Raw genomic sequence first — 288,358 nt, forward strand, 5'->3', positions numbered from 1 at the left:
GTTTGTGGTTTGTTTTCCATTGATGCATGTATTGCTGTATGTATGGGCAGTAGCCGTGGGTTGCTTGGTCTAGTAGGGAGTCCCTAGGCTTGGTCTTGGTCTTAAGGTGCAATGGTTTGAGGCTAGACCAACTTAGAGTAGGCTGGAGTCGATGGTTAGATGGGTTAAGTCGAGGGTCGATAGATTATTTTTTTGTTGAAGTGTGTCTCAAAACTCGCCAGCCTCTGTTATTTCAAAATCTGCTACTTATTGGTTGGTTTTCTGGAAATGTATTCCACATATGATTTGTAACACTCTCTGTTATCTTCGATTCGATAGCAAATTTGTAATTTTCTGATTAGAAACGATGGAGATATGATTTTTATCGTAAAGTAGCTCAAGTTGTAGAATTTCTGGGTCTCAAAACCCGTTACCCTTGGTTATTTCAAATTCTGCGACTTATTGATTAGTTTTCTGGAAATGTGTTCAACATATGATTTGTAGCACTCTCTGTTATCTTTGATTCAATAGCAAATTCGTAATTTCTGATAAGAAATGAGAGAGATATGATTTTTATCGTAACATCGCTCAAGCTGGAAAATTTGTGCGCATACACTGGAGATTTCCAGCAACCTTTGGGCTTGTTTAGGCTAAAACCGGTCCAAGTTTTAAAATGAATCAGTAAAATTTTGAAACGGGCTCGAGTTTACGTCTAAGTAATACTTCTAAATATGTTTTGAGATGTTTTAAGGAGTTTGGTAAGCTTCGGGTCAAATTTTAGTGGTCAAGAGGTAAAACGATCATTTTGGGTTTTCAGCGGCAAAAAGGTCATTTTGCACCCGGGGTGAGATTTTAGTTCTGGCAGCGTCCTAAGCACATTTTATCATGTTTTAAATGGTTATGCATCACTTATATTATTTTTATGAAATTATGATAATTACATTTCATGCTTGGTTTAAATAAAAAGTTTCGTTTTTATACGTTGGTGGTATTTCGATTTTTACACGATTATGTTTACGTTGATTTTGGAGGATGTTGGTTATTTTTAAACTGCGCTACTTTTATTGACAAATAAATACGATTATTTTAAATGATATTTTGTAATTGCGAGCTTTAAAAAAAATTATTTCCGCACTTTTAAATCGGTAGACGTTTCACCTTTAATCATCTCTTAATTAATACTTCATTCAAAATAAGGATTCGATTCATTACAATACAAGAGGTCAGTGGGAGTGCAGCAACATTCTTGGTGATTTATGTTGATGAAATACTACTCATTCAAAATAATGTAGGGATGTTGCAGTCAATTAAATTACGGTTAGCTGGTAAGTTTTCCATGAAGAATACGAGTGAAGCATCAGATGTATTAGGAATACAGATCTATAGGTATAGATCAAAGAGGATGCTAGGGCTCACCCAATCCTCATATATTGATACCATACCGAGGAGATTCTCTATAGAGGAGTTTAAGAGAGGATATCTCCCAATGTCTCATGGTGTGAGTCTTTCTAATTTTATGTGCTCTATGACTGATTAAGAGATAGAAACCGTTATCCGTATTCCATATGCGTATGCTATAGGCGGTATTATGTATGATATGATATCTACTCGACCCGATGTTGCATATGCACTGAGTGTTGCAAGCAGATATCAGTCGAATCCCGATCCACTGTATTGGAAAGAAGTGAAGTACATTCTTAAGTACTTAAGAATAACTAAGAAATTGTTCTTGGTATGCTGGAGTGAAGAACTAAAATTTGAAGGCTACACTGATTCTAGCTTCCAATCAGATGTGGACGATTCAAAATTGACATCTGGATTTGTATTCAAGCTCAATGTTAGTGTTGTCTCTTGGAAAAGTTCAAACCAAGACACCACAGCGGGTTCAACCATTGAGGTCGAATACATAGCTGCATCGACGAAAACAAAGGAGAGTGATTGGATGAGAAATTTCATCCAAGAGTTGGGTGTCATTCCTCAAATAGTTGATCTAGTCCTGGTCTACTGTGACAACACTGGTGCCGTTCTGCAAGCGAAGGAACTGAGGTCTCATCAGCGATCGAAACATTTACTGAGGAAGTTCCACATAATCTGGAAGATTTTGGGAAGATGAGACATATCGGTAGAGAGAGTCGCCTCGGCAGATAACGTTGATGATCCACTAACGAAGCCCCTGCTAGGACCATTGTTTGAGAAGCATCGCGAAGCAATAGGTCTAAGACCTATGGGTAGTTGGCTATAGGGCAAGTGTGAGATTGTTAGACTAGGTGCTAGGCAAGTCAACTTGTGGTTTGGAATTTTATTGATTCTAATGTAAAACAATCTTTATTTTAATAATTTTTTTTCAATTTTATTCAAGTATGGCATTATACTATATTTGTATACCCATGCAAGCTGCATGGATAAAGTCCTTGAATATACAATAGGTACCATGAGCTCTGTCTCGCAAAGTAAGATCATGAAACTCATTAGGAAGTGTATCGTATATTCTAAACAGGTTTCTAGTCAAATCAGCCGCCTAAAATAAGGATAAAGATCGCTTGAGCTCGAGACTAGCATCTGTGCTATAAACGCCATGTTTCATTGACAAGGGCATAGAGATGTCAACTCACACGGATGGGTGATCATATGATGATGCACTGAACAACCCTCCCTCGGACTGTCCAAGTGGTTCTCACTTATCGAGTGAAATAGCCTGCAATTATGGGTGTACACTATTAGTCCTTTGACCTAGGACAATGTAGGAGCTATACGTGCTAGCATGCACTTTGATCCATTTACCGACTTCATTGGGTGTCATCAGGTGGCGATTTTGGGTGTAGTTTCGAAATACGTAGGAGCAAATGCATTGTAGTCGGTGATTCACCATTTGCCTACGGGTAAAGATATTCTATGTGGTCTGATGAGTTAATAGTGCAAAGAATCTCTGGCCAGAGTAGGACATGTGCAGTTTGGAAATGTGTTTCCTCAGTTGCGCATACCATGAAACTATTGTTCAAAGATAAACCACATTGTTATCGAACTCATATACAACTCTGAATATACCAATAGTTGCAGATTCGATCGAGATATAAGTGTTGAAGGGACAGTACTTTACGCTAACTATGACTAAAGGTTCTTGCAGACACTATCAGTGATACCTAGTGGATCATGGGGCGATGCTACTAGGTGCTCTTACCTTGATCCAATGGATGCAATAAAAATTAGTTCCGACATTCTTCATCAAGGATTTGATGAAAAGAATGGGGCTAACTAGGGTAAGCCCTAATAAGAATAAATGTTATTCTAAATCACATGGAGATGTGAATACACAGCTTGCTGTATCTCTGAACTATTGAGGGTCACACAAGTATCGGATTCTGTGTTACCGTTGAGAGAGTCAAAATTCAAAAAGTTGAATTTGACGACTTATAGTTTGATGAAAATCAAACAGGAAGCTTATAAAGAAGTTTATAAGTGGATTCAATGAGATGAAAGAAATGAAAGTTAGCTTAATTTCTAATTAAGGAAGGAGAGTAGAACTGCCTGTTTTGTGAAGGAGTTCACTAAACTTGCAGTCGTCCAATATGGTAAGTGAAAATTTTGATCTTCGAAATTTTCAAATTTCATTATGTGAACAATACTTGTACCCATGATACATCGGCGCTCTCGGATCGTCCATCGAGGTTACAATGAGTTCGGAATCATTTATTTAGTGAATTTGAAATTTACTAATTAAAAATGTTGGTACTATTAGTGGTGACTACAAATATGTGCATATATTATATATATATATATAAATATATATATATATATATATATCATGTGTTGTCAATAGTTGACAAACACATAATATAATAAATAATAATGTAAGAATTTTAAATAATGAAAAATGTAGAGTCCTAGTACCACAAGGACAGTCTTTGTGGGAGAAGGACTCCTAATTGGATTAAGAGTTAACCTCTATATATACACCATATGGGGACAAGTCTTGAACACATATATTTGCATACAAAAATTGCACACAAAACTCTCCCTTACTCCTAAAAGGTTTCGGCCACCTTGATATTCACAAGGAATAATTTCGGCCCTCCCCTTGTTGCTTCCACGCCGCGCACGCGCAACGCACCATCTTCGGATTTTGGAAATTCAGAGGCTACAGTCTCGACGTACAAATCTCTTGTGACTTCTAGTGCAATCTAAGCGAGGAGGACAGATTTTGATCGTGGACCTAATTAGACGATCAAGTTCGAAGAGCAGTTCGTAGAGATTTATAAGAAGTGCTATATCCGCTTAAAAATTGAAATATTTTGGAGTCCAGTGTTGTACACGCGCAGGTATAAACTCATAAATACCCTATGAATGATTTGACGCCCAAGCAACGTCTTAAATGTCGAGATGCAAAATTTTAAACTTTCACTGCGTCTTTGGGTACGAGAATACGATGTCCCAATATCACCAACTTACGGGCTCAATAGGACATATGTAAAATCAAGAGCACTAATAATGAGCATATGTATGTTCGTACATTGCGCTTGTTTAAATCCATTATGTTACAAATCGGCTTTGTTTATACTACATCGATAGTGTTATTCTGGGTGTAGTATTATAAAAGATGTTCATATGAACATTTCACATAAAATAAACCATGTGGGGTTCATCATTACTTTTTAAATTTTAATTCAAATGTTCGTAAACTATATCGGTGTAGCATAGACAAAACCGTATAACCCCATATATTTAAATACTAAAATGTAATGAAATTATAAAATCAAATATAACATGTTTTAAGGAAAAAAATATATCAAGAGAATTTTGGGACATTGTGATAACGTAGAGTTATCGTTTCATAAGAAAGTACTCGCGCGGAAACATATATAATTTATTTTTCAAAACATATCTTCATGAGAAAAATTCAAGCATCAAATTTTATCTTTGAGTTTATATATTTTAAGATGGGTACTTTTATTATAATATAATATTATGGGAAGGAATATTTTGGAAATTAAAAGAAAATTGAAAAACATAATAGATATATCATATTTAATATTATATACAGAAGACTAATGAAAATTACATTATCACTAATGTGACCATTTCATTAATCCAAATCAAAACTTTAATCATGATTATAGACAGCACAACCAACCTGGACCATCTCATCAAATCTTGCTTTAAAACCCTTATCTCAGCATTGGAATCAGTGCAAATGATGACACAAATCCATATAAACAATTAATTATTAAACAAATTAGAGCTACTAAAGATCAAGAAACAAATATGGTCGAGTTAGCTTAATTAATTTATAAAATATTCAGAACATTATATATATTAAAGGGCTTCCAAGAAACGTTTCTGCGAATCTACAAAAGAGAAAAAGTGAACAACAATGACTCAAAGACAAGGGACTTTGAATTCTTTTATATATATTCATCATCAGTTATTGATACAATGTGTTGCATCAAAATTTGATAATATATACATATTCAGACACGGCGGTGCTGGTAGCGGTGCAAGATATAGTATTATATTTATATAGCATTTATCGATATAGATCTCCATGGCTCCAGTGGGATTGCCTCCAGGTTTCAGGTTCCATCCCACTGATGAAGAGCTTGTGAATTATTATCTCAAGAAAAAGATCCAAGGCCAAGAAATCGAACTCGATATCATCCCTGAAGTTGATCTTTACAAGTGTGAGCCATGGGAATTAGCAGGTAATTAATGATAAAAATCTTGAATCCATCCCTAGATTATTATTTCAAGCGTGTATATCTTTTGTTTTATATTAAGCTCGAGATACACGCATGCTGATAAAATCGGGGATAAAATATAGATTCATTAATGTGCATTGTGAGTTTTGATTCATACTTGGTTCAATTTGTTGCAGAGAAATCTTTCTTGCCAAGTAGGGATCCGGAATGGTATTTTTTTGGGCCAAGGGACCGAAAGTACCCGAACGGATTCAGAACGAATAGGGCAACCCGCGCCGGGTACTGGAAGTCTACTGGGAAAGACAGGAGGGTAATAAGCCAGAATCGAGCCATTGGGATGAAGAAAACACTGGTTTATTACAAGGGTAGAGCTCCACAAGGAATAAGAACCGATTGGGTTATGCACGAGTATCGGCTCGATGACACCACCTCTCCTTCCTGCATCCAGGTTACCACCTGATATATATATATATATATACATAGGCTTTATAGATATTTCCGTACGTGTATTGCTCGACATGATGACTATTTAACTTTAAAATTCGGAACATCATAAAATGATATAGCTGACAGTAATTTAATTTGTAATTTGTTTATCTACAATGGCTCATAAGTCATATCATAAGGGTTACAGTTTTCTTTAAAAAATCAATATTAATTATGAGTAACCAAATACAAATTTCTGTCCCTCTTCCTTATATTCTGGCTTTGATTAGAGGTTTCGATCAAGAATGTAAAGGCCAAGAAAATACAAGTGAATAATTTAGGCCATTTCAATAATCCTTATGTTTTGTCTCGATGTGACAATTTCTTCCACACTCTTCTCTGATTCATGTTTTTCAACGATGATTAAAAATCCCTTGAATTTCTTTGTCATTATGGTCAATTATATTTCAAAACTCTTTTTTACTCTATTGACGATGCAGATGTCACCATCTTGAGTTCAAAAGCACCAATTTTGAAGTCTTTAATTTTTTTTTTATCGTAAAAAACATTTATCGCTTCCCATTTTTCATCAACTCTTTTTGTTCCATGTCAAAGTATGGATAAAAAGCAAGATGGGGCTAATTATTACCTACCTTTGATCATTATAGCGCACACACACATATATACACACACTATAACACACACATAAATGCATATGTGGGCAGATTAGTGCATGCATGTGTGTGGAACACAACTGCATTGCATGCATGGAAACTTTTGAACTTTTGTCTCTCATGATGGTCATGCTTTATCTTCTTGAAGCATTATAAATCGCGTATAGCTATTTTGATTTAGAAGTGAATTAGTTTGTCAATTATGTTTTTAAAAAAATGAAAAAAAAAAATTATTAAATATTCTTTTAAAATGTTTTTGATGATTGTAATAATACGTGACAATTATTTAATAATAATATAAATAAAAGAACGAAATAAGATAAAATAATTAGTACTAACACAATATTCTTTTCTTGAATAGGTATATATTAAATCTCTTGAGTGACAAAGTCTATCTTCACTTTGTCTTTCAATATTGAGACAAAAGTACAATCCATTCAATAAGACTGAATCTGATGTTATCAATACATTTTTTGTCTCTATTTTCTATATTCTTAATCACACATATATATATATATGTGTGTGTGTGTGATTATGCCAAGATCTAAAGAATCAGAAAATTCTTAAATAAAATGAATAATTTTATTTTTGTGTCACTCACACATTATTACTCTATCGTCAAAACCTAAAAGCAGCAACATCCCCTTCACTTTCATTTTGTAAGAAGATGTCGGTCACTTTTCACTTTATTCTTCTACATATACCTGTATAAAACATTCTTTGTCACCCTTTTTTTATTGTGATGAAATTTTGTACATTATATGAATCATAAGATCGATTAATTTGTTTAAAACTATATATATATATATATATATTTCCTCTATCCTCGATGAAATATAGTAGAAAAATATACAGATCGCTTTGTACTTTAAACAATTTTAGAGAAACCATAAGATAACCTTTTCACTTATTTCTGCTGCTGATGCTTCTTTTTTCCACTTTTTCACTTTAATTGTGAATCAAAATATATCTAACAGCCCCAATTATTGACTGATAGAATATCTATGGCTCATTTTTTTCTTTTATTCCATCAATCTCAAAGATAAAAGATTGTAATCGAACCTTACCTACCCCTAGGCCTCCGGGGAATTAAAACGAGAGGAAGACAAGATGAGGAAAAATATTTAATATGTTTTATATAGGCAAATAAATTTCTAAATTAATTTACTTGTTTAGCCGGATCGGCCTCAATGCACTTTGTTAAATTGTAATTCTAACATTTTTTTCTTATCGCAGGACTCATACGCTTTATGTCGTGTTTTCAAGAAAAATGGTTTGTGTTCTGAGGTAGAAGACCAGCAAGGGCAGCCTAGTAATATCCCATTGCTCGACTACTCACAAGGAGTCGTCATCACAACCGAGATTGAAACAATGTCACCAGAGTTCCCATTGGCATCATCTTCCACCTTATGCATGGAGGAAGAAGAAGATAAAGATGATTCATGGATGCAGTTTATTACAGATGACGTGTGGTGTGGTGATGAGGTGTCTCAAGTTGGTTTCTCAAACTAATAAAACAAAGAAGTGATTGATTTATTAAGAAACATTATTTCAAATATATAATTTATTATATATTAAATGAAGTCTGTAAAATTTTATTGTGTCATTTTGCATTGCATTAATTTTCTGTAATTGTACTTAGAACTTGAACTTCTTGTTTACTTCTGTACATGCCAAGCTTTGTAATGGCTCTAAAGATTTGGGTTCTTTCAAAAAAAAAATTATAGCACCTCTTTATATAGTTCTCTCTATTGTTTTTTGCTTGTGGACTAAAGGGTATGTACACATTTCATGGGAAGCAGCAGTTTTGTCACGAACTTAGTTTCGCATGTGTTGTTGAGTCAAACAAAAATGTATAACACGTTACTCTATAAATTATGGATACACATCACCTTTGGGTGTCAACGGAGGGATTCATCGAGATTCTATGTGTTGGGACATCGTATTCTTGCATCCAAGACGCAGCGGAAGTTTAAAATTTTGTTCTTGAGGGTCGTGTGTTTAGAAACATTCATAGGTTGTTTAAGAATCATACCTCTGTGTTTAGAATGCTTGACTCCAAACTGTTCCGATTTTTACGCGGAGATAGTCCTTCTTGTAAATCCCTACGAACGGCTTGTTGCTTTGATCCCCTAACTAGGTCCACGATCGAAAGCTATGTTCCTCGCTTGGATTGCACTAGAAATCACAAGCGATTTGTGCTTTGAGACTGTAACCTCCGAATTTCAAAAATCCGAAGACGAAGCGGCGCAACGGTGGAAGAAAAGAGTTGGCCGAAACCTTTTCAATTCTCTTGAAAAATATGGCCGAACATTCTTCTTCAAATTTAATGAATTGGCCGAGAGTTCCATGATACATATCATGGATTTTTTCTTAATTCATTCTTAACCACCATTATGGATTCTTAATCCATAATTAAGCAAATCTAATTTGCTCTTAGTTGCCAAATTGTCTTTCAATTCCCTTATGCTGGCCGTGAGGTTGCCTTTCAATTGGGAAGGAATCTTATGAATTTTATGGAAAAAAAATCTCTTTTGAATTATGCCCTCTTATGATGTATTTATAAAGTGATATTCTTAATCTAATTAGGAGTCTCTCTCCCACAAGGACTCTACTAATTTCGTTATATTTAAAACTCCCATATAATTAATATATAATGTATTTATTAACCTTTAATAATACATGATATAATAATATCATATACACATATTTTATATCACCATATAAAATATATATATGTATATGTATATATATATCAAATTAAATAATCATTATTTTATTTATAAACTAACTTCTTAGCTAATTTAATTCTAGACTCCTCTAAAATATATATGATAATTTGTGCATGTTAGTAGTCACCACTACTAGGACAATCATTTAATTAGTAAATTCCAAATTCACAAAAAAATGATTCCGAACTCATTATAACCCCGATCGACGATCCGAAGTCGCCGATGTATCAAGAATACAAATCTTGTTAATATAATGAAAATTGAAAATTTTGAAGATACCATATTGGACAGCTGTTAGTTTTAGTAAACTCTTTCACAAAACAGACAGTTCCACTCTCCTTCCTTATTTATCAATCATGCCAACTTCTATTTCTTCCATCCTATGGAATCAGCTCAAAAACTCTTTTATAAGCTTCTTGTTTGATCTTCATCAAACTATAGTCACCAAATTCTAACTTCTTGAAATTTGACTATCTCAACGGGAACACAGAATCCGATATTTGTGTGACCCTCAATGGTTCAGGGATACAGCTAGCCACGGGTTCACATCTCCATGTGATTCAGAATAACATTTATTCTTTTTCGGGCTTATCCTAGTTAGCCCAATTCTTTTCACCAACATCTTGATCCAGAATATCAGAACTCATTTCTGATTGCACCCATCGGATCATGGTAAGAGCGTCTAGTAGCATCATCCCATGATCCCCTAGGCATCACTGATAGTGCCTGCAAGAACTTTTAGTCATGGTTAGAGTACAGTAAGGTCCCTTCAACACATATATCCCGATCGAATCTGCAACCATTGGTGTATCGAGAGTTGCATATGAATTCGATAACGATGCGATTTATTTTTTTGTACTAATAGTGGAATGGCATGTGCAACGAGGAAAACAGTTTTCCCTAAAGCACATTTCTTGCTCTTGCCAGAAACTCCTTGCATTATTAACTCATCTGATCACATAGGATATCTTCACCCGTAGTCAAACAATGAATCCCCGACTACAATGTGTTTGCTCCTACGTATTTCGAAACTACACCCAGCCTCGCCACCTGATGATCCTCTATGGAGTCGGTAAACGGATCAATGTGCATGCTAGTACGTATAGCCCCTATATTGTCCCGGGTCAAATGATTAATTTTGTACAACCATAACTGCGGACTATTCCACTCGATAAGTGGGAACCACTGGGATAGTCCGAGGGAGGATTGTTCAGTGCATCATCATATGATCACCCATCTGTGTGAATAGACATCTCCATGCCCTTGCCAATAAAACGTGGCGTTTACACCACAGATGCTAGTCTCGAGCTCGAGCGACCTTTATCCTCGTTTTAGGCGGTTGAATCGATTAGGAACTTGTTTAAAATATACGGTACACTTCCTAATGAGTTTCATAATCTTACGTTGCAACGCAGACCTCATGGTACCTATTGTATATTCAAGAACTTTATCTATACAGCTTGCATGGGTATACAGATAAAGTATAATACCATAGTCAAATAAAATCGTAAAATATTATTAAAATAATGATTTTTTTAAATTAGAGTCAATAAAACCCAAGCCACAAGTTGGCTTGCCTGACACCTACTATAACAATCTCCCACTTCCATATAGCTAACTACCCATAGATCTTAGACCCATTGCATCGCGTATTGTTGGGACCCGGGCTCTAACTCGATTCTTTTTGGGATTAGTTGGATCTTTGCTAGAAAATGTGGGTCAAATTTTTGCTTTTAACATTAATTCAAATGTATATAAACATGCACAAGGTCTACATTTATTTTATTTCTACAAACATAATATACATGTCTTGTCCAGTACATATTCAATAAACCAGTATTCAAATACAGTACATGAAAAAAGTACAACTACTAGTACATCTGCTATGCCCGTGATCACCACGCTATATCCATCTCTCATCTCTGCTGCGACCCAGATCCTGCCCTACCTGTTGTTATGCACACATACAGACACAACAACAGCCGGAAACTCCGGTGAGAATAAATCCCAGTATAAAACATGTGTACATGCATGTCATGAAGTTTAATACAAATAATAACACATAATCAGTAATTATGACATATTAGTGAATATAGATAAAACAATCTGACTCTTACTCTTTAACTCGACTCGTATCTAAGTCTAGGGATCCCGGTGTGAATAAGATGTAACAGGTCTCCCACCTACTCTCCCAATCGTAGTGGCGTTACATCTTATTCCTAAACTTCGGTCTGGTCTGTATCGAAATCTACAATCGGAGTGAATCTGATCCGAAGCATCGATATCACCGAACGTTTAGAAAATTGGCGTATCTACCAATGACACTCCTATCTCAGTACATATATATAGATCAATATAAAGTACAAATAGAACAAGTATGTGATTTTGTTGGGAAACTCAAATTGAATCTCATTTGAGTTGTGTCTTCCCCAAACAAAACATGAATTATATCTTTCGTCGTACAGTCTTTATCGTGATCGAAGTCTCGATGTCGAATCTGTCAATATCAAATCTGAAATGGCAATTGTTGAATGTTCAATATCAATTCACAACTCAAATCGATACATGTACACATCAATATCCAATCTCGGTACATTTCGATGGCATAACAGCGTAGTTTCTCGATACCGATCAAATCAACACAATAAAATCAATATCAACAATTCACCATTCTCTTCATAACACACTCTAAACTCTGAAATCTAAACATGTTCAATCATAACTACGCTGGAATTTCATAACAATTGCATACGATAATATTTCTTCGATCCGACTACGAATATACGATCACCAACTTCACAAGCACACATAATCTAGTGAAATTCACAATTTTCCCAATCACAATATCTCAAATCATGCAGGAAATGAATGAAACTTACATCCTTAGCTAGCCCTTGAAGAGAGGAGCTCAAAATCGAAATTGGATTTAAGTGTGGATGGCTAAATCTTGCACAAACTCAATTATAGAATGGAAGAAACTTTGAAGCTTTCCTGCTAATGGTCTCGGTCCTCTGGTTGCTGAAATGGGAAGGAAAGAATGCTAACACCTCATATATATATCATGCATGTTGAGGGGCAAGTGTCATATTTTCCAAGTAACACGTATGACCGCGGGTGCGGTAGTTCATGAACCGCGGCTGCGCTCAAGCTTCGGCAGTCCATCTAAATTTGCATAAACGTCGAACGCGGGTGCGGTGCTGCTTCGTACCGAAATTCCTACCCTACTGGCCATTCAACTGCGGGTGCACTGCTTCTTGGACCGCGGGTGCGGTGACCCTACTGTAAAAATGCCCATCTTTCTGTCCGTCAACCGCGGGTGCGGTATCTTTCATGGTGCGGGTGCGGTCTCTACTTCAAGCAACATTTCATCTTAGCATTTTATCTACAACCAATCTAGGGCATTACATTTCTCCCCCTCTTAGATATAAGTTCTTCCTCGAACTTGCAAACAATACATCAAGGCATGTAAAGGAAGCAATGTAATCAAAATTGAATAAATACTTACATCATCGAAATAACTCGGGATGTTTCTGTCTCATATCTGCTTCTGTCTCCCAAGTCGCTTCTTCAGTACCATGATGACTCCACTGGACTTTCACTAGTGGAATAGTCTTCGTTCTGAGCTGCTTCTCTTTCCGATCAAGAATCTGTATCGGTTGCTCAATATAACTCAAAGTCTGATCAAGCTCAGCTTCGTCAGGCTGAATGATATGAGAAGCATCAGGCATATATATCTACGCAGCATCGATACATGAAAAACGTCATGTATCCCAGATAGAAAAGGAGGAAGAGCCAGTCGGCAGGCTCGATCGCCAATCTTTTCAAGAATCTCGTATGGACCGATGTATCTAGGAGACAATTTCCCGCGTTTGCCAAATCTGACAACGCCTCTGAACGGAGAAATCTTCAAGAATACTCTGTCTTCCTGTTCAAATACTAACGCTCTATGTCTAATGTTCGCATACTTGGCTTGCCTATCCTGTGCCGTTTTCATCCTCTTCTGAATTATCTTTACTCTCTCAGTCATTTCACGAATCATGTCAGGTCCAAGTTCTGGTACCTCAGATATATCATCCCAATACAACAGAGATCTACACTTCTTGCCATACAAGGCTTCAAGCGGAGCCATCTCAATGCTCGTCTGATAGCTGTTGTTGTACGAGAATTCACAAAGTGGCAGTGAATCTTGCCAACTAATGCCAAAGTCTAGCACTACAGCTCTCAACATGTCCTCTAACGTCTGGATAGTCCGTTCTGACTGTCCATCTGTCTGGGGATGATAGGTAGTACTTAGGTGCAATGTCGTACCTAAAGCCTGCTGCAAACTATGCCAAAAGTGTGAAGTGAATCGTGGATCACGATCTGATACGATAGACTTCGGCACACCATGTAATCTGACTACCTCTCAGACATATATCTCAGGCATCTGATTGTGTCGGTATGTCATTCTGTATGGAATAAAACACGCTGGTTTGGTTAATCTGTCAATAATGACCCAAATCGCATCACAGCCCCGGGATGATCGAGGTAACTTCGTCACGAAATCCATGGAAATGTGATCCCATTTCCACTCAGGAATAGATAAACTCTGAAGTAAACCTCCGGACTTCTTTCTCTCGGCCTTTACCTATTGGCAATTCAAGCACTTAGACACGAATTCTGCAATATCTGACTTCATCTGTTTCCACCAGAATTGTGTCTTCAAATCGTTGTACATTTTCCTGCCACCAGGATGAATACTAAACCGACTACAGTGCGCTTCTGACATAATCTGTTGTTTCAATTCTGGAACATCTGGCACTACAATACGGTTATTCACATACAGAACAAAATCATGTACCTGATACTCAGACTGATGTCCTGATCTGACCATATCAATCGACTTCTGCACATCCTGATCAGTTCTTTGGGCTTCCTTGATTCTCATAATCAAATCTGGCTCAACTTGAATCGTAGCAAGTTTCAATGGTCTACCATCTGTGTCAAATGCTAAACCAGACAAACAGCAATCTTCAACTAAATTCGAAACACCTATCGTCGATAAGGATAGGGCACATACATTTCGACTCAAGGCATCTGCTGCTGCATTTGACTTCCCTGGATAGTACTTGATCTCGCAATCAAAATCTTTCAACAAATCGAGCCATCTACGCTTTCTCATATTCAATTATGATTAAGAAAACAGATACTTCAGGCTCTTGTGATCAGAGTAGATCTCAAATTTCTCGCCATAAAGATAGTGACGCCAGATCTTCAATGCAAAAACAATAGCCGCCAATTCAAGATCATGAATTGGATATCGGGTCTCGTGTGGCTTCAGCTGTCTAGAGGCATATGCGATCACATGTCCTCGCTGCATAAGAACACATCCTAACCCTCTGTGAGATGCATCACAATATACAACGAACTCACCAGTACCTGAAGGAATCATCAAGACAGGTGCACTGGTCAGTCTCTTCTTCAACTCTATGAAGCTAGACTCACAATCCTCAGACCACACAAACGGTGCATTCTTCTGTGTCAACTGGGTAATCGGTTTCGCAATGCTGGAGAAATCTTTGATGAATCGTCGATAGTACCCTGCCAGACCCATGAAAATGCGTATCTCTGGCACAGAAGTCGGTCTCGGCCAACTGATCACAGCTTCAACTTTACTTGGATCTACAGAAATACCGTCTCCAGATATGATATGACCCAAGAAGACAACCTGTCTCAGCCAAAACTCACACTTTGACAGTTTAGCAAATAATCTTTCATTTCTCAACGTTTGCAACACAATTCCCAAATGATTGGCATGTTCATTCAGATTATTAGAATAAACCAAGATATCATCAATAAAAACAATCACAAACTCATCCAAATACATCTGAAAGATACGGTTCATCAATCCCATAAACACCGCTGGAGCATTCGTTAAACCAAAAGGCATGACAAAAAACTCATAATGTCCATACCTGGTTCGGAATGCTGTCTTCGGTATGTCAACATCTCGAACTCTGAGCTGGTGATATCCCGATCGCAAATCAATCTTGGAATAGATAGAAGATCCTGCAACTGATCAAATAGGTCGTCGATACGAGGCAAAGGATACTTGTTCTTTATCGTTGCCTTATTCAGTTGCCGATAGTCGATACACAATCTCATGAAACCATCTTTCTTGCGCACGAATAGCACTGGAGCACCCCAAGGAGATACACTGGGTCTGATTTATCCCTTGTCTAGAAGATCTTCTAACTGTGCTTTCAATTCTTTCAACTCTATCGGCGCCATCCTATAAGGAGCTCGAGATATAGGAACAGTACCTGGCACAAGATCTATGCTGAAATCTATCTCTCGGGCTGGGGGTAACCCTGGGATCTCATCTGGAAATACATCTGCAAACTCCCGTACTACTGGCAAATCTGCCAATGCCGGGCTCGATTTCTGTAGGTCTACAGAATAAATAAGGAACCCATCTGCTCCTTTCTGCAGCAATCTACTCATAGTCAAAGCAAACACTAAGGGAATCCGAGATCTGGAACCCTTACCGTAGAATTTCCATTCTTCTGTCATTTCAGGTCTGAATCTGACAATCTTGTGAAAACAGTCTACGGTGGCACTGTACTTGGTTAACATGTAAATCCCGACAATACAATCAAAATCAGATAAGCCAAGTACAACACAGTCTAAATCAATCTCATGCCCCTCAAACTGTAGTATACAATGTCTAACTGAAGTCACAGATATCAACCCACTTCCCAACGGAGAAGTAATAGACACTACAGCAGACAATGACTCGACAGGAAAAGCATGTATCAATGCAAAACGTTCTGATATGAATGTATGTGATGCACTTGTATCTATCAATACATAGGCAGGATAACCACAAAGAAAATAGTTACCTGCAATCACATCGTCTGGTGCATCTTGAGCCTGCTCCTCCGTCGATGCAAACACCTGAGCCTGTTGTCTGGGAGGTTGGCTCACTGTCTGGCCACCTCTGGCTCTAGGCTGGGACAGTGTATGAGTGGGCTGGAAGGAATGGACAGACGAAGCTTGCCTCTCAGGCTGAGTCACTGATGCAGATGACCCTGCACCTTGGAATTTCTGTGCACCTCTCCGTGGACAGACTTTGGCAAAATGTCCCTGTTGCCTACATATATTGCATCAGCCCATGACTCCCTGACACTGCTCAGTGGCATGCCTGCTCCCACAAGAACTGCAATAAACACCAGTATATTCTGCACTCTGGCCAGGACCTCTCTGTCGTGACCCACTGGAGCTCGACGAACTGCTCCCTGCTCTCTTGAACTGCTTACCTTTAGCTTTCAACGAATCTTTCTTGCCACTACTACTGCTTCCACTATCAAATCGAGGAGGAGGTGGTGGAAACTGTGCGGCGGGCTGTGGCGGTCTCTGACTCTGAGCACTATAGGAAACTCCTCGCTGCCTGATCAAGCCAGCCTCTGCTCCTTTTGCTCTGTTCAGTGCATCAGAAAACGTATTGGGTCGTCCCGTGTTCACCAAAGTAAAAATATCCGGATTCAAACCATTGATGAACTGATCGGCGACCGCTTCATCATTTCCTGCCACGTGTGGCGCAAATCGAAGCAAAGAAGAAAACTTGGCAACATACTCTTCTATGTTCCACTGCCCCTGTCTCAAGTTGGCAAATTCGGCCCCTTTGTCTTTTCGATAGGAGACTGGAAAGAAACGTTGATAAAATTCATCCTTGAATACCTTCCAAGTAATATCGATACCTCTATGCTCCAATGCTCGTTTCGTGGTAAGCCACCAACTCTTGGCCACTTCTTGTAACTGATGCCCAATCAACTTCACTCTTCGTTCATCTGTATAGGCAAGAGATTCAAACAGCATCTCTATATCGTCTAACCAGCTCTCACAATTTACTGCATTCTCCGTGCCCTTCAAACACGGGGGATGGAATGACTGAAACCTCTTTAATAACGTCTCCATAGGTGTAGCTGTCACATCCATCTGAGTACCTGACGTACTACCCTGTTCTAGCACTTGACCTGCAGCTGGTTGTGGTATTCTTCTAGGCGGCATATCTGATTATCAAAAGATTAGTACACAATCTATACAATCTGTCTTAGCCCTCCTCTGATCATATACCTCTGATCCAGAATCGGTTCTGATTCAGTCTTTACAAGCACATGCTATAAATCAATTCAGATAACAACACAACATGTAATAAGGAAAGCAATAAATCATGCTAGCACATCAAAAGCAAGGAAGAAGTGAAACGTCTACTCGGTTTAAAAATGCGGAAATATTTTTTTTTTAAAAGCTCGTAGTTTTGAAATAACATTTAAAATAATCATATTTATTTGCCAACAAGAATAACGCAATTTAAAAATAACTAACGTCATCCAAAATCAACGAAAGCGTAGACGTGTAAAAATCGTAATATCATCAACATTTAAAAATGTGCAACTCCTCTCAAAAGACGTGAATCAATATGCGGAAAAATAATGGTCCTCGGGTCATGTCATCGCGCATCCCGCCTGCCTACTCAGTCTTCGGCACCTCCGGTCCCCTGATCAAAATGCTCACCTGCATCACACACGCCTAGTGAGTCTAAAGACTCAACGCACCTGTACCAGTAATAACAAGTACATATACGTAGCACACATCAGTGAAAAATAGCATAATCAAAATACATTTCATGAACTTAAAAACATGAATATAAGCGTGTCGTGTAAAATCGTAACGTGTCAAAACATGTCTCATTATGTTATCATATCATATGAGTAACTGTGACCTGTCAAAACGTGGTAATAGCATGTATTATCGTATCAGCATATACGTGTTAAAATCTTAATTTGAATTCCGTTCATTAGCTGTGACTTTCGTATCATCGTGTCATCATGTCAGTCGATGGATCCATCTACGTGTAACCGCGGTACCCGGCGGCGAGGGTCATCAGCGATGGCATTACCCGCCTACTGAGCCCGGGCCTATCATATCATGTCGATGGAAATACGATTGTCGGGCTCCCTCTGGGGCCTTCTCCCGTAAACGGGCTCCCTCTGGGGCCTTTTTCCTCATGATATCTCCAATCATATCATCGTGTCATCGTATTAGTCACAACTAAATCACTTCTTTCAAAACGTGTCATCATATTCATCACTTAATAAAAACATGCATAAACGTAACTTTTCTTTTAAACCAAGCATGCACCGTATTTATCATAATTGCGTAAAAATCGTAAACATGATGCATAGACATTTAAAATATCATAAATTTGTGCTCAGGGCGCTGCCAGGACCAAAATCTCACCCCGGGTGCAAAATGACCATTTTGCCCCTAGAAACCCAAAAATTATCGTTTCACATCTGAAACTCTAAAGTTGACCCGAAGCTTACCGAACTCCTTAAAATGTCCCAAAACATTTTTACATAAATTTCTTAGACGTAAACTCGAGCCAAAAACCAAACTTAACCGATTCGTTTTAAAACTTGAACCGGAGTCCCGATTTTAACCCGAATCGACTCGAAACTTAACCGAATTTCTCCCAACTTTTTACCATATCTTAAAAAAACACTTAATAGGCTCCTAATACTATAGATACAGCTCCAAAACTCTCGGCTGAAAGATCCAGAAATAAACAAAGCTCTCGGCCAACCTTATTCTATAACCACATTACAACACATGTCCCCCAATCATAAACACTCGGTCCCCTCTAATCCTACCACTTGTCCAGCCATTCAATCTCTTCCTTATGACCGTAAGGGACCTCTTAAATAAGCCAATCCAAAGAGAAATGCTGTTGTACAAGGTCACACGTAAATCCCGATCGGCTAACACAATTTCTCCCTAACAAACTACATCTCCAAGATCCGAACTCCTCCCTCGTCCAGGTGCCCATGGTCCACTCCTAACATCATACCAGACATGACAAAGGCTGAGACATGGCTGGGATCGAGCCCATGCACAGCCGCAGCCCTTGCCGACAGAATTCGAACCACCCAAGCCTCAAACTCTCGATCTCTCACCCTACAGCATCGGCATTTGGTTTAAATCTTCATACAACATCTTGACACTAATCTCAGCCCCTTATCAACACCTCACAGCAGCCCCTTGCACAGATTATCAGAAAACCGTGAGCCACACACAATCACGATGCGATAAAATGGTGCAAACCCGAAGGATAAATCGTGCTCTTGACTAGATCGAACGATTTCGTGAAGATATGTACACACAGCATTAATATGACGTGCATGATGCAAAGAAAGAAGTAACAAGCGTGCCTTATGAAGTTTGATGACCGAAAATGAGGAGAGTGAGGCTCCCTTAAGCAAGAACAAGAGACCACCGATATTTTCTTGAAGATTGGTGCTGAACAACCCGAGAGAACAAAGCAGCTGGAGGCAAAAGTGTCGGCTGATCACTTAGTTTTAGGTTTAGGTTTAGGGTAAATGGTGTTTAAAAGCCTAATTATATAGTTAATAAATTGATAATTGGCCACAATTTGCAATTTAAAAGTTTTAAAAGGGTTTTAAGTCCGATAAGCTTCAAACTGGACCCATTACATCCAAACGCACTCCCGTAAAATAATTCGTGTTGAAAAGGTTTTGAAAATAATAGCCGAACCCTTAAAAAGTCCTCCGATTTGATAAAATTTGCGTACTGTTAAAAATAAAATCATGCGGGTAAAAATACCCAAATAAAAGCCCATTTTTGAGAAATACCCTTTAAAACACCTTAACTTAATTTATAAAAATAAATCGTGCAATAAAATAATTTTCCTGAAAATTCTCTGGTCTCCGTTCCTCGTTCGAGCGTGAAATGCATCTAGAAACCCTAATGCATGACATTTTAAAATTTCATGAATTAAATTCTACCATGCATGAATTATGCATAAAATACATAAAAATAATTAAACATAATTTAATAAAATAAACAAGCATTTAATGCATTAAAACAATTTAATAACATACCAAAGAAATTTAATAATTTACATGCATGTGGTTCACGTGGACTTTCCGATTTTCGGGACGTTACAAGAAGACTCGATCTACCCCGCTCATTCTATTCTATCTCAGTCTACAGAACCACCTGGCTCTGATACCACCTGTTGTGGGGACCCGGGCTCTAACTCGATTCTTTTTGGGATTAGTTGAATCTTTGCTAGAAAATGTGGGTCAAATTTTTGCTTTTAACATTAATTCAAATGTATATAAACATGCACAAGGTCTACATTTATTTTATTTCTACAAACATAATATACATGTCTTGTCCAGTACATATTCAATAAACCAGTATTCAAATACAGTACATGACAAAAGTACAACTACTAGTACATCTGCTATGCCCGTGATCACCATGCTATATCCATCTCTCATCTCTGCTGCGACCCAGATCCTGCCCTACCTGTTGTTATGCACACATACAGACACAACAACAGCCGGAAACTCCGGTGAGAATAAATCCCAGTATAAAACATGTGTACATGCATGTCATGAAGTTTAATACAAATCATAACACATAATCAGTAATTATGACATATTAGTGAATATAGATAAAACAATCTGACTCTTACTCTTTAACTCGACTCGTATCTAAGTCTAAGGATCCCGGTGTGAATAAGATGTAACAGGTCTCCCACCTACTCTCCCAATCGTGGTGGCGTTACATCTTATTCCTAAACTTTGGTCTGGTCTGTATCGAAATCTACAATCGGAGTGAATCTGATCCGAAGCATCGATATCACCGAACGTTTAGAAAATTGGCGTATCTTCCAATGACACTCCTATCTCAGTACATATATATAGATCAATATAAAGTACAAATAGAACAAGTATGTGATTTTGTTAGGAAACTCAAATTGAATCTCATTTGAGTTGTGTCTTCCCCGAACAAAACATGAATTATATTTTCTTCGTACAGTCTTTATCGTGATCGAAGTCTCGATGTCGAATCTGTCAATATCAAATCTGAAATGGCAATTGTTGAATGTTCAATATCAATTCACAACTCAAATCGATACATGTACACATCAATATCCAATCTCGGTACATTTCGATGGCATAACAGCGTAGTTTCTCGATACCGATCAAATCAACACAATAAAATCAATATCAACAATTCACCATTCTCTTCATAACACACTCTAAACTCTGAAATCTGATGTTCAATCATAACTACGCTGTAATTTCATAACAATTGTATACGATAATATTTCTTCGATCCGACTACGAATATACGATCACCAACTTCACAAGCACACATAATCTAGTGAAATTCACAATTTCCCCAATCACAATATCTCAAATCATGCAGGAAATGTATGAAACTTACATCCTTAGCTAGCCCTTGAAGAGAGGAGCTCAAAATCGAAATTAGATTTAAGTTTGGATGGCTAAATATTGCACTAACTCAATTATAGAATGGAAGAAACTTTGAAGCTTTCCCGCTAATGGTCTCGGTCCTCTGGTTGCTGAAATGGGAAGGAAAGAATGCTAGCACCTCATATATATATCATGCATGTTGAGGGGCAAGTGTCATATTTTCCAAGTAACACGTATGACCGCGGGTGCGGTAGTTCATGAACCGCGGCTGCGCTCAAGCTTCGGCAGTCCATCCAAATTGGCGTAAACGTCGACCGCGGGTGCGGTCAGTTCTGCACCGCGGGTGCGGTGTTGCTTCGTACCAAAATTCCTACCCTACTGGCCATTCAACCGCAGGGTGCACTGCTTCTTGGACCGCGGGTGCGGTGACCCTACTGTAAAAATGCCCATCTTTCTGTCCGTCAACCGCGGGTGCGGTATCTTTCATGGTGCGGGTGCGGTCTCTACTTCAAGCAACATTTCATCTTAGCATTTTATCTACAAGCAATCTAGGGCATTACAGCGATGCTTCTCAAACAATGGTCATGACAGGGGCTTCGTCAGTGGATCAGCAACGTTATCTGCGGATGTGACTCTTTCTACCGATATGTCTCCTCTTCCCACAATCTCCTGGATTATGTGAAATTCCTTAGTATATGTTTGGATCGCTGATGAGACCTCGGTTCTTTTGCTTGCGCAACGGCACTGGTGTTGTCACAGTAGACCGAGACTGGGTCAACAATTTGAGGAATGACATCCAGCTCTTGGATGAAATTTCTCATCAAAACACCCTTCTTTGCTGCAGCTGATGCTGCTGTGTATTCGGCCTCAGTGGTTGAATCCGCTGTGGTGTCTTGATTGGAACTCTTCCAAGAGACAACACCACCATTGAGCTGGAATACAAATCCAGAATTCGATTTCGAATCATCCACATCTGATTGAAAATTAGAATCAATATAGCCTTCCAACTTTAGTTCTCCACTCCCATATACCAAGAACAAATTCTTAGTTCTTCTCAAGTACTTAAGAATGTCCTTCACTGCTTTCCAATGTAGTGGACCGAGATTCGACTGATATCGGCTTGCAATACTCAGTGCATATGCCACATCAGATCGAGTAGATATCATACCATATATAATACTGCTTATGGCAGATGAATATGGAATGCGGCTCATGGTTTCTATCTCTTCATCAGTCTTAAGACACATAGACTTGGATAGATTCATTTAGTGAGACATTTGGAGATATCCTCTCTTGGACTCCTCCATAGAGAATCTCCTCAATATGATATCGATATATGTGGATTGGGTGAGCCCTAGCATCCTCTTTGATCTATCCCTATAGATCTGTATTCCTAATACATATGATACTTCACCCATATCCTTCATGGAGAACTTACCAGCTAACCATATTTAGTTGATTGCAACATCCCTACATAATTCTCAATGAGTAGTATGTTATCAACATAAAGTACTAGGAATGTAACTGCACTACCACTAACTTTCTTGTATACGCAAGGTTCTTCGGGATTTTTTTCCAAAATCAAACTCCTTGATAGTGTTTTCCAATCTGAGGTTCCAGCTCCTTGATGCTTGTTTGAGTCCATAAATGGATCTCTGAAGTCTGCATACTTTATGCTCACTTCCTACTGATGTGAATTCTTCAGGTTGAGACATGTAAATCTCTTCCTTAATATCTCCATTAAGGAACGCTTTCTTCACATCCATCTGCCATATTTCATAGTCATACCATGCTGTTGGGGCTAGCAGTATCCTAATGGACTTGAACATTGTGACTGAAGAAAAGGTTTTCTCATAGTCAACACCTTGTCTTTGAGTATATCCTTTTGCGACCAGTCTAGCTTTGAAGGTCACCACCTTCCTATCGTTCCAAGTTTCCTTCTGTAAATTCCATTTGCATCCTGTGGGAACAATTCTTTCATGTGGATATACTAAGGACCATACTTGGTTTAAATACATGGAGTCCATCTCGGGCTGCATGGCTTCAAGCCATTTAGATGAGTCAGCATCAAACAATGCTTCCTTGAGATTTCTTGGATTGCATCCAGGAATGAGCTCACCTTGACCCTCTTCAAGAAGCAGGCTCAACCTATTAGGCGGCCTTTGGATCCTTTCGGATCTTCTAAGAGCTTGTGTCTCTTTGATTGGCTTTTGGGGTGTGGGTTCTGCTATTTGTGTAGTAAGTGGTTCTCGAATCTCATCGAGTTCTATCATTCCACCTTTTCTATCAAGTAGAAACTTCTTCTCTAAGAAGGTGACATTCCTCAAAACAAAAACATTTGTTTCACTATGATAAATAGAGGTAGTATCCAACAGAGTTATTTGGATATTCCACAAAGTAGCAAAAATTAGCTCTACTATCCAATTTGTCTCTCACTGCCTGCTTCACGTAAGCAAGGCATCCCCATATTCTTAGATAAGAATATTTGGGCGGCTTTCCAATCCATATCTCATATGAAGTTTTATCCACTGCCTTTGTATGGACTTGATTCAACAACCTTGCCTCTGTTTCAAGTGCATATCCTCAAAGGGATGGCGGCAACTCAGTGAATCACATCATAGATCGGACAATGTCTATCAATGTCTGATTACGACGTTTTGACATTCCATACAACTGTGGTGTGGCAGGCGGAGTTCACTGTGAGAGAATCTCATTCTCTTTAAGGATAGTCTTGAAACTTAGTACTCAAGTATTCTCCACCTCAATCTAATCGTAGTGGTTTAATACTCTTTCCTAATTGTTTCTCTACTTCTGCTCTGAATTCTTTGAACTTTTCAAAGGCTTCAGACTTGTATTTCATTAAATACACATACCCAAACCTCGAATGGTCATTGGTAAAAGTATTGAAGTAGTAATGGACAAATCTCGTGCTAACACTTAGCGGGCTATACACATATGTATGGATCAAATCCAACAGATCATGTGCATGTTCCAATTTCCCTAGGAAAGAGGCCTTGGTCATTTTTTCTTTCATACAGGACTCACATGTCTCTTAGAGAGTTTATGTCTGACGAGTCAAACATGCCCCCTCTTCCACTAGCTTGTGGATCTTTCTTTGGGAAATATGTCCTAGCCCAACGTGTCACAAATGTGATTGGTTTAGACTATCTTATTTTCTTTTGGTTGTTGTTAAAATCGTGTTTATGTAACGACCCAGATTTGACGACTGTCTTCACTGTACCAAGACGAGTCTTTCCAGCGTGCTTATGTCCTCTCACTCACACGCACCCTGGGAAACTTCCCAGGAGGTCACCCATCCCAAAATTGCCCCAAGTCAAGCACGCTTAACTTTGGAGTTTTTATGTGATGAGCTACCGAAAAGAAGATGCACCTTCGTGATATAAGTAGTACTAATCAAATCTTTTAAGCCCTCTTCAACTGTACAGTCCATTATATTGAACAGTCTCGTAATCCCTCTCATTCCCGTGTGGGTCGGTTCATTCATGTTCCCTCTACCTAGAAGCCTGCCAGGAGCCGCTCATTGTCCGTGCAACTGATGGCACCGACGATCACCCCTCGCCCTCTTCGGTCCCGGGCCTCACATGCCCACCAGCTTCCGCTTGGTTCGTCCCCGAACCACACCGTACTAAGAGAACCTGGCTCTGATACCAACTGTAACGCCCCAGATTTGACGACTGTCCTCATTGTACCCAGACGAGTCTTTCCAGCGTGCTTATGTCCTCACTCACACGCACCCTGGGAAACTTCCCTGGAGGTCACTCATCCCAAAATTGCCCCAAGTCAAGCACGCTTAACTTTGGAGATCTTATGTGATGAGCTACCGAAAAAAAGATGCACCTTCGTGATATGAGTAGTACTAATCAAATCTTTTAAGCACTCTTCAACTGTACAGTCCATTACATTGAACAGTCTCGTAATCCCTCTCATTCCCGTGTGGGTCGGTTCATTCATGTTCCCTCTACCTAGAAGCTTGCCAGGAGCCGCTCATTGTCCGTGCAACTGATGGCACCGGCGATCACCCCTCGCCCTCTTCGGTCCCGGGCCTCACAGTTTACTTGGACATTAACTTATCATTGCCAAAACATTTCTGGCCCATATAATTTCTTATGTCCAGACTTCTAGCAGTGAAACATACATGTTCTAAATTATCGGGCCTTGTCAAATTCAAGTCTCACCATCTTCTCATCAGGCTCAAGTCATACTCATCTTGCATGCGTGTAGTCATGTCTTCCTTGAAAGTGGTGTGCATCATTATGCGAGTTTCATGCACTATGCGATTCTTGCATGTGTATTTGAATGTCAACAACATTCAACATTTCCTAAAACTGTCACTACAGTTCATTTGACATAGAAGCGAGTAAATTACACTTTAGCTTGCATACAATGGTCCCACCATCTTGCATGCTTTGTAAGTTCAGCAAGACTGACATTATTGTGTACGTTATTTTCTCCGAATGTAGAACAATTTTCCCAGCCAATCCTAAAAATTAGTGTTTGGTTAGCTTTTTTTTATAATTGAAATGGATTACGTGACAAAATCATAAATATACTGATATGGAAACAGAATAAAAGTTACTGACTATTTTAAAATATTTTGTAAGACGTAAAATGTGAACTTTTGTTTTTACGAATTTTCTCCCACTATTTTGACATTTTCTCCACCCTCTGATGAAAAACGAAAAATCCAATTTTCTTAATGTGTACGCAAGGCTCAATTACGAAATTATGATCACGAATAATATCAGCAAATCATAACTTCTAAAAGGTAGAGCCCAATTGCAACTCATTGCATCTCTTACATAATGTTGGCTCATGTTTGAGGAGGGTCCAATAATATGATCCCCTTTCTCTTCACGTGTCGAGCCCGGCCCATCAATGTTGAACCTTAATGGACGGTCGCCATGAGATCCACCAATAATATGAGCCGAAATAATGGGAATTCCACGTAGTTCACATCAAATATGTCAGTGGAAGTCACAGCTTTTCGGCGTCCAGACCTCCCCAATAATATGAGCCAGACACTAACCGCAGGTAGCGTTCTAAAAGGGATCGATTTTAGGTGACCGAAAGCGCAACGGAAGTTCAAAATATTGATTTTCATGAGGAAAAATTTCGGCCACCTTGTACTAGTGTGTATCAAATACAAAACACAAAAATAACATTCATAGTGTGTTTAGAAATGTACCTATCAATCACAAATGATTGATGATGACTCCAACTTAGTTGTCAAGCAACCAAGCTCTTCAATGGCAAGACAATCTTCAAGCTTCCCTTTGAGCCCACCTTGCTCAAATATTAAGCCTACCACCAACTAGATAGAACCACTCTAATTTTGCACTAGAAAAATTAGAGCATTTTTCTTTGAGAAGTGTATTGTTTTCTCAACAATTGAAGAACAAGAATAAGGGAGAAAAACAAGAGAAATTTCGGCCAAAATGCTCAAGGGAGGAAGGAGAATGAGTTTTCTTGGTGCTGTAAAAAGTAGAGTTAAGCATGTGCATGTCATGCATTGGTTATACAAAAAGTTGTCTCCCAACCTTTCATCTCCCATGCATGCAATCTATTTGATTTTTAACAATTAAAAATCCGTGGACTTATTTTAATTACCTCAAACAAATTTGAGACTAATTAAACATTACTTGAATTTACTCAAGTCACTAGTTGAATAATTATTTTACTATTGGGCTCTACAAGACCCAATATGATTTAGTTAATTCAACACTTGAATTAATTTAATTATTTGGACTCTACTAGGCCCACTAGTGTTTAATTAATTCAACACTTGAATTAATTTAATTTAGTCCATAATAATGTTTATGAAAATCACAATTTTCAAATACATTATTTATTTGGCCAACTTTTAATTTAGGAACACTTCCATAAATTAAAAATTACATTTCTCTCATAGAAGTCATACTTCTATTTTTCCTTACGCCTATAAACTCCTTTATAAGCCGTTCAACACATTGAACTATTTTAACTTCTCAACGGGATCTAGAAAGCTAGTACTTGTGTGGCCCTCAATGGTTCATTGATACAACTAGCCGTGGGTTCACATCTCCATAGTGATTCGGACTAAACATGTCCTTATACGAGCATACCCCAATTGCTCCATTCTTACTTATCAACTCCTTGATAACAAGAACGTCATAACTCAAGTCTGATAGTACCCAACCAATCATGTTAAACGCCTAGCAGCATCGCTTACATGATTCCCTAGGTATCAAATGATAGTGCCTGCAAGAACCATTCAATTATGGTTAGCGTACAGTACGGTCCCTTCAACATCATATATCCCGAACGATTCGACAACCATTGGTTTATCGAGAGTTGTCAATGAATCGATACTATGTGTCATGTCGTAATTGCATCGATGGTGTAATCTATGAAACCCTTTTCATAATTAGCACCATACTCTGATCAGAGATTTCAACCTACATACACATGATAACACATAGGATATCCATACCCAAAGGTAAGCGGTGAATCCCCGACTACAATGCATCGACTCCTATATGTTTCGACAGAACACCCAACCTTGCCACCTGATGACCCCGTGAGAGTCGGTAAACAAGTCAAAGTGTAATTCTAGCACATAGAGTCTCAATGTTGTCCCGGGTCATAAGGACTAATGGTGTACAACCATAAACTAGGACTTTTCCACTCGATAAGTGAGAACCACTTGGAAAGTAGTTTTATGGAGGGTTGTTCAGTGCATTCTACAAGGAGCACCTATCTGCATGTTCGGACATCACAATGTCCCCTACCAATGAAACATGGTACTCACATCGCAGATACTAGTCTCGAACTCGAGCGGCCTATATCCTTCTTAGTGGCGGCTGAATCGACTAGGAACCGTTTAGAATATAAAATATTGCAAATATGAGTTTCATGATACTCATCATATGAGCATCTCATATTCTTTCAACTATTTGTATATTTAAGGGATTTATCTATGCAACTAGCATGTGTAAACAGATAAAAAAGTGCCAAAATGATAAATTCAAATATTATTAAAATAAAGATTGTTTATACATAGAGTTTCATTGTGAACACTCGGCCAACACTTGGCTCGACGTGCACCTACTCTAACACGTTCATCATACAACCACCGTTGATGGAAGGCAATAAATTTTTAAACTTTATTTTAATTATCCTTTTTAATGGGCTTGATTTAAATTTTGGATCTCATTCAAAATGAGGGATTTTAATTTAAAATTTGTCTAATCATTAATTTTTAAAACTCGTGCCATGATTGTTTGTATAATTGACGGATTCAAGCAACTCTTGTTATTATATTAATAATAAAGCACATACTGATTATTTATAATATATCACATACATCATAAATAATAAATGATGATCGATAACCGAGAGCTAATTGATCAATACGAACCACATATCGATTCATGTCCATAACCTAGGTAAATGTAGGGATGCAAATACAATATTACATAAGCTTCTAATATTTTACATGTCTTCGATCTTCAAAACTCATTCCCAGGATCGGGCCCACCGTCTTCAAATCTTGATCTCCCACTAATTCTAATATTTACATTAAATATCCATGGCACATTGAGATACAAATTTAGGGGATGAGAACGGACTATAAACCAGGTCCACTTAATTATCAAATAATCAAAAATTACAACACGTAAAATATCCTAACATACACCTAGCACATTGGTCATGGCTCTCGATCTTCCTTTTACCATATAAAATCATGTATTATATAAATTCGATAATATCATCAATAAATCGTGTATCTCGTAAATTATCACTAACCACCATAATTATCAAATTAAATAAACACTTTTATTTAATTTCAAATAATCAAATTTATTGTAAAACACATTTTATCATAAATAATTAAAATCATATTTCAATTATTTATTTTTTAAGAAATTGATTTTATCAAAAATATTGTAGGGGTAAAATCGTCCGTATTTCACAAAATATCAATTTAACTTAAAATTTTGAAAAATCCGAAAATCGCCCATGGGCCCAAACAATTCAAGCCCACGACTCACGCGGTGCCCAAGACATTCCCGGGCACCCGCCCGCGCCGTCAGCATACTGCCCGATCCGATCCGATCGGGCGCGGCTGTGCGCATGCCACGCTAACAGTCGCGCAGGCCGTGCGCGCGCACTGCGCGCCTGACGTGTGGCACCGCGCGTCAATGCACGCGTCTGCCCGGAACAGTTCCGGGCAGACCAAAATATATATATTTTTCCTTAAATCTAGTTTATGAAAAATAATTTTGAGGGGCGTTTTTCTTAAAAAAATCTTACGCGATTAGAAATAATAAACTCAACACAATTTAATTTAAAACAGACGATTGAGAATAACCAGCTTTGATACCACTGTTGGGACATCATATTCTCGCACCCAAGACGCAGCGGAAGTTTACAATTTTGTTCTTGGACGTCGTGTGTTTAGAAACATTCATATAGTGTTTAAGAATCATACCTCTGCGTTTAGAACGCTTGACTCCAAAATGTTCCGATTTTTATGCGGAGATAGTCCTTCATGTAAATCCGTACTAACGGCTTGTTCCTTTGATCGCCTAATTAGGTCCACGATCGAAATCTATGTTTCTCGCATTGCACTAGAATCACAAAAGATTTGTGCGTTGAAACTGTAGCCTCCGAACTTTCAAAATCTTAAGACTGAAGCGGCGCGGCGGTGGAAGAAAAGAGTTGGCCGAAACCTTTACAATTCTCTTGAAAAATATGGCCGAACATTCTTCTTCAAATTTAATGAATTGGCCGAGAGTCCCATGATACATATCATAAATTTTTTCTTATTCATTCTTCACCACCATTATGGATTCTTAATCCATAATTAAGCAAATCTAATTTGCTCTTAGTTGCAAATTGTCTTCCAATTCCCTTATGATGGATGTGAGGTTGCCTTTCAATTGGGAAGGAGTCTTGTGAATTTTATGGAAAAAATATCTCTTGAATTATGCCCTATTATGGTGTATTTATAAAGTGAAACTCTTAATCTAATTTGGAGTCTCTCTACCACAGAGACTCTATTAATTTCATTATGTTTAAAACTACCATAAATTAATATATAATGTATTTATTAACATTTAATAATACATGATATAATAATATCATATACACATATTTTATATTCACAATATAAAATATATATGTATATGTATATCAAATTAAATAATCATTATTTAATTTATAAAATAATTCCTTAGTTAATTTAATTCTAGATTCCTCTAGAATATATATGGGAATTTGTGCATGTTAGTAGTCACCACAACTCGCACAATCATTTAATTAATAAATTCCAAATTCACAAAAAAAATGATTCCGAACTCATTATAACCCGATCGACGATCCGAAAGCGCCGATGTATGAAGAATAAAAATCTTGTTCATATAATGAAAATTAAAAATTTCGAAGATCAAAATTTTCATTTACCATATTGGGCTGAGCAGCTGTCAGTTTTAGTTAACTCCTTCACAAAACAGGCAGTTTCATTCTCCTTCCTTATTTAGCAATCATGCCAACTTTCATTTCTTCCATTCTATGAAATCAGCTCAAAAACTCTTTTATAAGCTTCTTGTTTGATCTTCATCAAACTATAGTCGCCAAATTCTAACTCCTTGAAATTTGACTATCTCAACGGGAACACAGAATCTGATATTTGTGTGACCCTCAATGGTTCAGGGATACAGCTAGCCGCGGGTTCACATCTCCATGTGATTCAGAATAACATTTATTCTTATTCGGGCTTACCCTAGTTAGCCTCATTCTTTTCACCAACATCTTGATCCAGAATGTCAGAACTCATTTCGGATTGCACCCATCGGATCATGGTAAGAGCGTCTAGTAGCATCGTCCCATGATCCCCTAGGCATCACTGATAGTGCCTGCAAGAACTTTTAGTCATGGTTAGAGTACAGTAAGGTCCCTTCAACACATATATCCCGATCGAATCTGCAACCATTGGTGTATCGAGATTTGCATATTAATTCGATAACGATGCCATTTATTTTTTTGTACTAATAGTGGCATGGCATGTGAAACTAGGAAAACACTTTTCCCTTAAGCACATTTCTTGCTCTGGCCAAAAACTTCTTGCATTATTAACTCATCTGATCACATAGGATATCTTCACCCCAAACGATGATATCCTCGAATACAATGCGTTTGCTCCTACGTATTTCGAAACTACACCCAATCTCGCCACCTGATGATCCTCTATGGAATCGGTAAACGGATCAATGTGCATGCTAGTACGTATAGCCCCTATATTGTCCCGGGTCAAAAGACTAATTGTGTACAACCATAACTGCGGATTATTCCACTCGATAAGTGGGAACCACTGGGATAGTCCGAGGGAGGGTTGTTCAGTGCATCATCATATGATCACCCATCTGTGTGAATGGACATCTCCATGCCCTTGCCAATAAAACATGGCGTTTACACCACAGATGCTAGTCTTGAGCTCAAGCGACCTTTATCCTCGTTTTAGGCGGTTGAATCGATTAGGAACCTGTTTAGAATATACGGTACACTTCCTAATGAGTTTCATGATCTTACGTTGCGACGCAGACCTCATGGTACCTATTGTATATTTAAGGACTTTATCTATGCAGTTTGTATGGGTATACAGATAAAGTATAATGTAATAATCGAATAAAATCATAAAAAAATAATTAAAATAAAGATTGTTGTACATTAGAGTCAATAAAATCCGAGCCACAAGTTGGCTTGCCGGGCACCTACTCTAACACTATGGTTACTCCATTGAGACGTTCATGGAAACCTTCCCCAGTTGGAATTCTGCACTGTTCAACAAGAATGAACTGGCATTTTGATGGCCTACACTTCCATATTCATGCAAACCCTACAGCTCCATATTCATGCAAACAATTTGATCATATTCTATGGTGAATTATTACTGCAACGTAATGTTTTACTCCAAGGATTTGTGGTACCCTCATCATCGAGACTCCTTAGGCTGCAGATCTTCAAAAGTTGGTCATCCTAGAGGTCTAGTAGTCAGTATACAATGTTGATGTATCATTTTCTCACATCCAAGACACAAAAAAGTATTAAATTTTTGTTTTGAACTTCTAAAACATTTTTGGGCATCGTATTATTTAAACTCATTAATAAGACATTTAAATTTTGTTTACCTTTGCGTATTAAATGACACCTCTAATTATCCCCGTATTTGTGCGGTAATAGCTCTTCTTGTAATGCACTAAAAACTTTATTCAAAGTTTTAATCAGATCAACGATCAGAAACTCCGTTCCTCGTGTGGATCGTACTAGAAAGCCATATAAAATTTGCATCGAGATTAGATAGCCGGAATTTCGAAAAAACTCCGGCGAAGTGTGTAAAACCCACGAATTTCAAACTCGGTGTATTATTTTTATACTGGAAAATTGTATTAAGTTATCAAAGATTTTTTTTACGATTGTCAACATTATCTAAAGTGGTATGTGATAATTAAATCTTTATGTACAAACTATCAGAGAAATTCTTATTTCAAGTGATAAATATGTAACGTCCCGAGAATTTGAAGGGTCACGTAAATCACATGCATGCAAGTTGTTAAATTTCTTTGGTATTTTATTAAATTGTTTTTAAAGTTTTAAATGCATTTTTATTTCGTTAGTTTGTGTTTAACTATTTTTATGCATTTTATGCATAATTCTTATTTATGCATGATAGAATTTAATTCATGAAATTTTAAGGTTCATTCATTAAAAATTTTTAAGTTTCATTTCGCGCTCGAACGAGGAACGGAGACTGGAGAATTTTCAGGAAAATTTATTTTATTACATGATTAATTTTTATTAACTAATATAAGGTGTTTTAAATGTATTTTTCAAGAAATGGGATTTTATTGGGTATTTTGACCCGCATTATTTTATTTTAACTGGTAAACAAATTTTATCGAATCAGGAGAATTTTTGAGGGGTCGGCTAATATTTTCAAAATCTTTCCAACTCGAAATATTTTTCGGTGGTGTCTGTGGATTTAATGAGCCAACTTTTAAGCTCTTTGGACTTAAAACTCTTTTAATCTTTTAATTAAACCATTTAGAGCCATTAGCTATTTGATTAATAATTAATTAAATATTATAATTGCTACCCTACACCAATAATAGAACCAGCCGACACCCACCTCCTCATTCAGACATTTCTTCCTCGATTTTACAGCAGCCAACCATGGAGAAGCTTCGGTGGTCAGTTGTTTTGCAAAGGGAAATTCATCCGGGTTCCCTTGTCTCGTTCTTGCACTTCAAATCACCAAGGCAAGCCATGTACTTTTATTGCTGCATCATTCCCGTTATATATATCTAATGTGTATGTATTATGCATGAATTATTCTCGATTTAACCGAGAGCATGGAGGATCTTCGGTTTTTGTTCATGGCATGCATTTCTTTTAATATTACTCACGTTTCTATGATTTCATGTGCAAGGGGCTATGGCTTTTAGTTGTTTAAGGGTTCTAGGATGAGTCTTGTTAGGATGGTTGATGGCCTGGATGTAGAGGCCCGTATTTCGTATTCATAATTTTTCGGAATTATTAAAAAATTTCTAAATAATTAATCATCTTGCCCAATTTATAAAATAAACATGTAAATAACTTAACTTTAAAATAACAGCGGAATTCAACACAGTATTTCAAACAGAAATTTAAAAATAATCCAACATGTTAAAATAGAGTTTGAATGATAAAAGGTGCATAAACTAAATCATGAGGTCATCGGGTTTACTACTGCTGTCTCAAGATCGCTCACTGGTCCACGCCCTCCGTCTCGACCGCATCAGTACCTACAACATTCAAGTCTATTGAGTCTAAAGACTCAACATTTATATATCGTGAATAACAAGTAAATATATCATAAAATCGCATGCAACGTAAAAATAAAGTAACGTAAAGCGTACGGTGAAAATCGTATCTTGAATAATTATAAATACGTGCATATCTGAAAATCATACGTAAAAGCTTTGCTCAATAGAGCTCTGCCATAACATATCATAATTTTCTGGTGGAGATAATGTTTCTAAGCAAGTGGCCCATAACGTAACGTGAGCGCCTGATCAGACTAAACCACAGTATACTGGGTGGTAGAGATCAATCACAGCCCTTGGACTGGATGTCCGTACCCATACATAATCATAACCGGTCGTAAGTCACCGGGTGGAGAGGTCCTCGGTTGCGCCTATCGACTTCTAAACCCATAAGCATAAGGTGGCCACAAGACATATAGCATATATCTCAAAAATAAACATTTTATATTTTTATGCACGTAATATAATTATAACCTTATTTTTTTTTTCCGGATGAGTTGGATAGTTCCCAGGCTTGCTGCGACTTACTACTAATATGTGACACATGCAAATAATATTGTCTTGACCTAAACTCGACAATCTAACCAAAAACTTAACCATAGAACCAACAATGAGACTATTGGGACCAACCACTTGATTTAAAATTATGGTATCGTACCAACTCGAACCAACATTAAACTGATGTTTAACCATGATTAAAAATACCCCAAACACACTGAAAAATATGCATAATAACTGTAAAACACGAAAATAGGTGAATGGAACTCAAAAAACTCTTTCGAGAGTCATTTTGGCACCTTTCACCGTAAATTCTCGTACGACCTCTAAACTCGACCAAATCACGAACGGCCAAAAACACGACTTTCCTAACTCATTAAGGTAGTGTCCAGTCCAAGGCCATAGGCTAAAAGCCCACGAAGAACTCACACAAGCCTTCTGAATCGGACTCACAGTTGCTGTCACATACAGAAATTTCAGTAGCAGCTATGGTGTGTGCATGAGGTATATAGATGAAACAAATGGCCGTGGGCTTGAACCATCAACCAGAGACTCATGCCAACATCCTAATGCATGGCTTGGACCATGAATAAGGACTAAAAGCCAAACATAACCCAAACCAATACCTAGGACAAAATCAAGCTCTTACCGAGAGCCCACTTGTTGTGTAGTGTTTTGTATCGCAATATTGTACTGTCTTTTCTCGTTCCAAGGGCCATTTGATCGACCTTGGCTCGATCTAGACATGATGGAGAGTTGTATGAATCATGGCTATGGGCTAGAAGCCAACCATAATCCAAATAACACACCAAAACCAAAACCACTTTCATAAAAAAAAAACAGAATTTTAGAACCGTGGGACACTTGACATGTTGCTGTAAAATCTGAATGATCCGTGAACTAGGCTTGGAGAAACTGATTTGGTCTCTTCCTAGACATGATAAGGTAGGGTTCTAACCATGGCTACAGTCCGTAGGACAGCCATGATTCGAACACACTCACCTTACCCACTCAATGGCCAAACCGAGACCCATTCTGCACATAAGGGAAATTCTGATGTCATTCTTTCGTTTTGTGAGGGTATGGACTGAAACAAATGAACCACAAACACCCTAACACATTCTAAATTATGCCTAGAAGCAGTCATGAAAGTTTGGAACCGAACATCATCCTGAAACCAACAAAATTACAGTAGCCGTGAAGCACCATCAAAAAAACGAAAAGCTGTACAGATTTCTTTCAAATGTTTTGCTGTCAAATTGTGTTGTGTCACTTGATTTATGAACATATACTGATTTAAAATATCTACTATGACTTGATTGAAGAGCAAAGAAGTAATATATACATGCCTGGAATTTGTTTTGACAAAAACAAATCAAAACGACAATACGACGCGACTGAACGGAGTTGTTTTCTCTTCTTTGATTCAGCTGCTGATCTCGATTTTAAAGCTGCTGTTTTCTGCTAATTTTCGAAGGTGAGGTTGTGGGGAATGTAGGTGATGAAGGTGAATAATATAATAGGTGCTAAAGGTGCCATTATATGCCTTTAGTTTGGGAGTTACAAGTTAAGAATTTGAGTGGTTTTTGATTCACTTTTCTCCTCCTGGTTGCCGAGGCTTTAGCTACTGTACTTTTGATATTTTCGAGTATATAGGATGTAGGATATGTAGGTAAGGAAGATGAATGTTAATAGTGGTTTTAAAGGGTCCATAATATACATTAAAATGAGAGTTACAAGTGAAGGAGTTGAAGGAATTTGAATTGTTTCTCATCCTTGGCTGCAGCTTTTCTTATTCTTATTCTTGCTGTACGTTTCAAGCTAATTTCCTAGGCTAGTGGTTGAGGAGGAATTAGGTGGATAATAGTATTTGAATTAGTGAATTAAAGGTAAAGGAATGTATACACTGTAAAGTCCATTTAGAAGTGCCTTGAATGGGGGTTACTAACCATTTGAATTTGTCTAGAGAGGTTAACCGAAAGTTGATGCTATTGCATGGTATAATATTGTTTAATTCCTCGTATCTTAAATGTTTAAGGTTTTTAAATACCACTATGTTTATTTTAGTGAATTAACCCATTAATTTAGGATAACTCTTGAATGACATTGCATGTTTTTAAAATATTTAATTATTTAAATGCTATGTTAAATTTCTTGAATATATTATATTTAGATTAATTCATCCTCAATTATTTACACATTTTACTTTAAGCTTTAATTAAATATTCACCTAAAGAACTTATTTAACAACCTAGCTCTAATTAATTTAATAAATCCTAAAACATTTTTTTTCTTTAAATTAAATTATTCCTTGACTTTAAATTAAATTTATGAATATTTTTCTTATTATTAGTCTTATCTCTTATCTCCAAACTCCGGTCTGGCCTCGCGTATTTATCCTGGAAAGATAAATCTAAACATCTACTTTTAAAATAAATAATCATGACTTAAAATTATTAAAATAAATCAAAAACTTCATATATTTACAAAAATTCATTTTTTTTATTTAAATAGTAGCAATTATGCATGGCTTATACGTAATCTGATTTTTCGGGTTCTATAACTCTCCCCCCTTAAAAGAAATTTCATCCTCGAAATTCGCTTATCTTTGATAAACAAAAAGTTTAGACTCTTAATTCTAGAATCCTAATAATCCACGCTTCCGATGCGCTACTCTGATAAGATAAATATTAAGATGTTCTTACGTTTCCTCAATCCTAAATAAATTTGTCTACCAAAATCCTCGTTTGTGAATCGCAACTTAAAACAACATATGGTAACGTAATTCTATTCAACTATAGCCCCGAATTTTTACTTATCCCGCAATTCCTCATACTAGAGGTGGATGTCCAAATTTAACGCGCCTTATTTCCTTATAATATACCCAAGATGTTCATTGACCTATTATATTCCAATATTGAAATCTTAACAGCATCCCTTCTTAACTTTATTGAATTCAAGATATGTTAAAGCTTCAAGTCCAAGTATTGGCATTCATGCAGTTCGATTTAGGAGGTCTTAGTAAAACACTTAAAAGTTTAAACCTTATCTCAACCCCCTAATAATATTAGACTAAGATCCTTGAATCGAATCTTTATCTTACCGCTCCAAACTTACATAACCTAACTATTTAGAAGTGCATCCCAATATAACGTTGTTGCAAATCTTAAGTTCGAGTGGTCTTAATTCATAAAACCAAAAATATACGATACTAATCTTCCACCTAAATAATAAAATTATTCTAGCACAAATTACATGCTTAAACTATTTTCATTCAATTAGAATAAAGTCGAGACCTAAGACCCTGGGACTTTCCTTATTGAAGCGAACGTCGCACCCTTACGTATCCTTAATGCTTAATTAATACTAGCGTATAAAACTTATAAGTTAGCCCATGGTAGCATTAGACTAACTCTAATAAATCAATTTCATTTATAACCCATAGAATTCTAGAATCCCCATATCACTTTTAGATTCCTTACTTGATAAAAATCTTAATATTCATCAATTGATAACTTATATTGAACACAACTAATTCCCTTTTATTTTATTTCACTCAAAATTTTCGTATGAACAAATATCCCATAAATTTGAAATTCAAACTTACCTAATCCAAATAGTTTTGAATAAAATAATTCCAATACGCATATCCGTGTAGTCCCAAGTTTATTAATGAAACGTCTGCTTATTCGTTTTCTTAAAAAGTACTAGAATTTTTTTTTTAAAACCTCACTTAGCATCGGCCGAACCATAAAATATTTTTGACATTTTTTTAAAAATAAACATCCAACTGCCATTTAAAAATCCAAAGGAAAATATTTTAAAGCATAAAATCGTCAAACATTTTACCAACCTAAAAACATTATTCGAAAAGTATAGCCCATATTATAACCTCTCAAAAATCTCTAATAACAAAAATAAAAGACGTAAAAATATTTTTAACATATCTTGAAATCATAAATCATAACTAGTGCGGAAAACTAGCGTCGGTCCTCGGGTTATGTGCACCTTCAGTCCAGTCAGATCAACCATCAAGACCTCCATTTACATTATCATAATCACCTGCATCAATAACAACTAGTGAGTCTAAAAACTCAACACGTCATATCCTTGATAACAAGTAATACGTAATATAGTTAACATATAACAGTGAAAAATACTTGTACTTAAAATATCATTTTCATGAAGATGCATAAACTTAAACATAAACATTTTCGTAAACATTTTCATGATGCATAAAAACATTTTCATAAAAACATAAACATACTCATATTCATATTCGTATTCATATTCATATGCATATCCATATTCGTATCCATATTCATAATCGTATTCATGTTCATGTTCGTGTTTGTTGAATTCAGATCGTGATTGTGACTCGTATTCTTGATCGTATTGGGCGATGGATCCATCTAAAGAAACCACAGTACTAGGCGGCGGGGACACCAGCAACACTCTCACCGGTCAACTGGGCCTTGGCCTACGTATTAACATATTCGTATTCATATCACGTATTCGTATTCATATCCGTATCCAAGGAAACACGATCGTCGGGCTCCTACTGGGACCATAACCCTCACGATATTTCCAACATATTCAGTAGTCACAATCCCTTCAAATCCTTCAACATATCGTATTTCCATCACTTATAAAAATATGCATGTAATATCATTTTATTTTGAAACCAAGCATGCAACATATCTTTTAAATGTCCAATTTAAAACCATAAAATCCATAAACGTTTTAAAAATAACATTTTAACATATACATATCCATGAACATTTAAAAATAACATTTTAACATATAAAAATTCGTAAACATTCCAAATAATCATATTAGCATATAAAACAACATTCAGGACACTGCTATGACGTTTACTAATTTCTAGGTATAAAAAGACCGTTTTACCCCTGGACATAAAATTTCCCGTTTTTGACATTTTCTTAATTTCATTGACTATAACATGTCCCAAATAATTATTTAAACCTACACGAATTTTTCTATATTTTTATTTGGCTTAAATCGATGACTTTTAATTTAATCTTTAAATGTGACGTATTAATGCGTTTTAATCCCCAATTAAACCAAACCTTAATAGAAGAAAATTCCCAAATTAAAAACTTAGACTTATAATAATTATTTAAGCTTAAACCTAATTTTTCATAATTTTATAAAGCTTAAAACTAGGTGTTTCAATTAACTCGTTAATTAGCGTTTCGTGCGGCGATTAAATCCCGAATAAATCCCAAAACTCGTTATTTTGATCCCAAATTTTTAACATAACATTTTTAAGATTTATTCTACCCTTCCAACTCATGAGCCACTCCCTTGGACCCATGGATTCAAATTTACTTCTTTAATTTTCGTTTTAGACACCTTATCGAACCACCCGAGCCATCTCCCAATTTACTCGAGCTACGCCCAAGCCACCTTGAGCCAAAACCTAGCCAACCCATCTAGGGACCCTACTGTATAAGCCCAGCCCAAAAAACCACCCCTAAGTCGCACAATCCCTGCTGGAACTTGACTCAAAATACTGCATGTTTTGTGTGTGAGTCTCCTAGGATATTTAGGACTCCTGGCCCAACTAGGACACTTCCAGCCCCTAACCACTTGACCCCTCATAACCCTAACCTCCCCTAGACCACGTCCAGCCCAAGCCTAGACCAGTCCAGCCCCTAGAACTCAAGCTGCGAACCACTGGACTACATGACAGCAACTTCACGCCTAACTTGCTGCCAAGAGCTTCTCCCTCACGTTTTCCACCTCCAGCTGAGCCAGCAGCGAACCCTCTTAAGCCAACCTCAACTCAGACCTCCTATGGACCCTAATGAACCCTTAGAACCTATGGACTCGACCCCAGCCCCTGAAACCGAAGACACAACATAAGCTGCAGCAACACAGCCGAGAAGACCCACTTGACAAAGACCCTTGTTTCCTTGCTTAGCCACCTAACCCACGACCCAGCTCTTGAACCAGCCCCTCATGCACCCTCTCAGGACCCTAAGGACCTAACCTAGCCCAGCCCCACAGCCCCTGGTCTCGAGTCCTAGTGTGGCTAGGACTCTTCCCCTGACCTCTCACGTGACTCTAGCCCAGCCTGGTCCAGCCCCAGCCAAGCCAAGCCACAAACCGAACTCATGAAGACCAAACAAGCACATCGGCCCTACTAATTAATTATACCCACGTTTCCAGCTTGTATGTTCCTTTGTTTGCTGCGATTGTGTGTGTGTTCTAGGCCTTTAAACTTGTGTAAAACCATCCCCTAACAATTCCTAATCATGGCAGCCCCTTTTCCATCATACAAACATGATTTTGAAACAATTACCAAGCTTTAAAAATCCATGATCATGTAAAAACGAAAATAAATAACAAGTCACTTGTTTTTCATGCAAAATTCAATTAAATAAAATACTTTGGTGTGAATGATGAGAAAAAAGAGAATATGGCGTGCCTTTGCGTTTTAAACGCACGAAAAAAACGTTGACGATTCGAAGAACGTTGACTGACGAGACCTTGGCTTGAAATTCTAAGCAAAACTTGATGCTTTTCCTTGAAGAATATGTGCGTGCCGTGTGATATCAAGAGTTTTGGTGTGTGCAAATTGAGAGTGGCGTGAGTCATCCAGGGTTTGGGGAGGGGTTTAACATATTTTATAGTTTAATTAACTACTAATTAGGCTCAAGCCCATTAAGAGTTTTAATTAGGCCCATTAGTCTTTAATTAAATAATAAAAATAATTTTGTTAAAATAAATTTGTGAATTTATTAGCCATGTTGCTAAAACGTTTGCATTTTAGTTGAAAAACCAACACCGATAAAAATTACGTCCCGACGTATAAAATCACTTCAAAATCCCATATTTTTTTTAAAAAAATAAGAAAAAGCATCACCCTTAATTTAAATAATTAAAAACGAATAACCAATAAAAACATTTTCTATTTTTCAGCCCTCGGTCTCCGTTCCTCGATCGCAACTCGAATAACCTTTTAAAATACATTTTAATGCAATTATGTATAAAGATATATTTTAAACATGTAAATATGCATAACATTTTTAATTTATGCAATTAAAACATTCAATTAAAATACAAAAGAATTTAATAATTCGTGCATGTGGTTCGCGTGGACTTTTAAATTTTCGGGGCGTTACAGTTAATGACTTCCAAAATTTCTCAAGACAAAGTGTCTACCTCACCTCTTACGTGCGTCTACCAATTATGCTAACCATCATCGTACCCAACTTTCCTAAAAATTTTAAATTCTCAGAAGGTATAATCTTAAATGTTAAAATCATGACTAAAACTTGTGACACATCAAACTTATGTTCCCAAAAATTTACTAACTCAATGTTTATCCTTATAACTTAACTAACCGATCAAATTTACCTTAAATCAGCATCACTTAAAATCCTTAATTTGCCACAACATGATTTCACTGACGCTTAAATTTTCATGCCTAAGATTGATTCATCCTACAATGTCCTTGGTTACTATTCATTACAACATTATAATCCAAATATCTAAATATTCTATATTTCCTTCGAGCATAAGTAACCGAAAATTCCTACTATATAAACCGTTCAATTCTCACTTACTACTAGATAAGTTCTCAAATTTTCTAAGATTTTAAAATTAATTCTTACTTTCCTCGAATATCATCCAATTTTTTCCTAAATCTCGAAAATTCCACAATTACCCATGAGTCCTCAGTATTCCCAATTTCATTTTATAGATTTCCCGTATCATAAGGTTCAATAGTCTTAAGTTTATTATACCCAAAATTAATTTCCATAACACGTCTTACATTTCTATAAATACTTAAAATCCCAAGTGTTCCTCAAAAGTTCGCATTTAATCCTTAAAATTTTGAAAATTGCAACCTGACCCTTACAGTTCTCCCAATTTACATTTTGGCCCTATAATTCTTCGAAATTTGCATCATTGTCCCCATAAAATTTTCCATCTTTACCTCATTAAACTTTTAGATTCTCGAACTCGAAATTTAATCCCAAAATTTGGTAAATTCGAAAATAGTCCCTTAGAATTTTTTTTTGCACTTAGGTCCTCAAATTATTAGTTATTACAATTAGGTCCCTAAAATTCTCAATTCATGCAATTCCATCCTTAAATCTAACTAGGTAGAGCAAGTATCCTAAATAAATTCTCACAATTAATCTTACATTTCCATAGGTACTTAAAATCCTCAAATTGTACATTTATAATCCTAAAGATTGTCGTAGTTTTTGCATCGCTATTGCTTATATGAAATCCTCAAAAATTTACTCGACTAGCAACCAAGAACCATCAATAATTTCTTAGAAATTCTACAAGTCTCAAAAGCATTCATAATTTTCAAGATTAACTTATAACCCACAAGGAGGACATCAACACTACTGACCTAAAAATTAATATAGTCAAATCATTTTCAACCTCTCCTAAAGCCCAATATTCGAATTCTTAGACATGTCCAATTCCAAACGTACCCAACATGCATAATTCCATAATTTTTTTTAATTTAAATAAACACTGAACAATAAAAATCTGAACGTAAAAACATTTCATGAAAACATGCTGTTAAAATAATCCATGCTTTAAATAAAATGCGTAAATGTAAAACTTACAGACCGAAGACGTGACTTCATGAGCTTCTCGAAAGCAGTAGTAGTACAATCCTTTACAAGATCATAGGCTCTGATACCAACTGTAGAGGCCCGTATTTCGTATTCATAATTTTTCGGAATTATTAAAAATTTTCTAAATAATTAATCATCTTGCCCAATTTATAAAATAAACATGTAAATAACTTAACTTTAAAATAACAGCGGAATTCAAAACAGTATTTCAAACAGAAATTTAAAAATAATCCAACATGTTAAAATAGAGTTTGAATGATAAAAGGTGCATAAACTAAATCATGAGGTCCTCGGGTTTACTACTGCTGTCCCAAGATCGCTCACTAGTCCACGCCCTCCGTCTCGACCGCATCAGTACCTACAACAATCAAGTCTAGTGAGTCTAAAGACTCAACATTTATATATCGTAAATAACAAGTAAATATATCATAAAATCGCATGCAACATAAAAATAAAGTAACGTAAAGCGTACGGTGAAAATCGTATCATGAATAATTATAAATACGTGCATATCTGAAAATCATACGTAAAAGCTTTGCTCAATAGAGCTCTGTCATAACATATCATAATTTTATGGTAGAGATAATGTTTCTAAGCAAGTGGCCCATAACGTAACGTGAGCGCCTGATCAGACTAAACCACAGTATACTGGGTGGTAGAGATCAATCACAGCCCTTGGACTGGATGTCCGTACCCATACATAATCATAACCGGTCGTAAGTCACCGGGTGGAGAGGTCCTCGGTTGCGCCTATCGACTTCCAAACCCATAAGCATAAGGTGGCCACAAGACATATAGCATATATCTCAAAAATAAACATTTTATATTTTTATGCACGTAATATAATTATAACCTTATTTTTTTTTCCGATTGAGTTGGATCGTTCCCAGGCTTGCTGCGACTTACTACTAATATGTTACACATGCAAATAATATTGTCTTGACCTAAACTCGACAATCTAACCAAAAACTTAACCATAGAACCAACAATGAGACTATTGGGACCAACCACTTGATTTAAAATTATGGTATCGTACCAACTCGAACCAACATTAAACTGACGTTTAACCATGATTAAAAATACCCCAAACACACTGAAAAATATGCATAATAACTGCAAAACACGAAAATAGGTGAATGGAACTCAAAAACATAAAACACTCTTTCGAGAGTCATTTTGGCACATTTCACCGTAAATTCTCGTACGACCTCTAAACTCGACCAAATCACGAACGGCCAAAAACACGACTTTCCTAACTCATTAAGGTAGTGTCCAGTCTAAGGCCATAGGCTAAAAGCCCACGAAGAACTCACACAAGCCTTCTGAATCGGACTCACAGTTGCTGTTCTATCCTCTCTCCTACCTCATCCCAATACAATGAGACCTACACTTCCTCCCGTATAATGCCTTATCTGGAGCAATGCCAATGGATGCCTAATAACTATTGTTGTACGTGAACTCCACAAGAGGTAACTTCAGCTCCCAGCTGCCCTGGAAGTCAATTATGCAAGCTCTCAGTAAGTCCTCCAAAATCTAAATCATTCTCTCTTACTGCTGTCGGTTTGAGGATAGAAGGCAGTACTGTATAGCAGCTTAATACCCGATACCTGATGCAGACTCTTCCAGAATGCAGACGTGAACCTAGGATCCCTGTCTGACACCAGTCTGACTATCTCTATGATATATAGCTCTGCGTTCTGAGTCATGGTGGAAGTCTTTTTGATCGGTATAAAATGTGCTGATTTAGTGAGCCGATCAACAATCACCCAAATGAAATTATATCATCTAGTCGTCCTCGGGAGTCCTGTCACAAAGTCAATGGTAATGTTCTTCCATTTCCACTCGGAAATAGGGACAGGTCTCAACTTACCTGCAAGTCTCTGATACTCGGCCTTAACCTGCTGACATGTCAAACACTCGGAGACGAAACGGAGAATATCCCGATTCATGCCAGGCTACCAACAAAGAGACTGAAGATCCTTATACATCTTAGTACTCCTAGGATGGATGGAGTACGGGGAGCTGTGGGCCTCACTAAAGATATCTTCTCTCAGGGAATCACTGCTAGGAACCCACAGTCGTTCACGATAATTGACTATGTCGTCCCCAACTATATAAAACCTCCGACCTTTAGCCTCATACCTCTGTCTCCACTTCCATAACTGCTCGTCAGAAGCCTGCCCTGCTCGGATCCTGTCCCTCATTGTCGACTGTATTATCAAGGTAGAAATACTAGGGGCATCTCCCCTGACATAGACTGCAGGCTCAAACCTCTGAATCTCTGCCTGCAACGGTCTTTGTACTGACAACTGAGCGATCACTGCATTCTTCCTGCTCAGGGCATCTGCAACTGTATTAGCCTTACACGGATGGTAGCTAATGTCATAGTTATAATCCTTCACTAGAACTAGCCACCTCCGTTGTCTAATGTTCAGTTACTTCGGTGTGAAGAAGTACTTCAAACTCTTGTGATCAGTGAAAATCTTGCACTTCTTCCCATACAGATAATGCCTCCAAATATTTAGCGCAAAAACCGCTGCTGCTAGCTCGAGGTCATGAGTTGGATAATTCTTCTCATGAACCTTCAATTGTCTAGACTCATAGGCAATAAATATGTAATGCTACATCAGGATCGCCCCCAAACCGAGCTTTGAAGCATATGTATAAACCACAAACTCTCTTTGCCCCTGATGGAATAGCTAGAACCGGTGTTGTGCTCAACGCCTGCTTCAGTCTGTCAAAACTCTCCTGGCACTCAGGTCTCCAAACAAACTTCATGTTCTTCTTCGTCAAGGTGGTCAATGGAACTGCGATGGAAGTGTTAGAGTAGGTGCCCGTCGAGCCAAGTGTTGGCCGAGTGTTCACAATGAAACTCTATGTATAAACAATCTTTATTTTAATAATATTTGAAATTATTGTTTTGGCACATCTTTATCTGTATACCCATGCTAGTTGCATAGATAAAGTTTTTGAATATACAAATAGTAGAAAGAATATGAGATGCTCATATGATGAGCATCATGAAACTAATATTTGGAATACTGTATAATCTAAACAGTTCCTAGTCGATTAAGCCGCCGCTAAAAGGATATAGGCCGCTCGAGTTTGAGACTAGTATCTGCGATGTGAGTACCATGTTTCATTGTGAGGGGGCATTGTGATGTCCGAGCATGCAGATAGGTGCTCCTGGTAGAGTGCACTAAACAACCCACCATAAAGGACTTTCCAAGTGGTTCTCACTTATCGAGTGTCCTAGTTTATGGTTGTACACCATTAGTCCTTGTGACCCGAGACAACATTGAGACTCTATGTGCTAGCATTGCACTTTGACTTGTTTACCGACTCTCATGGGGTCATCAAGTGTCAAGGTTGGGTGTTTTGTCGAAACATATAGGAGTCGATGCATTTTAGTCGGGGATTCACCGCTTACCTTCGGGTATGGATATCCTATGTGTATGTAGTTTGAAATCTCTGATCAGAGTATTGTGGTAATTAAGAAAGGGGTTTCTTAGATTACACCATTGATGCAACTACGACATGACACATAGTATCGATTCTTTGACAGCTCTCGATATACCAATAGTTGTCAAATCGGTTAGGATATATGAGATGAAGGAACCGTACTGTACGTTAACCATAATATATTGGTTCTTGCAGGCACTATCATTTGATACCTGGGGAATCATGTAAGCGATGCTGCTAGGCGTTTAACATGATTGGTTGGGTACTATCAGAATTGAGTTCTGACGTTCTTATTATCAAGTAGTTGATAAGTAAGAATGGAGCAACTAGGATATGCTCATATAAGGACATGTTTAGTCCCGAATCACATTTAGATGTGAACTCACGGCTAGTTGTATCATTGAACCATTGAGGGTCACACAAGTGCTAACTTTCTAAATCCCGTTGAGAAGTAAAATAGTTCAATGAGTTGAACGGCTTATAAAGTAGTTTATAAGCGCAAATAAAACTAGAAGTATGACTTCTATCAGGAGAATGTAACTTTTAATTTAGGAAAGTGTTCCTAAATTAAAATTTGGCCAATCAAATAATGTATTTGAAAATTGTGATTTTCATAAACATTATTATGGAATTAATTAAATTAATTCAAGAGCTGAATTAATTAAACATTAGTGGGCCTAGTAGAGTCCAAATAATTAAATTAATTCAAGTGTTGAATTAATTAAACAATTTTGGGTCTTGTAGAGCCCAATAGGAAATAATTATTCAACTAGTGGGCTTGAGTAAAATCAAGTAAAGTTTAAATGGTATCAAATATGTTTGAAACATTTAAATAAAAGTCCATGGGCTTTGTAATTGTTACAAGCCCAAATAGAATTGCATGCTTGGGAGGTGAAGGGTTGGAGAGAACTTTTCCAATATTCATGGCATGGCATGCACATGCTTACTTTACTTTTTGTCCAACCAAGAAAAACACTTCTTTCTCTCCTCATATGCATGGTGGCCGAAATTTGAGCATCATTCTCCTAAAATTTTCTTCTTCATTTTGTTGAGGAAACACTCTCTTCTCAAATGAAAAATGCTCTAATTTTTCTAGTGCAAAATTAGAGTGGATTTAGTTTTTTGGTGGTGGCCCTAATTTGAAGGAAGGAGTCCAAGAACAAGAAAAGCTTGTAGAGGGTCAAACATACAAGAGCTAAGTTGTTTACAACTTAGATGGAGCCAATATCAATCTTGAGAGATTGATAGGTTTATTTCTTAAACATTCTATGAATGTCATTTTGTGTTTTATTGTATTTTCTACACACTATAGTTTTTAGGGTGCTCAGTTCTTGTATGAAAATAATTTTGAAACTTCCGTTGTGCAAGCAAGCACCTTAAACGATCCCCTTTCAGGAAGAAAAACCCTGTATGAACTTCCGATAATATCCTGCTTGTCCCAAGAAACTGTGGATCTCTGTCACACTCTTAGGCACTGGCCAATCACGGACTGCCTCAACCTTGCTAAGATCGACCTCCACTCCATCTCGGGATACAATGTGACCCAAGAATGCCAATATGTCTAGCCAGAACTCGCACTTAATGAACTTGACATACAGTCGTGTGTCCTCAGATTTTGACTGTGCTCTTCTCTGCTCTTCGAATAAATCAGATATCGTCTATGAAAAATATGACGAATTGATTCAAATATGGCTGAAACACGTGATTTATGAGATCCATGAAGATCGTTGGGGAGTTTGTAAAATCGAAGGACATCACTATAAACTCATAGTGCCCATAATGCGTCCTGAATATCGTCTTATGCACGTCAGACTCTCACACCTTCAGCTGGTGGTATCCTGATCGGAGATCTATCTTCGAGAATACTGATTCTCCTTTAAGCTGATCAAATAGATCCTCGATCTTGGGTAGCGGATACTTGTTCTTAACCGTGACTCTGTTCAGCTCTCTGTAATCAATGCAGAGCCGCATGCTGCCATCTTTCTTCTTAACAAATAATACCGGTGCGCCCCATAGAAAAAAGCTAGGGCGAATGAAACCCTTATCTAGCAAGTCCTGAATCTGATCCTTCAGTTCCTTCATTTCTGCAGGTGCTAGATGATAAGGCGCCTTAGAAATAGGCACGGTACCTGGCATAACCTCGATAGAAAAGTCCACCTCTCTGCTTGGTGGGATGCCTGAAACGTCGTCCAGAAAAACACTAGGGAAATCCCTGACCACTTCGACCTCCTCTAGCCCCTGACTGACTGGCTCGGTCACTATCACGATGCTGGCAAAAAATGCATGGCAGCCTTTCTTCAGGAGCTTCTTCGCACAGATGAAAGAAATGATGTTAGGCATTTGCTGATGTCTGGCTGCCTCAAATATAAACGGTTTACCACTGTATGGTCGGACAGATACCGACCTCTGTAGAAAATCTATAGCATCTTCGTTCGAAGAAAGCCAGTCCATACCTAGAATAATATTGAACTCCGGTAACAGTAGCACAATCATATCTCCTTGCACCGCATTTTTCTGTAAACAAAGCTCCAATTTCTTCACTATCTTTGAGATAAACATCTGAACTCTTGGTGGAATCGTTACCCTGAATCCCAAATCCCTAGCCTCTGGTATGATTCCTAGTCGCTTAACGAATGACTCAGATATAAATGAATGTATAGCTCCGTAATCTAGCAATGCGTACTTGGCTACACCTGAAATACATATCCTACCTGCGACAAAACATACCATCAAATCTAATTGGTTGAAACTTAAGAAATTTTCTATCAGCAGTTACCCCAAAATCCTCGAAAAACTACTGATTTAATTCTATTACCCATAAAAAAATCTCGAATTTTACCTAAAAATTTACGAAAATTGCAATTTATCTCTTAAAGTTTCGAATTTTTTACGATTTGGCCCATCCAATTCTCGAAAATTGCATTTTTTGTCCGCGAAAGTTTTCGAATTTAGCCCAAATAATTCCTTAAAATTTTCAAAATTCAAGATATGATCCCCAAAAATGTGAAAACAGTCCTTAAAGTTTCGGCTATTGCAATATGGTCCTTAAATCTCGTAATCAGTTCAATCCTTAAGTCCAACTGTTTAGAACATGCAACCTACTTTATTCTAAGTTCTCAATCCCAAAATAATTCCCACAACAAACATATAACCCATGCAATCAAGGCGGTAATTTAAATTTCTTAAGCATAAAGGTTACCGGTGATCATTGTAGAGTCTGGCTCCGCCTCAGCCTCCTCCGCGTGCATCACATAAGCCTTGTCAGTAGTGGGGCCTTTGTTCTTAGGGCAATCTATTGTGATTCGTGTTCTCTCGTGCCCAAATGGAGCGGAAGTTTTAAAATTTTTATTTTATTTTGTCATTCAAAATATATTGACACTCGTATGGTATGGATTGAATAAACATACATAGGATGTTTAAATATTTACCTTTAGTGAATTTTAACTTGGCTCCAACTACGCCGGTACAAGCGAACGTAGCTCTTGTTGTAAATCCTATGTACGTTCTTCAAATCTCCTTTCTTCATTCTTCAAATCAGGTCCACGACTGAATTACTTGTTCCTATTCCAACTTGCACTAGAAAGTATAAAAGGATTTTACGTAGAGATTGATATGAAGTTGCCGAAAACAAGGAGAGTGAGAAGAGGTGGTTTTTTCGAAAAATACCTTGGCTTGGAGGCTAGGGTTTCGAAAATTGAGAATGAATTATTGTTTTTAACCATAAGCATAATAAACATATATATATAAGCTTAAGACTCATTAATTAAATTAAATACTTAATGGGTTTAATCAATTAATTATTCTAGTCCTACTAGTTTAATTAATTAATAATCTTTTAAAGTTCAATGAAGAACCTTGATATATGTATAGTGGTCTTGTACTCCTACAAACCCATTATACATACATCCAATACATTTAATTTAAATACTTTATAAATTCAACATTTGAATTTAATATTTAAATTATAAATTGAACTCCTTGAATTTAAAACCTCCAAAATTTAATAGTCATAAATTCAACTCGAATTTATTTCTCAATGTTTTATATAAATTCAACTCCTTGAATTTATTATCTCAAAATTTTATATAAATTCAACTCCTTGAACTTATTATCTCAATGGGGACAAAAAAATACAGTACTTGTGTGACCATCAATGGTTCAGGGATACAGCTAACCGTGGGTTCACAACTCTTTGTGATTCATGACATTATCCTTTATTCGGGCTTACCCTGATTTGCCCCATTCTATGTATCAAAAATTGATCATGAGAATGTAAGAAATCATATTTATGATTAAACCCATTGAATAATGGTAAAGCGTCTAGTAACATCGCCCCATGATTCCCTACGTATCATTGAAAGTGCCTACAAGAACAAGTCGGTTGTGATTAACGTACAGTAAGGCCCCTTCATATCATATATCCCGATCGAATCTGCAACTATTTGTTCATCGAGGGTTGCAAAAGAATTCGATGACTCTGTGACATATCTTTGATAATAAATAGTGGCATCGCATGTACACTTGGAGAACTCCTTACGTAATCTACATATCTTACTTACTATGACCAGAGATTCCATGACTATTATTTCATCAAATCACACAGGATATCCCCACCCGCAGGTGAGCGGTGAATCCATGACTACAATGCACTGGCTCCTACATTCGTCGCAACTGTACACAATCTCGCCACCTGATGACCCTCCTGGAGTCGATAAACGAGTCAAATCACAGCCCTAGCATATAGAGCCTCAGTGTTGTCCTAGGTCGTAAGGACTAATGGTGTACAATCATATCCACAAACATATTCTCTTGATGAATGATAATCACTTGGAAAGTCCTAGGGAGGGCAGTTCAGTATAATCATCATATGACTACCCATCTGCATGTTTGGACATCTCCATGCCCTTACCAAGAAACGATGTACACAACATCACAGATGCTAGTCTCGAGCTCAAGCGATCTTTGTCCATGTTTTAGGCGGTTGAATCGACTATGAACGAATTTAGATTATAGAGTGTTTACAAATAAGTTTCAACATTGAATTACGATTCATTTCTATTAAAGTAAAATCAAGGTATTTATTTATGTTGATCACATGGGTATACAGATAAAAAAATAACAAACCATGAAATAATGAATTATATTAAAATAAAGATTGTTTATTACAACTGAGTCAATAAATTTTGTAGCCAACAGTTGGCTTACAAGGCATCTACTCTAACAATCTCCCACTTGCCCTAGAGCCAGCTACCCATAAACTTCAATTCCATTGCTTCGCGATGCTTCTCAAACAATGGTCCTGGCAAGGGCTTTGTAAGTGGATCAGCAACATTATCTGCAGAGGGGACACTTTCGACTGATATATCTCATCTTCCCACAATCTCCCTGTTGATATGGAACTTCCTCAATATATATTTGGATCGTTGATGAGACCTTGATTCATTTGCTTGCGCAACAACACCAGTGTTGTCATAGTACATTAGGACTGTATCAACTCCATTAGGAATAACACCCAACTCTTGGACAAAATTCCTCATCCAAACTGCCTCTTTGGCTGAATACAAAAACCAGAGGTCGATTTCGAATCATTTACATCACATTGGGAGCTAGAATCAGTGTAGCATTCCAATTTCAATTCTCCACCTCCATAGACCATGAACAAGTTCTTTGTCCTTCTTAAGTACTTAAGAATATCTTTCACGGCCTTCCAATACATTGGACCAGGGTTCGCCTGATATCTGCTTGTAACACTCAGAGCGTAAGCAACATCTGGGCGTGTTGATATCAAACCATACATGATCCTACCAATGACTGACGCATATGGAATACGTGTCATCGTCTCTATCTCTTCATCAGTCTTGGGACACATAGCTTTAGATAGAGTAACAGCATAACACATTGGTAAGTATCCTCTCTTGGACTCTTCCATAGAGAATCGCTTCAGAATAATATCGATATAAGTGGCTTGGGGGAGCCCCAGCATCCTCTTTGATCTCTATAGATTTGTATTCCCAATACATAGGATGCTTCACTCATGTCTTTCATGAAGAATTTACTTGCTAACCATACTTTAGTTGATTTAAGTATCCTACATCATTCCCAATGAGTAGGATGTCATTAACATAAAGTACTAGTAATGTCACTGTACTCCCACTAACTTTCTTGTACACGCATGGTTCCTCAGGATTCTTAGCAAAACAAAATTCCATGATAGTGCTATCAAATCTGAGGTTCCAACTCCTTGACGCCTGTTTGAGACCATATATTGATCTATGAAGTTTGCATACATTTTGCTCACTTCTTACTGATGTGTATCCCTCAAGTTGAGACATGTAAATTTCTTTTTTGATGTCTCCATTGAGGAATGCAGTCTTTACATCCATTTTCCATATTTCATAGTCATACCATGCTGCTATGGCTAGTAGTATTCTAATGAACTTAAATAAACATAGCAACTGGTGAAAAATTTTCCTCATAGTCAATTCCTTGCCTTTGAGTATAACATTTTGCAATCAGTCTTGCTTTGAAGGTCAGTACCTTCCCATCCGCCTAGTTTTCTTTTTTAGATCCATTTGCATCCTATAGGAACGATTCCCTCAGGTGGATCTACCAATGTCCAGACTTGGTTTGAATACATAGATTCCATTTCAGACTGTATGGCTTCAAGCCATTTGGTTGAATCAGTATCATATATTGCTTCTTTGAAGTTCATTGTATCACATCCAACACAAGGCCCATTATGGCCTTGTTCATGAAGAAGCGTATATCTTACAGGTGGTCTGATAAGGTTTATCAGACCTTCTAGGAGCGTGTTCTTCAACTACTGGTTGTTGGGGATTAGGTTCAACTTCTACAGTTGAGGGAGTGTCTTGAATTTCTTCAAGTTCTATCATTTTGCCTTTTCTATCTAATAGAAATTCCCTTTCCGGAAAGGTTGCATGCCTGCATCCATCGGCGGTGGTGGAGGGCCTCTGCCACCTGCAGGAATATCGTCATGTCTGTCTACACCGGGGTCGCGTCTGGGAGGCATGATATCTGAAAACAGTCCAAATCTAAACGTAACCCATCATACAATTAATCTAGTTTTTTTTCAAAGCAGTAAGTCCTTAAATCATAAAAATGGTTAAACATGTACTATAAATCATCGTAAATCATGAAAACATGCAGATAAAACAGTAACTCAATTAAAACATTTAAATCATAAAAGCTTACAGACTTGAGGCTTGAAGACGGAGCTGCAGAAGCTGACGGTGGCACAACCCTATACAGGACTCTTGCTCTGATACCAACTGAAACGTCTATTAATTTAAAATGTAGAACTTTTTTTTTTTTTTGCAAAGCTCACATTTTTGAAAATAACATTTAAATATTTTGCATGCATGCAACCCTACTGAAAAATATATTGAGTATATCTTACAGGTGGTCTGATAAGGTTTATCAGACCTTCTAGGAGCGTGTTCTTCAACTATTGGTTGTTGGGGATTAGGTTCAACTTCTACAGTTGAGGGAGTGTCTTGAATTTCTTCAAGTTCTATCATGTTGCCTTTTCTATCTAATAGAAATTCCCTTTCCGGAAAGGTTGCATGCCTGCATCCATCGGCGGTGGTGGAGGGCCTCTGCCACCTGCAGGAATATCGTCATGTCTGTCTACACCGGGGTCGCGTCTGGGAGGCATGATATCTGAACACAGTCCAAATCTAAACGTAACCCATCATACAATTAATCTAGTTTTTTTCAAAGCAGTAAGTCCTTAAATCATAAAAATGGTTAAACATGTACTATAAATCATCGTAAATCATGAAAACATGCAGATGAAACAGTAATTCAATTAAAACATTTAAATCATAAAAGCTTACAGACTTGAGGCTTGAAGACGGAGCTGCAGAAGCTGACGGTGGCACAACCCTATACATGACTCTTGCTCTGATACCAACTGAAACGTCTATTAATTTAAAATGTAGAACTTTTTTTTTTTTGCAAAGCTCACATTTTTGAAAATAACATTTAAATATTTTGCATGCATGCAACCCTACTGAAAAATATATTGATCCAAAAATAATCGTAAAAATTTGACAATTAAAAATATAGCAGATTAAAATGGCCAAACTCATCAAACAAAATATGCGTAAACATAAACGAGTAAAAATCCTAGTAGTCATCAGCGTCTCAAAACTAGCGTATAAAAATGGATCGACTATCCACTTTATCTCTCACTATCTGCTTCACATAAGCAGGGCATCCCCATATTCTAAGAGAAGAATATTTGGGAGGCTTAACCATCCATATCTCATGTGCCGTTGAATCAAGCGCATATCCCAAAAGGATGGCGGCAACTCCACGAACCCCATCATAGACCGAATCATGTCCATCAAAGTCCGGTTACGACGCTCTGAAACACCATTCAACTGCGGTGTAGTAGGCGGAGTTCACTGCGATAGAATCTCATTCTCCCTAAGATACTCTTGGAACTCAGCACTCAATTACTCACCAACTCGATCCGATCGAAGTTACTTGATGATTCGTCCCCACTATTTCTCTACATCATTTCTGAATTCTTTGAACCTTTAAAGGCTTCAGATTTGTATTTCATCAAATACACATACCCATACCTCGAAAAATCATCGGTAAAGAAGATGAAGGAGGCATGTTCATGCTTAATGGTGATGCTAAGTGGACCGCACACATCGGTATGGAACAAATCCAATAACCCTTTGGCTCGCTCCATGTGGACCTTAAAAGGAATTTTGGTCATCTTTTCTTTTAGACAGGATTCACAAGTCGTGAGAGAATTAATATCAGACATATCAAACATGCCTACTCCCACTAGCTTGTTAATTTTTCTTAAGGAAATATGTCCTAATCGAGCATGCCATAATTGTGTCAAATTTAGAGTATCTTGTTTTTGCTTATTTGTTGTTGTTATTGCTTGGACATTTTTTAGTGGAATATCTTTCAATTTTAAGTTGTAGAGATAGTTTCAAGTTCTCCAGTACCAATCAAACATTCATTCTTGTAAATGTTGCAAACACATTTGCTAAATAAACAAGAATATCCATCTTTATCAAGCATAGAAATAGAAACAATATTTTTCACCAACTCAGGTACAAACAAAACATCTTTAAAAATAACTTAAAATCATTGTTCAACAATAAGTAAACATCTCCTACGGCCTTGGCAGCAACTCTTGCTCTATTGCCCATCTTCAAGAAGGTCTCACCTTCCCTAAGTCTCCTATTTTTTCCCATCACCTGTAAATCATTACAGAGATGTAAGCCACAGCCGTATTTAATATCCAAGAAGTAGAGTTAATTGAAACGTTTACTTCAATGTAAAACATACCATTCTAGAACCTTTCTGGGCAAGATATTCTCTGCAGTTACGCCTCCAATGTCCAGGATTCTTGCAGCGATGACATATATCAATAGTCTTGTCAGCCTTAACTGGTATGGACTGCCACAGCGGGACTCGAAGTTTGCCTCTTCAAGGGCACGTTCTTCTTGGGACGTTGGAAAGAACGCTTCTTTCCCTTTCCATGTGGACCAATCTTCATATCAGATGAAGAAACCACATAAAGAATAGACTTCTCTTTCTTGATTATGGACTCAAACGTAACAAGCATATTCACCAACTCTTCAAGGGTCGGCTCTAGCTTGTTCATGTTGAAATTCACCCAAAAAAGATCAAATGAGCTAGGCAGTGACAAGAGTAACACGTCAGTGGTCAACTCCGATGGCAACAAAAGATCCATGCCAATGAGCTTGTCCACAAGCCCAATCATCTTTAGGCCATGCTCATGGACCGAAGCCCCATCTCGCATGCGTAAAGTGATTAGCTTCTTGACGGTCGCATGCCAAAGAGGTCGTGTTTTCTTACCAAAGAGCTCTTTGAGATGCATTTGAATGTTAGCAGCATTCTTTGCTTCCTCAAAACACCGTTGCATCTCATCATTCATAGAAGCCTGCATATAACACTTGCTCGAAAGTCATGGTCACACCAATCCTTGTAAGTCTGCAATTCCTCAGGAGTGCAGCTAGTCGGAGCCTCAACAGGGGGCGACTCAGTAAGTATATATGCCATCCTTTCCAAATTCAAGACGATTTTCAGGTTTCTTAGCCAGTCGAGGTAATTAGGTCTGGTTAAAATGTGTTTGTCGAGTATTGCAGATAACAGGTTGCGAATCGAAGACATTGTCACATTTGTACTGAAAAGTAAGAACAGATAAATGTTAATGACTATTTTAAAATATTTAGTAAGATATAAAGTATGGACTTTTACTTCATAAATTTGCACTCTCACTGTTTTGATATTTTTCACTACCCTCTAGCGAAAACGGGAAACTCCTTTCCTCAGTAGGTACGTAAGGTCCAATTAGCAAATTATGATCTCGAATAATATCAGTCAATCATAATTCCTAAAAGGAAGTTTTCAATTGCATCTCCAAGCAACCCTCTACGTAAAATTTTGTCCTCACGTTTGATTAGGACCCAATAACATGACGTTGTTCATCTTTACGTGTCAAGCCTTACCCATCGATGTTGAACCTTAATAGACGGTCGTTATGACTACTCTCAATAATATGATTCGAAATCACGGGAGTTCCACGTAATTCACATCACCATATCAATGAATGTCACAGCTTTCCGGTGTCCAGGGCTCCCCCAATAATATGAGCCGAGCACTAAGCATGGGTAGCATTTATCATGCATCCATTGTCGATGGAAGACTATGGAAATTATAAACACCTTTATAATTTTCCTTTTCGGGCTTAATATTAATTTTGAATCTTATTCAAAATGAGGATTTTGTACTTTTGAAAAGGTCTCATCATTAATTTTATTTAAAAGCTCGCCATGTTTGATCGTATGTTTGTCGGATTCATGCAACTTTGTTATTATCATAATAATAATGCACATAATCATTATTTATAATATATCATGCATATATTATAAACAGTAAACTTAACTAGGATGATCAGTCGCCCCAACACTAATGGCCCGTGTGAGCAAAACACGGGCCTAGGTCCAATAACATGGAATGCATGAGATGCAAATTCATAATTACATAAGCTTCCAATAATTACATTTCTTAGATCTTCATAATCATTAAGGCCCACCATCTTCCAATCTTGATCTTCTTCTATACTAAAATTTACAAAAAAATATTAATGGCAAATAGGGATACATCTCATGGAGTGGGAACGAGCTATAAAACCAAGCCCACTTGAAATTTGATAATTATTACAATCATTTAACACAAAATATCATAGCATACACCTAGCAAATTGGGCATGGGCTTTTGATCATCCTTCATGCATAATATCAAATATCATACACCATCAATTAATTATCACAATAATCAATTGATCCAACATTATATATCTTAATCCAATCATTAACCACCACGATTATAAATTAAATTAACAAAGTAAATAAAATCCTTTGTTAACTTTCTAATTACTTTATTTATAACTGAATTTCTTGTAAATCACAATTTACTATAAACAATTAAAGTCCAACTTCAATTATTTATTTTATGAGAAAATATATATACACATTTTGTAGATTTAAACTTAAGGACCCAAAAAGATATTTTTCAACAAAAATATTTGGCTCATTTAAATTTCACAAAATATGTCAACCATCTTATGGTCCAACAACTTAAAACCCATGACACTTTGATATTCCAAAACACTTTTGGAAACCCTAGCCGTCATCGTTGTTGTTGGAGCTCCGTCGCCAGATTCCGACCAACAAATTTTTTTAATAAAAACGTTGGGGCGTTTCGGGCTGCCCTCGCTGCCCGAAATGGACATCCCCTCGGCTGCCTGAAATGGGCAGCAACCATGCGCCGAAACAGCCCCCCAACCCAGCCCTCGATTCGTTGTGTCGATTTCTCATGCGGTTAGAAATAGGTTTTCAATATAATATATTGTATTTGCTACACAAAAAGTAACCTTAGCTCTTATACCACTTGAAAGGGGATCGGTTACGAGTGTCCGGATGCGCAACATAAGTTTCAAAAATCATATTTTCAATAGTAAAAATGAGCACCCCACTAGATGTGTAACAAATAACAAACACAAAATCATACATAGTGTGTTTAGGGTTTTACCTATCAATTACAAGTATTGATTATTGGCTCCAACTAAGTTACTTAACTCTTGAAGATTGACCCAATCTACAAGCTTCCAAGAGCACACCTTGCTCAAGAGGATTCTTTCCTTCAAATTAGATCAACCACTAGCTTCAAAGATCCACTCTACAATTGCACTAGAAAAGGTAGAGTATTTTTCTTTGAGAAGTTTATGCTCTCATCATCAAAATGAAGAAGTAAAAATTGAGAGAATTTTTGGAGGAAGGTTTCGGCCATTTTGCTTGGAGAGAAGGGGAGAAAAATTTTTCTTAGTGCTTGAAAAAGTTAAAGTGCATGTGAGAGACATGCCTTGTTCATTGAAAAAATTGTCTCCCAACTCTTCACCTCCCCATGCATGTGTTTAGGTCAAAAACATGCACAAGGCCCATGGACTAATATTTTAATATCTCAAACATATTTGAGATCAATTAAATCTTACTTGAATTTATTCAAGCCCACTAATTAAATAATTATTTCGAATTTGGGCTCTACAAGACCCATTGTTATTTAATTAATTCAACACTTGAATTAATTTAATTATTTGGACTCTACTATTTCAACTATTGTTTAAATAATTCAACACTTAAATTAATTTAATTTAGTTCATAACAATGTTTATAAAAATCACAATTTTCAAATACATTATTTATTTGAGCAAACTTTTAATTTGAACTAGAAATTAAATTTAGTCCATAACAATGTTTATGAAAATCACAATTTTCAAATACATTATTTATTTGAGCCAACTTTTAATTTGAACTTGAATTAATTTAATTTAGTCATAACAATGTTTATCAAAATCACAATTTCCAAATACATTATTTATTTGAGCCAACTTTTAATTTAGGAACACTTCCTCAAATTAAAAGTTGCATTCCCCATAATCCTCTTATAGAAGTCATACTTCTATTTTTATTTGCGCTTATAAACTCCTTTATAAGCCGTTCAACAAATTGAACTATTTTTCTTCTCAACGGGATATAGAAATCTAGCACATGTGTGACCATCAATGGTTCAATTATACAACTAGCAGTGGGTTCACATCTCTATGTGATTCGGGACTAAACATGTCCTTATATGAGCATACCCCATGTAACGTCTACCGTTTTAAAAGTGTGGAAATATTTTTTTTTAAAATCTCCCATTTTCGAAATAACATTTAAATATTTTGCATGCATATAACCCTGCTGAAAAATATGCCATTTAAAAACAATCGTAAATATTTGATAATAAAAATATAGCAGTTTAAAATATTTCCAACTCGGCCCACAATCATGCATAAATAAAATAAACGAGTAAAATATGAAAATCAACAGCGTATCATAAAAAACGTGTAAACTGCTCGTGACTACTCAAAGCTCATAAAATCAAGATGTGCGGAAAATATGCGGTCCTCGGGTCGTGTCGCCCCACCAGGTCTGCCTACTCAGAGTTCGGCACCTTTAGTCCTCTCAACGTCAAGCTCACCTGCATCAAACACGCCTAGTGAGTTTAAAGACTCAACATACCTGTACCAGAAGTAACAAGTACATATATATAGCACACAGCAGTGAAAAATAGCATACTCAACATATCTTTCATGAACTTTAAAAGCGTAATGTAAACGTGTCGTGTCAAATCATGACGTATAAAAACAGCTCATCGTTAATCATCATTCATCATTCATCGTTTATCATTTATCATTTCCTTTGGTGAATTCAGTTCATTAGAGGCGACTATCATACATCATTCATCATTTACAATGGATCCATCATACATAGAACCGAGGTACCCGGCGGGTGTCGGACATCAGTGACAAGCTTACCCATCCACTGTTCCTAGGCCTCATCATCAGCATTTACGTATACGTCTTAAACATTTACATATACTTGGATAGCCACAACCAATTCCCGTCATTCAAACATCACCATTTTCATTACTTATAAAAATCATGCACCAATACAATTTTTCTTAAATACAAGCATGCGACAATACCTTCATAAAATCTTAAAATCGTGATCATGATGCATAAACATTTAAAATAACATAAATTTGTGCCCAGGGCGCTGTCAGGACCAAAATCTCATCCCGGGTGCAAAACGAGCATTTTGCCTCCTGGAAACCCGAAAATTATCGTTTCACCCTCTGGACCCCTAAAATTAACCCGAAGCTTACCAAACTCCTTAAAATGTCCAAAAATATTTTTAAAAGCATTCCTAGACGCAAACTAGAGCCAAAATCAGAATTTAACCGATTTGTTTTAAAACTTGGAGCGGGATCCCGGTTTTAACCATAATCAAACCGAAATTTAACCAAAACTTTCCCAACTTTTTACCATACCTTATAAACATCCAAAAGGTTCTAAAAAAATCAAAACCAGACCCTTAGACGCTTGAATCATCCCCTAAACGGCTGCTGGAAATTCCAGAAACTTACAAGCTCGATCCTAATGCAACCCATGCTCCAAGATTCGATCCTAGCTTGCACCTAATGTGACCGACCACTCCTCAACCCCTCCAAGCTCACCTTGTCATCTTCCTGGACCCATAAAACTCACGGTCCCAACCCCATGCACACCCTAGCACGCACGCACTCAGGACACAAGCATCACACACCCACGCTATCCCCTTCACTTGATTGAGCACACAACCATGCCCAGCTGTGTTCGCACCCTTCCAGCCCACAACTCAGCCCCCACCAGGGTTTGGTCCAAGGTTAGGAAGGGTGCTCGCACCGCTGGGATGCTCACATCTCTTGAACCCAGCACTCCTCGCTCTCGGCTATCAAGGTTCCCACGTAAACTTCAAAACCGTCGACCCTACTCACCAACGAGGACAAATCACGGCCCCAGCATTCATGACAGCACCTAACCCCTTTCGCACAGGCCCTTAATAGCTTGAACATGGCAGCCCTTTGCACAACAAACAAGAAAAACGTGAGCCACACTCATAGAAACGAGACACACATGAAACCGAAAAGATCTTTCATGGAAAAGCTTAGATCGAAACTTTTTATGCATGAACACAAAAATCAGTATATAACATGTATATGATGCAGAAAAAATGGTACAAAGCGTACCTTATAATGTAAAAACGCGAGAAGAATGAAGAGAGGAGCGCCAAAGATTGTTTTCCTTGAAGAAGATGCCATGGCCGAGATCTTCTTGAGGCTACTGGTGAGAAAACCTAGAGGATAGGGAGCTGATGGGTGGGTGTCGGCTGGTTGAGAATTAGGTTTAGGTTAAATAGTTGTTTAGGTGTTTAGTTATATAGATAATAATTAGTTAATGGGCCACAATTGCATTTTAAAAGTTTTAAAAGAGTTTTAAGCCCAAAAAGCTTAAAAGTAGGCCCATTAAACCCAAACACACTCCCTAAAAATATTTCGTGTTGGAAAGTTTTTGAAAGTATTAGCCGAACCCTCGAAAAGTCCACCGATTCGATACGTACCGTTAAAAATTAAAATCTTGCAGATAAAAATACCCAATAAAATCCCATTTTTGAAAAATAATCTTAAAAACACCTTATATTAGTTATTAAAAAAATTAATCATGTAATAAAATAATTTTCCTGAAAATTCTCCAGTCTCCGTTCCTCGTTCGCGCACGAAATGCAACTTAAAAATCTTTAATGCATGAACCCTTAAAATTTCATGAAATAATTCTAACATGAAATGATTATGCATAAAATGCATAAAAATAATTAAACCCATAAATTAAATAAAACCCTAGATTGCATGAACTTTAAATAAACAATGAACTAAAACACAATTAATGAAATAAACATGCATTTAAAGATTTAAAACAATTTAATAAAATGCCAAATAAATTTAATAACTTGCATGCATGTGGTTTACGTGGACCTTCAAATTTTCGAGACGTTACAATCTACCCCCTTTAAATTGAATGTCGTCCCCGAAATTTGCTTATTCTCGATAATCAAAAAGTTTAGACTTAGTTCTAGTATTCCAATAGTCCACGCTTCCGCGGCGCTACTCTGACAAAATAAGTGATAAGTTGTCCTTACGTCTCCTCAATCCTAATTAAATTTGCCTACCAAAATCCTCGTCTGCGAATCGCAACTTAAAACGACTTATGGTGACTTAGTTATATTTTTCTATGTCCTTAAATTTATGAATTTCTCGCAATTCCTCATACAAGAAATGGATATCCAAACTTTGTGCACCCTATTTTTTCTTATATTATACACATAATGTCCAGCGTCCTATTACATTGTCCTATATGTTGTTCAACTTAAGAAATCTTAGCTCCAAAATTTACTGACCGACTTCTATCCTCGTTGAAACACTTAAAAGTTAAACCTTATCTCAACTCCATAACAAAATTAGCCCAAGATCCTTGAATCGAATCTTGATCTTACGGCACCAAACTTATGTAACGTAACTATTTACAAGTATATCCCAAATATAGAATTGTTGCAAATCTTAAATTCAAGTAACGTTAATTCATAAAACCCAAGATAGGCAATATCGATCTTCTACCTTAATAATAAAATCATCCTAGTATCAATTACATGCTTAAACTATTTCTTTCCCAATTACAATATCGTTGAGGCCTAAGACCCTTGAACTTTCCTCATTGGAACGAATATCGCATTCTTAATGCTTAATTAATTCTAACGTATAAAACTTAATAAGTTATCCTATTGTAGCCTTAGACTAACTCTAATAAATCAACTTCTCTTATAGCCCATATAGTTCTAGAATCCTCATATCACGATTTTAGATTTCTTACTCGGTAAAAATCTTAACATTCGTTCCTTGGTAACCTATGCTGAACACGACTAATTCCTTTTTGTTTTTATTTCACCTAAAATTTTTGTATGAACGCCTATCTCATAAACTTAAAAATTCAAGCTTACGCAACACAAGTAGTATTAGATAGTATAACTGCAATACACATATCCGCTTAGTCCCAAGTTTGTTAATGACTTTCAAAATTCCTCAAGACAAGGTGTCTATCTCACCTCTTACCTGCATCTATCAATTAACCTAACCATCCATCATACCCAACTTTCTAAAAAAATTAAATTCCCACAAGGTAAAATCTTAACTGTTAAGATCATGACTAAAACTTATGACACATCATGTAGAACCCGTAACTTAGACTACGTATAAGCCATGTATAATTCTAGTATTTAAATTTTTAAAATGATTTTATTGCATGAGTATTTAAATGCTTCTCCTTAAGTTAATTATTTTATGCAGTATTTTGATTTTTATCATTTCAATTAATTCAGTGAGACCGGACTGGAGTTGGAGTTTAGAGATAAAATTTAAGATTTAGGAAAACATTTCCAAAATTTATTTTAGCTAGCAAGTAACTCCATTTAAGTTAATAAGGAAGTTTAAGGAGTTATTTTAGTTACTTGAGGTGAGTAGAAAAATAAATTCATTTAAGTTCCTTAATTAAGGGGTTAGTTCACTAAATTATTTAAAGGATAGTTGAGGCTTTTAAGGGTTATAAATTTAGTAATTAAACAACATTTACCTTCATTTGTATTGATGATTTTCGGCCCCTTGGATGACTTAGCATGCCTTGCCACCCCACCACCTTTGACCCTTTCTTTGTATTTAATTAGTAGGATAATCCATTCATTTTTCTAGCACCATTTAATTATTGATCAACCTTATCCTCACCTAGTCTAGATGAAACAAATATCGGCCATGCTCCCTCCCAAGAAGACTTGTTCAAACAAATTTAAAATTTAAATGAGAGGTAGACTTGGTCTTGCATTTTAATCCCTTTATTAGTGGATCTTCCCCCTCACCTTTCCAACCATCATTCTCCTCCCCCATGACCAAAATTCAGAGAGTTTAGAGTGGGAAAAACCGTGATCATCATAGCTAAAAAGAGAGGAAAAGTCGAGAGCAAGAAATGTAGAAAAAAAAAGCGCTCCACCTCCTCCGCGCCGGATCGTCTTATTCATTCGTTTTTCTTTCAAAACGAAATCAGGCATGCATATATTCTTCCTTGACTCTTCAATAAAGTCCTATTATCATTTATTTTCAATGCATGATCATTATTTCTATGGCAAAAACCGAAACATAACAAGATTTTTCAGAAAACAACATGCAGATTTTCGGCCCTTCCAATTCAAGCTTCCCGGTTTCATTTGTTTTGTGAGTTGCAGGTATTGGTTCGATTCCAGGCTCCCAATGCGACATCTAGACATGTAATAGGATGCATTAGCACCATGTTGGTCCACTCATTCAACCCCATGCACGCTGGAAGACACGAAAATGACAGCAACTCCACATGTTGTCCATTTGAACCTTTCGAAATTCTGTGTTGCTGTCATATAGGAAATGAATCTGATCATGGCTGCCACAAGGCCTATAGCCATGGTTAGATCACTTCCCTAGCAGGTCTAAGACTAAGTCGCCCTTTTGGTGGCTTGGTCCATGGTGAATCGGTTTTCAAATAAAACAACAAGTACAGCCCCTTCCCCATTTCGGCTCTTCCTTTGTACAGCATGTGTGTTTCGAATTTAGGTGGATTGGTGTGGATCTTGATTGGCCTATGGCCTATAGCCACAGTTCATACCATACCCCAAGATGTCTAGATCGTGCCATGGTCAATCAAATGGCCATTGGAACGACACGAGACAGCAAATGAAACACAACACCACACACGCATGCAAGGTGTTCTTGGTTGGAGTTTTCGGGTGTTTGCTGAATGGTGAAAATTGTGGCTGGTCTAGGGCCCATAGCCATCGTTCAAATCATTCATTGGGATGTTGGTAAGAGTCTCTGGTCGGTGGTACAAGCTCCAATGGCCGGTAGTCTCGAAAACGACACAAGGAAAGCAAGTGCGCAGCTGCTGTAATTTTTACAGCAAGTGTGCTGTTGTTCTCAGTCGTCGTTTGAGTTCTTGGTTGGCTTTTAGCCCATGGCCTTGGACTTGATAGTGCCTTATCAAGTTAGGAAGGTCATTTTTTTGGCCATTTGTCATTCGGATCATTTTTTAGGTCGTACGAGAATTTACGGTGCGATGTGCCAAATTGACTCTCGAGAGAGCGTTTCATGTTTTGGCCTCCATTCACCTAAGATTCGACATGCATCATTTGAGGAGCATTAATTCATCATTTTAAGCGTATTTTAATCATGACTATATGATGTTTCAGTGTTGGTTCGGGTTGGTTCGGAGTCATGATTAAATACGAAGTCATTAGGCGCATTTGTCTCAGTTTTTGGTTTTTAATTGCATGGTTTGGTCAAGTATAAACTATTGCAAATTTTTCATGGCATATTTAAGTTGCAGCGAGCCAGGGAGCGATCCAATCCATTCAGTAAAATTGTTACAGGATATTTAATTCAGTTATTTAATTATATTACGTGCAAAAATACAAATTTTGAGATTTATGCGATATGGCTTGTGGTCACTTTACTATCATGATTAAATCTGGTCGCCAGTTGCCGGTCCGATCGTCAGTTACCGGTTATGAGAGCATTAATAAGTCCGGTCGCCAGTTACCGGCCCGGTCGCCAGTTACCGGCCCGGTCGCCAGTTACCGGTCAGTTCAGTTTTTTCACCCAGTACTGTGGCAGTAGTCTGATCAGACGTACATTATTAAGTCCAATCGCCAGTTACTAGCCCGGTCGCCAGTTACCGGTCAGTTCAGTTGTTTCACCCAGTACTGTGGCAGTAGTCTGATCAGACGTACATTATTAAGTCCAATTGCCAGTTACAGGCCCGGTCGCCAGTTACCGGTCAGTTCAGTTCAGGGACCACATGCGTAGACCATAATCTCACCAGAAAAATTACTACAGGCTATTTCAGTATAGGGCTCCAAGGAGCAAACATTTTCACTATGATTTTCAGTTCAGTTATGCACGTATTATAATTAATCATTACACGACATTTTTACGATATGCCTCATGACATGATATTTTTCACTTGCATGCAAGCTTACTATTTATTTACTTGTTATTTACGGTATATGCATGTTGAGTCTTTAGACTCACTAGACTTGATTGTTGTAGGTACTGATGATGTCGGGACTGAGGGTGGGGACCAGTGAGCCAGCTCGAGTCGGCAGTAGTAGGACCTGAGGACCTCAGTTCAGCATTTATTATTATTTGATGACTCAAACATTTTAATTATCGTTGGAAAAACTTTTTTATTTTTATTTCGAAAAATGTTAATTCTTCCGCTGCCATTTTAAACATCAAACTTTATGTATCAGTTCATTTATGATTGAGGCAATTTTAATTATTTGAAAAGAAAAATTTTAAATTTTCCGCAATTTTCCAAGTAAGGATTTTTAGGCCTTGACAGCTGGTATCAGAGCAATGGTTCTGTATAGGATTGTACTACTACTGATCTCGAGAAGCTCACGAAGTCACGTCTTCGGTTTGTAAGTTTTACATTTACGCATTTCATGTAAAGCATGAATTATTTTCAACAGCATGATTTCATGAGATATTTTACGCCCAGATTTTTATTGCTCAGTATTTAAATTTAAATTAATGATGAAATTATGCATGTTAGTTACGTATGGGTTATGTATGGAACAGTATGCCCCCTAGGCGCATCCTCGAGCGCAATAGAGATGAGGAGCCTCGCCGAGAGGACAGGGAGGAGCAGAGACAGGAGAGAGACCTACCACCTCCACCACCACCTCCACCGGACATGAATGCCTTGATGCTGGCTGGGATAACTCAGTTCTTCGCACAGTTTGCGGGGAACAATGCGGTGGCGACCAAGCCGACAGGGCCCGAGGCTGTTTACGAGAGATTTATGAAGATGCGTCCGAAGGAGTTTTCAGGGACGTCGGACCCCATGATTGCCGAGGACTGGATCAAGTCCCTCGAGGTTATCTTCGAGTTTATGGAGCTTGGAGATTCAGATCGAGTTCGTTGTGCCTCTTATCTGTTCGGAGGAGATGCCCGCTTATGGTGGGAAGGAGCTTCAGTAGCCCTTAACTTGGCTACCCTGACTTGGGCACGCTTCACGGAGGTATTCTACTCCAAATATTTTACTGAGGAAGTACGCACCAGGTTGACCACTGAGTTCATGAGCCTGAGACAGGGAGATTCGACTGTTACGGAGTTCATCCGTAAGTTTGAGAGGGGTTGTCATTTTGTGCCCCTGATCGCGAATGATGCTAGAGCCAAGTTGATGCATTTCTTGGTGGGGCTACAGCCGATCTTGCGCCGTAATGTTAGGGTGTCTGACCCTACTTCTTATGAGGTCGCTGTCTCCAAAGCCTTAGCCGCAGAGCAGGATCAGCGGGACATCGAGAGAGACCGTCAAGGCAAGCGCCCAATCCAGGTACCACACCGTCCTCCTCCTCAGCAGCATCAGCATCAGCACAAGAGGCCTTTTCACGGGCCGCCCAGAAACAGAGGAGGACCTCAGCAGCAGCAGGGACTTGCCGTCCCGAGGACCTTTGAGCATCCGGCTTGCACTAAATGCTCACGCCGTCATCCCGGAGTATGTATGTTTGGCTCAGAGAAGTGTTACAAGTGTGGTAGCCCAGGCCACACGCTGCCGTATTGCCCTCAGAAGAACCTGCCTACCCAGGGCAGAGTATTTGCTCTCCATGCGACGGAGACGAACCCCGATACCATGTTGATGACAGGTACCTTTAAGCTTTAAGCTTACATTTGAGATTTAATGTTTTGGGAATCGGGATTAAGATTTTTAACTTAGATTTGCGATAGGATTGCATGCTCTACTCAGTATTTATTTCCACGATTTAGTTAGAAGAATTGTGACCTTTGCATGTCTATAAGCTTAACTCTTGTGATTATTGGGTTCCGCTTAGTGTTCCGAACTTTCAGGGAGAATTTTCATAGCTGGCTCAGCTACCAAGGCCTTGATAGATTCAGGAGCTACACATTCATTTTATTTCGGAGGTCTTTGCCAATTTCCTCAAAGTCAAGACCATCGGGCTAGATATAGCCTATTCAGTAGTGTTGCCTTCAGGCGAGGAGATGGCAGCCACCAATGTGATCCGAGACATAGATCTTGAGCTCCATGGCAACCTCGTTTATGTGGATCTGATCGTGTTGCCGATGCCAGAGTTTGATATCATCCTAGGGATAGACTGGCTATTGCGGAACAAAGTTTTGATTGACTTCCAGCGGAGATCTGTTCTAGTCCGACCGCCTGGAATGACGCAGTTCTTATTTGAGCCAGACAGATACTTTCCCTTACCGCGCATTATTCCATATGTCCAGGCTAGGAAGCTCATGCATAGAGGGTGTCGGGCGTTTCTAGCAACCTTTGTATCTGTCCCCGAGGCACCCAGTCAGTCAGCTTCAGATGTTCCGATTGTTAGAGACTTCTTAGACGTTTTTCCGGAGGACGTCTCTGGTATGCCACCTGAGAGAGAGGTGGAGTTTTCTATCGAGCTTATGCCAGGTACTGTTCCGATATCCAAAGCACCGTACCGACTTGCACCGACAGAAATGGCAGAGCTTAAGAAGCAGATTCAGGAACTTCTTGACAAGGAGTTCATTCGCCCTAGTTTCTCACCTTGGGGCGCGCTAGTCTTGTTTGTTAAGAAGAATGATGGCTCTATGAGACTTTGTATTGACTATCGGGAGTTGAACAGGGTTACTATGAAGAATAAATACCCACTTCCGAGGATTGAGGATCTGTTTGACCAGTTGCAGGGAGCTTCGATTTTCTCCAAGATAGATCTGCGTTCCGGTTATCACCAGTTGAGGGTGAGAGATACTAATGTTTCGAAGACAGCTTTCAGGACTCGTTATGGCCACTACGAGTTCCTTGTGATTTTGTTCGGTTTGACCAATGCGCCAGCGATCTTCATGGATCTCATGAATCGCGTATTTCAGCCATACTTCGATCAGTTTGTGATAGTGTTCATAGACGACATTCTCGTCTACTCCAAGAATCGGAAGGATCACAGCAGGCATCTGACCACAGTGTTGCAGACATTGCAGAAGCACAAATTATTCGCAAAGTTCAGTAAATGCGAATTCTGGTAAGAGAAGGTGGCGTTCTTAGACCACATTGTTTCCAGCAGTGGCATCGAGGTAGACCCAGAGAAAGCTGCAGCAGTCAGAGATTGGGTTGTGCCGCAGAATGCATCAGAGATCCGCAGTTTTCTTGGACTAGCAGGATATTATCGGAAGTTCATCAAGGGATTCTCCTCGATTGCAGTTCCACTCACAGCACTGACAAAGAAGAATGTGAAATTTGTTTGGAGCGAGGAGTGTCAGAAGAGCTTCGATACTTTTAAGCAAGCTCTTATCTCAGCTTCAGTTTTGGCTGTGCCGTCAGGGTCCGGTGAGTTTGTTCTGTATACCGATGCTTCGAAGCTCGGTCTTGGCGCCGTATTGATGCAGCATGGGAGGGTGATAGCTTATGCTTCTAGACAGTTGAAAATCCATGAGAAGAACTACCCTACCCATGATCTAGAGTTGGCCGCCGTAGTTTTTGCACTGAAGATTTTGAGGCACTATCTGTATGGAGAGAAGTGCCAGATCTTTACCGACCACAAGAGCCTCAAGTATTTCTTTACGCAGAAGGAACTGAACATGTTTAAGAGGCGTTGGTTGGAGCTTGTGAAGGACTATGATTGTGACATTAGCTACAACCCGGGTAAAGCTAATGTAGTTGCAAATGCATTGAGCAGGAAAGTTGCAGTGATGGCCCATTTGACAGTTTCGAGACCTCTTCAGTTTGAGATGCAGAGGTTTGATCTTGAGACTTATCCTCGAGGTAGAGTTCCTTGTCTATCTACCTTGACCATTCAGTCTTCCCTTATGGACCGTATTCGCAGTGGTCAGTCATCAGATGAGCAGTTAGCAAAGTGGAAGCAGAGAGACGAGGTCAAGGGCAGTGCCTTGTATTCAGTCAGCGATGGTATTGTGAGATACCGAGACAGGATATGGGATCCTAGCATTGATTCTATTCGAGCAGATATTCTATCGGAGGCCCACATGTCACCGTACTCCATTCATCCAGGGAGTACGAAGATGTACAAAGATCTGCAGCTATTGTATTGGTGGTCTGGTATGAAGAAGGACATCAGACGGTTTGTATCCGAGTGTCTGACCTGTCAGTTAGTGAAGGCCAAGCATTAGAGACCAGTAGGTTTGCTCAAGCCTCTTCCTATTCCCGAGTGGAAGTGGGAGAACGTTACCATGGATTTTGTGACCGGATTGCCGAAGTCAGCCAGAGGATCAAATGCTATCTGGGTGATTGTAGATCGTCTTACCAAATCAGCGCACTTCTTGCCTATTAAGACGACATTCACCATGATTCAGTATGCAGAGCTGTATATCCGAGAGATAGTCCGACTCCATGGCATTCCAGTTTCTATCGTATCTGACAGAGATCCTAGATTCACTTCCTCGTTTTGGAAGAGTTTGCATTCGACTATGGGTACGAAGTTTCTATTTAGCACAGCTTTCCATCCGCAGACAGATGGGCAGTCAGAGCGAGTCATTCAGATTTTGGAGGATCGTCTCCGTGCTTGCGTCATTGATTTCTCTGGGAGTTGGGAGTCGAACTTACCATTGGTTGAGTTCACCTATAACAACAGCTTCCAGTCTTCTATTGGTATGGCTCCGTATGAAGCACTATATGGCCGTAAGTGTAGATCTCCTGTTCATTGGGATGAAGTAGGAGAGAGAGCAGAGTTGGGTCCAGAGATTATTCAGCAGACTGTCGATGTAGTAGCCCAGATCCGTGATAGGATGAAGACCGCTCAGAGTCGACAAAAGAGCTATGCAGATCAGAGGATGAGAGATTTAGAGTTTGCAGTCGGCGATCATGTCTTTGTGAAGGTGGCACCTATGAAGGGGGTCATGCGATTTGGGAAAAAAGGGAAGCTCAGTCCAAGATTCATTGGACCATTTGAGATCCTCGACAGAGTTGGGACGCTAGCTTATCGTGTGGCTCTTCCGCCGAATCTGGCCGGAGTACATAATGTCTTTCACGTCTCTATGCTGAGGAAGTATATGGCGAATCCTTCGCGTGTCTTGAACTTCGAGCCGTTGCAGCTTACTCCGAACCTATCTTATGAGGAGAGACCAGTGCAGATCCTAGACAGGCAGGAGAAGAAGCTTCGGAACAAGCTGGTTAGGCGAGTCAAAGTCAAATGGCTCAACCACTCAGAGGAGGAAGCTACATGGGAATCCGAGGCAGAGATGAGGAGTCGGTACCCCGAGTTATTCGGTGAGTCTTAATTTCGAGGACGAAATTTCTTTTAAGGGGGGAAGGATTGTAGAACCCGTAACTTAGACTACGTATAAGCCATGCATAATTCTAGTATTTAAATTTTTAAAATGATTTTATTGCATGAGTATTTAAATGCTTCTCCTTAAGTTAATTATTTTATGCAGTATTTTGATTTTTATCATTTCAGTTAATTCAGTGAGGCCAGACTGGAGTTGGAGTTTAGAGATAGAATTTAAGATTTAGGAAAACATTTCCAAAATTTATTTTAGATAGCAAGTAAGTCCATTTAAGTTAATAAGGAAGTTTAAGGAATTATTTTAGTTACTTGAGGTGAGTAGAAAAATAAATTTATTTAAGTTCCTTAATTAAGGGGTTAGTTCACTAAATTATTTAAAGGATAGGTGAGGCTTTTAAGGGTTATAAATTTAGTAACTAAACAACATTTTCCTTCATTTGTATTGATGATTTTCGGCCCCTTGGATGACTTAGCATGCCTTGCCACCCCACCACCTTTGACCCTTTCTTTGTATTTAATTAGTAGGATAATCCCTTCATTTTTCTAGCACCATTTAATTAATGATCAACCTTATCCTCATCTAGTCTAGATGAAACAAATATCGGCCATGCTCCCTCCCAAGAAGACTTGTTCAAACAAATTTAAAATTTAAATGAGAGGTAGACTTGGTCTTGCATTTTAATCCCTTTATTAGTGGATCTTCCCCCTCACCTTTTCAACCATCATTCTCCTTCCCCATGACCAAAATTCAGAGAGTTCAGAGTGGGAAAAACCATGAGCATCATAGCTAGAAAGAGAGAAAAAATCGAGAGCAAGAAAGGTAGAAAAGAAAGCGCTCCACCTCCTCCGTGCCAGATCGTCTTATTCATTCGTTTTTCTTTCAAAACGAAATCAATCATGCATATATTCTTCCTTGACTCTTCAATCAAGTCCTATTATCATTTATTTTCAATGTATGATCATTATTTCTATGGAAAAAACCGAAACATAGCAAGATTTTTCAGAAAACAACATGCAGATTTTCGGCCCTTCCAATTCAAGCTTCATGGTTTCATTTGTTTTGTGAGTTGCAGGTATTGGTTCGATTCCAGGCTCCCAAGGCGACATCTATACATGTAATAGGATCCATTAGGACCACGTTGGTCCACTCATTCAACCCCATGCATGCTGAAAGACACGAAAATGACAGCAACTCCACATGTTATCCATTTGAACCTTTCGAAATTCTGTGTTGTTGTCATATAGGAAATGAATCTGATCGTAGCTGCCACAAGGCCTATAGCCATGGTTAGATCACTTCCCTAGCAGGTCTAAGACTAAGTCGCCCTTTTGGTGGCTTGGTCCATGGTGAATCGGTTTTCAAATAAAACAACAAGAGCAGCCCCTTCCCCATTTCGGCTATTCCTTTGTACAGCATGTGTGTTTCGAATTTTGGTGGATTGGTGTGGATCTTGGTTGGCCTATGGCCCATAGCCACGGTTCGTACCATACCCCAAGATGTCTAGATCGTGCCATGGTCAATCAAATGGCCACTGGAACGACACGAGACAGCAAATGAAACACAACACCACACACGCATGCAAGGTGTTCTCGGTTGGAGTTTTCGGGTGTTTTCTGAATGGTGCGAATTGTGGCTTGTCTAGGGCCCATAGCCATGGTTCAAATCATTTCTTGGGATGTTGGTAAGAGTCTCTGGTCGGTGGTACAAGCCCCAATGGCCGGTAGTCTCGAAAACGACACAAGGAAAGCAAGTGCGCAGCTGCTGTAATTTTGACAGCAAGTGTGCTGTTGTTCTCAGGTGTCGTTTGAGTTCTTGGTTGGCTTTTAGCCCATGGCATTGGACTGGACAGTGCCTCATCGAGTTAGGAAGTTCATGTTTTTGGCCGTTCGTCATTCGGATCATTTTTGAGGTCGTACGAGAATTTACGGTGCGATGTGCCAAATTGACTCTCGAGAGAGCGTTTCATGTTTTGGCCTCCATTCACCTAAGATTCGACATGCATCATTTGAGGAGCATTAATTCATCATTTTAAGCGTATTTTAATCATGAATATATGATGTTTCAGTGTTGGTTCGGGTTGGTTCGGAGTCATGATTAAATACGAAGTCATTAGGCGCATTTGTCTCAGTTTTTGGTTTTTAATTGCATGGTTTGGTCAAGTAAAAACTATTGCATATTTTTCATGGCATATTTAGGTTGCAGCGAGCCTGAGAGCGATCCAATCCATTCAGTAAAATTGTTACAGGATATTTAATTCAGTTATTTAATTATATTACGTGCAAAAATACAAATTTTGAGATTTATGCGATATGGCTTGTGGTCACTTTACTATCATGATTAAATCAGGTCGCCAGTTACCGGTCCGATCGTCAGTTACCGATTATGAGAACATTACTAAGTCCGGTCGCCAGTTACCGGCCCGGTCGCCAGTTACCGGTCAGTTCAGTTGTTTCACCCAGTACTGTGGCAGTAGTCTGATCAGACGTACATTATTAAGTCCGGTCGCCAGTTACCGGTCAGTTCAGTTCAGGGACCACATGCGTAGACCATAATCTCACCAGAAAAATTACTACAGGCTATTTCAGTACAGGGCTCCAAGGAGCAAACATTTTCACTATGATTTTCAGTTCAGTTATGCACGTATTATAATTAATCATGACACGACATTTTTACGATATGCCTCATGACATGATATTTTTCACTTGCATGCAAGCTTACTATTTATTTACTTGTTATTTACGATATATGCATGTTGAGTCTTTAGACTCACTAGACTTGATTGTTGTAGGTACTGATGATGTCGGGACCGAGGGCGGGGACCAGTGAGCCAGCTCGAGTCGGCAGTAGTAGGACCCGAGGACCTCAGTTCAGCATTTATTATTATTTGATGGCTCAAACATTTTAATTATCGTTGGAAAAACTTTTTATTTTTATTTCGAAAAATGTTAATTCTTCCGCTGCCATTTTAAACATCAAACTTTATGTATCAGTTCATTTATGATTGAGGCAATTTAATTATTTGAAAAGAAAAATTTTAAATTTTCCGCAATTTTCCAAGTAAGGATTTTTAGGCCTCGACACATCAAACTTAAATTCCCAAAAATTTGCTAACTCAATGTTTATTCTTATAACCTAACTAACTGATCAACTTTACCTTAAATCGTCATCACTTTAAATTCTTAATTTGCCACAACATTATTTCACTCACGCTTAAATTTTCAAGCTCACGATTGATTCATCCTACAATATCCTTAATTACCATTTATAACCCAGATTCTAAATGTTCTATATTTCCTTCAAGCCTAAATCACCGAAAATTCCTATCTTTTAAACCATTCAATTCTCACTTACTGTTAAATAAGTTCCCAAGTTTCAAAAAAATTTGTAAAAATGATTCTTACTTTTCTCGAATATTATCCAATTTGTCCTTAATCTCGAAAATTCCACAATTATCCATAAGTTCTTGGTGTTTCTAATTCCATTTTGTAGGCTCCCCGTATCATAAAGTTCAATAATTTTAAGCTTATTAAACAAAATCATTTCCCATAACCTTGAAAAATTACTGAATTAACCCAAGTGTTCCTCCAAGTTCGAATTTAATCCTCAAAAATTTCGGAATTTGCAATTTGGCCCTTAAAGTTCTCGAAAATTACAATTCTGACCTTACAACTCTTCGAAATTTGCATTTTTTTTCCTATAAAATTTTCGATTTTTGCCTCATTAAAACTTAAAATTCTCAAAACTCGGAATTTAATCCCAAAATTTGGTAAATCTCGAAAATAGTCCCTTAGAATTTTATTTTTTGCACTCAGTCCTCAAATTATTGGTTATTACAATTAGGTCCTTAAAGTTCTCAATTCATGCGATTCAATCCTTAAATCCAACTAGGTAGAGCATGCATCCTAAATAAATTATACGTTTTTATACTTCCAAAAAGAGTCGTAGTTTTTGAATCATTAATCCTTACATGGAATTCTAAAAAAAATTAACTCAACTATCAACCACGAGCCATCAGTAATTTCTTTGAAAATCTACAAGTCTCAAGAGCATTCATAATCTTCAAAATTAACTTATGATCCAAAAAGTAGAACATCGGTACTACTAACCAAAAATCAATATAGACAATCCATTTCCAACCTTTCCTAATGCCCAAAAGCAAAATTCTTATTCATGTCCAATTCCACCTCAAAGCCAGCATGCATGAAAATCATATAACTTCTCATTTCATGTCGTAACATGCATAAAAAAAATTTAAAGCATCTAATCTGAGAACATAACAACAGATAAACATGTCCCGTAAAACATGTCATGTACACCTGCAGGTGATAGCATCAAAAACATTTAAAACCTTAAAACTTACAGACTTGAGGCTTGAAGACTGAGCGGCAAAAGCTGGCGGTGGCACAACCATATACAGGACCCTTGCTCTGATACAAACTGTAACGTCTACCGTTTTAAAAGTGCGAAAATATTTTTTTTAAAAATCCCATTTTCCAAATAACATTTAAATATTTTGCATGGAGATAACCCTGCTGAAAAATATGTCATTTAAAAATAATCGTAAATATTTGACAATAAAAATATAACAGTTGAAAATATTGCCAACTCGGCCCACAATCATGCATAAATAAAATAAACAAGTAAAATCCAGAAAATCAATAGCGTATCATAAAAAAAGTGTAAACTGCTCGTGTCTACTCAAAGCTCATAAAATCATGATGTGCATAAAATATGCGGTCCTCGGGTCATGTCGCCCCCTCAGGTCTGCCTACTCAGAGTTCGGCACCTCCAGTCCTCTCAATGTCAAGCTCACCTCCATCACACACGTCTAGTGAGTCTAAATACTCAACATACTTGTACTAGAAGTAACAAGTACATATACATAGCACACATCAGTGAAAAATAGCATACTCAACATACCTTTCATGAACTTTAAAAGCATAATGTAAACGTGTCGTGTAAAATCATGACGTGTCAAAACAGCTCATCGTTAATCATCATTCATCATTCATCGTTTATCATTTATCATTTCCTTTGTTGAATTCAGTTCATTAGACGTGACTATCGTACATAATTCATCATTTACGATAGATCCATCATATACATAGAACCGCGGTACCCGGCTGCTGTCGGACATCAGTGACATGATTACCCATCCACTGTGCCTAGGCCTCATCATCAGCATTTATATATACGTCTTAAACATTTACATATACTCCAATAGCCACAACCAATTCCCGTCATTCAAACATTACCATTTTCATCAGTTATAAAAATCATGCACCAATACAATTTTTCTTAAATCCAAGCATGCGACGTATATCTTCATTAAATCTTAAAATCGTGATCATGATGCATAAATATTTAAAATATCATAAATTTGTGCTCAGGGCGCTGCCAGGACCAAAATCTCACCCCGGGTGCAAAATGACCATTTTGCCGCCCCCTGGAAACCCGAAAATTATCGTTTCACCCCTGGACCCCTAAAATTGACCCGAAGCTTACAAAACTCCTAAAATGTCGCAAAACATTTTTAAAAGAATTCCTAGACGTAAACTCGAGCCAAAATCAGAATTTAACCGATTCGTTTTAAAATTTGGACCGGGGTCCGGTTTTAACTCGAACCGAACCGAAACTTAACCAAAACTTTCCCAACATTTTCCCATACCTTATAAACATCCAAAAGGTTCTAAAAAAATCAAAACCAGACCCTTAGACGCTCGAATCATCCCCTAAATGGCTGCTGGAAATTCCAGCAACTTACAAGCTCGATCCTAATGCAACTCATACTTCAAGATTCGATCCTAGCTTGCACCTAACGTGACCGACCTACTCCTCAACCCCTCCAAGCCCACCTTGACATCTTCCTGGTCCCATAAACCTCACGGATCCAACCCCATGAACACCCTAGCACGCACGCACTCGGAACACAAGCATCACACACCCCACGCTATCCCCTTCACTTGATTGAGCACACAACCATACCCAGCTATGTTCGCACCCTTCCAGCCCACAGCTCAGCCCCCACCAGGATCTGGTCCAAGGTTAGGAAGGGTTCTTGCACCGCTGGGACGCTCACATCTCCTGAACCTAGCACTCCTCAATCTCGGCTATCAAGGTTCCCACCTAAGACCATCTCCAACCCAACACCATGTTGGTGTAATACTCCATCATAGTGTGAATTTTTCTTCTCCAACCCAACATCATTTTCTACTCCATTTTGGTGGTGTGCTACAGTATTGCACCAAATTTGGTGCAATATTGTAGCAACAGCGTAAATCCCTTTTTTTTTGTTTTTTTTTTTTTTTTTGGTTTTTTTATGTGATTAATTGAACATTGCACATACCCTCATACGAAATATTTTATAAGCAAAGTATTTCTAATTAAGTCAATTAATATATATATATATATATATAATTATATTTATTTAATTATTTTATCATATGTATATATGTTTAAAATGAATTTATCCTATCAAAATTAGCAATTATTATCTTATATTATTTTATGCAATTATAATTAATTAATTAATTATGGTGTTTTTTATTTTAATTGTTATTGTAATATATTTAAACCTAATTATTAATAAATTAATTATATTATCATGTAAATTTGTAACCATTTGTTTTAAAAACTTTATTTATTCAATTATTACATTATTGAATGAAATAAACAAACATAATAAATCACTTTATTATTGAAAATGACATTACAATACAACATAAAATAAAATAAGATCACTAATATTTAAGATACATAAACTTAAACAAGATAATAAACAATAAAATATTAAAAATCACACCACAATACAACTAAATAAATTAGGATTACAAGCACATAAATTTTAAAACTCTGGTAAGCTGGATCCAGATCCTCCAATATTTCTAAAATATTTGTCATAGTTCAGACTATCACGTGCACGTTTTCTTACTTCCCTCTCATTCAAAATTCTTGATTGTTCAGCCCGAAAGTTTTCACACAAAGATGGATCTTGAATAGAGTTGAGATCAATTTCTAAAATTTTGTTTTCTTCCTGAAACTTTGTCAGATCCAACATTTGTCGATTTTGTTCTATTTTTGTTTCGTTTTGTTCCAATTTTCGTTCAGTTTGCTGCATACGTTTTATCTATAATTCATTTTTATGTTCGCGATAAACATTTCCAGTTTGGATAATTTCAAGAATTTTTTCTTGTCCTAATCTCATTGATTCAATTGTCTGAGACATATATTCATCTTTTTTCTTTTTCAATTTTGCTTTTTTAACTCCAATTGGTCGTTCTGACGAAGTACCACCAATATTTTCATCACTTAAGTTGATCTCAAACGGTGATAATCCAGGGGACGCTGCTTTGGGAGAATCCATTGCTTGTGTGTCTGATTGTGGAGATTCAAAAAATTCAATACCTCTTTGAATTGATGTCCGTGAGGGGTTTGATGAAGCTGCAAATTTCTCCATATCTTTCATAATAGACCATACATGATCAAACTTAAAACCTTTCTTAAAATTCGCATCATGTTTCATCAACTCTTTTGCACGAATTAGCTGTATATAAAATTAATGTAATATTAAATTATCAAAAGTAATGATAATAATATATAAGTGCAGATATTTCATTAAAAACAAAACTCACAATATTCATTTCTGAAGCACCGCTTGGATGGAGTTGTTCAACTTGTTTGATGCATCCTTTTAATTTACTAATTGCCGCCAATATTAACCCCATACGAGATTGCACAGATCTTTTGTTACGAACTTCAGTCATGTCAGGTGCTTTGGAATTGTTGTAGCTTTGCTCGATACGACTCCAAAATTGATTTCGAGATTGGTTTATGCCTATGATAGGATCTTGGGAAATGTCTAGATAAATATGACAAAGGTGTATGTCTTCTTGATATGAATAAGAAGCAGTTCGTGCATTCGAAGACATTGAAACTAAAATTTGTTGAGCGATAAGTATAATATTTAGTAAATCGAGAATGTCAATTGTGACTCAATTCTGAAATAATGTTATATCTATTTATAGACTGAGTAGTGTTAGATGATATGAAGTTGATGGTTGTGATTGAATGAAATCTAATCCGACGGTATATAAATGTGATAAGATTTTCAAGATACAAGATAAATATTTTATGGTTTCGATTGAAATAAATCTAATCCGACGGTAAATAAATCGGATAAGATTTCAAGTAGATATCTTTTGGTGGTGTGTTTGGTCTCTATTCATTAGGTCCGATCTTGATGATATCTGTTGCATTTGCTGTCCGTAACTACACGTAGAGGTAGGAAGAATGGTGCGGCTCCTGCCACCTCTGACGTCTACAATAACCATGAATTAATATATGTATGTAGAAATGGGCATGCATGCCAACAAAAGGTCAGAGGACAACATCAACATGGCACACCATTTGAGTCATCAAACACAAGATAAGAACAAAGAAATTGATACAATAATAGCAAGGAAAATGACGTGTCATTAAATGTAGAAATTAGGATAAAGATTATAAGGTGTTGATTGAAAGAAATCTAATCCGACGGTTAATAAATGGGATAAGATTTTCTGGATATAAGATAAAGATCACGTGGATGGATTTAGTTTTTCTATATAATATAAATCATATGAAGATACATAAAGCATACTTACAGATTTACAACTATCACTAAACACCATGAATTTTCAAAATTTTCATTTTTTTCATTCAGCATCATCTAGTTCATCTGATGAATTTGATTCACAGGTTATAGATCAATTTGAGTCCATCAATGAAACAGAAAATTTATTAGGGAGTCTAGCCACCAATAACACCATTTTAGCGGCTTCATATCTCGAGCAACATGAATCTGAAGTCAAACACGGAGGGTCGATTCTCAGTCGTATTGTGATTCCGCGTGATCGAGAAATGGCTGATCGTAATCTATTCAACGATTATTTTGCTGAGAATCCAAGATACAATGAAGTAATGTTTCGAAGACGTTTTCGCATGTCACGAGGCCTTTTTCTCCGTATTGTCGATGCCGTGAAGAATCATGATCGTTTTTTCACACAACGGATAGATGGTCTTGGTCGACTTGGACTTTATACTAATCAAAAAATTACAGCTGCAATGCGGATGTTGGCCTACGGTACACCAGCGGATGCTGCAGATGAGTATATTAAAATAGGAGAATCGACTACAATTCAATGTCTTCAACGTTTTTGTCGAGACATTGTAGAGGTGTTTGCAGAGAGGTACCTAAGGTCACCTACCCACATTGATATTGAGAGACTACTACGTATTGGTGAAAAACGTGGATTTCCTAGAATGTTGGGAAGCTTGGATTGTATGCATTGGAGATGGAAAAATTGCCCAACAGCATGGGCAGGACAATATGCGGGTCGTAGTGGTTCTCCGACCATTATTTTGGAAGCTGTTGCTGATTATGATCTTTGGATATGGCATGCATTTTTTGGTATGCCAGGGTCTAACAATGACATCAATGTTCTCGAAGCATCCAATCTATTTTCAAATCTTGCACAAGGTATCGCACCTCCGGCTAATTACTTAATTGGTGGAAAAGAGTATCATCAAGGATATTACTTAGCTGATGGTATATATCCTAAATGGTCAACTCTTGTTCAAACTATTCATGATCCCCGCGATCCCAAAAAAATATTTTGCAATGAAACAAGAGTCGTGTAGAAAAGATGTCGAACGTGCGTTTGGAGTACTTCAATCATGATTTGCAATTGTAGCATCTCCGGCACGTGCTTGGCAGAAGAAAGACTTGCAAGCTATAATGACTGCATGTATTATAATGCACAATATGATTATCGAGGATGAACGTGACTTGAATACACCAATTCAAGATGCGATGGAAGCACCAACTGCAAATGTGGAAATAGTTACGGATCAAAATATAAGATTTCAATGAATTTTTTGCTCGGTATAAAAAAAGTAAGGGATAGGGAGGCTCACTTCGCACTACGAGATGCACTAATCGATCATTTATGGGATTTATATAGTAATTCCATTAATTAAAATTTGAATATTTGTGTGTCATTTCTATTTTATATGCATCATTTTAATATTGATTGTATGTTAGTAATTTATGTTCAAATTATTTATATGTGTGATTGAAATTTTTTTCAAAGATTAATTAATTACATTCAATTAAGTATTAAGCTTAAGTATTTAAAATAATGATATTAAATACTAAAAAATTTTAACGTAATTCAAAAAAAATTATTTGATTAAATTTTTAATTCATGTATATTTATAATGAATTTCGATATATACATTATTTTAGATATTAATGATATTTTAATTATTGTGTTTAAAAATATTTTGTGAAATAAATTATTTGTTGTGAATAAAATAATAGAGAATATTCTGAGAATATTTTTTTTGGTATAGAGTTTAGAGTTGATGGGTTGGAGATGAGTTTTAGATTTAGTGTAAGAATTACACTATTTTAAAGTTAGTGTGACACTAAGATAGTGTAATGGGTTGGAGATGGCCTAAACTTCAAAACCGTCGACCCTACTCACCAACAAGGACAAATCGCGGCCCCAGCATTCATGACAGCACCTAACCCCTTTCGCATGGGCCCTTAATAGCTTGAACATGGCAGCCCTTTGCACAACACACAAGAAAAACGTAGCCACACTCATAGAAATGACACACACATTAAATCGAAAAGATCTTTCATGGAAATGCTTAGATCGAAACTTTTTATGCATTAACACCATCATCAGTATATAACATGTGTATGATGCAAAAAAAATGGTACAAAGCGTGCCTTATAATGTAAAAACGAGAGAAGAATGAAGAGAGGAGCGTCGGAGATTGTTTTCCTTGAAGAAGATGCCATGGCCGAGATCTTCTTGAGGCTGCTGGTGAGAAAACTGAGAGGAGAAGAAGCTGATGGGTGGGTTTCGGCTGGTTGAGAATTAGGTTTAGGTTAAATAGTTGTTTAGGTCTTTAGTTATATAGATAATAATTAGTTAATGGGCCACAATTGCATTTTAAAACTTTTAAAAGAGTTTTAAGCCCAAAAAACTTAAAAGTAGGCCCATTAAACCCAAACACACTCCCTAAAAATATTTCATGTTGGAAAGTTTTTGAAAGTATTAGTCGAACCCTCGAAAAGTCCACCGATTCGATAAAATTTACGTACCGTTAAAAATTAAAATCTTGCGGGTAAAAATACCCAATAAAATCTCATTTTTGAAAAATATTCTTAAAAACACCTTATATTAGTTAATAAAAAATTAATCATGTAATAAAATAATTTTCCTGAAAATTCTCCGGTCTCCGTTCATCGTTCGTGCACGAAATGCAACTTAAAAATCTTTAATGCATGAACCCTTAAAATTTCATGAGATAAATTCTACCATGCAATGATTATGAATAAAATGCATAAAAATAATTAAACCCGTAAGTTAAATAAAATCCTAGATTGCATGAACTTTAAATAAACAATGAATAAAAACACAATTATTGAAATAAACATGCATTTAAAGCTTTAAAACAATTTAATAAATTACCAAAGAAATTTAATAACTTGCATGCATGTGGTTCACATGGACCTTCAAATTTTCGAGACGTTACACCCCAGTTGCTCCATTTTTATTTATCAATTCCTTGATAATAAGAACGTCAGAACTCAAGTCTGATAGTACCCAACCAATGATGTTAAATGCTTAGAAGCATCGCTTACATGATTCCCTAGGTATCAAATGATATTGCCTGCAAGAACCATTACATTATGGTTAGCGTACAGTACGGTCCCTTCATCTCATATATCCCGACCGATTCGACAATTATTAGTATATCAAGAGTTGTAAAAGAATCGATACTTTGTGTCATGTCGTAGTTGCATCGATGATGTAATCTAAGAAACCCCTTTCTTAACTACCACCAGCCTCTAATCAGAGATTTCAAACTACATACACATGAGATCACATAGGATATCCATACCCGAAGGTAAGTGGTGAATCACCGACTACAATGCATCGACTCCTATATGTTTCAACAAAACATCCAACCTTGCCACCAGATGACCTCATATGAGTTGGTAAACAAGTCAAAGTGTAATTCTAGCATATAGAGTCTCAATGTTGTCACAGGTCATGAGGACTAATGGTCCACAAACATAAACTAGGACGTTTTCACTCGATAAATGAGAACCACTTGGAAAGTTTTTTATGGAGGGTTGTTCAGTGCACTCTACAAGGAGCACATATCTGCATGCTCGGACATCACAATGTCCCCTACCAATGAAACATGGTACTCACATCGCAGATACTAGTCTCAAACTCGAGCGGCCTTTATCCATCTTAGCAGCGGCTGAATCGACTAAGAACTGTTTAGAATATACATGTAGAACCCGTAAATCAGTAGACGTATAAGTCATGCATAATTCTAGATTTTTAAATTTAATTGACTTCATTGCATGATTATTTTAAATGCATTTATTTGAAGTTAATTATTCATTATTTCAGTTCAGTAGTTTGATTTTTAGCATTTCAGTTATTTCAGTGAGGCCGGACTGGAGTTGGAGTTTTGAGATAGAATTTAAGATTTGAGAAATATTTCCAGAAGTTAATTTAGCTAGCAAGTAAGTTCATTTAAGTTAAAAAAAAGAAGTTTAAGGAATTATTTAAGTTAGTTGAGGATTTTAATTTAAATTATTGGAGGTGATTAAGAAATGAGCTCATTTAAGTTACTTAATTAAGGGGTTAGTTCACTAAATTAATTAAAGGATTAGTAAGGCTTTTAAGGGTTATTAAATTACTAGATAATCAATTTTCCCCCTACCATTTATCATGCATTTTCGGCCACACCCCTAGAAGAACAAACTAGGACTTGCCAACTCACCTTTGACCCATTCTTGGTTGATTAGCATGCTAATTCTTTTAGCTATTTTTCCACCTTAATTAATTAATACTAGACCACTATCCTAACCCTTGTTTGGCATGATAAAATCGGCCACTATAGTGTAGAACCACCCAAGAGATCATTTGATAGCAATTCAAAATTCAAAATTCAAATGCATGAAGACTTGGTCTTGATATGATCCTATTTTTGTGCACCCTTCTCCTCACCTTCATAACCATCACTCCCCCCTCCACCTCCACCGAAAATAAGACCCCTTTTCAGTAGAAAAAACTTGAATAACAGCTAGGGAGAAAGGGAGAAAAATCGAGAGCCAAGAAAGGTAGAGAAGCAAGCCACTCCGTCTCCTCCGCGCCGTCTCGTCTCTTCTTTTCGTTTTCTTTCGAAACGAAACCAGGCATGTCTAGATTTCTTTCAAACCTCAATCAAGTCATATTATCATTTATTTTTCAGTACATGATCATGTTTTAGCAAGCAAAAACCGAGATACATGTCAAAATATTTTGGAACACACATGCAGAATTTCGGCTCTTCATGGCAAGCTTCACGATTTCTTTTGGTTTGTGAGTTTCAGGTATTGGATCGACTCCAGGCTCCCAAGGCGGCTTGTATACATGTAGTAGGATGCATTAGGACCATGTTGGTCCATCCAAACCAGCCCCATGCTTGCTGGAAAACCGAAATGACAGCAAGTTCCCCATAGGTGCAGAAATGTGATTCGAAAATTCAGTTTGGATGTCAAGGAGGAAGGATCTGATCTTGGCTGCCCCAAGGGCCTATAGCCATGGTTGGATCACTTCCCTAGCATGTCTAAGTCGTAACTTAGTTGCCCTTTTGGTGGCTTGGTCCATGGCCCCTCGGTTTTTAATCAAAACGTGAAAACAGCCCCTTTCCCCATTCGGCTTCTTCATTTGTTCAGCTTTTGATTTCGTTCATTTGTTGCTTGGTATGGATCTTGGTTGGCCTATGACCCTTAGCCACGGTTCATATCATGCTCCTAGATGTCTAGATCGTGCCATGGTCAATCAAATGGCCACTGGAACGACGCAAGACATCGATCATAGCATAAACACTACACACGCATGCACGTTGCTCTCGGTTGGACCCTTCGGTTAAGATTTGGTGTGATGCGGATTGTGGCTGGCCTAGGGCCCTTAGCCATGGTTCAAATCATTCTTTGGGATGTTGGTAAGAGTCTCTGGTTGGTGGTTCACGCCCCTAATGGCCGATAGTCTCGAAACCAACGCAAGTCTTGTAGTGCGCAGCTGCTGTATTTTTTGACAGCAAGTATGCTGCTGTTCAGAAGCGTCGTTTGAGTTCTTGGTTGGCTTTTAGCCCATGGCCTTGGACTGGACAGTGCCTCATTGAGTTAGGAAGGTCATGTTTTCGACCGTTCGTCATTTGGATCATTTTTGAGGTCGTACGAGAATTTACGGTGCAATGTGCCAAATTGACTCTCGAAAGAGCGTTTCGTGTTTTGGCCTCCATTCCACCTAGATTTCGACCCTATCATTTTAGGAACATTATTTTATGATTTTTCAGCGTATTTTAATCATGACTATACGTCGGTTCAGTGTCGGTTCAGGTTGGCTCGGAGTCATGATTAAATGCGAAGTTATTAGGCGTCATAGTCGCATCTTTTGAACGTAAATTGCATAGTTGGTCATGTTTAAGCTATTGCATATTTTTCATGGCACAGTTAGGTTGCAGCGAGCCTGGGAACGATCCAATCCAATCCAGTTGGTAAAATTACAGGATTTTTCATTATGCCACTTAATTATTTTACGTGCATTAAATAGAAAATGATTATTTTTGAGATTTATGCGATATGTCTTGTGGTTCATTCACTATGTGGGAGTGTTATTTTATACGGTCGCCAGTGACCGATCAGTTCAGTATGGTACCACCCGGTCGCCAGTGACCGGCCAGCTCAGTTCAGTTTCAGCCTCCCCGGTAGCCAGTTACCGATCAGTTCAGCTTAGTGCAGTGGCCATAGGCGTAAAACATAATCTCAACAGAAAATTTTATCAGTTATTTCAGTACAGGCTCCAAGGAGCAAATATTTTTACAGTGACTTCCAGTTCAGTCATGCACGTATTATAATTGCTCAGTACAGATTATTTTCAGTATGCCTCAGGACAGGATATTTTATCACATGCATATTTTAAATTCAGATTTTTACTCGTTACCTGCGATTTATGCATGCTGAGTCTTTAGGCTCACTAGAATTGATTGTTGTAGGTACTGATGAGGCCAGGGCCGAGGGCGGGGACCAGTGAGCCAGCTTGGGTCGGCAGTAGTGGCACCCGAGGACCTCAGAACAGCAGTTGTTATTTTCTTCGCAAACAATTTTTATCAGTTGTTGGATATTTTTAAATCGTTGTTGTTGGCAAAACTTTGATTTTCTTCCGCTGCAATATTTTGAAATATTGAACTTGATTCACCAGTGATTTTATAAATGAGGCCATTTAAGTTCTTTTAAAAAGAAAATTTTTAATTTTCCGCAAATTTTCAAGAAAGGAGTTTTAGGTCCTTCACAATACAGTATTCCAAATATGAGTTTCATGATACTCATCATATGAGCATCTCATATTCTTTGTACTATTTGTATATTCAAATACTTTATCTATGCAACAAGTATGGGTATATAGATAAAGATGTGTCAAAGCAATAATTTCAAATATTATTAAAATAAAGATTGCTTATACATAGAGTTTCAATGTGAACTCTCGGCCAATACTTGGCTCGACGGACACCTACTCTAACAGATTTATCTTCAAAAGAAATCCTACAATATATAAAAATCAAAAATTTTATTAGAAATAAACCCTTTTTAAACAATGATATCATATCATTAAATAAATATCATATCTAGAAAGACAAAACTCTTATTCATTACTTCACACAATCTTATTAATAAAAAATTATATTTCACAAATTTTATCAATTAGTAAATTAAATTTTTAAGAAATAAATTATATATTAGAAACCAAGATTAATTTTTTTTCAATTATTATTATCGAGATGAGCTCCAGAATGAATACAGTATCCTCGTGTCCATCCGGATCTATTTCGAAAATTAAAAAATCTCGAAATCGAAATTCAAACTCGAAATTGAGTTCTCAAACCCGCCCCATTTCAGGTCACGGAGGAATCGTCATCCGTAGTTGTGAAGGGCATTAGGCAGCAATAATGGGCGCAAAGATTTGTACTCGTAGCGCAGTTTAAGGAAGCGTACGATGATAGCTTCATACCATCCTTGGAATCAGTTAAGCCATTCATCATATTTGCTCTTGCTACCTTATTGCATTCATTCATCTTCCTCAAATTTCCAAATTCAGAGAGAAAAAAAAGTACAGAGACAGAGAACCCTTAAGAGAAACGAACCTCCCCTTTTCTCTATCTCTGTTTCGGAAGCCATGAATGAAAAGGCGTCTGTTTCCAAGGAGCTTAATGCCAAGCATGCAAAGGTAACGACATAAATTCGGGTTAATGTATATATCTCTGTACGTGGTGATTTGGGTTCTCATTGACGTAGGCGTTCCCTTCATTCTTATGTTTTGCGAGCGAATTCTGCAGCTATTTTTTTTATTACATTCTATTCGTAGTTCCCATCTCGCAAGAGGATAAATTTCTGGAATTACTCTGGTTCCGATGATGATTTGCATCTTACATGTGTGAGGGAATGGAGCAAAAGGAGGCACAACGTTGATTAAAATGAATTTCTTATACAATTTCTTTAGCTGGCAAATTGCCTTGAATCAAGAAAAAGTCAGGAGTAAGAATAGGGTCTTGGTGCGTATGTTATGCGTAAATTGGCTATAATTTGCCTCACTCATGTTATATTTGAATGAATTTCAGTTGGATTAATAATACGCTGTCTTTGTCGATTTACCAAATTTTGGAACTGATTCTCATTCTTTTACATTTCTGTTCCAAGGAGATTGATATTGTTTTTCACTGTGTCGATACATTATTTTAGATCTTGGAAGGTCTTCTTAGGCTGCCAGAAAACAGGCAATGTGCAGACTGCCTGAGCAAGTAAGATCATTTGTTCATAGTTTGTCGACATCTAGCTGGTTTGTTTGATATAATTCCAATAAAAATTATTGGGACTTGTATTTCAGGGCCCCACGATGGGCAAGTATCAACCTTGGAATATTTATATGCATGCAGTGCTCGGGAATTCATCGAAGTTTAGGAGTACACATCTCAAAGGTTTGTTTGTATTCAACCTGTCGATCTCCCTTTATTCAAAACGTAAAAAGTGGTTTATGAAATAGATAACTACAGATGCAGGTGATTTTAAAGGATATTGTTTCCTAGTAATTTCCATTTACATTTACCTATGTTTCTGTTTGTTTGGTGATTCCTTGTGTTTTTGGCACCTTTGTTTACTTGATCTCGCTTATTATGTATTGCGATGCTAACCTTGACCATTGACAATGAGATTTTAAGTGTGACGTATGTGTCCGGCGATTTGATATTACAATCTTGTTGGCTTAATAGACTGCTAGGAAACTTTATGCTCAAGTGAAATCGATGGCTTCAAACTTGTTCGCAATCCTCACTCAAGCTGTTCCAATGAAAGCACAGTCAATTAGTAACAATTCCAGGGTATTTAGTCAATAGCCTCCTCAGAGCTCTGCTGTTTGCAACATAACTACAGTAGTTCTGCCTTCTGATCCAGTGGAGGGACAAAGTTGTTGTAATTCATGTCATTTTGACGTCTCCATTTATTTGATTTTTAACAGGATTGGGCGTGTTTATTTCAGCTCCAACAACTTTTGACTGTTTTAAGTTTGTAATATAGCATCTTCATTTCCTGATTCTTTCTTTTTTTGTCTTTTTCTTGGAATAATAGGTAAGATCTACAACTTTGGATACATGGCTTCCAGAGCAGGTTGTTTTTATGCAAAGTAAGTTTTCTTGAGACCACTCCTTTAGGAAGTAAAACCTCACATTTTGTATGTCGATGAAAGACTTGGTCCTGTGGCAACCTTTTTATGGTATTGACATATTTCACTAGGTTGGGAACTGGATGGGAAGTGGGAGGATATTGTTTTTTACACTTTAGATGTTTGCCTCTTGTTGGCAATTGGGCCTCTATTTCAAGAATTCTCAATCCTTTTATTCTGTGTAGTGATAGGAAATGAGAAGTCCAATAATTATTGGGAAGCAGAACTACCTCCAAACTTTGAGAGAACTCCAATTGACAACTTTATTCTTGCCAAGTAAGTTCATCTGCAAATGTTTTGGACAGCGTAGGTTCTTAGCTTTAGGTTCTATTTGGTAAATTTTATTTCCATTCCAGGTATGTGGATAAAAGATGGGCTTCAAAGACAGCCATGTCACCATCAGAAGTGGTCAATACTGAACAGAGTTGTGAAAAATCTTTATGTCTCACCTTATCCGGAATTCCAAAGAAAGCCAGAAAATACTCTTTGGGAGATGAAGCTTTCACTAACCACGTGTCACAAGTTCCTCCTACAACACGAACTCGTGGGGTAGTCTTTTAATCATTTGCTCTAATGAATATCTACCTGAAAGGAATTCACTGTGCATTTCTAGATCTTTGTTAATCCTGTGAATCTCTCTTAATACTGAATTGATAGTTTATTTTCATACTTCGTATTTAATCAACTCTTGGATCTACTTTCTGGTATAAGAACTATTTATGCTTTTATACGTTGCAGCAAGTAGAAATTCTAGTGATGGGATCTTATTCTTGAATTTAGATTATAGAAAACAACAAAATGCATGACCTATGAGCGCGGAGAAACCACAATGAATCAGATATAAGATAAAGTTTTGGGTACAAAAATAATTCACATGATGACTAGGATGACCACGTAGGGGGAAACTTATCTCGGACTATTGTAACGTATTTGGGGTATGATTTGTGTGTATGTACTACAATACACTATAAATGTCAGACATGAAGCTGAAAACTGAGATACGGAATCCCCTTGCAAGGGACTGTACCTCATATACAAAGACACAGGAAATAGGTGGCATTCCATAATTACACAGCCTCGTATTGAGTTCAATTTGTTAAATTGCCAAGAAAACGATATCAAAATCTCCACCTCAACAGGCTTCTTTAGATTTGATGTCTGATGTCATACCAATTCCACCAACGGTGATCACTTCCGAACCTAATACTGAGGTTACGCAAGATCTCTTCAGCCTGCTCTATGTCTCGGAATCAACACAAGATCGAACTGTTGTACCTCCATCACGCTGGGCTACTTTTGAGTGTAAGAACACTCTGTAAAATACTTTTGTAATTCTGCTAGCTTTCAAGAATATCTCAAGATCATACACCGGTTTTAGAAAAATAAGATGACAAGGAAAACTGCACAATTTATAAGTTTTAGCATGCACATGATTGCATAAGTTTCCATTTCTTGAAGGTTACTAGGACTCTATACATGTACATTTACAGAAATTTTTGTTCCAGGAATTGATGCATCAATGGAGTTGAGTGTCTTAATCTCCATGCAAACAGAATTTAGTTCATGTAGACAAATGTTGGAAGAGTGACCCTATGGTAAAGGTATGACATTCTCTCCATTGGTCGAATGTTGCGTACCTTGTAGAATTCACGGCGCAAATTCGACAAAGAATACTTCTCCACAATGTTCACCACAATTTGCAAGACTGTTCTAGTTTTGTATATTCTGCTATTTTTTAAGGTGATCATAATACTTTAGTTAACCTTAGATACAGAGTCCTTGTTACAACATAGGCAAAATACACCATATAACGTGATTGTCCTGGATATCTTTCTTTGAATGTGATGATATGATCAAACAACAAAAACTAGAGGTTTGATTTTCTTCTTTTATCATGGTTTTATGATACAGGTGCTCGATCAACAAACATATTTGGACCTTAAAACTTCACCCTGGTTCTCTTTGCTGATTGATAAATTATACCAAGTCATCATCTGTACATTAAGGCACTCTGCAAGGACCATTGTACTGAATATTTAGTTTTTATAGTTTTCTGCATTAGCTTGTATTATACATGGATTCAACCACAGAATAACAATTTTTCTTGGTATATAAATTCATAATCTTGATTTATTCCTAGAAGAAAGCTTATGAAACGTCTACTACTTAAAAATGCTACTATTTTTTTAAAGCTAATACACGAAAATCTCGTTTAAAAGCATGCACGCAGGATTGTTGAAAGATACGTCTTTTAAAAATAATCGTAATCAAATAACAAATAAAATACTGCAGTTTAAAGTTTGCCAACATGGCCATCAATCGTGTAAACTTAATACGAGCAAAAATCCTGAATTGATCAACATATCATAACCAACTCACAAAACAGAACATGTCTACTCAAAAACTCATAAAAACGTGGTGTGCAGAAAATATGCTCCTCGGGTCATGTGCGCACATCCAGGTCTGCCTACTCAGAATTCGGCACCTCCAGCCTCTTCATCAACATGCTCACCTGTATCATTTACACCTAGTGAGTCTAAAGACTCAACACACCTGTAACGTTAATACCAAGTACATATACATGCAGGCAACAATGAAAAGTATCGTAATAAAAATACAGTTCATGATCTTTAAAGCGTAAAAGTGAACGTAATCATTTCTTTTAATTGAATTACGTTCATTATTTGTGACTTTCGTATCATTATGTCAGTCGATGGATCCATCTACGTGTAACCGCGGTACCCGGCGGCGGGGACGTCAGCGACAACATTACCCCTCCATTGAGCCTTTGCCTTACATGTCATCATGTCATCGTATTAGCCACAACAAACTCCCATCATTCAAAACATATCATCATATTCATCACTTAATAAAATCATGCATATACGTAAATTTTCCTTGAAACCAAGCATGCAACGTATTTACGTAAAAATCAAGTACATGATACATAAAAGTTTAAAAACATGAAAAAAAATCGTGTTTAGGGCGCTGCCAAGACTAAAAATTCGACCAAGGTGCAAAATAATCATTTTGCCCCTGGAAACCTAAAATGACTGTTTTACCTTTGTACCTCAACATTTCGACCCGAAGTTTGTCAAACTCCATAAAACATATTATAAACATTCCTTAGACGTAAACTCAAGCCCGATCCAAAATTTACACGATTCGTTTTAAAACTTGATCCCAGTTTTAACCCAAATCAACCCGTAAACTTAACCAATTTTTTCGACTCAAACCACGACTCGAACCTACATGATCAGCCTCTAAACCACTTATTTCGGACCTTTTATAACCCACGAAACCAGCTCAATCAAGACCATCGTGCTAAAACTAAAGTTTAATGTCCCTCCTCGCACCAACGCCTAGGCGCTGCATCCCAGCGCCGCGGCACTGCCAAGTGTGGAACTTCAGCGCTACGGCGCTCCAAGATCAGCGCCGCGGCGCTAAGCCTGTGTCAAGAATTCCATATCTAATTTTTCTTCCTACGAGGCTACAAGTCACCACACCCTCGACCGAGCCAAACGACGCTCGATCCAACCCTTCCTAGCCCACGTCTAAGCCATCCTGGACCAACCTAGCATGGTTCAGCCCTCCCACAGCCGAGCCTACTCTACCCTTCACCAAAATGGTTCGAAACCCTAGCCGCCTAGGTGCATCCCTTCGGTCTTCACCTAAACTGCATCCCACTCAATCTTAACCACCAAAGAGCTCGACATATTGGTCTCCAAAAACGTAGAGCAGCAGCCCCCTTACACAAAAGTTCAAGAAAAACGTGAGAATGGGCAAGAACATGTGAAATTTTATTAAACCGAATGGCAAAAACGTTAAAGCATGCAATGTCTATAAAACCTACATACATGGCATGCATTTCAGCAGATATATGACGTAAAAGATGCGAGAAAGAAGATACGTGGTGATGTGAATCCTTGTACGAACAAAAAGCAAACACGATTATTCGAACCGCGCCCTCAATTCAATAACGTTAAAAGAGATTCGTGTTGTGTCCCGATCTTTTGAATCAATTGTGTGCGTGATTTCCACTTCTAAACAATGAAAAACTTAGTAACAAATAATCACAAAGAGAACAACCTAAACTCGAACGAACCTTCAAAGAACAATCCCTTGACAATCCACGTAAGAACGATCGACAAACGCCAGAAAGTAAAAACTTTGATAAGTTTGATTTTTAAATGCAAAGCAAGAAGCTTTTGGGTTGTTTGAGAGAAAACCCAAGAACAATCAATTCAATAATCTGAAAATAATGTTCAAAATTCATGCATATAATGTTTACAAATAAAAAAGATACTCAAAATCAAGTTACCAAGATAACTAAGATTCTTAACAAGGAAACTAAATCTTCTTCTCGCAGCAGACGCGCTCGGGCGGTAGGATCTTACCGCTCGAGCGCCGAGGGTTCTGGACATTTGGCGCTCGGGCAGTAAAATATGACCGCTCTTGTGTGAGGTGATCTGGAATTCTTCCTTGGACAGTAAGGGTGGCGCTCGGGCGGTAAGACTTGACTACTGGATGCCGAAGCTTCTGGTCTCCTCCTCATTTGTCACATGAATAATGTTCTTATGGCTTCCAAACTCACTCCCATGCATCACGAACCTTTTGGCACTTTGCATCTTTCTTGTAATCCCTTCTTGATTGCTCATAAATCCATTCAATGCTTCCTTGAATTTCTTCAGTCCTCCCCTCGTGATTGGTCCCTCAGGCAGCCCTAATGAATCCCATGCTTTCCTCGGGGCTTGTCCTACCATGATTCGTATCATCCTCCCCTTCTTGAAAAGAATTTGTCCTCAAATCTTGTTCATCACCTACATCAAATAACGACAAATCACTAACATGAGTTTGTAGGCGTTGTCATTGATCCTTTCAAGGACTTGAAATGGTCCATCACCCTAGGTAATAGCTTTTAATGCCGCTTCTTGGAGAACCTTTCCTTCCACAGGTGTAGCCACACCCAATCTCCCTTCTGAAAAACCACCTTCTTCTTCTCTTTGTTGGCTTGCTTGGTATATTGCTCATTTTTCTTCTCTATGTTGGCCTTGGCCTTTTCATGAAAACCCCAAACAAATTCAGCCTTATTTTTTCCATCCATGTTTAACCTTCACTCACAAGTAAAGACATCAAATCCAACGGAGTCAAATGATTAAAACCATACACAATTTCAAACGGCGAATAATTTGTAGTAGAATGCACGCAACGATTATAAGAAAACTCAACAAATGGTAAACATTCTTCCCAATTCCTTACGTTCTTTTTAAGAATAGCACGCAAAAGTGTTCCTAAAGTTTTATTAACAACTTCAGTTTGTCCATCCGTTTGAGAATGACAAGTAGTAGAAAACAACAATTTTGTGTCAAGCTTAGCCCACAATGTTTTCCAAAAGTAACTCAAGAATTTAACATCACGGTCAGAAACAATAGTCCTAGGCATACCGTGCAACCTAACGACTTCTCTAAAGAACAAATACGCAATGTTAGAAGCATCATCAGTTTTGTGACAAGCAATAAAATGCGCCATTTTAGAAAATCTGTCAACAACGACAAATATCGAATCCCTCCCCTTCTTAGTCCTAGGCAGTCCCAAAACAAAATCCATAGATATATCAATCCAAGGCTCGCTAGGAACAGGAAGCGGGGTGTACAATCCATGCGGTTGTGTCCTAGACTTAGCTTGTCTACAAGTTATGCACTTATCACACACACACTCAACATAACGCTTCATATGTGGCCAATAGAAACGTTCATTCAAAGAACTCAAAGTTTTAGCCACACCAAAGTATCCCATCAAACCACCCCCATGTGCCTCCCTAACAAGTAATTCACGAATTGATAATTTAGGGATGCACAACCTATATTCACTAAACAAGAAACCATGATGCAAATAAAATTTGTCATGTGGACCATGCATACATGTTTCAAAGACACTTTTAAAATCCTCATCTAGCACATATAACTCCTTGACATGCTCAAACCCCAAAATTTTAGACTCCAAGGTAGATAAACGTATGTACCTTCGTGATAGTGTGTCGGCCACTATGTTTTCCTTACCTTGCTTATATTTGATCATGTAGGGGAATGTCTCTACAAATGTCACCCATTTGGCATGTCTCTTGTTCAACTTCTGCTGTCCCTTAAGATGCTTTAAGGATTCATGATCCGTATGAATCACAAACTCCCTAGGTCTCAAGTAGTGCTGCCAAGTCTCTAGTGTCCTCACAAGTGCGTACAACTCCTTGTCATACGTCGGATAGTTCAGCGCTGCTCCATTGAGCTTCTCACTAAAGTATGCCACCGGACGTCCTCCTTGCATCAAAACTCCACCAACACCTACACATGAAGCATCACATTCAATTTCAATGATATTAGCAAAGTCAGGCAAAACAAGTAAAGGAACATTAATTAGTTTTTGCTTAATAATATTAAAGGGCTTCTCTTGCTCCTCGCCCCAATGGAATGGAACGTTCTTCTTGATCACCGCCGTCATTGGTGCTGCCAGTATGCTAAAATCCTTTACAAACCTCCTATAGAAGCTTGCAAGGTCATGAAAGCTTCGGACTTGACCAACAGTAGTAGGCGTTGGCCAATCTCGAATAGCACTGACTTTGTCTTCATCCACTTGTATCCCCTGTGAACTTAACACAAAACCAAGAAAAGACAAGTTTGCTTGTACAAAAATCACATTCTTTAAGTTAACATACAAACTCTCCGCTCGAAGTGTGATTAGCACAAGTTTTAAGTGTTCAACATGCTCTTCTAAATTTTTGCTATACACTAGAATATCATCAAAGTAGACCACAATAAATTTCCCTATGTGTGCATGCAAAAAATGGTTCATTAACCTCATAAAGGTGCTAGGAGCGTTAGTTAAGCCAAAAAACATTACCATCCACTAATATAATCCGTATTTGGTCTTAAAAACCGTTTTCCGCTAATCACATTCCCTCATTTTAATTTGGTGATATCCACTCTTCAAATCAATTTTACTTAAGATACAAGACCCATGCAATTCATCTAACATATCATCTAGTCTAGGTATGGGATGCCTATACTTAATGGTTATATTATTGATTGCCCTACAATCCACACACATACATCATGAGCCATCTTCCTTAGGAACTAATAAAATAGGTACAACACAGGGAGACATGAACTCACGCACAAAACCCCTATTTAACAACTCACTTAACTGCCCTCCAGATTGCTTCTATAAGCTGGACGATTCGGCAATGCATTCCCGGGCACAAAATCAATTTGGTGCTCAATCACCCTCAATGGTGGTAGTCCTTGAGGTAGCTCCTCCTGAAATATATCATCAAACTCCTTCAAAAGTGAAACAACAATGCTCGGAAGGGACCCGAGTATATCACTTGTGTTAAAGAGGATCTCTTTATAAAGAATCAACAAAAGTGGATCATGTGTGTGCAATACTTGCTTCAACTCACTCTTTTGGGCCATATATGTTTTCTTTTTGTCATCTTTACTCTCATTTTATTTCTTCTCACTTTCTTTTTTGTTTTGTATGGTCATCTCACTCTTTTTTTTGGCCATTTCATTTTTGCTCTCAAAGGTCATCTCACTTTTTTGTTCACTCTTTTTTTCGGCCTCTTTTCTCTTTTTTTTTTCAATTGGTCCTCCAACACTTGCTTTGGTGACAAAGGAAGTAAAACAATAGGTTCTTTTTTTAGAACAAAAGAATACCTATTCCTAAACCCATCATGCATCACTTGCTTATCATATTGTCATGGTCTCCCTAACAAAATGTGACAAGCATGCATTGGCATCACATCACACAACACATCATCAATATACTTCCCAATTGAAAAAGAAACCAACAATTGTTTGTTCACCTTCACTTCCGCACAATCATTCAACCATTGAAGCCTATATGGTTGAGGATGCTTCAATGTAGGTAAACCCAGTTTCTCCACCATCTCAATACTAGCCACATTAGTACAATTCCCCCCATCTATGATTAGATTGCATACCTTTTGAATTACAAAACACCTAGTGTGGAACAAGTTCTCCCTTTGGTTAGTATCTTCCTCCTTGACTTGGGCACTCATGATCCACATAGTCACTAGTGCTTCATCTACAACCGCCTCATATCCCTCATCAGGATCCTCTAATGCAAGCATCTCATCATCACCACTCTCGTCATCACCCTCACTTTCGGACTCATACTCACCATAACCATTCAAAATCATCACTCTCTTATTAGGACATTGGCTAGCAATATGACCAACCCCTTGGCACTTAAAAAATTTAATATCCCTAGAACGATTAAGATGAGTTTTAGATTTACCTTGCATTTCTTGTTTAGACTTCTCCTGCTTAACGTCTACTTTTGGTTTGGACACCACCTTATTCTCCTCACGTTTAACCACATTTGATCGCCAAGAAGATGATGAACTCCCAATTTGATTGGTGCGGCCAACTCCTCGCCTGTTGAGTTGTTGCTCCACCTTTATGGCCATTTGCACTATCTCGTCTAGATCCAAGTAGTGTCTAAGCTCCACTTGATCTTGAATCTCCCTGTTCAGAAAGAAAACGTGCCATCGTCGCCTCACTATCCTCCTCTATATTTGCCCTAATCATGACTACTTCCATCTCTTTATAGTAGTCATCGACACTCTTTACTCCTTGCCTCAAGGTTTGTAGCCTCTTAAACATCTCCCTATAATAGTGATTGGGCACAAACCTCTTCCTCATTACCCTTTTCATCTCATCCCAAGTATCAATGGGTCTCTCATTATATCTCCTCCTAGTGGTCACTAATTGATCCCACCAAATGAGAGTGTAGTCGAGAAATTCAACCACCGCCAACCTAACCTTCTTTTGTTCGGAGTAGTGGTGACATTCAAATACAAACTCTAACCTCTTTTCTCACTCTAAATATGCATCGAGGTCAGATTTCTTATCGAACGATGGAATCTTCATCTTAATACTACCCATGTTACCATCTTCCCTATCATCATATCTACCCCGTACGACTCCTCTTCTTCCTCTACCAATTCCTCTACCTCGTCCGTTCCTACCCCAATTTTCATTTTAGCTCTCCTCGTCTCCTCCCAAATCATACTCTTCCTCTTCTTCTCCTCTACCCAAATCTTTAGGCTGAGATTTATCTCCACTAGCATTAACTTCAAGCCTACTCATCCTCTCATGTAGTGGCTCCAACTCAACCCTCATCATCCTAGTGAATGTCCAAACAACGCCTCCATTTTAGCCTTAGATAACCCCTGGTTCGAACTATCTCCTATCTCCCTCTCCATTTTCCTTTCAGATTTTGTACCTGCAAGAAAACGTTAGTATAAAAAAAGGTATTCCTCACCCAAATTCTCACCGACGCTCCAAAGAAAATTCGCTCGTATCTCCTCTCTATTTTTTGTCTCACTAAAAATACTCGCCGGTCACTCCAAAGAAATAACGCTCGCACTCAAGTGTTTCACTCGAATTTGATAGTCCTCTCGAAAGTGTGATCAAGCTTTGTATTTGTATATATCAAAGTTCAACTCGTGAACAATTGTGATTGTGGGGACCCGGACGCTAATTCATTCCTTAATCGTCTTTAGGAATAATTCAAACAATTATAATAAACAGGGTCTAAATTTTTTTTTTAAAATACAAAGCGGAAACGTAATGTAATTCAATTCAAATTACATATTAAACATAAATATACAAATCTTGTATTATCTACAAGAATTCAACTAGGTTCAACTATATCTCAGTGCTGAATCCTAAGTTGCTTCGAAGCCCGGATCTCCACGCTATCTAGTCCAGCCTCGTTCTCTTCTTGACCCTGATCCTATCCCACCTGTTGCCATGCACACATACAAACAAGACAACAGGCGGATAACTCCAGTGAGAATTATATTCTCAGTATAAATCATGTATACATGCAATCATAAAAACAATATAAAAGCATATAACAGATATGTCTAACATGTATTCAAATCAGAATATAAATCCATATCAAGAATAAATCATATTCTAAACATGTACCATCATCAGAAACATAACTCATCATGTACCATATTCAGAAACATAATCAACATAACTCAATATAAACTGTCAATTAGACTCACGACTTCACATTTAAGACTAGACTCAATCCTAGTCTAGAGATCCCTATTTCCAGAATTTAGCATTCCCATATCGACCAACAGTAATAGAAAAGACTCCAGTTCTATCCACGTCGATAGGGTATCAATCACCAATAATAGAAGAAATACCAATTCTATCCACATCGATATGGTATCGATCACAAGTAATAGAAGAAGCTCATATTCTATCCACATCGGTATAGTATCGATCAAGAGTAATAGAAAGAACTCCGATTCTATCCACATCGATATGATATCGACCATCAGTAATAGAAGAAGTTATGATTCTATCCACATCAATACGGTACCGATCACCAGTAATAGAAGAAGCTCTGATTCTATCCACATCGATATAATATCGATCATCAGTAATAGAAGAAGTTATAATTCTATCCACCATCGATAGCCAAACATCCAGTGACAGACTTTGGCACAATCGCCAATACACTATCTTGTGACATCGCGCAATGTGCCCGTGGCGATCCCACCACTATCAGACACTTCTGTCACAAGATTACTCGTCTAATACCTGCTGTCTATAAATCAAGAGAACAAGTACATCAATCAAATCAATACAATAAGGTAAAGTATGTGATTTAGGGAAACTCGAGCCAAACCTCACTCGAGTTGTGCAATCCCAACTCAACATTAATTTATACCTTTATCTTCTCGGTCCGACGAAGACGAAGTCCCGAATTCAACTCTGTCCATACCCAATCTGGTAATAACAATCGAATAGATACAATATCAGTATATAACTCAGTTCAAAACATGTTCAGATTAATACTCAAATCAAAACATAATCTGATCAATGCCAATCGACATATGATACCATCTCAACTAATACCGAGTTTGATCAACATCAATTTACGGATGTTTCGATGGCATAACAATACAGTCTCGATAACCCCGTCAATTCCAACACCACAGATATAATAACAGAACTCATAATCACTATCGATATAACTCATAGTTTCAACGATAATATAAATCTGATATCGATTTTCAATCAAATTGACTCCAAAATTCATAACAATTCCATAATCAGTCCGTTTCTTAATCTGACTTCGATTCTATGATGTCTAACATGTCAAGAACATCATATATGACGTGTATTCAATTCCAACAACATCATAATTTCAGACGACATCAAAACGTAACAAAACTTACGACCAGTTGTAGCTGTCGTCGCTAGGAACACGGTGTCGTACTCGGATTCAAGTTCGGACGGACGGATCCCAAATTCCTCAATTTCAAATCAAAATCTTCCCTCGGCCTTTTCTCGATTTTCTTTCAAGATTTACGTTTGTATGTATATATATAAACATAACTCGTGCATGATAGAAACGTGGCATGTTCTTGTTCTGCATGACTCGCGCATATGCGCGACTCCGAATGGCACATATGCGCGAGACCTACTGGTCTCCATGCTCGGCTTCGATACTACTGGCGCATATGCGCGCCTCAATCCGGCGCATATGCGCCAAAGCTTCTGTTCCAAAACGTTGGCTTCTGGACTGCTCGCGCATATGCGCGACATCACTCGGCGCATATGCGTGAGACACCATTTCTCGGCGCGTGTGTCTCGGCATCTCTCGCGCATATGCGCGCCTCACCTCGGCGCATATGCGCGAGGTTCTCTGGACAAAGCATACTACAGCTCGCGCATATGCGCGGAGTTATCGCGCATATGCGCGCAATCACTCCGCGCAATCACTCCGCGCATATGCGCGGGATCTTCTGCCCAACTCGCGCATCACGTCGCGCATGTGCACGAGTGGCACCTCCCTCGCACCCAATTCGTGTCTTTTCTCGTCTGTCCCGGTCTGATCTATTCCGTCTTTAATCACCTCTCACTTACCCATAATTCGTATTAATTATTGCCAAATCATTTCAGATTAATCTCAGATTACTGTAAATAAAATCTCGGGCCTTACAGTGATCGACTCACTTGGACTGTGCAGACAAGAAATTTGAAAATAATATTTATATATATATATATATTTTGACTGTGAGAGACTATTGAATATGACTAACCAAAGGGAATAGAACAAAATATCAAAACCAAATAATGGTAAATTTTCGGAATTTTTGTACTTTTTTCTCCCTCTTGCACAAGGTGATTTGTACACGCGAAAAATTGCCTAAAAAAATCACCAAAATTTCAAGAATCACATATTCACGAAAAGACGAAGAACGATAGAACGACGCAGATCTGACAAACAAACGAAAGGATAATTGCAAATCTGAAAATTTAAGAACAAGTTACTTACTTGAATTCAATGAACCTAAGCCTCTGATACCAAATGATGTGAATTCTCGTACGAACGAAAAACAAACACGATTATTCGAACCGCGCATTCAATTCAATAACGTTAAAAAGGATTTGTGTTGTGTCTCGATCTTTTGAATCAAGTGTGTGCGTGATTTCCACCTCTAAACTATGAAAAGCTTAGCAACAAAAAATCACAAAGAGAACAACCGAAACTCGAACGAACCTTCAAAGAACAAGCCCTTCACAATCCGCGTAAGAACGATCGACAAACGCCACAAAGTAAAACTTTGATGAGTTTGATTTTTAAATGCAAAGCAAGAAGCTTTTGGGTTGTTTGAGAGAAAACTTAAGAACAATCAATTCAATAATCAATAATCTGAAAATAATATTCAAAATTCGTGCATATAATGTTTACAAATAAAAAAGATACTCAAAATCAAGTTACCAAGATACCTAAGATTCTTAACAAGGAAACTAAATCTTCTTCTCGCAGCAGACGCGCTCGGGCGGTAGGATCTTACCGCTCGAGCGCCGAGGGTTCTGGACATTTGGCGCTCGGGCGGTAAAATATGACCGCTCTTGTGTGAGGTGATCTGGAATTCTTCCTTGGACAGTAAGGGTGGCGCTCGGGCGATAAGACTTGACTACTGGATGCCGAAGCTTCTGGTCTCCTCCTCATTTGTCACATGAATAATGTTCTTATGGCTTCCAAACTCACTCCCATGCATCACGAACCCTTCGCCACTTTGCATCCTGCTTGTAAGCCCTTCTTGATAGCTCATAAATCCATTCAATGCTTCATTGAATTTCTTTAGTCGTCCCCTCGTGATTGGTCCTACCGACAGCTCTAATGGATCTCATGCTTTTTGTAACGCTCTGACCGGTTTTGATAAAATAGCAGCGGAATACTAAAAATTTTCCTTGAAGGGAGGAAGAATTAAAAATTTCTTGACATAAAAACATTTACAATCAAAAGTATATACATGATCAATGAAATGATACAACAAAATACAAAATATCATTTTTGTGATCATGTCCAAAATGCTAGTAAAAATAGCCTTCTTCCTTCCCTCTCCTATGCATATGACTCCGGCCCCAATCAACGTCCCGGCTTGTCGCTCTTGTCTGCATCACATGAAATAACTGAAATTAGTATAAAACTCTGCAAGTGGAACTCTTAATAGAAATGGACATATATATATATCATACTCTGCAAAACATGGCTTTGAAATCATTAAATATCATCAACTCTTGAAACATGAATAACATGCATAATATAACAATAAGATGATATTTCTCTTTTCTCTGTTGGATTGATATCTATATAGTATCTCTGTCTCTGTACCTATATCCCATCGATATACATCGATAACTCTGAGGGATATAAGCCTATGGTCGTTGATCAACTAATTGCATGCAATCTCTGACTAAGTATCTATCAATCCAATAAATCATTTAAACTCTCTCTTTGGCATTAAATCAAACACTTTGAAGACTTTTTTCTCTTGTATTCCCTTTTTCACAATTGAGACATAAAATGCCTCCATAATATACAACAAAGTGTACCAATACATATCACGAATCAAATGAAGGGAATATCACATTAAAACCATTGAAACACCATACATATATTATCATGTGAGCACAAGGAATGAAATTCCACTTACAACCAATAGAACCCTTGAATATAATCTCTTGGTACACAACCTACAACAATAAACCATGTATTGCACCATTATCATCTCAATAATCACAAACCCATACCATTAAATCCATAAAAGTAACACCATCCACAAACCCAATACTTCTCCCAACACCAAAACCAAGAAATAAACAAACCCATAAGCTTACCTTAGCTCTTAAAACCCACAATAACTTTGCTCACACTACAAAACTCCAACAAGATGCAAGAATCAAAGAGATTAAGTGAAAGGAAATGGAACCCTAGCCTTCACTTGAGCTGCAAACCGAGAAATGAGAAGAGAAATGAGGAAATAAGAGTCTACACTTGCATTTAAACACTTAAAATCTCAAAACACGACTTTACTGTTCATCGACCGCGGGTGCGCTGCCTTCTACACCGCGGGTGTGCTATGCCTTCGGCATCTCATCCAAAAATGACGACCGCGGGTGCGGTAACTCTTACACCGCGGGTGCGGTGTGTCTTCGGCAACTCAACCAAAAATCTGAAATAACGACCGCGGGTGCGGTCTTCTTTGAGCGCGGGTGCGGTCTCCTCTGAACCAGCAATACTCTTCGCAACTAAACCGAATCGCAACGTCACTTCTCTTCATATATTGGAAATACTCTCAACAAGAAAGTTGCACCTCTATAACATATCTAACCACTCCAATTGGCCTCATATCAATCGGCTCAACATACAAATTACCATGAATTAAACCGTAACGATGCTACAACACAACTACACAACACTTATATCAACAATACTATAAACCATAAATCACAACTCTTAACATCAAAACTATACTTAAACTTAACCAAATTGTCAATAATCATACGAAATCTTAAACCATACCGTTCACCAGGCTTGGCTATTACAATCTCCCCTCCTTAAAGGAATTTCGTCCTCGAAATTGACGTCACTGCGCAAACAACTCAGGATACTTCTCTTTCATTTCATCCTCTGGTTCCCACGTGGCTTCTTCAATCAAATGATTCCTCCAAAGGACTTTAACAATGCCGATCTCTTTGTTTCTCAACACTTTAACTTTGTGATCCAGAATCTGGACCGGAATCTCTTGGTACGTCAAATTCGGCGTCAAATCCAATGGCTCGTGACGAAAAACATGGGAAGGAATCGCAATATACTTCCTGAGCATGGAGACATGAAAAAAATTATGAACTCTATCAAGATCTGGCGGTAGGGCTAACATGTAAGCTCGATCACCAACTCTATCCAAGATCTCAAATGGGCCAATAATCTCGGACTTAACTTCCCCTTCTTGCCAAACCGCATCACACCCTTAAGAGGTGCAATCTTCAAAAACACATGGTCTCCAACCTCAAACTGCAACGGCCTTCGCCTGACATCAGCATAACTCTTCTGTCTTGACTGTGCTGTCTTCATCCTCTCTTGAATAACAGCAACAACATCACCTGTCTGTTGGACCAACTCTGGACCCAACATCTTCCTCTCACCAATCTCATCCCAATACAAAGGAGATCTACACTTTCTGCCATAAAGTGCTTCATACGGTGCCATGCCAATCGTCGCTTGGTAGCTATTATTGTACGTGAACCCAACAAGAGGCAATTTGGAATCCCAGCTACCAGGATAATCGATAGCACAAGCTCTGAGCATATCCTCTAAAATCTGAATAACTCTCTCTGATTGACCGTCGCTCTGGGGGTGATATGCTGTACTAAAATCTAACCGTGTACCCATAGCTCTGTGCAAACTCTTCCAAAACTCTGAAGTAAATCTAGGGTCACAATCAGACACGATCGACACAGGAACACCATGAAGTCTAACAATCTCTGCTATGTACTCTTCGGCATATTGGTTCATGGAATACGTCGTCTTGACTGGAAGAAAATGCGCTGACTTGGTCAACCAATCAACAATAACCCAAATAGAGTTAAAACCTTTCTGCGTTCTTGGAAGACCAGTCACGAAGTCCATCGTAATGTGCTCCCATTTCCATTGAGGAATCGGTAATGATAGCAATGTCCCAGCAGGTCTCTGATGTTCGATCTTCACCTGCTGACAAGTTAGGCACTGAGAAATAAACATGGCAATATCCTTCTTCATACCTGGCCACCAATAGAGTCTACGAAGATCTTGATACATCTTAGTGCTACCTGGATGTATCGAGTATGGCGCGGTATGTGCCTCTGTCAAGATGTCTCGCCGAATATCATCACCAGCAGGAATACATATACGGCCTCTGAATGTCACCAAACCATCTCCATTCATCTCAAACTCTGAATTACCTCTCTCCTCTGTCTAGCTCTCATCTCTATCAACTGTGCATCAATGGCTTGCTCTCTACGGATCCTGTCTGTCAAAGTAGCCCGAATGATCAATGCTGAAAAGCGAGCAATGGTTCTCGGAACCACCAAAGCTATCTCTTCTCGCTGCAAGTCTAACAACAACGACTTCTGGATCATAGAACTCAAGGAAGAACTTGACTAACGGCTCAATGCATCCGCTACAACATTCGCCTTCCCTGGGTGGTAACTAATAGTCACATCATAATCTTTGACAAGCTCTAACCACCGTCTCTGTCGCATATTGAGTTCTTTCTGAGAAAACAAATACTTTAAACTCTTGTGGTCCGTGAAAATTTCACACTTTTCGCCATACAAATAATTTCTCCAAATTTTCAGGGCGAAAACCACAGCTGCCAATTCCAGATCATGCGTAGGATAATTCTTCTCGTAGTCCTTCAACTGGCGAGAAGCATAGGCTATAACCTTTTCACGTTGCATCAGCACTGCACCAAGACCCTTCTTTGATGCATCAGTGTAAACAACAAAGTCCTCTGAACCACTGGGCAATGCAAGTACAGGAGCTGACGTCAACTTATCTTTCAACTCTTGGAATCCACTCTGGCATTCATTGGATCACTCAAACTTCACAGTCTTCCTCGTCAGATTGGTTAACGGCAGGGCAATCTTGGAGAAATCTGAAATAAAACGACGTTAATAACCCGTCAAACCAAGAAAACTGCGTATCTCTTATACAGTGGTAGGAATAGGCAATTTCTGAATCGCCTCTATCTTCACAGGATCAACAGCTATACCATCCTTCGAGACAACATGGCCTAAGAAAGAAATCTGCTCCAACCAGAACTCACATTTCTTCAACTTAGCATACAGCATCTTCTCTCTCAACAATAGAAGAACAACTCTGAGGTGCTCTGCATGAAGCTCTCTAGTCTTGGAATAAATCAATATGTCATCGATGAAAACAATGACAAAGCTATCCAAATACGGCTTGAACACTCGGTTCATCAGATCCATGAAGACTGAAGGAGCATTGGTCAGACCAAACGACATAACAAGAAATTCATAATGACCATACCTGGTCCGAAACGCCATCTTAGGGATATCAGACTCCCTAACTTTCAACTGGAAATAGCCAGATCGCAAATCAATCTTCGAAAACACTATAGCCCCTTGCAGTTGGTCAAAAAGATCGTCTATCCATGGCAACAAATACTTATTCTTGATAGTCACTTTGTTGATCTCTCTGTAATCAATGCAAAGCCACAAAGACCCATCTTTCTTTTTAACAAAAAGAACCGGAGCTCCCCAAGGCGAAGAACTCGGCCGAATGAAATCTTTATCCAAAAGATCCTGCAACTGTGTCTTCAACTCTTTCATCTATGTTGGGGCCATTCTATACGGAGCCTTAGAAATAGGAACCGTACCTGGAACTAGATCAATCACAAACTCTACATCTCTGTCCGGCGGTAAACCCGGCACATCATCCTCAAATACCTCGGGAAACTCTCTCACAACATCAATATCATCAATATTCAACTTCACAATTCTATCCATATCAACAATTGAAGCCAAAAACCCATCACAACCTCTAAACAACAACTTCTTAGCCTCAAGACACGAAATAAAAGGAAGGACCAGCGAAGTACCTACACTGGCGAGCATACCTTCCTTATTGCCATCATCTGCAAATTTCACCGTCTTAGCAACGAAATCAATCACTGCACGATAGGTTGATAGCCAATCCATGCCAAGTATAATATCAAACGCAACCATCAGAATAACAATCAAATCGGCAAAAACCACTCGCTCATCAATTTGAACAGAGCACACATACACAATAGATGTCGGGCACAACACATCCCCCGAAGGCAAAACAACATTAAATTGGAGGGGAATAACATAAGGAACTATACCCAAAGATCTCAAAAATAGTTCAGACATAAAAGAATGAGTAGCACCTGTATCAATCAATGTCGTAGCTACTCTGCCTGAAATTAAAATAGTGCTAGAGATCACAGAAGAATCATGGTTTATACCTTCCTTTGTCATGGTGAAGATGCAACCCTGCACCTTCTCTTTACTCGCTCCTCTTGGACAGTCCTTGGCAATATGGCCTCCAGTGCCACATCGGTAGCAAGTGTGAGTACCAAATCTGCACTCTCCCCGATGATGCCTACTGCACTTGGGACACAATGGCTTCTCGGGGTCAAATGGAACTGCCGGTGCTTTCGGACTCGACTTTATCTTGCCTTTCCCCTTGAAATTGCCCTTACCTCTTTGGTTCGAACCCTGGCCTCTTTGAGCAATAGCCTGCTGCCTCGCCTGTCTCTCTCTAGCAATATCTTTCTCATCTTGCTCGGCCAACAAAGCCTTAGCCACAATCTCTTTGAATGTCACCGCCTTCGACATATTGATGTTCCTTCTGATCTCTGCTCTAAGGCCTCTAATGAAATGAGCACCCTTGTCTTTGTCGTTGGAAGCAATATATGGGGCAAACAGACAGCCCTCCTCGAATTTCAGAACATACTCATCAACATTCATACCTCCCTGTCGAAGCTCCAAAAACTTAGTCACCTTCCGAGCTCGAAGTGCATCAGAGAAGTACTTGTCATAGAAAAGATCAGTGAAATCTTGCCACTTCAATGCCGGAACATCAACACCTACCTTGGTAGCATTCCACCAAATGCGTGCAGCTTTGACTAACATGAACACTGCACAACCAATTCTGTCTTTGTCCTCATACTTGAGATGATCAAATATAGCCTCAAGTTCTTTGATCCACTCTAAGGCCACCAACGGATCAGTGCTTCCTGCAAACTCAGGCGGATCCATCCTCTTGAAAGCAGTAAATATCCCATCGGTTCCAACTGCTTGAACCACTTGACCTCTCCCTTGACCTCTACCTTGGCCTGTACCTTGCAAACGTAGCAACTGTTGGATCTGCTCACTGTGGACCTTGGCTTGCTCTTTCAGTAGCTTGCCGAACTCATCGACAACTCTGGAGGAAGAACTATCCTCACCCTCTGAAGCCTTTCTCTTAGGAGGCATACTCCTACAATGTGCTCACAAAATACATATCAACTGATAACAATAATTAGATGAAGAAGAAGACATACCCGGACCGTTGAAAGTAGACGAAGTCATATGCATTGGTCCGAAGAACGGTGCTCTGATACCACTAAATGTAACGTTCTGACCGGTTTTGATAAAATAGCAGCAGAATACTAAAAATTTTCCTTGAAGGGAGGAAGAATTAAAAATTTCTTGACATAAAAACATTTACAATCAAAAGTATATACATGATCAATGAAATGATACAACAAAATACAAAATATCATTTTTGTGATCATGTCCAAAATGCTAGCAAAAGTAGCCTTCTTCCTTCCCTCTCTATGCATATGACTCCGGCCCCAATCAACGTCCCGGCTCGTCGCTCTTGTCTGCATCACATGAAATAACTGAAATGAGTATAAAACTCAGCAAGTGGAACTCTTACATAGCAATGGACATATATATATATTATACTCTGTAAAACATGGCTTTAAAATCATTAATTACCATCAACTCTTGAAACATGAAAAACATAGCATAATATAACAATAAGATGATATTTCTCTTTTCTCTGTTGGATTGATATCTATATAGTATCTCTGTCTCTGTACCTATATCCCATCGATATACATCGATAACTCTGATGGATATAAGCCTATGGTCGTTGATCAACTAATTGCATGCAATCTCTGACTATGTATCTATCAATCCAATAAATCATTTAAACTCTCTCTTTGGCATTAAATCAAACACTTTGAAGACTTTTTTCTCTTGTATTGCCTTTTCTCTTGTATTCTCTTTTTCACAATTGAGACATAAAATGCCTCCATAATATACAACAAAGTGTATCAATACATATCACGAATCAAATGAAGGGAATAGCACATTAAAACCATTGAAACACCATACATATATTATCATGTGAGCACAAGGAATGAAATTCCACTTACAACCAATAGAACCCTTGAATATAATCTCTTGGTACACAACCTACAACAATAAACCATGTATTGCACCATTATCATCTCAATAATCACAAACTCATACCATTATATCCATAAAACCAACACCATCCACAAACTCAATACTTCTCCCAACACCAAAACCAAGAAATAAACAAACCCATAAGCTTACCTTAGCTCTTAAAACCCACAATAACTTTGCTCACACTACAAAACTCCAACAAGATGCAAGAATCAAAGAGATTAAGTGAAAGGAAATGGAACCCTAGCCTTCACTTGAGCTGCAAACCGAGAAATGAGGAAATAAGAGTCTACACTTGCATTTAAACACTTAAAATCTCAAAAAACGACTTTACTGTTCATCGACCGCGGGTGCGCTGCCTTCTACACGCGGATGCGCTATGCCTTCGGCATCTCATCCAAAAATGACGACCGCGGGTGCGGTAACTCTTACACCGCGGGTGCGGTGTGTCTTCGGCAACTCAACCAAAAATCTGAAATAACGACCGAGGGTGCGGTCTTCTTTTGAGCGCGGGTGCGGTCTCCTCTGAACCAACAATACTCTTCGCAACTAAACCGAATCGCAACGTCACTTCTCTTCATATATTGGAAATACTCTCAACAAGAAAGTTGCACCTTTATAACATATCTAACCACTCCAATTGGCCTCATACCAATCGGCTCAACATACAAATTACCATGAATTAAACCGCAACGATGCTACAACACAACTACACAACACTTATATCAACAATACTATAAACCATAAATCACAACTCTTAACATCAAAACTATACTTAAACTTAACCAAATTGTCAATAATCATACGAAATCTTAAACCGTACCGTTCACCAGACTTGGCTATTACACTTTTCTTGGGACTTGTCCTACCATGATCGTATCACGTGGCGTGCCTTATCGTGTATATGGCCACAAACTTGAAGATACGCGCATCGAAGAGGCGCCGGAGGAGCGGGGAGGAAGCTTGCTTGAAAGAAAATGGAGGAAATCGATGACTGCTGATTTTTCTTTGCAAGAGCTGAGGAGAGGCTGCTGGAAATGGGGTGGGCTGCTGCTGAGGGTTAGGGAATGATTAGGGTTACATAATCTAGGTTTAGGTTAATATAATAACCTACTAATGGGCCCTTAATAATATTTTAAAAGGATTAAAAGATTTGGAGCCCGATAAACATTAAAAAAAAAACCCAACAAGCCTAATAGCACTCCCGAAAAATATTTCGTTTGGGTACGTTTTTGAAAATAGTGCTCGAACCCTCAAAAAGTTCCCCGATTTGTTAAAATTTGTGTACCGATTAAAAATATGACACGACGAGTAAAAATACCCACCAAAGTCCAATTTTAAAAAATCACCCTTAAAAAAACTACATAATGATTAATTATATTAATCGTCCACTAAAAATATTTTCCCTGATAACCCCCGGTCTCTGTTCCTCGTTCGAGTGTGAAATGCAACTTAAAATTCTAATGCATGAAACTTTAAAATAACTCATGAAATAATACCTATCCATGCAATAATCATGCATTAAATGCGTAAAAATCAATAAACACATATTTTCAAAAAAAAAACCCAAGATTGGATGCATTTAGCTTACCTAGATCGGATTTACTCGACCTTACAACTCTCTTCCCTTAAATAGAATTTCATCCTCGAAATTTAAAACATACCGAATAACTCTGAGTAGCGACTCCTCATCTCGGTCTCCGTCTCCCAAGTAGCCTCCTCCTCGTAATGATTCAGCCACTTGACTTTGACCATGTGGATCACCTTGTTCTGGAACCTCCTCTCCTGTCTGTCCAAAATCTGAACGAGTCTCCTCGAAGGACAGGTTTGGTGCCAGCTGAAGTGGCTCATTGTTCAGTACATGAAAAGGATTCGACATGTACTTCCACAGCATGGAGACGTGGAACACGTTGTGAACTCCCGCCAGATTTGGTGGTAATGCAACTCTGTATGCGAGTTTCTCAGCTCTCTGCAGTATCTCAAACGGCCCAATGTATCTCAGACTGAGCTTGCCCTTCTTCCCAAATCTCATCACACCTTTCATCGGTACGACCTTCAAGAACACATGGTCTCCTACGGCAAACTCAATCTCGGCGCCGCTAATTTGCATAACTCTTCTGTCGGATCTGAGCGGTCTTCATCCTGTCTCGGATCTTGACATCTAACTCTGCAGTATGACTGACGATATCCGAACCTATCTCTTCCCTCTCTTCTACCTCGTCCCAATACACTGGAGACCCCTCGTATGGAGCCATACCAATCGATGCCTGAAAGCTGTTGCTGTACATGAACTCCACAAGAGGTAACTTTGGCTCCCAGCTTCCCTGGAGTCGATCATGCAAGCTTTGAGTAGGTCCTCAAGAACCTGAATCACCCTCTCTGACTGCCTGTCAATCTGAGGATGGAAGGAAGTATTGAATAGAATCTTCCAGAACGCAGACGTGAATCTCGGATCCTTGTCTGACACGATGGACACTGGAATTCCATGCAGTCTGACTATCTCTCTGATGTACAGCTCTGCGTACTGAGTCATGGTGAAAGTCTTCCTGATTGGTAAAAAGTGTGATGATTTAGTGAGCCGATCGACGATCACCCAAATGACATTATATCCTCTAGTCGTCCTCGGAAGCCCTGTCACAAATTCGATGGTGATGTTGTCCCATTTATACTCGGGAATAGGGAGTGGTCTCAGCTTTTCTACAAGTCTCTGATGCTCTGCCTTGACCCTGCTGACATGTCAAACACTCGGAGACGAAACGCTAAATATCCCGCTTCATGCCCGACCACCAATAAAGAGACTGAAGATCCTTGTACATCTTCGTATTCCCTGGATGGATGGAGTACAGGGTGCTGTGGGCCTCGCTCAAGATATCTGCTCTCAGGGAATCGCTGTCAGGAACCCACAGTCGATCCCTATACCTGACTATGTCGTCCACAACTGTATACAGTCTCCGGACCTTAGCCTCATCCATCTATCTCCACTTCTGCAACTGCTCGTCAGAATTATGTCCTGCCCAAATTATGTCTCTTAAAGTCGGCTGTACTGTCAGAGTAACAAGATTTGGGGCATCACCCCCGGCATAAACTGCAAGTTCGAACATCTGAAACTCCGCTTGCAGTAGTCTCTGTACCGACAAATGAGCAATCACTACGTGCTTCCTACTCAGTGCATCTGCAACCACATTAGCTTTACCCGGATGGTAGCTAATGTCACAATCATAATCCTTCACCAACTCTAGCCACCTCTGCTGTCTCATGTTCAGCTCCTTCTGATTGAAGAAGTACTTCAGGCTCTTGTGGTCTGTGAAAATCATGCACTTCTCCCCATACAGATAATGTCTCCAGATTTTCAGGGCAAATACCACTGCTGCTAGCTCGAGGACATGAGTCGGATAATTCTTTTCATGGACCTTAAAATGTCGGGACGCATAAGCTATATCTCTGTCATACTGCATCAACACTACGCCCAAACAGAGCTTTGAAGCATATGTATATACCACGTACTCACCCTACCCCGATGGCATAGCTAGAACTGGTGATGTGGTCAATGCTTGCTTCAGTCGGTCAAAGATCTCCTGGCACTTAGATCCCTAGATAAACCTGGCATTCTTCTTCGTCAGGACGGTCATAGGCACCGCAATAGAAGTGAAGCCCTGAATAAACTTCCTGTAATAACCAGTCAATTCCAAGAAGCTACGGATCTCTGTCACGCTCTTAGGCACTGGCCAATCTCTGACTGCCTCAACTTTACTGGGGTCGACCTCTATACCATCTTGAGATACAATGTGGCCCAAGAATGCCACTCTGTCAAGCCAGAACTCGCACTTGCTTAATTTGGCATACAGCCGTCTATCCTGTAGAGTCTGTAGTACAGTCCTCAGATGCTGACTATACTCCTCGCTGCTCCTCGAATAAATCAATATGTCATCTATAAAAACAATGACAAATTGATCCAAATATAGTTGAAACACGCGATTCATAAGATTCATGAAGATTGCTGGCGTGTTCTGTTAGAGTAGGTGCCCGTCTTGCCAAGTGTTGGCCGAGTGTTCACAATGAAACTCTATGTATAAACAATCTTTATTTTAATAATATTTGAAATTATTGTTTTTGGCATATCTTTATCTGTATACACATGCTAGTTGCTTAGATAAAGTTCTTGAATATACAAATAGTAGAAAGAATATGAGATGCTCATATGATGAGTATCATGAAACTCATATTTGTAATACTGTATATTCTAAACAGTTTCTAGTCGATTCAGCCGCCGCTAAGAAGGATATAGACCGCTCGAGTTTGAGACTAGTATCTGCGATGTGAGTACCATGTTACATTGGTAGGGGACATTGTGATGTCCGAACATGCAGATAGGTGCTCCTTGTAGAGTGCACTAAACAACCCTCCATAAAGGACTTTCCAAGTTGTTATCACTTATCGAGTGAAAACGTCCTAGTTTATGGTTGTACACCATTAGTCCTTATGACCCGGGACAACATTGAGACTCTATATGCTAGCATTGCACTTTGACTTGTTTATTGACTCTCATGGGGTCATCAGGTGGCAAAGTTGTGTGTTTTGTCGAAACATATAGGAGTCGATGCATTGTAGTCAGGGATTCACCGCTTACCTTCGGATATGGATATCCTATGTGATCACATGTATATGTAGTATGAAATCCCTGATCAGAGTATGGTGGTAATTATGAAAGGGGTTTCATAGATTACACCATCGATGCAACTACGACATGACACATAGTATCGATTCTTTGACAGCTCTCGATATACCAATAGTTGTCGAATCGGTCGGGATATATGAGATGAAGGGACCGTACTGTACGCTAACCATAATTGAATGGTTCTTGCAGGCACTATCATTTGATACCTAGGGAATCATGTAAGCGATGCTGCTAGGTGTTTAATATGATTGGTTGGGTACTATCAGACTTGAGTTCTGACGTTCTTATTATCAAGGAGTTGATAAGTAAGAATGGAGCAATTGGGGTATGCTCATATAAGGACATGTTTAGTCCCGAATCACATGGAGATGTGAACTCACGGCTAGTTGTATCATTGAACCATTGAGGGTCACACAAGTGCTAACTTTTTAGATCCCGTTGAGAAGTAAAATAGTTCAATGTGTTGAACGGCTTATAAAAGAGTTTATAAGCGTAAATAAAATAGAAGTGTGACTTCTATAAGGAGAATGTAACTTTTAATTTGAGGAAGTGTTCCTAAATTAAAAGTTGGCCAAATAAATAATGTATTTGAAAATTGTGATTTTCATAAACATTATTATGGACTAAATTAAATTAATTCAAGTGTTGAACTAATTAAACACTAGTGGGCCTAGTAGAGTCCAAATAATTAAATTAATTCAAGTATTCAATTAATTAAACAACATTGGGCCTTGTAGAGCCCAATTAGAAATAATTATTAAACTAGTGGGCTTGAGTAAAATCAAGTAAAGTTTAAATAGTTTCAAATGTGTTTGAGATATTTAAAATAAAGTCCGTGTGCTTTGTAAATGTTACATGCCCAAATAAAAATAATATGCATGGGGAGGTGAAGAGTTGGGAGACAACCTTTTTCAATTAACAAGGCATGTGTCTCCCATGCTCACTTTTAACTTTTTCATACACCAATAAATTTTTCTATCCCCTTCATTCTCCATGTTGGCCGAAATTTGCACCTTCATTCTCTCCAATTTTTCTTCTTCATTTCGTTGAGGAAAGATCATTCTTATCAATGAAAAATGCTCTAATTTTTCTAGTGCAAAAATAGAGTGGATCTACCTTGTTAGTGGTGGACCTAATTTGAAGAAAAGGAGTCCAAAAGCAAGGTGAAGCTTGTAGATTGTCTACCTTCAAGAGCCAAGTTTTTTACAACTTAGTTGGAGCCATAATCAATCTTTGTGATTGATAGGTACATTTCTAAACACACTATGAATGTCATATTTTCGTGTTATGTTATTTGCTACACTACATCTTGTGAGGTGCTCGGTTTTGTTTTATTGGTGAAAAACATTTTTACAAAACTTCCGTTGCGTAACCGGACACCGTAACCGATCTCCTTTCACGTTCGTCAGAACGAAAGGCGTCACCATAAACTCATAATGCCCATAACGCGTCCTGAATGTCGTCTTATGCACATCGGACTCTCTCACCTTCAGCTGGTGGTATCCAGATCGGAGATCTATCTGCGAGAATACTGATGCTCCCTGAAGCTGATCAAATAAATCCTCGATCCTGGGCAACAGATACTTGTTCTTGACTGTGATGCGGTTCAGTTCTTTGTAGTCAATGCTGAGTCTCATGTTGCCATCTTTCTTCTTGACAAACAGTACTAGCGCACCCCATGCAGAAAGTTAGGGCAGATGAAACCCTTATCTAGTAAGTCCTGAATCTGATCTTTCTGTTCTCTCATCTCAGTAGGTGCTAGACGATAGGGCGCCTTAGAAATAGGCACGGTACCTAGCATAAGCTCGATAGAAAAATTCACCTCTTTGTCTGGTGGAATGCCTGAAACATCGTCAGGGAAAACACTGAGGAAATCTCTGACCACATCAATGTCCTCTAGCTTCTGACTGGCTGGCTCTGACATTGATACAATACTGGCCAAAAACGCCTGGCAGCTCTTCTTCAAGAGCTTCCTCGCACACATGCAGGAAATGATGTACGTCATCTACTGGTGTCTGGCTGCCTAAAAAATAAACGGCTTACCGCTGTACAGTCGGACATATACCGATCTCTGTTGGAAGTCTATGACAGCTCCGTTCAAGGAAAGTCAGTCCATACCCAAAATAATATCAAACTCCGGCAAAGTTAGCACAATCAAATCTGCTTGCATTGAATTCCTCTACAACCGAAGCTCCAATACCCTTACTATCCGATCAGTGAACATCTGATCCCCAGATGGAATCGACACCCTGAATCCTGATCCATCGCCACTGCTATGATTCCTAGTCACCAGACGAACGTCTCGGATATAAAAGAATGCGTAGCTCCGGATTCTAGCAATCCATGCGTGGCTACACCTTAAATAAATATCCTTCCTGCGACAAAACATACTATCAAATCTGATCGGGTTGAAGTTTAAGAAGTTTTTACCAGCAATTATCCCAAAGTCCTTGAAAATTTACTGATTTAACCCAAGTATTCCTCCAAAATTTTTGCAATTTAGCCCTTAAAGTTTCAAAAATTGCATTATGGCCTACAAAATTTTCGAAATTTGCATTTTGACCCCTCAAAATTTTTGAATTAAGCCCCTTGTAACCGTAAAATTCTTGGAATTAATAATTAAATCTCCAAAATTTTGAAAATAACCCCTTAAAATTCTAAATCCATGCAATTTGATCCCTACATCCAACTAGGTAGAGCATGCAACTTAATTTGCTTCAAGTTATCAATCCCATAATTTAATTCTCACAGCAAGCACATAACACATGCAATCAAGCGATAAATTGAAATCTTAAACATAAGGGTTAACGGTGATCAACGTAGAATCTGGCTCCGCCTCAGCCTCCTCGGCATGCATCACATATCCTCTGCCAGTAGTGGGGCCCTGATTCCTCGGACAGTCAGCTGCTTTAGGGCCCTCTTCTTTGCATACGAAGCATTTGAAAGTGCCCCACATACACTTGCCATAGTGAATTTTGTTGCACTGCTTGCATGGTGGTCTTCCCTTCGGCTAAGGAGCCCCTGGTGCCTGAGGTGGCCGCTGTTGTCCTGGCCTCTTAAACTGTCACTAGGGGCTTCTGCTGTCTCTGCTGCTTCGGTGGCCCTATAAACTATCTCTTCTATGGCTATGAGCCGGACAGGGCCTGGGATCTCTGCCTCTGCATCTCAAAATCGATATCCCTCAGGGCCTACTCCGCTTGAAAAGCACACCCAGTCGCCTCATCATAGTTAGCCCGTCTCATAAGCATCACATCCCGGCACAAAGTGGGCCTCAGCCCATCCATAAAATGCCTCAGCTTCTGGGCGGCATCTCTAGCAATGAGGGGCACAAAATGACAGCCCCTGCTAAACTTCCGGATGAACTCCACCACAGTCGAGTCCCACTGACGGGGAGACTCATGAACTCCCTCTTCAGGCGACTCCTGACATCAGCTGTGAAATACTTACCATATAACACCTCCTTGAACTGATCCCACGTGAGGCTAACCAGGTTCAGCCCGTGCGCTGCTCCCTCCCACCAGGGCAATGCATCATATCTCAGCATATAGGTGGCGCACCTGACCTGGTTGCCATCCCTCATATGCAAGTTGAATGAGTAAAAATATTTTTGGTTGAAGCATTTTATCAAACACTTGGTATCCAATATTTTGTATTTGAAGAACACATAAAATGCTTCAACAATGCATCTTTAAAACTAATGGAAATGATAAGTAAATGCAATAAACAAATAGACACGAATTTGTTTATGGATGTTCGGAGACTTCAAATGCTCCTACGTCACCCCTTCTTTTCCTTGGGAATGATTCACTAGAAGACTTTGATTTATACAACTCGTTGTACAAACTCACTCAGCTAGGACTTACCCACTGCCTAAGCTGAACTCTTAGCACTCAAGATTGTAGGCAGCACCTCACAATCAGCATATTGTTTAATGTCTCATATGCAAATACTACAAACACATTGTTTTACGTCTTTGTGTGAAGACTCACTCAACTAAACTTTGAATTTCAACTCTCTTGTATATGTATGAGTGATTGTGTGTGAGAAATTTATCCTTTACAGTGTACATCTCAAATGTATCCTCACACAAGGGCTTGTGCTCTCAACTAGCTGATTTCTTCATGCTAAGTGCCCATGCTTTGAATCATCTTCAAAAGCTCTTGTTTGATCTTCAAGATGTTGTATTTATATGCTCCAACACTGATATATACGTTAGACACAAGAATATGACCGTTTGGAAAGTTTATGTACTGTTTCTGGAATTGCAACGGTCAAATTCGTCTTGCTGGACATTTTTCCGACTGGTCAACTCTGGTCAACTCAACTGGTCATTTAGTTCAACTGGTTAGCAGCTGGTTCAGTTCAGTTCAGTTGGTTAGCTGCTGGTTCGGTTCAGTTCAGTTCAGTTGGTCAGCTGGTTCAGTTCAACTGGTCTGGTTCAGTTCAACTTGTTCGGTTCAGTTTCAGCTGGTCTGGTTCAGTTGAACTGGTCTGGTTCGACTGGTCTGGTTCAACTGGTCTTCAGTTGGTCAGCAGCTGGTTCAGTTCAGTTGGTTGGTCAGCTGGTCAGTAGTTGGTTCAGTTGGTTCAGTTTCAGCTGGTGTGCTGAAATCAGCCTAGCTGATTTCAGTTTGTACAGAACCAGTAACTTCATCATCATTTATCAGCATCTTACACTTCGATTCAGACTTTGACTTCTGAAGATGATTTGTATATCATTGTCTTATCTTTCCAACGCATGCTGAATCGTTTCATTTCGATAACCAAGCTGAGAGATATGACCAAAATACCGCAGCTGCTCAAACCCAACTGATTGCTGTTTTTGTGTAATCAGTTCGATAATTGAGCGATCAATTAGACCATGATAACATCCGATTTTGCCCAACTGACATGAAATACGATTTGTTCCAAATTGAGTTTTCTAATCAGTCCATTGGCGGATTGTCATTTGGATCATCTAGTTGAGAGATATCATCAAAATACCGAAGCTTGCCAGAAATTCAGTTTGTGCAGAATTTAGTTTCGGCTTGCTTCTTGTTTTAATAATCTTCACACTTGAGTAAATATGTTAGAAACACAATAACAAATTTTGTTAACATCAAAATCAAGATTGCGAACTTGAAAAGTTCCAACAACATTTTTACGTAAAAATCAAGTACATGATACATAAACGTTTAAAAACATGAAAAAAAATCGCGTTTAGGACGCTGGCCAGGACTAAAAATTCGACCCAGGTGCAAAATGACCATTTTGCCCATGGAAACCTAAAATGACCGTTTTACCCCTAGACCTCAACATTTCGACCCGAAGTTTACAAAACTCCTTAAAACATCCCAAAACATATTATAAACATTCCTTAGACGTAAACTCGAGCCCGATCCAAAACATACAAGATTCATTTTAAAACTTGATCACGGTTTTAACCCGAATCAACCCGTAAACTTAACCAAATTTTTCCTACTCAAAACACGACTCGAACCTACATGATCAGCCCCTAAACCACTTTTTTCGGCCCTTTTATAAACCACAAAACCAGCTCAATCAAGACCATCGCGCTAAAACTAAAGTTTAATGTCCCTCCCCGCACCAACATCTAGGCGCTGCATCCCAGCGCCGTGGCACTGCCAAGTGCGAAACTTAAGCGTTGTGGCGCTCCAAGAGCAGTGCCGCGGCGTTAAGCCTACATCCAGAATTCCATCTCTAAGTTTTCTTCCTACGAAGCTACAAGTCACCACACCCTCGATCGAGTCAAACCACGCTCGATCCAACCCTTCATAGCCCACGTCTAAGCCCTCTTGGACCCACCTAACATGGTTCAGCCCTCCCATAGCCAAGCCTACTCTACCCTTCACCAACATGGTTCGAAACCTTAGCCGCCTAGGTGCATCCCTTCGGCCTTCACCTAAACCGTAGCCTACTCAATCTTAACCACCAAAGAGCTCGACATATTGGTCTCCAAAAACGTAGAGCAGCAACCCCCTTGTACAAAAGTTCAAGAAAAACATGAGAATGGGCAATAACATGTGAAATCTTAATCAACCGAATGCCAAAAATGTTAAAGCTTGCAATATCTATAAAACCTACATACATGGCACACATTTCAGCAGATATATGACGCAAATGATGCGAGAAAGAAGATACGTGGCGTGCCTTGTCGTGTATATGTTCATAAACTTGAAGATACGCGCGTCGAAGAAGCACCGGAGGAGCAGGGAGGAAGCTTGCTTGAAAGAAAATGGAGGAAATCGATGGATGCTGATTTTTCTTTGCAAGTGCCGAGGGGAGGCTGCTGGAAATGGGGGTTAGGGGATGATTAGGGTTACATAATCTAGGTTTAGGTTAATATAATAACCTACTGATGGGCCCTTAATAATATTTTAAAATGATGAAAAGATTTTGAGTCCGATAAACATTAAAACAAACCCAACAAGCTCAATAGCACTCCCGAAAAATATTTCGTTTGGGTACATTTTTGAAAATATTATACGGACCTCAAAAAGTTCCCACATTCGTTAAAATTTACGTATCGATAAAAAATATGGCCCGGCGAGTAAAAACATCCACCAAAGCCCAATTTTCAAAAATCACCCTTACAAACACTACATAATGATTAATTAAAATTAATCATCCACTAAAAATATTTTTCCCGATACTCCCCCGTCTCCGTTCCTCGTTCGAGCGCAAAATACAACTTAAAATCATAATGCATGAAACTTTAAAATAACTCATGAAATAAAATCTATCCATGCAATAATCATGCATTAAATACGTAAAAATCAATAAACACATATTTTAAAATAAAATTCTAGATTGCATGCGTTCAAGTTACGTAGAGTAGATTTCCTGGATCTTACAGCTTAACCCCGATGTTAGAGTCAAATATAAGCTATCCATTAGGCAATTTAATTAATGCCGATTCATCTCATTTTCTAAGATGTTATATGTTAGTCCAGTTCTTCTGATTGACTATAAAATTCTATTCTTCCCTATTTTTGATAAAAACTTCTACCAAATGAATTAATAAAAAATGACTAGAAATTGACTCAGACTTTCTTCAAGTCTTTGATCTCCTATTCCAAGAAATATTCAAAATCCAATCAATTGTCAAATGACATAAAATATTGGAGTTTATTTTTCTTGACTCAAAAGGAAGCTAAGCATAATGGAGGAGAGGATAAGCTTTAGATATTGCAAATTGTTGGATGTGTCACCAATGATGACGTCATATGGCTGAATAAGCGTAATTTGAATTAGTAAGCATGATTTACTTTTATATATATTTTATGCAAAGAAAATTGAATAAATAGGATTAGATAGTCTGATGTGTTTTTGCCTGTAAATATGGACATGTAGTCCATTTCTTGGGATTTTTTTACTATTCTGAACAGTGAAGTATCAGCTTGAACAATAATATCTTCATATATTAGGTAGATTGTATGTGTATAATTAAATAATCCTTGTACATTTCTTGTATGCTTTCAACTTGTTTAGCGGGAAGTCCTGCTGTGTAACTCTCTGCGTATAATATATAACAACTGATATTTAAATAATCAGATTAAAAGTATTACGATTCATAATTTGAAATAATCTATTTATAATTCACAATTCGAGCTTGCGGTATCGTTATGCTATCGCTATTTATAGTTATTACTCAATTCGAGCTTGAGTGTTTGATATTCAAGTATCATTACTTCCGCAGCGTGCTTTTAATGCATGCCATTATTTCTGTCAAGTGCAACAATATTAGCAACGCACATATGAGTGCACGCCGTTAAAATTAGTATTCGCAGCGTGCTTTTAATGCACACTGTTGATGACGTGCTGCGGAAAATCATTTTTCTTGTAGTGAGTACACTCTTTATAGACATATATGAGAGCATTGCTGAGGTGACAGTCCACATATTATATGTAATGAAAATGTACATCCAATAGACAGATGTCACCTCAACCGTGGTCACATAAATATCCACGGTAAGTGCTCAGAAGATCAATTAAATTTTTACGACATGAGAATAATTAATAAGTATATATAAAGTATAAAAAAGTATAATAGTTGGTTTTGTACTTATTATTTATTGTCATCGTGTCAAAATTTTATTAACATTAGTCTCTCTAGGGAAAAAATTACATTAAGTTCCATCAAATGGTTTCTCAAATACGGTTAAATTACTGCAGCAAGTTTATATATTTTATTGTAAATATTTATATTTAAATGTTTCCGTATAAAAAGGTTTAACATGGGTGATTCTATACATCGGTAGATCTGCACCATTAATTTGGTATCAAATAAATGGTGGATATTATATCGGGTGTAGGAAAACTTGAACGCGAAAAGCACGAAAACAGTTTAAATTGGACAATTTTCACAGGATAAATAAATAAGAAAATTGTGGGGGGCTTTTCCTTGCTATTTGGAGGGTTATTGTCAATTTGTCACCTAATTTTCAGCTGGAAAAACTAACACGGTTGTCTTTTTCATGCAAACAGTGGCATGTGCGAATGGGGTTCCCTCCTTATCTTTTAAAAATAAAATAAATTTTTTAAATTTTGATAGCGACCATAATTATTTTTTAAATAAATTAAAAAAAAATTTATGCCCACCATTGTTCCCCTTTCAATCGTAGTATTTCTGTGGAAATCATACATTATTTTCATGTGATATGTTATTAGAAAGAAACTCTGAAGTGCCTCGTTATTCACTTGTAATTCATTTATACCAAGTAATTGTTCAACTAATCAACTTACAGCTTGAGATTTATTGATTTTATGTAATAATAATAATAATTTTAATAATATTTTATGATTTTATTCAATTATGACATTTATTTTATTTGTATATATATACTGTGGGGACCCGGACGCTAATCATACTCTTATTCATCATTAGGACAATTTAATCAATTAAAATAAACAGGGTCTAAATTTTTTTTAAAAAATGCGGAACGTAATGGAAATCATACTAGTATACATATCAGTATAAAATAAGATACAAGTCCTGTACAGCATACATTCAATACAACTAAAGTTCAACAACTAACTATCAAGTGTTCAACCCTATCTTCAGCAACATCAAAGTCCGTGGTCTCCACTCTAATCATGATCTCTCGTCATCTCCTCGACCCTGATCTTGTCCCACCTGCTGTCATGCACACATACAAACACGATAACAGCCGGATAATTCCGGTGAGAATATAATCCCAGTATAAATCAACGGACATGCAATCATATCATCAATATAAAGCATGAAGCAGATATCAGATATATATCAAAATCTGAAACATAATTAATGTCAAACTATCAATTATACTCGTGACTCCACGACTCAGACTAGACTCAATCCTAGTCTAGGGATCCTGGTTTCCAGACGTTGGTATTCCTATATCAACCAACAGTAATAGAAGAAACTCCGATTCTATCCACATCGATATAACCAAACATCCGGTGTCTTGACCTATCCGTCAGAGACTGTGGCACTATCGCCAATACACTATCTTGTGACATCGTGCAATGTGCCCGTGGCGATCCCACCACTATCAGGCACTTCTGTCACAGGATCACTCGTCTAATACTCATCTAATACATGCTTCCTATAAATCAATAGAACAGCATATAAAATCAAATCAATGCATATAACAACAATAAGTATGTGATTTAGGGAAACCCAAGTATATCCTACTTGAGTCGATCTTCCAATACCACATTGACTTATACCTTTCGTTCGTAGTCTCGGTCTGAAGCAATATCAGTTCTGAACTCAAGACTGTCTCTGTAAATCTGAAACGACATAGCGATAATCATAATATCAATATTCCATTCTCAATTCAATACTGAATCTGATTAATCTATATTTAATTCAAGTCAACGGCATAACGACACAATCCCGAGATCCCCGTCAATACAATATCATCAGATATCAATTACAAATCATAACCATATCCGATACAATCCATAATCAATCAATAATCCAAATCTGTCCGGTTTTCCATCAATATAATCAGAAAATCATAACAATTCCATAATCAGTCTGTTCTTCAATCCGGTTTCGATTCTATGATGTGTAGTATTCCTAGAACACATAATAATGATCAAATAATAATTTCTCCAATATCATAATTTCAAATGATAACAGAACTCAATAAAACTTACGTCCAGTTGTAGCTGTCGATGAGAGGAGTACGGTACTGTGTCCGGATCGAAAATCGGATAAACGGATCTCGTAAAATCACCAACCTATTGTACGAAGGATTTTGACAAATCTCTGTAGCTTTTCCTCGGTTCTTGCTGATATACAATGAAGGAAATGAATCTTCTATATCTCCAGCAAACATGGCAAAGACAAGTGTCATATTCAATTCCCATAATTGCATTTTAGCCCCTGAAGTCTTAACTATTTGCAATTTGGTCCTCAATAACTCTTTTTAATTCCATTTCAATTCTAATTAATTACAAAAATCATGGAATCTAATTCAACATTCCAAAATTCATAAATTAAATAATCTCGGATTAAAATGGTAATATCTCGGGCCTTACAATTCTCCCCATCTGAGACATGATTTCATCCTCGAAATCGTAGGCAGTCAAATCATATCAGATAAGAAGATATAACAGAAGCTAAAATACAAGACTCACATCAGTGAAATAACTCTGGGAATTTCTGTCTCATATCTGATTCAGTCTCCCAAGTAGCTTCTTCAGTGCCATGACGAGTCCATTGCACTTTCACAAGAGGAATAGTCTTCGTTCTAAGTCGCTTTTCCTTACGATCGATAATCTGGATCGGTTTTTTGACATAACTTAGACTTTCATCAAGGCCGGCCTCGTCTGGATGAATAATGTGAGAATCATCAGGGAGATACTTCCGCAGCATAGATACATGGAAGACATCATGTATCCCAGATAATGAAGGCGGTAATGCGAATCGATAGGCACGATCTCCTATCTTCTCGAGAATCTCATATGGACCAACGTATCGTGGAGACAACTTCCCTTTCTTGCCAAATCTGACAACTCCTCTGAAAGGTGAAATCTTCAAAAATACTCTGTCTCCTGCCTCAAATACCAACGGTCTACATCGAATATTGGCATATTTGGCCTGTCTGTCCTGAGCTGTCTTCATTCTCTTCTGAATCAGCTTTACCTTTTCTGTCATCTCTCTGATCATATCAGGTCCAATCTCAGGAACCTCAGAGATATCATCCCAATACAGAGGGGATCTGCACTTCTTTCCGTACAATGCTTCAAATAGAGCCATCTCAATACTCGTCTGATAGCTATTGTTGTACGAAAAATCGCAAAGTGGCAATGCCTCCTGCCATCCAGTGCTAAAATCAAGCACTACTGCTCTCAGCATATCTTCCAGTGTCTGGATAGTCCGCTCTGACTGTCCGTCGGTCTGTGGATGATATGCGGTACTCAGATGTAACTTCGTACCTAGAGCCTGCTGCAAACTCTGCCAAAAGTGCGAAGTGAACCAAGGATCACGGTCTGATACAATCGACTTCGGCACTCCGTGCAATCTGACCATTTCTCTGACATATATCTCAGCCATCTGGTCATATCTGTACGTCATATTGTACGGAATAAAACATGCGGATTTGGTCAATCTGTCAATCACGACCCAAATCGCATCACCACCTCGGGAGGATCTCGGTAACTGTATCACAAAATCCATGGAAATGTGATCTCATTTCTATTCAGGAATCGATAAACTGTGCAGTAGACCTCCTGGTTTCTTTCTTTCAGCCTTTACCTGTTGGCAATTCAGACATTTTGACACAAATTCTAGTGACATCAGATTTCATTCACTTCCACCAAAACTGTGTCTTCAAGTCATTATACATCTTTCTGCCACCAGGATGGATACTGAATCGACTGTTGTGCGCTTCAGTCAATATCTGCTGTTTCAACTCTGAAACATTCGGCACAACAAGACGATTATTCACATACAGTACATCCTCACGTACCTGAAACTCTGATTGATGACCTGATCTGACCATCTCAATCGATTTCTGAACTTTCTGATCAACTTTCTGAGACGCTTTAATCTTCAAAATCAGCTCTGGTTCAGCTTGTATAGCATACAATCTCAACGGTCTACAATCTGTCTCAAATACCAATCCAGACAAACAGCAGTCTTCAATCAAATTCGAAACACCTATTGTCGATAAGGATAAAGCACATACCTTTCGACTCAATGCATCAGCTGCTGCATTGGACTTTCCCGGATAGTATTTGATTTCACAATCAAAGTCTTTCAGTAAATCCAGCCATCTTCGTTGTCTCATATTCAGTTCTGATTGTGAAAACAGATATTTCAAACTTTTGTGATCAGAATAAATTTCAAATTTCTCACCGTAAAAGTAGTGTCGCCATATCTTCAAAACAAATATAATGGCTGCCAATTCAAAAACATGAATTGGGTAGCGAGTCTCGTGTGACTTCAGCTGTCTCGAGGCATAAGCAATCACATGCCCTCGCTGCATCAACACGCAACCCAAACCTCTGTGAGAAGCGTCACAATAAACAACAAATCCACCAGTACCTGAGGGGATAGTCAGTATCGGTGCACTGGTCAATCTTTTCTTCAATTCCAGAAAACTGGACTCACAGTCTTCTGACCACACAAACGGAGCATTCTTCTGAGTTAACTGAGTAATCGGTTTGGCAATGCTCGAGAAATCTTTAATAAACCGACGGTAATATCCTGCCAAACCCATAAAACTGCGAATCTCTAGCACTGATGTCGGTCTCGGCCAAGAAATCACAGCCTCAACCTTGCTGGGATCAACTGATATATCATCTCCGGATATGATATGACCCATAAATACTGCCTGTCTCAACCAGAACTCACATTTTGACAGTTTAGCATACAATTTCTCAGTTCTCAGAATTTTCAACACAGTTCTCAAATGTTCTGCATGCTCAATCATATTCTTCGAATAAATCAAAATATCATCAATAAAAATAATCACGAAATCATCGAGATATTTCTGAAATACACGGTTCATCAAACCCATAAACACAGCTGGAGCGTTGGTCAAACCAAACGGCATGACAATAAACTCAGTGTCCATACCTGGTTCTGAACGCTGTCTTCGAGATATCAGAATCCCTGACTCTCAGCTGATGATATCCAAATCTCAGATCGATCTTGGAATAAATAGAAGAACCCTGCAACTGATCAAACAAATCATCTATACGGGACAATGGATATTTATTCTTTACCGTTGCTTTGTTCAGTTGCCGGTAATCAATGCAGAGTCTCATTGAACCGTCTTTCTTCCTTACAAACAACACGGGAGCACCCCAAGGAGATACACTCGGTCGGATGTATCCCTTGGCCAATAAATCCTCCAACTGATCCTTCAACTCTTTCAGTTCAATCGGTGTCATTCTGTACGGAGCTCTAGAAATCGGAACTGTACCTGGCATCAACTCAATGCTGAAGTCTATCTCTCGAATCGAAGGCAATCCAGGAATCTCGTCTGGGAAGACATCAGCAAACTCACACACCACTGGCAAGTCCGCCAATGATGGACTCGACTTCAGTAAATCAACTGAATAGACAAGGAATCCTTCCGCTCCTTTCTGCAATAATCGAGTCATAGATAATATGGATATCAAAGGAATTCTGGCTCGAGAACCCTTACCGTAAAATTTCCACTCCTCAGCCATCTCAGGTCTGAATCTCACAATCTTGTGGAAACAATCAACTGTAACTCTGTACTTGGTCAACATATCAATTCCGATAATACAGTCAAAATCAGACAACCCAAGCACAATACAGTCTAACTCAATCTCATGCCCGTCATATCGTAGTAGACAAGATCTAACAGAAGTTACTGATACAAGACCTTTTCCCAAAGGAGAAGAAACAGATACTACAGTAGATAGGGACTCAACAGGTAATGCATGCATCAATGCAAATCTCTCAGAAATAAATGTATGTGATGCACCAGTATCAATCAATACATAAGCAGGGTAACCAGAAATCGAACAGTTACATGCAACGACATCATCAGGTGCATCATGTGCCTGCCCCTCTGAAACGTCCTGCCCTTTTTATTGCTTTAAAAGTACTAGAAAATTTTTTTTTTAAACCTCACATAGCATTCGGCCGAACCATAAAATTTCACAAAATATTTTTGACATCATTTTAAAATAAACAACCAACTAACATTTTTCTAAATCTAAAAATAACATTTGAAAAGTATAGCCCATACTATAACCTCTCAAAAACAACTCATACTCATGATAAAAGTCATAAAATCTTTTAACATAAATCATAATATATATGCGGAAACTAGCGCCGGTCCTCAGGTCATGTGCACCGACAGTCCAGCAAGTCACTCGTCAAGACCTCCAATATCATTCCTATTTATATCACCTGCATCAACACACCTTGTGAGTCTAAAGACTCAACACGTCCTACCTTTGATAACAAGTAATACGTAATACAGTCAACATATAACAGTGAAAAATATTTGTACTTAAAATATCATTTTCATGAAGATGCATAAACATAAATATTTTCGTAAACATTTTCATGATGCATAAAAACAGTTTCATAAAAACGTTTTCATATAAACATACACATATCCCATAAACATATTCATATCCATATTCGTGTCCATATTCATATTCATATTCATGTTCGTGTTCGTGTTTGTTGAATTCAGATCGTGATTGTGACTCGTATTCTTAAACGTATTGGGCGATGGATCCATCTACATGTAACCACAGTACTGGGCGGCGGGGACACCAGCGACACTCTCACCCGTCAACTGGGCCTTGGCCAATGTATTAACATATTCGTATTCGTATCACGTATTCGTATCACGTATTCATATTCATATCACGTATTCGTATCCTTATCCAAGAAAACACGATCGTCGGCTCCCACTGGGACCATAACCCTCACGATATTTCCAACATATTCAGTAGTCACAATCCCTTCACATCCTTCAACACGTTATCATTACTTAATAAAAACATGCATATAATATCACTTTTATTTTGAACCCAAGCATGCAACATATCTTTTAAATGTCCAATTTAAATCATAAAAATTCATAAACATTTTTAACAGATTAAAAATCCGTAAACATTTAAAATAAACGTGTGAACATCTTAAAAATTCATCAACATTTAAAATCGACATATTAACATATAAAAATTCATAAACATCCATAATCATAAAAATAATCATATAAGCATATAAAATAGCATTTAGGGCACTGCCATGACGTTTACTAATTTCTAGGTGTAAAAAGACTGTTTTACCCCTGGATGTAAAATTTCCCGTTTTAGACATTTTCTTAATTTCATTGACTTTAACATGTCCCAAAAAATTATTTAACCTTACTTGAATTTTCTCATATTTTTATTTAGCTTAATTCGATGACTTTTAAATAAATATTTAAATGTGACGTATTAATGCGTTTTAATCCCGAATTAAACCAAACCTTAATATAAAATTCCCAAATTAAAACTTAGACTTCTAATAATTATTTAAGCTTAAACCTAATTTTTCATAATTTTATAAAGGATAAAACTAGGTGTTTCAATTAATTCGTTAATTAACGTTTCGTGCGGCGATTAAATCCCGAATAAATCCAAAACTCATTATTTTGATCCCAAATTTTTAACATAACCATTTTATGATTCTACCCTTCCAAGTCATGAGCCACCCCCGTGGACCCTTGGATTTAATTTTTTCCTTCTTTAATTTTCGTTTTTGACCCTTTATCGAACACACCGAGCCATCTCCTAATTTACTCGAGCCACGCCCGAGCCACCTTGAGCCAAAACCTAGCCAACCCACCTATGGACCCTACTGAGAAAGCCCAGCCCAAAAACCCGGCCCTGGCCCGCTCAAAAACTTGCTGGACAGAAGGCCCGATTGCACATGCTGGTGTGCGTGTGTTAGTGTTTTTGAACAAAAGAGTTCCTAACTAGTCTAGGACTTCTCCCAACCCTTAACCACCGAACCCACCTAACCCTGACCATCCCTGGACCACGCCCAGACCAAGCCCAGACCAACCCAACCACCAGAACCCACGCACTCAGCACTGAAACAAGACAGCAACATCACGCGCAGCACTTGCTGCCATGCATATCTAACGTCTTCCTGAACCAGCCGCCAACCAAGCCCCCACAGCCCCTGACCAGGCCCTTAAGCACCCTCCCAGGACCCTGAAGAGTCGACCTAGCCCAGCCCAAGCCCCCTGGTCGAGCCCCTTCTCCCTGCACAAACTTCTGAAACCTGCGCAGGATGCTTACCAACACTCGGGTGGGAGTCCTTGTCAACAAGGACTCCTCCCAGCCCACTTAGCTCGAGTCCTAGCGTGGCTAGGACTCTTCCCTTGACTCTCTCGTGACCTTGGCTAGCCCTGGACAGAAGCCATGACCAAGCCGAGCCATGGAACCCATAACCGAACCCCCTTGTTTCCCTTGACAGCAAATTACTTACAGATTGTGTCCAGGTTCGTGTGTGGTGTTTAGATGATGTTTTAGCAGTCTTAGTTCATGTAGAACAATGCTTAATCAATACTTACATCATGGCAGCCCTCAAACCATACCAAAAACATGAATTTGGGAATCAAAACCTTGCTCGAAAGTTCATGGTACATACAAAAACGAAAATACCAATAGATGACACTTGTATTTCCATGTTTTCATGCATAAAAAAAATAATATGGTGTGATGATGTTTTGAAGGAAGGAATAGGCGTGCCTTTGCGTTTTAAACGCACGAATAAACGTTGACGAGGACGAAGAACGAACAAGACCTTGGCTTGAATTCTCCTTAGCTTCCTCCGAAAATTTGTTCCAAATAAGGTGCTGTGTGTGTCGTGTATATGGTGTGAAATTTCAGAATTGTGGGCGTGACCTTTAATAGGGTTTGGGGGGATTTTTAACATATTATATAGTAAATAATTCACTAGTTAAGGCTTAGGCCTATTAAGCATAGTTTAGGCCCATTAGTCTCAATTAGGATTTAATTAGAATATTAAAATATTTTTGGTAAAAATAGTTTGTGAATTAAAAAGCCGGGTTGCCAAAAAGTTCGTATTTTTGTTGAAAATCCAACACCGATAAAAATTACGTTTCGGCGTATAAAATCACCACAAAACCCCATATCTTCAAAAATAATAAAAATCATCACCCATATTTTAAATAATCAAAAACAATTATTTAATAAAAACATTTGACATTTTTCAGCCCTCGGTCCCCGTTCCTCGATCGTCACTTTGAATATTCCTAAAAATACAATTTTATGCATGATGACAATAAAAATCTCATTTAACATATGAACAAGTATGTCACATAATTAATTAGCAATTAAAACATTTTAATCAAAATACAAAGAATTTAATAATTTATATGCATGTGGTTCGCGTGGACCTTTAAATTTTCGGGGCGTTACAATCTCCCCCCCTTAAATTGAATTTCGTCCTCGAAATTCGCTTATCCTTAATACCCCAAAGTTTAGATTTAGTTCTATTATACCAAAAATTCACGCTTCCGCTGCGCTACTCTGATAAAACTTAAGTTCTAAAATATCCTTACATCTCCTTGATCCCAATTAATTTTACCCCCTAAATCCTTATTTTGCAATTCACAATAAAAAGACCCATAATGACTTAGTCCTATACTATTATAACCTCGAATTTCAACTTTTCTTAAAATTCTCAATATAAAAATATGGATGACCATACTTATCATATATTGTTTTCTTTATTTTATACCCAAAATGTTCATCAACTTATCAAATTTTAATCTTAAAATCCCAAATGCATCCGCTAACGCTTAGATTTTCAAGCCTAATATCGATTCATTCTTAAAAACCCTTGATTAAAATTTCTTTATAATACTAAAACCAAGATATCCCAAGGTTCTGAATATTCTTAAAAGTCTAAATCATCAAAATTCTTACCATATAACCCATTCAATTTTCGCTTATTGCTAAACTAATCCCCAAATTCCTTAATTAACTCATAAATTTTTGGCATTCTTAATTTTCTTCTACAGGTTTCCCATAGCATAATTTCGATAAATTTAAACTTATTTACCCAAAATCAATTTCTATAACCAATCTTACCTTTTGTCAAAACTTAAAATCCCAATTTATACATTTCTATACTCCCAAAGTCGTTGTAAATCCTCGAATCATTATTTCTTATGAGTAATTCCAAAAAATTATTTCGACTAGTAACCATGAATCAAAAAATACTTTCTTAGAAAATCTACGTGTCCCAAAAGCATTCATAATATTCACGATTAACTTATAGCCCAAAAAGTAGAACGTCAATACTAAAACCCAAAATCAGCATAGTCCAATTCCACCATGAAGCCAACATGCGTTGAAATCAAATAATTTCTTATTTCATATCATATCACGTATAAAAATTCTAGAGCATATAAAACATTTATCATCATAATGCTATTAAACATGTGACGTGAACATATAAGCCATGTACTTATGCAGGTAACATCATAAAATCATATAAAGCATGTAAACTTACAAATTGAGGCTTGACGACTGATCTTTCCGGCGCTGATGGTGACACAATCCTTTACAGGACCTTTGCTCTGATACCAACTGAAACGTCCTGCCCTTTTTATTGCTTAAAAAGTACTAGAAATTTTTTTTTTAAACCTCACATAGCATTCGGCCGAACCATAAAATTTCATAAAATATTTTTGACATCATTTTAAAATAAACAACCAACTAACATTTTTCTAAATCTAAAAATAACATTTGAAAAGTATAGCTCATACTATAACCTCTCAAAAACCACTCATACTCATGATAAAAGTCATAAAATCTTTTAACATAAATCATAACATATATGCGGAAACTAGCGTCGGTCCTCGGGTCATGTGCACCGACAGTCCAGCAAGTCACTCGTCAAGACCTCCAATATCATTGCTATTTATATCACCTGCATCAACACACCTTGTGAGTCTAAAGACTCAACACGTCCTACCTTTGATAACAAGTAATATGTAATACAGTCAACATATAACAGTGAAAAATATTTGTACTTAAAATATCATTTTCATGAAGATTCATAAACATAAATATTTTCGTAAACATTTTCATGATGCATAAAAACAGTTTCATAAAAACGTTTTCATATAAACATACACATATCCCATAAACATATTCATATCCATATTCGTGTCCATATTCATATTCATATTCATGTTCGTGTTCGTGTTTGTTGAATTCAGATCGTGATTGTGACTCGTATTCTTAAACGTATTGGGCGATGGATCCATCTACATGTAACCACAGTACTGGGCGGCGGGGACACCAGCGACACTCTCACCCGTCAACTGGGCCTTGGCCAATGTATTAACATATTCGTATTCGTATCACGTATTCGTATTCATATCACGTATTCGTATCCTTATCCAAGGAAACACGATCGTCGGCTCCCACTGGGACCATAACCCTCACGATATTTCCAACATATTCAGTAGTCACAATCCCTTCATATCCTTCAACACGTTATCATTACTTAATAAAAACATGCATATAATATCACTTTTATTTTGAACCCAAGCATGCAACATATCTTTTAAATGTCCAATTTAAATCATAAAAATTCATAAACATTTTTAACAGATTAAAAATCCGTAAACATTTAAAATAAACGTGTGAACATCTTAAAAATTCATCAACATTTAAAATCGACATATTAACATATAAAAATTCATAAACATCCATAATCATAAAAATAATCATATAAGCATATAAAATAGCATTTAGGGCACTGCCATGACGTTTACTAATTTCTAGGTGTAAAAAGACTGTTTTACCCCTGGATGTAAAATTTCCCGTTTTAGACATTTTCTTAATTTCATTGACTCTAACATGTCCCAAAAAATTATTTAACCTTACTTGAATTTTCTCATATTTTTATTTAGCTTAATTCGATGACTTTTAAATAAATATTTAAATGTGACGTATTAATGCGTTTTAATCCCGAATTAAACCAAACCTTAATATAAAATTCCCAAATTAAAACTTAGACTTCTAATAATTATTTAAGCTTAAACCTAATTTTTCATAATTTTATAAAGGATAAAACTAGGTGTTTCAATTAATTCGTTAATTAACGTTTCGTGCGGCGATTAAATCCCGAATAAATCCAAAACTCATTATTTTGATCCCAAATTTTTAACATAACCATTTTATGATTCTACCCTTCCAAGTCATGAGCCACCCCCGTGGACCCTTGGATTTAATTTTTTCTTCTTTAATTTTCGTTTTTGACCCTTTATCGAACACACCGAGCCATCTCCTAATTTACTCGAGCCACGCCCGAGCCACCTTGAGCCAAAACCTAGCCAACCCACCTATGGACCCTACTGAGAAAGCCCAGCCCAAAAACCCGGCCCTGGCCCGCTCAAAAACTTGCTGGACAGAAGGCCCGATTGCACATGCTGGTGTGCGTGTGTTAGTGTTTTTGAACAAAAGAGTTCCTAACTAGTCTAGGACTTCTCCCAACCCTTAACCACCGAACCCACCTAACCCTGACCATCCCTGGACCACGCCCAGACCAAGCCCAGACCAACCCAACCACCAGAACCCACGCACGCAGCACTGAAACAAGACAGCAACATCACGCGCAGCACTTGCTGCCATGCATATCTAACGTCTTCCTGAACCAGCCGCCGACCAAGCCCCCACAGCCCCTGCCCAGGCCCTTAAGCACCCTCCTAGGACCCTGAAGAGTCGACCTAGCCCAGCCCAAGCCCCCTGGTCGAGCCCCTTCTCCCTGCACAAACTTCTGAAACCTGCGCAGGATGCTTACCAACACTCGGGTGGGAGTCCTTGTCAACAAGGACTCCTCCCAGCCCACTTAGCACGAGTCCTAGCGTGGCTAGGACTCTTCCCTTGACTCTCTCGTGACCTTGGCTAGCCCTGGACAGAAGCCATGACCAAGCCGAGCCATGGAACCCATAACCGAACCCCCTTGTTTCCCTTGACAGTAAATTACTTACAGATTGTGTCCAGGTTCGTGTGTGGTGTTTAGATGATGTTTTAGCAGTCTTAGTTCATGTAGAACAATGCTTAATCAATACTTACATCATGGCAGCCCTCAAACCATACCAAAAACATGAATTTGGGAATCAAAACCTTGCTCGAAAGTTCATGGTACATACAAAAACGAAAATACCAATAGATGACACTTGTTTTTCCATGTTTTCATGTATAAAAAAAATAATATGGTGTGATGATGTTTTGAAGGAAGGAATAGGCGTGCCTTTGAGTTTTAAACGCACGAATAAACGTTGACGAGGACGAAGAACGGACAAGACCTTGGCTTGAATTCTCCTTAGCTTCCTCCGAAATTTCTTCCAAATAAGGTGCTGTGTGTGTCGTGTATATGGTGTGAAATTTCAGAATTGTGGGCGTGACCTTTAATAGGGTCTGGGGGGATTTTTAACATATTATATAGTAAATAATTCACTAATTAAGGCTTAGACCTATTAAGCATAGTTTAGGCCCATTAGTCTCAATTAGGATTTAATTAGAATATTAAAATAATTTTGGTAAAAATAGTTTGTGAATTAAATAGCCGGGTTGCCAAAAAGTTCGTATTTTTGTTGAAAATCCAACACCGATAACAATTACGTCCAGGCGTATAAAATCACCTCAAAACCCCATATCTTCAAAAATAATAAAAATCATCACCCATATTTTAAATAATCAAAAACAATTATTTAATAAAAACATTTGACATTTTTCAGCCCTCGGTCCCCGTTCCTCGATCGTCACTTTGAATATTCCTAAAAATACAATTTTATGCATGATGACAATAAAAATCTCATTTAACATATGAACAAATATGTCACATAATTAATTAGCAATTAAAACATTTTAATCAAAATACAAAGAATTTAATAATTTATATGCATGTGGTTCGCGTGGACCTTTAAATTTTCGGGGCGTTAGACCCTCAGTCAAAGCAAAAACTCTGGCCTGCTGTCTCGGAGGCTGGCTCACTGTCTGGCTTCCTCCTGGCCTCTGATGTGACTGGGTAGATGGTGCTGGCTAGAAAGAATGGACAGCAGATGGTCGTCTCCCGGTCTGAGCCACTGATCCAGATGACTCTGCTGCCTGGGATCCCTATGCACCTCTCTGGGGACATACTCGGGCAAAATGTCCCTGCTGTCGACATATACGACAAGAGCCAAACACTCCTCTGCACTGCTCTGTGGAATGCTTCCCTCCACAAGTGCTGCAATATGGTCATGTATAACTTTGGCTCTGACCAGTCTGTCTTGAGCCACTGGAACTGGAAGAACTGCTGCCAGACTTCTTAAACTGTCTTCCTCTGGCTTTCAGATAGTCCTTCTTTCCACCATTGCTGCTACCACTCTCGAATCTGGGAGGGGGTTGCTGTGGTATCGGTGCAGGGGCAACATATGAAGCTCCTCTCTGTCTCATCAGACCCGCTTCTGCTCCCTTTGCTCTGTTCAGGGCGTCAGAAAAGTTGTTTGGTCGCCCAGTGTTCACCAATGTAAATATCTCCGGATTCAAGCCATTGATGAACTGATCAGCCACCGCTTCTTCATTCTCGGCCACATGTGGAGCAAATCTCAGTAGTGTAAAGAATTTAGACACATAATATTCCTCAATGTTCAACTGCCCTTGTCTCAGATTCGCAAACTCGGCCCCCTTGTCCTTCCTGTATGAAACTGGAAAGAACCGCTGATAAAATTCGATCTTAAACACATTCCAGGTAGTAGTCGTACCTCTATGCTCCAATGCCTTCTTCGTTGTAATCCACCAGTTCTTTGCAACATCATGCAACTGGTGCCCTATCAGTTTCACTCTTCGCTCATCTGTATAGTCCAATGAGTCAAACAACATCTCTATGTCATCTAGCCAACTTTCACAATCCACTGCAGTCTCAGTACCCTTCAGAGTCGGTGGATGGAATGACTGAAATCTCTTCAGAAGTGTTTCCATCGGAGTTGCTGTGACATCCATGGGAGGATTTGAAGTACTACCCTGTTCTGGTATTCTTCTGGGAGGCATATCTGATTATCAAAAGATTAGTAATCCCAAACAATAATTCTGTTTCAGTCCTCCTCCGATCATCTTACTGCTGATTCAGAATCGATGCTGATTCATACTCATTAATATACATTACCATATCAATTCAGATAAATCAAGTAACATGTATTAAAGCAGTAACGCATGCTAGCATATCAAAAGCAAGGAAAGATAACTCAATCTACCTCGCTCACTAGCTTCTTCTATCTCAGTCTAAAGGATCTGTCGCTATGATACCACCTGTTGTGGGGACCCGGACGCTAATCATACTCTTATTCATCATTAGGACAATTTAATCAATTAAAATAAACAGGGTCTAAATTTTTTTTTTAAAATGCGGAACGTAATGAAAATCATACTAGTATACATATCAGTATAAAATAAGGTACAAGTCCTGTACAGCATACATTCAATACAACTAAGGTTCAACAATTAACTATCAAGTGTTCAACCCTATCTACAGCAACATCAAAATCCGTGGTCTCCACTCTAATCATGATCTCTCGTCATCTCCTCGACCCTGATCCTGTCCCACCTGTTGTCATGCACACATACAAACACGACAACAGCCGGATAATTCCGGTGAGAATATAATCCCAGTATAAATCAACGGACATGCAATCATATCATCAATATAAAGCATGAAGCAGATATCATATATATATCAAAATCTGAAACATAATTAATGTCAAACTATCAATCATACTCGTGACTCCACGACTCAGACTAGACTCAATCCTAGTCTAGGGATCCCGGTTTCCAGACGTTGGTATTCCTATATCGACCAACAGTAATAGAAGAAACTCCGATTCTATCCACATCGATATAACCAAACATCCGGTGTCTTGACATATCCGTCAGAGACTGTGGCACTATCGCCAATACACTATCTTGTGACATCGTGCAATGTGCCCGTGGCGATCCCACCACTATCAGGCACTTCTGTCACAAGATCACTCGTCTAAAACTCATCTAATACATGCTTCCTATAAATCAATAGAACAACATATAAAATCAAATCAATGCATATAACAACAATAAGTATGTGATTTAGAGAAACCCAAGTATATCCTACTTGAGTCCATCTCCCAATACCACATTGACTTATACCTTTCGTTCGTAGTCTCGGTCTGAAGCAATATCAGTTCTGAACTCAAGACTGTCTCTGTAAATCTGAAACGACATAGCGAGAATCATAATATCAATATTCCATTCTCAATTCAAAACTGAATCTGATTAATCTATATTTAATTCAAGTCAACGGCATAACGGCACAATCCCGAGATCCCCGTCAATACAATATCATCATATATCAATTACAAATCATAACTCATATCCGATACAATCCATAATCAATCAATAATCCAAATCTGTCCGGTTTTCCATCAATATAATCAGAAAATCATAACAATTCCATAATCAGTCTGTTCTTCAATCCGGTTTCGATTCTATGATGTGTAGTATTCCTAGAACACATAATAATGATCAAATAATAATTTCTCCAATATCATAATTTCAAATGATAACAGAACTCAATAAAACTTACGTCCAGTTGTAGTTGTCGATGAGAGGAGTATGGTACTGTGTCCGTATCGAAAATCGGATAAACGGATCTCGTAAAATCACCAATCTATTATACGAAGGATTTTGACAAATCTCTGTAGCTTTTCCTCGGTTCTTTCTGATATACAATGAAGGAAATGAATCTTATATATCTCCAGCAAACATGGCAAAGACAAGTGTCATATTCAATTCCCATAATTGCATTTTAGCCCCTGAAGTCTTAACTAATTGCAATTTGGTCCTCAATAACTCTTTTTAATTCCATTTCAATCCTAATTAATTACAAAAACCATGGAATCTAATTCAACATTCCAAAATTCATAAATTAAATAATCTCGGATTAAAATGGTAATATCTCGGGCCTTACATATACAAGATGCGTAGATAAAATCCTTGAATATACTACATTAACATGATGTGTATCTCGCAATGTAGATAATGAAATTCATTAAAAAGATTTTATTATATATTCTAAATTCGTTTCTAGTCGATTCAGCTACGTCAAAAAATGATAAAGGTCCATCGAGCTCGATACTAGAATTTGTGATGTAAACATCACGTTTCATTATTAAGGACATGAAGATGTTCATTCATACAGATGAGTGCTCATTGAATGAGAATTTCAAAGTGGCTATCACTTATCGAGTGGATTAGTTTGAGGTTAGATTTATATATCATTAGTCTTTTGACCCGAGACAACATGAAGGCTCTACGTACTAGTATTATACTTGGATTCGTTTACTGACTCCATGAGGGTAATATAATAGAAAGGTTGGGTGTAGTTTCGACGTACATAGGAACCGATGCATTATAGTTAAGGGATTCACTACTCATCTACTTGTGTGAATATCCTGTGTGTTCTGATTAGTTAATAATGAAAGGAATATTTGGTCAGAATAAGACATGTTTTTTATGGAAAAAATTTCCTTAGTTGCATATATGATACCACAATGATTACTCAAAGATACATCACGTCATTATTGAATGAATCTGCAACTATCGATATACAAATGATTGCAAATTTGATCGGTATATATGTGTTGAAAGGATCATACTATACACTAATCATAACATACTAGTTATTGCAAGCACTATCAATGATACATAGGGGATAATGGGACGATGCTACTGGACACTCTTACCATTATCTGATGGGTGCAATCAGACTTTAGTTTTGACGTTCTTGATCAAGGGATTGATGAAAATAATGAGATTAATTAGAGTAATTCCAAATAAAGACAAATGTTGTATTGAATCATATGAAGTTGTAAACTCACAGCTAGTTGTATCCTTAAACCATTAAGTGTCACATAAATATTGAATTTTGTGTTTTCGTTGAGATAACCAAATTCAAGTAGTTTAATTTGATGGAAATCAAACATGATGCTTACGAAGGATTTTATAATTGTATTCCATATTGAAATTTGTGGGAGTTAGCTTGACTGATAATTTTGTAGTGAGGGTGGTACAACTGACTAATTTATTAAATGACTTAAAAAAATATGTAGATGCAGAAAATGAGTCAATGAAAAATTTTGATATTCGAAATTTTAACTTTTCATTATAATAACGAGATTTGTATTTGTTACAACGAAGTTGTCTGATCGTCGATCAGGATTATAATGGACTCACAATTATTTAATTAGTAAATTTAGAATATACTAATTAAATATTAATTTAATAGTTTTGACTCCTATGAAAAATTCTCATGGAAATTTTAGAAGAATATAGAATTAATCAATTAAATTATAGTTATTTAAATATGTTATGTATTGTCAAAAGTTGAAAATACTACATGAGATCAAAAATCAACCATGAATCATTTGATTAATAGAATTAGATAATCCTAATATAACTCGGAGTCATAGTCAGATAATAAAACCTGATGGAGATTTTTGACAAGGTGAAAACTCCCAAGTAAGAGTTTCATTATGATTATAACCTAAGAGTTATAGTAGGATTCTAACTTAATCATGCAAATTATAAATATGACAATACACATCAAATTTACATGCTAGAAATTTTCTCTCTCCTCACAATACTCTCAATTCGGCCACCCCTATTGCTGAACTATTCTCGACTGTGACACCACCACAAGTCCACAGCTGCGTCACCGTGGTTTCGTCAGAATCCTATCGTGTTCTAATGATTGATTCTCAATGCAAATTTGTCTAGATTTCTAGTGAAATCTAGGCAAGAAACAAAGATTTCAATCGTGGACCTGTTTCTTGGAGATTGAAGAAAGACGACTTCAACTAGATTGTTCATATGGACTTACAAGAAGGACTATCTCCGCTAATCTTGGAATATTTTGGTGTTCAGTCTTTAGAACACAAAGGTAAATAATTCTAAAAATCCTATATATGGATTTAAATCATACGACACTTAAGAATTTTTTATTGTTAAAATAAAATTTCTTTTAAAATTTTAAAATTCTGTTGCACCTAGAGTGCGAGAAAATTGTACAACAATAGTGATATCAGAGCATAAGTTCTAGATCATATGATTCATTGTTGTTTATTATTTAAATTATATTGAGTACATTGTTTCTAATCGCGTTTGAAATTTTCCAGAAAATAACAACATCTAAAATCATATTTTTTTAAAAAAATTGCAAGCGGCATCTGGGCAGCAGCGGCTTCTTAGACCAGCACGGTATATTATTATTTAAAATAAAAAAATGGGGACGGGCATAGCCCTGCACGACAGATTGCTGCCCCAAGAGTTCAGGGATACATGAAACCTAGCATTCGGGCAGTGGAGAGTGCACTGGCAAGGTGCCCGAGATTGTCTCGGACAACCTGCCCCCATGGGGCAAAAAGTTTGACCACAAGGCAATTTCTAATTTTTCAAGATTTTGGGCTAAATTGATATTTATGAAAAAATGATCAATTTTACATTTGAAAATCATTTTTTGAAGAATTTTATTAAATAATTTAAATATTATTTTTATTATTTATGGTAAAAAAATATTTTATAATAAATTTTAATTATTAATAAATTAATTAGATAATTAAATAAAGATGTTTATTAAATTTATATATGTATTTTTAGTTATTACAGTTAGTGATAAATTTACAAGATACATGATTTAAATAATAATATGTAACGACCCGAAAATCAGACTACGTATAAGCCATGCATAATTATTACTATTTAAATTTAAAAATGATTTTTATATATATATATGAAGGGTCTAATTCATTTTGATATTTGACAAGTCATAACTATTTATTTTAAATGCAAAAGTTTAGTTTTATCTTTTCAGTTAAATACGCGAGGACGGACCGGAGTTTGAAGATTAAAGATAAGATTAATAATAAGAAAGACATTCCTAAATTTAATTTAAGTCAAGGAATAATTTAATTTAAAGAAATAGAATGTTTTAGAATTTATTTAATTAATTAGAGCTAAGTTGGTAAATAAATTCTTTTAGGTTCAATATTTAATTAAAGCTTAAATTAAAATATGTAAACAAGAGAGAATGAATTAATCTAAGTATGAAGTATTCAAGAAATTAAATATAGTATTTAAATACTTAAAGTTAAATCCATGCAATGCCATGCAAGAGGTCATTATAAATTAAGGTGTAAATTCATTAAAATGTAGAATGAGTATTTAAAACCTTAAGCAATTAACATACAAGATGTAAACAATAAAACACCATGCAAATAAGTAATAATTTTGGGTCCAACATTTAAAATATTCAAAGGTGGATAACTCTACATTCCAACAATTCCTAATTACAATTCATGGGGTATTCATTTCTCATTTTAATTATCTAATGGGTAGTAAATTTAAATGCAATAACATACCTCATTTCTAATCAACCTATTAGACAACAAAACCGTGTAAATGCATGTAGGAAATAAGGAACAAACCAACGGCAATAAGGGGATTAAGAAACAATTCAAAACCCTTCACCTCCTTCACTTGTAACTCTCATTTTAATGTATATTATGGACCCTTTAACACCATTATTAACATTTCTCTTCCTTACCTACATGTCCTACATTCATATGCTCCAAAAAATCAGTAGGAAACATCTGAGAAAAATCGTGAATTAGCAGCAAGGAGGAGAGGGTAGGAACAACAACACTAGAGGAGGAAAAACAATTCATATCCATTCAACTTCTTGACTTGTAACCTCCAACTAAATGCACTTCAAGACTCCTTTATCACCCCTTGTAACCTTCATACTCATTACCTAGCAGCCCTTCATCCATAATTTCGAAATTTACAGAAGAGAACAACAGCTAAAAATCGAGAATAACAGCACAAGAACAAGAAGGAATTCTCAACTCCGACTCTGTCGCTCGTATTCGTCGTATTGATTTGTTTTCGTGTCAAAACAATTTCCAGGCATGTATATATTGTTTCTTTGCTCTTCAATCAAGTCATATTAGATAATTTTAAGCAGTATATGTTCATGAATCAAGCAGCATCACGAAAATGACAGCAACATTTAAGCAAAAATTTGCACAAAATTTCTTGGCTCTCTTGTTTTTCCACATCACGGTTTGGTGTGTTTTGGTTGCTTACAGGGAGTTGCTCGGTTCCAGGCACACATGGCTACTACTAGGCATGAATTAGAGTGTGTTAGAGTGTTATTGGTTCATTGGTTTACATCCATACACACACCAACAAAGTAGTGACATCAACTTTTTCTTAAGTGCAGAATTTGAGTCCAAGGTTTTATCATTTGGTGGTTTAAGGTGAAAGTTCGAATCATGGCTGTCCTAGGGACTGTAGCCACGGTTAGAACCCTTCCATACCATGTCTAGGACGTGACCTAGGTGTCCTTTCAAGGTTTGGTTCATGGTTCCCTCAAAATGTTTAAAACAACAACACAAGTGCATAGTTCGATTTTCCATTTCCTGTATTAGTGTGTCTTCGGTTTTGGAGTGTGGTTTGGATTGTGGTTGGCTTTCAGCCCTTAGCCATGGTTCAAGCCATGCCTTAGGATGTTGGTAAGAGTTCTTGGGAGGTTGTTCAAGCCATTGGTCAATAAATTTCAGAGTTTACACCACAAACGCACAAGTTGCCACTGCTGGTTTTTTTTTTACAGCAACTTTCATCTTCGGTTTTGAGGTTGGTTTGAGTTCTTGGTTGGATTTTAGCCCATGGCCTTGGACTGGACAATACCTTAATGAGTTAGGAAAGTCGTGTTTTTGGCCGTTTGTGATTTGGTCGAGTTTAGAGGTCGTACGAGAATTTACGGTGAAAGGTGCCAAAATGACTCTCGAAAGAGTGTTTTATGTTTTTGGATTCCTTTCACCTATTTTCGCGTTTTACAGTTATTATGCATATTTTTCAGTATGCTTGGGGTATTTTAATCATGGTTAAACGTCGATTTAATGTTTGTTCGGGTTGGTACGAAGCCATGGTTAAAAATCAAGTTATTGGCTTTAATCGTCTCGTTTTTGGTTCTATTGTTAAGTTTTTTTTTTGTCAAGTTAAGATTTATTGCATGTGTCACATATTAGTAGTAAGTCGCAGCAAGCCTGGGAGCGATCCAACTCATCCGGTAAAAATAAGGTTATAATTATATTACGTGCATAAAAATATAAAATGTTTATTTTTGAGATATATGATATATGTCTTGTGGCCACCTTATGCTTATGGGTTTGGAAGTCGGTAGGCGCAACCGAGGACCTCTCCGCCCGGTGACTTACGACCGGTTTATGACTATGTATGGGTACAGACATCCAGTCCAAGGGCTGTGATTGATCTCTACGGCCCAGTATACTGTGGTTTAGTCTGATCAGGCGCTTACGTTATGTTATGGGCCACTTGCTTAGAAACATTATCTCTACTAGAAAATTATGATATGACATGACAGAGCTCTATTGAGCAAAGCTTTTACGTATGATTTTTAGATATGCACGTAGTTATAATTATTCATGATGCTATTTTCACCGTACGCTTTACGATACTTTATTTTTGCGTTGCATGCGATTTTATGATATATTTACTTGTTATTCACGATATATACATGTTGAGTCTTTAGACTCACTAGACTTGATTGTTGTAGGTATTGATGAGGTCGGGACCGCGGACGGAGACCAGTGAGCGATCTTGGGACAGCAGTAGTAATCCCGAGGACCTCATGATTTAATTTATGCACCTTTTATTATTCAAACTCAGTTTTAATACGTTGGATTATTTTTAAGTTGATGTTTACGTTTAATTATTTTTAAATTGTTGGTTGAAAACAATATTTGCTTCCGCTGTTATTTTAAAATTAAGATTATTTACATGTTTACTTTAATTAAATGGGACAAGATAATTATTTATTTAGAAAATTTTTAATAATTTCCGCAAAATTACGAATACGAAATACAGGCCTTGACAGTTGGTATCAGAGCTTATGATCTTGTAAAGGGTTGTACTGCTACTGCTCTCGAGAAGCTCATGAAGTCACGTCTTCGGTCTGTAAGTTTTACATTTACGCATTTTATTTAAAGCAGGAATTATTTTAACAGCATGTTTTCAGGAAATGTTTTTGCGTTCAGATTTTTATTGTTCAGTGTTTATTTAAATTAAAAATATAAATTATGGAATTATGCATGTTGGGTACGTTTGGAATTGGACATGTCTAAGAATTCGAATATTGGGCTTTAGGAGATGTTGAAAATGATTTGACTATATTAATTTTTAGGTCAATAGTATTGATGTTCTCCTTATGGGTCATAAGTTAATCTTGAAAATTATGAATGCTTTTGGGACTTGTAGAAATTCTAAGAAATTATTGATGGTTCTTGGTTGCTAGTCGAGTAAATTTTTGAGGATTTCATATAAGCAATAGCGATTCGAATACTACGACAATATTTAGGATTATAAATGTACAATTTGAGGATTTTAAGTATCTATGGAAATGTAAGATTAATTATGAGAATTTATTTAGGATACATGCTCTACCTAGTTAGATTTAAGGATGGAATTGCATGAATTGATAATTTTAGGGACCTAAAATAACTAATAATTTGAGGACCTAAGTGGAAAAAAAAAACATTTTAAGGGACTATTTTCGAATTTACCAAATTTTGGGGATTAAATTTTGAGTTCGAGAATCTAAAAGTTTAATGAGGTAAAGATGGAAAATTTTATGGGGACAATGATGCAGATTTCGAAGAGTTGTGGGGCCAAAATGTAAATTGGGAGAACTGTAAGGGTCAGGTTGCAATTTTCAAAATTTTAAGGATTAAATGCGAACTTTTGAGGAACACTTGGGATTTTAAGTATTTATAGAAATGTAAGACGTGTTATGGGAATTAATTTTGGGTTTAATAAACTTAAGACTATTGAACCTTATGATACGGGAAATCTATAAAATGAAATTGGAAATACTGAGTACTCATGGGTAATTGTGGAAATTTCGAGATGTAGAAAAAAAAAAAAATTGGACGATATTCGAGGAAAGTAAGAATTATTTTTACAAATTTAAGAAATTTGAGAACTTATCTAGTAGTAAGTGAGAATTGAACGGTTTAAATGGTAGGAATTTTCGGTTATTTAGGCTCGAAGGAAATATAAAATATTTAGATATTTGGATTATAATGTTATAATGAATGATAACCAAGGACATTGTAGGATGAATCAATCTTAGGCATGAAAATTTAAGTGTTAGTGAAATCATGTTGTGGCAAATTAAGGATTTAAAGTGATGCCGATTTAAGGTAAAATTTGATCGGTTAGTTAAGTTATAAAGATAAATATTGAGTTAGAAATTTTTTTTGGGAATTTAAGTTTGATGTGTCGTAAGTTTTAACCAGGATCTTAACAGTTAGAATTATACCTTTGGGGGAATTTGATTTTTCTAGAAAGTTGAGTATGAATGATGGTTAGGTTACTCGATATACGCATGTAAGAATTGAATTAGACACCTTATCTTGAGGAATTTTGAAAGTCATTAAGAAATTTGGGACTAAGCGGATATGTGGGCTGGAGTTATACTATCTAATATTATTTGGGTTGCATAAGCTTGAATTTCAAGATTTATAAGATAGGTGTTTATACATAAGTTTTGGGTGAAATAAAAAAAAATAAAATTAGAGGCGTTCAACATAGAGTACCAATGAACTAACATTAAGATTTTAATTGAGTAAGAAATCCGAAATCTTGATATGGGAATTTTAGAACTCTATGGGTGATATGAGCGAAGTTGAATTATTAGAGTAAGTTTATCGCTAACATGAGATAACTTATTAAGTTTTATACACTAGACTTAATTAAGCATTGATGATACTTAAGAATGCGACATTTGTTTCAATGAGGAAAGTCCAGAGTCTTAGGCCTCAACTATATCATATTTGGAAAAAAAATGGTTTAAGCATAAAATTGAGACTTGAAGGGCTTTAAAATATTGGTAGAAGGTCGATGTTGTATAATTGGATTTTATGGATTAACGTTATTTGAGGTTTAAGATTTGCAACAATTTTATATTTGGGGTATACTCGTAAATAGTTAAGTTATATAAGTTTGGGCTGTAAGATAAAGATTCGATTCAAGGATCTTAGACTAATTTTGTTATGGAGCTGAGATAAGATTTAACTTTTAAGTGTATCACCGAGGATAGAAGTTGATCAGTAACCTTTGGTGCTAAGAGTCTTTAAGTTGAACTGCGTAAATGCTAATGTAATAGGTCGTTGAACATTACGGGTATAGTATAAGGAAGGTAAGACATGATAAGTTTGAACCACCAATTCTAATATTGGGAACGGTGAGAAAAGTCAGAATTCGAGGTCATAGTAAAGTAAAGCTAAGTTACCATAAGTCGTTTTAAGTTGCGATTCGCAAATGAGATTTTGGGTAGGCAATCTAATTAGGATTGAAGAAACGTAAGGACAGCCTATGACTTAATTTTATCAGAGTAGCGCAGCGGTAGCGTGGTTGTTGGGATAATAGATTTAAGAATCTAAACTTTTGGATTATCGAGGATTAGCGAATTTCGGGGACGAAATTCAATTTAAGGGGGGAAGATTGTAACGACCCGAAAATCAGACTACGTATAAGCCATGCATAATTATTACTATTTAAATTTAAAAATGATTTATATATATATATATATATGAATGGTCTAATTCATTTTGATATTTGACAAGTCATAACTATTTATTTTAAATGCAAAAGTTTAGTTTTATCTTTTCAGTTAAATACGCGAGGACGGACCGGAGTTTGAAGATTAAAGATAAGATTAATAATAAGAAAGACATTCCTAAATTTAATTTAAGTCAAGGAATAATTTAATTTAAAGAAATAGAATGTTTTAGAATTTATTTAATTAATTAGAGCTAAGTTGGTAAATAAATTCTTTTAGGTTCAATATTTAATTAAAGCTTAAATTAAAATATGTAAACAAGAGAGAATGAATTAATCTAAGTATGAAGTATTCAAGAAATTAAACATAGTATTTAAATGCTTAAAGTTAAATCCATGCAATGCCATGCAAGAGGTCATTATAAATTAAGGTGTAAATTCATTAAAATGTAGAATGAGTATTTAAAACCTTAAGCAATTAACATACAAGATGTAAACAATAAAACACCATGCAAATAAGTAATAATTTTGGGTCCAACATTTAAAATATTCAAAGGTGGATAACTCTCCATTCCAACAATTCCTAATTACAATTCATGGGGTATTCATTTCTCATTTTAATTATCTAATGGGTAGTAAATTTAAATGCAATAACATACCTCATTTCTACTCAACCTATTAGACAACAAAACCGTGTAAATGCAGTAGGAAATAAGGAACAAACCAACGACAATAAGGGGATTAAGAAACAATTCAAAACCCTTCAGCTCCTTCACTTGTAACTCTCATTTTAATGTATATTATGGACCCTTTAACACCATTATTAACATTCCTCTTCCTTACCTACATGTCCTACATTCATATGCTCAAAAAAATCAGTAGGAAACATCTGAGAAAAATCGTGAATTAGCAGCAAGGAGGAGAGGGTAGGAACAACAACACTAGAGGAGGAAAAACAATTCATATCCATTCAACTTCTTGACTTGTAACCTCCAACTAAATGCACTTCAAGACTCCTTTATCACCCCTTGTAACCTTCATACTCATTACCTAGCAGCCCTTCATCCATAATTTCGAAATTTACAGAAGAGAACAGCAGCTAGAAATCGAGAATAACAGCACAAGAACAAGAGGGAATTCTCAACTCCGAATCCGTCGCTCGTATTCGTCGTATTGGTTTGTTTTCGTGTCAAAACAATTTCCAGGCATGTATATATTGTTTCTTTGCTCTTCAATCAAGTCATATTAGATAATTTTAAGCAGTATATGTTCATGAATCAAGCAGCATCACGAAAATGACAGCAACATTTAAGCAAAAATCTGCACAAAATTTCTTGGCTCTCTTGTTTTTCCACATCACGGTTTGGTGTGTTTTGGTTGCTTACAGGGAGTTGCTCGGTTCCAGGCACACATGGCTGCTACTAGGCATGAATTAGAGTGTGTTAGAGTGTTATTGGTTCATTGGTTTACATCCATACACACACCAACAAAGTAGTGACATCAACTTTTCCGTAAGTGCAGAATTTGAGTCCAAGGCATTATCATTTGGTGGTTTAAGGTGAAAGTTCAAATCATGGCTGTCCTAGGGACTGTAGCCACGGTTAGAACCCTTCCATACCATGTCTAGGACGTGACCAAGGTGTCCTTTCAAGGTTTGGTTCATGGTTCCCTCAAAAGTTTTAAAACAACAACACAAGTACATAGTTCGAATTTTCCATTTCCTGTATTAGTGTGTCTTCGGTTTTGGAGTGTGGTTTGGATTGTGAATGGCTTTCAGCCCTTAGCCATGGTTCAATCCATGCCTTAGGATGTTGGTAAGAGTTCTTGGGAGGTGGTTCAAGCCATTGGTCAATAAATTTCAGAGTTTACACCACAAACGCACAAGTTGCCACTGCTGGTTTTTTTTTTACAGCAACTTTCATCTTCGGTTTTGAGGTTGGTTTGAGTTCTTGGTTGGCTTTTAGCCCATGGCCTTGGAGTGGACAATACCTTAATGAGTTAGGAAAATCGTGTTTTTGGCCGTTTGTGATTTGGTCGAGTTTAGAGGTCGTACGAGAATTTACGGTGAAAGGTGCCAAAATGACTCTCGAAAGAGTGTTTTATGTTTTTGGATTCCTTTCACCTATTTTCGTGTTTTACAGTTATTATGCATATTTTTCAGTATGATTGGGGTATTTTAATCATGGTTAAACGTCGGTTTAATGTTGGTTCGGGTTGGTACGAAGCCATGGTTAAAAATCAAGTTATTGGCTCTAATCGTCTCGTTTTTGGTTCTATTGTTAAGTTTTTTTTTGTCAAGTTAAGATTTATTGTATGTGTCACATATTAGTAGTAAGTCGCAGCAAGCCTGGGAGCGATCCAACTCATCCGGTAAAAATAAGGTTATAATTATATTACGTGCATAAAAATATAAAATGTTTATTTTTTAGATATATGCTATATGTCTTGTGGCCACCTTATGCTTATGGGTTTGGAAGTCGGCAGGCGTAATCGAGGATCTCTCCGCCCGGTGACTTACGACCGGTTTATGATTATGTACAGACATCCAGTCCAAGGGCTGTGATTGATCTCTACGGCCCAGTATACTGTGGTTTAGTCTGATCAGGCGCTTACGTTATGTTATGGGCCACTTGCTTAGAAACATTATCTCTACTAGAAAGTTATGATATGACATGACAGAGCTCTATTGAGCAAAGCTTTTACGTATGATTTTCAGATATGCACGTAGTTATAATTATTCATGATGCTATTTTCACCGTACGCTTTACGATACTTTATTTTTACGTTGCATGAGATTTTATGATATATTTACTTGTTATTCACGATATATACTTGTTGAGTCTTTAGACTCACTAGACTTGATTGTTGTAGGTATTGATGAGGTCGGGACCGCGGACGGAGACCAGTGAGCGATCTTGGGACAGCAGTAGTAATCCCGAGGACCTCATGATTTAATTTATGCACCTTTTATTATTCAAACTCAGTTTTAATACGTTGGATTATTTTTAAGTTGATGTTTACGTTTAATTATTTTTAAATTGTTGGTTGAAAACAATATTTGCTTCCGCTGTTATTTTAAAATTAAGATATTTACATGTTTACTTTAATTAAATGGGACAAGATAATTATTTATTTAGAAAATTTTTAATAATTTCGCAAAATTACGAATACGAAATACGGGCCTTGACATAATAAGTGTGCTATTATGTCGATAATATGTGATATTATATGGTAAAATGATGATCGAGAGCTGTGACTAACTTGTTATGTGTATGCTATGATATTTTACATTTCTGATATTTTTTTAATTATTTGATAATCATTAAAGTGAGTTTGTTTGTGGCTCGTTCTCATCCCTTAAATTTGTATCCCAAAGTTTCTTGAAAATTTAATGTAAATATTAGATTTAGTGTAAGATCAAGATTTGAAGATGGTGAGTTCAGATCATCAAGAGCTTTTGAAATCTGAAGGCATATAAAATATTGAAAGCTTATGTAATATTGCTTTTGCATCCCTAGATTTACCTAGTTTTTGGACTTGGATCAGCGTAAGGCTCTCATGGATAAAATAGCTCTCGGTTATCGATCATGTTTTATTATTTATAATGCATGTGATATATTATAAATAATCAATATGTGACTTATTATTATTTTAATATCAAGAGTTGCATGAATCCGACAAACATAAAAACAAACATGACACAATTTAAAATTAAATTATGAGACAAATTTTTGAAATAAAAATTTTCCATTTTGAATAAGATTAGAATTTTATATCAAGCCGATTAAAAGAAAAATTAATAGTGTTTAATATTTTCTTACATTCTATCAATGGTGTTTGCATGATTGAGCTACCCACAGCCATTATCGAACTCAAATTATTGAAGAGGCTTGGTCGCCAAAAAATTGTGGCTTCCACTGTCATAATTTATGTGAATTACGTGAAATTCCCATGACTTTGCCTCCTATTAGTGGGTTGCAAATGCAATAGTTAAGAGACATGATTTAAATTTAGATTTTTTTATCTAGTTTTTATGGATTTTAGAGTAATGAGAAATGACATGTACATATTGTGATGTTTTATTTTTGACAAGTTGCAAAATTGGTGAGATTTATTGACGATAAAAGTTTGAAGTCTTGTGATTTTTTAAAGGATTGCATTGATAGTACATGTGACATGTTCTATTTACATGATTGTTATTTGTTTCGTGAAAGTTGTAAAATACATGGTTGAATATGAAAACTTCTATGTTCATGATGAATATTTGTTTAAAGAGAATAAATTTTCCATTCTATATTCCTTGCATGAGTTATTTGATAATGAGACACATAGTTGTGGTTTGATAATTGATGTGTTGCTTGATTACATAAGAAACATATGTTGAGTGAGAATGTGCAACGTGCAGTGCACATAATAAAATCACATCTAGGATACATTCTTATATATTGCACGAATTAATCCTTATTCCTAGTGATCAACATGAAAGGAGATCGGTTACGGTACCCGGAAGCGCAACGGAATTTCGAAAAATCATATTTTCATAGCAAGAAAAAACCGAGCACCCACTAGTGTTGTATAGCAAATACGAAAAAGAACAAAAAATCATACATAGAATATTTAGAAATTTTTACCTATCAATCACAAAGATTGATGATGGCTCTATCTAAGTTGTAAACAACTTAGCTCTTGTAAGGTAGAAAAATCTAAAAGCCTCCCTTGAGCACTCCTTGCTCAAAAATCAAGTCCACCACCAATTAAGAAGACCCCCTCTAATTTTGCATTAGAAAAATTAGAGGGTTTTTCTTTGATAAGTGAATGCACTCATCAACTATTGAAGAAGAAAAAATTGGAAGAAAAATGAGGGACAAATTTCGGCCATAGAATGTGAGGAGAGAAGGGGAGGAAATTTTCTTGGTTGTGTGTAAAGTAAAAAGTTGCATGTGCATGTCATGCCTAGTTTGTTGAAAGAGTTGCCTCCAACCCTTCACCTCTCAAGCATGCATTTTATTTGGGCTTGTAACAATTACAAAGCCAATTGACTTTTATTTAAATATCTCAAACACATTTGAGACCATTTAAACTTTACTTGATTTTACTCAAGCCCACTAGTTGAATAATTATATCATATTGGGCTCCACAAGACCCAATATTTTTTAATTAATTCAACACTTGAATTAATTTAATTATTTGGACTCTACTAGGTCCAATAGTGTTTAATTAAATTATCATTTGAATTAATTTAATTTAGTCAATAATAATATTTATGAAAATCACAATTTTCAAATACTTTATTTATTTGAGCCAACTTTTAATTTAGGAATATTTTCACAAATTAAAAGCTACATTCCCCACATAGAAGTCATACTTCTAATTTTTCTTGTGCTTATAAACTCCTTTATAAGTTGTTCAACACATTGAACTATTTTACTTCAAAACGGGATTTAGAAAGCTAGTACTTGTGTGACCCTCAATGGTTCAATGATATAACTAGGCGTGAGTTCACATCTCAATGTGATTCGGGACTAAACATGTCCTTATATGAGCATACACCAGTTGCTCTATTCTTACTTATCAACTCTTTGATAATAAGAACGTCAGAACTCAAGTCTGATAGCATCCAACCAATCATGTTAAACGCCTAGCAGCATCGCTTACATGATTTCCTAGGTATCAAATGATAATGCCTGCAAGAATAATCCATTATGATTAGCGTACAGTACGGTCTCTTCATCTCATATATCCCGACCGATTCGACAACTATTTGTATAACGAGAGCTGTCAAAGAATCGATACTATGGGTCATATCATAGTTGCATCGATGGTGTAATCTAAGAAACCCCTTTCTTTATTAACACCAACGCTCTGATCAGAGATTTCAAACTACATACACATGAGATCACATAGGATACCCATATCGAAGGTAAGCGGTGAATCCCCGACTACAATGCATAGACTCCTATATGTTTCGACAGAACACCCAACCTTGCCACCTGATGACCCCATATGAGTCGGTAAACAAGTCAAAGTGCAATGCTAGCATAAAAGTCACAATGTTGTCCTGCATCACAAGGATTAATGGTGTAAAACCATAAACTAGGACGTTTCTACTCGATAAGTGAGAACCACTTGTAAAGTCCTTTATGGAAGGTTGTACAGTGCACTCTACGAGGAGAACCTATCTACATGCTCAGACATCACTATGTCCCCTACCAATGAAACATGGTACTCACATCGCAGATAATAGTCTCAAACTCGAGCGGCCTTTATCCTTCTTAATGGCGACTGAATCGACTAGGAACTGTTTAGAATATACAGTATTCCAAATATGAGTTTCATGATACTCCTCATATGAACATCTCATATTCTTTCTACTATTTGTATATTCAAGGGCTTTATCTATGCAACTAGTATGTGTATACAGATAAAGATATGTCAAAACAATAATTTCAAATATTATTAAAATAAAATTTGTTTATACATAGAGTTTAAATGCAACGTCACGAAAATTTGAAGGCCCACGGGAACCACATGCATGCAAGTTATTAGATTTCTTATATATTTTATTAAATTTTTTTAAATCATTAAATGCATGTTTATTTCATTAATTTGTGTTTTAATTCATGGTTTATTAAAAATTCATGCATAATGGTTTTTAAGATGCATGTCGTGCTCGAACGAGGAACGGAGACCGATGATATTAAGGAAAATTATTTTTATTACATGTTTAATTTTTATTAATTAAATAAGGTTTTTTAAGTGTATTTTTCAAGAAATGGGCTTTGTTAGATATTTTTACTCGCCAAAGCATATTTTTTCAGCGGTACGTAAATTTTATCGAATCGAGGGACTTTTTGAGAGTTCGGCTAATATTTTCAAGAACATACCAAAACGAAATATTTTTCGGGATTGTATTTGGACCAAATGAGCCTACTTTTAAGCTTATTGAGTTTAAAAGTAGCAAACCTTCAGCCACCCTCTCCCCCCCCCCCCCCATAATAAGTAATAACATTGCGCATATTCCTGCCCTCTTGTCATGATTTTGAATGAGAAACATACGAGATGATCAAGTAGTTGAAATTGAATTTTTCTAATAAGAGGACTGAATCCGAATTTATATTTAGACTTATCGATTGAATTTCAATTTATCCATAACAATAATAATAAAATTATGACAATAATTTTGAATGAGAGATAAAAGGATACCAATAAAGAAAGACAAAAAGTGCCATACCGTAGCTAGCTAGCTCGTGATGATTGCTTGGCTTCTCGTCAAAGCTTGTTCCTTTGTCCCACCCACTAATACGCTTATAAAATCACTAAAAAGTAATTTTTTTAATTATTAAATTGTAGTATATATATTAGGCGTTGATTTCTTATTTTTTTTTTTGTGGGGTAGTTTCACTATATAATAATAATCAATTATTAAATTAAATATTTTTAATTGATAAAACATGTATTCAAAGACTACGACTCAAATAATCTATTATTGATAAATTTGATGATTAATAGAAAGAAAATTAATTTTATAAAAATAATTAGTACTTGTTAAATTGATTTTATAGCAAGAAATATAAAATCACCAAAAATATTATTCTGTCAGCTGATTTGTACAGCCAAAAACATGTCGTTTACCAAGAGTTGTCCCAAGCAGTAATGTTAAACTCAATTACATTGTTTTGGCCGCTTTACCAGTAAGACGATTACAGTTTTTCAACAATATTACGCGAATTACAACAACATGCAAATCAACTATATTCAGAGCTAATTATGTGTTAATTTTTGGGATCAGATATTTTAACATTATGAGGTATCACCACAACTGAAATCTTATAAATGTTAGAGTAGATGTCCTGCAAGCCAACTGTTGGCTAGGGATTTTATTGACTCAGTTGTAATAAATAATCTTTATTTTAATATAATTCATTATTTCATCGTTTGTTATTTCTTTATCTGTATACCCATGTTATCAAACATAGATAAAGACCTTGATTATACTTTAATACAAATGAATCGTAATTCGATGTTGAAACTCATTTGTAAACACTGTATGATCTAAATTCGTTCCTAGTCGATTCAGCCGACTAAAACATGGATAAGGGTCGCTTGAGCTCGAGACTAGCATCTGTGATGTTGTGTACTGCGTTTTTTGGTAAGGGCGTAGAGATGTCCAAACATGCAGATGGGTAGTCATATGATGATTATACCGAACAACCCTCCCTCGGACTTTCCAAGTGGTTATCATTCATCGAGAGGATAAGTCCGTGGTTATGATTGTACCACATTAGCCGTTACGACCCAGGACAACACTGAGGCTCTATATGCTAGGGCTGTGCTTTGACTCGTTTACCGGCTCCACGAGAGTCATCAGGTGGCAAGGTTGGGTACAGTTGCGACACATATAGGAGCCAGTGCATTGTAGTCGGGGATTCACCGCTCACCTGCGGGTGTAGATATCCTATGTGATCTGATGAAATAATAGTGCATTGAATCTCTGGCCAGAGTATGATATGTACGTTGGAGAAGGAGTTCTCCAATAGTACATGCGATGTCACTATTATAGTTATCACATAGTTATCGAATTAATATGCAACTCTCGATGAACCAATGGTTGCAGATTCGATCGGGATATATGAGATGAAGGGACCGTACTATACGTTAATCATAATCGACTGGTTCTTGCAGTCACTATCAGTGATACCTAGGGGATCATGAGGCGATGCTACTAAACGCTCTTATCATGATCCGATGGGTGCAATCAGAAATGAGTTCTAGCATTCTTTGATCAAGGCGTTGATGAAAAGAATGTGGCTAACTAGGGTAAGCCCGAATAAAAGATTATGTCCCGAATCACAAAGAGTTGTGAACCCACGGCTAGCTGTATCCCTGAACCATTGAGGGTCACACAAACACTGGATCGTTTGTTCCCGTTGAGAGAATAAATTCAAGAAGTTGAATTTATGATAATTAAATTTTGAGAGAATAAATTCAAAGAGTTTAATTTATAGAATTTTTAGAATTTAATTTATTAAACTCAAATGTTGGGTTTATTAGGTATAAAATTTTGGAAGTGATATAAATTCAAGGAGTTGAATTTATAATTTAAATAATAAATTCAAATGTTGAATTTATAATGATTTAATTTATTAAACTCAAAAGTTGAGCTTATTAATTAATAAATTAAATATGGTGGGTAATATGTTAATGGGCTTGTAAGAGTAAAAATCCTACATATTAAATAATTAAAGTTATTAATGGACCTTGATTAATTGATTAAATTAGTTGGACTAATCTTATTAATTAATCAAACCCATTAATGTTAATTGAAGGGCCCAATTATTATACTATGATAATTAAGTCAAGGGTTAATTATAAAAGTGGGTTGAGAAGTCATAACCCTAGTCTACCACCACCAATATTTTCGAGAACACCACTTCCAAAGAAAAAAAAAATCGGCCACCTCTTTTGAGAAAGTTTTTTTGAGCCGTCTCTCAAATATTTTTCTCCTACGTTAAATCTCTTCCAAATTTACTAGTGCAATTTGGAAGATGAACAAACCATCTAATCGTGGACTTGATAGGAGGATCAAACAAAGACTCTCTTGAAGAAAGTTCGTAGGGATTCATCAAGAACTAATCCGTTTATACCGGATTAGTTGGAGCTACGTGATCTATTCACCAAAGGTATAATTTTCAACTCCCTGTGAATGTTTATGATAAAATCATACGAGTACCCAAAGCAAAACATATTTTGATTGCCAAAATAAAATAAAAATTTTAAACTTCCGCTGCGTTTAGGGCACGAGAAAATCGAGATCCAACAGTGGTATCAGAGCCAATATTTTTCTAAATCGTATGGTTTTATATTGAATAATTTATTTCTAACCACACAATTAAATTTTTCAGAAAATTACAGCACCATTAAAATTATTTTTTTTCCAAAAAAAAAAAAACTCTAGATATGCCCGGAACTGTTCCGAGCAGACCGCGGGCAGGCTGCGCGCGTAGCGGGCAGCGCCTTGCGTGCAGAAATGCGCAGTCGCAGCCCTGGGAGCGTCCGCGCGCCACGCGCACAGGAGGCCGCCACTGCCCGAAACGTTCGGGCAGCGGGCGGGCAGCGAGGGCGGCTGCCCAGGATCGTCTCGGGAAGCGTGCTGAATGGTGGACTTGAATTGTTTGGGCCCACGGTGAATTTTCTGATTTTTCAAATTTTTGGGCAAAATTGATATTTTTGAAAATTTATTCAATTTTTATTTTGAAAAATTGATTTTTAGAAAATTAATAATTTTCTTGCAAAATAAATAATTAGAATATAATTTTAGTTATTTATGGTAAAATGAGTTTTACAAGAAATCAATTATTATTGATTAATTGAAAATTAAATAAAGATGTTTATTTAATTTATTAAATTCTTTAATAATTGTGGTGGCTAGTGATAAAATTATTAGATATATGATTTATCAATTAATTAAATTGATGTTAATATTTGATATTAAATGCATGAAGTATGATCGAGAGCCTTGACCAATGTGTTAGGTGTATGTTAGGATATTTTACTGTTTTATTCGGTTTTTAATATTTGATATTATTAAAGTGTGCCTGGTTTATGGCCCGTTTCCATCCCATGAGATGTATCTCTTATGTGCCATGGCTATTTAAATGTAATTATTAGAAATAGTGTGAGATCAAGACTGGAAGATGGTGGGCCCGATGAACGAGATGAAGACATGTAAAATATTGGAAGCTCTTGTAATAGTTGTATTTGCATCCCTGCATTCACCTAGGTTTTGGACCCCGATCCATGTATGGCTCACATAAATCTAATAGTGTTGGCAATCGATCATCCTTATTTGTTGTTGAATGTCATATTATGATATTTTGCGATATATAGTAATATGCATGTATGTATATTATTAAATAATATAGTTGAATGAATCCGGCAAACATACAAACTCGTGGCACGCGATTTTTAAATTAAAATGATGATACAATTTTAAAATTAAAATCCCTCATTTTGAATAAGATTCAAAATTTATATCAAACCGAAAAAGTAAAAATTAAAAGAGTTTAATTTTTCCATGCCTTCCATCAACCGTGGTTGCATGTTGATCGCTACCCGCGAACAGTGTGAAACGTTTCGCCCTTTTTATTGCTTTAAAAGTACTTAAATTTTTTTTTATAAACACTCGATTTTCGGCCATGACATATAACACATGAAAATATTTTTATAAAATATTTTGCCCCTTTTAAAATAAACATCAGCCAACTAGCATTTAAAAATCAAGTGAAATAGTCACTAAATAAAATCGTCTACTTTTTTACCAAACCTAAAGAAAGCAATAATTTGAAAAGAATAGCCCATACTAAACCTCTCAAAAATCTCTCAAAAACATAAATAAATAATCTTAAAAATCTCTAACATAAATCATGAGTCGTAATCGTAAATGCGGAAAGATAGAAGCGCTGGTTCTCGGGTTGTGTACGCCATCAATCCAGTCAAATCATCCGTCAAGACCTCCCTCAACGTCACCTGCATCCATCACATCTAGTGAGTCTAAAGACTCAACACACCATAATCTTGATAACGAATAATACATATAAAATCGCATGCAACAGTGAAAATACTTTTAGGTAAAAATAACATTTCATTATATGCATAAATAAACCTTAACCTTTTTCCTTATCATGATATAAAACATTTTAACATGATCATAAACTTTTTCCTTTTTCCTTTGTTGAATTCAGATCGTTAATTGTGACTTTCCTCAAACCTCAAAAGTCGATGGATCCATCTACATGCAACCACAGTACTGGGCGACGGGGGACACCAGCAACACTGTCACCGGTCAACTGGGCCCTGGCCTATCATGATCGAATAGAAATACGATCGTCGGGGCTCCCTCTGGGGCCTTCTCCCATAAATGGGCTCTCTCTGGGGTCTTCTCCCCTCACGATATTCCCATTCTTACCTCAAACCTCATATCCTCATATTCGTAATAATGAAAACACGATCGTCGGGCTCCCACTGGGACCGTCACCCTCACGATATCTCCAATATTAGCGAATTAGTCACAATCACTTTACTTCCTTCAACGTTTTACATTCTCATCACTTTATAAAATCGTGCATAACATATATTTTTTATTTTTGAAACCAAGCATGCAACATGTCTTTTAAATATCAACCTTAAATCATAAAAATTCCATAGACATCTAAAAATCATAATTTAATCATGAACATTTCATAAAAAATTAAAAATAATCATAATATCATAAAAACAGCATTTAGGGCACTGCCATTGTAGAGGCCCGTATTTCGTATTCATAATTTTTGCGGAATTATTAAAATTTTTCTAAATAAATAAATAACTTGCCCAATTTATATAATAAACATGTAAATGACATAACAGCGGAAGTCAACATAGTATTTCAAACATTAGTTTAAAAATAATCCAACATGTTAAAATCGAGTTTGAATGATAAAAGGTGAATAAATTAAATCATGAGGTCCTCGGGTTTACTACTGCTGTCCCAAGATCGCTCACTGGTCAACGTCCTCCGTCTCGACCTCATCAGTACCTACAACAATCAAGTCTAGTGAGTCTAAAGACTCAACATGTATATATCGTGAATAACAAGTAAATATATCATAAAATCGCATGCAACATAAAAATAAAGTATCGTAAAACGTACGGTGAAAATCGTATCATGAGTAATTATAACTACGTGCATATCTGAAAATCATACGTAAAAGCTTTGCTCAATAGAGCTCTGTCATTTCATATCATAATTTTCTTGTAGAGATAATGTTTCTAAGTAAGTGGCCCATAACATAACGTGAGCGCCTGATCAGACTAAACCACAGTATACTGGGCGGTAGAGATCAATCACAGCCCTTGGACTGGATGTCCGTACCCATACATAATCGTAAACCGGTCGTAAGTCACCGGACGGAGAGATCCTCGGTTGCGCCTACCGACTTCCAAACCCATAAACATAAGGTGGCCACAAGACATATAGCATATATCTCAAAAATAAACATTTTATATTTTTATGCACGTTTATAACCTTATTTTTACCGGATGAGTTGGATCGCTCCCAGGCTTGCTGCAACTAAGTTCTAATATGTGACACATGCAAATAATATTGTCTTGACCTAAACTCGACAATCTAACAAAAAACTTAACCATAGAACCAACAATGAGACTATTGGGACCAACCACTTAATTTAAAATTATGGGGTCGTACCAACTCGAACCAACATTAAACTGACGTTTAACCATGATTAAAATATCCCAAACACACTGAATAATATGCATAATAACTGTAAATCACGAAAAATGGTGAAAAGAATCCAAAAACATAAAACACACTTTCGAGAGTCATTTTGGCACCTTTCCCCGTAAATTCTCGTACGACCTCTAAACTCGACCAAATCACGAACGGCCAAAAACACGACTTTCCTAACTCATTAAGGTAGTGTCCAGTCCAAGGCCATGGGATAAAATCCAACAAGAACTCAAACAATCACCAAAACCGTGACCCATTGTTGCTGTCAAAAGCAGAAAATACAGCAGCGGCAGCTTGCTTGTTTGTGGAGCAAACTCTGAAAATAACGGCCATGGGCTTGAACCACCGCCCAAGGACTCTTACCAACATCCTAGGTCATGGATTGGACCATGGCTAAGGGCTAAAAGCCAATCACAAACCAAGCCATTACCTAAGACACTCACAGCTCCCACCCGAGAGCACCCTTTGGGGTGTAGTGTGATGTAATGAAATATTTCGTTGTCTTGTGTCATTCCAGTGGTCATTTAATCGACCGTGGCTCGATCTAGACATGATGGAGCGTTGTATAAACCATGGCTATGGGCTAGGATCCAACCACAATTTATCCAACATCTCCAAAAATCGAAAGTTACTCACACCAAAAAAATCAGATTTTGAAAACCAAAGAGCACTTATCATGTTTCTGTAAAAATCTGAGGGATCTATGAACCAAGCTTTGAAAAGATGATTTGGTCACGTCCTAGACATGATAAGGAAGGGCTCTAACCATGGCTACAGTCCCTAGGACAGCCAAGATTCGAACACCCCTTTGAACAATCCAATGACAGAAACTGTGAACCCAAAATTCTGTGCTCATAAAAAAAATGTTGCTGTCATATCTTTGTTTGTGCGTGTATGGATGTAAACCAATAAACCAATAACACCCTAACACACTCTAAAACATTCCTAGAAGCAGCCATGGAATCCTGGAACCGAAGAAATTCCTGAAACCAGCAAAATTACAGTAGCCGTGAAGCACCATCAAAAAAACGAAAAGCTGTACAGATTTCTTTAAAATGTTTTGCTGTAAAATTGCGTTGTGTCACTTGATATATGAACATATACTAATTTAAAATAGCTAATATAACTTGATTGCAGAGCAAAGAATAATATATACATGCCTGGAAGTTGTTTTGAACAAAACAAACCAATACTACGAATACGAGCGACGGAATCGGAGTTGAATTTCCTTTCTTGTTCTTGTGCTGATCTTACACGATTTTCAGATGTAGTTTTCTCTGATATTTCGAATGTAAGGGTGGGGAAGGCTAGGTAATGAAGGTGCATGATAAAAGAGGTGTTAAATGAGTCTTGAATTGCATTTAGTTGAGAGTTACCTGTGAGAATTTGAATTGTTTCTTCAACCTTGCTGTAGCTGTTCTAATTCTTTTATCCTTGCTGCTAATTAACGATTTTTCTCAGCTGATTCCTACTGATATTTCGAGCATATGAGTGTAGGACATGAGGGTAAGTAAGAGGAATGTTATAAGTGGTGTTAAAGGGCCATAATATGCATTAAGATGGAGGTTACAAGTCAAGAAGTGGAATGGTTTTGAATTATTCTTCTCCTCCTAGCTGGCCGTGGGTTTTGTTGCACTTGTTTTGCTGTATATTTTCTATGATTTCCTTAGTAATTAGTTGGGGAGAAATGAGATGTAATATTGTGTTTGAATTACTACTAATTAGTGAATTAAAATGGGAATGAATACTCCATGAAGTGCAATTAGAAGTGGTTTGAATGGAGAGTTATCAACCTTTGAATTATTTTAAATGTTGGACCCAAAATTATTATTACTAATTTGCATGGTATCTTATTGATTAAATCTTGTATTTTAATTGCTTAAAGTTTAGCACCATCATTATATATTTTAGTGAATTTACACATTAACTTTAGGTTAGATTATTGCATGGCATTCATCACCTCAAATTTAAATATTCAAATGCTATGATTAATTTCTTGAATATATTATACCTAGATTAATTCATCTTCATTTGTTTACACATTTTAATTTAAGCTTTAATTAAATATTAACATAAAGAACTTTATTTAATAATTTAGCTCTTAATTAATTTAAATAAATCCTAAAACATTTTGTTTCTTTAAATTAAATTATTCCTTGACTTAAATTAAATTTAGGAATATTTTTCTTATTATTAATCTTATCTCTAATCTCCAAACTCCGATCCGGCCTCGCGTATTTATCCTGGAAAGATAAATCTAAACATCTACTTTTAAAATAAATAATCATGACTTAAAATTATTAAATAAATCAAACACTTCATATATTTATAAAATTTTATTTTTTATTTAAATATTAGCAATTATGCATGGCTTATACGTAATCTGATTTTTCGGGTTCTACAGCCATGACCTTTACTAATTTCCCGGTGTAAACAGCCCGTTTTACCCCTGAACTCGACATTTTCGTTTTCGACTTTTTTCTTGATTTCATGACTCTAACATGTCCCAAATAATTATTTAAGCCTACATAAATTTTCTCATATTTTTATTTGTCTTAAATCGATGACTTTTAATTTATTCTTTAAATATGACGTATTAATGCGTTTTAATCCCGAATTAAGCCAAACCTTAATATAAAATATCCAAATTACAAACTTAGACTTTTAATAATTTTTAAGCTTAAATATAATTTTTCATAATTTTATGAAGCTTAAAAATAGGCTTTTCTATTAACTCGTTAATTAGCGTTTCGTGCGGCGATTAAATTCTCGATTAAATCCAAAACTCATTATTTTGATCCCAAATTTTAAACATAACATTTTTAAGATTTATTCTACCCTTCCAAGCCATGAGCCACCCCCGTGGATCCATTGATCAAATTTTCCTTCTTAAATTTTCGTTTTGACCCTTAATCGAACGCACCGAGCCATCTCCTAATTTACTCGAGCCACGCCCGAGCCACCTTGAGCCAAAACCTAGCCAACTCACCTAAGGACCCTACTGTGCAAGCCCAGCCCAAAAACATGACCCTAAATCGCTCAAAAACTTTCTGGAAGTCGACCCATGTTTCTGCATGTGTGTGTGTGTAGTGTCCTTAAACAAAAGAACTCCTATCTAGTCTAGGACTCCTCCCAACCCTTAACCACCGAACCCACCTAACCCTGACCATCCCTGGACCGCGCCCAGACCAAGCCCAGACCAACCCCAGCCCCCAGACCCGAGCAGCGAACCCCTGAAGCTTGACAGCACCTCACGCTCAACCTTGCTGCCATGCACCTTCCTCTCGTTCCATGGGCCAGCAGCCAACCCAACTGTCCCAGCCCCTTGCCCGACCCATGCCCATCATCCTAGGACCCTAAGGACCTAGCCTAGCCCAGCTCAGACCCCCTGGCCGAGCCCCTCTCTTCTCCGCACCAGCTGCAACCCCCTGCGCTGCTTCCCTTGTAACTCACGGGTTGGAGTCCTAGCTTGCTAGGACTCCTTCCCAGCCTCTTCCCTTGACCCACCCATGACCTTAGCTAGCCCTGGCCACAGCCGAGCTGAGCCACACCCCAAGTTTCCCCCTTAACCGATCACCTTGGCCCCTAAACACCATATTTCTGTCCAGCTTGCATATTTCTTGTTTGCTGCTATTATGCGTGAGTTCTAGGCCTATAAACTTGTGTAAATACATGCTTATATATATCCTAATTCATGGCAGTCCCTTTTCCATCATACAAACATGATTTTGAAACAAAACCCAAGCCTTAAAAATTCCATGATCATGAAAAACGAAAATAAATAACATCTCACTTGTTTTTCATGCAAAACACATTTAAATAAATACTATGGTGAGATGGATGAGTAAAAGGAGAATATGGCGTGCCTTTGCGTTTTATAAGCACGAAAAACCTGTTGACGACGAAGAACGGGACGCAACTTTGGCTTGTTCTAACTTGCACCCTTCGAAAATCTCTTCTAAAGTGTGAGTGTGTGTGCCGTGAGGTTTAAGAGAGGGGTGGGGAGAGTTTTCAGATTTTGAAAGAGTGGGAGGCGCGAGTTGTGATGCTAGGTGTAGGGTTTTTAACCTATTATATACTACATAATTCAACTAATTAAGGCTTAGGTCTATTAAGCCTTCTAATTAAGCTCATTAGTTTAATTAGGATTTAAATAAAATATAAACAAAGTTTTTGTTTAAATAAATTTGTGAATTTATTAGCCGGGTTGCCAAAAAGCTCATATTTTAGTTGAAAACCCAACACCGATAAAATTTACGTCCCAGCGTATAAAATCACTTGAAAACTCCTTATTTTCAAAAATCCTAAAAAGCATCAACCATATTTTAAATAATAAAAAATAATTATTTAATAAAAACATTTTACGTTTTTCAGTCATCGGTCCCCGTTCCTCGATCGTCACTCGAATATCCCATAAAAATACATTTTAATGCAACCATCTCGAAAAATATATTTTAAACATGCAATATGCACAACATAATTAATTTATGCAATTAAATCATTTAATTGAAATACACAAAGAATTTAATAATTGCATGCATGTGGTTCGCATGGACTTTTAAATTTTCGGGGCGTTACAGAGTGTCTGGCTCATATTATTGGGGAGGCCTGTGCGCCGGAAAGCTGTGACTTCCACCGGACATATGATGTGAATTGAGTGGAACTCCCATGACTTCGGCTCATATTATTGGGAGAATTCATGGCGACCGTTCACTACAATTCAATTTGATGGGTTGGTTTGACACGTGAAATTAAACGGCGTCATATTATTGGGTCCTTATTAAACGTGAGACAAAACACGCGGAGGTTGCATAGGGATGCAATTGGATTCTACCTTTTAGAAATTATAATTGACTGATATTATTCGGGATTATAATTGGCTAATTGGACTCTACGTGCCTACTAAGGAAATACGATTTCCTTTTTTCATCAGAGGGTGGTGGAAATTTCAAAATAGTGGGAGGGAAAATTTATAAAATGAAATCCATAATTTATATCTTAGAATTATTTTAAAATTATCAGTAACCATTATCTGTTTTCATTTTCAGTATATTTACGATGTCTACTCGTAACCAGTTTTCAATCATTCTCGATCAAAACAAATTGACTGGCCCTAACTATCATGATTGGTTTCGAAATTTAAAGATTGTTCTGAACTCCGAAAGGATTGCGTATGTGCTTGATAAGAAGCCACCAAAGGAGGCGGCTCCTGATATTAGTAGGACTGAATTAGCTAAGCTCTAGAAACATTGGGACCATGATCTTCAAGCTAATAGCTACATGTTGGCTTCTATGTCGAATGAACTTCAGAGGAGGTTCGAGGAGGCGGTGAATGCTGCTGACATTCACCTTCATCTGAAAGAATTGTATGCTGTACAAACTCGTTCAGAAAGACATGTTACTGTTAAAGAACTCATGACTACACGCTTGCGAGAGGGGACTTCAGTCCTATGAGCATGGTGTTAGGATGATTGGGCTCATTGAGAAGTTGGTGGGACTCGACGTGGTTATTCCTAGTGAGCCCTTGACTGTTATTCTCCTGCTGTCTTTGCATGCCTCGTTCGATGGATTTGTGGTTAATTTTAATATGAACAAGCTTGAGGCCACCTTTGAAGAGTTGGTCAATATTCTTACTAATTATGAGGCCACAATTAAGAAGGAAAAGCCTGTTCTTCTAGTGGGTTCTTCGTACGGTACGAAAAAAGGAGCCCCATATAAAGGCAAGAAGCGTTCTGCCTCTCCAAAGAAGAACAAGCCCAACAAGAAGCCATACAAGAAACCTAAACCGGGGCTCACAAAGACTGACAAGTCAGAACAAGTCTGTTTCCACTGCAACAAACCTGGACATTGGAGGCGTAATTGTGAGGAGTATCTAGCCCAGAAGCGTTCTGGCCATGGTATGTTTTATATTGAAGTTAATGTTTCTATTAATTCCTCTTCTTGGGTATTAGATACTGGATGTGGTTCTCATCTATGCAATGATTTGCAAGTGATGGAAAGAAGCAAGAGGCTTAGATATGGTGAGACCTTTCTAAGACTAGGAAATGGAGCAAGAGTTGATGCCACTGCCATTGGAGACGTTACTTTAATTTTGGACAATAATTTTAAGTTGTTTTTGAGAAATGTTTTATTTGTTCCTGAATTGGTTAAAAACATTATTTCTATTTCTATGCTTGATAGGGATGGTTATTCTTGTGTTTTTGCTAAAGATGTTTGCAATTTATACAAGAATGAATGTTTGATTGGAACTGGAGAATTAACAAACGATCTCTATAACTTAAAATTAAAAGATATTCCGTTAAAATTGATCCAAGCGCATATGAAAACAACAACAAACAAAAGAAAAATAGAAAACCCGAATCCCGCACAAATATGGCACGCTAGACTAGGTCATATTTCCTAAAGAAGGATGCACAAGCTAGTGGGAGAAGGAATGTTTGACTTGTCAGACATAAATTCTCTACCAACTTGTGAGTCCTGTCTAAAAGGAAAAATGACTAAAATTCCATTCAATGGAACGTGGAACGTGCGCATGGTCTACTGGATTTGATCCACACGGACGTTTGTGGCTCGCTAAGTGTTAGCATAAAATTTGAGCATTCCTACTTCATTACCTTTACTGATGACCATTCGAGGTATGGATACATTTATTTGATGAAACACAAATCTGAAGCATTTGAAAAGTTCAAAGAGTTCAGATCTGAAGTAGAAAATCAGCTGGAAAGAAGTATTAAGGCACTTCGATATGATCGAGGTGGAGAGTACTTAAATGCTGAATTTTTGAGTTATCTGAAAGAGAATGAGATTCTCTCACAGTGCACTCCACCAGCAACACCAGTTGAATGGTGTTTCTGAACGTCGAAATCGAACCTTGATGGACATGGTTCGATCCATGATGGGATTAACTGAATTGCCTATATCGTTTTGGGGCTTTGCGCTTGAAACTGCGGCAATGTTATTGAATAATGTCCATACTAAAGTAGTGGATAAAACGCCATATGAGATATGGATGAGAAAAACTCCCAAATATTCTTACATGAGAATATAGGGATGTCCAGCTTACGTGAAGCAGACAGTGGGAGACAAATTGGATAGTAGATCCACTTTGTGCTACTTTGTAGGATATCCAAAGAATTCTGTTGGATATTATTTCTATCATTCCAATGAAGCAAAAGTGTTTGTTTCAAGAAATGCCACTTTTTTGGAAAAGGAATTTCTATTAGATAGAAAAGGCAAGATGATAGAACTTGAAGAAATTCAAGATACTCCCTCAACTATAGAAGTTGAACCCATTTCCCAAGAACCAGTAGTTGAAGTACAAGCTTCTAGAAGGTCTGATAGAGTTATTAGACAACCTGCAAGATATACGCTTCTTCATGAACAAGTCCATGATGAGTCTTGTGTTGGATGTGATCCAATCAATTTCAAAGAAGCAATATCTGATACTGATTCAACCAAATGGCTTGAAGCCATGCAGTCAGAAATGGACTCTATGTATTCAAACCAAGTCTGGACATTAGTGGATCCACCAGAGGGAATCGTTCCCATATGATGCAAATGGATCTACAAAAGAAAGCTTGGGGCGGATGGGAAGGTAGTGACCTTCAAAGCAAGTCTGGTTGCAAAATGTTATACTCAAAGACAAGGAATTGACTATGAGGAAACTTTTTCACCAGTTGCTATGTTTAAGTCCATTAGAATACTACTAGCCATAGCAGCATGGTATGACTATGAGATATGACAAATGGATGTAAAGACTGCATTCCTCAATGGAGACATCAAAGAATGAAATTTATATGTCTCAACCTGAGGGATACACATCAGTAGGAAGTGAGCATAAGGTATGCAAACTTCAAAGATCAATATATGGTATCAAGGAGGCATTAAGGAGTTAGAACCTCAGATTTGATAGCACTATAAAGAGTTTGGTTTTGCTAAGAATCCTGAGGAACCATGTGTGTACAAGAAAGTTAGTAGGAGTGTTGTGATATTCCTAGTACTTTATGTTGATGATATCCTGCTCATTGCGAATGATGTAGGATTACTGCAATCAACTAAAGTATGGTTAGCCAGTAAATTCTCCATGAAAGACATGGGTGAAGCATCCTACGTATTGGGAATACAATCTATAGAGATAAATCAAAGAGGATGCTCGGACTCACCCAAGCCACCTATATCGATACCATTATAAAACGATTCTCTATGGAAGAGTCCAAGAGAGGATACTTACCAATGTGTCATGGTCTTATTCTATCTAAAGCTATGTGTCCCAAAAATGATGAAGAGATAGAGATGATGACACGTATTCCATATGCGTCAGTTATTGGTAGTATCATGTACGGTATGATATCGACATGTCCTGATGTTGCTTACGCTTTGAGTGTTACAAGAAGATATCAGGCGAACCCTTGTCCAATGCATTCGTAAGCCGTGAAAGATATTCTTAAGTACTTGAAAAGGACTAAGAACTTGTTCATGGTCTATGGGGGTGAAGAATTAAAATTGAAAGGCTACACTGATTCTAGCTTCCAATGTGATGTAGATGATTCGAAATCGACCTCTAGTTTTGTATTCATGCTTAATGGTGCGGCTGTCTCTTGAAAAAGTTCCAAGCGAGACACCGTTGCGGATTCCACCACTGAAGCTGAGTACATTGTTGCATCTGCTGCAGCCAAGGAGGCAGTTTGGATGAGGAATTTTGTCCAAGAGTTGGGCGTTATTCCTAATGGAGTTGATCCAGTTCCGGTGTACTGCGACAACACTGGTGTTGTTGCGCAAGCAAAGGAACCAAGGTCTCATCAGCGATCCAAACATGTACTGAGGAAGTTCCACATCATACGGGAGATTGTGGGAAGGGGAGACATATCAGTCGAAAGAGTCCCCTCTGCAGATAACGTTGCTGATCCACTCACGAAGCTCTTGCCAGGACCATTGTTTGAAAAGCATAGCGAAGCAATGGGATTAAAGTTTATGGGTAGTTGGCTCTAGGGCAAGTGGGAGATTGTTAGAGTAGATGCCCTGCAAGCCAACTGTTGGCTAGGGATTTTGTTGACTCAGTTGTAATAAACAATCTTTATTTTAATATAATTCATTATTTCATAGTTTGTTATTTCTTTATCTGTATACCCATGTTATCAAACATAGATAAAGACCTTGATTATACTTTAATACAAATGAATCGTAATTCGATGTTGAAACTCATTTGTAAACACTGTATGATCTAAATTCATTCCTAGTCGATTCAGCCGCCTAAAACATGGATAAAGGTCGCTTGAGCTCGAGACTAGCATCTGTGATGTTGTGTACTGCGTTTCTTGGAAAGGGCATAGAGATGTCCAAACATGCAGATGGGTAGTCATATGATGATTATACCGAACAACCCTCCCTCGGACTTTCCAAGTGGTTATCTGTAGAACCCGTAAATTAGACTGTGTATAATTCATGCATGATTCCTAGTATTTTAAATTAAAATGATTTTTTTATTGCATGAGTATTTAATTACTTTTCTTTGAATCTAATTATTTTATGCAGTAGTTTAGTTGCTATCTTTTCAGTTAATTAAGTGAGGCCGGACTGGAGTTGAGTTTGGAGATAAAATTTAATATTAAGAAAACATTCCTAGAATTTATTTAAGATAATTAATAAGTTAAATTAATGTGAAAGAAGGTTTAAGGAATTATTCGAATAATTTGAGATAAATAGTAAATAAAGTTCAATAATTAATTTCTTAAATTCACTAAAATATTTAACGAGTAGATAAAACTCTAAAGAATTAAAATACAAGATTTAAGAAATATTTCCTCTCCATTTTAATTGCAATTTTCGGCCCCCTTCTTAATTTATTTAAAAGTATTTGACAACCCATTTCTTGGATATCTTTTCCTACCCTTTTCATAATAGATAATTCCCTAAATTTTATTCCCCACTAATTAATATTTAAGCAATATTCTACCATGTCTAGCTAGCAATATTTTCCCTCATTTAATTAAATAAAATCGGCCATCACCTTGGAAGATTCGATTTAATTTTCAACTCTTAATTTAATTGACTTATTTCCTTATCCATTTTTAGGAGATAAATCCCTCACCTTTTAATTCCTCAATAATTATTAATTAAACATTTTTCCACCCCACTTTGCTAGCAAATTTCGGTCATCCTTCATTTTTTAAAAGATTTTATTAGTTGGTCAACTCATTCTTTATTTTTCCCTCAATCTTTTCTAGGTAGATATTTTTCCCCACTTTTAAATTACCATTTAATCTTCAATAATTAAACAATTAAGCAATATTCCACCCCATCTTCTTTGAGTTAAATTTCGGCCCCCTCCTCATCTAGATTCAAGATATTTGACAACTCATACCTTGATTCATTTCCTCATTCTTTGCTTGGTAGATAATTCTCTTCTTTTTTTTTTATTCTCCACTAATTAGCAATTAAGAAATATTCTCCCATGATTTGGTAGATGAAATAATCGGCCATCACCTTCAAAACTATCCCTCAAAAGATCCCTTGATATCAAATAAGATCACGACCATTCCTTATCTCACAAACTAGTAGATAGAATGAATATTTTCATTCCTTTATCTTGCCATCTTCCCTATTTTCCCTAGCCATTCTCCCTACCTCATTTTCGAAAATTTCAGAAGAAAAATAGAGAGAAAAACCGTGAGAGTTCAGTGAGGAATTAGGGAGAAAAATCGAGTAGAAGAAAAGAAAAGTGAAGCACTCCGTCTCCTCCACGCCGCGTCGTTGCGTTTCTTTTGTTTTAGTCAAAACAAAACCAAGGCATGTCTATATTTCTTTCACTCCTCAATCAAGACATAGTAGTATATTTTAAAAACATCATACTCATGAATTTTATTGCATAAAAACCGAAACACATGAGTTATATTTTCGAAAAATGCATGTGCAGATTTTCTGGTTTCTTTCCTTGCTTCACGGTTTGGCTGAGTTTGGTTGTTTCAGGTGTTGGCTCGATTCCAGGGGCTTGGTGCTGCATCTAGACATGTACTAGGACATGTTAGGGTCATTTAAGAACGTTGGTTCCAGCCCCATACATGATGGAAATCTAGAAACACAGCAACTCTTCCGCAGAACCATTTTTGAGTCTCGATTTCTAATGTTGTTGTCAAGGGATAAAGTTCCTGATCTTGGCTGCCCTAGGGGCCTATAGCCATGGTTAGAACGCCTCCCTATCATGTCTAAGACGTGACCAAGTCGCCTTTTTGAAGCTTGGTCCATGGCGGAATCTGTTTTTAAATCAAAACACAAGAACAGCCCCCCCCCCTTCCCTTTCGGCCCTTCTCATTTTACAGCAAGTGTGGTTTCGAGTTTGGTGGTGTGGTGTGAATCTTGGTTGGCCTCTGGCCCATAGCCACGGTCCATACCATACCTCTTGATGTCTAGATCGTGACATGGTCAATCAAATGGCCACTAGAACGACACGAGACAGCAAGCAAAGCAATACACCTCACGCACGCAAGGGTGCTCTCGGGTGGGACTTCTCGGCTGGTTTCATGGCATGGTTCAAATTGTAGCTGGCCTAGGGCCCTTAGACATGGTTCAAATCATTCCTTAGGACGTTGGTAAGAGGTTGTGGTTGGTGGTTCAAGCCCCAATGGCCGGTAGTCTCGAAAACGACGCAAGTAATCAAAGGCGCTGCTGTTGTATTTTGACAGCAAGTGACGTCGCGGTTCAGAGGCGTGTTCCGGGTCCTTGGTTGGCTTTTAGCCTATGGACTTGGACTGGACAGTGCCTCATCAAGTTAGGAAGGTCATGTTTTTGGCCGTTTGTGATTCAGATCGTTTTAGAGGTCGTACGAGAAATTACGGTGCGATGTGCCAAACTGACTCTCGAAAGAGCGTTTCATGTTTTGACCTCCATTCACCAAAATTTCGACTTGCATCATTTTAGGAGCATTATTTCATCATTTTAGGCATATTTTACTCATGAATAATTGATGGTTCGGTGTTGGTTCGGGTTGGGACGGAGTCATGATCAAATACGAAGTCGTTGGGCGTAATTGTCTCGTTTTTGGATTCAATTACAAAGTTTAGTCAAAATAAATCCTTTGCATATTTTCATGTTAGATTTAATTCGCAGCGAGTCTGGGAACGATCCAACCCAATTATTAAAATTATCACAGGATATTTAATGTTGTTATTTAATTATATTACATGCAAAAAAAAAAATATCCATTTTGAGATTTATGCGATATTGCTTGGGGCCACTTTACTATCATTACTTCACCGGTCGCCAGTTACCGGTCAGTTCAGTTTTGTACCACCCAGTATACTGTGGTATTAGTCTAATCAGACGATTATTATTTCACCCGGTCGTCAGTTACCGGTCAGTTCAGTTCAGTTCAGTTCAGTTCAGGGGCCACTTGCGTAGACCATAATCTCACCAGAAAATTATTACATGCTATTTCATTACAGGGCTCCAAGGAGCAAACATTTTCACTATGATTTTCAATTCAGTTATGCACGTACTATAATTAATCATGACACGATATTTTACGTTATGCCTCAGGACATGATATTTTCACTTGCATGCGATTTTATTATTTAATTTACTTGTTATTTACGATATATGCATGCTGAGTCTTTAGACTCACTAGACTTGATTAGTGTAGGTACTGAAGATGTCGGGACCGAGGGCGGGGACCAGTGAGCTAGCTTGGGTCGGCAGTAGTGGAACCCGATGACCTCATTTTTCAACATTTATTATTTTATGATCAAATATTCTTATCAGTCGTTGGATTATTTTTAAACGGTTATTTTGCAAACATTAAACTCTTCCGCTGCCATTTTGAATATTAAACTTTATTTATCAGTTTATTTCATGAATGAGATATTTTAATTATTTAAAAAAAAAATTTTAATTTTTCCGCAAATTTCCAAACACGAATTTTCGGGCCTTTATATTATCATTCATCGAGAGGATAAGTCCGTGGTTATGATTGTACAACATTAGTCCTTACGACCCGGGACAACACTGAGGCTCTATATGCTAGGGCTGTGCATTGACTCGTTTATCGGCTCCAGAGAGTCATCAGGTGGTGAGGTTGGGTACAGTTGCGACACATATAGGAGCCAGTGCATTGTAGTTGGGGATTCACCGCTCACCTGCGGGTGTGAATATCCTATGTGATCTGATGAAATAATAGTGCATGGAATCTCTGGCCAGAGTATGAGATGTACGTTGGAGAAGAAGTTCTCTAATAGTACACGCGATGTCACTATTATAGTTATCACATAGTTATCGAATTAATATGCAACCCTCGATGAACCAATGGTTGCAGATTCGATCGAGATATATGAGATGAAGGGACCGTACTGTACGTTAATCATAATCGACTTATTCTTGCAGGTACTATCAGTGATACCTAGGGGATCATGGGGTGATGCTACTAGACGCTCTTACCATGATCCGATGGGTGCAATCATAAATGAGTTCTGGCATTCTTGATCAAGGCGTTGATGAAAAGAATGGGGCTAACTAGGTTAAGCCCGAATAAAGGATTATGTCCTGAATCACAAAGAGTTGTGAACCCACGACTAGCTGTATCCCTGAACCATTGAGGGTCACACTAGCACTGGATCGTTTGTTCCCGTTGAGAGAATAAATTCAAGAAGTTGAATTTATATTATATAGTAAATTCAAAAAGTTGAATTTATGATAATTAAATTTTGAGAGAATAAATTCAAAAGGAGTTGAATTTATAAAATTTGATAATTTAATTTATTAAACTCAAATATTGAGTTTATTAGATATTAAATTTTGGAAGTGATATAAATTCAAGGAGTTGAATTTATAATTTAAATAATAAATTCAAATGTTGAATTTATAATGATTTAATTTACTAAACTCAAAAGTTGACCTTATTAATTAATAAATTAAATATGGTGGGTAATATGTTAATGGGCTTGTAAGAGTACAAGTCCAACATATTAAATAATTAAAGTTATTAATGGACCTTGATTAATTGATTAAATTAGTTGGACTAATCTAATTAATTAATTAAGCTAATTAATGCTAATTGAAGGGCACAATTATTATACTATGATAATTAGGTTAAGGGTTAATTATAAAAATGGGTTGAGAAGTCATAACCCTAGTCTACCACCACCAATATTTTCGAGAACACCACCTCCAAAGAAAAAAAAATCGGCCACCTCTTTTGAGAAAGTTTTTTGGGGCCGTCTCTCAAATATTTTTCTCCTACGTTTAATCTCTTCCAAATTTAGTAGTGCAATTTGGAAGAGGAACATACCATCTAGTCGTGGACTTGATAGGAGGATCAAACAAAGACTCACTTGAAGAAAGTTCGTAGGGATTCATCTAGAGCTAATCCGTTTATACCGGATTAGTTGGAGCCACGTGATCTATTTACCAAAAGGTATAATTTTCAACTCTCTATGAATGTTTATGATAAAATCATACGAGTGCCCAAAGCAAATTGTCAAAATAAAATAAAAATTTTAAACTTCCGCTGCGTTTAGGGCACGAGAAAACCGAGATCCAACAATAAACTGTAGTCCAAAAATCACGTCTCAATCGATAAATTATTACTCCCAATTAATAACCTACACGAATAAAGTATACAAAAGCATGCAGCTGTTTGTCTACTTAAACGCCATGAGCGCCGATCTTGTTTATTTCCCATAATGGAGGACTACACCTATAAACAATTCCTAAAGCCGCAGCGTAGAGTGGTGACCCGCCACCGCCCATGCACTACTCCATTATATTTTATTTATAATAATAATTTTTATTTTTCGAAAAAAAAGTACATACTTTCGACCCCTAAAAATAAAATAGAAAATTGGGTGGGTCCTGTTTCTGTATCTGACGAGCATTTGGTACTAATGAGTTTTGCTAGTCGTTTGCAAAGTTTCATACAATGCAATCATTGGGGTTAAATAAATTTTCAGACACAGGGAATAATAATCCTTACCCTTCTTAGCTATATTTTGAGTCTACACTCTACACTATTATTAAATTCGTTTCTTTGAATGGGGACAAACAAATCTAGCTGCATTGCTTCACATTCCCATTTCGCTACTATTTGTTATGCTTGAGATTGTGAACCTTTACATATATTATATATATATACACACACACTTTGGAGCTCGGCCTTTAACAAAAAACCTAACTTTATGAATCTTGGATTCAAATGGTGTATTTTGATTTAATCTCATAAATTGCATTAGATCCATAATCTTGATTTTCCTTATTTTCTTTTAAGTTGCCTTTTAATCGAGTTATTTGATTTAGAAAGAAGATATACAATTTGGACAAACATCACTCCAATATTTGATATATTCAAAATATTTCAAGAGTAATAGATAATATGTAGCTCTTCTGATATCAATGTTTGGAATGGGATTTAAGATATGATACCCAACTATAACAATCATCTTTTCCAACTCCTCAAAATATCATATTTACACGCACATACAACTGGATTGAAATTCATACTCCAAATCTATATTATGCTTAGATCGAGAATTTTTTAAGTTACTGGATTCCATATGTAATAAAATCAAACTAGTTCAATTCATGCTCAAAATCTATTATGCGTAGAAGATTGAGAATTTGTTAATTCTAGAAATTTCAAGTTCTTTACTATTTAAGATTGAGGCAAGAGGTTTGATCGATTCTTCTTTTTAATTTTCTTGAAAAAACAATATAAACAAAATTGTATATTTCCTTTTTTAAATTTTTTTGGAGTAATTCCCGGCCGGATAATTAAAGGGGTCAACCAAAAATGTGGCACCAAGCTACATATATCCTTGTTCATTCTACCAAGCTTTCCATCTCATTTCGTGAAAATTTAATATTTATTTATATAAAAACGAAAAGGGACTTTATTTCCCACCAAATTAAGTTAATCCAATTTGATAATAAAGTATACGCATTTAATAAAGTTCATATATCTCCAATAGGGTATATGACAAATCAAGCTAGGAAGGGTCAGGATCAATTCAATCACACATTAACACACCTCAAGAATCGTGTGTTTCCTCTATATAAATCAAACCCCTACTTCACTTGCTTTGCCCTTCTCCTTGTACAATGTAAAATTCATACCTCTTTTTTTTATTCCTCGGCGAATTTTAAGTTTATTTTTTTTTTTGGTCTTGAATTCAATGATGGCCTTTCTTTTTGCACGTTAGTTTACCATATAGCAACACCAGAGTGATGCAAGCTATAATCAAGGCCTTGGAAGTACTGTTTATATCAGTGGGCATGGTCTTCACTCTGCTGATGCTGAAAGTAGTGGCAGCACCGTATACGTGTGATGCGGTTTTTTCCGGTCTGGCGGCGTTCTGGGATGCCACTCGGTGTTTCATGTCTTCCCCTCTTTATATTTACCTTGGTATCAACTTCATGATTGTGTTGATAGCCGTATCTTCAACTTTTCATGGTCAAGAAAATGATCATCGTGATCTTAACATCAAGATCAACCTTGTTGATGATCTTGATGATGCTGGAATTCTTGAATCACCGCCACCATCACCACCACGAGCGCCACCTCAGAATATAGCCTCAACCACCCCACCACCACCTCCACAGAACATAACAACAAAAAGAAAATGCACCAAACTTATAAACACTGTTAAAAAGGAAACATTTTCTGATGGAGGCCTTGGATCAGACGTACATGGTGTCGAGAAGCCACTAAATTCACTTGACTCTGTACCACCTGATTCTGTATACTCCATAATGGAAGGAAATCAGGTCACTACGCCTCCGGCGCCCCTCGAAAAAGGGAAGGATATCACATACGTCGAGGAGAAGTCCGTAGACACAGACAACCAAATCAATGACACAGAAAATGAAGAAGAGGACTCGATAGAGGCCACATGGAATGCGATAACCGGGGGAGGAACACGAAAGCCGAAGAAGAGACAGCTGAAAAAGAGCGAAACATGGGACGTGCCACCACTAAACACGACTGCTATGCACCGCCTCGACTCAGAAGAGATCCTGCCTACTACTCCTAGATGGAAAGAACTCAGGAAATCCGAAACGTTCAACGATGCAGTCTCGGTAACACGTAGAGGGGGCCTGATCAGGAGGGATCCTTCGATGACTCTCGAAGAATTCAACCAGCAAGTGGAAGCCTTCATCAAGAAATTCAACAACGATATGAGGTTACAGAGGCAAGAATCCAATAAAAGATTTTTAGACGTGGTTAACAATAGAGGACTCTAAATTCCCATTTCATGTTTGTGAATAAAATGTTACTTGATTGTCTTTAAATTGGATACACAGATGGTTATTGTACACACGAGACATGGGCTTGTGTTTTTTTTTAATGATAAAACCATTGTAATAAATATTATGTATATTTTTTTGGAAAAGTTGAATCTTGGGGATCATAGCTTCCCGTTGATCTACTGATTAATCCCAATCAAGAACAATAGAAACCTTCCCCACCTGGCTTCACAGTCAGATTCTTCCCTTTACTATTGTTGAAACTGTTAGACTTTTATCAACAAATCATGTTTTAACACATCTGTGAACATGATAGACAATATGCGGAAGTAGATCGATTGTTAACTCCGACTCGAATAATTTGTAAGTATTTTGCTTTCCTCCAATTGAATCTTTCTAAGTACTCCAACTCAAATTGTCACATCCGAAAAACCAACCTACGTAAACCACATACATGCAAAATTATTTTAATTGCTTAATTGTTTTATTTAATTGCTAGCATGATATTTATTATATGATTAAATGTATAATTTCATGATTAAATGATTATATGACATGATTACATGAAATTAAAGATTTTACCCGAATATTCGATAATAGGCAGGGGAAAAGAGACCGGGGACGACCAATATAAGAATATTTATTTTTCATTAAATAATGGCAATGCTTCCTATTATGATTAAAAATGATTAATTTTTTCTAAAAATGTTGGAGTTCGAATTATTTTACGAGTCGAGCTTGATTTTTCCCGGAAAGCCGGTTTTGGGCAAACAAGGAGTTTTAAAAGATCAAAAATTTTATTCTATGAAAACTTATTTTATAAAATTTTATTATTTAATTAAATAAGTGTTATTGGGCTCAATTTAATTAATTTTAGTAGGCCCAATAACCCTAAAGCTTGCAAGCCCAAAACCAAAGCCCATTAATATGTTAATTAAATTATAAATAACTAAACCTAGGTCATTTAACACCACAATTCCCTACCACCAGCAGCCATAAACACCACACACACAATTCATAATTTCGAAAAATAGGAGGAAGAAAAAGGCTTGTGTTCGTCGTCCGGTCGTTCAACGTCGCACCTTCACCGAAGATCGTATATTCAAACGTTATAAACGCAAAGGCACGTTTCCTAAACTCTTTTAACATCATACAAATCATATTATGTAAGATTTAATTGTTGATGCAAGAATAAAATAGGTATTCGATAACTTTTACGGTAAAACGTTTATTTTCAAAAAAATACGTCGTTTTTAAGCTTTTATGAAAAACGTTTTTGAATCCAACGATACGCTACCAAGGTAGGATATTATATGATTGAAATATAATAAAAACATAATAACTTTTAAGGAGAATCGAAGCTGGAACCGTGGGCTAAATTCATATTAAGGGCCGAAGGGTTTTGTGTGCTTCAAGTGGCTTGTTTCCTTTGCATTGGGTCACGGGGCTCGCCAGGGCTGGTTGGGGATTGGCTAGGGTTATGGTTAGGTCCTAGGAAGAGTCCTAGAAGGGCTAGGGATCGAGTCATGGGCTGGGGAAGAGTCCACGTGAAGTGGGACTCTCCCCCATGTGTTGAGCGATGGAAATTCTGCAGAAGGGGTGAGGGACTCACGGTTCAGGGTGGGCTCTGGCTAGGTAGTCCAGTAGGGGCTAGGGACAATGGGTCAGGGCTAGGACGGGGCCTGGTGTAGCCAGGGCTCGTGGTGGGTCGAGGGAGATGAGGGCCAAGACATTAGGAACAAGAGGAAGCTAGCACGCAGCTGCTGGTGGATTTAAGTTGGTTCGTGCGCGAATCTAGTGGCCTGGGCTGGTCTGGGTAGGGTCTGGGCGTGGTCCAGGGATGGCTAGAGTCAGGTGGGCTCGGTGGTTAAGGGTTGGAAATGTCCTAGGGTGGCAAGGAGTCTTGTAGCGTGGAACATCTTGTGCACAGAATTGTAGGGCTTGTTGCTGGGCTTGTGTGCAACCTAGGGGCTGGTTCTATGGGCTGGGCCTGGTTCATAGGATTCCTAGGTGGGTTGGCTAGGGTTTGGCTCGAGGTGGCTCAGGCGTGGCTCGAGTAAATTGGGAGATGGCTCGGGTGGTTCAATAAGGTGTCAAATTTGAAAATTAAAAGGCTAAAATTGAATCCATGGGTCCACGGGTGTGGATCATGACTTGGAAGGGTAGAATAAATAATAAAAATGTTATGTTTAAAATTTGGGATAAAATAGTGAGTTTTGGAATTATCCGAGATTTAATCGCCGCACGAAACGTTAATTAAAGAATTAATTGAAAAGCCTAGTTTTAAGCTTTATAAAATTATGAAAATTTATATTTAAGCTTAAATAATTATTTAATGTAAGCCCATGTCATTAAAAGTGAGAAAAAGATAAATTCGAGAATTTTTACGTCCAGGGGCAAAACAGTAATTTTACACTTAGGAAAATACAAAAACGCTTGGCAGCATCCCGAAGGATCATAACGCATGTTAAACTGATATTATATGATTTAAAATGATGATTTTTATGATAATATGTATTTTTATGATTTATGGTAAAGTTGTGCAACCTATACTGTTTAAAATACTATTTTCGGAAAGATGACTTATTTTATGATTTTTTTTTAAAAAGAAGGATATTTTCAGGGATGTGAATTGACTGTCACAAAAGATATGATATATGATTTATGGGGATGACGTGAGGGCCAAGGCCACAGAGGGAGCCCATATACAGGCTGTAAGGTCCAAAAGTAAGACGACGTAATTCAACTGCATGAAAATTTAGGAATTTTGAAAAAAAAAATATCTAATTAATTGAGTTTAATTTCTTAATTGATTATGTGATATGCATGATTTTACGTTAAATAGGATTTTATGGTCATTATGCATAAAACTGTATTTTTAAGGATTATTCGAGTTGCGATCGAGGAACAGAGACCGATGGCTGAAAAATGTAAAATGATTTTATTAAATAATTGTTTTTAATTATTTAAAATATGGTTGATATTTTTTCATATTTTGAAAATAAGGGGTTTTGAGGTGAATTTATACGTCGTGACGTAAATTTTATCGGTGTTGGTTTTTCAACAAAAATACGAACTTTTTGGCAACCCGGCTAATAAATTCACAAACTTTCCTAAAAAAATTGATTTTTAATATTTAATTATGCACTAATGGGCCTAATTAACCTACCCAATGAGCCTAAGCTTGGTTAGTATCCTAGTTAACTATTAAAAGTACTATTTCAACCCCCAAAACCCTGATAACTCTCGCCCCACTCCCCAATCCCATGCAAACTCCCAACCAGCAAACCCACACGGCACACACATCATATTTCTTCAAGGAAAAGATCCAAAATTTCAAAGGAATTCAGCCAAGGGTTTTTATTCGCCGCCGTTCTTCGCATCACCCTCGAATATTCGTGCGTTTAAAATGCAAAGGCACGCAATACATCTCCTTTTCTCGTCTATCACATCGTATTATTGTTTTAATTACGTTGGTATGAAAAGCATGGCGTTCTTATTACTATTTTCAGATTTTTGCATATACATGAGATAAACTAATGGTTTTATGTTCCAATTCATGTCCTATACGTGTTAAGGGGCTACCATGATGTTAGGTTATGATCAGGTAAGGTTTATACATGCTTTAGAGTCCTAGACACACACCCTAAACACTACAAAATCGAAAGAAACATGCTGGTGCGTAAAATCTATCATGGTAGTCATAAGGGTTCGGTTGTTAGTTCATGGGGCTTGGCTTGGTCTCGGCTTGAGTCCAGAGGTTAGCCAGGGTCGGTGAGGGGTCAGGGGGAGAGTCCTAGCCATGCTAGGACTCGAGTACAGGGCTCGGAAAGGAGTCCTAGCTTGCTAGGACTCCTACCCGAGAAGGAGTAGCGCAGCGCGCCTTGGTGCAGCAGCGCGCTGGGGGTTGCACTGCTCAGCCAGGGTTCTCAGGGCTGGGCTAGAGTGATGCACTAGGGTCCTAGGAGGGTGCACGGGAGGTTGGTCCAGGGGCTGGCTCGGTCGGGCATGGTATAGGCGCTATGCAAGAGTCCTACGTCTACTAGGAGTCTCGGCCCCAGCACTTGGGTTGGCATGCTTCGGTTTCAGGTTGTGGTTCGAGTCATAGGGGTCCTAGTGGTCCAGAGGGTCCTTGAGTGTCCAGGGGAGGTGTTGTTCGAAGATGGCTCGGGTGGCTCGATCTTGACGCGGTGCAAACGTAAGGGTGGCTCGGGTATGGCTTAGGGCGTGAGGTTAGGTTTTTCTTTCTTTGACAAATTATTCGAAACACGGCTCACGGGGGGTTGAGTCGTGGTTCATGAGGGCTAAAATAATATAAAACGCTTAAGATTTAAATTTAGAAATTTTATATTAAAGTTTGAAATTATTCGGGATTAAAATGTCGTAAACACGAGTAATTAAAGATTATTTAAAAAGTCTAACATTTAAAATAAAATTATGAGAAATTTAATTTAAGCTTAAATAATTATTTGGGACATGTTAGAGTCAATGAAATTAAGAAAAAGTCAAAACCGAGAAATTTTTATGTCTAGGGGTAAAACGGTCATTTTACACCTGAAAATTAGTAAACGTCATGGCAGTGCTCTGAAGTCTGTTTTATATGCTATTATGATGATTTTAAACGTTTAAGGATTTTTATATGCTTAAATGTTTTTGTTAAAAGTTTATGAAAATTTTATGATTTCATTTATGGAATTTAGGACGAAACGATAAAGCTAAAAATGTTATGTTTCATGCTTGTTTTTAAAAGAAAAAAGATATTAAATGCATGATTTTTATAAAGTGATGAAAATGTAAAACGTTGAAAGAAGTGAATTAATGGTGACTATTGAGGATATGATGATATGAATGGGGATGTCGTGAGCGAAAATGCCCCAGAGGGAGCCCTTTTATGGGAGAAGGCCCCAGAGGAAACCCGACGATCGTATTTCCATTCGATGAGGATAGGCAAAGGCTCAGTGGACGAGATATCGTCGCTGATGTCCCCGCCGCCAGTACTGTGGTTACATGTAGATGGATCCATTGACTTTTTGAGGATGAGAAAAGTCACAATTAACGATCTGAATTCAATAAAAAAGGAAAATGTTTATGATCATGATAAAAGGATACATGTTTTGAATGAGGTAAAGGAAAAAGGTTGAGGTTTATGTTATGCATGTCATGAAAATGTTATTTTTACGTAAAAGTATATTTCACGGTTGCATGTGATTTTATACATATTATTTGTTATCAAGATTATGGTGTGTTGAGTCTTTAGTCCCACTAGGTGTGATGGATGCAGGTGATTATGATGTTAATGTTACTGGAGGTCTTGATAGTTTATCTTGCTGGACTGTCGGTGCACATAACCCGATGACCAGCACTTCTAATTTTCCGCACTCAAGATTTATGATTATGATTATGTTAAAAGATTTTAAGACCTTTTATTTATGCTTTGAGAGATTTTGAGAGGTTTTAGTATGTGTTAGACTTTTCAAATTTATTGCTTTTTAGGTTTGGTATACGTTTGAAGATTTGAGTTATTTCCTTCATTTTTCAAATATTAGTTGGTTGTTCGATTTTAAAAATGGTGCAAAAATATTATATATATTTTGTAAGGGTTCGGCCGAAATCGTGAGATGTTTTTTTTTTAAATTTTTTTAGTACTTTTAAACAATAAGATTAGTAGACGTTTCAGTTGGTATCAGAGCAAAGGTCCTGTAAAGGGTTGTGCCACCATCAGCGCCGAAAAGATCAGCCGTCAAGGCTCAATTTGTAAGTTTTACGTGCTTTATATTATTCAGTATGATGTTACCTACATGATGACATGAATAATATGTTTACGTTACATGTTTACTAACTTTTTGAGTATATATGCTTTGCATGCTTAAATTGCTAAATAAATAAGGATATGTCACATGATTAGAAAACTTAGATTTTAAATGCATGTTGGTTACGTTAGAATTTGGAAAACATTCAGATAAAATGCCTCCTAGACATGCCCCTGTTAATGAGAATCAAGCCGAGAGCAGTGTGAATCATCAAGGGAATGCACCCCCACCACCTCCTCCTGGGGATGCTGCTACTCGTGCTTTAGAGGGAATGGCTCGTTTCTTTGAGCAACAGTTACAGCACCAGCAGTTACAGCAGGCACATAGGCCACAACACGACATATATGATTAGTTCCAGAGGCTAGGGCCGAAGGAATTTTCTGGCACCATCGATCCATTTTCTGTTGAGAGCTGGATTCGTTCACTCGAGGTACACTTCCGTTATCTGAATATGGGAGATGCTGACCGTGTGAGGTGTGCCACCTACCTGTTTAGGGATGATGCTTTTTATGGTGGGAAGGAGCCGAGCATGGTGTTAATCTTGCTACTATTACTTGGCCTCGTTTCAAGGAGATATTCTATGATAAATATTTTACTGCTGATGTTAGAGAGCTACTGAAGAGGGAGTTTATGAGCCTTCGTCAGAAAGACTTATCTGTTGCTGAGTTTGTGAAGAAATTCGATAGGGGTTGTCACTTTGTACCCCTGATTGTGAGGGATCCTGTAGAGAAGCTTAGACACTTCATGGATGGTCTAGGACCTACCTTATGAAATAATGTTATGATGATGCATCCTTTGGATTACGCTACAGCTATTACTTGTGCATTCCAGTCTGAGCAAGCTTTGAGTGACATTGAATTTGAAATACAGCGCAAGAGGCAACAACACCACAATAACAATCAGTCAAACAAGAAACCATATAAGGGTCCTCCTACCTCAAGGGCCTCAAAAGCCCTAAGGTCAAGTCAAGAAGCAAGGACAGCAAAGGCCACAAAATCCTGGAGCACCAAAGCCTGCTGAGAGGCAACAATGCAAGGAGTGTAATCGCTTTCATCTTGGAAAATGTGAATAAGGGACGTTCAAGTGTTTCTACTGCAAGGAGAATGGGCATAAGGCTGCTGATTGACCGAAGAGGAAAGCATCTACTGTGGGACGAGCTTATGTTATGAATGCTGAAGAAGTTGAGGAGGAGGCAGACACTACACTCATTACAGGTAACCTAGTCGTTTAACATTTTTATATTGCTCTTATTGCATGAGATGTTAAATTGGTTATTAGAATTGAATTGGGATCAAGTTTAACCTAGTGAAGAAAAAAAATTAGGTTGCATGTTCTATCTTAGTTGGATTTAAGATATGATTTTGAAAACCATAGAGTTTGGTGTTGAATTTTGTGCCTTTATTTATGTAAAGGATGAATTAATTCCAAATAAAAAGTTTTAGGGCTAAAATTAAAGAAAAATCATAATTTAAGGGTTAGCTAAGGGTTTCAAAGTTTAAGAGGGGTCTAAGTGAAATTTTTGATAATTAAAGGACCAAATTGCAATTAACCAAAAGTTAAGGGGATTTAAGGCAATTAACAAATTCTTAAGGATTAATGATACAATTTTCGAAAATTTAAAGGACCAACAATGTTAAATTTTGAAAATTTAAGGGGTTAAGATGGCTAATAATAAAAAATTTGGGTACTAAAATGCAAATTTCGAAAAATTGAAGGGCTGAAATTCAATTTTTCAAAAAATGCTTAAGTTCAACACGCAATCTTCACACAACTTTGGGAAATTAAAGGTATAAATTCTTTAAGCTTCAACATGAAAAGATTTAAAAGACAAATTCGCCGCAGGGAGGATTATCATTCAAGGGGTAGCTAGCTATGCATTGCTAGATTCAGGAGCTACACATTCATTCATATCTGAAACCTTCATCAAAAGACTGAATATTACTCCTCAAGATATGGGTTTGGGTTTCAAAGTTTCTTTTCCTTCCGGTGATCAAATGTTCACGTCTAAAATTGTCAAGAATCTGAAGCTTCGATTATTCAAAGATGTGGTTCGGGCAGATCTTATTGTGCTACCTATGCCTAAATTTGATATCATACTTGGGATGTATTGGTTATCAAAAAATGGAACTTCATTAATTTTAGTCAGCGATCAGTGTCTATTCGACCGCCTAGTGGTAAATCTTTTGTCTTTGAGGCGGCGAGGAGCAAGCAAATGCCGCACATTATCTCTTGTCTATGTGCGAAGAAGCTTATGAAGCGTGGATGCCAAGCTTTTCTAGCATGTGTCACTACCACACATGATCCTATCAGTCTGAAATTGGAGGATGTTTATATTGTCAGAGATTTTCCTAGCATCTTTCCCGAGGACGTTTCTGGTATTCCACCTGATCGTGAAGTAGAATTCTCTATTGAGTTAAAGCCAGGCACTGTTCCTATATCTAAAGCACCTTATCGTCTAGCACCCGCTGAAATGAAAGAATTAAAAGATCAAATCCAAGAATTGCTAGACAAGGGATTTATTCGCCCTAGTTTTTCTCTATGGAGTGCACCGGTATTATTTGTGAAGAAGAAAGATGGTAGTATGCGTCTTTGCATCGATTATCGAGAGCTTAACAGGGTCACTATCAAGAACAAGTATCAACTGCCAAGAATTAAAGATTTATTTGATCAGTTGCAAGGAGCATCAATATTTTCTAAGATTGATCTTCGTTCTGGATACCATCAGTTGAAAGTAAAAGAGTCGGATGTTCACAAGACGGCATTTCCTACGAGATATGGGCACTATGAGTTTATGGTCATGCCATTTTGGTTGACCAATGTGCCATCGATCTTCATGGATCTCATGAATCGCGTATTTCAGCCGTATCTAGATCAATTTATTATAGTCTTCATTGACGATATTTTGATCTATTCAAAGAATAAAGAGGAGCATAGTCGCCATCTGAGGACGGAACTGCAAGTACTGCAAGACAGGAAGCTTTATGTAAAGTTCAGTAAGTGCGAGTTTTGGCTTGATAGAGTGGCTTTCTTAGGCCACATCATTTCTAGTGATCGCGTTGAAGTGGATCCGAGTACAGTTGAGGCAGTGAAAGAGTGGCCAGTACCAAAGAGTGTTATCGAAATTTGCAGTTTGTAGGGACTAGCTGGCTATTATCGGAAGTTTATTCAGGAGTTCTCATCTATAGCGATACCCATGACCGCCTTGACAAAGAAAAATGCAAAGTTTGTATGGGGACCCGAGAGTCAAGACAGTTTTGACAAGTTGAAGTAAGGCTTGATATCAGCGCTAGTGTTATATATGTCGTCTGGGCAAGGAGAGTATGTTCTGTATACCGACGATTCTGAACTTGGTTTGGGCTCAGTTCTGATGCAAAACGACCGAGTTATAGCCTATGCGTCGAGACAATTGAAAATTCACGAGAAAAACTACCATACTCATGATCTTGAGCTTGCAGCAGTAGTTTTTGCATTGAAAATTTGGAGACACTAACTATATGGGGAGAAGTGCAAAATATTCACCGATCATAAAAGTTTGAAATACTTCTTCACCCAAAAAGAACTGAATATGAGACAGCGTAGATGGCTTGAGTTAGTAAAGGACTATGACTGTTAGATTAGCTATCATCCAGGAAAGGCTAATGTTGTGGCAGACGCATTGAGTCGAAAAGCAGCAGTTATCACTCAATTATCACTCCAAAGACAGTTGCAGTCCGAGATACAGCGGTTTGAGCTTACATTGTATGCTAGGGGCGAGGCCCCGAATCTTGCCACATTATCAGTACAGTCGACCTTGAGAGATAGAATTCGTGATGGGTAGTCTACCGATGAGCAATTGCAAAAATGGAGAGCTAGAGATGAAGCCAAGGGCCGGAAATTCTATACTGAGGTGGATGATATAGTTCGTTATCGAGATCGTTTATGGGTTCCTAGTGACGATTCTTTGAGAGATCTTATTATGAAAGAAGCTCATGACACGCCGTATTACATTCCGGGAAGCACGAAAATGTACAATGGACTTGCAGTTGTTATATTGGTGGCCAGGCATGAAGAGAGATATTCTGAGGTTTATATCCCAGTGTTTGACTTGTCAGCAAGTCAAAGCAGAGCATCAAAGACCAGCGGGAAAACTTAAGCCACTCCCTATCCCCGAGTGGAAGTGGGATAATATTACGATGGATTTTGTAGTGGGATTGCCGAAGACTATTAAGGGATTCAATGCTATATGGTTGATAGTGGATCGTCTTACAAAATCAACGCATTTTCTACCTATCAAGACGACTTTCACCATGATTCAGTATTCAGAGTTATACATTTGAGAGATAGTTCGGCTGCATGGGATTCCTGTATCTATTGTATCTGACAGAGACCCGAGATTCACGTTATCTTTTTGGAAGAGTTTTCATGCAGCGATGGGGACCAAGTTATTATTCAGTACAGCATTCCATCCTCAAACCGATGGTCAGTCCGAAAGAGTTATTCAAATTTTGGAAGATCTACTGCGAGCATGCGTTTTAGATTTTCAAGGCAGTTGGGAACCAAAATTACCTCTTGTGGAGTTCACCTACAATAATAGCTATCAATCATCAACCGAGATGGCTCATTTTGAGGCACTTTATGGAAGGAAATGTTGAACTCCAATTCATTGAGACAAAGTTGGTGAAAGAAAAGAGATTGGTCCGGATGTGATTGAAGAGACTGTCGTGCTTGTAGTCAAAATTCGGGATAGAATGAAGACTGCACAAAGTCGACAAAATAGTTATGCTGACAAAAGACGAAGAGACTTAGAGTTTGCAGTGAGAGACCATGTATTCGTGAAAATAGCAACTATGAAAGGTGTTATGCGTTTTGGCAAGAAAGGCAAGCTCAGTCCAAGATTTATTGGTCCGTTTGAGATTTTGGAGAGGGTTGGGACACTAGCTTATAGAGTGGCGTTGCCACCAATGCTCTCTGGAGTTCACAATGTGTTCCATATTTCAATGCTGGGGAAGTACATGTCGAATCCTTCACATGTACTAAATTATGAACCTCTACAATTAACTCCAAATATGACATATGAAGAAAGACCTGTCCAAATCTTGGCAAGGCAAGAAAGAAGATTGCGAAACAAAGTCATTCCAATGGTCAAGGTCAAGTGGCTGAATCACTCGGAAGAGGAAGCTACTTGGGAAACCGAGAGGGACTTGAAGAGTTGCTATCCAGAGCTATTTGGTAAGTTCTTATTTAAGGGAGGGGAAGGGGGAAGGGGGAGGGGGGGAGGGGGAGGAGAGGAATTGTAAGGTCCAAAAGTAAGACGACGTAATTCAACTGCATGCAAATCTAGGAATTTTGAAAAATGGCTAATTAATTGAGTTTAATTGCTTAATTGATTATGTGACATGCATGATTTTACGTTAAATAGGATTATTTGTCATTATGCATAAAACTGTATTTTTATGGATTATTCGAGTTGCGATCGAGGAACGGAGACCGAGGGCTGAAAAATGTGAAATGTTTTTATTGAATAATTGTTTTTAATTATTTAAAATATGGTTGATATTTTTTCATATTATTGAAAATAAGGGATTTTGAGGTGAATTTATACGCCGGGACGTAAATTTTATCGGTGTTGGTTTTTCAACAAAAATAAGAACTTTTTAGCAACCCGGCTAATAACTTCACAAACTTTCCTAAACAAAATTATTTTTAATATTTAATTATGCACTAATGGGCCTAATTAACCTACCTAATGGGCTTAAGTTTGGTTAGTATCCTAATTAACTATTAAAAGTACAATTTCAATCCCCAAAACCCTGATAACTCTCGCCCCACTCCCCAATCCCATACAAACTCCCCACCAACAAACCCACACAGCACACACATCATATTTCTTTAAGGAAAGGCTCCAAAATTTCAAAGTAATTCAGCCAAGGGTTTTTATTCGTCGCCGTACTTCGCATCACCCTCGAATATTCGTGCGTTTAAAACGCAAAGGCACACCATACATCTCCTTTTCTCGTCTATCACATCGTATTATTGTTTTAATTACGTTGGAATGAAAAGCATGGCGTTCTTATTTTTATTTTCGGATTTCTGCGTATACATGAGATAAACTAATGGTTTTATGTTCCAATTCATGTCCTATACGTGTTAAGGGGCTGCCATGATGTTAGGTTACGATCAGGTAAGGTTTATACATGCTTTTGAGTCCTAGACACACACCCTAAACAATACAAAATCGAAAGAAACATGCTGGTGCGTTAAATTTATCATGGTAGTCATAAGGGTTCGGTTGTTAGGTCATGGGGCTTGTCTTGGTCTCGGCTTGAGTCCAGATGTTAGCCAGGGTCGGTGAGGGGTCAGGAGAAGAGTCCTAACCATTCTAGGACTCGAGTACAGGGCTCGGGAAGCTAGGACTCCTACCCGAGAAGGAGTAGCGCAGCGCGTCTTGGTGCATGCAGCGTGCTGGGGGTTGCACGGCTCAGCCAGGGGTCTCGAGCTGGGCTAGAGTGATGCATTAGGGTCCTAAGAGGGTGCACGGGAGGTTGGTCCAGGGGCTGGCTCGATCGGGCAGGGTATAGGAGCTATGCAAGGAGTCCTACGTCTACTAGGAGTCTCGGCCCCAGCACTTGGGTTGGCATGCTTCGGTTTCAAGTTGTGGTTCGATTCATAGGGGTCCTAGTGGTCCAGTGGGTCCTTGAGAATCCAGGGGAGGTGTGGCCCGAAGATGTGTAATGCCGGAGATTATAGCATTTTAATCTGAAATTATTAAGTGATGAATTGATGTGATTATAGAAGGACCACTCCGAGAAAGTCTTGGGAAAGCATGGGTTATTGTGTGTGTGGAGTCTAGCAGATCTCGCGCACATGCGCGGGGATGAGGCGCTGCATATGCGCGAACAACAAATGCCGAGACAGTAAGTCTCGCGCATATGCGCGAGACGGGGCGCGCATATGCGCAAGCTGGTGAATTTCAAAATGCCGAGACAAAGAGTCCCGCGCATATGCACGAGACGAGGCGCGCATTTGCGCGAGCAGATGAAGTCCTAAGTGCCGAGATAGTAGGTCTCGCGCATATGCGCTAGTATTGGACGCGCATATGCGCGAGCAGTGATGTATGAAAATGTGACACACTGTCTTGCCATGCATATTTACATGTAACAATCCTTCATTTCCACTTTAGAAATTGATGAAGGAACCGAGAACCTCCATGAAGAATACTCAAGCTTTTTCATTTTAGCATTTTGATTGTGCAAGATCCGGCCGTCCGATTTTCAATCCGATTTTAGTTCCGTGCTTCTCTCGTCAAGAGCTTCGAAGGGATGTAAGTTTTATTACTTTCCTGCATGGTTCGAAAATTTGGTATTGGAGAAATCATAATTTGATTGATATTAATGTTCTTGAGATTATGGCAAGCGTATAATCGAAACCAGATCGAAGAACGGACCACATATGCAATTGTTATTATTTTCCGACCTATGTGAATGGAGTTTTGCAGATTTCTGGAATTTTGATTTGTAATTTTTTGATTATGAGTTGTGGTTTGTACCTATTGATGTTGAGTTGCCAGGTATCTCGAGATTGCGCCGTTATGCCGTTGAAATTTAACCAGATTAAGATTGATCATACCATGTCTTGTATGAGTTGTATGTGAGGTTGTACTTCTCGAATGTCATTCAAGATTGGTATTGAAGACTTCGAACTCGAGAATTCAACTTCGAAACCGATAGAAGAACGAGCAACGCAATATTGAGATTGGTTGCGTCAGACCAAGAACTACGAAAATAAAGATATAAATCAATGTTAAACTGGGAGAGATAACTCGAGTAAGATATAACTTGAGTTTCCCAAAACCACATACTAAATTGTTATTGCTTTGATATGTTTGCAATTCTTGAGATTATTATGCTTAGTCTATTGAGTTATAAAAAATCATGTATTATGAGTCTTTGGCAGAGGTGCCAAGTCACTGGACGTTTGGTTTATATCGATGCGCTTAGGAGCAGATCGACTCTTATTGTAGATACTCGATATAGTGTACCGAAGTCCGGGAATAAGGACGTACCACTATCTCGAATGGGAGGGTAGATGGGAGACTTGTTACGTTCTTATTCAAAACGAAATCCCTAGATAAGAGTCGAGTCACAGATTAAGAGTTAAAGAGTTTGATTTAGAACTTTGTATCGATTTATGTTTTCGTAGATTATGATACATGTTGTTTGACAAATGTTATATGCTTTTGTATATATTTGAGTGAAATGCATGTATACATTGTTTATACTGGGAAATATTTTTCTCACCGGAGTTATCCGGCTGTTGTTGTGTTTGTATGTGTGCATGACAACAGGTGGGACAGGATCAGGGTCGAGAACAGCATAAAAGAACGAGATTAGAGTGGTGATCCGGGCTTAGATGTAGAAACTGGTTGTTCCACACTTGTTATGTGGTTATTAAACACTAGTTTGTTATGACTTTATTTTGAATAAGTTTTGTACCTTTGATCATGTTGTAGATATTGAACTTGATCTTGTAATTTGAATAAGATGGAACATAACTTGTTGTAGTATTTTGAACATTTGTGTATGAAGTGTTCTACAGTTAAAAAAAAAAAATTCGACCTAGTTTATTTAATTGATCCATTTAATCCCAATAATGAGTTAAGAAATGAGTTAGCGTCCGGGTCTCCGCAACAGGTGGTATCAGAGCCGTATGTTTCTTAGACTGAAATAGAAGCGAATGAGCGGGGTACATTGAGAATAGAAGCGAGTGAGTGGGGTACATTGAGTTTTCTTTCTTGCTTCTATGATACTAGCATGCGATTTATGGTAATGTTGATTGCATAACGATATGCTGGTATGACAGCATGTTTTACTGCTTTAGAAAATACATGTTTACCTGATTATCTGATTTGATTAGAAGTGTGTATTATTGGAGAATGAATCAGAACGGATTCTTGATCAGAGGTATGATGATCAGAGGAGGACTGAGACATATTTGTTAGATTTGATTACTAACCATTTTGATAATCAGATATGCCTCCTCGAAGAGCCCCAGAACATGGTAGTACGTCAAATAATCCGATGGATGTTACAGCGACACCCATGGAAACACTGTTGAAGAGATTTTAGTCTTCAAACCGCCGACTTTGAAAGGCACTGAGAATCCTATCGATTGCGAAAGCTGGCTTGATGATATTGAGATGTTGTTTGATTCACTTGACTACACAGATGAGCGTAGAGTCAGACTGATTGGGCACCGATTACATGAGATTGCAAAAAGCTGGTGGCTCACAACCAAGCGAGCTTTGGAGCATCGATGTACGGTTATTACTTGGAAGATCTTTAATGCAGAATTTTATCAACGATTCTTCCCAGTATCGTACAAGAAGGACAAGGGTGCAGAGTTTGCCAACCTGAAACAGGGTCATTTAAATATTGAAGAATATGTGGCCAAATTCTCTACCTTGCTATGTTTTGCTCCTCATGTTGATGAGAATGATGAAGCTGTGGCAGATCAGTTCATTAATGGGCTGAATCCCGAGATCTTTACACTGGTAAATACAGGGTGACCAAATAATTTTGCTGATGCCTTGAACAGAGCAAAGGGAGCTGAAGCGGGCTTGATCAAGCAGTGAGGAACTTAATATGTTGCCCAGACACAGAAACAGCAACAACCCACGGCCCATTTCCACCAACCACCTCCCAGATTTGATAGTGGTAGCAGTAGTGGGAAGAAAGATAATCTGAAAGCCCGAAGGAAACAGTTTAAGAAGTCTGGAAGTAGTTCATCAAGCTCCAGTGGCTCACGACAGATCGGTTCTGGCCAGAGTTATACAGGGGTCTATTGCAGAACATGTGGAGGAAGACACCTAACAGAGCAATGCCAAGGAGTGCTTGGTAGTTGCAATATCTGTCGAAAGCCGAGACATTTTGCCAGAGTCTGTCCACAATGAGGTTCTCAATGACCATAGGGAGCAGAATCATCTGGATCAGTGGCTCAGGCTGATAGACGATCATCTTCTGTTCACTCTTTTCAGCCACCAACTACCCAGTCACAGCCGAGGCCAGGAGGAAGCCAGACTGTTAGCCAGCCTCCGAGACAGCAGGCCAGAGTGTTTGCATTGACCGAGGAACAGGCCCATGAAGCACCTGATGATGTGGTTGCAGGTAACTGTTCTCTTTGTGGTTACCCTCCTTATGTGTTGATTGATACGGGTGCATCCCATACTTTTATTTTTGAGCGATTTGCATTGATACATGATTTGCTTGTTGAGTCATTATCTACTGTAGTAGCTGTCTCTTCACCTTTGGGGAGAGGCCTTATATCAGTGAAGTCTGTTAGACATTGTATGCTGCAGTATGATGATATTGAGATAGAGTTAGATTGTATTGTACTCAGTTTGTCTGATTTCGATTGCATTATTGGTATTGATACGCTGACCAAGTACAGAGCTACTGTAGATTATTTACAGAAAATTGCAAGATTCAGACCTGAAATGGCTGATGAATGGAAATGTTACGGTAAGGGTTCCAGAGCTCGAATTCCTTTGATATCTGCTTTGTCTATGACTCGATTATTACAGAAGGGAGCAGAGGGATTCCTTGTGTATTCAGTAGATGTACTGAAGTCGAGCCCTTCATTGGCAGATTTGCCAGTGTTATGTGAGTTTGCTGACGTCTTTCTAGATGAGATTCTGGGTTTGCCTCCAGTCCGAGAAATAGACTTCAACATTGAACTGATACCAGGTACAGTACCTATTTCTAAAACTCCCTATAGAATGTCACCAATTGAATTGAAAGAATTGAAAGATCAGCTAGAGGATTTACTAGCCAAGGGTTACATTAGACCGAGTGTTTCTCCTTGGAGCGCTCCAGTACTATTTGTTAGACAGGAAGACGGTTCAATGAGACTCTGCATTGATTATCGGGAATTGAACAAGGATACGATAAAGAATAAATATCATTTGCCTCGTATTGACGATCTATTTGATCAGTTGCAGGGTTCTTCTATTTATTCCAAGATCGATCTGAGATTTGGATATCATCAGTTGAGAGTCAGAGATCCTGATATATCGAAGACAGCTTTCAGAACCAGGTATGGCCACTATGAATTTATAGTCATGCCATTTGGTTTAACGAATGCTCCAGCTGTATTTATGGGTAGGATGAACCGTATATTTCAGAAATATCTTGATAACTTTGTGATTATCTTTATTGATGATATTCTGATTTATTCTAAGAATCTGATTGATCATGCTGAGCATTTGAAAATTATATTGAATACTCTGAGGGCTGAGAAATTGTATGCAAAATTATCAAAATGTGAGTTTTGGCTGAAACAAGTTGCATTTCTGGGGCAATTATATCTGGAAATGGTATTTCTGTTGATCCTAGCCAAGTTGAGGCTATGATCAATTGGCCTAGACCGACATCAGTGCCAGAGATACGCAGTTTTATGGGTTTAGCGTTCTATTATCGTCGATTCATTAAAGATTTCTCCAGTATTGCTAAGCCGATTACTCAGCTAACCCAGAAGAATGCCCCTTTTGTTTGGTTAGAAGCGTGTGAATCTAGTTTTCTAGAGTTGAAAAACAGATTAACCAGTGCTTCCGGTGTTGACTATTCCGTCAGGTACTGGTGATTTTCTTGTTTATTGTGATGCTTCTCACAGGGGATTAGGTTGTGTTTTAATGCAACGAGGACATGTTATTGCTTATGCCTCGAGACAATTGAAACCACATGAGACTCGCTACCCGATTCATGATCTTGAATTGGCTGCCATCATATTTGCATTGAAAATCTGGCGACACTATCTATATGGTGAGAAATTTGAAATTTATTCTGATCATAAGAGTTTGAAATATCTATTTTCACAGTAAAAACTGAATATGAGGCAACGTAGATGGCTTGATTTATTGAAAGATTTTGATTGTGAAATCAAATATTATCCGGAGAAGTCAAATGCAGCAGCTGATGCACTGAGTCGAAAGGTATGTTCTTTATCCCTATCGACGATTGGTGTTTCGAATTTGATTGAAGATTGTTGTCTTTCTGGATTAGTATTTGAAACAGATTATCAACCTCTGAGACTTTATACCATTCAAGATGAAATAGAGCTGATTTTAAGAATCAAAGAAACACAGAAAGTCGATCAGAATATTCAGAATTTGTTGCGATGGTCAGATTAGGGCATCAATCAGAATATCAGGTTCGTGATAATGTATTATATGTTAATAATCGTCTTGTTGTACCAGATGTTTCAGACTTGAGACAACAGATTTTGACAGAAGCACATTGTAGTTGTTTTAGTATTCATCCTGGTGGCAGAAAAATGTATAATGATCTAAAGAAACAGTTTTGGTGGAAACAATGAAATCAGATATTGCAGATTTTGTATCCAGATGTTTGAATTGCCAACAAGTGATAGCGGAAAGGAAGAAACCAGGAGGTCTATTGCATAGCTTATCTATTCCAGAATGAAATGAGATCACATTTCCATAGATTTTGTTACGAAGCTACCACGATCGTCCCGAGGTTGTGATGCGATTCGGGTCGTTATTGATAGATTAACCAAATCAGCGTGTTTTATTCCTTACAGAATGACGTACAGACACGACTAGATGGCAGAGATTTATGTCAGAGAAGTGGTCAGATTACATGGCGTGCCAAAGTCCATTGTATCAGATTGTGATCCTCGATTTACTTCGTACTTTTGGCACAGTTTGCAACAAGCTCTAGGTACGAAATTACATCTGAGTACTGCATATCATCCTCAGACAAACGGACAATCAGAAAGGACTATCCAGACATTGGAGGATATGTGTAATGCCCGAGATTTTATTCTGTTAATATGAGATTATTGATTGATAAATTGATGTTATTATAGAAGGACCACTCCGAGACCAGATTTGGTAAAGCATGTGACATATGTGCAAGCGAGGCAGAAGACCTCGCGCATATGCGCGAGAAGATGGCGCGCATATGCGCGAGCATGTGAAGAGAAGAAGTGCCGAGACAGTAGACCTCACGCATATGCTCGGGGACAGGGCGCGCATAGTCCCCGAGCATATGCGCGAGCTGATGAATTCAGTATTTGCCGACACAGAGAGTCTCGCGCATATGCGCCGGTGAAGGTCGATCGTCAGAATTTCGATCCGACCGTCAGAATTTCGATCCGAGTTTAGTACCGTGTTCCTCTCGACAAGAGCTTCAACGAAACGTAAGTTTTATTACTTTTCTAGTATGATTTGAAAATATGATATTGAAGGAATCATGATATAATTGATATTATCTGTTCATGAGTTTGTGATAATCTTATAATCGAAATTGAATCGAAGAACAGACATCGTATGAAATTTTTATCATTTTCCAGATTTGATTTGATTGATAATATACAGATTTGGTATTGGAATTGTGTTTATTGATTGATTATGAGTTGTCGAGATTGATATCTATTGTTATTGTCTTGCCGGTATATCAAGATTGTGCCGTTATGTCGTCAGAATTTGATAAGATTGAGATGTGTTGTTTGAGTTGTATATTGATATTATACTCCTCAATAATGTCATTGCCAGATTGAGTATTGACAACTTCGAATTCAAGACTTCGACTTCGTCAGATCGACAAAAGAAATGTATAAATCAATGTTAAACCAGGAAGATACGAATCGAGTCAGAGATAGCTTGAGTTTCCCAAAACCACATACTTTATTGTAATTGCTTTGATGTTATTGCAATTCTTGAGATTGATATGCTTAGTCTATTGATTTATAGCAAAGCATGAGATAGGGTCTTTGGCAGATGTGCCATGTCTTTGGCAGAGGTGCCAAGTCACTGGACATTTGGTTTATATCGATGTTGCTTAGGAGTAGATCGACTCCTATTGTAGAGATTCGATATAGAAGGCCAAAGTCTGGAAATAAGAACATACAACCACCTAGCTGGGAAGAGTAGGTGGGAGATTGTTACGTTTTTATTCGAACCGGGATCCCTAGATAAGAGTCGAGTCAAGATTATGAGTCAAAGAGTTTGATTTACAGTTTTATATCGATTCATGTTTTAAAGATTATAATACATGCTATTGATAACTGTTCTATGCTTTTATATATGTTATATGAAATGCATGTTTACGTTGTTTATACCGGGAATGTATTTCTCACCGGAGTTATCCGGCAGTTGTTGTGTTTGTATGTGTGCATGACAACAGGTGGGACAGGATCAGGGTCAAGAAGAGGATTAGAGATCGTGATTAGAGTGGAGATTCGGACCTAGATGTAGAGTTGGTTTTCATCACTTGATATCTAGTGGTTGAACCCTAGTTTGTTATGATTTTCTTTTGTACAAGATTTGTACTTTTGATCATGTTGTAGATATTAGCTTGATCTTGTATTTGAATGAGATGGGACCTACTTATTATAGAAATCAGTACACTTGTTTATAAGATATTCAACATTTAAAAAAAAAATTTATGACCCAGTTTAATTAATTGATCCTAATGATGATTGAAAAGAATGAATTAGCGTCCGGGTCCCCACAATATGCTTAGAGATGTAGTGCTAGATTTTGGCACTAGTTGGCAATATTCTTTACCACTTTGTGAATTCTCGTACAACAACAGCTATCAGACGAGTATAGAGATGGCTCCGTTTGAAGCTTTGTACGGCAAGAAGTGCAGATCCCCTCTCTATTGGGATGATATCTCCGAGGTAACTGAACTTGGGCCTGACATGATTCGAGATATGACTGAAAAAGTAAACTTTATTCATCAGAGAATGAAGACAGCTCAAGATAGACATGCCAAATATGCAAATATTCGACGTCGACCTTTAGAGTTTGAGCAAGGAGATAGAGTATTTTTGAAGATTTCACCTTTCAGAGGCGTTGTAAGATTTGGCAAATGAGGAAAGTTGTCTCCGCGTTATATCGGTCCTTATGAGATTCTTGAGAAGTTAGGTAACCGTGCCTATCGACTCGCTATTCCTCCTTCGCTATCTGGAATACATGACGTCTTTCATGTGTCTATACTACGGAAATATCTTCCTGATGCTTCTCATGTTCTTTAGCCTAATGAGGCCGAACTCGATGAAACTCTGAGTTATTTTGAGAAACCACTTCAGATTCTAGATCGTAAAGAAAAGCAGCTCAGAACAAAGACTATTCCGCTAGTGAAAGTTCAGTGGAGTCGTCATGGCATTGAAGAAGCTATTTGGGAGACTAAATCAGACATGAGACAGAAATTTCAAGAGTTGTTTCACTGAGGTGAGTTTCTTCTTCAGCTTCTGTTATATATTCTTATCTTATGTGATCAGTAATTTCCAGAGTTGTTTCACTGAGGTGAGTTTCTTCTTCAGCTTCTGTTATATATTCTTATCTTATGTAATTTGATTGCCTGCGATTTCGAGGACTGAATCATATCTCAGAGGGGGAGAATTGTAATGCCCGAGATTATAGCATTTTAATCCGAAATTATTAATTGATGAATTGATGTGATTATAGAAGGACCACTCCGAGAAAGACTTGGGAAAGCATGGGTTAGTGTGTGTGTGGAGTCCAGCAGACCTCGTACACATGCGCGAAGATGAGGCGTGCATATGCGCGAGCAACAAATGCCGAGACAGTAAGTATTGCGCATATGCGCGAGACGGGGCACGCATATGCGCGAGTTGGTGAATTTCAAAATGCCGAGACAGAGAGTCTCGCGCATATGCGCGAGACGAGGTGTGCATATGCGCGAGTAGGTGAAGTCCTAAGTGCCGAGACAGTAGGTCTCGCGCATATGCGCGAGTATTAGACGCGCATATGCGCGAGCAGTGATGTATGAAAACGTGACACATGTCTTGCCATGCATATTTACATGTAACAATCCTTCATTTCCACTTCAGAAATTGATGAAGGAACCGAGAACCTCCATGAAGAATCCTCAAGCTTTTTCATTTTAGAATTTTGATTGTGCAAGATCCGGCCGCCCGATTTTCAATCCGAGTTTAGTTCCGTGCTTCTCTCGTCAAGAGCTTCGAAGGGATGTAAGTTTTATTACTTCCTGCATGGTTCGAAAATTTGGTATTGGAGAAATCATAATTTGATTGATAGTTTCTTGAGATTATGGCAAGCGTATAATCGAAACCAGATCGAAGAACGGACCACGTATGCAATTGTTATTATTTTCCAACCTACTGTGAATGGAGTTTTGCAGATTTCTGGAATTGTGGTTCGTAATTGTTATTGATTATGAGTTGTTGTTTGTACCTATTGATGTTGAGTTGCTGGGTATCTCAAGATTGCGCCGTTATGCCGTTGAAATTTAACTAGATTGAGATTGTTCATACCATGTCTGGTTTGAGTTGTATGTGATGTACTTCTCGAATGTCATTCCAGATTGGTATTGAAGACTTCAAACTCGAGAATTCAACTTCGAAACCGATAGAAGAACGAGCAACGCAAGATTGAGATTGGTTGCATCAGACCAAGAACTACGAAAAGAAAGGTATAAATAAATGTTAAACCGGGAGAGATAACTCGAGTAAGATATAACTTGAGTTTCCCAAAACCACATACTAAATTGTTATTGCTTTGATATGTTTGCAATTCTTGAGATTATTATGCTTAGTCTATTGAGTTATAGCAAAGCATGTATTATGAGTCTTTGGCAGTGGTGCCAAGTCACTGGACGCTTGGTTTATATCGATGCACTTAAGAGCAGATCGACTCCTATTGTAGATACTTGATATAGTGTACCGAATTCCGGGAATAAGAACGTACCACCATCTCGAATGGGAGGGTAGATGGGAGACTTGTTACGTTTTATTCAAACCGGGATCCCTAGATAAGAGTCGAGTCACATATTAAGAGTTAAAGAGTTTGATTTAGAACATTGTATCGATTTATGTTTTCGTAGATTATGATACATGTTGTTTGAAAAAATGTTATATGCTTTTGTTTATACTTGTATGAAATGCATGTATACATTATTTATACTGGGAAATATTTTTCTCACCGGAGTTATCCGGCTGTTGTTGTGTTTGTATGTGTGCATGGCAACAAGTGGGACATGATCAGGGTCGAGAAGAGCATGAAAGAATGAGATTAGAGTGATGTGATAAAGATAAAAAATTGTATATTAATTAAATGTTTTATAATATAAATATATAGTTTTTGTTTTATTAAATGTTTAAATATTATATGTTTTATAATAAATTGTAAAAAATATAAGTTGTTGTGTAATTATAAGTTTTTACTATTTTTTACAGGTTCAATAAAACAAGAATAATCTTGGCGTTGCAAATGGGATTAAGATGATTCTTGGACCTGTAGAAAGTTGATGTTAATATCTACAATATTGGTGGCAAGCATGAGATAAAAATCTTCTCACAAGTGGGATCAAATTAAGCAAAAAATAAAGTTATCAAAGAAGTGACAGTTTTATCATGATCTAGCATTTTGACCATATCTCTCAAATTACTTGGTCAAATGGTTAAAAAAATACCACAATTCAAACAACTCAGATATCTACATGTTTTGTTTTATGTGGAGAAGAAAATTCGGATAGGGAAGATTTTCAAAAGTGATGTGTATTAAAATATTAATTTCTTGGAACACCAATGAAGACTTATGTGTAAAAACTAATATTTTATTTGTGGTTGTCTCCCCAAATTTGGCTATAAATTGGGGTGCATTGTAATTGAAACGTCTGCTTATTCGTTTTGCTTAAAAAGTACTAGAATTTTTTTTTTAACCTCACTTAGCATCGGCCGAACCATAAAATATTTTTGACATCATTTTAAAAATAAACATCCAACTGCCATTTAAAAATCCAAAGGAAAATATTTAAAGCATAAAATCGTCAAACATTTTACCAACCTAAAAACATTATTTGAAAAGTATAGCCCATACTATAACCTCTCAAAAATATCTCATAACATAAATAAAAGACGTAAAAATATCTTTAACATTACTTAAAATCATAAATAATAACTAGTGCGGAAAACTAGCGTCGGTCCTCGGGTTATGTGTACCTTCAGTCCAGTCAGATCAACCATCAAGACCTCCATTAACATATTATCATAATCACCTGCATCATACACACCTAGTGAGTCTAAAGACTCAACACGTCATATTCTTGATAACGAGTAATACGTAATACAGTTAACATATAACAGTGAAAAATACTTGTACTTAAAATATCGTTTTCATGAAGATGCATAAACTTAAACATTTTCGTAAACATTTTCATGATGCATAAAAACAGTTTCATAAAAACATAGACATATTCATATTCATATTCGTATGCATATCCACATTCGTATCCGTATTCATATTCGTATTCATATTCATGTTCGTGTTTGTTGAATTCAGATCGTGATTGTGACTCGTATTCTTAAACGTATTGGGCGATGGATCCATCTACATGTAACCACAGTATTGGGCGGCGGGGACACCAGCGACACTCTCACCCGTCAACTGGGCCTTGGCCAACGTATTAACATATTCGTATTCGTATCACGTATTCGTATCACGTATTTGTATTCGTATCACGTATTCGTATCCGTATCCAAGGAAACACGATCGTCGGGCTCCCACTGGGACCATAACCCTCACGATATTTCCAACATATTCAGTAGTCACAATCTCTTCACATCCTTCAACATGTCGTATTTCCATCACTTATAAAAATATGCATATAATATCATTTTTATTTTGAAACCAAGCATGCAACATATCTTTTAAATGTCCAATTTAAATCATAAAAAAAATCATAGACATTTAAAAATCATAACTTAACATATTAAAAATCATAAACATCCATGAACATTTTAAAAATCATATATCAATTTATAAAAATTCATAAACATGTGAAATAATCATATTAGCATATTCATCAGCAAATAGGGCACTGCCATGACGTTTACTAATTTCTAGGTGTAAAATGACCGTTTTACCCCTGGACATAAAATTTCCCGTTTTTGAAATTTTCTAAATTTCTTCTCTAACATGTCCCAAATAATTATTTAAGCTTACATGAATTTTTTCATATTTTTATTTAGCTTAATTCGACGACTTTTAAATTAATCTTTAAATATAACGTATTAATGCGTTTTAATCCCGAATTAAACCAAACATTAATATAAAATTCCCAAATTGAAAACTTAGACTTCTAATAATTATTTAAGCTTAAACCTAATTTTTCATAATTTTATAAGGCATAAAACTAGGCGTTTCAATTAACTCGTTAATTAGTGTTTAGTGCGGCGATTAAATCCCGAATAAATTTAAAACTTGTTATTTTGGTCCCAAATTTTTAACATAACCTTTTTATTATTTATTCTATCATTCCAAGTCATGAGCCACACCCGTGGACCCATGGATTCATTTTTAGTTCTTAACATCTCGTTTTTGACCCCTATTCGAACACACCGAGCCATATCCCAATTCACTCGAGCCACGCCCGAGCCGCCTTGAACCAAAACCTAGCCAACCCATCTAGGAACCCTAATGAACCATTAGAACCCATTGGGCATGACCTTAATCTCCAAAAACGAAGCAAAACATGAGCTGCAGAAACAGCCAACAAACCCACCTAGACTACCCTTGAGCCAACTTGAATTTTCATTGAGCCATGCTCGAACCATCATGATCCAACCCCGAACCAGACCCTCTAGGCACCCTCCTGGACCCTTAAAACCAACACACTCAAACCCAAGCTTGAAAACCGCAGCCACACACCAGTAGCATGCCATGGCCGAGAGTTTCACTTGACAAAGGACTCTTCGAACTTGCTAGGATTCCAACCATTCGAGCTAGCCCCTGACCCTAACCCTTGTGTACCCTCTTAGGACCCTAATGACTTGACCTATCCCAGCCCAGAGCCCCCAGGCCGAGCCATCCCTTCTCTGCACCAGCTGCTGTACCTGCGCATCTTTCATGGGCTTCACGGGTTGGAGTCCTAGCTTGCTAGGACTCCTTCCCAGCCTCTTGACTCGCATCCTAGCGTGGCTAGGACTCTTCCCTTGACCCCTCACAGACCCTAGCCAAGCCCTGGTCCCAACCGAACCCAAGCCCAGCCAACAATCCCATAGAACCGAATCCATGATCACATGTGACAGCAAGTTGCTTTTCCGGTTGCTTCATGATCGTGTGTGGTGTTTAGGTGATGTGCTAGGACTCTAAATTCATGAAAAACAATGCTTAATTGTGTCCTAGTCATGGCAGCCCTCTTAAACACATAATAACATGAATTGGGAATCAAAAACCTTGCTTGAAATTTCATGTGATATACAAAAACGAAAATACACAAAAGTGTCACTTGTTTTTCATATTTTTCATGCATAAAACATATTATGATGTGATGATGAGTAAAAGGAGAATATGGCGTGCATTTGCGTTTTAAACGCACGAAAAACCGTTGACGACGAAGAACGGATCGAAACCTTGGCTTGAAGTCCCTTGAACCCTTCGAATTGCTCTTCAAAATTTTGTGTGAAGTATCGTGTGTGTGGTGTGTCAAGGTGGAGAGAGTTTTCAGAATTTAAAATTGTGTGACCGTGAGGTTGTGTGAAGGGTTTGGGAGAAATACATTTTAAATACTAATTAATTCACTAAATAAGGCTTAGGCCTAATAAGTCAACAATTAAGGCCCATTAGTTTTAATTAGAATTTAATAAAATATTATCAAAGTTTTTGTTTAAATAAATTTGTGAATTTAATAGCCGGGTTACCAAAAAGTTCGAGTTTTAGTTGAAAAACCAACACCGATAAAATTTACGTCCCGACGTATAAAATCACCTCAAAACCCCCTTATTTTCAAAATAAAAAAAAGCATCACCCTTATTTTAAATAATTAAAAACAATTAACCAATAAAAAAATTTTCTATTTTTCAGCCCTCGGTCTCCGTTCCTCGATCGCAACTCGAATAACCTTTAAAAATACATTTTAATGTAACCATGTAGAAAATATATTTTTAAACATATAAATATGCACAACATATTTAATTAATGCAATTAAAATATTTAATCAAATACAAGGGAATTTAATAAATCATATGCATGTGGTTCGCGTGAACCTTTAAATTTTCGGGGCGTTACAGTAATGTATTGAGATATCCCTCATTTTATGAACAAACCTTTGAGTTCATAATATTTCTATCTTTGTTTTTCCTTTATTTCTTCATTTAAATATAATTATCATGTTAAATTCATATTTAAAGTTTTACACTTTGAATAATGAGTAGCTAACTTCCCAAAGTTGAGATGAAAAGGTGAAACTCTTGGCATGATAATAAGATTATTAAAAGGTAAGAATCTATGTTTTATATTATTTAATCATTATTTATTGTTTATGTTATATTTATTTCTTTAAGTATTATTATACCATACTTATAAGTGGGAGTTTTGATTTATTGTTGCTATATGTTACACTAAATTCTTGGAACCATTTAAATGTTAGTTTGATATTACCAACCATTTAAAGTGGATGCATTGATTTATTATATATGATTATATCATAATATTAATTTCTTGGTACCATTTAAATGTTTGTTTGGTTTTACCAACCATTTAAAGTGAGAACTTTGATTCAGTGTTTACAAATATATATATAGCACATTAAATACTTGACAACATTTACAAGTTTTGGTATATATTATATACTTATAAGATAATAATATATAACATAATATAAATATGATTATTTAATATATATTGGAACCATTTTATTAAGTGGATTTCAATAATGTTCATTAATGATAACTTTTTTAAAATACCAAGAGTGAATCCTTTAATCTCAACCACTTAAATTAAAATTTGAACAATTAAAAATTACCAATTAAATATTCAAACCATTAAAAGAAAAAAAAAACAAAAAAATATTGTAGTGGACTTGTAATTACCTTAGCTTCTCTGTGGATACAATATTCGGACTCACCGAATTATACTACTTGTGGACAACCTACTTTTGGGAGTGCGACAATCAAAGTCGCAACAAGTTTTTGATGCCGTTGCCGGGGAAGTATAATTTAATTTCAAGTCTATTTAATTTTGTTTATAGTTTATTTTTCTTTATTTAAATTTTTATTGCTTTTGTGTGTTTTTATTCTTTTGCATTTGCATTTGCATGAGCATTTGGTCACGTACACTTAGTGGTCGACTCATTCGAAATAACCATTTATTTTTACAAAACATGGCAATAGTTAACCCATCCAAGAAAATGAAGATGAAATTCAATCTCAACATGATCATGATAGACGAAGAACACTTAGAGATCACATGAATCCTACACGTACTAGTGCACCTTCATGTCTAGTTTTTCCCCCTGATGCATCTCATTTCAATTTTAAGCCTCGTATTATCCAATTTTTACCCAATTTTCATGGCTTCGTTTCTGAAAATTCATACATGCATTTACGAGAGTTTGAAGAAGTGTGCAACACATATAATGATCTAAATTATAGCATGAACACCATTCGACTTAAGCTTTTTCCTTTTTCTTTAAAAGATAAAGCTAAAACTTGGCTACAAAATCTTAGATCGGGATCCATTCGAACTTGGGATGAATTGCAACAACAATTTTTGAAAAAGTTTTTTCCATCTCATAGAACAAATTCTTTCAAAAGGCAAATCATCACTTTCACTAAAAAACAAGGGAATCTTTTTATCAGTGTTGGGATAGATACAAAGAATTGCTTAATCTTTGTCCACATCATGGTTTTGTAATTTGGAGAGTTGTTTCTCAATTTTATGAAGGCTTAACACCTAAAGATAGACAAATGGTTGAATTTATGTGTAATGGAACATTTGAAGATAAAGATCCAAACGAGGCAATTGAGCATCTCGATTCATTAGCTGAAAATACCCAAAATTGGGACACTATATGTACAATCGAACCATCAAACAAGATTCAATCTCCCACATCTGGTGGAGGTATGTACAGCCTCAAAGATGAACATGATCTTCAAGCTAGATTTACCTCTTTGGCAAGAAAATTTGAGGCACTTGAATTGAAAAAGAATGGTCAATTAAAATCTGTTCAAGAAATTGCGTGTCACATCTGTGATACAAGTGATCATTCTACAAAAGATTGTCCAACTTTGCCCTCTTTTAAAGAATGTCTCCATGAACAAGCCAATGTTTTGAACAATTTCAAAAGGCCAAATTTTGAACCATTTTCTCAAAATTACAATCCAGGTTGGCGAAATCATCCAAATTTTAGTTGGAGGAATGATAATGCTCACAATTTTCACAAGAACATTTCCAAAATTAACAAAATTTTCAAAATTATTCACCTTATGTCCCTCCACCTAAAAGGAACTTGGAAGATATATTGAATTCTTTCATTGCAAAGCAAGAGTCTATCAATACTCAAACTGCTCAAACCATGACAAATTTGAAAGATACTCTTGCTAAATTTGCATCTGCACTTAATGTTAATGAAAAAGGTAAATTTTCTTCACAACCACAGCCTAATCCCAAGGATCATCATTGACAAACTGGAACTTCTGGAACTCAACCGATGGATCAGGTAAAATCTGTTATTACCCTTCGAAGTGGTAAGGTTGTGGAAAAATCCATTCTTGAACCTTGTGAAGATGATGATAAATCAACTCCAAAGGGTAAGGAAGTGGAACCCATAACTTGCGAAGAGGAGATTCAACAGACAGTGTCACCACCATTCCCTCATACATTGAAAAATACAAAAAAATCAAATTTGAATTCTGATATATATGATATTTTTAAACAAGTAAAAGTTAATATTCCTTTAATAGATGCAATAAAATAGATATCATCATAAGCCAAATTTTTGAAAGACTTGTGCACTGTGAAAAGAAAATTGAATGTGAAAAAGAAAGCATTTTTAGCCGAACAAGTAAGTGCAATCATTCAAAATAATAATACTTTGAAATACAAAGACCCTGGTTGTCCTACTATTTCATGTATTATTGGAGAACGAAAGATAAAGAAAGCCTTGCTTGATCTTGGAGCTAGTGTGAATTTACTTCCATATTCAGTTTATCAAGAACTTAATCTAGGCGAGTTAAAATCTACTTCGGTAACACTTTTACTTGCCGATAAATCTGTTAAAGTGCCAAGAGGTATGGTAGAAGACGTGTTGGTCCAAGTTGATAACTTTGTATATCCTGTCGATTTCATAGTTTTAGATACACAACCTATCGAAGCTTGCAATGCAATTCCTGTAATTCTGGGTCGTCCATTTTTAGCAACTTCTAATGTTCTTATAAATTGCAGGAATGAAATAATGAAGTTGTCATTTGGTAACATGACCTTGGAGCTTAATGTTTTTAATCTTTGTAAGCAACCACATGACAAAGGAGATGAAAGTGAAGATGAAAATCTTATTGAAACTCTTGTGGAAGAAAACATTCAAGAAGGGAGTACTCGTGATCAATTAGATATTTGTTCAAACCTGTTAAAGAAAATATTGAAATTGATCTTGATGATTTTATCAGGTATCACTCGTTACCAGGATCAGAGAAAGAATTTGAGGCAAAATATGAGAACGAAGACGAACCACCCATATTGGAGTTAAAATCCTTGCACGAAGAATTGAAGTATGCATTTCTTGGAGAAGATGAAATATATCCGGTGGTAATTTCTTCCAAACTAGCAAGTGATCAAGAAGGTAAATTAGTTGATATGCTTAAAAGACATAAAAATGCAATTGGTTGGACACTAAAAGATCTCAAGGGCATTAATCCACTAATTTTCACTAACAAAATTCACTTAGAAGAAAATGCAAAAACATCTCAACAACCACAAAGGAGATTAAATCCACACATGAAAGATGTTGTGAAAACTGAAGTTCTCAAACTACTCGATGTTGGGATTATCTACCCTATTTCTGATAGTAAGTGGGTAAGCCCAACACAAGTAGCTCCAAAAAAATCTGGCATCACAGTGATAAAAAATGAAAAAGGTGAATTATTAACAAGTCGAGTCCCATCTAGTTGGCGGATGTGTATTGATTATAGAAAATTAAATGACGCCACTAGAAAAGATCATTTTCCATTACCATTTTTGGATCAAATTTTAGAAAGGGTAGCAGGTCATCCATACTACTGTTTTCTTGATGGATATTCAGGTTATTATCAAATTTCCATTGCACTCGAAGATCAAGATAAAACTACATTCACATGTCCTTTTGGAACATTTGCATTTAGAAGGATGTCATTTGGATTATGCAATGCCTCAGCAACATTTCAAAGATGTATGCTAAGCATTTTTAGCGACATGGTTGAAAATTGTTTGGAGATTTTCATGGATTATTTAACTGTTTTTGGGAATACATTTGATAATTGTCTTGAAAATTTGGAAAAAGTTTTAAAAAGATGCGAGGAAAAAGGTCTTATTTTAAATTGAGAAAAATTTCATTACATGATTACTTCTGGGATTGTTTTGGGACATGTCGTGTCATCTCATGGAATTGAAGTTGATAAAGCCAAAGTTGATGTCATTGCCAATTTACCCCCTCCAAAAACCATTAAAGAAATTCGCTCATTTTTTGGACATGCTGGATTTTATAGGAGGTTTATAAAGGACTTTAGTTCAATCTCTAAACCCATTTGTAACCTCTTAACAAAAGACACTGCATTTGAGTGGACTCAAGAATGTCAAAATGCTTTTGATAAAATCGTTTAACATTTAACATCAGCTCCTATCAGGCAACCTCCTGATTGGTCTTTACCATTTGAAATCATGTGCTATGCGAGTGATTGTCGGTGCAGTACTGGGTCAAAGAAGAAACGGTAAGCCTTACGTGATATATTATGCAAGTAGAACTTTAAACAATGCTCAAATGAATTACTCCACAACTGAAAAAGAACTACTTGCTGTAATATTTGCATTAGATAAATTTCGTTCTTATTTGATTGGATCAACGACTATTGTGTTTACTTATCATTCTACTATTAGATATTTGTTGACCAAACATGATGCAAAGCCACGACTGATACGATGGATTTTGTTGCTCCAAGAATTTGACATTGTGATCAAAGATAAAAAAAAAGAACCGAGAATGTCGTAGCCAATCATTTATCGAGACTAGTAACAGGATCATCTTGTGAAATGATACCAATTAACGATAATTTTCCTGATGAACATCTATTTTCAGTTACTACTACACCTTGGTTTGCGAACATAGTAAATTTTCTTGTGACAGGAAAAATGCCACCGCAATGGAGTTCCCAAGATAAAAGAAAATTTTTGAATGAGCTAAAAAACTTTTATTGGGATGATCCGTATCTGTTCAAGTATTGTCCAGATCAAATTTTTCGATGTTGCATACCCGACAATGAGGTAAGTAGTGTCATTAAATTTTGTCATTCAGAAGCATGCGGAGGACATTTTTCTCCAAAGAAAATGGCTGCAAAAATCTTGCAGTGTGGATTTTATTGGCCCACTTTGTTTAAAGACACCCACGAAATCTGCAAGATTTGTGAAAATTGTCAAAAATTGGGTGCGATTTCAAAAAGAAACATGATGCCTTTGAATCCTATCATTGAAATTGAAATCTTTGACTGTTGGGGAATTGATTTTATGGGACCTTCATCGTTTGCATACTTTTATATTTTAGTTGCAGTCGATTATGTTTCCAAATGGATAGAGGCAATTCCATGTCGAAAAAATGATCATAAAATCGTCATCAAATTTTTGAAAGAAAATATTTTTAGTAGATTTGGAATTCTTCGAGCCATGATAAGTGATGGGGGAACTCACTTTGTTAATAAACCATTTGCTTCATTAATGAAAAAATATGGTATTACTCACAAAGTAACTACTCCTTATCATCCTCAAACAAATGGACAAGTTGAATTAGCTAATAGGGAGATAAAGAAAATTTTGGAAAAAACTGTTAACTCAAATAGAAAAAATTGGTGTGGGGCCCTTAACTCCTAATCGTTATTACAATACAATCTGATTAGGGTTAATTAATTACAGCGGAAAACGAGTTTAAAATTTTCTTTACAATGAGCCCGAAATATTTCTTCTATAATTTAAATACTTAAAATAGTATTTAATCTCACATCATAAACATGCCCACACATAATCAAAACCAATCATATACAAACAACTCATATCCTCGGGACATGCCCCGGTATATAGATACATATATATATACTGGGAAACAAAACATAAACAACATCCCAAACTGTGACTCCCTCCAGAAGTACCCTCTCCGGTCTCCTGATATCCTGGAGTACCTGCCATTGTCCACACACAAAGACAACAACAGCCCCCCTTGGGGGTGAGCAAAGCTCCGTATGGAACAACCATCATATATACCACAAGTATCTAAACAATGATATATGGTATGCAATGCATGTATGTCGTGGAGGTATCAGGTCAAATGCCCATCCACTGAGCACATGTCAGAATCAAACGAATCGCTATCAAATCAATACTCGAGCTGGCACACCGGCCTCAATAAGGGATACTCGTATGATAGCGTCGACAAAGCGTCATCAAATCCCAAATCTCATATCCAATCATCGGGGGCACAATTGTCTATGCTTTACGGGTCATATAATACCAACATAGCAATTGTGTTCACAAACCCCAGAATCCAATCAAATCATATCAGGGTATCCAAGGATCATAGCTCAACGTGCATGTCATGTATCGATGTATGCATCAAACGATGTGTGACAAAACATTTATTTTATATATCGATATCTCAATCTCAATGTCATGTATGCCACATCAATCAACAAATAAGGCATATAGACATGTATTCTCATTCCAATCAATCAAATCAATCCGACATATATCATATAATACAGATACCTATCGTATGTTACCCGGTCGCAACATACCTCAATTCTTCGTTCCCAGTACAGTGTAGCTTTAGATTTCAGTATAAAAATCTATCTACATCAATAACATCATTCAAATTCAATAATATAAGTTTCAATTATCTTTTGAAACTTCAAAAATTCATATCAAATCGAAATCATAACATAATTCAATTCAGACTTCAAAACTTAGTTTCTTGTCGGTTATTATACTGCATATATTTATCAGAATTAATAATAACTGACAAATAATTCTTCAATCTCAATCCAACGATTAAGATTCCCTAATTATAATAAATTGAGAATAATTCAAAATAATATCACTATAATCATCTCTTCTTTGTTAAAATCATACACTATTCAACAATCTTCAATTTCGGTATGGTTTAACAATTTATCCGATTTATTTCAAAAATCGACGAATTTCAAACATCACCAAAATTATAAAATTTATACAATAAATCGAAGACCTCGTGTCAACGATCCCAGAACTGAAATCGGTTCGTCGATTGGATAAACCGATAAATCGCAGGATCGAAAAAAAAATAAAAATATATTTCCTCTCCTCTCTCTCTCGCCTTCTGTTGAAAATGGTGAATGCGGTGGAATTGTATTGTGGAATTGCAATTCCACCGCTTCAACTTTATTTATTTTTATATATATTAATAATATAATATAATATAATATATACTATTTAAAATTTTAACGCCGGTATACGTCTTTGGATCAGTCAAACGATCTAATTTTTCAAAACTCAAAACATGAAACTTCTATGTCTTTGAGTTTTCTACGTTATATCCAAATCTCAAACCATTTGGACTTCATATGACCAAGATATGTCATATTTTATTCTTAAAAATTAATTCATTATTTTTCAACTTATTTACGAAAATGCCATCAATACTATTTTATTTTCGGGGTCTCACAATTGGTCTCTGCGACTTAATGATGTACTTTGGGCATATCGAACAGCTTTTAAAACATCATTGAATATGTCTCCCTATAGGTTGGTTTATGGAAAACATTGTCATTTGCCCGTGGATTTGGAACATAAAGCTTATTGGGCGATCAAAACTTTTAATTCAAGCATGGATGATTGCAACAAATTGCGCAAATTGCAACTTAATGAACTTGATGAACTCAGAAATGATGCGTATGAGAATTCAAGGATTTATAAGGCAAAAATCACATCATTTCATGACAAAACAGTTCTTAGAAAATCTTTTGAGATTGGTAAAAAAGTTTTGCTTTATAATTATCGACTTCACATATTCCCAGGAAAATTACGATCAAGATGGACATGCCCATATGTTGTAAAGCATGTGTATCCTTATGGAGCTGTGGATATTGAAAATCCTAAAGATGGTGATGTTTTTAAAGTAAATGGACAAAGGCTTAAACCATTTTTAGAAAATGAAATCTTTCAAGAAGAGTTTATTTCCCTTTCTGATCCCTAAATTTTTATGTTGCATTTAATTTTGTTTGTTTGTATTTCAGGTTTCCTTAAACTTTTTATTTTCCCGGTTAAATGGCGGAAAACGGTACTCTGTTACTCTCATAGTCGGTTAAATCAGTTTCCCACAATTGCTGATACAAAAATAAAAAAAAATTATTTCTTTTCTTTTCAAAATGGATGAAAATCTCTCAAAAATTTGTAAATATTTTCCCTCTGTTTCTGAAAATGTTCTAAGAAAAATTTATGCTGGTAGGTGTAAAACATTGAGATTGCTAATGAAAAAAAGAATTCCAGAAGATATTCGTCTTGTAATAGAAGCTAATGTCCGATTAGGAGGAGAAGTTCCACAATCATTGCTCATTCGGTATTTGCCTGGATTAGGAAAAAGAATTTATGCGAAAAAACGAAGGGCCAAAAGGTTTGGAGTTTGTCATAAGTGTGCAAGATGGACTTGTGACAAACGATGCAGATCTTTGGGATGTGTTTCCAATAACAGAGAAGATAAAATTGGTTTCATTAAGAATGGGCTGAGTTAGGAGTCTTTAGATAACATCTTATTGACTCTTGAGACGCATTTTAGTGGACATGTGCATATTGAACTTCTCCGTTTATGGAAACAATTTCAAGATGAGCGTCATAGTCTTGGGAATCCGACTAAAAAAGACTTTGTTTGCCAATTTATAAGAAAATTGGATGGAAAGCATATCATCGACTCATAGAAGGCGTTGAAGCCGTTTCTGAACGTAAAACCAGAGGAAAATTGTGAGCCACAATCACACTACTGTTTATATGCATGTGTGTCATTATTAATTTTACTGTTTATTCTGCTTACAGCTATCACCCATAGTTTTGTCATGATAACATATTACCCCTATAAAATCTCTCATCTTTCTCTCTATTTTCGCAGACCAAAAAGAAAGTAAAAACATGGTTGGATCATCTGCACAATCATTGAAAAATATTTGTTTATTTTGTGGGTCGAGTCCTGGAAAAAATGAAGTATTTGTAGAAGCAGCGAATAATCTTGGAAATATATTGACTGAGAGAAAAATTCACTTGGTATATGGGGGAGGTAATATTGGGTTAATGGGATCTGTTTCAACATCTGCTCATCTTGGAGGTAGTCATGTTTTGGGTATTATTTCTACAGCTTTAGCTGAAGGAAATATTACAGGTGTTACGATTGGGGAGGAATTAAAAGTTTCTTCTATGTATGAAAGAACCACCAAAATGATTGAAAATTCTGATGCCTTTATCGCACTACCAGGTGGTTTTGGTACATTAGAAGAAATTTTTCACACTGTTTCTTGGGCACAACTTAATATCCATAATAAACCTGTGAGCTTGTTGAATATCAATAATTATTATGACAGTTTGTTGACATTTCTTGATAAAGCGGTGGAACAGAATTTCATTTCAGAAAATTCACGACGGATGCTCATTTGTGCTTCGACTGCCGACCAATTAATTGATGATTTCGAAGCTTTTGTTCATAAGCCTGATCCGATGATAACAAATATCAATTGGTCGCAATCATGCAGTAAGAAAAGAAAGTTGGATGAATGATTCAAAAATTGTGGATTGGTTTGCGTGTGTTTCAGTTTGTTATCTTCAATAAAATTTCAGGTGATATCTCTTTCATTATGTACTCTTTATTAATAGTTATTTTGACATTAGGGACAATGTCATATTCTGATTGGGGGGAGAACAAACTTTAAAAAAAAAATTATTTTAAAATAAAAACATGTCTATTGTTTGTATCTTAGTAATTTTTTGCAAAAATATCATACATTACATGTTTGAAAGGTTTAGATTAGAAATTGTAATAATCTATCTAAGGATGTTTAAATTTTTATTTGAAAAAAAAGTCAATTTTAATATTTTGATCACTATAAAAATATGATTTATGAAATTTTTTTGAATGATTAAGCATCGTGATAAAATCAGTTATTAAAGTATATTGCCCAAGATATACCTGATAAGAGTGCCGAAAATTTTTAAACTCACACATATTTTGTGAGTGAGTGGAGAGGATTGAGAAAACAGCTTGCGAGCCTTTATTGATCATCAGAGAGGCTATCTATTGTTTAGATTTTGAGTTCTTATTTTGAAAAAAAATGATATTTCCTGAAAAAAAGAAAAAAGAAAAAAAAAAAAAGATGTTGAAGATCTATGTAATTTTTAAGTTATATACTACGACCCATTTATTTCTCATAAAAGTAAAAATAAAAAAGAAAAAAAAGAAAGAAAGTGAGAAATATATTGTACAAATTAAATAAATATGTGGTCAAGAAGCATAAACTTAGTCTGATTCAATGATGTAAAAAAAAATCAGGAAAATATATATAATAAGAACAACTGGATTTTGAATCAATGGATTTCCTATCTTTTGATTAGTTTGGCTCGTTTGTCTGTCTGCATTCTGTAAACCATTTTCCTGAGCATTTATCTATATTCCAACTCCATGAGAGAAATCATTCCCATAAATTGAAACACTTATTAACCTGTGAGGATATGGAGTTGAGACTCTTACTAGGAATTTCTGAAGGCCATGTACATTTAACTACCTGAAAATAAGTTTTGAATTGATCAGTTCAGATTATTTCATAAATTATAATTATAATGATCTTGATATAACTTTGACAGTTTTCAAATTTAATTTAAACACTTGGATAGTTCTGATTACATTTCTATTTAAATTAATCAATATGTTTTGTGTTACTATTAACACTTAAATTGCTAGGGACTAGCAATAAGCTAGTTGGGGAGTGTGATAAAGATAAAAATTGTATATTAATTAAATGTTTTATAATATAAATATTTAGTTTTTGTTTTATTAAATGTTTAAATATTATATGTTTTTATAATAAATTGTATATAATATAAGTTGTTGTGTAATTATAAGTTTTTACTATTTTTTACAGATTCAATAAAACAAGAATACTCTTGGCGTTGCAAATGGGATTAAGATGATTCTTGGACCTGTAGAAAGTTGTGTTAATATCTACAATATTGGTGGCAAGCATGAGATAAAAATCTTCTCTCAAGTGGGATCAAATTAAGCAACAAATAAAATTATCAAAGAAGTGGCAGTTTTACCATGATCTAGCATTTTGACCATATCTCTCAAATTACTTGGTCAAATGGTTAAAAAAATACCACAATTCAAACAACTCAGATATCTACATGTTTTGTTTTATGTGGAGAAGAAAATTCGGATGGGAAGATTTTCAAAAGTGATGTGTATTAAAATATTAATTTCTTGGAACATCAATGAAGACTTATGTGTAAAAAATAATATTTTATTTGTGGTTGTCTCCCCAAATTTGGCTATAAATAGGGGTGCATTGTAACGTATTGAGATATCCCTCATTTTATGAACAAACCTTTGAATTCATAATATTTCTCTCTTTGTTTTTCCTTTATTTATTCATTTAAATATAATTAGCATGTTAAATTCATATTACTTTGAATAATGAGTAGCTAACTTCCCAAAGTTGAGATGAAAAGGTGAAAATCTTGTCATGATAATAAGATTATTAAAAGGTAAGAATCTATGTTTTATATTATTTAATCATTATTTATTGTTTATGTTATTTTTATTTCTTTAAGTATTATTATACACTACTTATAATTGGGAGTTTTGATTTATTGTTGCTATATGTTACACTAAATTTTTGGAACCATTTAAATGTTAGTTTGATATTACCAACCATTTAAAGTGGATGCCTTGATGTATTATATATGATTATATCATAACATTAATTTATTGGAACCATTTAAATGTTAGTTTGGTATTACCAACCATTTAAAGTGGATGCCTTGATTTATTAGATATGAATATATCATAATTTTAATTTTTTAGTCACATTTAAATGTTTGTTTGGTTTTACCAACCATTTAAAGTGGATGCCTTGATTTATTATATATGAATATATCATAATATTAATTTGTTGGTACCATTTAAATGTTTGTTTGATTTTACCAACCATTTAAAGTGGGAACCTTGATTTAGTGTTTACAAATAAATATATAGCACAATAAATACTTGACAACATTTACAAGTTTTAGTATATATTATATACTTATAAGATAATAATATATAACATAATATAAATATGATTATTTAATATATATTGGAACCATTTTATTAAGTGGATTTAAATAATGTTCATTAATGATAACTTTATTAAAATACCAAGTGAAACGTCTACTCATTTTAAAAGCGTGGAAATATTTTTTTTTTAAAATCAAAGCTCGCATTTTCGAAAAAACATTTAAAAATGTCTCAAGTATTTGACAATAAAAATAGTGCGTAAACATAAACGAGTAAAAATTGTGAAAATCATCAGCGTCTCAAAACCAACGTATAAAAATGTTCATATCATCTCAAATCTCATAAAAACAAAATGCGGAAAACATGTGGTCCTCGGGTCGTGTCACCCCACCAGGTCTGTCTACTCAGTGTTCAGCACCTCCAGTCCTCTCAATAACAAGCTCACCTGCATCACACACGCCTAGTGAGTCTGAAGACTCAATAAACCTGTACCGTTAATAACAAGTACATATACATAGAACACAGCAGTGAAAAATATCATATTCAACATATCTTTCATGAATTTAAAAGCATAACGTAAACGTGTCGTATAAAATCATGTCGTGTCAACTCATGTCATCTCATATCAACATATACGTGTCAAAACAGCTCATCGTGTCATCATAAACTTAAACATTTTCTTTTAATTGAATTCAGTTCATTAGTTGTGACTTTCGTATCAGCTATATCGTATCAGCTCTATTCGATGGATCCATCTATAAAACCGTGGTACCCGGCGGCGGGGGACATCAGCGACAGCATTACCCGCCCACTGAGCCTGGGCCTCAGCTCATCATATCTCATGTCATCGTATACATATACATCGTCAGTCACAACCAATTCTCATCCTTCAAAATTATCATCATTTTCATCACTTAATAAAAATATGCATATGCGTAACTTTTCCTTTAAACCAAGCATGCACCGTATTTATCTTAATTGCGTAAAAATCATGAACATGATGCATGAACATTTAAAATATCATGAATTTGTGCTCAGGGCGCTGGCAGGACCAAACTCTCACCCCGTGTGCAAAATGACCATTTTGCTCCTGAAAACCCATAAATTATCGTTTCAACCCTGGACCTCTAAAATTTACCCGAAGCTTACTAATCACCTTAAAATGTCCCAAAACATTTTTATAAGTATGCCTAGACGTAAATTCGAGCCAAAATCACAACTTAACCGATTCGTTTTAAAACTTGGACCGAGATCCCGACCGAATCGACTCGAAACTGAACCAAATTCTTCCCAACTTTCCACCATGTCTTATAAACACTTAATAGACCCTAGACAAATGTCAATAAGCTGCTAATCCACGGCTGCAATTTCCAGAACCTAACTTCATCTCTTGGTCTTATCTCATTATGCCACCTCACATGCACATATCCCACAAAAGCTCTCGCCTCAAGCTCCCCCGTCGTTCCAGCCACATACCAGCCTACCAAGGACCTAGACCAGACCCCAAGACACCTAACCGCACTAAGCTCTCAGCCCCATGCACGCATCTAGCCACTAGCACCCGAAACTTCACCACCAACCTCCTACCGAGACCAAATCCTTCCTTCCCCCCCTCGATCTCCCATCCTACACCATTGTTCATGATTTAAATCCTCAGATTACATTTCGAACCTTACACCAGACACTTACCAGCCCTGGAACCGCAGCCCCTTTCATGAAACCAGAAATAAACATAAGCCGCAAAGATAAGAGTGTAAGAGACACAAAGATTTTCGATTTTTCCTTTCCACTCATGCATGGATCGAGAGTTACACAAGCAAACAAGTATATGACAGCATATATATCGTGTATGATGCATGAAGAAGGATACAAATGCGTGCCTCGGTGGAAAACTCTAGGACAATGATCGAGTGACACGGCCGAAGGGTTGAACGCTTAGCTTGAAGGAGAAATTGGCCTCACCGAACTTTGCAGCAGCAAGAATCACGAAGAAGCTTGTGAGTGGTGGAGGTGGGTGGCTGCTGAAACGTATTTGGATTTAGTGGGAGTTTAGGGAAATATTTAAGGGCTAATTATATGATTAATGATTTGGCCGTGTCCCTTGAGTTGGTTGCTGTCGAAAACCGAGGAAATCCTGAAAGAATTTGTGCATATCGGCTGTGGGGGTTACGGAGAGGTTAAGGGGTGGAAATAGGTTTAATTGTTATGTTAATTAAAAAGATTAAAGGCTCTAATCTTGCTAATTAAAGTTTAAAATAATATTTAAGTCTATTGAGTTTAAAAGTTGGCTCGTTAAATTCAAACACACTCCCGAAAAATATTTTGTGTTGAAAAGATTCTTAAAATATTAGCCGAAACATTAAAAAGTCTCGTGATTCGATAAAAATTCGCGTACCGTAAAAATAAAATCTTCCGGGTAAAAATACCCAATAAAATCCTATTTTTGAAAATACTCTAAAAAACACCTTATTTTAATTAATAAAAATTAATCATGTAATAAACATAATTTTCCTGAAAATTCTTCCGTCTCGGATCCTCGTTCGGGCGCGAAATGCACCTAGAACCCTAATGCATGAACTTATGAAAATTTCCTGAATTAAATTCTACCATGCAATAACCATGCATGAAATACATAAAAAAATATAATTAAATCCATAATTAAATAAAATCCTAGATTGCATGAACTTTAAATAAATCATGAGTTAAAACACAAATTAATGAAATAAACATGCATTTAAAGATTTAAAACAATTTAATAAAATACCAAAGAAATTTAATAATTTGCATGCATGTGGTTCACGTGGACATTGAAATTATCGGGACGTTACAATCTCCTCCCTTTAAATTGAATTTCGTCCCCGAAATTCGTTTACCATTGTTTAGTTCTATTTTTCTATAACCTCGAATTTCAACTTTTCTCAAAATTCCCAACAATAGAAATAGCAGTCCGAATTTATTGCGTCTCACTTTCTTATTCTATACCCAGGATGTTCATTGACCTATTATATTAGCATTAATGGAGTTCTACTTGAGAAACCTTATCACCAAAAATTACTGATCGACTTCTATCCTTGGTAATACACTTAAAAGTTAAACTTTATCTCAACCCTCATAATAATATTAGCATAAGATCCTTGAATCGAATATTTGTCTTACGGCACCTACTTACCTAACTTAATTATTTACAAATACATCCCAAATATAAAATCGTTGCACATCTTAAATTCGAGTAGGTTAATCCATAAAACCCAAAATGTACAGTACCGATTTTCCACCTAAATATTAAAACCTTTCCAACATAAGTTACATGCTTAAACTATTTTCTTCCCATTTACAATATAGTTCAGGCCTAAGACCCTTGAACTTTCCTCCTTGGAACAAATGTCGCATACTTACGTATCCTCAATACTTAATTAATTCCAGCGTATAAAACTTACTAAGTTATCCCATGGTAGCATTAGACTAATTCTAATAAATCAACTTCGCTTATAACTCGTAGAATTCTAAAATCCCCATATCAAGATTTTAGATTTCTCACTCAATGAGAATCTTAATATTCGTTCATTAGTAACCTATGTTGAACACCACAAATTCCCTTTTGTTTTTATTTCGCCCAAAATTTTCCGTACGAACATCTATTTTATAAACTAAAATTCAAGCTTACGCAACCCAAATAGTATTAGGTAACATAATTCCAACACACATATTCACTTATTCTCAAGTTTCTTAATGACTTACAAAAATTCCATAGAACAATGTGTCTACCTAAATTCTTACATGCGTCTATCAGTAATCTAACCATCAATCATACCCAATTTTTTAGAAAAATTAAATTCCAACAAAGGTATAATTTTAACTCTTAAGATCACGATTAAAAATTATGATACATCAAACTTAAGTTCCCAAAATTTTGTTAGCTCCATGTCTATTCTTATAACTGAACTAACTGATCAAATTTCACTAACACTTAAATTTTCAAGCCCAAGATTGATTCATCCTACAATGTCTTTGATTACCATTTCTTATAACATTATAACCCAGATATCTCAAGGTTCCAAATATCCCTTCAAATCTAAATCATCAAAAATTGCGGTCATTTAAACCATTCGATTTCTTACTTACTGCCAAAAAAATCCCCAAATTTCTTAAAAATTGCAACATTAATTCTTAATTTCTCAAAAATTATCCAATTTTTCCTAAATTCTTAAAATCTCATAATTATCCAAAAGTTCTCGGCGTTCCTAATTCTATTTTATAGGTTTCTTGTAACATAAAGTTCAATAATTTCAAGCTTATTAAACCCAAAATCAATTCTCATAATCCCGAAAAGTTACTGATGTAACCCAAGTGTTCCTCAAAAGTCCTAATTTAATCCTCAAAAATTTCGGAATTTGCAATTTGGCCCTTAAAGTTCTCAAAAATTATATTTTTGACCCTACAACTCTTCGAAATTTGTATTTTTATCCCCATAAAATTTTCGATTTTAGCCTCGTTAAACCTTAAATTCTCGAACTCAAAATTTAATCCCAAAATTTGGTAAATTCGACAATAGTCCCTTAGAATTTTGTTTTGCACTTAAGTCCTCAAATTATTAGTTATTACAATTAGGTCCTTAAAATTCTCAATTCATGCAATTCAATCCTTAAATCTAACTAGGTAGAGCATGCATTCTAAATAAATTCTACGTCTTTATACTTCCAAAGATCGTCGTAGTCTTCGAATCATTAATCCAAACATGAAATCCTCAAAATTTAACTAAACTAGCAACCCCGAACCATCAGTATTTTCTTAGAAAATCTACAAGTCTCAAAAACATTCATAATTGTCAAGTTTAACTTATGACCCACAAGTAGAACATAAGTATTACAAACCAAGAATTAATATAGACAAATCATTTCCAATCTTTCCTAATGCCCAAAAGCAAAATTCTTATTCATGTCTAATTCCATCACACCAGCACGCAAGAAAATTAAATAATTTATCATTTCATGCCATAGCATGCAAAAATTTTTTATTTTTAGAGCATCTAATCTCAAACATAACGAAAGATAAACCTTTACTGTGAAACATATAATCTCTAAAACATAAAAACATCTAAACATGTACTGTAAAGCATATATCATGTAAATATGCAGGTGATAACAGTCAATCATTTAAAACATTCAAAACATAAAAGCTTACAGACTTGAGGCTTGAAGACTGAGCGACAGAAGCTGGCGGTGGCTCAACCCTATACAGGACCCTTGCTCTGATACCAACTGAAACGTCTACTAATTTTAAATGCGTGGAAATATATTTTTTTTTAAATCAAAGCTCGCATTTTCGAAAAAACATTTAAAAATCTCTCAAGTATTTGACAATAAAAATAGTGCGTAAACATAAACGAGTAAAAATTGTGAAAATCATCAGCGTCTCAAAACCAGCGTATAAAAATGTTCATATCATCTCAAATCTCATAAAAACAAAATGCGGAAAACATGTGGTCCTCGGGTCGTGTCACCCCACCAGGTCTGTCTACTCAGTGTTCAGCACCTCCAGTCCTCTCAAAAACAAGCTCACCTGCATCACACACGCCTAGTGAGTCTAAAGACTCAACAAACCTGTACCGTTAATAACAAGTACATATACGTAGAACACAGCAGTGAAAAATATCATACTCAACATATCTTTCATGAATTTAAAGCATAACGTAAACGTGTCGTATAAAATCATGTCGTGTCAACTCATGTCATCTAATATCATCATATACGTGTCAAAACAGCTCATCGTGTCATCATAAACTTAAAAATTTTCTTTTAATTGAATTCAATTCATTAGTTGTGACTTTCGTATCAGCTATATCGTATCAGCTCTATTCGATGGATCCATCTATAAAACCGTGGTACCCGGCGGCGGGGGACATCAGCGACAGCATTACCCGCCCACTGAGTCCGGGCCTCAGCTCATCATATCTCATGTCATCGTATACATATACATCGTCAGTCACAACCAATTCTCATCCTTCAAAAATATCATCATTTTCATCACTTAATAAAAATATGCATATGCGTAACTTTTCCTTTAAACCAAGCATGCACCGTATTTATCTTAATTGCGTAAAAATCATGAACATAATGCATGAACATTTAAAATATCATGAATTTGTGCTCAGGGCGCTAGCAGGACCAAACTCTCACCCCGTGTGCAAAATGACCATTTTGCCCCTGGAAACCCATAAATTATCGTTTCAACCCTGGACCTCTAAAATTTACCCGAAGCTTACTAATCACCTTAAAATGTCCTAAAACATTTTTATAAGTATGCCTAGACGTAAATTCGAGCCAAAATCACAACTTAACCGATTCGTTTTAAAACTTGGACCGAGGTCTCGACCGAATCGACTCGAAACTGAACCAAATTCTTCCCAACTTTCCACCATGTCTTATAAACACTTAATAGACCCTAGACAAATGTCAATAAGCTGCTAATCCACGGCTGCAATTTCCAGAACCTAACTTCATCTCTTGGTCCTATCTCATTATGCCACCTCACATGCACATATCCCACAAAAGCTCTCGCCTCAAGCTCCCCCGTCGTTCCAGCCACATACCAGCCTACCAAGGACCTAGACCAGACCCCAAGACACCTAACCGCACTAAGCTCTCAGCCCCATGCACGCATCTAGCCACTAGCACCCGAAACTTCACCACCAACCTCCTACCGAGACCAAATCCTTCCTTCCCCCCCTCGATCTCCCATCCTACACCATTGTTCATGATTTAAATCCTCAGATTACATTTCGAACCTTACACCAGACACTTACCAGCCCTGGAACCGCAGCCCCTTTCATGAAACCAGAAATAAACATAAGCCGCAAAGATAAGAGTGTAAGAGACACAAAGATTTTCGATTTTTCCTTTCCACTCATGCATGGATCGAGAGTTACACAAGCAAACAAGTATATGACAGCATATATATCGTGTATGATGCATGAAGAAGGATACAAATGCGTGCCTCGGTGGAAAACTCTAGGACAATGATCGAGTGACACGGCCGAAGGGATGAACGCTTAGCTTGAAGGAGAAATTGGCCTCACCGAACTTTGCAGCAGCAAGAATCACGAAGAAGCTTGTGAGTGGTGGAGCTGGGTGGCTGCTGAAACGTATTTGGATTTAGTGGGAGTTTAGGGAAATATTTAAGGGCTAATTATATGGTTAATGTTGTGGCCGTGTCCCTTGAGTTGGTTGATGTCGAAAACCGAGGAAATCCTGAAAGAATTTGTGCATATCGGCTGTGGGGGTTACGGGGAGGTTAAGGGGTGGAAATAGGTTTAATTGTTATGTTAATTAAAAAGATTAAAGGCTCTAATCTTGCTAATTAAAGTTTAAAATAATATTTAAGTCTATTGAGTTTAAAAGTTGGCTCGTTAAATTCAAACTCACTCCCGAAAAATATTTTGTGTTGAAAAGATTCTTAAAATATTAGCCGAAACATTAAAAAGTCTCGTGATTCGATAAAAATTCGCGTACCGTAAAAATAAAATCTTCCGGGTAAAAATACCCAATAAAATCCTATTTTTGAAAATACTCTAAAAAACACCTTATTTTAATTAATAAAAATTAATCATGTAATAAACATAATTTTCCTGAAAATTCTCTTGTCTCGGATCCTCGTTCGGGCGCGAAATGCACCTAGAACCCTAATGCATGAACTTATGAAAATTTCCTGAATAAATCCTACCATGCAATAACCACGCATGAAATACATAAAAAATATAATTAAATCCATAATTAAATAAAATCCTAGATTGCATGACTTTTAAATAAATCATGAATTAAAACACAAATTAATGAAATAAACATGCATTTAATGATTTAAAACAATTTAATAAAATACCAAAGAAATTTAATAATTTGCATGCATGTGGTTCACGTGGACATTCAAATTATCGGGACGTTACACCAAGAGTGGATCCTTTAATCTTAACTGCTTAAATTAAAATTTGAACAATTAAAAATTACCAATTAAAGATTCAAACCATTAAAAGAAAAAAAACAAAAAGATATTGTAGTGGACTTGTAATTACCTTAGCTTCCCCGTGGATATGATATTCGGACTCACCGAATTATACTACTTGTGGACAACCTGCTCTTGAGAGTGCAACAATCAAAGTCGCAACATTGTGATCCGGGCTTAGATGTAGAAACTGGTTGTTCCACACTTGTTATGTGGTTATTAAACACTAGTTTGTTATGACTTTATTTTGAATAAGTTTTGTACCTTTGATCATGTTGTAAATATTGAACTTGATCTTGGAATTTGAATAAGATGGATCATAACATGTTGTAGTATTTTGAACATTTGTGTATGAAGTGTTCAACAGTTAAAAAAAAAATTTTCAACCTAGTTTATTTAATCGATCCATTTAATCTCAATGATGAGTTAAGAAATGAATTAGCGTCCGGGTCCCCACAAGATGGCTCGGGGTGGCTCCAGCTTGACGCAGTGCAAATGTAACGTACCATATTTTGAACAACTTGAAATTTGCGGAAAAATAAAAATTTTCTTAAATATAAAATAAACTTTCAAATTGTGATCATAAATAAACTGTCCAACAAAAAGTATTTGCAATAAGATATGTCACATATAAAGTTTGCTAAAGAAAAATACTTGTTTAAACATCATAAACCAAAACGTAAAATCAGAGTAGTTGAAGCATTGAATAAAAACTTAAAAACATGGGCGGTCCTCGGGTTTAGCCTCCTGCTCAGTCCAAGCCAGCTCACCGGTCCTCACCTCTCGTCTCCTCAAATTCATACTTCCCTGCATCGATCAAGTTTAGTGAGTCTAAAGATCCTACATGCATAAACTGAAAATAACAAGTAATACGTAATAAAACCACATGCATCTTTAAAATAAGACATACATACTTGAAACTTGAACGTAATAGCATAAACGTACTTGAAACATGAATGTAATAGCATAAACGTAGACGTGCCATCATTATAAGAATTTTCTTAAACATACTTGCATCATACGTACTTGAGCATACATAACATCATTTTGCGTAGAGATATGTTTCAAAGCAAGTGACCCAAACATAAATACGCCTGATCATACTAAATCACAGTACTGGGCTGGCAGGAAAAGTCCACTACTACATACATGAGATCCCCGTTCATAATTTAATGGGTGGATTGGTCCCTGGTCATACTTTACCGCTTCCCAATCCTGATCTAAACCCGGTCATACTTTACCGGGGTGGAGAGGTCCTCGGCCACGTTCACCGACTTCCAAACCCGTTCATAATTTGATCACAAGACATTTAGCATACCTTAAAAACTTAAAATATTTTCTTTTGCATGTCGAACATACTTACTTGGCGTTGAGGGATTCGTTGGATCTCGCTTGGGGCCACTGCTGCACATACTAACATGAATTCGAATACTTATCTTGCATAACTTAGACGTAACAACCATGCTCACACAAAAACTTGACCATTTCCTTATGACATTCTAAATCCCCCAGAACTCGACCTTGTTTAATCCTCGCACTAAACCAAGACATCGAACTCCAAAGCAATCAGTATATTTTTCCCAAAAAAATTGAAGGACACGGACCCCGTGCACACCTCCGGGGGAGGGTCCGGGTCCGTGTAGGCTCTGAACTCACCCTACGGAAATTAACTAAGGCACGGACCTCGTGTAAGGGTCCGTCTGAGGGTTCGTGTACCTACTGGATTTTGACACTTAGGAAGAAACAAAGGCATAGACCCCGTGCCAGGGTCCGTGTACGGGTCCGTCTAGCCTCTGGAAAATCAAACATGCGAGAATTCCTTACACGGTGCTTATTCCTCTCAACTAAATAGAATAGATTAAGAATCGATACCTGAAGACCCACCCTAGGACACTATGGTATTGACCCCAACCCGTACCAACAATCCAAACGACCCCAATATCGACAAGCAGAGCAAAAACGACACAACTCGACATTCGACACCATAACAATTCCTACGACTCCTAATACCTCTCAAGCCATCCCCGACTCAAAACGAAGCATCATGTGGTTCCTAAACACATCCCTCAACATGTCTAAATGCAGTAGTACTGGCCTGGCGATACCCAACGAAGCCTGCAACAATAACACATCAAGAATGCATTTTTCGGAAAAACGCAGTTTGAGCAGTCCCACGAAAACAATGATTACTCACTCATTTCTTATCCAAATATTTCAAATTTACTGTCAAATCGAAAGTATCAAAAAGTTCTATATTTTATATGTTGAAAGGTTTTCCATAAAATCGACCAAAAAGTCGCAGAATTTAAAATGACAGTAAATTTTGAGTTTTCAGATCTAAAATCGTTACAAAACCGATCCCACCAATTTTTGCTTAAACATTTTACAACATACATGTATTTTTACGCATAATAAACATAAAACCATATAATATAACAAGATCAATGCTGAAACAAAAGATTATACATGCCTTTTGATATTAAAGTTTACCGAACCGACGATACCGAAGCGGGAAAAAAGCGAGGGTTGATCCGGGACGATCGTGGACCGATTTTCTTGAAGAAAAGTGATGGAAACTTGCTGGAAATTACAGAGGGAAGGGGGCGGCTGCTTTTGCTTAAGAACCCTAAGTTTTCTCTTCAAAAAGATGAAATAAAATGGGAGGAAATATGTGTGTGTGCAAATCGTATATGTGGTGTGTGAAAATGTGTGGGTGTGTGTGAGTTTGAGTGATAACGTGTGTGCGTGTGTTATAATTAGGAGTATTTAAATTGCTTAATGATAATTAAAATGTTAGTAAAAAGTTAATCCCCTCTACTTTTACAAAATCCCCTAATTAACAAAATAAAATGCACAACGACTAAACTTTAGAAGTTTTAAAATCTTAAAATCACCAAATAAATTAATGAGGCTTTTAAAACGCTAAAAATTAAATAAATCGTTTAAAATGCCCCAATCCTATTTTAAAATAAAATACCGCATTAAAATTGCCAAAAATCGTCGCCGGTCTTTTCCTCGATCCCACATCGAATAATCGCTTGAAACCTGAAATTCGAGAAAACATTTTAACGTGCATCACATAAACATTAATAACTTAAAATAATTAAATTTAAATAGATCATGCATTGCTATAAATCATTTTAAACTTGAATAAATAATTTAACAATTAAATAAATGCATGAGATTTACGTGTACTGATTTTGTGCTCAACAGTTCCTCCCCCACTTATATAAATTTCGTCCTCGAAATTAAATCTTACCAAACAACTCTGGGTAGTGATTCCTCATCTCTGCCTCGATCTCCCAAGTGGCCTCCTCCACTGATTGATTCAGCCACCGGACTTTGACCAACTTGGTCACTTTGTTCCGAAGTCTCCGCTTCTGTCTGTCTAGGATTTGGACGGGTCTTTCCTCATATGACAGATTGGGAGTAAGCTGCAACGGCTCATAACTCAAAACATGTGAAGAATTTGCTAGGTACTTCCTCAGCATCGAGACATGGAAGACATTGTGTACCCCGGCCAGATTTGGCGGAAGGGCAATACGATAAGCTAGTGTCCCAACTCTGTCAAGAATTTCAAACGGTCCAATAAACCTCGGACTAAGTTTGCCTCTCTTCCCAAATCTCATAACACCCTTCATGGGTGCTACCCTTACAAAAACGTGGTCACCTACGACAAACTCTAGATCCCTTCTTCTCTTGTCAGCATAACTCTTTTGACGACTCTGGGAGGTCTTCATCTTGTCTCGGATCTTGACCACCACATCTGCAGTTTGCTGAACAATCTCTGGTCCAAGTTCTGATTTCTCACCGACTTCGTCCCAATGAATCGGCGATCTGCACTTCCTCCCATACAATGTCTCGTAGGGAGCCACACCAATAGATGATTGGAAACTGTTGTTGTAGGTAAACTCCACTAGAGGTAGCTTAAATTCTCAAGTCCCATGGAAATCGATTATACAGGCTCGCAATAGATCCTCCAAAATCTGAATCACTCGCTCAGACTGGCCATCTGTCTGAGGGTGGAAAGCTGTACTAAATAGCAACTTCGTCCCCATGGCTGCATGCAAACTCTTCCAAAAGGACGATGTAAATCTCGGGTCCCTGTCGGACACAATAGAAACTGGGATCCCGTGCAATCAAACTATCTATGTGATATAGAGCTCCGCATATTGCGTCATGGAGAAAGTCGTCTTCACTGGTAAGAAATGTGCCGACTTAGTAAGTCGATCCACTATAACCCAAATGGTATTGGATCCTCTAAGTGACCTCGGCAAACCAACAACGAAGTCCATGGTGATACTCTCCCACTTTCACTCGGGGATATGGAGTTGTTTAAGAATTTCTGCTGGCCTCTGATGCTCTGCCTTCACTTTTTGACAATTGAAGCATTCAGACACAAATCGGCGGATGTCTCTCATCATATCTGGCCACCAATACAGAATCTGTAAATCCTTGTACATCTTGGTACCTCCTGGATGAATGGAATACTGAGTTAAATGTGCCTCTGTCAGAATATCCTCTCTGATCGAATCAATACCGGGCACCTACATCCTTCCTCTGTACCTCACAATACCATCAGACAATGTGTAGATTACACTGCCCTTGGCTTCATCCTTCAGTCTCCATTTCTGTAGCTGCTCATCTGAAGGCTGACCTCTACGGATTCAATCAAACAAAGAAGACTGGACTATCAGATTAGACAGTTTAGGAGCTCTGCCCTTAGGATACACCTCTAAATCAAACCTTTGAATCTCTGACTGAAGAGATCTCTATACTGACAACTGTGCTACGACTGCAACTTTACGGCTCAAGGGATCTGCCACAACATTAGCTTTCCTTGGATGGTAGCTAATTTCACAATCATAGTCTTTTACCAATTCCAACCACCGTCTTTGTCTCTTGTTCAGCTCTTTCTGTGTGAAGAAATACTTGAGACTCTTGTGATCACTGAATATATGACATTTCTCGCCGTACAAGTAATGTCTCCATATTTTCAACGCAACTACGATGGCAGCTAACTCAAGATGATGAGTCGGGTAATTCTTTTCATGCACTTTCAACTGTCTGGAGGCATAAGCTATAACCCGACCATGCTATATCAAAACTGCGCCTAACCCGAGCTTAGATTCATCGGTGTACAACACGAAATTACCTTGCCCTGCCAACATGACTAAAACTGGTGCTGAAATCAGAGCTTGCTTCAAAGTGTCAAAGCTCTTGTGACATTCATCACTCCAAACGAATTTGGCATTCTTTTTTGTCAATGAGGTGATTGGCACTGCTATCGAAGAAAATGCCTGAATGAATTTTTTGTAGTATCCTGCAAAGCCTAGTAAACTGTGGATCTCTGACGCATTTTTCGGCTCAACCCATTTCTTAACTGCTGCTACCTTAGCTGGATCCACCTCAATGCCACTGCTAGAAATTACATGACCCAAAAACGCTACCTTACCTAACCAAAATTCACACTTACTGAATTTGGCAAACAACTTGCGACTCTGCAAGGCCTGCAAAACTGTACTTAAATGGTGAACATGCTCCTCATGGCTCTTCGAGTAAATGAGAATGTCGTCAATGAACAATATGACGAACTGGTCTAGGTTGGGCTGAAATACTCGATTCATGAGGTCCATGAAAATCGCTGGAGCATTCGTCAGTCCGAATGGCATCACTAAGAACTCGTAATGCCCGTATCTGGTTCTGAAGGCTGTCTTATGAACATTTGCATCCTTTACCTTCAGCTGATGATACCCTGATCGAAGATCAATCTTATAGAACATTGTAGCTCCCTGCAACTGATCAAACAAATCCTTGATCCTTGGAAGTGGGTATTTATTCTTGATCGTTATCTTGTTCAGTTCTCGGTAATCGATACACAGCCTCATGCTCCCGTCTTTCTTCTTCACAAAGAGCACTGGTGTGCCCCATGGTGAGAAACTAGGACGGATGAATTCTTTGTCTAGGAGCTCTTTATTCTGCTGCTTGAGCTCTAACATCTGAGCTGGAGCTAAACGGTACGGTGCCTTAAAGATTGGCATGGTGCCTGGCACAAGGTCAATTGAAAACTCCACCTCTCTCTCTGGTGGGAGGCCTGTGACGTCATCCGGAAAGACGTCAGGAATATCTCTGACCACTGGTACATCAGCTATTGACAGAGTAGGTACGTCAGGTGCAGACACAATGCTTGCCAAGAAAGCCTGACAACCCTCGTGCATAAGTCTCCGCGCCTGCAGGCAAGAGATCATGCGAGGGAAACTCCTCCATCTAGCTGGCTCAAAGAGAAACTGCTCCATGCCCAAAGGTCTTACCAACACTGACCTTTTCTGGAAATTGATAAGAACTCTGTTCTTTGCCAGCAGTCCATTCCGAAAATGATATCAAATTCTGGCATCGGCAACAAGATCAGATCGGCATACACTAGGTGGCCCTGCAGTTCAAGATCGATGTCTCTGATCACACTAGTAGCTGATAATTCTTCCCCTGATGGGACTGTCACTGAATAGCTCACGTCGAGTCCAATAGACTAGACGTCTAGATGATTGGCGAACGCCTCTGAGATAAAAGAGTGGGTGGCTCTTGAATCTATCAAAACCTTCGTGGCGACTCTTTTTATGAAAATATTCCCTGAGAGACGATAGCACAACATAGAACTTATATCCCAAAAAATTCTAATCTTAACCTCAAGCATAGTAGAAATCTTTACACCCAGTCACAAAAATGCTAACTAACGCACTAATAATCCCAAAATCAAATTCAAAACATGCATGGGAAAATAATATGGTGCTTAACTAAATGAGTTTACTGGTCAATAATGTCATGTCTGGGTTCGCCTCCTGAGCATGCATGGAGAATACTCTTCCCTGGGTCGGCTGCTCCACTGTGGGCACTTCTTTAACATGTGATCGCTGGCTCCGCACTTAAAGCACTTGCCCGATCAATATAAACACTGTCCCGGATGCTGGTGGTGGCACTTCGGGCACACTGGGTACTCAATGGGTTTCTGAGGAGCCTTCTGTTGAGGAATAGGACCCTTTCCTTTCGGCGGTCCCTGAAATGGCCTCTTCCCTAGCTGCTCCTGGAAAGGCCTCTTAAACTGGGTTCGATGCTGCTACTGCTGCTGAGGTGCCTGATAAAGTCTCTTGCCATGCCTATCACCTTCAATGTCCCTTTGGTCCTACTCTATCGCCAAGGCTCTAGATACGGCAACGACATAGGTAGTAGGACCAGCAACCCTGACGTCACGGCGCAAGATCGACCGCAACCCATCCATAAAATGCCTCAGCTTCCCCTGGGCATAATTAGCTATCAGGGGCACAAAGTGACACCCCCTTTCAAACTCTCTGACAAAGTCTGCCACGCTGCTGTCTCCCTGTCGCAGCGTCATGAACTCCCTAGTCAATCTGGAGCGTACTTCCTCAGTGAAGTACCTGGAGTAAAAGACCTCCTTGAAACCGTTCCAAGTCAAAGTCTGCAAATTAACCGACACAGATGCACTGTCCAACCACAGCCTAGCGTTCCCTGCCAGAAGGAACGTGGCACACCTGACCCTATCTGCATCTTGCAGCTTCATAAAAGCGAAAATCACCTCGATGGACTTAATCCATCCTTCACCTATCATCGGGTCAGTAGTCCATGAGAACTCCTTAGGATTCATCCTCCTAAACCTTTCGTACACAGCCTCTAGTCTGGGCCTCGCCCTCGTGTCCATTTCCGCCTGGTTCCCCGCAAACTGTGCGAAGAACTGAGTCATACCTGCAAGCATCTCTACCTGCATATCTGGCGGTAGAGGAGGAGGAGTGTCTCTCCTCACGAGCCTCTCTGTCCTCATCCCTTGCCTCCCGGTTAATCATGCGTCTAGGAATCATACTGTTCCAACAATTTACCCAACACGTAAATCCAATGTGCATGCATGTAATATAAATAACATAAGACGCACGTAACTTGAACTTAAAATATGGACATGCTGAAATCATGACTTAATTCTTACTACATGAAATAATTCAAAACCTTAAAACTTACAGACTTGAGGTGTGGCTTCGTGAGCTTCTCGCAACTGGCAGTAGGCGTAATCCTTTACAAGAACACCGCTCTGATACCAACTGTAACGTACCGTATTTTGAACTACTTGAAATTTGCGGAAAAATAAAAATTTTCTTAAATATAAAATAAACTTTCAAATTGTGATAATAAATAAACTGTCCAATCAAAAGTATTTGCAATAAGATAGGTCACATATAAATTTTGCTAAAGAAAAATACTTGTTTAAACATCATAAACCAAAACGTAAAATCAGAGTGGTTGAAGCATTGCATAAAAACTTAAAAACATGGTCGGTCCTCGGGTTTAGCCTCCCGCTCAGTCCAAGCCAGCTCACTGGTCCCCACCTCTCATCTCCTCAAATTCATCATCACCTGCATCGATCAAGTCTAGTGAATCTAAAGCTCAACATACATAAACTGGAAATAACAAGTAATACGTAATAAAACCACATGCATCTTTAAAATAAGACGTACATACTTGAAACTTGAACGTAATAGCATAAACGTACTTGAAACATGAACGTAATAGCATAAATGTAGACGTGCCATCATCATAAGAATTTTCTTAAAGATATTTGCATCATACATACTTGAGCATACATAACATCATTTTGTGTAGAGATATGTTTCAAAGCAAGTGACTCATACATAAATACGCCTGATCAGACTAAACCACAGTACTGGGCTGTCAAAGAAAGTCTACTACCACATACATGAGATCTCCATTCATAATTTAACGGGTGGGTTGGTCCCTGGTCATACTTTACCGCTTCCCAATCCTTATCTAAACCCAGTCATACTTTACCGAGGTGGAGAGGTCCTCGGCCACGTTCACCGACTTCCAAATCCGTTCATAATTTGGTCACAAGACATTTAGTTTATCTCAAAAACTTAAAATATTTTCTTTTGCACGTCGAACATACTTACTTGGCGTTGAGGGATTCGTTGGATCTCGTTTGGGGCCACTGCTGCACATAATGACATGAATTCGAATACTTATCTTGCATAACATAGACGTAACAACCATGCTCACACAAAAACTTGACCAATTCCTTATGACGTTCTAAATCCCCCAGTACTCGACCTTTTTTAATCCTCGCTCTAAACCAAGACATCGAACTCCAAAGCAATCAGTGTATTTTTCCCAAAAACATTGAAGGACACGGACCCCGTGCACACTTCCGGGGGGGGGGGGGGGGGGGGGGGTCCGGGTCCGTGTAGGCTCTGAACGAAATTAAATAAGGCACGGACCCTCACGGACCCCGTGTAAGGGTCCATCTGAGGGTCCGTTTACCTAATGGATTTTGACACTTCGGAAAAAACAAAGGCACGGACCCCGTGCCAGGGTCCGTCTAGCCTCTGGAAAATCAAACCTGTGGGAATTACTTGCACGGTGCTTATTCCCCCCAACTAAATAGAATGGATTAAGAATCGATACCTTGAGACCCACCCTAGAACACTATGGTATTGATCCCAACCCATACCAACAATCCAAACGACCCCAATATCGACAAGCACAGCAAAAACGACTCAACTCGACATTCGACACCATAACAATTCCTACGACTCCTAATACCTACCAAGCCATCCCCGTCTCAAAACAAAGCGTCATGTGGTGCCTAAACACATCCCACAACATATCTAAACGCGGTAGTACTGGCTCGGCGATACCCAACGAAGCCTGCAACAATAAAACTTCAAGAACACATCAAGAACGCATTTTTCGGAAAAATGCAGTTTGAGCAGTCCCACAAAAACAATCATAACTCACTCATTTATTATCCAAATATTTCGATTTTACTGTCAAATCGAAGGTATCAAAAAGTTCTACGTTTTATACGTTGAAAGGTTTTCCAGAAAATCGACCGAAAAGATGCAGTATTTAAAATGACATCAAATTTTGAGTTTTCAGATCTAAAATCATTACAAAACCGATCCCATGAATTTTTGCTCAAACAATTTACAACATACATTGATTTTTACGCATAATAAATATAAGAACATATAATATAACAAGATCGATGCAGAAACAAAAGATTATACTTGCCTTTGATATTAAAGTTTACCGAACCGACGATACCGAAGCGGGAAAGAAGCGAGGGTTGATCCGAGACGATCGTGGACCGATTTTCTTGAAGAAAAGTGACGGAAACTTGCTGGAAATTACAGAGGGAAGGGGGCGGCTGCTTTTGCATAAGAACCCTCAGTTTTCTCTTCAAAAAGATGAAATGAAATGTGAGGAAATATGTGTGTGTGTAAATCGTATATGTGGTGTGTGAAAATGTGTGAGTGTGTGTGAGTTTGAGTGATAACGTGTGTGTGTGTTTATAATTAGGAGTATTTAAATTGCTTAATGCTAATTAAAATGTTAGTTAAAAGTTAATTCCCTCTACTTTTACAAAATTCCCTAATTAACAAAATAAAATGCACAATGACTAAACTTTAGAAGTTTTAAAATCTTAAAATCACCAAATAAATTAATTAGGCTTTTAAAATGCTAAAAATTAAATAAATCGTTTAAAATACCACAATCCTAATTTAAAATAAAATACCGCATTAAAATTGCCAAAAATCGTCGCCGGTCTTTTCCTCGATCCCGCATCGAATAATCGCTTGAAACCTGAAACTCGAGAAAACATTTTAACGTGTATCATATAAACATTAATAATTTAAAAAAATTAAATTTAAATAGATCATGCATTGCTATAAATCATTTTAAACTTGAATAAATAATTTAACAATTAAATAAATGCATGGGATTTACGTGTACTGATTTTGGGCTCTACAGCAAACGTAAGGGTGGCTAGGGTATGGCTTAGGGCGTGAGGTTAGGGTTTTCTTTCTCTGACAAATTATTCGAAACACGGCTCACCCGGGTCGAGTCGTGGTTCATGAGGGCTAAAATAATATAAAAATCCTACGCTTTAAATTTAGAAATTTTATATTAAAGTATGAAATTATTCGGGATTAAAACGCCGTAAACACGAGTAATTAAAGATTATTTAAAAAGTCTAAGATTTAAGCTAAATAAAATTATGATAAATTTAATTTAAGCTTAAATAATTATTTACGACATGTAAGAGTCAATGAAATTAAGAAAAAGTCAAAATCGAGAAATTTTTATGTCTAGGGGTAAAACGGTCATTTTAAACCTGAAAATTAGTAAACGTCAGGGCAGTGCTCTGAAGTCTGTTTTATATGCTATTATGATGATTTTAAATGTTTAATGATTTTTATATGCTAAAATGTTTATGTTAAAAGTTTATGAAGATTTTATGATTTATTTATGGAATTTACGACGAAACGATAAAGCTAAAAAGGTTATGTTTCATGCTTGTTTTTAAAGAAAAAAAGATATCAAATGCATGATTTTTATAAAGTGATGAAAATGTAAAACATTGAAAGAAGTAAAGTAATGGTGACTATTAAGGATATGAGGATAAGAATGGGGATGTCGTGAGGGAAAAGGCCCAAAGGAAGCCCATTTATGGGAGAAGGCCCTAGAGGGAGCCCGATGATCGTATTTCCATTCGATGAGGATAGGCCAAGGCTCAGTGGACGAGATATTGTTGCTGATGTCCCTGCCGCCCAGTACTGTGGTTACATGTAGATGGATTCATCGACTTTTTGAGGATGAGGAAAGTCACAATTAACGATCTGAATTCAATAAAATGGAAAATGTTTATGATTATGATAAAAGGATACATGTTATGAATGAGGTAAAGGAAAAATGTTGAGGTTTATGTTATGCATGTCATGAAAATGTTATTTTTACGTAAAAATATATTTCACTGTTGCATGTGATTTTATACGTATTACTTGTTATCAAGATTATGGTGTGTTAAGTCTTTAGTCTCACTAGATGTGATGGATGCAGGTGATTATGATGTTAATGTTATTGGAGGTCTTGATGGTTGACCTTGGTGGATTGTCGGTGCACATAACCCGAGGACCAGCGCTTCTACTTTTCCGCACTCTTGATTTATGTTTATGATTATGTTAAAAGATTTTAAGACCTTTTGTTTATGCTTTGAGAGATTTTGAGAGGTTTTAGTATGAGCTAGACTTTTTAAATTTATTGCTTTTTTAGGTTTGGTATACGTTTGACGATTTGAGTTATTTCTTTCGTTTTTCAAATATTAGTTGGTTGTTTGATTTTAAAAATGGTGCAAAAATATTATATATATTTTGTAAGGGTTTTGCCGAAATCGTGAGAAGTTTTTCTGTTTTTTTTAAAAAAAAATTTTTAGTACTTTTTAAAAAATAAGATTAGCAGACGTTTCACGGGCCAAGGCCCCAGTGGGACCCTGTGTATCGGAAAAGGCCCCAGAGGGACCCCGACCATCGTATTTCCACGGTGGAGCCTAGTACACACCCCCATGGACCATGTGGAGCTAAGACTGTAGTCGACCAAAGGATTAAAGCTAATCACTTTAAAGGATCAATCTACACCCAAAATGATATATGATTGAAAGCTTATGATAAAAATGATTCCTATGAATATGATTTATGATGAGAATTAAAGTTATTTTTAAAATGAATTATTTATACTTAAAGCTTATTTTAAATGATTTTTAAAATATTTATTTATGCTTAAAGTTATTTTAAAATGATTTTGCGATTTATGATTCAATTATGCTAAAATGATTTTAAATGGTTTATTTATGTTCAAAAGATATTTTAAATAAAAATATGATTTTAATGCATGTGATTGTAAATGTATTATTTGCTATCCAAGTTTAGAACGTGTTGAGTCTTTAGACTCACTAGGTTTATATGATACATTTTTGAATTATTTATGGGAGGTGCTGACGCTTGAGTTGATTGAGTGCAGTAGTACACACCCGAGGGTCTTTATGTTTCCGCACTAGCTAGATAGTTACATGATTTAAAGATTATGTTAATGATTTTTATTAGAGATATTTTTATGCATAATTTTATTGTTAGCCGATCTTTTTAAAGGTCGATTTAAGAATTTTGGTTAGTCAATGATTTAGAATTTTATTTTATACACTTGAGATTTCATATGTTAATTTATTATGAATGGTTGGAAATGTTAAGTTTATTTATTTGGTATTTTTGAGTTATGGTTTATGCATTATTATATAAAAAAAATAGAGGTCGTTTCACAAACCATATATGATATATTTTTGTTCTTATGAGATATAGGCTTAGGGACCTCGATCACTGTCATTTATAGGCTTTTCTCATTGTTGGATCTCGGTTTTCTCGTGTCCAAATCGCAGCGAAGTTTTAAAATTTTTATTTTATTTTGACAATCAAAATATTTTTTTGAGCACTCGTTTGGTTTTTGAAGAACAAACATTGATGTTTAAAATTTTTACCTTTAGTGAATGATTTTAACTTGGCTCCAACTACTCCGGTATAAGCGAACGTAGCTCTTGTTGTATATCCCTACGAACTTTCTTCGATCTTCTAATCCGGTCCACGACTGAAATATTTATTCCTTTTCTAACTTGCACTAGAAAGTATAGAAGATATTTGCGTAGAGATAAAACGCCAATATGAAATCGACTCAATACTATTAATTAGCAAAAGCCGAATTTTTTTTCTTGCATAAGAATTTCGAGAGCATCTTTGATAATTTTGGAAGAGCCGAAAGCAGCATATTGCATGTCTCGAATCATGCTATATCAATTAGAAAAAATATTCTAATTATTTCTTTAATCCATCATTTACTTAATTAATCTAATTAATTAAGTAAACTATAGATTCTAAAATCCATGCCCAAAAGCTTGAGGATGATGCTTGTCCAATTAAGAATAATAATATCCTTATTTTAATGCTAATATTTCTTTACTTAATTAATCCAATTAATTAAGTTAATTAAAGATTCTTAATTCATATCCAAACATGGTGACTCTCGAAAATGGCACACAACTAATCACCCAATATTATTTTTTTTGTGTGCAAGTTTTTAAATTATTAAAATATAATTTAATTATTAAAGCCCATTTGAACTTTAATAAATTAGCATGATGGGCTTATACTCTTACTAGCCCATGATTTATGCTCCAATTATATTAATCTCATCATAATCCCGATCGACGATCCAACATCATCGATGTGACATTTTTAAATTATTGTTATTATGATGCACAATTTAATTTCGAGATTACCAATGTCCAAATAAGACAAGTGCTCTCTCTTTGACTATTTTAGTAGTCATACTCTCAAAATTTCTATAAGCTTTTATAAAATTTATTTATAAGCTTATCGATTGATCATATCAAACTTATTTCTTATAAATTCAATTCATTGAATTTATTATCTCAACGGGAACAAGTAAACCAGTACTTGTGTGGCCCTCAATGGTTCAGGGATACAACTAGCCGTGAGTTTACAACTCTTTGTAATTCAGGACAAATTTCTTTATTCGAAATTACCCTAATTTGCCCCATTCTATGTATCAACTATTAATCATGAGAATGTCAAAAATCATTTTTTTGATTAAACCCATCGAATCATGGTAAGATGGTCTTGTAGCATCACCCCATGATTCTCTAGGTATCACTGATAGTGCCTGCAAGAACCAGTCGATTATGATTAACGTACAATACGGCCCCTTCATCTCATATATCCCAATCGAATTTGCAACCATTGGTTCATCAAAGATTGCATAATAATTTGATAACTATGTGACACATATTTGAGAATAAATAGTGGCATCGCATGTACAACTGGAGAACTCCTTCTCTAACGTACATTTCATACTCTGGCCAGAGATTCCATGCACTATTATTTCATCTGATCACATAGGATATTCATACCCGTAGGTGAGCGGTGAATTCCCGACTACAATGCACTGGCTCCTACATGTGTCGCAACTGTACTCAATCTCGCCATTTGATGACTCTTCTAGAGTCGGTAAACGAGTCAAACCACAACCCTAGCATATAGAGCCTCGGTGTTGTCCCGGTTCGTAAGGACTAATGGTGTACATTCATAACCACGGATTTAACTTCTCGATGAATGATAATCACTTGAAAAGTCCGAGGGAGGGTAATTCGGTATAATCATCATATGACTACACATCTGCATGTTTGGACATCTATATGCTCTTACCAAGAAACCCGGTACACAACATCACAGATGCAAGTCTCGAGCTCAAGCGACCTTTATCTATGTTTTAGGCGGCTGAATCGACTAGGAACGAATTTAGATTATACAGTGTTTACAAATGAGTTTCAACATCGAATTACGATTCATTTGTATTAAAGTATAATAAAGGACTTTATCTGTGCTGATTGCAAGGGTATACAGATAAAGTAAAACAAACTATGAAATAATGAATTATATTAAAATAAAGATTGTTTATTACAACTGAGTCAATAAATTTCTTAACCAACAGTTGGCTTACAGGGCATCTACTCTAACAATCTCCCACTTGCCTAGAGCCAACTACCCATAAACTTTAATCACATTTCTTCGCGATGCTTCTAAAACAATGGTCCTGGCAAGGGATTTGTAAGTAGATCAGCAACTTTATCTGCAGAGGAAAATCTTTCGACTGATATATCTCATCTTCCCACAATCTCCCGGATGATATGGAACTTCCTCAGTATATGTTTGGATCGTTGATGAGACCTTGGTTCCTTTGCTTGCACAATGGCACCAGTGTTATCGCAGTACACCGTGACTAGATCAACCTCTTTTGCTGTAGCAGATGCAACAATGTATTCAGTTTCAGTGGTGGAATCCGCAACAGTGTCTTGCTTGGAACTTTTCCAAGAGACAACCGCACCATCTAGCATGAATACAAAACTAGAGGTTGATTTTGAATCATCTATGTCACATTAGAAGCTAGAATCAATGTCGTCTTCCAATTTCAGTTCTCCACCCTCATAGACCATCAACAAGTTTTTAGTCCTTCTTAAGTACTTAAGAATATCTTTCACGGTCTTCCAGTGCATTGGACCAGGGTTCGCCAGATATCTTCTTGTAACATAGAGCATAAGCAACATCATGACGTGTTGATATCATACCATACATGATACTAATAATGGCTGACGCATATGAAATACGTGTCATCATCTCTATCTCTCCATCAGTCTTGGGGCACATTGCATTAGATAGAGTAACACTATGACACATTGGTAAGTATTCTCTATTGGACTCTTCCATAGAGAATCTATTTAGAATGGTATCGATATAAATCTCTTGGGTGAGCTCCAGCATCTTCTTTGATCTATCTCTATAGATTTGTATTCCCAATACATAGGATGGTTCACACATGTCTTTCATGGAGAATTTATTTGCTAACCATACTTTAGTTGATTACAGTAATCTTACATCATTCCCAAGGATTAGGATGTCATAAAAAAATTACTAAGAATGTCACTACATTCCCACTAACTTTTTGTACACGCATGGTTCCTCAAGATTTTTAGCAAAACCAAATTCCTTGATAGTGCTTTCAAATCTGAGGTTTTAACTCCTTGACGCCTGCTTGAGACCACATATTGATCTATGATGTTTTCATACCTTATGCTCGCTTCCTACTGATGTGTATCCCTTAGGTTAGAGACATATAAATTTCTCCTTTGATGTCTCCTTTAAGGAATGCGGTATTTACATCTATTTGCCATATCTTATAGTCATACCATGCTGCTATGCCTAGTAGTATTCTAATGGACTTAAATATAGCAACTGGTGAAAAAGTTTCCTCATAGTCAATTCCTTGCCTTTGACCATAAACTTTTGCAACCGGTCTTGCTTTGAAGATCAATACCTTCCCATCCGCCCAAAGCTTTCTTTTGTAGATCTATTTGCATCCTATGAGAACGATTCCCTCAAGTGGATCCACCAATGTCCAGACTTGGTTTGAATACATAGAGTCCATTTCAGATTGCATGGCTTCAAGCCATTTTGTTGAATCATTATCAGATATTGCTTCTTTGAAATTCATTGGATCACATCCAACACAAGGCTCAGCATGGCTTTGTCCATGAAGAAGCGTATATCTTGCAGGTGGTCTAATAACCCTATCAGCCCTTCTAGGAGCGTGTACTTCAACTACTGATTGTTGGGGATTAGGTTCAACTTCTACAGTTGAGGGAGTATCTTGAATTTCTTCAAGTTCTATCATCTTGCCTTTTCTATTTAATATAAATTTCTTTTCCAAAAAAAGTGACATTTTTTGAAACAAACACTTTTGCTTCATTGGGATGATAGAAATAATATCCAACAGAATTCCTTGGATATCGTACAAAGTAGCACAAAGTGGATCTACTATCCAATTTGTCTCCCACTGTCTGCTTCACGTAAGCAGGACATCCCCATATTCTCATGTAAGAATATTTTGGAGTTTTTCCCATCCATATTTCATATGGTGTTTTATCCACTGCTTTAGTATGGACATTATTCAACAAAATTCCCGCAGTTTCAAAAGCAAAGCCCCAAAAAGGTGTAGGCAATTCAGTGAATCTCATCATGAATCGAACGATGTCCATCAAGGTTTGATTACGACGTTCAGAAACATCATTCAATTGTGGTGTTGCTAGAGGAGTCCACTGTGAGAGAATCTCATTCTCTTTTAGATAACCCAAAAATTCAGCACTCAAGTATTTTCCACCTCGATCAAATCGAAGTTTCTGTATACTTCTTTCTACTGGTTTTCTACTTCAAATCTGAATTCTTTGAACTTTTCAAATGCTTCAGATTTGTGTTTCATCAAATAAACATACCCATACCTCGAATGGTCATCAGTAAAGGTAATGAAGTTGGATTGCCCATATTTTGTGCTAACACTTAGCGGGCCACAAACATCTGTGTGGATCAAATCCAGTAGACCATGCACACGTTCCACATTTCCATTGAATGGAGTCTTGGTCATTTTTCTTTTTTAGACAGAACTTACAAGTAGGTAAAGAATTTATGTCTGACAAGTCAAACAAGTCTTCTCCCACTAGTTTGTGCATCCCTCTTTGGGAATTGTGACATAGTCCAGCGTGCCATGTTTGTGTGGAATTTGGATCATCTAAATTTTTTTTTTGTTGTTGAAATCCTGTTTATTTGGACATTCAATTATCATTTCCAGAACATTTCTGGCGCATATAATTTCTTATGTCTAGATTTCTTGTAGTGAAATAAATGTGTTCTGGCTTATCGGGCTTTGTAGGCCCTTTAAGTGTCCTTCAGAGTTTAGCTCTTATTGGGATTGTTTTTCTTGTGAGGGGCAGAACATTTCTTTCCCTTATCTTGTGGGTCATTTTTCGTCCTGACGAGAGGCCCATTAGGAAAACAACATTTTCTTGTTTTATGGTGATCTGATAAGCCATAAGCATATTGACTAGCTCTTCAAGGCTATCATGTATCTTATTCAAATTGAAGTTCACCATAACCCCGTCAAATGAGGAAGGGAAAGACAACAATTTGATGTCATCAAGTAACTATTGGGACATCGTATTCCCAAACCCAAGACGCAGCGGAAGTTTAAAATTTTTATTCTTGGGCGTCGTGTGTTTAAAAACATTTATAGGGTGTTTAGAATTATACCTTTGCGTTCTTAACGCTAGATTCCAAACTATTCCGATGTTTAGGCGGATATAGCCCTTCTTGTATATCCCTACGAACTGCTCTTCTCCTTTGATCGCCTAATTAGGTCCATGATCGAAAAATGTCTTCCACTAGAAATCGCAAGTGATTTGTGCGTTGAGATTGTGCATTCCGAATTTCCAAAATCCGGTGGCGGTGTAGCGTCGACGGCGCGGTGGTGGAAGAAAATTACATGGCCTAAATTTTCCCCAACCCTTGGTATATTGGCCGAGAGATCCATGATTCAAAATCATGGTTTTTATGCTAATTAACTCTTAATTAATCATTAACCAAAATTATAGATTCTGAATCTATAATTAAGCAAATCTAATTTGCTTTTGGTCAAAAGTTTCTTCCAAAAACTCAAGGGATGGCCGTGGATTTATTTTGCAAAAGGAGGAAAGTTTTTTTAAATTTTGTGTGCATGATTAGGGTTGGTAATTATGAGTCCTAGTGGTGTATATATAGAGTGAGACTCCTAAACTAATTAGGAGTTCTCTATATAAAGAGTGAGACTCCTAATCTAATTAGGAGTTATTTCCCACAAGTACTCTTATAATTTTATTATATTTAAACTCCCAGATAATTAATATATAATGTATTTATTAATATTTAATAATACATGATATAATAATATCATATACATATATTTTATATCACCATATAAAATATATACATGTATATGTATATTAAATTAAATAACCAATATTTAATTTATCAACTAACTCATTGGTTAATTTAATTCTAGACTCCTCTAGAATATTTATGGGAATTTGTGCATGTTAATAGTCACTACTACTAGCACAATAATTTAATTAATAAATTCCAAATTCACTAAAACAAGATTTCGAACTCATTATAATCTCGATCGACGATCCGAAAGCGTCGATGTACCAAGGATACAAATCTTATTCATATAATGAAAATTGAAAATTTCGAAGATCAAAATTTTCACTTACCATATTAGACAGCTGCCAGTTTTAGTGAACTCCTTCACAAAACAGGCAGTTGCACTCTCCTTCTTTATTTAGAAATCATGCTAACTTTCATTTCTTCCATCCTATGGAATCAGCTCATAAATTCCTTTATAAGCTTCCTGTTTGATCTCCATCAAACTATAGTCGCCAAATTCCAACTCCTTGAAATTTGACTATCTCAACGGTAGCACAGAATCCGATACTTGTGTGACCCTCAATGGTTCAAGGATACAGCTAGCCATGGGTTCACATCTCCATGTGATTCAGAATAATATTTATTTTTATTCGGGCTTAGCCTAGTTAGCCCGATTCTTTTCATCAACACCTTGATCAAGAATGTAAGAACTCATTTCTGATTGCACCCATCGGATCATGGTAAGAGCGTCTAGTAGCATCGCCCTATGATCCCCCAGGTATCACTGATAGTGCCTGCAAAAACCTTTAGTCATGGTTAGCTACAGTACGGTCCCTTCAACACATATATCCTGATTGAATCTGCAACCATTGGTATATCATGAGTTGCATATGAATTCGATAACGATGTGATTTATCTTTGAGTACTAATAGTGGCATGGTATGTGCAACTAGGAAAACACCTTTCCCTAAAGCACAATTCTTGCTCTGGCCAGAGACTCCTTGCACTATTAACTCATCAGATAACATAGGATATCTTCACCCGTAGGCAAACGGTGAATCCCCGACTACAATGCATTTTCTCCTACTTATTTCGAAACTACACCCAACCTGGCCACCTGATGACCCTCGATGGAGTCGGTAAACGGATCAAAGTGCATGCTAGTACGTATAGCCTCTACATTGTCCCGGGTCAAAGGACTAATGGTGTACAACCATAACTGCAAACTATTCCACTCAATAAGTGAGAACCACTTGGACAGTCTGAGGGAAGGTTGTTCAGTGCATCATCTTATGATCACCCATCTGCGTGAATGAACATCTCCATGCCCATGCCAATGAAACATGGCGTTTACACCACAAATGCTAGTCTCAGGCTCGAGGGACCTTTATGCTTGTTATAGGCGGTTGAATCGACTAGGAACCTATTTAGAATATACGGTGCACTTCCTAATGAGTTTCATGATCTTACGTTGCGACACAGACCTCGTGGTACCTATTGTATATTCAAGAACTTTATCTATGCAGCTTGCATGAGTATACAGATAAAGTATGATGCCATAATCGAATAAAATCGTAAAATATTATTAAAATAAAGATTGTTTTACATTAGAGTCAATGAAGCTCGAGCCACAAGTTGGCTTGCCGGGCATCTACTCTAACAATCTCTCACTTGCCCTATAGCCAACTACCCATAGATCTTAGACCCATTGCTTCGCGATGCTTCTCAAACAATGGTCCTGGCAGGGGCTTCGTTAGTGGATCAGCAATGTTATCTGCGGAGACGACTCTCTCTACCGATATGTCTTCTCTTCCCAAAATCTCCCGGATTATGTGAAACTTCCTCAGTATATGTTTGGATCGCTGATGAGACCTCGGTTGCTTCGCTTGCGCAACGGCACCTGTGTTGTCACAGTAGACCGGGACTGGATCAACTGTTTGAGGAATGACACCCAACTCTTGGATAAGTTACTCATCCAAAAACCCTCCTTTGGTGCAGTCGATGCAGCAATGTATTAGACCTCAGTGGTTGAATCCGCTGTGGTGTCTTGCTTGGAACTCTTCCAAGAGACTGCACCACCATTGAGCTTGAATACAAATCCAGAAGTTGACTTTGAATCATCCACATCTGATTAGAAGCTAGAATCAGTGTAGCATTCTAATTTTAGTTCTCCACTCCCGTATACCAAGAACAAATTCTTAGTTCTTCTCAAGTACTTAAGAACGTCCTTCACTGATTTACAATGCAGTAGATCGGGATTCGACTGATCGGCTTGAAACGCTTAGTGCATATGCAATATGAGGTCGAGTAGATATCATACCATAAATAATACTGCCTATGGCAGATTCATATGGAATGCGGCTCATGGTTTCTCTCTCTTCATCATTCTTAGGGCACATAGACTTGGATAGATTCACACCATGAGACATTGGGAGATATCCTCTCATGGACCCTTCCACAGAGAATCTCCTCAATATGGTATCGATATATGTGGATTGGGTGAGCCCTAGCATCTTCTTTGATCTATCCCTATAGATCTGTATTCCTAATGCATATGATGCTTCACCCATATCCTTCATGGAGAACTTACCAGCTAACCATACTTTAGTCGATTACAACATCCTTACATCATTCCCGATGAGTAGTATGTCATCAACATAAAGTACTAGGAATGTCACTGCACTCCCACTAACCTTTCTTGTATACACAAGGTTCCTCAGGATTTTTGGTAAAATCAAACTCTTTGATAGTGTTGTCAAATCTGAGGTTCCAGTTCCTTGATGCCTTGTTTGAGTCATAAATGGATCTCTGAAGTTTTCATACTTTATGCTCACTTCCTACTGATGTTAATCCTTCAGGTTGAGACATATAAATCTCTTCCTTAATATCCCCATTAAAGAAAGCTGTTTTCACATCCATCTGCCATATTTCATAGTCATACCATGCTGTTATGGCTAGCAGTATCCTAATGGACTTGAATATTGCGACTGAAGAAAATGTTTCCTCATAGTCAACGCCTTGTCTTTGAGTATATCCTTGTGCTACCAATTTAGCTTTGAAGGTCACCACCTTCCCATCCGCTCCAAGTTTTCTTTTGTAAATCCATTTGCATCCTATTGGAACAATTCCCTTAGGTGGATCTACTAAGGACCATACCTGGTTCGAATACATGGAGTCCATATCGGACTCATGGCTTCAAGCCATTTAAATGAATCGGCATGAGACAATGCTTCCTTGAAATTTCTTGGATCACATCCAGGAATGGGCTCATCTCGGCCCTCTTCATGAAGCAGGCTCAACCTATTAGGCGGTCTTGGGATCCATTCTGATTTCCTGGGAGCTTGTGTTTCTTTGATTGGCTGTTGGGGTGTGGATTCTACAACTTGTGTAGTGGGTGGATTCTCGAATCTTATCAAGTTCTATCATCCTGCCTTTTTCTATCTAATAGAAACTTCTTCTCTAAGAAGGTGGCATTCCTTGAAACAAACCCCTTTGTTTCACTAGGATAAATAAAAGTAGTATCCAACATAGTCATTTGAATATCCCACAAAGTAGCACAAATTGGCTCTACTATCCAATTTGTCTCCCACTGCCTGCTTCACGTAAGCAAGCCATCCCCATATTCTTAAGTAAGAATATTTGGGCGGTTTTCCCATCCATATCTCATATGGAGTTTTATTCACTGCCTTTGTATGGACTTGATTCAACAACCTTGCCGCTGTTTCAAGCCTATATCCCCAAAGGGATGGCGGCAACTCAGTGAATCCCATCATAGATCGAACCATATCCATCAATGTACGATTACAATGTTCTGACACACCATACAACTAGGGTGTGACAGCTGGAGTCTATTGTGAGAGAATCTCATTCTTTTTAAGGTAGTCTTGAAACTAAGTACTCAAGTATTCTCCACCTTGATCTGAACGTAGTGTTTTAATACTCTGTCCTAACTGCTTCTCTACGTTTGCTCTGAATTCTTTGAATTTTTCAAAGGCTTAAGACTTGTATTTCATTGAATACACATACTCAAACTTCAAATAGTCATCGGTAAATGTGATGAAGTAGGAATGATGAAATCTCATGCTAACACTTATCGGGCCACACACATCTGTATGAATCAAATCCAATAGATCATGTACACGTTCCACTTTCTCTAGGAAAGGGGCCTTGATCATTTTTCCTTTCAGACATGACTCGCATGTCTCTTAGAGAGTTTATGTCTGACGAGTCAAACATGCCCTCTCCCATTATATTTTGGATCCTTCTTTGGGAAATATATCCTAGCCTAACGTGTAACAAATGTGCTTAGTTTAGACTATCTTGTTTTCTTTTGGTTGAAATCGTGTTTACTTGGACATTCACTTATCATTGCCAAAACATTTCTAGCCCAGATAATTTCTTATGTCCAGACTTCTTGTTGTAAAGCAATCATGTTCTAAGTGAATCGGACTTTGTCAAATTCCAGGCCCATCACCTTCTCAATAGACCCATTTATACTTACACCATGATCATGGGTAAGATCCCCATCTTGCATGCGTGTAGTCACGTGTTCCTTGAAAGTGGTGTGCATCATTATGCGAGTTTCATGTACTATGCAACTCTTGCATGTGTATTTGAATGTCAACAACATTCAACATTCCCTCAAACTGTCTATACAGTTCATTTGACATAGAAGTGAGTATATTACACTTTAGCTTACATACTATGCTCCCACCATCTTGCACGCTTTGTCAGTTCAGCAAGACTGACATTAGTATGTATGCTATTTTCTCCGAATTTAGAACAATTTTTCCAGCCAATCTTGAAAATTAGTGTTCGGTTAGCCTGTTTTAATGATAGAAATTTATTACGCTGACGCAATCGTAAATATACTGATATGGAAATAGAATAAACGTTACCGACTATTTTAATATATTTTGTAAGACGTAAAATATGAACTTTTGTTTTCACGAATTGCCTCGCACTATTTTGACATTTTCATCACCCTCTGATGAAAAACGGGAAATCCAATTTCCTTAGTGAGTACGCAAGGACCCAATTGCGAAATTATGACCCCGAATAATATTAGCCAATCATAACTTCCAAAAGGTAGAGCCCAATTGCAACTCCTTGCAACCCTTACGTAATTTTGCCTCACGTTTGAGGAGGGTTCAATAATATGATCCCCTTTCTCTTCATGTGTCGAGCCCGGCCCATCAATGTTGAACCTTAATGGACGGTCGTCATGAGATCCCCCAATAATATGAGCCGAAGTCATGGGAGTTCCACGTAGTTCACATCAAATATGTCAGTGGAAGTCACAGCTTTCCGCCGTCCAGGCCTCCCCAATAATATGAGCCAGACACTGACTGCTGTTAGCGTTCATCATGCAACCACCGTTGATGGAAGTCAAGGAATTATTAAACTTTCTTTAAATTATCCTTTTAATAGGCTTGATTTAAATTTTGGATTTCATCCAAAATGAGGGATTTTAATTTTAAAAATTTGTCTCATCATTAATTTTAAAATTCGTGCCATGATTGTTTGTATGATTACCGGATTCATACAACTCTTGCATTATATTAATAATAACGCACATATTGATTATTTATAATATATCACATACATAATAAATAATAAAGGATGATCGATAACCGAGAGATAATTGATCCGTACGAGCCACATACGGATCCAGGTCCATAACCTAGGTAAATGCAGGGATGCAAATGCATTATTACATAAGCTTCCAATTTTTTACATGTCTTTGATCTTCAAAACTCCTTCCGAGGATCGGGCCCACCGTCTTCAAATCTTGATCTCCCACTAATTCTAATATTTACATTAAATATCCATGGCAATTGGGATACAAATTTAGGGAGTGGGAACAGACCATAAACCAGGTCCACTTTTAATTATCAAATAATAAAAATAAAAACACGTAAAATATTCTAACATACACGTAGCACATTGGTCATGGCTCTCGATCATCCTTTTAACATATATATAATTTATTATATAAATTACATAATATCATATATAATCAATAAATCGTGTATCTCCGTAAATTATCACTAAACGCCATGATTATTGAATTAAATAAAATTTTTTATTTAATTTCAAATAATTAAATTTCTTGTAAAACACCTTTTACCATAAATAATTAAAATCATATTTCAATTATTTATTTTGTAAGAAATTGATTTTATCAAAATTATTGTAAGGGTAAAATCGTCCGTATTTTCGCAAAATATCAATTTAACCCAAAATTTTGAAAAATTTGAAGATCGCCTTTGGGCCCAAACAATTCAAGCCCACGACCCAGCACATTGCCCGAGACTATTCCCAATAACCCGCCCGCTGCCCGATTCGATCGAGTGGTGGAGGGCGCGTTGTGCGCTGGCCGCGCGCACGCCGTGCGGCGCAGGCATGCACGCAATTTTTTTTTTTTTTTTCAAAAATAGATTTTTGAAAAATAATTTTTCGGGCGTTTTTCATAAAAATTCTTAAGCGATTAGAAATAATAAACTCAACTCAATTTAATTAAAACACACGATTGTGAATAACTTGGCTCTGATACCACTGTTGGGACATCGTATTCTCACACCTAAGACGCAACGGAAGTTTAAAATTTTTGTTCTTGGTTGTCATGTGTTTAAAAACATTAATAGGATGTTTAGAATTATACCTTTGCGTTCTTGACGCTGGACTCCAAACTATTCCGATGTTTAGGCGGATATAGCTATTTTTGTATATCACTACGAATTGCTCTTCTCCTTTGATCGCCTAATTAGGTCCACGATCGAAAACTGTCTTCCACTAGAAATCGCAAGTGATTTGTGCGTTGAGATTGAGCATTCCGAATTTCCAAAATCCGGTAGCGGTGTAGCGTCGGCGGCGCGGTAGTGAAAGAAAATCACATGGCCTAAATTTTCCCCAACCCTTGGTATATTGGCCGAGAGATCCATGATTCAAAATCATGGTTTTTATGCTAATTAACTCTTAATTAATCATTAAAAAAAATTATAGATTTTTAATCCATAATTAAGCAAATCTAATTTGCTTTTGGTCAAAATTTTGTTCCAAAAACTCAAGGGGTGGCCGTGGGTTTATTTTGCAATGGGAGGAAGGTGTTTTTAATTTTGTTTGCAAAATTAGGGTTTGTAATTATGAGTCCTAATGGTTTATATATAGAGTGAGACTCTTAATCTAATTAGGAGTTCTCTCCCACAAGGACTCTTATAATTTCATTATATTTAAACTTCTTTATAATTAATATATAATGTATTTATTAATCTTTAATAATAAATGATATAATAATATCATATACATATATTTTATATCACTATATAAAATATATACATGTATATGTATATTAAATTAAATAACCATTATTTAATTTATTAACTAAATCCTTGGTTAATTTAATTCTAGACTTCTCTAAAATATTTATGAGAATTTGTGCATGTTAGTATTCACCACTACTAGCACAATCATTTAATTAGTAAATTCAAAATTCACTAAAAAAATGATTTCGAACTCATTATAACCCCGATCGACGATCCGAAAGCGCCGATGTACCAATGATGAAAATCTTGTTCATATAATGAATATCGAAAAATTTCGAAGATCAAAATTTTCACTTATCATATTAGGCAACTGCCAGTTTTAGTGAACTCCTTTACAAAACAGGCAGTTCCACTCTACTTCTTTATTTAACAATCGTGCTAACTTCCATTTCTTCCACCCTATGGAATCAGCTTATAAAATCCTTTATAAGCTTCATGTTTGATCTCCATCAAGCTATAGTTGTCAAATTCCAACTCCTTGAAATTTGACTATCTCAGCGGGAGCACAGAATCCGATACTTGTGTGACCCTCAATGGTTCAGGGATATAGCTAGCTGTGGGTTCACATCTCCATGTGATTCAGAATAACATTTATTCTTAATCGGGATTACCCTAATTAGCCCCATTTTTTTCATCAACACCTTGATCAAGAATGTCAGAACTCATTTCTAATTGCACCCATCGGATCATGGTAAGAGCGTCTAGTAGCATCGCCTCATGATCCCCTAGGTATCACTGATAGTGCCTGCAAGAACCTTAATCATGGTTAGCGTACAGTATGGTCACTTCAACACATATATATTGAATCTGCAACCATTAGTTTATCCAGAGTTGCATATGAATTCGATAACGATGTGATTTATCTTTGAGTACTAATAGTGGCATGGTATTTGAAACTAGGAAAACACCTTTCCATAAAGCACATTTCTTGCTCTGGCCAGATAGTCCTTGCACTCTTAACTCATCAGATCACATAGGATATCTTCACCCGTAGGAGAATGGTGAATCCATGACTACAATGCATTTGCTCCAGCGTATTTCGAAACTACACCCAACCTCGCCACCTGATGACCTCGATGGAGTCGGTAAATGTATCAAAGTGCATGATAGTACGTATAGCCTCTACAATGGTGTACAACCATAACTGCGGAATATTTCACTCGATAAGTGAGAACCACTTGGACAGTCCGAGGGAGGGCTGTTCAGTACATCATCTTATGATCACCCATCTGCGTGAATGGATATCTCCATTCCCTTGACAATGAAACATGGCGTTTACACCATAAATGCTAGTCTCAAGCTCGAGCGACCTTTATCCTTGTTATAGGCGACTGAATCGACTAGGAACCTATTTAGAATATACGGTACACTTCCTAATGAGTTCCATGATCTTACGTTGCGACGCAAACCTCGTGGTACCTATTGTATATTCAAGGACTTTATCTATGCAGCTTGCATGGATATACAGATAAAGTATAATGCCATAATCGAATAAAATCGTAAAATATTATTAAAATAAAGATTGTTTTACATTAGAGTCAATGAAGCTCGAGTCACAAGTTGGCTTTCCGAGCACCTACTCTGACAGTAACTAGTTAGGAAGCACATATTCCAGGCCCATCACATTATCAATAAGCCCAGTTATATGTACACCACGCTCATGGGCCAAAACCCCATCTTGAATACGTGTAGTCATGAGCTCCTTGAAAGTGTTATGCATCATTTTTTGAGTTTCATGCACCATGCAACTCTTGCACGTGCATTCGAATGTCAGCAGCTTTCATCATTTCCTCAAACTGTCTCTAAAGTTTATTTGACATAAAAGCGAGCATGTTACACTTTAGCTTGCATACTATGGTCCTACCATCTTGCAAGCTTTGTCAGTTGAGCAGGAATGACATTAGTGTGTATGCCATTTTCTCCGAATTCATAATTATTTTCCTAACAAGTCTTGAAAATTAGATTCGGTTAGCTTGTTAATAACAAAAATGGATTACGTGACGAAACCGAAAATATACTGATATGGAAACAAAATGATGGTTGTTGATTACTTTAAAATAATTTTAAGATTTAAAATTTGGATTTTTATTTTATAAATTTCCCTCCTACTATTTTGGCATTTCCACCACCATTTGATAAAAAAGGGAAATCGTATTTCCTTAGTGGGCACGTAGACTCCAATTAGACAATTATAATCCCGAATAATATCAGCCAATTATAATTTCTAAAAGATAGAATCCAATTGCATCGCTATGCAACCTCTGCATGTTTCGGCTTACGTTTAATAAGGACCCAATAATATTACGCTGTTTATTTTCACGTGTCAAACCGGCCCATCAATATTTAATTGTAGTGGACCGTCGCCATGAATTCCCCCAATAATATGAGCCGAATTCATGGGAGTTCCACTCAATTCACATCATATGTCCAGTGGAAGTCACAGCTTTCCGGCGTCCAGATCTCCCCAATAATATGAGCCAGACAATGTCCGCGGGTAGCGATCAACATGCAACCGCGGTTGATGGAAGGAAAGAATAAATTAAACTGTTTTAAATTTTACTTTTACGGTTTGATATAAATTTTGAATCTTATTCTAAATGAGGGATTTCAATTTTAAAATTGTCTCATCATCATTTCTTTTAAAATCGTGTGCCACGAGTTTGTATGTTTGCCGGATTCATGCAATTATATTATCTAATAATATACGTACATGCATACTACTATATATATTGCATATATATCATAAAATGACAAAAAAAAAAACAACGATGATCGATCACCAACACTATTAGATCCATGTGAGCCAGTCATGGATCCAGGTCCAAAACCTAGGTGAATGCAGGGATGCAAATGCAACTATTACAAGTGCTTCCAATATTTTATATGTCTTCATCTTGTCCATCGGGCCCACCATCTCCCAGTCTTGATCTCCCAATATTTCTAATAATTACATTTAAATAGATTAGGGATACATATCATGGGGTGGGAACGAGCCCATAAACCAGGCCCACTTTAATAATATCAAAGATTAAAAAAATGAATAAAACAATAAAATATCCTAACATACACCTAACACATTAATCAAGGCTCTCGATCATCCTTCAGCCATTTAATATCAAATATTAATATTAATTTAATTACACAAATTCAATTAATTGATAAATCATGTATCTAATAATTTTATTACTAACCACCACAATTATCAAAGAATTAATAGAATAAATAAACACCTTTATTTAATTTCCAGTTAAATCAATAATAATTGATTTCTTATAAATTCATTTTTACCATAAATAATTAAAATCATATTCTAATTATTTATTTTACAAGAAAATTATTAATTTTCCAAAAGATAAATTGAACTAATTTTCATAAAATATCACTTTAATACAAAGTTTTGAAAAATCAGAAAATCGCACCCTAGGCCCAAACAATTCAAGCCCAATAATCAGCACAATGCCCAAGACGTTCTCAGGCAGCTGCCCGCGCATTGTCCAAATGTTTCGGGCAAGTCAGAGGCACCCCGTTCGCGCCCTGCGGCTGCACCCGCGGCGCGGACTCTCTGCGCAGCTCCTGCGCGCGGTCTGCCCGGAGTAGTTTGGGGCAGATCCGAAATTATATTTTTTTTGGAAATATTTTTTTTTCGTGCATCAATTTTCTTAAAAATTTTCTTGTGTGGTTAGAAATAAATTATTCAATGATTTAAAACCATATGATATAGAGAACCTAATTCTGATACAACTTTTAGATCTCGGTTTTCTCATGCCCAAATCGCAGTGGAAGTTTTAAAATTTTTATTTTATTTTGACAATCAAAATATTTGTTTTAGCACTCGTATAGCTTAGAGAATAAACATTAATAGGATGTTTAAAACTTTTACCTTTAGTGAACGATTTTCACTTGGCTCCAACTACTCCGATATAAGCGGAAGTAGCTCTTGTTGTATATCTCTACAAACTTTCTTCGATCTTCTAATCCGGTCCACGATTTAAATATTTATTCTTTTTCTAACTTGCAATAGAAAGTATATAATATATTTGCGTAGGGATAGAACGCCAAGATGAAATCGACTCAATACTATTAATTTGCACAAGCCGAATTTTTTTTCTTGCATAAGAATTTCGAGAGCATCTTTGAGAATTTTGGAAGAGCCGAAAGCATCATATTGCATGTCTCAAATGATGATATATCAATTAGAAAAAATATTCTAATTATTCTTTAATCCATCATTTACTTAATTAATCTAATTAATTAAATAAACTATAGATTCTAAAATCCATGCCCAAAAGCTTTCGGATGATGCTTGTAATGCCCGAGATTTTTATCTGTTAATCTGCGAAATGATTTATTATGATTTGATATGATTATGAAGGGCCAACCGAGACACGATTCGAAGTAACGTGAGATATAGAATGTGCAAGGACAGTACACCTCGCGCATATGCGGGATCAGTATGCGCGCATATGCGCGGGATGGGCAGAGGGCCTCGCGGATATGCTCGGAGGGTGTGCGCGCATATGCGTGAGCTGTGCGAGAAGTAATGAACAATTCCAGAGAACCTCGCGTATATGCGCGGAGATGAGGCGCGCATATGCGCGAGCTGTGCGAGAAATAATGAACAAATCCAGAGAACCTCGCGTATATGCGCGGAGATGAGGCGCGCATATGCGCGAGCTGCTGAGAAGTGAAACGCGAAGACCATTAGGTCTCGCGCATATGCGCCGGTTGATGTCGCGCATATGCGCGAGACGTGTTAGACAAACATGAAGCCACTTGCCCCGTACATGCATGATATATATATATGTATCAAGTTTAATTCCTCAAAAACCATCAGAAAAGAATCGAGAAAAGTTTCTGATTGACTACCGATTTTATTGGATATTGGTTATGGATTGTAATTAATATCGGTTGAGATTGTATTGACAGGAATATCGAGATTATGCCGTTATGCCATTGATTTTGGGTTGAATCCAGATTCATCAGATTGGTATTGATTTGAGCAGTATATTGATATGGTATTATTGATATTGTCATTGCCAGATTGAGGATTGACAGACTTTGAATTCCAGACGGGGACGCCGTCAGAACCGCAATAAAAGAAAGGTATAAGTCAATGTGGTATTGGGAGATCGACTCGAGTAGCATATACTTGAGTTTCCCTAAATCACATACATATTATTATTATTTACATTGATTTGAATTGATATGCTTGTTCTATTGATTTATAGAAGCATGTATTAGACGAATATTAGACGAGTGATCTTGTGACATAAGTGCCGATAGTGATGGAATCATCACTGGCACATTGCACCTTGTCACAAGATAGTGAATTGGCGATAGTGACAAAGTCTGTGACGGATAGGTCAAGATGTACAATGATTTGAAGACACGATACTGGTGGAAACAAATGAAAGCTGATATTGCTACATTTGTATCCAAATGTTTGAATTGCCAATAGGTGAAAGCCGAGAGGAAGAAACCAGGAGGATTGTTACAGAGTTTGTCCATTACTGAATGGAAATGTGATCACATTTCCATGGATTTTGTGACGCAGTTACCACGTTCCTCCAAAGGTTGCGATGCGATTTGGGTCGTGATTGATCGATTTACCAAATCTGCATGCTTTATTCCATACAAAATGACATACAGATATGACCAGATGGCAGAGATCTATGTCAGAGAGGTGGTCAGATTGCATGGAGTGCCGAAGTTGATTGTTTCAGACCGTGATCCTTGGTTCACTTTGCACTTCTGGCAGAGTTTGCAGCAGGCTCTAGGTACGAAGTTACATCTGAGTACCGCATATCATCCACAGACCGATGGACAGTCAGAGCGGACTATCCAGACACTGGAAGATATGCTAAGGGCTGTAGTGCTTGATTTTAGCACTAATTGGCAAGATGCATTACCGCTTTGTGAGTTTTCGTACAACAACAGCTATCAGAAGAGTATTGAGATGGCTCCTTTCGAAGCGTTGTAAGGAAGAAAATGTCGATCCCCTCTTTATTGGGATGATATCTCTGAGGTTCCTGAGATTGGACCTGACATGATCAGAGATATGACTGAGAAAGTGAAGCTGATTCAGAAGAGAATGAAGGCAGCTCAGGACAGACAGGCCAAATATGCCAACATTCGACGTAGACCGTTGGTATTTGAGGCAGGAGACAGAGTAATTTTGAAGATTTCACCTTTCAGAGGAGTTGTCATATTTGGCAGGAAAGGGAAATTGTCTCCACGATACGTTGGTCCATATGAAATTCTCGAGAAGATAGGAGCTCGTGCCTATCGACTCGCATTACCGCCTTCATTATCGGAGATACATAATGTCTTTCACGTATCTATGCTGCGGAAATATCTTCCTGATGATTCTCACATTATTCAGCCAGACGAGACAGAACTTGATGAAAGTCTAAGTTATGTTGATAAACCGATCCAGGTTATCGATCGCAAGGAAAAGCAACTTAGAACGAAGACTATTCCTCTTGTAAAAGTTCAATGGACTCGTCATGGCACTGAAAAAGATACTTGGGAGACTGAATCAGATATGAGACAGGAATTCCCAGCATTATTTAACTGATGTGAGTTTTCTATTCAGTATTCTTTTATATACCTTTCCTTTTGATATGATTTGATTGCCTGTGATTTTGGGGACGAAATCATGTCTTAGGGGGGAGAAATGTAATGCCCGAGATTTATATCTGTTAATCTGCGAAATGATTTATTATGATTTGATATGATTATGAAGGGCAAACCGAGACACGATTCGAAGTAACGTGAGATATAGAATGTGCGAGGATAGTACACCTCGCGCATATGCGCGGGATGGGCAGAGGGCCTCGCGCATATGCTCGGAGGGTGTGCGCGCATATGCGTGAGCTGTGCAAGAAGTAATGAACAATTCCAGAGAACCTCGCGCATATGCACGGAGATGAGGCGCGCATATGCGCGAGCTGCTGAGAAGTGAAACGCGAAGACCAGTAGGTCTCGCGCATATGCGCCGGTTGATGTCGCGCATATGCGCGAGACGTGTTAGACAAACATGAAGCCACTTGCCCCGTACATGCATGATATATATATATGTATCAAGTTTAATTCCTCAAAAACCATCAGAAACGAATCGAGAAAAGCATCTGTGAATGTGTTGAAAATCCTTACGCCTTTTTGTGAAAGATCTGTTTGTCAGAATTTCAATCCGACTTCAGTACTGTGTTCCTATCGACGCAGGCTACAACTGGACGTAAGTTTTATTAAGTTTTGATAGGTCTTGAAATTATGATATTGTTAGAATCAAATATGATTCATATATGATGTTCTTGGCATGGCATGTTAGACATCGTAGAATCGAAGTCAGATTGAGGAACATATTGATTATGGAATTGTTATGATTTTTCAGAATATATCGATTGATATTGGACAGATTTGGATTGTTGATTGACTACCGATTTTATTGGATATTGGTTATGGATTGTAATTAATATCGGTTGAGATTGTATTGACGGGAATATCGAGATTATGCCGTTATGCCATTGATTTTGGGTTGAATCCAGATTGATCAGATTGGTATTTATTTGAGCAGTATATTGATATGGTATTATTGATATTGTCATTGCCAGATTGAGGATTGACAGACTTTGAATTCAAGACGGGGACGCCGTCAGAACCGCAATAAAAGAAAGGTATAAGTCAATGTGGTATTGGGAGATCGACTCGAGTAGGATATACTTGAGTTTCCCTAAATCACATTCTTATTATTATTTACATTGATTTGAATTGATTTGCTTGTTCTATTGATTTATAGAAGCATGTATTAGACGAATATTAGACGAGTGATATTGTGACATAAGTGCCGATAGTGATGGAATCGTCACTGGCACATTGCACCTTGTCACAAGATAGTGAATTGGCGATAGTGACAAAGTCTGTGACGGATAGGTCAAGACACCGAATGTTTGGTTATATCGAAGTGGATAGAATTGGAATTTCTTCTATTACTGATGTTCGATATAGGAATGCCAACGTCTGGAAACCGGGATTCCTAGACTAGGATTGAGTCTAGTCTGAGACGTGGAGTCACGAGTCTGATTGACAGTCTTATATTGATTATGTTTTCAGATTTTGATACATATTCATGATATTGGTTTATGCTTTTATATTGATTATATGATTGCATGTTTCGTTGATTTATACTGGGATATATATCTCACCGGAGTTATCCGGCTATTGTCGTGTTTGTATGTGTGCATGGCAACAGGTGGGATAGGTTCAGGGTCGAGGAGATGAAGAGAGATCGTGATTAGAGTGGAGACTACGGACTTGATTGAGATAGGGTTTGAACACTTGATTTGTAGTCGTTAAACCTTAGTTTGAATGATTGTATATAGTACAAGACTTGTACTTTAATACTGACATGTATATTAGGATGTATTCCATTACGTTCCGCATGTAATACTGTATTTTAAAAAGAAAAAAAAACTAGACCCTGTTTATTATAATTGATTAAATTATCCCAAATGATGATTAAGAGAATGATTAGCGCCCGAGTCCCCACAATGCTTGTCCGATTAAGAATAATAATATCCTTATTTTAATACTAATCTTTCTTTACTTAATTAATTCAATTAATTAAGTTAATTAAAGATTCTTAATTCATATCCAAACATGGTGTCTCTCGAAAATGGCACACAACTAATCATCCAATATTATTTTCTTTGTGTGCAAGTTTTTAAATTGTAGTATCATGAATATTTTCATATTATATAAATCAATACTAAATTTTATAAAAACTTAATGGTCTATATTTTAATTCATTAAAATATAATGTAATTATTAAAGCTCATTTGAACTTTAACAAATTAGCATGATGGGCTTATACTCTTACAAGCCCATTATTCATGCTCCCATTACATTAATTTCATCATAATCCCGATCAACGATCCAACATCATCGATGTGACAAGTTTCAAATTATTGTTATTATGATGCACAATTTAATTTCGAGATCACCAATGTCCAAATAAGACAAGTGCACTCTCTTTGATTATTTTAGCAGTCATGCTCTCAAAATTTCTATAAACTTTATTTATAAGCTTATCGATTGATCATATCAAACTTATTTCTTATAAATTCAACTCATTGAATTTATTATCTCAACGGGAACAAGTAAACCAGTGCTTGTGTGACCCTCAATGATTCAAGAATACAGCTAGCCGTGGGTTCACAACTCTTTGTGATTCAGGACAATTTCCTTTATTCGGGCTTACCCTAATTTGCCACATTCTATGTATCAACTATTGATCATGAGAATGTTCAGATATCATATTTCTGCTTAAACCCATCGAATCATCGTAAGAGGGTCTAGTAGCATCGCCCCATGATTCCCTAGGTATCACTGATAGTGCCTGTAAGAACCAGTCGATTATGATTAACGTACAATACAGTCCCTTCATCTCATATATCCTGATCGAATCTTCAACCATTGGTTTATCGAGGGTTGCATAATAATTTGATAACTATGTGACACATATTTGAGAATAAATAGTGGCATCGCATGTACGACTGGAGAACTATTTCTCTAACGTACATTTCGTACTCTGGCCAGAGAATCCATGCACTATTATTTCATAAGATCACATAGGATATCCACACTTGTAGGTGAACGGTGAATTCCCTGACTACAATGCAGTGGCTCCTACATGTGTTGCAACGGTACCCAATCTCGCCACCTGATGAATCTCCTAGAGTCAGTAAACGAGTCAAAGCACAACCCTAGCATATAGAGCCTCAGTGTTGTCCCAGGTCGTAAGGACTAATGGTGTACAATCATAAACACAAACTTATCATCTCGATGAATGATAACCACTTGGAAAGTTCGAAGGAGGGTAGTTCGATATAATCATCATATGACTACCCATCTGCATGTTTGGACATCTCTATGCCCTTACCAAGAAATGCGGTACACAACATCACAGATGCTAGTCTCGAGCTCAAGCGACATTTATCCATGTTTTAGGCGGCTAAATCGACTAGGAACGAATTTAGATTACAGTGTTTATAAATGAGTTTAAACATCGAATTACTATTCATTTGTATTAAAATATAATCAAGGACTTTATCTATGCTGATTGCATGGGTATACAGATAAAGTAAAACAAACCACGAAATAATGAATTATATTAAAATAAAAATTGCTTATTACAACTGAGTCAATAAATTCTCTAGCTAAAAGTTGGCTTACAGGGCATCTACTCTAACACTCATATTATTAATGAGTTGATCGAGAGTTCGTGAGTCAAAAAAAGAGGAGGCGCATGCGCGTCTCAGTTTTCTAAAGTTGAGGCGGCTCATGTACTGTTTGTAATAAATGTAGGCTCATGACCGTCATTATTTCCTACATATTTATTCTTCTTTTAGTATGTGCCATTTTTTCTTCTATCATTTGGCCCATACATCTCATTTAACATAGAGAAAATGAAATAGATGAAACACGGCGATAGATCATTTAAAAACGAGTATTATCTTCCATGTCTCATAATGTATTATGTCTCTCAAATCTATATACCTTAATGAATAAACACTATGTTTATTTGAGGTTCAACTTTATTGATATTTCTCAAATCAATGAATGCGTGTACAACAAATACGAGAAAATATCACATCAAAATTTCATTAAATTTATTAAAACAACAAAATTACATAAGGGAACCAAGTCTCATTCTTTCTGTACGATCCTTGAATTTCAATGGTGGTGTGCCTTTAGTCAAAGGATCATCAATCGTCAATTTAGTGTTAATGTGCTCGATAATTATCTTTTTATCTTTAACAAGTTCTCATATGACTAAATACTTAATGTCGATGTGCTCGCTTCGAATACCACTTTTGATATTTTAGCCATAAAAAAATAGTTGAATTATCACAATATATCCTTAATTGGTTAGATATAGAATCCATAATTCTAAACCTCAAAATAAATGAAACGTCTACCGCTCATTTTTCTTTAAAATATACTAGGAAATTTTTTTCCTTCCTTTAACACTTTCGGCCGAATATACTTACACACACATGTATATATATACTTTTGCACTATTAAAATAAAATCACCATCTACTTTCTCAAAAATCCAAAACGCCATGCAAAACATAAATCGTAAACATCAAACCAAACATAAAGCTAGCATTTTTCAAAATAGCACAAACATTTTAAATCATCTCAAAAACCACTCATAAGCATAAAAGCCGTAATATCTTTTAAAGTATTGTAAAATCATAATAGTGCGAAAAAACTAGCAATGCATAGGCCCTCAGGTTAGTACACCATCCGCCCAACCAGTTCAGTCATTCAATGTACCCTCCTGTCTCAACATCAAAATCCTCACCTATATCATTTAATCTAGTGAGTGTATTGACTTGGCAAGCCTTGACCATAGTAACAAGTTATACATATACATCAACATGCACAATAAAAATACTTTTAATAAAAATAGCTTTTCATGAATATGCAAAAAGTTAAACATTTTCTTTCATCATATACTTTTCCTTTCATCATATACATATACATATATACATTTTTTCCTTAGATGAATTCAAATTATTAATTGTGACTTTCATATCAGCTCTTTGTAGATAGATCAATCTTACGTATTATCATGGTACCAGGCGGCGGGGACATCAGCGACACTCTCATCCGTCAACTGAGCCTTGGCCTTTCATGTCATAGTGTCATTTCGTATTCGTATTCGTGTTCGTATTAGTCACATTCAAATCACCTCCATCAAAACATGTTATCATATCCATCACTTATAAAAATTAATGCATATAATATTTTCTCGAAATCAAGCATGCAACTTATTCTTTAACATTTTATAATTTTCATCAGAAAAATTCCATAACCTTTCAACATAAACATTTTAATATTCATTACAACATTCAGGACACTGTCAGGACTCTTCATATTTTTCAGGTTTAAAACGATCGTTTTGCCCATGAAACCCTAACTTTCCCTATTTACCCTTGGACCTTAAAACAACGATCCGAATCCATCAAAACTTATCTTAACACCTTAAAATTCACTCATAAACATTTTTTAGACGTAAAATTAAGCCCTTCGACTAATTTCGTAATTCGTTTTAAAACTTGAATCGAAGTCCCGGTTTAACCCGAATCATCCCAAAACTTAACCATACTTTAACCATAGTTTATTAACACCTATCCAACCCATTTTCAACCCAAATCAAGCTAATTATTACCCTTGGAATAGCCTAGCAAGCTTCTGAATATTTTTGCCCTTGTTCGAAAACCCTAACCCCAACAAATTCAAGTCCTTCAAGCCTATCCCTTAGCCAATATGTCCAAACCATATGCAACCTTCCTAGGACCATTACTAAATCCTTAGGACCCTACTGGACCGATCCTAGTGAGACATGCATGCACATCCCCCAGACCCGAGCCCTACAAGACTTGCGTGACCCGAGCCTAACGTTCCTGCCCTTACCCTTGCACCAGCCTTCCCTTCATTTTTCATATCATTAATGAGTTGATCGAGAGTTCGTGAGTCAAAAGAAGAGGAGGCGCATGCGCATCTCAATTTTCTAAACTTGAGGCAGCTCATGTACTGTTTGTAAAAAATATAGGCTTATAACCGTCATCATTTCCTACATGTTTATTCTTCTTTTAGTATGTGCCATTTTTTCTTCTTCAATTTGGCCCATACATCTCATTTTTACCATAGGTGAAAATGAAATATATGAATCACGACTATAGATCATCCGAAACGAGTATTATCTTTCATGTTTTATAATGTATTATGTCTCTCAAATCTGTTTAACTTAATGAATGAACCCTATGTTTATTTGAGGTTCAACTTTATTGATATTTCACGAATCAATGAATGTGTGTACAATAAATATGAGAAAATATCATATCAAAATTTCATTAAATTTATTCTAACAACAAAATTCCATAAACGAACCAAGTCCTATTCTTTTTGTAAGATCCTTGAATTCAATGGTGGTGTGTCTTTAGTCAAAGGATCTGCAACCGTCAATTTAGTGTTAATTTGCTCGATAATTAACTTCTTATCTTTAACACGTTCTCATATGACTAAATACTTAATATCGATGTGCTTGCTTCGACTACCACTTTTGATATTTTAGCCATAAAACAATAGTTGAATTATCACAATATATTCTTAATGATTTAGATATAGAATCCATAATTTTAAGCCTCAAAATAAATGAAATGTCTACTGCTCATTTTTCTTTAAAATATGCTATGAAATTTTTTTCCTTCCTTTTAACACTTTCGGTCAAATATACTTATTCATATATATATACTTTAAATAAATTCACCATCAACTTTCTCAAAAATCCAAAACGTCATGTAAAAACATAAATCGTGAACGTTGAACCAAACATAAAGCTAGCATTTTTCAAAAATAACATAAACATTTTAAATCATCTCAAAAACCACTCATAAGCATAAAAGCCGTAAAATCTTTTTAAGTACTGTAAAATCATAATAGTGCGGAAAAACTAACAATGCATATGTCCTCGGGTTAGTACACCATCTGCTCAGCCAGTTTAGTCATTCAACCCTCATGTGTCAACATCAAAATCCTCACCTGTATCATTCACACTTAGTGAGTTTATTGACTCAGCAAGGCTTAACCATAGTAACAAGTAATACATATACATTAACATGCAACAGTGAAAATACTTTAATAAAAATATCTTTTCATGAATATACGTAAAGTTAAATATTTTCTTTCATTATATAATTTTCTTTTTATCATATACATATATATGTTTTCCCCTTAGATGAATTCAAATCATCAATTGGGACTTTCGTATCAGCTCTTTGTCGATGGATCAATCTTACTTATTATCATGGTACCAGGAGGCGCGGACATCAGCGACACTCTCACCCGTCAACTGAGCCTTGGCCTTAAATGTCATCGTGTGATTTCGTATTCGTGTTCGTATTAGTCACATTCAAATAACTTCATTTAACACATTTTATCATATCCATCACTTATAAAAATTAATGCATATAACATTTTCTTGAAACCAAGCATGCAACTTAATCTTTAACATTTTATAATTTTCATCAGAAAAATTCCATAACCTTTCAAAATAAACATTTTAATATTCATTACATCATTCAGGACACTTCCAGGATTCCTCATATTTTTAAGGTTTAAAACAACCGTTTTGCCTATGAAACCCTAACTTCCCAATTTACCATTGGACCTTAAAACGACGATCTGTGTAAGGTCCAAGAATTTAATTCACGTAACCTGAATGCATGCAATCTATGATTCTTATTTAATTATGTGTTAAATTATTTTTATGAATTTTATGCATAATTATTGCATGATAGAATTTATTTTCCGAAATTTTATAAGTTCATGCATTATGGTTTCTAGATGCATTTTGCGCTCGAACGAGGAATGAATACCGGAGAATTATCAGGAAAATTATTTTTGTTACAGGATTAATTTTTATTAATTGATATATGGTGTTTCAAATGTATTTTTCAAGAAATGGGCTTTGTTGACTATTTTTACCCGTCGGAGCATATTTTTCAGCGGTACCAAAATTTTATCGAAACAAAGGACTTTTTGAGGGTTCGGGTATTATTTTCAAAAACTTACCAAAACAAAATATTTTCCGGAGTGTGTTTGGACTTAATGGGATTAATTTTAAGCTTATTGGGCTTGAAACTCTTTTCTTAAAATTTCTAAGGCACATCATTTTATTTTACCTATTTAATTAACACCTAAACACTCCCTAACCTAAAAAATTAATCTCCACTCAGCCGACACCTCCCCCTTCCCCTATCAAATTCTCTCGATTTTTAGCAAACCCTCAGCAAGAAATCTTCGGCCAAGAAACTTTCTTAAAGGAAATTCACCCGGCTTAATTCCTGACGCTCGTTCTTCGTTTGTCTTGCAAAAATTTTATCAGGCACGCATGTTACTTTCCTTGAGCATCATACACGCTGTTAATATGTGTAAAGTTTTGGTATAAACATGTAAAACTTTCGATCTTTGTGTGTGTGTGATTCGGTAATAGTTTATGCATAATCTAATGGTTTTTTGTTGTTTTTCACTTACGGTTTCTTGATGTGTTTGAATGGGGGCTGCCTTGTGTTGTTGCTGAAGGGTGTACGGGCCGAGAGTGATGTTGTCACTAAGCTGGAACCGATGGAGAGCAAGTATAGGGTGAGGACCAAGAGGGGACTGCTAGGCGGCTAATGTTTTGGGGAAGGTAGTGTGCGCGGGGTTGGGGCTGGTGGTACAAGGGTCGATCTAGGGCATGGACCAGACCTTTTGGGGTTTGATCCATGGCTGAGGGAGGCTCAAACGCTGCTGGTGCCACCCCTGAGGCCGATCGAACGTGAGCTAGGAGTAGTGGCCGCGGTTGTAGTTCCTGGTACACTAGCGAGTGATCGCGATTGCCAGTGTGCATGGGGCTGGGCCCGTGGGTATGGTAGGTTCTAGGTCCTAGATGGCTTGGTTCATGGCTGGTGCGAGCCTAGGGGTGCTAGTGTTAGGGTGGTGCATTGAGGGTTGGATTAGGGAAATAATTGAATTTTTTTTCCAGCAACTTTGGGGGCTGGTTTTCGTAAGTATAGGGGTCTGGATTTTTGGGTTTTAGGACCTTTAGATGTTGTTGAGGCATGGTACAAAGTTGAGAAAATTTGGTTAGGTTTCGAGCCGATTCAGGTTAAAACCGGGACCCCGGTCCAAGTTTTAAAACGAATCGGTTAAGTTTTGAAACATGCTAGAGTTTACGGCTAAGAAATACTTTTAATTAGGTTTCGGGTTGTATAAGGAGTTTGGTAAGTTTCGGGTCAAAATTTTAGAGGTTCAGTTGTAAAATGGTCATTTTGGATTTCCAGGGACAAAATGGTCATTTTGCACCCGAGGTGAGATCTTGGTCCTGGAAGCGTCCTGAGCTTATTTTTCATCATATTTTAAATGTTTATGCATCATGATCACTGATTTTTAAGAATTTATGATAATGTACGTTGCATGCTCGATTTTAAGGAAAATTGCATTTGTGCATAATTTTTATAAGTGATGAAAATGATGATGTTTTGAATGATGGGAATTAGTTGTGGATATCGATGTATATGTAAATTCTTAAGACGTATATGTAAATGCTGATGATGAGACCTAGGCACAAGGGATGGGTAATCCTGTCACTGATGTCCGACAAGCCGCCGTGTATCGCGGTTCTATGAATGATGGATCTATCGTAAATGATGATGATGTACGATAGTCACCTCTACTGAACTGAATTCACTAAAGAAATAATAATGATAAATGATAAATGATAAATGATGAATGATGAATGATGATTAATGATGAGCTGTTTTGACACATCACGATTTTACATGACACGTTTACATTACATTTTTAAAGTTCATGAAAGGTATGTTTAGTATGATATTTTTTCACTTCTGTGTGCCATGTATATGTACTTGTTATTTTTGGTACAGGCTTGTTGAGTCTTAGACTCACTATGCATGTGTGATGCAGGTGAGCTCGATATTGAGGGGACTGGAGGTGCTGAACTATGAGTAGGCAGACCAGGTAGGGCGACACGACCCGAGGACATGATGTTTTCCGCACACTTATGATTTTACGATGTTGAGGGGATATGAAAATTTTTGTACGCTGTTTATTCACTGTTGGATATTAGGATTTTTTCTCGCTTATTTTCCGTGATATTTTATTCTTAATTACTTAAGATTATTTTTTTAATGATATTTTCAGTAGGACTGTATGCATGCAAATTACACAAATGCTTATTTTTCTAAATGTGAGTAAAAAAAAATTTTCCGCATTTTTAAAATAGTAGACATTACAGTTGATATCATAGCAAGGGTTCTGTATAGGGTTCAACCGCCGCCATCTTCTACATCTCAGTCTTCAAACCTCAAGTCTGTAAGCTTTTATGTTTTAAATGGTTTACTGTTATCACCTGCATGTTAACATGATTTCCGCTTTACGATGATTTACTATACATGTTTAACTTCTTTTACAATTTAAGGTTTATTATTTAAAAAAAAATCTAGATTAATTGCATGATGGGTTACGTTTATAAATTGGACTGTATTCAGATATGCCTCTCATACGTGCTCCCAGTACAGATAGGTAGGATTAGATTCCGGGAGGTGGCAGAGGCCCTCCACCACCACGGCCAGGGGACCCAGCTACACGAGTGCTTGAGGGGATAGCGAGGCTTATGGAGCAGGCCCAGCAGGCTCCTAGGCCTCACGTGGAAGTTTTTGAGCAGTTCAGGAAACTTAACCGGACAGAGTTCGGGGACACTACTGATCTATTCTTAGCAGATTGATGAATTCGATCTCTGAAGCTGCACTTTGAGTATCTTTAGATTAGAGATGGCGACCGGGCCAGGTGCGCCATCTATATGTTGAGAGACGATGCGTCCCTTTGGTGGGAGGGAACCGCTCATGCTGTGGACTTGGCTACACTTCCTAGGCCATGTTCAAGGAGTTGTTCTATGGGAAATTATTTCTAGCTAACGTCAGGTGCCGCCTGACTGAGAGAGTTTATAAGTCTCCGCCAAGGGGGATCATCTGTGACGTAGTTTATCCGTAAGATCGATAGGGGCTTCCATTTTGTGCCCATGATAGCTAGAGATGCCGATCAGAAGCTGTGACACTTTATGGATGGATTGAGACCCACCCTCCGCGGGGATGTCATGCAGATGAGGCCAGCAGAATACAATGAGGCCACCCACCTGCGCTTTTCAGGCGGAGCAGACTCTGCAAGACATAGACTTTGAGATGCAGAGGAAGCGCCATCTGACTCAGTCCAGCTCCCATCCTCAGAAGAAACAGTTATTAGTGCCATCGAGACAACAAAGGCAGCAGAAGCCCCAGGGTCAGTTAGGAGGCCCCTGCAGCAGAGACCTCCTCAGGCTCCAAGGGCGCCTAAGCTCGATGATAAGCAGCCATGCCCGTAGTGCAGCAAGTTCCATGTCGGCAAGTGCTTGCTTATGTGGGACCTACAGATGCTTCGTTTGTGGACAGGAGGGCCACAAAGCAGTGGAATTTCCAAAGAAAAAGGGCCCCACTACTGGTCGAGCTTATGTGATGCATGCCGAGGAGGCCGAGGCAGAGCCAGACTCGACATTGATTACTGGTAACCCTTGCGTTTAAGATTTTACTTTATCGCATGATTGCATGGATTTTATGAATGCATGAGAATTAAATGTATGAGATTGGTGACTTAGAAAAAATTAGGATGCATGTTCTACCTGGTTGGGATTAAAAATTTAGTTTTTTTAATGGAGAATGTTAGGGCTTAATTGCAATAACCGATAAATTGAGGACTTGATGGCTAAAACTCAAAATTTTTTGGGTGCAATTTTCGAACTTTAAGGCGCTAATTTAAAATTTTTGATTTTTCTGAGGATTAATTTTGAATTTTTGGGAACGATGTTTGGATTAATGCAGTGATTTTTTGAGGATTTTGGGTTAATTTCTGATAAGAAATTCCTTACGTTCAACACTATTAGATTTGATGGTATGTTTTGTCGCAGGGATTATATATATTGCAGGTGTAGCCATGCATGCTCTGCTAGACTCAGGGGCTACGCATTCGTTTATATCCGAATCTTTCGTCAAGCGACTAGGAATCATGCATGTAGCGATGGATTCAAGGTTCAGGGTATCGATCCCATCAACGGATCATATGTTTACTTCCCAGATAGTGAAGAAATTTGAGCTTCGGTTACAGAATTATACGGTGCACGCAGATTTGATAATGCTACCATTACCGGAGTTTGATATCATCTTGGGTGTGGACTGGATATCTTCTCATAGAGCAGTCATAGATTTTTGGCAGAGGTTAGTGTCTGTCAGACCGACCAGTTGGAAGCCATTTGTTTTTGAGGCAGCTAGACATCAGCAGAAGCCACACGTCATTTCCTGCTTGTCTGTGAGGAAGATTATGAGGAGAGGCTGCCAGGAATTTTGGCTAGCATCAAGTCAATGTCTGAGGCAGTTGAGCAGAGGCTAGAGGACATTGATGTGGTCAGGAAGTTCTCCGGTGTTTTCCCTGACGATGTTTCAGGCATCCCACTAGACAGAGAGGTCCACTTCTCCATTGAGCTCGTGCCTGGGACAGTGCCGATATCTAAAGCACCCTACCAATTAGCGCTTGCAGAGATGAAGGAGCTCAAGGATCATATTCAAGATCTGCTGGATAAGGGTTTCATTCGCCCTAGCTTTTCTCCTTGGGGTGCACCAGTTCTGTTTGTCAAGATGAAGGATGGAAGTATGCGTTTGTGCATTGATTACAGAGAGTTGAACATAATCACAGTTAAGAACAATTATCCGTTGCCGAGGATCGAGGATTTGTTTGATCAGCTGCAGGGAGCATAAGTGTTCTCAAAGATAGATCTTCGATCCGGTTACCATCAGCTGAAAGTGAGAGAGGCGGACGTGCACAACACAGCCTTCCGGACGCGTTATGGGCATTACGAATTTCTGGTGATGGCCTTCGGTTTGACGAACGTTATGGATCTCATGAATCATGTGTTTCAGCCATACTTGGATCATTTCATGATCGTTTTCATCGACAATATCTTGATCTATTTGAAGAGCAGGGAGGAGCACAGTCAGCACCTGAGGACAGTACTGCGGACACTACAGGACAGACGACTGTATGCCAAGTTTAGTAAGTGCGAGTTATGGCTTGACAGAGTGGCATTATTGGGCCACATTGTATCTCAGGATGGCATAGGGGTCGACCCAAGCAAAGTGGAGGCAGTCAGAGATTGGCCAGTCCCTAAGCGCGTGACAGAGATGCGTAGTTTATTGGGATTGGCAGGGTATTACAGGAAGTTCATCTAGGCCTTCTCTTCTATTGCAGTGCCTAGGACAGCCTTGATGAAGAAGAATGTCAAGTTTATCTGGGGACCTGAGTGTCAGGAGAGCTTTGATAGACTGAAGCTAGCATTGACCACTGCACCAGTACTAGCTATGCCATCAGGGAAGGGATAGTTTGTGGTTTATTCAGATTCAACGAGGCTTGGTTTGTGTGCAGTTCTGATGAAGCTGGACAGAGTGATAGCCTACGCATCCAGACAGTTGAAGGTCCATGAGAAAAACTAGCCGACTCATGACCTCGAGCTAGCAGCAGTGGTAGTCGCCCTGAAGATCTGGAGACACTATTTGTATGGGGAGAAGTGCAAGATTTTTATAGATCATAAGAGCCTGAATTACTTGTTCACACAGAAAGAACTGAATATGAGATAGAGGAGGTGGCTTGAGCTGGTGAAGGATTATGATTGCGACATTAGCTACTATCCGGGTAAGGCTAATATGGTTGCAGACGCTCTGAGCAGGAAACATGCAGTGATTGCTCATTTGTTAGTGCAGAGACTTCTACAAGCTGAGATTCAGATATTTGAGTTTGCAGTTAATGCTAGGGGCGAGGCCCCGAATCTTGCCACTCTGACAGTACAGCCGACTCTGAGAGACAGAATTCGAGCAGGACAGACTTCTTATGAGCAACTACCAAAGTGGAGACAGAGGGACGAGGCTAAGGGCCAGAGACTGTATGCAGTTGTGGACGAAATAGTAAGATATAGGGACCATCTATGGGTGACTGGCAGTGATTTCCTTTGAGCAGATATCTTGAGTGAGGCCCACAGCACCCCGTACTACATCCATCCAGGGAGTACGGAGATGTATAAGGATCCGCAGAGTTTATTGGTGGCCGGGCATCAAAAGGGATATTTTGCAATTCGTCTCCAAGTGTTTGACTTGTCAGCAGGTCAAGGAAGAGCATCAGAGACCTGCAAGAAAGCTGAGACCAATCCCTATTCTCGAGTGGAAATGGGAGAATATCACCATGGATTTTGTGACAGGGCCTTCCGAGGACTACTGGAGGATTTAATGTCATTTGGGTGATTATTGATCGGCTCACTAAATCAGCTCATTTCTTACCAATCAGGAAGACATTTACCATGAATCAGTACGCAGAGCTATACATCAGAGAGATAGTCAGACTGCATGGGATTCCAGTGTCCATCGTGTCAGAAAGGGATCCGAGGTTCATGTCTGCATTCTGGAAGAGTCTCCATCAGGCGTTGGGTACGAAGTTACTGTTCAGTACTGCTTTCCATCCTCAGACAGACGGACAGTCAGAAAGGGTGATTCAAATTCTCGAGGACCTACTCCGAGCTTGCATTATCGATTTCCAGGGCAATTGGGAGCCGAATTTACCTCTTGTGGAGTTCGCATACAACAAAAGTTATCAAGCATCGATAGGTATGGCTCCATACGAGGCACTGTACGGGAGGAAGTGTAGGTCGCCAGTTTATTGGGACGAGATAGGAGAGTGAGTAGAGTTGGGTTCAGATATTGTAAGACAGACAGCAGAGTTACTGGCTAGGATTCGGGGCAGGATGAAGACTGCACAGAGCCGCCAGAAAAGTTATTCAGATCAGAGGCGGCGAGATCTTGAGTTCGCAGTAGGGAATCATGTTTTTGTGAAGGTCCCACTGATGAAAGGTGTGATGAAGTTCGGGAAGAAGGGCAAGCTCAGTCCTAGAATCATCGGACCATTCGAGATCTTAGAAAGAGTTGGGACACTTGCATAAAGAGTTAGATTACCATCGAATCTGGCGGGAATTCATAACTTGTTCCACGTCTCCATGCTGCGTAAGTACATGTCGAATCCTTCACTTGTGCTGAACTATGAGCCACTTCAGTTGACACCGCACCTATCATTCGAGGAGAAACCCAATCAGATATCGGACAGGCAAGAGAAAAGGCTCCGGAACGAGGTGATCCAGATTGTCAAGGTCAAGTGGCTGAATCATTTCGAGGAGAATACTACTTGGGAGACTGAGACCGAGACCGAGACCGAGAGTGAGATGAGGAGGCGCTACCGGGAGTTACGTACATTCTAAATTTCGCAGACGAAATTTTATTTAAGGGGGAGAGTTGTAAGGTCAAGGAATTTAATTAACGTAACTCGAATGCATGCAATCTAGGATTCTTATTTAATTATGTGTTTAATTATTTTTATGCATAATTATTGCATGATAAAATTTATTTCACGAAATTTTATAAGTTAATGTATTAGGGTTTCTAGATGCATTTTACGCTCAAACGAGGAACGGAGGCCGATGAATTATCAGGAAAATTATTTTTGTTACATGATTAATTTTTATTAATTAATATAAAGTGTTTTAAATGTATTTTTCAAGAAATGGGCATTTTTGGGTTATTTTACACGACGAAGCATATTTTTCAGCGGTACACAAATTTTATCGAAACAAAGGACTTTTTGAGGGTTCGGGTATTATTTTCGAAAAATTACCAAAATGAAATATTTTCCGGGAGTGTGTTTGGACTTACAGGGCCTAATTTTAAGTTTATTGGCCTTGAAACTCTTTTTTTTTTAAATTTTCTAAGGCCCATCATTTTATTCTACCTATTTAATTAAGACCTAAACACTCCCTAAAATAAAAAATTAATCTCCACTCAGCCGACACCTCCCCCTTCCCCTATCATATTCTCTCAGTTTTTAGCAAACCCTCAGCAATAAATCTTCAGCCAAACAACTTTCTTCAAGTAAATTCACCGGCTTAATTCCCGACGCTCGTTCTTCGTTTGTCTTGCGAAAATTCTATCAGGCACACATGTTCCTTTCCTTGAACATCATACACGCTGTTACTATGTGTAAATCTTGGGTATAAAAATATAAAACTTTCGATCTTTGTGTGTGTGATTCGGTAATGGTTTATGCATGATCTAATGGGTTTTTGTTGTTGTTCATTCACGGTTTCTTGAGGTGTTTGAAAGGAGGCTGCCTTGTGTTGTTGCTGAAGGGTGTTTGGGCCGAGAGTGAGCTAGGAGTAGTGGCTGCGGTTTTATTTCCTTGTACACTAGCGAGAGATCGCGATTTCCAATGTGTATGCGGTTGGGTCCTTGGGTATGGCAGGTCCTTAGGGGTCTGGTCTAGGTTCTATATGGATTGGTTTGTGGCTGGTGCGAGCTGGTGCGAGCCTAGGGGTGCTAGTGTTAGGGTGGTGCATTGAGGGTTGGATAAGGGAAATAACTGAATTTTTTTTCCAGCAACTTTTGGGGCTGGTTTTCATAAGTTTAGGGGTCTGGATTTTTGGTTTTAGGAGCCTTTAGATGTTTTTAAGGCATAGTAAAAAGTTGGGAAAATTTTGGTTAGGTTTGGAGCCGATTCGGGTTAAAACCTGGGACCCCGGTCCAAGTTTTAAAACAAATCGGTTAAGTTTTGAGATGTGCTCGAGTTTACAGCTAAGAAATGATTTTAGTTAGGTTTCACGATGTATAAGGAGTTTGGTAAGTTTCAGGGTCAAAATTTTAGAGGTTCAGGGGTAAAATGGTCATTTTGGGTTTCCAGTAGCAAAATGATCATTTTGCACCCGGGGTGAGATTTTGGTCCTGGCAGCGCCCTGATCTAATTTTTCATCATATTGTAAATGTTTATGCATCGTGATTATGATTTTTAAGAATTTATGATAATCTACGTTGCATGCTCGGTTTTAAGAAAAATGTATATCCCAAAATCAGTACACGTAAACCCTTGCATTTATTTAAATTAGTAAATTATTTATTTAATTTTAAAATGATTTTTAACCCTGCATGATTTTAAATTATTTTGTATTTATTGTGATGCACGTTAAAATGTTTTCTTAAGTTTTATGTTTCAGTCGAATATTCGATATCGGATCAGGAAAAGAGACCGGTGGCGATTTAGACGATTATTGCAAATGTGGTATTTTATTTCAAGTCAAGAAAATTATTATTTGAATGATTTATGAAATTTTAAACATTTGAAGCCTAATTTAATTTATTAGGTGATTTTGAGATTTTTAAGCCTTTTCCACCAAATTACTAAGTTGAGTGGTGGGATTTGAAACATTGCAACTTGTTTATTTAATCTTTTAGTGGGTTAAGTAATTAGATTTATATTATTTTATTTTTAATTATTTACAGAAACAATTCTTTAGTCCATAATTAATTAATTAAGCAATTTCCACCAATTAGCCTACACACTACACACGCACACATGTTCAGCACACACCTTTCACAACACACACTCACATTTCATTTTTGAGAGGAAAACCTAGGGTCCTTGAGGTTCTTCCAGGCAGCAACCCCTTTAACCTTGCAAATAACCGAAGATTTACGTTCATTTTCGAGCAAAAATCGTGTAGCAAGCGTTCGCCAATTATCTCCCGCAATCCACCGCGTAGGGTATTCGTTATCTTCGAGAGTTTCAAAGCAAGACATGTATATTCTTTTATTTTTTCATCGATCTTGTCGTAGTAAGTATTTTGATGTATATTGTATGAAAAATATGTGTATGTTATGCACAAGTTTGAGAAATAAAAATTTTTAAAACGATTTTGGATCAAAATTTTAGATCTCAAAACCGAGTCTGCTGTCATTTTGACTACTCTGAATTTTCATTCGATTTTCTGGAAAACCATTCAACATATAAAACTTAGTACTCTTTGATACCTTCTATTTGACAGTAAATTCGTAATTTTTGGACAGGAAATGAGTGAGTTAGGATCATTTTCGTAGGGACTGCTCAAGCTGTGAAATTTATGTGTCACAAAACCCGTTACCCTATGTTATTTTGAATTCTGCGACTTATAGGTTGGTTTTCTGGAAATGTTTTCAACATATGATTTGTAGCACTCTGTGTAATCTTTATTTTGATAGCAAATTCATAATTTTCTGAAAAGAAACTAGGGAGATATGATTTTTATCAAAAAATCACATTAGCTGTGAAATTTCTATGTCATAAAACCCGTGACCCTTTGTTATTTTGAATTCTGCGACTTATAGATTGGTTTTCTTGAAATGTTTTCAACATATGATTTGTATTACTCTGTGTTATCTTTAGTTTGATAGCAAATTCGTAATTTTCTGATAAGAAACGAGGGAGATATGATTTTTATTGTAAAATCGCACAAGCTGTGAAATTTCTGTGTCATAAAATCCGTCACCCTCTTTTATTTTGAATTCTGGGACTTATAGGTTAGTTTTCGGGAAATGTTTTCAACATATGATTTGTAGTACTCTGTGTTATCTTCGGTTCTATACTAAATTCGTAATTTTCTGATAAAAAATCAGAGAGATATGATTTTTATCGTAAAACTGCTCAGGCTATGAAAATTTGTGCATGTTCTTTATGTTTCTCAAGTTTTGGTTGCAGGCTTCATTGAGATATCTTGAATCGTTGCAGTTGTTGTTAGGGCAGCATGTCCAGAGCGTTCCAACGAAGCCCTTGACATTTTTAAGTGTGTTCAACATGCAAAAAGAAAATGTTTTATTTTTGAGGTATGCTAAATGTCTTTTGACCAATTATGAACGGGTTTGGAATCTGGTGAACGTGGCCGGGGACCTATGCGCCCCGTTAAAGCATGACCGGGTTAAGACCATGATAGGAAAGCGGTAAAGCATGACCAGGAACCAATCCACCCGGTAAAGCATGACTGAGGATCTCATGTATGTGGTAGTGGTCATCCCTACCTGCCCAGTACTGTGGTTTAGTCTGATAAGGTGCATTTATGTATGGGTCAGTTGCTTTGAAATATATCTCTACGCAAAATGATGTTATGCATGTTCAGTTCTTCGCACAGGGGAGAGGCCTAGACCAGAGACGGTTTATGAGAGGTTCAGGAGAATGGATCCGAAGGAATTCTCGGGGACTACTGACCCGATGATAGCTAAGGGATGGATTAAGTACATCGAGATAATTTTTGCGTTTATGGAGTTTTAGGATGAAGACAGGGTCAGGTGTGCCAAATTTCTACTGACAGGAGATGCCAGACTATGGTGGGAAAGCGCATCAGTGTCAGTGAACTTGCAGACACTGACGTGGGATGGTTTCAATGAGGTTTTCTACTCCAAGTACTTCACTGAGTAAGTACGCTCCCGCCTCACCAGGGAGTTCATGACACTGCGATAGGGAGACAACAGTGTGGCAGAGTTTGTCAGGAAGTTCGAGAGGGGGTGTCACTCTGGACCCTAATTGTGAATGATGCCTGAGAAAAGCTGATGCATTTTTTTGATGGGCTACGGCTGATCTTGCACCGTAATGTGAGAGTTGATGGTCATACTACCTATGCCATTGCTGTGTCTAGAGCCTTGGCGGCATAACATGACCAAAAAGACATCGAGAGTGATAGATAGAGCAAGAGGCCCTATCAGTCACCTCAGCAGCAGCAGCAGCGACCTCAATTTAAGAGGCCTTTCCAGGGACAGAAGGCGAAGAGGTCATTTCAGGGACCGCCGAAATGCAAGGGTCCTATTCCTCAGTAGAAGGCTCCTCAGAGACCTGGTGAGTACCCGGTGTGCTCAAAGTGCAACCGGAAGCATCCAGGACAGTGTTTATGGGGATCAGGCAAATGCTTCAAATGCCCGAAGCCAGAGATCATGTGCTGAAGGACTGCCTACAGTGAAGGCAGCCGACTCATGGGAGAGTGTTTGCCATGCAGGCAGAGGAGGCGAACCCAGACACGTCCTTGTTGACTGGTTACTTATTTAATTCAGCACCGTATTACCTTTCCTATGCATGTTTCAAATTTTATTTTGGATTATTAGTGCGCTAGGTAGTATTTTTGGTGATTTTGTGTAGAGATTTTCTACTATGCATGAGGTTAAGATTAGAATTTTGGGATATAAGTTATGTGTGTTGTGCTAACGTCTCTCAGGAAATATTTTCAGAAAGAGAGTTTCCACGAAGGACTTAATAGATTCTGGGGCCACTCACTCTTTTATATCGGAGACGTTCGCTAATCATCTGGACGTCAAGTATATTGGACTCGATGTAAGCTATTCAGTGACAGTCTCATCAGGGGAAGAATTATCAGCTACTATCGTGGTCAGAGAAATTGATTTGGAACTGTAGGGCCACCTAGTGTATGCCGATCTGATTGTGTTGACGATGCCATAATTTGATATCATCTTGGGAATGGACTTGCTGACGAAGAACATAATTCTTATTGATATTCAGAAAAGATCAATGTTGGTAAGAACGTTGGGCATGGAGCAATTTCTCTTGCATGATCTCTTGCATGCAGGCATGGAGACCTATCCACAAGGGGTGTAAGGCTATCTTGGCTAGCATTATTTCCGCACCTGACGTACCCACTCCATTGATATCTGATGTACCAAAATAGTCAGAGATTTTCCCGAAGTTTTTCATGATGACGTCACAGGTCTTCCACCAGGGAAGAGGTGGAGTTTTCCACCGAACTTGTGCCAGGCACCGTGCCAATCTTGAAGGCACCATACTGTTTAGCTCCAGCTGAGATGTTAGAGTTTAAACAGCAGATTCGGGAGCTACTAGATAAAGAATTCATCCGCCCTAGTTTCTCACCATGGGGCGCACCAGTGCTCTTTGTATAGAAGAAAGATGGGAGCATGAGGTTGTGTATCGATTACGGAGAACTGAACAAGGTAAAGATCAAGAATAAATACTCACTTCCAAGGATCGAGGACTTGTTCGATCAGTTTCAGAGAGGTACAATGTTTTCTAGGATAGATCCGCGATCAAAGTATCAGCAGCTGAAAGTAAAAGATGCAGATGTTCATAAGACAACCTTTAGAACCAGATATGGGGACTACAAGTTCGTAGTGATGCCGTTTGGACTGACGAATGCTCCAGCAATTTTTGTGGACTTGATGAATCTAGTATTTCAACCCTACTTAGATCAGTTTTTCATAGTGTTCATTGACGACATTTTTATCTACTCGAAGAGCCATGAGGAGCACAATCAGCATTTGGTTACAGTTTTTCAGGTCTTGCAGAGTCGCAAGTTGTTTGCAAACTTCAGTAAGTGTGAATTCTGGTTGGAGAAAGTAGCATTTTTGGGTCATATAATATCTAGTAGTGGCATGGAGGTGGATCCAGCTAAGCTGGCAACATTTAAGGAATGGTTTGAGCCGAAGAATGCATCAGAGATCCGCAGTTTCCTGGGCTTGGCAGGCTACTACATGAAGTCTATTAAGGGGTTTCCTCGATTGCAGTGCCACTCAATTCATTGACTAAAAGAATGCTAAATTCGTATGGAGTGAAAAGTGTCAGAAGAGCTTTGATACTTTGAAGCAAGCTCTTGTTTCAGTCCCAGTTTTAGTCATGCCATCAAAGCAAGGTAATTTTTGTTGTACACCGATGCTTCTAAGCTCGAGTTAGGCGCAATATTAATGCAGCATGGTCGGGTTATAGCATAAGCCTCCAGACAGTTAAAAGTGCATGAGAAGAACTATCCTACTCATGATCTCGAGTTAGCTGCCATTGTCTTTGCGTTGAAGATATAGAGTTATTATTTGTACGACGAGAAATGCTAGATATTTACGGATTACAAGAGTCTCAAGAATTTCTTCACGTAGAAAGAGCTGAATATGAGACAAAGACGGTGGTTGGAGTTAGTGGAAGACTACGATTGTGAAATTAGTTACCATCCGGGAAAAGCTAATGTGGTGGCAGATGCTTTGAGCATAAAGGTCATAGTCGTAACAAAGGTGTCAGTGCAGAGATCTCTTCAGTCATAGATTCAGAGATTTTGTTTAGAGGTTTATCCTAAGGGCAAAGCTCCTAAGCTGTCTAATCTGACAGTCAAGTCTTCTTTGCTAGACCGAATCCGTAGTGGTCAGCCTTCGGATGAGAAGTTACAGAAATGGAGACTGAAGGATGAGGCCAAGGGCAGTGTACTCTACATAGTGTCTGATGGTATTGTGAGATACAGAGGAAGGATGTGGGTCCTAGTGTTGATTTGATCAGAGAGGATATCCTGACACAGGCACATGCATCTTCGTATTCCATCCATCCAGGAGGTACCAAGTTGTACAAGGATTTGTAAATTCTGTATTGGTGGTCAGGTATGAAGCAGGACATCCGTCGATTTGTCTCTGAATATCTCACTTGTCAGCAAGTGAAAATAGAGGATCAGAGGCCAGTAGGAATACTTAAGCCACTCCCTAACCCCAAGTGGAAATGGGAGAACATCACTATGGATTTCATTGTTGGTTTTCCGAGGTCAGTCAGAAAATCCAATGACATTTGGGTTATAGTGGATCGACTTACTAAGTCAACATACTTCTTGCCAATGAAGACGACTTTCTCTATGACTCAGTGTGCAGAGCTCTATATCATGAACATAGTTCGATTGCACGAGATCCCAGTTTCTATTGTGTCTGACAGGGACCCGAGGTTCACATTGTCCTTTTGTAAGAGTTTACATGCAGCCATGGGGACAAAGTTGCTATTCAGTACTGCATTTCACCCTTAGACATATGGCCAGTATGAGCGAGAGATTCAGATTTTGGAAGATTTGTTGCGAGCTTGTGTGATCGATTTTCATGGGAATTGGGAATCAAAGCTACCTCTAGTGGAGTTTAACTACAACAACAGTTTCCAATCATCTATAGGTATAGTTCCCTACGAGGCATTGTATGGAAGAAAGTGCAGATCGCCGATTCATTGGGATGAAGTCGGTGAGAGATCATAACTTGGTCTGGAGATTGTTCAGCATAGATGTGATGGTCAAGATTTGAGACAGGATGAAGACCGCCCAGAGTCTTCAAAAGAGTTATGCTGACAAGAGAAGGAGGGATCTTGAGTTTGCCGTAGGTGATCACGTATCCGTAAAGATAGCACCTATGAAAGGTGTTATGAGGTTTGGGAAGAGAGGCAAGCTTAGTCCGAGATTTATTGGACCGTTCGAGATTTTGGACAGAGTTGGAGTTCTAGCTTATCGTGTAGCCCTACCGCCGAATCTGGCCGGTGTACAAAATGTATTTCACATCTCAATGCTGAGGAAGTATATAGCAAATCCTTCGCATGTTTTGAGCTATGAGCCATTGCAGCTTGCTCTAGATCTGTCAAATGAGGAAAGAACTGTCCGAATGCTAGACAGACAAGAGCGGAGACTTCGGAACAAAGTGACCAAGTTGGTCAAAGTCCAGTGGATGAATCAATAAGTGGAGGAGGCCACTTGGGAGGCCGAAGCAGATGTGAGAAGTCGCTACCCAGAGTTGTTTGGTAAGATCTAATTTTGAGGACGAAATTTATTTAAGTGGGGGAGGAATAATAGAGCCCAAAATCAGTACATGTAAACCCTTGATTTTATTTAAATTGCTAAATTATTTATTTAATTTTAAAATGATTTTTAACCACGCATGATTTATGACTTTACATTATTTTAAAATATTTCGTGCTTATTGTGATGCACGTTAAAAATTTTTCTTGAGTTTTATGTTTCAGGCGAATATTCGATGCGGGATCGGAAAAGAAACCGGTGACGATTTAGGAGATTATTGCAAATGTGGTATTTTATTCAAGTCAAGAAAATTATTATTTTGAATGATTTATGAAATTTTAAACATTTTGAAGCCTTATTTAATTTATTAGGTGATTTTGAGATTTTTAAGCTTTTCCACCAAATTACCAAGTTGAGTGGTGGGGATTTGAAACCTTGCAACTTGTTTATTTAATCTTTTAGTGGGTTAAGTAATTAGATTAATATTATTTTATTTCTAATTATTTACCTAAACAATTCTTTAGTCCATAATTAATTAATTAATTAATTTCTACTAATTAGCCTACACACTACACACACACACACATGTTCAGCACACACCATTCACACACATGCTCACATTTCATTTTTGAGAGAAAAACCTAGGGTTCTTGAGGTTCTTTCAATAGCCACCCCTTTCCCCTTGAAAATTCCCAAATATTTACGTTGGTTTTTCGAGTAAAAATCGTATAGCAAGCGTTTCCGGGTTATCTCCTGCAATCCACCGCGTCGGTATTCGTTATCTTCGAGCGTTTCAATGCAAAGGCATGTATATTTTATTTATTTTTGCATCGATCTTGTCGTATTAAGTATTTTGATGTATATTGTATGAAAAATCTCTGTATGTTATGCACAATTTTGAGAAAAAATGTTTCAAACGACTTTGGATCAAAATTTTATATATCAAAACCGAGTCTGATGTCATTTTGAGTACTATGAATTTTCGGTTGACTTTCTGGAAAATATTTCAACATATAAAATGTATCACTCTTTGATACCTTCGGTTTTATAGTAAATTCATAATTTTTGGACAAGAAACGAGTGAGTTATGATCATTTTCGTGGGACTGCTCAAGCTGTGAAATTTATTTGTCACAAAACCCGTCACCTTCTGTTATTTTTAATTCTGCGACTTATAAGTTTGTTTTCTGGAAATTATTTCAACATATTATTTGTATTACTCTGTGTTATCTTCGTTGTGTTAACAAATTCATAATTTTCTGATAAGAAACGAGGGAGATATGATTTTTATCGTAAAATCGAACAAGATGTGAAATTTCTGTGACATAAAACCCATCACCCTCTGTTATTTTGAATTCTGCGACTTATAGGTTGGTTTTCTGGAAATGTTTTCAACATGTGATTTGTAGTACTCTGTGTTATCTTCGATCTGATAGCAAATTCGTAATTTGCTGATAAGAAACGAGATAGATATGATTTTTATTGTAAAATCGCACAAGCTGTGAAATTTTTGTGTCTTAAAACCTATCACCCTATGTTATTTTGAATTTTTAGACTTATAGGTTGGTTTTCGGGAAATGTTTTCAACATATGATTTTTAGTAGTCTGTGTTATCTTCGATTCTATAGGAAATTCATAATTTTTTATAAGAAATGAGAGAGATATAATATTTTTCGTAAAACCACTCAAGCTGTGAAAATTTGTGCATGTTCTTCACGTTTTCTCAAGTTTTGGTTGCAGGCTTCGTTGTGATCTCATGAATCTTTGCTGCTGTGGTAAGGGCAGCATGTCCAGAGCGTTCAAACGGAGCCCTCGATGTTTTTATGTGTGTTCGACGTGGAAAAAGTAAATGATTTATTTTTGAGTTATGCTAAATGTCTTGTGACAAATTATGAACGGGTTTGGAAGGCAGTGAACGTGGCCGAGGACCTCTGCACCCCGGTAAAGCATGACCGGGTTTAGATCAGGATTTAAAAGCAGTAAAGCATGACTAGTGACCAATTCACCCGGTAAAGCATGACCGGGGATCTCATGTATGTGGTAGTAGACATCCCTGCCAGCCCAGTACTGTGGTTTAGTCTGAACAGGTGCATTTATGTATGGGTCACTTGCTTTGAAAAATATCTCTATGCAAAATGATGTTATGCATGTTCAAGTATGTATGATGCAAGCATGTTTATGAGAAGTTTTATGAAATAATGGCACGTCTCTACTTTAAAATGCATGTGGCTTTATTATGTATTATTGTTATTTTCAGTTTATACATGTTGAGTCTTTAGACTCACTAGACTTGATCGATGCAGGTGAGTTCGAACACGAGGAGACGGGGGTGGGGATCAGTGAGTTGGCTCGGACTGCGCGGAGGTTAAACCCGATGACCACTTACGTTTTAAGAAATGTTTATGCAAGTATCAAATACTCTGGTTTTCACGAGATTACTTTACGATGTTCAAACAAGTGCTTTTCAAACTTTGGTTGTAGTTGTTTTATTTTAAATATTTTAGACGAGCAAATTATTTTTATCGCTATTTGAAAGTTTATTAATTAGTTAAGAAAATTTTTTATTTTTCCGCAAATTTTAATTAGTTCAAAAATACAGTACGTTACAAAAATTGCATATGTGCATGATTTTTATAAGTGATGAAAATGATGATGTTTTGAATGATGAGAAGTAGTTGTGGCTATCGAAGTATATGTAAATGCTTAAGACGTATATGTAAATGCTGATGATGAGGTCTAGGCACAGGGGATGGGTAATCCTGTCACTGATGTCCGACAGCCGCCGGCTACCGCGGTTCTTTGTATGATGGATCCATCGTAAATGATGATGATGTACGGTAGTCACCTCTAATGAACTGAATTCACTAAAGGAAATGATCAATGATAAATGATGAATGATGATTAGCGCTGAGCTGTTTTGACATGTCACAAATTCACATGACACGTTTACATTACGCTTTTAAAGTTCATGAAATGTATGTTTAGTATGGTATTTTTCATTGTTTTGTGCCATTATAGTACTTATTATTTCTGATACAGGCGTGTAGAGTCTTTAGACTCACTAAGCGTGTGTGATACAGGTGAGCTCGATATTGAGGGAAATGGAGGTGCTGAACTCTGAGTAAGCAGACCTGGTGGGGCGACACGAGCCGAGGACCTCATGTTTTCCGCACACTTATTATTTTACGATGTTGAGGGGGTATGATTATTTTTGTACGTTGTTTATTTGACTGTTAGATGTTAGGATTTTTACTCGCTTATTTTTCATGATATTTTATTGGTACTTACTTACGATTAATTTTTTAATTATATTTTCAGTAGGATTGCATGCATGCAAATTACGCAAATGCTTATTTTTCTAAATGTGAGAAAAAAAATTCCTCACTTTTACAATAGTAGACGTTACAATCTGAATCCATCCAAACTTACCATAACACCTTAATATTCACTCATAAACATTTCTTAGACATAAACTTAAGCCCTTCAACTAATTTCGTAATTCGTTTTAAAACTTTAACCAAAATCCCGATTTTAACTTGAATAATCTCAAAACTTAACCAAACTTTAATCATAGCTTACTAACACCAAACCAACCCTTTTTCAACCCAAATCAAGCCAATTAAAAGACTTGGAATAGCCTAGAAAGCTTCTGAATATTTCTGCCATTGTTCGAAAACCCTAACCCCAACAAATTCAAGTCTTTCGAGCCTAGCCCTTAACCAACATGTCCAGACACTATGCAACATTCCTAGGACCATGACTGAACACTTAAGACCCTACTGAATTGAGCCTTGTGAGCATGCATGCAAAAACCCCAAACCCGAGCCCTACAAGAGTTGCGCGACCTTGGCCTAGCGTTCCTGACCTTGCCCTTGCACCAGCCTTCCCTTAACCCATCTAGGACCACTCATATAATGGCCCGAAAATTCATGTTTGAAAATTTGCGGAAAAATTAAAATTTTTTTTCTAAAATAATCAAAATTGCCTCATTCACAAAATCAACTGATAAATCAAGTTTAGATTTCAAAATAGCAGAGGAAAAAATTATTACTCGCCAAAATAACAAGTTAAAGTATCCAACAACTGATAAAATGTTTGAGCATAAAAAAATGGCAAGTGCTGTAAATGGGGTCCTCGGGTTCCACTACTGCCGACCCCAAGCTGGCTCACTGGTCCCCGCCCTCGGTCCCGACCTCATGAGTAACTACAACAATCAAGTCTAGTGAGCCTAAAGACTCAGCATGCATATATCGTAAATAACGAGTAAATAATATAGTAAAGTTGCATGGGAGTAAAAATATCATGTCGTGCAGCATATTGTGAAAATAACTTGTCATGAGCAATTATAATACGTGCATAACTGAACTGAAAATCACAGTGAAAATGTTTGCTCCTTGGAGCCCTGAATAAAATAGCACTGTCATAAATTTTCTATTGAGATTATGGTCTACGCAGGTGGCCCCAGCACTGAACTGAACTGAACTGACCGGTAACTGGCGATCGGATCGGTAACTGGCGACCGGGTGAAGTAATGAACGTCTGATCAGACTAATGCCACAGTAACTGTGTGGTACATAACTGAACTGACCGGTAACTGGTGATCGGATAATATAATGCTCCCATGATAGTGAAATGGCCACAAGCAATATCGCATAAATCTCACAAATGAATATTTTATATTTTTATGCACGTAATATAATTAAATGACATAATGAAATATCCTGTATTATTTTACCACATGTATTGGATCGTTCCCAGGCTCACTACGACCTAAATTTATCATGAAAAATATGCAAATGGTTTTCTTGACCAAACTTTGTAATTGAATCCAAAAACGAGACAATTACGCCCAACGACTTCGTATTTAATCATGACTCCGAGCCAACCCGAACCAACACCGAACCATCATTTAGTCATGATTAAAATACACTTAAAATGATGAAATAATGCTCCTAAAATGACAAGGGCCGAAATTTTGGTGAATGGAGGCCAAAA

The 288,358-nt window shown here is 37.3% G+C and overlaps 4 protein-coding genes and 1 long non-coding RNA gene across 7 annotated transcripts; all 5 read left to right on the top strand.

Annotated features, from left to right (window-relative positions):
- Window positions 1-5,426: 5,426 nt before the first annotated feature.
- LOC142539128 (NAC domain-containing protein 54-like) lies at window positions 5,427-8,503 on the top strand. Its single transcript, XM_075644407.1, has 3 exons — window positions 5,427-5,675; window positions 5,849-6,120; window positions 8,009-8,503. Exons 1-3 carry the CDS (start codon window positions 5,519-5,521, stop codon window positions 8,282-8,284), a joined length of 705 nt encoding a protein of 234 aa, XP_075500522.1. The 5' UTR covers window positions 5,427-5,518; the 3' UTR covers window positions 8,285-8,503.
- Window positions 8,504-74,822: 66,319 nt separating this feature from the next.
- On the top strand, window positions 74,823-175,129 carry LOC142539130 (uncharacterized). The gene is made up of 3 exons (XR_012818829.1): window positions 74,823-74,914; window positions 74,973-75,062; window positions 174,786-175,129. It is a non-coding gene; the product is annotated as an uncharacterized LOC142539130 (long non-coding RNA).
- LOC142539129 (uncharacterized) lies at window positions 81,209-82,605 on the top strand. The gene has a single exon (XM_075644408.1). The coding sequence runs from the start codon at window positions 81,229-81,231 to the stop codon at window positions 82,237-82,239; it is 1,011 nt and encodes a 336-aa protein (XP_075500523.1). The 5' UTR covers window positions 81,209-81,228; the 3' UTR covers window positions 82,240-82,605.
- LOC142541073 (putative ADP-ribosylation factor GTPase-activating protein AGD15) lies at window positions 88,485-92,528 on the top strand. 3 transcript variants are annotated; one of them, XM_075647617.1, is made up of 10 exons: window positions 88,487-88,705; window positions 88,779-88,907; window positions 89,420-89,478; window positions 89,565-89,655; window positions 90,302-90,356; window positions 90,581-90,671; window positions 90,752-90,944; window positions 91,535-91,697; window positions 91,901-91,996; window positions 92,307-92,528. In XM_075647617.1, coding segments are annotated over exons 2-9 (705 nt in total). In that variant the 5' UTR covers window positions 88,487-88,705; window positions 88,779-88,856; the 3' UTR covers window positions 91,903-91,996; window positions 92,307-92,528. The 3 variants fall into 3 exon arrangements, with proteins under 3 accessions (XP_075503730.1, XP_075503732.1, XP_075503729.1); XM_075647615.1 differs by having other exon boundaries at window positions 88,485-88,907; window positions 91,886-91,996; XM_075647614.1 differs by having other exon boundaries at window positions 88,487-88,907.
- Window positions 175,130-178,686: 3,557 nt separating the features above from the next.
- Window positions 178,687-179,655, top strand: LOC142538716 (uncharacterized). The gene has a single exon (XM_075644014.1). The coding sequence runs from the start codon at window positions 178,687-178,689 to the stop codon at window positions 179,653-179,655; it is 969 nt and encodes a 322-aa protein (XP_075500129.1).
- The last annotated feature ends 108,703 nt before the right edge of the window (window positions 179,656-288,358 follow it).

This window comes from Primulina tabacum, chromosome 3, assembly GCF_025594145.1.
Source record: "Primulina tabacum isolate GXHZ01 chromosome 3, ASM2559414v2, whole genome shotgun sequence".
Taxonomy (NCBI): Eukaryota; Viridiplantae; Streptophyta; class Magnoliopsida; order Lamiales; family Gesneriaceae; genus Primulina; species Primulina tabacum.

Bases quoted from the DNA above. Each gene is read 5' to 3' on its own strand.
- LOC142541073 (XM_075647615.1), top strand. From the start codon at position 88,677: ATGATAGCTTCATACCATCCTTGGAATCAGTTAAGCCATTCATCATAT. The intron at 89,479-89,564 runs GTAAGATCATTT...CTTGTATTTCAG, and splicing joins TGTGCAGACTGCCTGAGCAA to GGCCCCACGATGGGCAAGTA. The intron at 90,672-90,751 runs GTAAGTTCATCT...TTTCCATTCCAG, and splicing joins GACAACTTTATTCTTGCCAA to GTATGTGGATAAAAGATGGG.
- LOC142539129 (XM_075644408.1), top strand. From the start codon at position 81,229: ATGAATTTTCAAAATTTTCATTTTTTTCATTCAGCATCATCTAGTTCA.
- LOC142539128 (XM_075644407.1), top strand. From the start codon at position 5,519: ATGGCTCCAGTGGGATTGCCTCCAGGTTTCAGGTTCCATCCCACTGAT. The intron at 5,676-5,848 runs GTAATTAATGAT...AATTTGTTGCAG, and splicing joins TGAGCCATGGGAATTAGCAG to AGAAATCTTTCTTGCCAAGT. The intron at 6,121-8,008 runs GTTACCACCTGA...TTCTTATCGCAG, and splicing joins CCTCTCCTTCCTGCATCCAG to GACTCATACGCTTTATGTCG.
- LOC142538716 (XM_075644014.1), top strand. From the start codon at position 178,687: ATGGTCTTCACTCTGCTGATGCTGAAAGTAGTGGCAGCACCGTATACG.